This window comes from Oncorhynchus mykiss, chromosome 25 (genome assembly GCF_057628025.1).
Source record: "Oncorhynchus mykiss isolate SJ-2025 chromosome 25, ASM5762802v1, whole genome shotgun sequence".
Classification (NCBI taxonomy): Eukaryota; Metazoa; Chordata; class Actinopteri; order Salmoniformes; family Salmonidae; genus Oncorhynchus; species Oncorhynchus mykiss.
The window spans coordinates 63,736,108-64,024,465 of record NC_143046.1 but is presented as its reverse complement, the minus strand read 5'-3'; the positions used below and the strand labels follow the sequence as shown (position 1 = coordinate 64,024,465).

At 42.7% G+C, this 288,358-nt stretch overlaps 10 protein-coding genes across 15 annotated transcripts; 8 read left to right on the top strand and 2 right to left on the bottom strand.

Annotated features, from left to right (window-relative positions):
- The first annotated feature begins 9,914 nt into the window (after positions 1–9,914).
- LOC110505496 (adhesion G protein-coupled receptor G3) lies at positions 9,915–19,018 on the top strand. Its single transcript, XM_021584750.3, has 17 exons — positions 9,915–10,007; positions 10,794–10,891; positions 11,496–11,582; positions 12,160–12,240; positions 12,360–12,530; positions 14,213–14,287; positions 14,441–14,597; positions 15,936–16,092; positions 16,224–16,355; positions 16,504–16,614; positions 16,714–16,753; positions 16,883–16,983; positions 17,099–17,220; positions 17,360–17,625; positions 18,045–18,135; positions 18,248–18,531; positions 18,774–19,018. Exons 1-17 carry the CDS (start codon positions 9,988–9,990, stop codon positions 18,902–18,904), a joined length of 2,124 nt encoding a protein of 707 aa, XP_021440425.3. The 5' UTR covers positions 9,915–9,987; the 3' UTR covers positions 18,905–19,018.
- A 46,501-nt stretch (positions 19,019–65,519) lies between these two features.
- cyp1c3 (cytochrome P450 family 1 subfamily C polypeptide 3) lies at positions 65,520–72,350 on the top strand (the record flags this gene model as incomplete). The annotated part of the gene is given in 2 exon segments (NM_001185033.1): positions 65,520–67,169; positions 72,098–72,350. A coding segment is annotated over 1 exon segment (1,581 nt). The 5' UTR covers positions 65,520–65,567.
- A 36,235-nt stretch (positions 72,351–108,585) lies between these two features.
- Positions 108,586–113,644, top strand: LOC110505495 (GTP cyclohydrolase 1 feedback regulatory protein). Its single transcript, XM_021584749.3, has 3 exons — positions 108,586–108,920; positions 112,279–112,373; positions 112,811–113,644. Exons 1-3 carry the CDS (start codon positions 108,885–108,887, stop codon positions 112,947–112,949), a joined length of 270 nt encoding a protein of 89 aa, XP_021440424.1. The 5' UTR covers positions 108,586–108,884; the 3' UTR covers positions 112,950–113,644.
- A 2,308-nt stretch (positions 113,645–115,952) lies between these two features.
- LOC110505492 (dnaJ homolog subfamily C member 17) lies at positions 115,953–161,603 on the bottom strand. The gene is made up of 11 exons (XM_021584747.3): positions 161,352–161,603; positions 152,511–152,580; positions 150,829–150,887; positions 150,626–150,713; positions 150,433–150,509; positions 149,060–149,186; positions 146,345–146,394; positions 143,102–143,179; positions 140,850–140,930; positions 140,145–140,282; positions 115,953–116,386 (listed from the first exon to the last, which is right to left on the bottom strand). Exons 1-11 carry the CDS (start codon positions 161,553–161,555, stop codon positions 116,267–116,269), a joined length of 1,092 nt encoding a protein of 363 aa, XP_021440422.1. The 5' UTR covers positions 161,556–161,603; the 3' UTR covers positions 115,953–116,266.
- LOC110505493 (cdc42 effector protein 2) lies at positions 130,230–136,001 on the top strand. Its single transcript, XM_021584748.3, has 2 exons — positions 130,230–130,864; positions 132,916–136,001. The coding sequence occupies exon 2, from the start codon at positions 132,964–132,966 to the stop codon at positions 133,579–133,581; it is 618 nt and encodes a 205-aa protein (XP_021440423.1). The 5' UTR covers positions 130,230–130,864; positions 132,916–132,963; the 3' UTR covers positions 133,582–136,001.
- A 1,698-nt stretch (positions 161,604–163,301) lies between the features above and the next one.
- LOC110505489 (inverted formin-2) lies at positions 163,302–185,077 on the top strand. Of its 5 annotated transcripts, none has more exons than XM_036962437.2 (23): positions 163,302–163,588; positions 168,351–168,762; positions 169,928–170,043; positions 170,465–170,624; positions 174,914–174,947; positions 175,195–175,336; positions 175,469–175,601; positions 175,769–176,260; positions 176,435–176,577; positions 176,699–176,760; positions 176,852–176,954; positions 177,092–177,177; positions 177,378–177,478; positions 177,755–177,825; positions 177,927–178,034; positions 178,187–178,257; positions 178,368–178,488; positions 178,644–178,808; positions 178,939–179,041; positions 180,665–180,817; positions 181,146–181,886; positions 182,170–182,223; positions 183,064–185,077. In XM_036962437.2, exons 2-22 carry the CDS (start codon positions 168,366–168,368, stop codon positions 182,220–182,222), a joined length of 3,555 nt encoding a protein of 1,184 aa, XP_036818332.2. In that variant the 5' UTR covers positions 163,302–163,588; positions 168,351–168,365; the 3' UTR covers position 182,223; positions 183,064–185,077. The 5 variants fall into 5 exon arrangements, 4 of the variants coding, with proteins under 4 accessions (XP_036818332.2, XP_036818333.2, XP_036818331.2 ...); XR_016491955.1 differs by having other exon boundaries at positions 163,334–163,588; positions 180,665–180,761; XM_036962438.2 differs by lacking the exon at positions 182,170–182,223 and having other exon boundaries at positions 163,334–163,588.
- A 49-nt stretch (positions 185,078–185,126) lies between these two features.
- LOC110505490 (adenylosuccinate synthetase isozyme 1 C) lies at positions 185,127–193,620 on the top strand. The gene is made up of 13 exons (XM_021584745.3): positions 185,127–185,473; positions 187,252–187,354; positions 187,455–187,517; positions 187,613–187,663; positions 187,807–187,873; positions 188,285–188,392; positions 188,560–188,641; positions 188,729–188,855; positions 188,979–189,133; positions 190,544–190,668; positions 190,828–190,925; positions 191,085–191,234; positions 191,646–193,620. The coding sequence occupies exons 1-13, from the start codon at positions 185,276–185,278 to the stop codon at positions 191,696–191,698; spliced, it is 1,380 nt and encodes a 459-aa protein (XP_021440420.1). The 5' UTR covers positions 185,127–185,275; the 3' UTR covers positions 191,699–193,620.
- Positions 193,621–206,264: 12,644 nt separating this feature from the next.
- On the top strand, positions 206,265–217,433 carry LOC110505488 (apoptosis regulatory protein Siva). Its single transcript, XM_021584743.3, has 4 exons — positions 206,265–206,454; positions 213,881–214,063; positions 216,135–216,288; positions 217,189–217,433. The coding sequence occupies exons 1-4, from the start codon at positions 206,334–206,336 to the stop codon at positions 217,235–217,237; spliced, it is 507 nt and encodes a 168-aa protein (XP_021440418.3). The 5' UTR covers positions 206,265–206,333; the 3' UTR covers positions 217,238–217,433.
- A 7,361-nt stretch (positions 217,434–224,794) lies between these two features.
- Positions 224,795–231,797, bottom strand: LOC110505487 (zinc finger and BTB domain-containing protein 18.2). Of its 2 annotated transcripts, none has more exons than XM_021584742.3 (2): positions 231,624–231,797; positions 224,795–230,282 (listed from the first exon to the last, which is right to left on the bottom strand). In XM_021584742.3, the coding sequence occupies exon 2, from the start codon at positions 230,266–230,268 to the stop codon at positions 228,691–228,693; it is 1,578 nt and encodes a 525-aa protein (XP_021440417.1). In that variant the 5' UTR covers positions 230,269–230,282; positions 231,624–231,797; the 3' UTR covers positions 224,795–228,690. The 2 variants fall into 2 exon arrangements, with proteins under 2 accessions (XP_021440417.1, XP_021440415.1); XM_021584740.3 differs by lacking the exon at positions 231,624–231,797 and adding an exon at positions 230,681–230,855 and having other exon boundaries at positions 224,808–230,282.
- Positions 231,798–235,378: 3,581 nt separating this feature from the next.
- Positions 235,379–282,551, top strand: LOC110505486 (RAC-alpha serine/threonine-protein kinase). Its single transcript, XM_021584738.3, has 14 exons — positions 235,379–235,547; positions 248,155–248,322; positions 270,950–271,078; positions 272,303–272,414; positions 272,529–272,655; positions 273,143–273,274; positions 273,401–273,466; positions 273,899–273,967; positions 274,131–274,256; positions 275,042–275,170; positions 278,858–279,072; positions 279,157–279,244; positions 279,375–279,477; positions 280,604–282,551. Exons 2-14 carry the CDS (start codon positions 248,277–248,279, stop codon positions 280,681–280,683), a joined length of 1,422 nt encoding a protein of 473 aa, XP_021440413.1. The 5' UTR covers positions 235,379–235,547; positions 248,155–248,276; the 3' UTR covers positions 280,684–282,551.
- The last annotated feature ends 5,807 nt before the right edge of the window (positions 282,552–288,358 follow it).

Sequence of the window (288,358 nt, the reverse complement as noted above, 5' to 3'; positions counted from 1 at the left end):
GAGTTCCTCCTTCGACTCCCTGATGGTCTCTGGCTCATTCCTCAGCTTCGCCGACCACCCCGTGTGCCCGACACCTTTTTTTCCGGGCTGTCTTTTGGGCTTTCTACCCGGCGTCGTCGCTGTCCTCCCTTCTCTCCTGTCGTCTGTTTCCATGGCAGGCTTTCGTATCTTGCCAAGACTTCCTCCCAAGTCCAGGATATCCCAAGATCCCACAAAACACAGTGGTGAAATGGCTGTCTAAATATGATCCCTAATCAGAGACAACGATAAACAGCTGCCTCTGATTGGGAACCATACCAGGCCAACATAGAAATCAACACACTAGATCACCCACCCTAATCACACCCCGACCTAACCAAAAGAGAGAATAAAAGGCTCACTATGGTCAGGGCGTGACACCTGTCCTTGGTCTCACAGTACCAAAACATGTCTGTTGTCAGTTGCTCTTTATCACACACAAACACAATGTTCCCACTGTCTCACAATATTATAGTATTATGTCTAAACACATTGTCTAAGCTTCTGTAACTATTAGGGTGAAATACTTTAGTCATTACTCTTAATGTCATTCAGATTCTCTTATCATTACTTTAAACATGTAAATTCCCTTATCAGCTGCACACACCTTTTCTATTCATATGCTGTCCATCCCATCTATACACACCATTATATACATATAAACTCAGCAAAAAAAGGAACGTCCCTGTTTCAGGACCCAGTCTTTCAAAAATAATTCATAAAAATGCAAATAACTTCACAGATATTCATTGTAAAGGGTTTAAATACTATTTCCCATGCTTGTTCAATGAACCATAAACAATTAATGAACATGCACCTGTGGAACGGTTGTTAAGACACTAACAGCTTACATACGGTAGGCATTTAAGGTCACATTATGAAAACTTAGGACTCTAAAGAGGCCTTTCTACTGACTCTGAAAAACACCAAAAGAAAAAAATGCCCAGGGTCCCTGCTCAGCTGCGTAAACGTGCCTTAGGCATTCTGCAAGGAGGCATGAGGACTGCAGATGTGGGTAGGGCAATAAATTGCAATGGCCGTACTGTGAGACACCTAAGACAGAGCTACAGAGAGACAGGACAGACAGCTGATCATCCTCGCAGTGGCAGACCATGTGTAACAACACCTGCACAGGATTGGTACATCCTAACACCACACTTGCAGGACAGGTACAGGATGGCAACAACAACTACCCGAGGTACACCAGGAACACACAATCCCTCCATCAGTGCTCAGACTGTCCGCAATAGGCTGAGAGAGGCTGGACTGAGGGCTTGTAGGCCTGCTGTAAGGCAGGTCCTCACCAGACATCACCGTCAACAATGACGCCTATGGGCACAAACCCACCGTCGCTAGGACTGGCAAAAGGTGCTCTTCACTGACAAATCGTGGTTTTGTCTCACCAGGGGTGATGGTCGGATGTGCGTTTATCGTCGAAGGAATGATCATTACACCGAGGACTGTACTCTGGAGCGGGATCGATTTGGAGGTGGAGGATCCGTCATGGTCTGGGGCGGTGTACTCAATGATATATATATTTTTTACATTGTTTGCAAACTGATATGTGACACATATTAATGCCAAAATAACATGAAAAACAGGCAAATTCAATTGATTGGACATGATTTGGAAATGCACACACCATATGAGGTCCAACAGTTGACAGTGAATGTCAGAGCAAAAACCAATCCATGACGTCGAAGGAATTGTCTGTAGAACTCAAAGACAGGATTGTGTCGAGGCACAGATCTGGGGAAAGGTACCAACACATTTCTGCAGCATTGAAGGTCCACAAGAATACAGTGGCCTCCATCATTCTTAAATGGAAGAATTTTGAAACCTAGAGCTGGCCACCCGGCCAAGCTGAGCAATCAGGGGAGAAGGGCCTTGGTCAGGGAGGTGACCAAGAACTCAATGGTTACTCTGACAGAGCTCCAGAGTTTGTCTGTGAATATGGGAGGACATTCCACGACAAACATTTCTACAGCACTCCACGAATCAGGCCTTTATAGCAGAGTGGCCAGACAGAAGCCACTACTCAGTAAAAGGCACATAACAGTTGGCTTGGAGTTTACTAAAAGGCACCTAAAGGACTCAGACCATCAGAAACAAGATTCTTCGGTCTGATGAAACCAAGATTGATCTCTTTGGCATGAATGCCAAGCATCCCGTCTGGAGGAAACCTGGCACAATCCCTACGGTGAAGCATGGTGGTGGCAGCATCATGCTGTGGGAATGTTTTTCAGTGGCAAGAACTGGGAGACTAGTCAGGATCGAGGGAAAGATGAACGGAGCAAAGTACAGAGAAATCCTTGATGGAAACTTGCTCCAGAGCGCTATGGATCTTAGACTGGGATGAAGGTTCACCTTTCAATAGGACAACGACACTAAGCACACAGCCAAGACAACGCAGGAGAGGCTTCGAGACAAGTCTCTGAATATCCTTGAGTGGCCCAGCCAGAACCCGGACTTGAATCCGATCAAACATCTCTGGAGTGACCTGAAAATAGCTCTGCAGCGACGCTCCCCATCCAACCCGACAGATCTTGAGAGGATCTGCAGAGAGGAATGGGAGAAACTCTCCAAATACAGGTGTGCCAAGGTTGTACCACCACACCTAATAAGACTCGATGCTGTAATCGCTGGCAAAGGTGCTTTAACGAAGTACTGAGTAAAGTGTCTGAATAGTTATGTAACTGTGATATTTATTTTATTTTATCTAAAAACATGTTTATGCTTTGTCATTATGGGGTATTGTGTGTATATTTATGAGGGAATGAAAGATTTAATCCATTTTAGAGTAATGCTGTAACGTAACAAAATGTGGAAAAAGTCAAGGGGTCTGAATACTTCCCGAATGCCCTGTATGTGTACGTGACCAATTAAATGTTATTTCATTTGCTCAATGCCACACAAACAAAAAGCACCTGTTGATGCTTATAAGCTCTATTCATGCACTCTACACATAGCCTAAAGACATTTACACACATAAATGCATACTCTTCAGGCCCGAGTCTGGCTGAGGTAATTTAGAGTTTGATTTAGGGACACAAGGGAGTCGTTGTAGCCATGGACAGCTAGGCAGCAGCACACACACAACTGGCTGAAACCTGAGATGCTGGCCCTCCGAAGAGCCCCCAGCTGCAGAGGATCACACCCCATATCTCCACAACCGGGAGATTAACCTCTCTGACACACACATGTACACACACACACACACACACACACCAGGAAAAATGTAGCCTTATATCTGGTTTTATAGTAATCTAAAACTTTTGAGACTTGCTGTCCAAACTGAATATGTGGTGGGGACAATTGTTTGCAAAATTATTATAAGCAGCAAATACATCCCCTCAACAACAGTTACAGTGCCTTGCGAATGTATTCGGCCCCCTTGAACTTTGCGACCTTTTGCCACATTTCAGGCTTCAAACATAAAGATATAAAACTGTATTTTTTTGTGAAGAATCAACAACAAGTGGGACACAATCATGAAGTGGAACGACATTTATTGGATATTTCAAACTTTTTTAACAAATCAAAAACTGAAAAATTGGGCGTGCAAAATTATTCAGCCCCTTTGCTTTCAGTGCAGCAAACTCTCTCCAGAAGTTCAGTGAGGATCTCTGAATGATCCAATGTTGACCTAAATGACTAATGATGATAAATACAATCCACCTGTGTGTAATCAAGTCTCCGTATAAATGCACCTGCACTGTGATAGTCTCAGAGGTCCGTTAAAAGCGCAGAGAGCATCATGAAGAACAAGGAACACACCAGGCAGGTCCGAGATACTGTTGTGAAGAAGTTTAAAGCCGGATTTGGATACAAAAAGATTTCCCAAGCTTTAAACATCCCAAGGAGCACTGTGCAGGCGATAATATTGAAATGGAAGGAGTATCAGACCACTGCAAATCTACCAAGACCTGGCCGTCCCTCTAAACTTTCAGCTCATACAAGGAGAAGACTGATCAGAGATGCAGCCAAGAGGCCCATGATCACTCTGGATGAACTGCAGAGATCTACAGCTGAGGTGGGAGACTCTGTCCATAGGACAACAATCAGTCGTATATTGCACAAATCTGGCCTTTATGGAAGAGTGGCAAGAAGAAAGCCATTTCTTAAAGATATCCATAAAAAGTGTTGTTTAAAGTTTGCCACAAGCCACCTGGGAGACACACCAAACATGTGGAAGAAGGTGCTCTGGTCAGATGAAACCAAAATTGAACTTTTTGGCAACAATGCAAACGTTATGTTTGGCGTAAAAGCAACACACCATCCCCACTGTCAAACATGGTGGTGGCAGCATCATGGTTTGGGCCTGCTTTTCTTCAGCAGGGACAGGGAAGATGGTTAAAATTGATGGGAAGATGGATGGAGCCAAATACAGGACCATTCTGGAAGAAAACCTGATGGAGTCTGCAAAAGACCTGAGACTGGGACGGAGATTTGTCTTCCAACAAGACAATGATCCAAAACATAAAGCAAAATCTACAATGGAATGGTTCAAAAATAAACATATCCAGGTGTTAGAATGGCCAAGTCAAAGTCCAGACCTGAATCCAATCGAGAATCTGTGGAAAGAACTGAAAACTGCTGTTCACAAATGCTCTCCATTCAACCTCACTGAGCTCGAGCTGTTTTGCAAGGAGGAATGGGAAAAAAATGTCAGTCTCTCGATGTGCAAAACTGATAGAGACATACCCCAAGCGACTTACAGCTGTAATCGCAGCAAAAGGTGGCGCTACAAAGTATTAACCTAAGGGGGCTGAATAATTTTGCACGCCCAATTTTTCAGTTTTTGATTTGTTAAAAAAGTTTGAAATATCCAATAAATCTCGTTCCACTTCATGATTGTGTCCCACTTGTTGTTGATTCTTCACAAAAAAATACAGTTTTATATCTTTATGTTTGAAGCCTGAAATGTGGCAAAAGGTCGCAAAGTTCAAGGGGGCCGAATACTTTTGCAAGGCACTGTATTTTCAGTGCTTTAATGGCATTTCACAGTCTGTTAAACTTGATCATCTGTGGTCTAGACATTTTGCTACAGATCTAGGATCTTCATTTGATCATTCTGCTGCACAATAACTTTAATGGAAAATGTAAAACATATAAAATGTTAGTGTATTTAACAAGGCTTCTGAAGTTTGTAATTTCCACTTTTTTCACTTACGAAAAAGTTATCAAGCCCTACAAAAATGCAGTGGTATAAAGTACTTAAGGAAAAATACGTTAAAAACGACTTAAGTCGTTTTTTGTGGTATCTCTACTTTACTTTACTATATATATTTTTGACAACTTTTACTTCACTACATTCCTAAAGAAAATGATGTACTTTTTACTCCATACATTTTCCCTGACACCCAAAAGTACTCAAATTAAATAAAATCAAATTGTATTTGTCACATGCGCCGAATATAACAGGTATACAGTGAAATGCTTACTTACAAGCCCTTAAACAACAATGCAGTTTTAAGAAAAATAAGTGTTAAGTAAAAAATAGAAAATGAAAGTAACACATAACTAAACAGCAACTAAACAGCCGCAGTAAAATAATAATTGCGAGGCTATATACAGGGGGTACCGGTACAGAGTCAATGTGCGGGAGCACCGGTTAGTCAAGGTAATTGAGGAAATATGTACATGTAGGTAGAGTTCAAGTGATTATGCATAGATAATAAACAGAGAGCAGCAGTGTAAAAGAGGGGTCTGGGTATCCCTTTGATTAGCTGTTCAGGAGTCTTATGGCTTGGGGGTAGAAGCTGTTAAGAAGCTTTTTGGACCTAGACTTGGCACTCCGGTCCTGCTTGCCATGCGGTAGCAGAGAGAACAGTCTATGACTAGGGTGGCTGGAGTCTTTGACAATGTTTAGGGCCTTCATCTGACACCGCCTGGTAAAGAGGTCCTGAATGGCAGGAAGCTTGGCCTCAGTGATGTACTGGGCCGTATGCACTACCCTCTGTAGTGCCTTGCCGTCAGAGGCCGAGCTGTTGCCATACCAGGCAGTGATGCAACCATGCTCTCGATGGTGCAGCTGTATAACTTTTTGAGGATCTGAAGACCATTACCAAATCTTTTCAGTCTCCTGAGGGGGAATAGGCTTTCTTAGACCATGATAGTTTGTGGTGATGTGGACACCAAGGAACTTGAAACTCTCAACCTGCTTCACTACAGCACCGTCTATGAGAATGGGGGGCGTGTTCGGTCATCCTTTTCCTGTGGTCCACAATCATCTCCTCTGTCTTGATCACGTTTAGGGAGAGGCTGTTGTCCTGGCACCGCACAGCCAGGTCTCTGAGCTCTTCCCTATAGGCTGTCTCATCGTTGTCGGTGATCAGGCCTACCATTGTTGTGTCATCGACAAATTTGATGATGGTGTTGGAGTCGTGCCTTCCCCATGCAGTCATGAGTGAACAGGGAGTACAGGAGGGGACTAAGCACGCACCCCTGAGGGGACCCCGTGTTGAGGATCAGCATGCCAAATGTGTTTTTACCTACCCTTACCACCTGGAGGCGGGCTGTCAGGAAGTCCAGGATCCAGTTGCAGAGGGAGGTGTTTAGTCCCAGGGTCCTTAGCTTAGTGATGAGCTTTGAGGGCACCACTGTGTAGCATTCTCACAAAGGTGTTCCTTTTGTCCAGGTGGGAAAGGGCAGTGTGGAGTCGAAGCGAACATAGAAGTCATTTAGCTCGTCTGGTAGGCTCGTGTCACTGGGCAGCTCACAGCTCACAGCTATCTTTCTGACAGAACACAATGTGTATATAATTACAATCACAAGTATAGCTTTCTTGAGATTAATAGAGGTGTGACCCAGGGTTCCAATTTAGCTTCTGGGTTGTTGATTTGATTTGAGAAATGGGATGCAAACAGCAAATTTACATCTATACGCAGATGATACAGCCATATATTAACGTGCTCCTTCTCTGGTTCAGGCTGTTGAACAGCTCAAGACTGCTTTTCAGTCACTGCAGGCCTCACTTTATGGTCTCAAAATGGTCTTGAACATACAAAAAACTAAATTCATGACCTTTACCGGAGCTGGAACTCTGCCAGAGAAGGTTAGCATTGTCACATCTGGTGGCTTATCTATTGAAAAAGTGTCATCCTACAAATACCTAGGTATTTGGTTGGAAGACAAGTTGTCTTTTAAAGTTCATGTGGATAATCTTGTGACTAACCTTAAATTGAAATTGGGTTTTTATTTTCGTAATAGGGCTTGCCTCCCCCTTATGGCTAGAAATAAGCTTGTTCAGGCCACTTTTCTCTCTGTAATTGATTATGGTTACTTGTTGTATATGCATGCAGCCTCCATCTTACAGAGACTGGACTCTGTTAATCATGCGCTTTATTACTAATGCCAAGTCACCTTGTACCAAATGATAGGTTGGACCTCACTTTATATGCGCAGAAAGATACATTTGTATGTGTTCATCTACAAAGCCCTTTTGGGTAAACTCCCTCTTTACCTCTGTAGTCTGGTCTCCATCACCACCAGCAGTTACCATACCCGGTCTGCTAGGTGGTTGCTACTTAAAGTCCCCAGGACATTCACAGTATTAGGCTAAACTGCCTTCTCTTGTTGTGCACCAGAGGCATGGAATAGTCTACAATCCATGCTTCATCTAGATATGTTAGTGCCACTGCATTCATTTAAAATATTGATGGGAGACTCTGTTACAGCTTTTTTTTTAGCCTGGATCACGTTGTGTTGTATGGTATTGCTGTATGTTTTAATTATGTAATGTACTGACTGTTGCTGCCTTCTTGCTGCCTTCTTGGCCAGGTCTCCCTTGAAAAATAGACTCTGGGTCTCAATGGGCTTTTCCTGGTTAAATAAAGGTTAAATAAAAAAGTCTGTAATAATTTGCAAGCCCTGCCACATCCGATGAGCGTCAGAGCCGGTGTAGTACAATTCAATCTTAGTCCTGTATTGACGCTTTGCCTGTTTGATGGTTCGTCGGAGGGCATAGCGGGATTTCTTATAAGCTTCCGGGTTAGAGTCCCGCTCCGTGAAAGCGGAAGCTCCACCCTTTAGATCAGTACGGATGTTGCCTGTAATCCATGGCTTCTGGGTATGTACGTACGGTCACTGTGGTAATGACGTCATCGATGCACTTAATGATGAAGCCAGTGACAGATGTGGTGTACTCCTCAACGCCATAGGAAGAATCCCGGAACATATTCCAGTCTGTGCAAGCAAAACTTGTTACATTTTGAATACTAAGCAGGACAGGAAAATGGTCTAATTCACATACTTATCAAGAGAACATCCCTGATCATCCCTACTGCCTCTGATCTGGCGGACTCACTAAATATATGCTTTGTTTGTAAAGGATGTCTGAGTGTTGGATTGAACCCCTGGCTATCTGTAAATAAGAAAATGTGTCCGTCTGCTTTGCTTAATATAATGAATTTGAAATGATTTATACTTGTACTTAAATATATTTTAGTAATTACATGTACTTTTGATACTTAAGTATCAAAAAAAATGTTAATTCATTATAATCCACATATTAATTTACATTTCCTGTTGCCTCAGGATTATTTTGCTGTTGTAGCAAACTGGCTCAAATCTGACATTTGTGTCTCCAATACGGGGATCATTTGCATGGTCTATTTGCATCTGTGAAAGTCTATACCAGCATCTACTGTGCCCCGGCAAAACTATTTGCATTTCTATATCACATAGAGTCCTGTCAAGCCTTTATACCAACTTGCTGGATGCCCAAGTCTATCTCTTCCATCGACCAAAGGCTTTCTATGTACTGAAACAAAACAACATTTCCAAACAACCAAAGAAAATCCTGCTATTGTGAATATTGGAAAGGATGAAAAATGTGTCTAGATCCGTTGGATTGGATTACAGAGAAACAAGTGTGAAAAGCACATTAGTCATTGCTCTATAGTCTGTCCTGACAGACTGTTGACAGAAACTGAAACTGACCAGTGCACAATGCATTTGGTTCTGGGTTTTGAGATCATTTGAATTATTAATGGATGTGTTGTTAGTATGTTTGTAAAATATCAATAACCTTATTTCATTTAGAAACAATTGCATACCATTCATTTTTGTGTTTAATTAATGAAATTATTTAGTTTGATAAGACTATATTTTATTAAAGTGTTTAAAGTTATGCCTGTGAGCCATAAGGTACAGGAGGCCCAGTGGTGAAAAGGTACCCAACTGTCATACTTGACTAAAAGTAAAGATACCTTAATAGAAAAGGACTTAAGTAAAAGTGAGTCACCCAGTAAAATAGTACTTGAGTAAAAGTCTAAAAGTATTTGGTTTTAAAGATACTTAAGTATCAAAAGTAAATGTAATTTAAAAATCTAAAAGTATAAAACATTTCAAATAATTTTAAGTATATTTAAAACCAAATACTTCTAGACTTTTGCTCAAGTACTATTTTACTGGGTGACTCACTTTTACTTGAGTCCTTTTCTATTAAGGTACTGTATCTTTACTTTTACTACAGTATTACAATTGGATACTTTTTCCACCAATGTCCTGTCCTGCTAACCATTTATATTTGAATGTATAAGGGATCCCCATTAGCTGCTGTGAAGGCAGCATCTACTCTTCCTGGGGTCCAAACACAGTAACGCACTTGCAACACATTCAAAATGTAATGCATATTTTTTATTTTATTTTTATGAATGTCGTGAAGTAAAAGTAAAAGTTGTCCAAAATATGCATTGTAAAGTAAAGATACCACCAAAAGTGACTTAAGTAGTACTTTAAAGTACTTTGCACCATTGAGTAGGCCTGTCAAACAACATTTTGAATTGATGTACGGTCTGTGTAAGTGCCCACTGCACATGTCACAGGAACACAATGGATTCTCAGAGGACATGAATGTGTCTCATTTGCAAGGTAAATCTACAGAGACGTAATGTCAACAGTATATCGCCTAGTGCTCATAGTTAACTGTAACAGGAGTTAAGAGCGCTAACAAAACATTCAGCCATGACTCTCTCATCAGACGGGTAAGAATCCTTGATTGGTCTTATAATTTCTGTTTCACCATTTTGCTGATAATGACAATTATACTTTTTCTTCTAGAAAACAATATAAAAGATGAGATCTTGATAGTTGAAGAGTTTATTGCAAAACGCTATATCCACTATATCCAGAAATGTTGGCTTATGGGTACCTTCATGTGTGTAAAATATTACTGTTATCAGATTTTTTATTCATCGATCTTAGATGTGAATGAAAATATGTTAATTTTGCAAAACTCTACAAAACATTAAGAACGCCTTCCTAATATTGAGTTGCATGCACCCCCCCCCCCCCCCCCCCCCCCTTAAAATTAATGCACTTACAGTAAGTCTCTATGGTTAAGAAAAGCATCTGCTAAATGACTAAAATGTCCAATATTACTGCCTTTTTTTCAATATTGATGTCACCAATGTAGCATTTGTACATTTCTTTAAATGCAGTTGTAGTAAAATGTAGTTATTTGTTATATTTTACTGTGTAAAACCTAGCAATACTGTGTATTTCTCCGAGAGTGAAGTGGATAGCATTTAGCATTTAGCAAAAAAAAACATGATTATTTGTCTCTGAAATGAAACCATCAAGTGATATATGTCAAAAATATGTCTGTCATTGAACAACCCCATGCCACGATTAGATTTCTTCAATCAATAAAATATCATTTACCAACATTTCTGAAAATTAAAATACGGCGTTTTGGAATGAGGCTATTCAGATGTATATTAGACTGTTGTAATGAGCCTGTAATGATACATGTTTTCTTGGCTTGACAGATTAAGGCTATCAATGGAAGGGAAACTTTGGAGATTTTGTTTGACCACAGCCATTCTGCTCTGTGGCATTGGCTGCCAAAATAATTCAAGTAAACATCGTAAGTTACGTTTCCCCTTGTAATGTAGAAAAAACACTCAAATCATTTGATTGGATGCTATATTTTTCATGCTCGTCAGCCAGAAAAGCATTGCAAATTATATTTTTTCTTAAAAAGTGAACATTCAATTTAAGGGGGCTTAACTCTAATGTATTGCTGGTGCATTTAAAAAAGGGATTCATGTGTACATGTTACGGGTCAAAAGTTTTAGAACACCATTCTCATTCAAGGGTTCTTCTTTATTTGGATTATTTTCTACATTGTAGAATAATAGTGAAGCCATCAACACTATTAAATAACACATATGGAATCACGTAGTAACCAACAATTGTTAAAAAATCAGAAAAAATCAGAGATTTGAGATTCTTCAAATACCCACCTTTTGCCTTGATGACAGCTTTGCACACTCTTGGCATTCTCTCAACCAACTTTATAGTTTTGATGTCTTCACTATTATTCTACAATGTAGAAAGTAGTCAAATAAAGAAAAACCCTTTGATGAGTAGGTGTTCTAAAACTTTTGAACAGTAGTGTATATATTGTACAACAAATTTCAATAGATCTTGTCCTGAAATGTATGCATTAACCGGCATTGTATTTTTAGGTTGTAAAGTACTGATAGTGAACGATGACACATATTCAGGAGTCATTAGGAATGGGAATGATTGTCCATCTCAGAATAACTTTTCAGGTACAGTATGATAACTAACTAGTTAACGGAGAGGTGAAACATTGTAAAAAATATAAGCTCATGTCTGTGCCACAGCATAGGATATACACTGAGTATACCAAACATTAGGAACACCTTCCTAATGTTGAGTTGCACCCCCTTTTGCCCTCAGAACAGCCTCAGTTTGTTTGAGCATGAACTCTACAAGGTGTCGAAAGCATTCCACAGGGATGCTGGCCCATATTGGCTCTAATGCTTCCCACAGTTGTGTCAAGTTGACTGGATGTCCTTTGGGCGGTGGGCCTTTCTTAATACACACTATTGAGCATGAAAAACCCAGCAGTGTTGCAGTTCTTGATACAAACCGGTGCGCCTGCCACTTACTACCATAACCCATTCAAAGGCACTTAAATATTGTCTTGCCCATTCATCCTCTGAATGGCACACATACACAATCATGTCTCAATTGTCTCAAGGCTTAAAAATGTAACTAGTGACATCAATAAGGGGTCATAGCTTTCACCTGGTCAGTCTACGTCATGGAAAGAGCAGGTGTCCTTAATGTTTGTATACTCAGTGTACATTGCCTTGTTTCCAGATTGGATAGGGAATTGTACCTCACAGAAGGAAATCCAGAGGCTCTGCATCATATCTACTGGAGAGAACACAACAACATCAGGTAGCCTCACTTTATGTAAAACCTTATGTAGATCTATATTACAGAGTTCAGTTATGGTTATTCAAAACATTCAAATTCATTTTATGAATACTTTGTTGTAATGCTGTATGTATCTTTAGAAAAATGTCATCCAGGTTTCTCCAGCTGTACATTTGAAGTGAGGAAAGATAACAATTCATACTTCATAACTCTGAGTGAAGATGCTGTCAACACTCAAGAGTTCCACGTATGGTTTCCACTGAGAAAGAACATGACATGTATTCCATCACAGTTCTATCAAAATACTACAGGTAAAGTAGACATAATAGTTTTTCGTCATAACATATACTTTTATCAGACATGTTTGGATAACATAGCCAAGCTAGTGCCGCCGTTGAGGTGTAGGCTACAGCATACTTTACTTTTGGAAGGCAGTTTCATGTTTTGCATTCAATAACTGTTACATGGTGCCCTCTGCTGGTACATGCTAGATCAAACATACAAGTTCTGTATTGCAATCCTCTAGGCAGCCGACAACTACTGTTAAACTATTAGTCCTGACCTGTCAACAGGTTGTACATTTCCATTTCATTCCCATCAAAATAATACATCTACAAACACTTACATGGAACATTAGCAATTAGGCAAAAAATGACAGCGTATACAGTATTTATTGTTTGTTCCAGGGTCTATTCATCTGAATGTTTTTTATTTTATTTAACTAGGCAAGTCAGTGAAGAACAAATTCTTGTTTACAATGACAGCCTAGGAACAGTGGGTTAACTGCCTTGTTCAGAATGACAGATTTGTACTTTTACCTTGTCAGCTCATGGATTTTGCTCTTGCAACCTTTCGTTCACTAGTCCAACGCTCTAACCACTAGGCTAACGCTCTAACCACTAGGCTACCTGCCACACCCAACTGTAAATTTTGCCTGTATAAACAGATGTAAAATAATTATGCTAGTACATTTTCAGACGCATGCATGTACTGCCAGTCTTAGGAGCCCATATCATATCATACATATCGTACTACACTGGCTTGGATGCTCGTCAGGATATGTTGCAGGGCTTGCAAACTATTACAGACTACAAAGGGAAGCACAGCCGCGAGCTGCCCAGTGACACAAGCCTACCAGATGAGCTAAATAACCTCTATGCTGGCTTCGAGGCAAGTAACACAGAAACATACATGAGAGCATCAGCTGTTTCGGACGACTGTATGACCACTCTCTACATAGCTGATGTGAGTAAGACCTTGAAACAGGTCAACATTCACAAGGCCGCAGGGCCAGACGGATTACCAGGACGTGTACTCCAAGCCTGTGCTAACCAACTTGCAAGTGTCTTCACTGACATTTTCAACCTGTCCCTCACAAGTCTGTAATACCAACATGTTTCAAGCAGACCACCATAGTCCCTGTGCCCAAGAACACTAAGGTAACCTGTCTAAATGACTACCGACCCATAGCACTCATATCTGAAGCCACAAAGTGCTTTGAAAGGCTGGTCATGGCTCACATCAACACCATTATCCCAGAAACCCTAGACCCACTCCAATTTGCATACCGCCCCAACAGGTCCAGCTTCAACCCTCAGCTTCTACCCCCAAGCCACAAGACTCCTGAACAGCTAATCAACCTCAATTACCTCGACTAACCAGTGCCCCTGCACATTGACTCTATACCGGTACCCCCTGTATATAGCCTCGCTATTGTTATTTTACTGCTGCTCTAACTATTTGTTACTTTTATTTTATTTTTAATTCCTTATCTATTTTTTTTACTTAACACTTATTTGTGGTTAAGGGCTTGTAAGTAAGCATTTCACTGTAAGGTCGACACCTGTTGTATTCGACGCATGTGACAAATAACATTTGATTTGATATCATAAACACCAGGAGAGATCTAACTGCATAGTTTTTTTTAATTTGTAAGAGTTACTGTTTTGATTTCAGTATGATTTAACCATGTGCTTTTATAATTATCTGAAAGGTTATCTGACTACTCCGGTGAAGCCAGAAACCATTTGTGGAAAGAATTCAACCTATGATGCAGCTGCTTGCAGAAGTACAGTACATGCCAAACATTTACAGTATATACTGTCATAATGTTAAAATGAATAATTCTTTACTGTACTGGGGTTCTAATGAAGAAGTTCATACTAGACATTCAAATGTGGTCTGAACAAAATGCATTGTTTTTGTTTTGATTGATTTGCAGATAAGACCTCAGATAAATTCATTCTTGAGATCACTGCAGAGGGACCAATTAGTTGTCTAACATGTAACAACCCTGTTAAGAAGCCGGACATAAACATATGTGTACCCAGCGGCCAAATGGAAAGCTCAAATGGGATCATAAGTGCTGATTTGGCATCGTAAGTTTTTAGATTTAAGAAGAACATACAGTATACAAAATATATACAAAAGTATGTGGACAACCTTTCAAATTAGTGGATTCGGCTATTTCAGCCACACTTGCTGCTGACAGGTGTATAAAATCAAGCACACAATCATGCAATCTTTATAGACAAACATTGGCAGTAGAATGGCCTTACTGAAGAGCTCAGTTACTTTCAACGTGGCACTGTCATAGAATACCAGCTTTCAAAAAAGTCAGTTTGTCAAATTTCTGCCCTTCTAGAGCTGCCTATAAGTGCTATTATTGTGAAGCCAAAAAGAGCTATGCCACACAAGCTCACAGAACTGGACTGCCGAGTGCTGAAGAGCGTAGCGCACAACAATCGTCTGTCCTCAGTTGCGACTCTTACTACTGAGTTCCAAACTGCCTCTGGAAGCACAAGAACTGTTCGCCGGAAATTTCATGAAATGGGATTCCACACAAGCCTAAGATCACCATGCTCAATGCCAAGCCTTGGCTGGAGTGGTGTAAAAGTTGCCGCCAATGGACTCGGGAGCAGTGGAAACACGTTTTCTGGAGAGATGAATCACTCGTCACCATCTGGCAGTCTGACAGACGAATCTGGGTTTGATGCCAGGAGAACAGTAAACTTCGGTGGAGGAGGAATAATGGTCTGGGGCTGTATTTCATGGTTCGGTCTAGGCCCCTTAGTTCCAGTGAAGGGAAATCTTAACGCCACAACACAATGACATTCTAGACGATTCTGTGCTTCCAACTTTGTGGCAACAGTTTGGGGAAGGCCCTTTCCTGTTTCAACATGACAATGCCCCGTGCACAAGGCAAGGTCCACACAGAAATGGTGTAGAAAAACTTGACGGGCCTGCACAGGGCCGTGATCTCAACACCATCAAACACCTTTGGGATGAATTGGAATGCCAACTGCGAGCCAGGCATAATTGCCCAACATCAGTGCCCGACCTAACTAATGCTTTTGTGACGGAATGGAAGCAAGTCTACGCAGCAATGTTCCAACAACTATTGGGAAGCTTTCCCAGATGAGTGGATGCTGTTATAGCAGCAAAGGGGGATCAACTCCATATTAATGCCCATGATTTTGGAATGAGATGTTCGACGAGCAGGTGTCCGCATACATTTGGTCATGTAGGGTATTAATACAGTAACACGAATAGTTTATGTGGCAACAAACATCTTCTAGTGGAGCTGGTGTAATGGTGGTGATAATAATCATGTTTGTTTTAGGGGATTTTATGTTTAGGGTTTTATGTTCATCACAGCTAAGTCTAGAGCATGGCAAACTCTCATCTATATTTCCCATGTTCTCTCACTATGACAGTGAGGCTATGAAAAATCTCTCCTCGTTGACTGAGCTGATGGGAAACGCCAGCACTGCAGCCATTTCAATGGGCAAGGTTAAAGGATTCCTTAGTAAACTTCATAAAGACGACCCCAAGGATATCAACTTTGGTTTTTCCCCTGACAAGGATATGAGTGTAAGTACAGTAACTTGATCACTAGAGGTCCGTTAACTTATTATGAAAGTAACGGTTTTATTCTTAAACTAAATACAGAGAACTGTACACATATTGATGAAGATTGAAATTATTATTATTTTCCTTTGTAGATTGTTGAAGACAAGTATGCTCTGAAGAAATATTTCAATCGATCTGTGCGTGTGTCCAAAGAAGCCTATGACATGGCACTCAATAAGAGTGGAACTTTTGTCGGGGTTCTTGTCTTTCCCAGCATGTCCCAGGTAAACCTACAAATTACTTTGACTAAAAGTTACTTTTTAAAAGCAGTATTTTGATATACTGTATTGTTAAGCATACGAGGTAACATGATTAGTGACAGGTTACGTTACACTTTATCCTTCCAACATGTCATCTCCTCGCTCTCTCTAGGATGAAAAGAAGAGCCTCGTTCTAAACGGTGAGGTAGTTGGAATCGAAATTGGAGCCCACATAGCTAATCTCACAGACACCATTGATATTGAGTACAGAAATGTTGATAAGGTAAGAGAGAAATTGTATCATGTTACAGGAACATATTTTGATTAGTAAGGCTATGCATGAAATAATTATGGAGATGCATAAATTATATGTTTTACACAGGTGGGATTCAATGTCTTTTGTAATTCTTGGAATGGCAAAGGTACTTCTCTTTCTTTCTGTACATTTTCAAACCCTTTGGTTCTTTTAATTTATAGAACTTGAATAATTTAAATGCCAAATATTCAACAACTTCCAACAGAGAGGATTGTGGGATTTTTTTCTCTTTTAGGAAAACTACCCAATTGGACCACAGATGGTTGTCAAACCTTGGAGAGCAACAACAGCATAACGTGCCAATGCACTCATTTATCATTTTTTGCTGTACTAATGGTGAGACATCCTCTCCATCATCTCCTGTTTGAAGTTATGTTTCTGTGTCACTTTTAATCACATCCATAAGCTTATCCACTTGCTCACTTGCTCTTCTTATTGTGATCATACACAGTCACCTCCACCAAAGAACATCAGTGCCTCAGATGTGGCATCTCTAACCTACATTAGCTACATCGGCTGTGGACTGTCTATGTTCTTCTTAGGAACGTCTCTCTTCATGCAGTTTGTGATAAGGTATTTTTCATTATTCAACACAACACCGTACAGTGTGAGTATGATGACCAGTAGAGCTCTATAGCAGGCTGGCCATGACGAGTTAACTGAGAATATTGACGTTGAAACAACAAACTTTTTTTCACTTCTGGTTTCACAGCAAAACCAAATCTAGCCAAGCAACCAAGATCCTTGTCAACCTCTTCTTGGCTATGTTGTTCCTGAACCTGACCTTTCTGACCAACGAGACCATTGCAGCCATGGGGAGCTATGTTGCATGTGTCATCATAGCAGCAGTCATGCACTACTCCATGTTGTCCACCTTCACCTGGTTCCTCATTGAGGCGGTCCACTTGTTCCTGCAGCTAAAGAAACGCACCGCTAACATCAAACATTATATGCTGAAAGTTTACGTTGTGGGATGGGGTGAGAACAGAGTCATATTAGGGTGTATTAGAATGCTGCTCAATGTACATTACTGATTGACACAACAATCTTAATTTAATCACTGTTGTCACAGAGAACTGTCCTGCAAAGCAGGAAATGCAAACTTGCAGTGTATTCAAGGTTTAAAAAGGCTTTTAAAATGTGTAATTTCCACTTAAAAATGACAGACTTGATTTTCCCCAACGAAAAATGTATCAACCCCTACAGTACTGTCCATTTATTATAATACACATATTTCACATTTCCTGTTGCTGCAGGGTTATTTTCCTACCGTGAGAAACTATTCAAATTCAAATCAAATTTGCCTACAGTATTATCTCCTCTGATTGCACAAAATCATACCAGTTGCAACAGGCATCTGGCATCAACCCAGTGTGAATGTTTCTCATTTTCTCCAGTCCTTCCAGCTCTAGTGGTCATCGTCCTTCTGGGACTGCAAAAATATACATTAATGTCCATAAAAACAGATGATGGGAAATCAGTGAAAATGTAAGTGGAAATGTGACTTTTGGAATTGTCTGTTCTTTGCCCTAATGAGATGACAATCACAAACCATTTACCTGACTTGACTAGTTAAATACATTTCCCTTGTACATTTCAGGTGCTGGATCACTGACATCTACATCCATTATGGAGTCAACATAGGCTATTACGCCTTGGTGTTTGTCTGGACTTTGACCAACTTCATCATTGTCGTGAGACAGATCTTGATCCTGAGGAAGACCAATGTAGGCAAGGGCCAGAACGACCCAGCGTCCAAGAACACCCTGACCATCCTGGGGCTCCTATTCCTGCTGGGCCTCACCTGGGGCTTTGCCTTCTTCAGCTACGGACCCATGGTTATCCCATCTTACTACATCTTCAGCATCCTCAACTCCTTCCAGGGTAGGCATCACTCAAAAATGACTGCTGTTTCGTGTGTGGTTGTCCATGTACATTATCATGGGGCCAGGACCTTTTGCCTAACCATGTGACTTGACTAGGTTAAACTTTCAGATCTAGAGATTTTCCTGGTCAGGTCATGAGGCCATGGGGAACTCCTGACCATAGATGTGTATCATAGTTTATGTCTCATAGTGTATGTCTATTCCAGGACTGATAGTGACTGAGCTTCCATCTTCCTCTAGGCTTCTTCCTGTTCCTCTACTACTACAACACCAACAAGATTGTTGGTGATGACAGGGACTCTGTATTCACCAACCAGAGCACCTCTACTTTTTCAAACATCTATGACGACTCTCCCGTTCACAAGAAGTAGCTAAGATTGGGGCCGATGGTGTATCTTACTACACTAGGTTTATAATTGCAATACACTAAGCACAAAATGTTTTGAAGATGTTTAATACTCTATTTAATAAATAGAAAAGTATGCTTATCTTTGTTAAATGTCTGTAATTTATATATTTATATAGTCAAAAGTTTTAGAACGCCCACTCAATCAAGGGTTTTTCTTTACTTGTACTATCTTCTACATTGTAGAATAATAGTGAAGACATCAAAACTATGAAATAACACATATGGAATCATGTAGTAACCAAAAAAGTGTTAAACAAATCAAAATATATTTGAGATTTGAGATTCTTCAAAGTAGCCACTCTTTGTCTTGAGGACAGCTTTGCACACTCTTGACATTCTCACAGCCAGATTCACCTGGAATGCTTTTCCAATAGTCTTGAAGGAGTTCCCACATATGCTGAGCACTTGTTGGCTGCTTTTCAGTCACTATGCGGTCCGGCTCATCCCAAACCATCTCAATTTGGTTGAGGTCGGGGAATTGTGGAGGCCAGGTCATATGATGCAGCACTCCATCGCTCTCCTTCTTGGTAAAATAACCATTATACAGCCTGGAGGTGTGTTGGGTCATTGTCCTGTTGAAAAACAAATGATAGTCGCACTAAGCGCAAACCAGATGGGAAGGCCTATCGCTGCAGAATGCTGTGGTAGCCATGTTGGTTAAGTGTGCCTTGAATTCTAAATAAATCACAGACAGTGTCACCAGCAAAGAACCCCCACACCATAATACCTCCTCCTCCATGCTTTACATGGGAAATACACATGCGGAGATCATCCGTTCACCCACATCGCGTTTCACAAAGATACGACGGTTGGAACCAAAAATCTCAAATGTGGTCTCCAAACCAAATGAAACATTTCCAGCTGTCTAATGTCAATTTCTTGACCCGAGCAAGTCTCTTTTTCTTATTGGTGTCCTTTAGTAGTGGTTTCTATGCAGCAATTCGACCATAAAGGCGCGATTCACACTGTCTCATCTGAACAGTTGATGTTGAGATGTGTCTGTTACTTGAACTCTGTGAAGCATTTATTTGTGCTGCAATTTCTGAGGCTGGTAACTCTAATGAACTTATCCTCTGCAGCAGAGGTAACTCTGGGTCTTCCGTTCCTGTGACGTTCCTCATGAGAGCCAGTTTCATCGTAGTGCTTGATGGTTTTTGAGACTGCACTTGAAGAAACGTTCAGTTCTTGAAATTTCCATATTGACTGATCTTCATGTCTTAAAGTAATTTCTCTTTGCTTATTTGAGCTTTTCTTGCCATAATATGGACTTGGTCTTTTACCAAATAGGGCTATCTTATACCATACCATGTCACAACACAACTGATTGGCTCAAACGCATTAAGAAGGAAAGAAATTCCACAAATTAACTTTTAAGAAGGCACAACTGTTAATTGAAATGCATTCCAGGTGACTACCTCATGAAGCTGGTTGAGAGAATGCCAAGAGTGTGCAAAGCTCTCATCAGGGCAAAGTGTGGCTACTTTGAAGGATCGCAAATGTAAAATATATTTTGATTTGTTTAACAATTTTTTGGTTACTACATGATTCCATATGTGTTATTTCATAGTTTTGATGTTTTCGCTATTATTCTACAATGTAGAAAATAGTCATAACTAAGAAAAACCCTTGAATGAGTAGGTGTTCTAAAACTTTTGGTAGTGTATATACATATTTAACATTATATCAATATCAATGTTGTTGCTACAGTATAGAAGGTTAACAAAATAATTTAGATTAAAGGTAAATTAAATACATTTTTCAACTTTAAATGTATCCTCTCCAGCACCACCCCAACATCAACATACGTGAAAATAGCACATTTCTATGTTTTCTACTAAAAGGATAAGTGTTTCCGATAAACATCATCAACCAATTAGTAGACAATTAGTAGACAATGCCTACTCATAATTGGTTAAAATGACATGATGCACACCGATGATGTCATTAAAAACACTTATCTTCTTCTATCTTATTTACTACAACACATAGAATTGCGCCATTTTCACATACAGTATGTTGATGTTGGGGTGGTGCTGGAGATGATAAATATGAACTTCAAGGTAATGAAATCCTAATACTGTATAGTAAATCAGTTTGACACAAGGGGTCAGTCTTGTCCAACTTTATATCTTACTATAATGTGAGAGCTCATCAGTTACGTCTCTCTCTGTCTCTCTCTCGCTCTCTCTCTGTATCGATCTAGACTGTTTTATACAAGTAGTATAAAACAGTATAGCAGCCTAAATAAATAGTAATAATAAATAATAACAGCAGTGGTGAATGTGTGTGTGTGTGTCCTCTGACTGTGTAAAACATTGAGGAAAAGGCAGTGATTCACTCTGACTAAGCTAAAGGAGAGACATTCAAAACCAAGGCATGGTTCAATCACTTTTTTAAATAAACAACAGTAAGGACATCAAGAAAAAAATGACCCTTCTATAAGTGATGTGGTTGACAAGTGGTCACCACACACCAAAAGGAGGAACATGCAGTTTCACAGAGGAGGAAAAGGCCTTTCTGTAACTGCGGGGATAATGTACTTCTGGGGGCTGCGCTATCGCTTTTGCGTGCCTGGAGAAAATTACCCAGTGCCTAGAGAGAGCAGTATCCACTGAGTGGGGGTCTTAGCAGTCTAACCAGGAATGATCTCGTGGCTACCTATAGTGATTAGCAGCCTGAAGGCAAGTCACATTTCTCCTCAGTTTGTCTGCATTCCTGTAAGATCAGAGTGTGCAGTAACTTTGATTTTGTGTTAAGTATGGACAGACAAACTTGGTTTAGTGGTACAAAGCTAAAAGGAAGAATTGCCGTAGTGTGTAGGTCGACTACTCTATTGCAATCCAGCTTCTCTTTTCCAATGTTTCTTACTTTCAGAACAGTTTTGGCCTGGGATATACAGTATTTGCCTCCCCCAACCTTGAAAGCATCTGTTACATTTTTCTAACCTTGAAACCACAAGATCCGGCCTCATAAGCGGTGGCTTGTCAATGCTGAAACCATACAGGATTGTTTCAACGGCGTCTGCCCACTGATACAATTAGTTGGCACAGTGTTCTGTGTGTGGCCAGGTTCTGCTAAACTGACATTTGCATTGCATTGTTGCTGGAATGTGTGGGTCTGGACAAAGAATGTGTTCTATCGTACAGATGTGAAACTGTTCTTGTGAATCAAACTGACATTTGATGTGGCATCACTGGCATGCACTGTATCAGCTCAGGAAGTTGTTGGGAGAGAGCAGTCTGTGGATATTCTTGTTCTGCAAGTCCACTCGTAGTGATGATTTTTAAGTCCCAGTGGAAGCGGTTCATAGTCCCACTTAACTAACGCAGAGTGGAAGAGAACAAGCAGGGGTTTGTAGAACGACATCCAGAGAGGCAACCTTGTTTACTAATCTATAACTGATTCATCTTCCAAATGAGTTGGTGTGCCAGCCAAAAACTATAGGGTAATTACTGCCATAAACATTTGATTAGGTATTGCTCAGAAAGGCCTCTTATATACAGCTACAGCATAGCCTGACTATGAGGTGAGCTGGTCCCTGCATGTGTCTGCCTCTCTGGCCTTGCAACATATAGTACTCTGTGGAGAGGCATCCTGCTGCACTCTGAAGCAGCTCCCTTCATTGTGCTGCATATTAGTCATGGTGGCTTCAAATACAAAATCAAATTTTCCACCACAATGTCGAGGAACTCAACAAAACTCAAAAACTCAACATAATGATTTATTTGTATTTATTTTCTCTCTATCTCTGTTCATCGGAATGTCTGTCTTAAAAATGGGCAAGTAATAATTAACTCTCAAGTATATTGACTTGGACCAATAATGTCTGATTTCCATTTTTTTCTATTGTGTGTAAATCACTGCTGAGGCTACATTTCAGAACAATCAAAAAGACATTCTGGTGCCTGAACATATGGCTTGTGAAGTGCAGAAACGATAAATGAATCATGCTAAAACTTTGGGAGACAATCTCCATTACTTACATGGCAGACTGAATGTTTTCAAAAATATGAAGAAGCAACGAAGAATGTGCATTTTAGCCAAAATTCCACTTTATTATAAAATTCATACATGTGTTTCCTTTAGCGGAGGAAAATTGAGGAAACACTTTTAATTGCTCTCAATCTATTAAGTCTTGGAAGCCCAAATGTACAGCTGAGGTTTGGATAAGGCCCAAAATGTGCATTTCAGCACTGGCATCCATCTCCAGAACTCTAAGACAGCTAATTAAGAGAGAGGCCTTTCCTTCCCATCTCTTTACTGATATTAGCGCAAGAGAAACAGACAGACAGAGAAATAGACCGAGAGGGAGTCAGACAGAGAGGGAGTCAGGCAGAGAAGGAGACAGACCGAGAGGGAGACAGACAGAGAGGGAGTCAGACAGAGAGGGAGACAGACAGAGAGGGAGTCAGACAGAGAGGGAGACAGACAGAGAGGGAGACAGACAAAGAGGGAGTCAGACAGAGAGGGAGTCAGGCAGAGAAGGAGACAGACCGAGAGGGAGACAGACAGAGAGGGAGACAGACAGAGAGGGAGTCAGACAGAGAGGGAGTCAGACAGAGAGGGAGTCAGGCAGAGAAGGAGACAGACCGAGAGGGAGACAGACAGAGAGGGAGACAGACAGAGAGGGAGACAGACAGAGAGGGAGTCAGACAGAGAGGGAGACAGACAGAGAGGGAGACAGGCAGAGAGGGAGTCAGACAGAGAGGGAGTCAGGCAGAGAAGGAGACAGACCGAGAGGGAGACAGACCGAGAGGGAGACAGACAGAAGTCCCGTTTATACCTGGTTCTGACATGAGTCCTTTGTCCTGATCTTGTCCACATTCTGATTGTACCGACATTTTTAGGCATGTATAGATAATTAAAAGATGCATTGTTTTCTGATTGGGATCAGATCTTATAAGTAAGTGTAAACAGAGACACACAAAGAGCGAGGGAGCAAGGAGATAGACAGTGAATCCCAAACCACCCCCTCTCCCCTAACAACTAGCTTTGAGGTCCCTTCGTTGTCACATGTTGTTGACGAAACTAAAGAGTGGCGATGGGATCAACAAACCCATCAACTTCAGGACACACTCCTTACTTGAATGATGCAATTCATGTTCCACTTTTAAATATTAAAACAAGCATGAACTTCAAATGAACAAATTCCCCCGTCCTTTTATCTGTTTCGAAATCAGACATAAACAAATGCACATGATTTTATTTGTCACATGCGCTGAATACAAGCTTACCATGAAAAGCTTACTTAGAGAGGCACGCCTCTCACTTTTTTTAATGGAATTGTGCAAACTCCAAACATATTGCATATTGCGGGATAGCACTCTGAAGCATGCTGCCTTGCTGGCTCGGTCGAAGTTGGTATATGAAGGTCTAAAAAGCCACTACAGCCTCGATCATTTTCACTCCCTCAGCTTTGGGAAACTTGCACAAATGGCGGAAGCGCACATGAACGAGCAAGTGGAGGGTGAAGTGGGTGATTTAGGATTCACACGCAGCGATTTGTGGATATGAGTCTATTTGTTGATACCTCAACAATTGCTAATAACCCATCCGCAACTGCCTGACTATATGTGATAAAGTTCAAATCTGAGTCCCGCACCCAACACTAACTCACAAATATAGAAAATGCACTGCACAGTCAGAGATGTCGGAAAAAATGAGTGGTGCAGATCTCCTAATTTGGATATACAGTTGAAGTTGGAAGTTTACATATACTTAGGTTGGAGTCATTAAAACTCGTCCACAAATTTCTTGTTAACAAACTGTAGTTTTGGCAAGTCGGTTAGGACATCTACTTTATGCATGACACAAGTAATTTTTCCAACAATTGATTATACTAAATTGACTGTGCCTTTAAACAGCTTGGAAAAATCAGGAAAATTATGTCATGGCTTTAGAAGCTTCTGATAGGCTAATTGACATTGTTTGAGTCAATTGGAGGTGTACCTGTGGATGTATTTCAAGGTCTACCTTCAAACTCAGTGCCTCTTTGCTTGACATCATGGGAAAATCTAAATAAATCAGCCAAGACCTCAGAAAAAAATTGTAGACCTACACAAGTCTGGTTCATCCTTGGGAGCAATTTCCAAACGGCTGAAGGTACCACGCTCCTCAATCCTAGAACAACAGCAAAGGACCTTGTGAAGATGCTGGAGGAAACAGGTACAAAAGTGTCTATATCCACAATAAAATGAGTCCTATATCATCATAACCTGAATGGCTGCTCAGCAAGGAAGAAGCCACTGCTCCAAAACCACCATAAAAAAGCTTGACTACGGTTTGCAAATGCACATGGGGACAAAGATCGTACCATTTGGATAAATGTTCTCTGGTCTGATGAAACAAAAATAGAACTGTTTGGCCATAATGACAAACGTTATGTTTGGGGGGAAAAGGAGGAGGCTTGCAAGCCGAAGAACACCATCCCAACTGTGAATCACGGGGGTGGCAGCATCATGTTGTGGGGGTGCTTCGCTGCAGGAAGGACTGGTGCACTTCACAAAATAGATGGCATCCTGAGGCAGGAAAATGATGTGGATATATTGAAGCAACATGGACAATGACTGCAAGCATAATTCCAAAGTTGTGGCAAAATGGCTTAAGGACAACAAAGTCAAGGTATTGGAGTGGCCATCACAAAGACCTGAACTGAATCCTTTAGAAAATGTGTGGGCAGAACTGAAAAAGTGTGTGCGAGCAAGGAGGCCTACAAACCTGACTCTGTTACACCAGCTCTGTCAGGAGGAATGGGACAAAATTCACCCAACTTATTGTGGGAAGCTTATGGATGTAAGGTACTGGGTGTTGTGAGTGTGAAGTCAGGCGCAGGAAAACAGAGAGTTCAATATAGTGCTCTTTTAATGCACACACGGTGAACCACGACCACCCCACTAAACACTGGGTTCTCAAAACAAAATGCCCCAGACACGGGGAACGAAAACAGTCCAGCATTATACACGAACATAAACCAACACGTTCGTCTGTATCAAACACCAGGGTTACAATAATCAATACCGCACAAAGAAACAGGCGGGGCCGACTGACTAATAAAGCCCAACTAATTACAACAAACTCAAAACAGGTATAATCAATGAACACATAAGGAGGGGGAGAAAATAATCAGTGGCAGCTTGTAGGCCGGCGACGACGACCGCCGAGCGCCACCCGAACGGGAAGGGGAACCACCTTCGGTCGGCGTCGTGACAATGGAAGGCTACCCAAAACGTTTGACCCAAGTTAAACAATTTATAGGCAATGGTCCCAAGTACTAATTGAGTGTATGTAAACTTCTGACCCACTGGGAATGTGATGAAAGAAATAAAAGCTGAAATAAATAATTATCTCTGCTATTATTCTGACATTTCACATTCTTAAAATAAAGTGGTGATCCTAACTGACCTAAGACAGGTAATTTTTACTAGGATTGAATGTCAGGAAGTGTGAAAAACAGAGTTTAAATGTATTTGGCTAAGGTGCATGTAAACGTCCGACTTCAACTGTACCTATGTTTCTGCTTATAATTGCCAACATTTTGGTAGGCTATTTGTTAGTCAACTTGTCTATATTTAGATACTTGCAGCTTTAATTCCATCATTACTTCTGGCCCAAGGCGTAGACATGTAAACGCAACATGTAAAGTGTTGGTCCCATGTTTCATGAACTGAAATAAAGATATCAGAAATGTTCCATATGCACAAATAGCTTATTTCTCTCAAATGCTGTGAACAAATTTGTTTACATTCATGTTAGTAAGCATTTCTCTTTTGCCAAGATAATCCATCCACCTGACAGGTGTGGCATATCAAGAAGTTGATTAAACAGCATGATCATTACACAGGAGCACCTTGTGCTGGTGACAATAAAAAGCCACTCTAAAATGTGCAGTTTTGTCACCCAACACAAAGCCACAGATCTCTCAAGGTTTGAGGGAGCGTGCAATTGGCATGCTGACTGCAGGAATGGCCACCAGAGCTGTTGCCTGAAAATGTAATGTTAATTTCTCTACCATGAACCACCTCTAACGGTATGGGCAGGCATAAGCTACGACCAACGAACACAATTGCATTTTATCGATGGAAATTTGAATGCACAGAGATACCATGATGATATCCTGAGGCCCATTGTCGTGCCATTCATCCACCGCCATCACCTCATGTTTCAGCATGATAAGGCACGACCCCATATCACAAGGATCTGTACACAATTCCTGGACACTAAAAATTTCCCAGTTCTTCCATGGCCTGCATTACTCACCAGACATGTCACCCATTGAGCACTTTTGGGATGTTCTGGATCTAAATGTTCGACAGCGTGTTCCAGTTTGCGCAAATATCCAGTAACTTCGAACAGCCATTGAAGAGGAGTGGGAGACAACATTCCACAGGCCACAACCAACATCCTGATCAACTCTATGTGAAGGAGATATTTTGCGGTGCATGAGACAAATGGTGGTCACACCAGATACTGACTGGTTTTCTTATCCATCAGATGCATATCTGTATTCCCAGTCATGTGAAATCTACAGATTAGGGCACCAATACATTTATATGAACTGTAACTCAGTAAAATCTTTGAAAATGTTACATTTGCATTTATATTTTTGTTCAATATAAATTCTAGAACGAATGCTTCAATCTAGTTGACATGGTAAAGTTTTCCCCTTTATCTCTGCTTCTCTCATGCAGCAAAAACATTTAGGGACAGGGGAGAACATTTGTGCAAAATTTCCAAATGACATCAGTTTGACCGGTTTTAAGGGAATTAAAGAATTAAAAGTTGTGAAAACGACCCAACAAGATTTTAGTTTGGCTTGGATGCATATTTTATGTGGTTGAAATACTATCAGATTTTATGATGTTAATAAATGCAGCAGCTTTCATTCTCTCAAGATTCTGAAATAAATAAATCATATTTCTCCACTCCTGTTCCTGAGTCAAAATGCACATTTGGTGTCATTTTACTGCAAGAACTGCTTAATTCTGCAGGAGTTCATATTGACCCTAAGCACACAGCCATAACAATGCAGGAGTGGCTTTGGGACAAGTCTCTGAATATCCTTGTGTGGCCCAGCCAGAGCCTGGACTTGAACCCAATCTAACATCTCTGGAGAGACCTGAAAATAGCTGTGCAGCAACGCTCCCCTTCCAACCTGACAGAGCTTGAGAGGATCTTGTTTATTTATTTCACCTTTATTTAACCAGGTAGGCAAGTTGAGAACAAGTTCTCATTTACAATTGCGACCTGGCCAAGATAAAGCAAAGCAGTTCGACACATACAACAACACAGAGTTACACATGGAGTAAAACAAAACATACAGTCAATAATACAGTAGAAACAAGTCTATATACGATGTGAGCAAATTAGGTGAGATAAGGGAGGTAAAGGCAAAAAAAAAGGCCATGGTGGCGAAGTAAATACAATATAGCAAGTAAAACACTGGAATGGGAGAATGGTGGAATTTGCAGTGGAAGAATGTGATCTGCAGAGAAGAATGGGAGAAACTCCGCAAATACACATGTGCCAAGCTTGTAGCATCATACCCAAGAAGACTCTAATCGCTGCCAAAGGTGCTTCAACAATGTACAGAGTTAAGGGTCTGAATACTTATTAACTTTTTATATTTCAATTTTTTTTTATACATTTGCAAAATAAAATTGCTTTGTTATTATGGGTTATTGTGTGTAGATTGATGAGGGGGAAAAAAACAAGGTTGTAACCTCACAAAATGTGAAAAAATATAGGGGTCTGAATACTTTCCGAATGCCTGTAAATCCACACACTGCGGAGACGGAAAGTATGGAGCAGTGTTGCAATGTCACTTTTATACACTCAAACATTCAACACAGTTTTTTTGCTACCTGGAAATTGAGACGCGCCGCATGAGATGCAGATGTATTCGGACAAGAACACAGAAGCTAACAGCTGGAGGGAGATGTCATGAAATTTGAACACCGATACCAAAGAAAAATTTAGAACAATTCGGGACCAGAATGTTCGCAATCGGAAAAAGGTGAAGACGACAAGGTGTGTGGCTGCTGCTAATTGTCCGATAACTGGGTTGGCTTCATCTTCAGGCAGACACCAATATGCCAGATTCGGTATGTACCCTTGTCGTGCAGCTGATTCCTTTTGTACAGTGTATGTTTGTGATATTATGTTTAGCAGACCTAGTTAGAACATGTGAAATCAGCTTGTTTCTGGATGGGAGAAATTGTGAGTGGGAAATGGCCTGTGCCTGTGTTGTTATCATAATGAAAACAGTGTGTGTGTTTGTGCTAGTTAGATTGAGATGTTTATTAAATCAGTTATTTGAGTAAGCATTTTAAGTCAAAGGAGCCCATGGAGAGATTGCTTGCAATGTATTCTAACGTATTCACCATCTGCTTGTAGGTGTTGGGGAGGTAGGATGGCATTGTGGACAGGCAAGAGACAGAACTGAGCCCCGAAGTCCCATCTACAGATGGTTCATCGCCCCTTGGTTCATCATCTCCCCAGCCTTGTTCATCACGTCCCCGGCCCCTCTCACTAACGCACAAACCTCACCCTCTGCCCTGCCACTCCATCAATCCCCCCCAACTTCCCAACCCAGCTCCAGTGGCCGGAAGAGTGAGACAGCTGAGGAACCCTTTGGACACTAACATTATACAGTTTATGGTGTAATTAAAGATCGTTAGTGTCCAGCAAGTGCCATCTACAACTTCCTCTTGTGACACTTTCTCCTGTGACACTTTCTCCTGTGATACTTCCTCCTGCGACACTTCCTCTTGCGACTCATCCTCTTGGCGACTCTTCCTCTTGGCGACTCTTCCTCTTGTGACACTTTCTCCTGTGATACTTCCTCTTGCGACACTTCCTCTTGCGACTCATCCTCTTGGCGACTCTTCCTCTTGTGACACTTCCTCTTGGCGACTCTTCCTCTTGTGACACTTCCTCTTGCGACTCTTCCTCTTGGCGACCCTTCCTCTTGTGACACTTCAACTTGGTGACTCTTCCGCTTGTGACACTTCCTCTTGTGACTCTTACTCTTGCGATACTTACTCTTGCGACACTTCCTCTTGTGACAATTCCTTGTGTGACACTTCCTATTGTGATACCTCCTCTTGTGATACTTCCTCTTGTGATACTTCCTCTTGTGATCGTTACCTGGAAAAAAAGCTATATGTTTGTCTGGTTATTTGTACTTGTGGCAGAAAATATATTTCTGTTCTTAATCAGTCACTCAGTACTGCTTTGTACATGAGCTATGTAGACAAGGTTAATATCTTGGGGGTCTGTCATCATTGTCTACAAAAGTCCTCAATTGTTGAAATGCCACGACACATTAGGTTGTACATAGCCATGTAGATTAGCTAAATGTCTTGTGGGTCTAATCTTTTAAAAAATAGGACAAACTTAAACAGCACAAGGATGAAGTGATTGTCATCATGGTACTCTTTATTGTGATTTGTAAAGTTTGAATTAGAAAAACATTTGAAAAATTCAAACAGCAAAACCAAGTGTGTAGCTTACAACATGACATACTGTATAAACAGTCATCACCCAGAGGAGGAGAACATACTGTATGTGCGCATGTTTTTCAAACAACACCAACATTTTGGATACAGACTGTCACTGAAGGTAACACTTGACTAACATGGAAGATGGGACATAAGCTAAACGTGCACACAAACAGAGATAAGGTTAGACCTATGCTTATCAAGACCTCTGGATATGCACATTCACATCACACAGCTTCCCTCTTGCAGACTACCTGATTTTATGAAGACTCAAAGGCAACTCCTCTCTCTGAAAATGAAATTGTTTTGCCATATTTTAGGCTAATAATGGCATTCATGTCTGAACACACAGGCCTCTGTTTGAGCAGTTATCAACAGCAGCTAAAGTGTGAGAATGATTTTTGAGTTTTATGATGCACATATTTCAGGTGAGGAAAAACAGGCCTCAGCTTCACAGGTATTTTCTGTTATAGAGTCTGGGCCGAATCCTGCCTTGTAAAAGCCAAATTGTCTATCTCAAATTACCTGTAAATCTAGAACCCCTTTTCCTGGACACTTGGTACGTCTAGGGGAAATATGATTAGTCTAATAGAATTAGGTGAGCAGTTAAGCAGTATCTCAATTTATTATTTTCAGAGGGTGGACACTTTGATCTACACAGAATACTTAATTGTGTAATTATCGTGTAATTTACATATCTCTACTTGAAGCTACAAAGGATGCTTGTTATCATAGACGATATTATCTCACTCTATCTCGTTGACAGAAATATGATCAAGCCAAACAAGTCAAGGTGATTTTGTTTCACGCACGGCATTTCTCAGTTCCAGGAAGCACCCCCAACTTCACTAGCATCCCTTCCATTCCCTCCTCCGCTTCTTTCTCATAAGTCCTTGAAATTATTTATTTCCCAGTAACTGTGCTCGTGAAATGTATGTGGACCCGGGACCTTTGTAGCGTCTGGTTTCCCTGCTGGCTGCAGTAAAAGCAGGCTGAGGTCCAGGCACGGGGCAAGGCTTGCGTGACTGCAGAGTGGGGGAGCGCCGGTCATAAGTCTCAGCACCTGGGCAACTGTGAGGGCCCCGCTTCCTTGCATGTCACCACGAGGACCCAGACGCAGGATTCAAGCTGATAGATTAGAGGGTCCTGCGTTAAATGTGTGGATTTATGATGGGCGGTTACGGCGGGTCAGAGAAGCAGAGTTACTGTTGCAATGAGCACAAATTGAGGCCTCTTCCTACAGGAAATAAGACAAATCTGAAAGGTGCTTTCAGGTTACAGACTACAGCAGAGGAAAAAAGCTTTGCTGGATGGTGGTTCTGAAAGCTAGGGGTGAATGGAGGCAAGAGGGTATACTTGGCCGAGACAAACTACCATGCGTGCCTAGATCCCTATGGGTATGGCTTCCATCAGCGTGTGTCTCACTGCTCACCTTTACTGTTCATCAGTTACTGTCATCAGGTTAGGATATATGGGCCTGGTAGGGGGCCTGGCTGAGGAGCGTAGAGTGGCTGGACGGGGGAGAATGGGAGGGGGTTGAACCTGTAAAAGCATTTAGATTGGGAGAGCTTGACCTCTGATTTCATGCTTCTCCTCCCCACTGGAGCCTGTCTCCCCTTCTCACGTCATGTGGCGGTGCGGGGTGGATGGTTCCTCTTCGTGTCACATACTGGGGGTGTCTATGTCCTTCTGAGACCTAGGTAAAGCATTAACCCCTTACCCTCTAACCCCGCCGCACTGTCGCCCCATCACTCACACTCTCACACGTACTGCTAGAACTGACAGGACAAAAGGACCACAGACCATATGGTTTTCTGTCCTTACAGTCTACTAAGCCCTGTGTACCCTGAATCGCTGTTGAGCTGGTACTGTATTCATTTCTTATCAAAGCACTGTTACAATCACATGCTGTAAGCGTGCCTTGTTGTTACAGTAAAAATCAGCACCTTCGGAAAGTATGGCTTTTTCCATATTTTGTTACGTTACAGCCTTATTCAAAAATGTATTAAATTAAAAAAAACATCCTTAACAAATCTACACACAATACCTCATAATGACTAGGCAAAAGCAGGTTTTTAGATTTAATTTAAAATCATTTAAAAATGATTTTTCATAATAAAAAAAACTGAAATACCTTATTTACAGAAGTATTCAGACCCTTTGCAATGAGACTCAAAATTGAGTTCAGATGCATCCTGTTTCCATTGATCATCCTTGAGATGTTTCTACAACTTGATTGGAGTCCACCTGTGGTAAATTGAATTGATTGGACATGATTTGGAAGGGCACGCACCTGTATATATAAGGTCCCACTGTTGACAGTGAATGTCAGAGCAAAAACCAATCCATGACGTCGAAGGAATTGTCTGTAGAACTCCGAGACAGAATTGTGTCGAGGCACCGATCTGGGGAAAGGTACCAACACATTTCTGCAGCATTGAAGGTCCACAAGAACACAGTGACCTCCATCATTTTTAAATGGAAGAAGTTTGGAACCACCAAGACTCTTCCTAGAGCTGGCCGCCCAGCCAAACTGAGCAATCGGGGATAAGGGCCTTGGTCAGGGAGGTGACCAAGAACCCAATGGTCACTCTGATAGAGCTCTAGAGTTCCTCTGTGGAGATGGGATAACCATCTCTGCAGCAGTCCACGAATCAGGCTTTTATTGTAGAGTGGCCAGACGGAAGCCACTCCTCAGTAAAAGGCACATGATAGCCTGCTTGGAGTTTGCCTAAAGACACCTCTCAGCCCATGAGAAACAAGATTCTCTGGTTTGATGAAACCAAGATTCAACTCTTTGGCCTGAATGCCAAGCGTCACGTCTGGAGGAAACCCGGCACCATCCCTACAGTGAAGCATGGTGCTGGAAGCAACATGCTGTGGGGGTGTTTTTCAGCAGCAGGGACTGGGAGACCAGTCAGGATCGAGGCCAAAATGAACGGAGCAAAGTACAGAGATGCTTGATGGATACCTGCTCCGGAGCGCAGGACCTCAGACTGGGGCGAAGGTTCACCTTCCAACAGGACATCAACCCTAAGCACACAGCCAAGACAACACAGGTGTGGCTTTGGGATGTCTCTGAATGTCCTTGAGTGGCCCAGTCAGAGCCTGGTCTTGAACCCGATCGAACATCTCTGGAGAGACCTGAAAATAGCTGTGCAGCAAAGCTCCCCATCCAGCCTGACAGAACTTGAGAGGATCTGCAGAGAAGAATGGGAGAAACTCGCCAAATACGGGTGTACCAAGCTTGTAGCGTCATACCCAAGAAGAATCGAGGCTGTAATTGCTGCCGAAGATGCTTCAACAAAGTACTGAGTAAAGGGTTTGAATACTTATGTAAATTTGATATTTCTGTATTTCATTTTTTATAAATAAGCAAAAAATACAAAAATACTGTTTTTGCTTTGTCATTATGGGGTATTGTGTGTAGATTGATGAGGAAATAAAACTACTTAAACACTTTTAGAATAAGGCTTTAACCTAACAAAATGTGGAATAAGTCAATGGGTCTGAATACTTTCCAAAGGCACTGTATACACTGAGTGGACAAAACATTAAGAATACCTTCCTAAAATATATTTTCTTGTTGCCCTCAGAACAGCCTCAATTCTTCGGGGCATGGACTCTACAAGGTGTCGAAAGCGTTTCGCATGGATGCCGGTCCATGTTCACTCCAATGCTTCCCACAGTTATGTCAAGTTGGCTGGATGTCCTTTGTGTGGTGGACCATTCTTTATACACATGGGAAACTGTTGAGCTTAAAAAACCCAGCAGCATTGCAGTTGTTGACACAAACCGAAGCGCTTGGTACCTACTACCATACCCCGTTCAAAGGCACTTCTATCTTTTGTCTTGCTCTTTCACCCTTTGAATGGCACACATACACAATCCATGTCAAAATTGTCTCAAAGCTTAAAAATGATTCTTTAACCTGTCTACTCAACTTCATCTACACTAATTGAGGAGTATTTAACAAGGACATCAATAAGGGATGCTAACTTTCACCTGGTCAGTCTGGTCAGTCTATGTCATGGAAAGAGCAGGTGTTCAGTGTACATCCCAACCAAGAAATCAAAGTTATATAATACATTTTTCAGCTTAAAAAAACGTCCAGAAAACAATGTAGAGTAGTCCACAGTATATAACTACATGTTACATAAATCAGGTCTCTCATCCTCTTAGATAATGCTGTTGATATCATCCTGACAACATATCTCTCTCAACTAACTCATTTCAGTTGGATTTGAGTAGGTCTTATAACTCTGGTCTCACACTTGGTTCAGGAGCTCCGGTTAAGGAGCTCCGGTTAAGGAGCGAAGGAGCTCTGGTTAAGGAGCTCTGGTTAAGGAGCTAAGGAGGTCTGGATTTCCTCAAACCATTGCCTTGTGTTGTGTGATTGACTTGGTCGTCATTTCCTTTTAATATTCACACGTGGTTAAGTTGTGGTATTTTGCTTCACACAAGTGGTGAGGCTTTACCACAGGGAAGTAAAGTATATTAGAAGGGGTGATTCACGCCATGGTTAAACTGTAGGGTTTTTTTTACAGGTAGAAATCTTTCACAGTATTCCACAGTATGGAAAGCATTTACTTTGTGTGTATTTCCACTGGCATTACTGCAAAACAACACATCTAGTGTGTGTAAGTACTAGGTGTCTGTGTGTGATTGTCTGCATGCACTCTCGGCCCAGAGGGATCTGTTTTCAGTTTAGCCAAACTGTTGCTCAAGTGTAGCATTAATTCCCTGTGGATGTTTCTTTTGCCTCATTGTGGAGAGGCCTTGTTCCCTTTTTAGAGGTATATTCTTACACATCGAAGTGTGAGAATCTTCTTCTGCATAAACAAGCATGCTACGTCTCCAGGGGGGGGGGGGGTATCCATTCTCATGCCAATCCTAATCAGATCTTGTTTGCATCTGTGTGTTTGCGTTTGAGTTAGTTGCAATTTAATTTCAGGGACCACCAGAAATGTTTGTTTCCAGGAATGAGAGGAAGCTTTTTTTCAATGGTCTTTTTTTAATGTCTCTCGTTTGCCATTTAAAGAAGTCTCAGATTCGGAAAATACGGATGTGGCTGAACAAGTCCTCAGGGCATCATCACAAAAATATGGGCTCTAACTCTTTGAAAGTGTCATCGGACAAACCACGCCATTTGTCGTTGGTGAGTGTTAATTTGGAGCTAATAAATCTTCTCAACATGGCTCTTTAAACGTTTCCATTAACGGCTGTGATAATAGATGTGGTAAAACAGGAGCTCTGCCGGTGTGAATTTCACAACTCAATGCAAACACATCTAGCCAGACTGACTCATCCAGGGCCCACTGTGCATTGAGAGAGTGCTACAGCTCTATGGTGTTCAGTGTGGCAGCCAGGCCAGGCAGTGAGAGTGTGTTTACACCCAGAGTGAGAGCTGAACTTCCAGGGTCCAGAGCCAGCAGGCCCCAACTACTTCCATCCCTGCAGAGCCTCTGAGTGAGGTGGTGGCAGAGGTTAATATGGAACAAACTGGTGACTATGTCAGCCTGTGTTATTCTGGTGCCGCCACTTCTGTCTGATTTATTACATTCATCATATTGCTGCTGTCTGCCATGTCTCCTCTCTGACTTAGAGGATTACTGGACCTGACGTCACCTGTGCTTTCCTGTGTGTGTGTGTGTGTGTGTGTGTGTGTGTGTGTGTGTGTGTGTGTGTGTGTGTGTGTGTGTGTGTGTGTGTGTGTGTGTGTGTGTGTGTGTGTGTGTGTGTGTGTGTGTGTGTGTGTGTGTGTGTGTGTGTGTGTGTGTGTTTTGTAACCTAGCCCAGGTGGAATTAGTGTGCATTGCCACAGCTCCATATAAACACAATACACACAGCTCCATATAAACACTATACACACAGCTCCACCATGCTGTGTTTTTAGCATGGGTCCAATCTCATTCTGATGTACTGATCTGATGATAGTCCACTAAACCCTGCCAGACTGAGAAATTCAGAGTAGGACCACCTGTACTTATTTGCTGCTCCCCCTGCCTCAACCTCAGTTCTTTCTTTGTTTAACATTCACAAAGGTTGCCTAAGTCACATACTTGATGGCAGCACCGTGCCTTTTTGACTTCCAGTGACCTCAGAAGTTTGACTTGGACTGCTCAGAAACACACCTGCTGTCATGTCAGTCTTATTGTGGTCTCTGTACTTTGTCAGGTGAAAGCACGGTCATATGATATAACAGATATGTTGTGTAACACGTTCCTGTATGACAGCTGAGACAAGCTGATGTCTCTTTGGGTTTGTGTGATGTACGCCTCAAGTGACCCATCAACTCACCTGAGGCATAGCCCAGTGTCTTACCATACCGTACATGAGAATTACCATGGGACTACTTTGTGGATGACATAATCACCCTCTCTTGTCATGCATTTCTGTTGTAGCTTCATGTGAGTCTAGTTCCAATGCACATATCTTGATTGATATTCCCACCCACAGTACAGTTGGTGAAATCTGCCAGTAGTGAGTCTGTATAGGGCCATAATGTAGATGCTAGCGTGAGCAATTGGAGTATCTGGTCAGTGGGAATCAGTGAAATGTCCAAAGATGGCCACAATCCACATAGTGTATTCCCTTTCCCCCAGGAGCTTTCCGTGGATTTGGACTGCATCTCTAAACTCTGGATGACCTGCATGTGCATGTCGTTCCTCAAAAGCAGCTACACTGAGGCACATTTCCCTTTGACCGGGCAGGGAGGTCACACACTCAAATAAACAGTCACACACATGCAGGAGCACACACAGTTACACACTAACACGCACAAGCTGCTCATATACAGCATGGAGTACAAACCGCTCGTCCCTCCCTCCCATCCCACTGTCCCCCCCTCTCTGAGTAAACATGAACGCCACCGCAGCCCTGACCCCCCTCATTACTACCCCCCTACCCCCTGACCCCTCCCTAAGCCTGGTCAGAATGTGCCTTTCACACGGGCGGCTGGCCAAAACAAATAAACCAGCAGCGCGCCAGCTAACGAGGCTGTGAAAGGGGTCAGAGTGGGCATGCTGGGAGTGACAGAGGGAGGGACATGGTCACGCAAAGAAAACAAGCCCAGCCAGAGCCCGCCAGCCTTCTCACGCAGGGGCCCAGACGTGTGTCTTATCATGCAACAGCCACCCCATCAACCCAAATTAGGGCTGACGGAGGTAATAAAGCGAGGGAGGAGAGGAAGGAAGGGAGGGACGAGTGATCGGCGTACCTCGCTCGTTCATAAGCTTCAAAGACTAAAACGGAGAATCTATCTGTTTCAAGGGTTAGGAGATCTCACCCAACTGGTCCTGTGACCTCATTGTCATGCCAGGCAGGATTTCTGCATGGCTAGGCCTCAGCAGACCTCAGCACACTGCAGTGGACCAGGGCTATTGTCCAGTATCTGACAGAGAAAAACATGTCCTCTATGCATTCAAATGGTCTTAGTTAGAATGCTGCAAACTAGTCCTTGAAAAACTAGTCCTTTCTCTCCAGATGCTTCCAAACAAATGCTTTCTCTGTTACATAAATTGACGTCCCATTTGTTTTGGACAACAAAGCTGAAAGCACATGAGAAAGCTGAGCGTGCCTCAAAGAGAGGAACCAAATCCTACATGAAAAATAACTCAGTAGCAGCCAATCCCCAGTGAGGCGGTCAGAGCAGAGCTCAACATAGAGGATGTAGTATAGGTGGTCTGAGCCAAATGTGCAGTGTAGGGTGCCTCTCCGCCTCCACATGACCATATGGAATACATTGTGTGTGTGGGACTCCTCTGAGACTGAGCACTCACAAACTATTGGTTGGTGAGGCAACCCCCTTCTCTCTGGGAGCCCAGGGATTGATAAATGTATCACCTTCGGTGGAGGAGGGAGGGGTCCGTTTAAAGGCTAGCTTCCTGTCTGGTTCTGCCTCCATAGGGAGGCTGGGGCTTATGACCCGCAGGGCCCTGTCCCATCACTGACCTGGCCCACGGTCTGGAGGGATGAGCTCTTTTTACACAAAAAAAGATAAACGCAACATTTAAAGTGTTGGTCCCATGTTTTATGAGCTGAAATAAAAGATCCCACAAAAAGATTATTTCTCTCAGATTTTGTGCGCACATTTTGTTTACATCCCTGTTAATGATTATTTCTCATTTGACAAGATCATCTGATAGGTGTGGCATATCATTACACTCTAAAATGTGCAGTTTTGTTACACAACACAACGCCACAAACGTCTCAAGTTTTGAGGGAGCATGCAATTGACATGCTGACTGCAGGAATGTCCACCAGAGCTGTTGCCAGATAATTTAATGTTCATTTCTCTACCATAAGTAGCCTCCAACATCATTTTAGAGAGCTTAGCAGCATGTCACAACTGCAGGCCACGTGTCTGGCATTGTGTGGGCGAGCGGTTTACTGATGTCAACATTGTGAACATATTGTCTCATGGTGGCGGCGTGGTTATGGTACCACAAACACAATTGCAGTTCTTCCATGGCCTGCAGACATGTCACCCAATGGGCATGTTTTGGATGCTCTGGATTGACGTGTACGACAGCGTGTTCGAGTGCCCGCCAATATCCAGCAACTTTGCACAGCCATTTAAGAGGAGTGGGACAACATTCCACAGGCCACAATCAACAGCCTGATCAACTCTATGCGAAGGAGATGAATGGTGGTCACACCAGATACGTACTGGTTTTATGGTCCACACCACTACCATTTTATTAAGGTACTGTATCTGTGACCAACAGATGTATATCTGTATTCTCAGTCATATGAAATCCATATATTAGGACCTAATGTATTTATTTAAATTGACTGATTTCTTTATATGAACTGCAACTGACTAAGTCTTTGAAATTGTTGCATATTGCGTTTATATTTTTGTCAGTGTATTTACCTTCAATTTCACCCAGTGAGATTTCTAATGCTTTCTGTATATCCATGGAGATAATAGTTCTAATTAATGGCAGTGTGCACATAGAGAAGAGCACTCCACATCTATACACAGGGCTCCTGTCATGTATTGTCATGTTGTGTCTTGTTTCTGTCCTTTCTCTTCACCCTGTCTCCCCCTGCTGGTCGTTTTAGGTTACCTTTTCTCCCCCTCTTTCCCCCAGCTGTTCCTTGTCTCCTCCTAACTACCTCGTCACCCCTTTTCCCACCTGTTCCCTTTTTCCCTCTGATTAGTCCTCTATATCTCTCTCTGTTTTTGTTCCTGTCCTTGTCGGATTCTTGTTTGTGTTGTTCATGCCTGAACCAGACTATCGTCATGTTTGCTGCAACCTTGTCCTGTCCTGTCGGAACCTGCCGGTCCATCTGAGCCTACGTTTGTTTTCTTATTAAAGAAGCTCTGTTTACGTTAATTCGCTTTTGGGTCCTCATTCACGCACCGTAACAGAAGAATCCGACCAAGAATGGACCCAGCAACTTCGGATCCTCTCCACTCAGCCGTCGAGATCCAGGGAGCGATGCTAGGCAGACACGAGCAGGAATTGTCTGCTGCTCGACATGCCGTTGAGACCCTGGCCACCCAAGTCTCCAACCTCACAGAACAGGTTCACCATCTCCGCCTCGATCCACCGGCCACTTCCAGGGCTTTCGAATCTCCGGAGCCCAGAATCAATAACCCGCCGTGTTACTCTGGGGAGCCCACTGAATGCCGCTCGTTCCTCACCCAGTGTGATATTGTGTTTTCTCTCCAGCCCAACACTTACTCCAGGAGCACTGCTCGTGTCGCCTACGTCATATCTCTCCTTATTGGACGGGCTCGTGAGTGGGGCACGGCAATCTGGGAGGCAAGGGCTGAGTGTACTAACCAGTATCAGGACTTTAAGGAGGAGATGATACGGGTTTTTGATCGATCTGTTTTTGGGGAGGAGGCTTCCAGGGTCCTGTCTTCCCTATGTCAAGGTAATCGATCCATAACAGACTACTCTATTGAGTTTCGCACTCTTGCTGCCTCCAGTAGCTGGAACGAGCCGGCTTTGCTCGCTCGTTTTCTGGAGGGTCTCCGCGCAGAGGTAAAGGATGAGATTCTCTCCCGGGAGGTTCCTTCCAGCGTGGATTCCTTGATTGAACTCGCTATTCGCATTGAGCGACGGGTTGATCTTCGTCACCGAGCTCGTGGAAAGGAGCTCGCGTTCTCCGTTGCCCCCCTCTCCGCATCACTACCATCTTCCTCTGCCGGCTCGGGTGTTGAGCCTATGCAGCTGGGAGGTATCCGCATCTCGACTAAGGAGAGGGAACGGAGAATCACCAACCGCCTCTGTCTCTATTGCGGTTCTGCTGGTCATTTTGTCACTTCATGTCCAGTAAAAGCCAGAGCTCATCAGTAAGCGGAGGGCTACTGGTGAGCGCTACTACTCCTGTCTCTCCTTCAAGATCCTGCACTACCTTGTCGGTCCATCTACGCTGGACCGGTTCGTCAGCTTCCTGCAGTGCCTTAATAGACTCTGGGGCGGAGGGCTGTTTTATGGACGAGACCTGGGCTCGGGAACATGACATTCCTCTCAGACAGTTAAGGGAGTCCAAGGCCTTGTTCGCCCTGGATGGTAGTCCTCTCCCCAGGATTCAGCGTGAGACGCTACCTTTAACCCTCACTGTTTCTGGTAATCATAGCGAAACCATTTCTTTTTTAATTTTTCGTTCACCTTTTACACCTGTTGTTTTGGGCCATCCCTGGCTAGTTTGTCATAATCCTTCCATTAATTGGTCTAGTAATTCTATCCTCTCCTGGAACGTCTCTTGTCATGTGAAATGTTTAATGTCTGCTATCCCTCCTGTTTCCTCTGTCTCTTCTTCACAGGAGGAGCCTGGTGATTTGACAGGGGTGCCGGAGGAATATCACGATCTGCGCACGGTGTTCAGTCGGTCCAGGGCCACCTCTCTTCCTCCACACCGGTCGTATGATTGTAGTATTGATCTCCTTCCGGGAACCACTCCCCCCCGGGGTAGACTATACTCTCTGTCGGCTCCCGAACGTAAGGCTCTCGAAGATTATTTGTCTGTAGCTCTTGCCGCCGGTACCATAGTCCCCTCCTCCTCTCCCGCCGGAGCGGGTTTTTTTTTTGTTAAGAAGAAGGACGGGTCCCTGCGCCCCTGCATAGATTATCGAGGGCTGAATGACATAACAGTGAAGAATCGTTATCCGCTTCCTCTTATGTCTTCAGCCTTCGAGATCCTGCAGGGAGCCAGGTTTTTCACTAAGTTGGACCTTCGTAACGCTTACCATCTCGTGCGCATCAGGGAGGGGGACGAGTGGAAGACGGCATTTAACACTCCGTTAGGGCACTTTGAATACCGGGTTCTTCCTTTCGGCCTCGCTAACGCTCCAGCTGTCTTTCAGGCATTAGTCAATGATGTCCTGAGAGACATGCTGAACATCTTTGTTTTCGTTTACCTTGACGATATCCTGATTTTTTTCACCGTCACTCCAGATTCATGTTCAGCACGTTCGACGTGTCCTCCAGCGCCTTTTAGAGAATTGTCTTTTTGTGAAGGCTCTTTTCATGCCTCCTCCGTCACATTTCTCGGTTCTGTTATTTCCGCTGAAGGCATTAAGATGGATCCCGCTAAGGTCCAAGCTGTCATTGATTGGCCCGTCCCTAGGTCACGCGTCGAGCTGCAGCGCTTTCTCGGCTTCGCGAACTTCTATCGTCGTTTCATCCGTAATTTCGGTCAGGTGGCAGCCCCTCTCACAGCCCTTACTTCTGTCAAGACGTGCTTCAAGTGGTCCGTTTCCGCCCAGGGAGCTTTTGATCTCCTCAAGAATCGTTTTACATCCGCACCTATCCTTGTTACACCTGACGTCACTAGACAGTTCGTTGTCGAGGTTGACGCGTCAGAGGTGGGCGTGGGAGCCATTCTTTCTCAGCGCTCCCTCTCTGACGACAAGGTCCACCCTTGCGCGTATTTTTCTCATCGCCTGTCGCCGTCGGAACGTAACTATGATGTGGGAAACCGCGAACTGCTCGCCATCCGCTTAGCCCTAGGCGAATGGCGACAGTGGTTGGAGGGGGCGACCGTTCCTTTTGTCGTTTGGACTGACCATAGGAACCTTGAGTACATCCGTTCTGCCAAACGACTTAATGCACGTCAGGCGCGCTGGGCGCTGTTTTTCGCTCGTTTCGAGTTCGTGATTTCTTATCGTCCGGGCTCTAAGAACACCAAGCCTGATGCTTTATCTCGTCTCTTCAGTTCTTCAGTAGCCTCCACTGACCCCGAGGGGATTCTCCCTGAGGGGCGTGTTGTCGGGTTGACTGTCTGGGGAATTGAGAGGCAGGTAAAGCAAGCACTCACTCAAACTCCGTCGCCGCGCGCTTGTCCTAGGAACCTTCTTTTCGTTCCCGTTCCTACTCGTCTGGCCGTTCTTCAGTGGGCTCACTCTGCCAAGTTAGCCGGCCACCCTGGCGTTCGGGGTACGCTTGCTTCCATTCGCCAGCGTTTTTGGTGGCCCACCCGGGAGCATGACACGCGTCGCTTCGTGGCTGCTTGTTCGGTCTGTGCGCAGACTAAGTCCGGTAACTCCCCTCCTGCCGGCCGTCTCAGGCCGCTTCCCATTCCCTCTCGACCGTGGTCTCACATCGCCTTAGATTTTGTCACCGGACTGCCTTCGTCAGCGGGGAAGACTGTTATTCTTACGGTTGTCGACAGGTTCTCTAAGGCGGCTCATTTTATTCCCCTTGCTAAGCTTCCTTCTGCTAAAGAGACGGCACAAATCATCATCGAGAATGTTTTCAGAATTCATGGCCTTCCGTCAGACGTCGTTTCGGACAGAGGTCCGCAATTCACGTCTCAATTTTGGAGGGAGTTTTGCCGTTTGATTGGGGCTTCCGTCAGTCTCTCTTCCGGCTTTCACCCCCAGTCTAACGGTCAAGCAGAACGGGCCAATCAGACTATTGGTCGCATCTTACGCAGTCTTTCTTTTCGCAACCCTGCGTCTTGGTCAGAACAGCTCCCCTGGGCAGAATACGCCCACAACTCGCTTCCTTCGTCTGCGACCGGGCTATCTCCTTTTCAGAGTAGCCTCGGGTACCAGCCTCCGCTGTTCTCATCTCAGTTCGCCGAGTCCAGCGTCCCCTCCGCTCAGGCTTTTGTCCAACGTTGCGAGCGCACCTGGAAGAGGGTCAGGTCTGCACTTTGCCGTTATAGGGCGCAGACTGTGAGGGCTGCTAATAAGCGTAGAACTAAGAGTCCTAGATATTGTCGCGGTCAGAGAGTTTGGCTCTCCACTCAGAACCTTCCCCTTAAGACGGCTTCTCGCAAGTTGACCCCGCGGTTCATTGGTCCGTTCCGTATTTCTCAGGTCATTAATCCTGTCGCAGTTCGACTTCTTCTTCCGCGATACCTTCGTCGCGTCCACCCGGTCTTCCATGTCTCCTGTATCAAGCCCGTTCTTCGCGCCCCCGCTCGTCTTCCCCCCCCCCCCCCATCCTTGTCGAGGGCGCACCCATCTACAGGGTCCGTAGGATTTTGGACATGCGTCCTCGGGGCCGTGGTCATCAGTACCTAGTAGATTGGGAGGGGTACGGTCCTGAGGAGAGGAGTTGGGTTCCCTCTCGGGACGTGCTGGACCGTGCGCTGATCGAGGATTTCCTCCGTTGCCGCCAGGTTTCCTCCTCGAGTGCGCCAGGAGGCGCTCGGTGAGTGGGGGGGTACTGTCATGTATTGTCATGTTGTGTCTTGTTTCTGTCCTTTCTCTTCACCCTGTCTCCCCCTGCTGGTCGTTTTAGGTTACCTTTTCTCCCCCTCTTTCCCCCAGCTGTTCCTTGTCTCCTCCTAACTACCTCGTCACCCCTTTTCCCACCTGTTCCCTTTTTCCCTCTGATTAGTCCTCTATATCTCTCTCTGTTTTTGTTCCTGTCCTTGTCGGATTCTTGTTTGTGTTGTTCATGCCTGAACCAGACTATCGTCATGTTTGCTGCAACCTTGTCCTGTCCTGTCGGAACCTGCCGGTCCATCTGAGCCTACGTTTGTTTTCTTATTAAAGAAGCTCTGTTTACGTTAATTCGCTTTTGGGTCCTCATTCACGCACCGTAACAGCTCCAAATGCTGATCCCCTGAGGTTGGTACAATTATTTAAATGAATTAGAGTGCCTTCAGAAAGTGTTCATACCCCTTGACTTATTCTACATTTTGTTGTGTTACAACTTGAATTCAAAATTGATTACAAAAATAAAAAGTCTCACCCATTTACACACAATACCCCATAGCGACAAAGTGAAAACATGTTTTTAGAATTTTTTCCAAATATATTGAAAATGAAATACAGAAATATTTCATTTACATAAGTATTCACACCGCTGAGTCGATACATGTTAGAATCACTTTTAACAGCGATTACAGATCTTAGTCTTTCGGCGTACGTCTCTAAGAGCTTTGCACACCTCTGGATTGTACAATATTTGCCAATTATTATTTTCAAAATTCTTCAAGCTCTGTCCAATTGGTTGTTGATCATTGCTAGAAAACCATTTTCATTTCTTGTCATAGATTTTCAAGATTTAAGTCAAAACTGAAACTCAGCCACTCAGGAACATTCACTGTCTTCTTGTTAATCAACTCCAGTGTAGATTAGGCCTTTAATTTTTGGTTACTGTCCTATTGAAAGATTAATTCAATTACTTATTTATTTTATCCTGAAAAACTCCTCAGTCCTTAGCGATTACAAGCATACCCATAACTTGATGTAGCCACCACTATGCTTGAAAATATGGAGACTGGTACTCAGTAATGTGTTGTTTTGGATTTGCCCCAAACATAACACTTTGTATTCGGGACAAAAACTTAACTGCGTTCCCACATTTTTTGCAGTATTAATTTAGAGCCAGGATGCATGTTTTGTAATATTTGCATTCTGTACAGGCTTCCTTCTTTTCACTCTGTCAATTAGGTTAGCATTGTGGAGTAACTACAATGTTGTTGATTCATCCTCAGTTTCCTCCTATCAAAGCCATTAAACTCTGTAACTATTTTAAATTCACAATTGACCTCATGGTGAAATCCCTCAGCAGTTTCCTTCCTCTCTGGCAGCTGAGTTAGGAAGGAAGTCTGTATTTTTGTAGTGACTGGGCGTATTGATCCACCATCCAAATAGTAATTAATAACTTCACTATGCTCAAAGGGATATTCAATGTCTGCTTTCTTTTACCCATATACCAATGGGTGCCCTTCTTTGCTAGGCATTGGAAAACCTCCCTGGTCTTTGTGGTTGAAACTGTGTTGCCAATTCACTGCTCAACTGAGCAGATAATTGTATGTGTGGGGTAGAGAGATGAGTTAGTCATTCTAAAATCATGTTAAACACTATTATTGCACACAGAGAGAGACCAACTTATTAGAAGAGTTGTTAATAAATGTTTTACCCCTGAACTTGTTTAGGCTTGCCATATAAAGGGGTTAAATACTTATTGACTCAGCTTTATGTTTTTTTATTAATTAATAAAACTTTCAGAAAAATACATTTACTTTGACATTATGGGGTATTGTGTGTAGGCTAGTGACAATTGTTTTTATTTTTTAAATTTGGGCTGTAACTCAACAAAATGTGGAATAAGTCAAAGGGTGTGAATACTTTATGGTACTGTACCTAACAGCAGCGGCCACTGATTGGTTGGAGTTGTCAACAAAGCAGCCTAACAGAAATATGATCAAACTACCAGTAGTTTCTTTGAGAACATATATAAAGAGATCTGTGCATTTGAACAACAGCATAAACACAGATATTTCCCTTTTGCATGTCAAAAACTGAATTACCACTGCTGCACGTGCAGCCACTGATTTGAACAGATGAGTTATACTATTTGGAACGAGCAGCCAGCTCACGAATGAACGAGTGTACCAGGGAGAACGCAACAAGCATGCAGATGCAATAAGTGAAAAGACATTATTTAACTGGGGATAGCAAGCTAACAAAACGTCACAAAGCATGATGCTCTAGCCATTTAACTTTCATTTTGAAATAACTTTATATTTTCGAGTTAAGATATTAGTTTAGAAAGACTTAAAATTGGCATGTGAGCTAACTAGCTTGCAAGCTAGTAATATCTATCTAGCTAGCTGCTTATCAAAGGTAGATGCAGTTGAAGTCGGAAGTTTACATACACATACATTTCATTAAAACTCGTTTTTCAACAACTCCACAAAATTCGAGTTAACAAACTAGTTTTGGCAAGTCGGTTAGGACATCTACTTTGTGCATGACACAAGTAATTTTTCCAACAATCGTTTACAGACAGATTATTTCACTTATAATTCACTGTATCACAATTCCAGTGGGTCTGAAATGTACATACACTAAGTTGACTGTGCCTTTAAACAGCTTGGAAAATTCCAGAAAATGATGGCTTTAGAAGCTTCTGATTGACACAATTGACATAATTTGAGTCAATTGGAGGTGTACCTGTGTATGTATTTCAAGGCCTACCTTCAAACTCAGTGCCTCTTTTCTTGAAATCATGGGGAAATCAAAAGAAATCATCCAAGACCTCAGAAAAAAATTGTACACCTCCACAAGTCTGTTTCATCATTGGGAGCAATTTCCAAACACCTGAAGGTACCACGTTCATCTGTACAAACAATAGTACGCAAGTATAAACACTATGGGACCACGCAGCCATCATACCGCTCAGGAAGGAGACGCGTTCTGTCTCCTAGAGATGAACATACTTTGGTGCAAAAAGTGCAAATCAATCCAACAACAACAGCAAACATACAGTGCCTTGCGAAAGTATTCGGCCCCCTTGAACTTTGCAACCTTTTGCCACATTTCAGGCTTCAAACATAAAGATATAAAACTGTATTTTTTTGTGAAGAATCAACAACAAGTGGGACACAATCATGAAGTGGAACGACATTTATTGGATATTTCAAACTTTTTTAACAAATCAAAAACTGAAAAATTGGGCGTGCAAAATTATTCAGCCCCCTTAAGTTAATACTTTGTAGCGCCACCTTTTGCTGCGATTACAGCTGTAAGTCGCTTGGGGTATGTCTCTATCAGTTTTGCACATCGAGAGACTGACATTTTTTCCCATTCCTCCTTGCAAAACAGCTCGAGCTCAGTGAGGTTGGAACTTAAGGGGGCTGAATAATTTTGCACGCCTTCGTTTCCTCAGTCCGTGAGACCTGTTCCGGCTCCATGTACGAAGCCTCCAGTGATGATCCATGGCCCGAAGCCTCCAGTGATGATCCATAGCACGAAGCCTCCAGTACTGTCACGCCCTGACCTTAGAGATCCTTTTTATTTCTCTATTTGGTTAGGTCAGGGGGGATCATACTTAGGCAGCCCTTTTTCCCACATTTAGGTTGTGGGATCTTGTCTTTGTTTGTTGCATGTGTTGCACTCGGAAGCTTTACGTTCGTTGTGTTGTTTATTGTTTTTTTGGTGGAACATTTAATAAAGAAAATATACGCCTACCACGCTGCACCTTGGTCCGGTCATTCTACCACTAACGACGGACGTAACACTGACAAAGAAGATTTAGTCTCACATGCTGAAATAAGCTGTCTGACGCGAGATACTCATTGGGAGGGAGAGCAGACCCAGAAGTTCTGACTGATCGGATGCACATTTGAGTGCCACAGGATGGTCCATTTACTTTGTGCTGTTATAATTAATGCTATGAAAATCCAGGGCAGTTCCCACAAATAACAAATAGCTGGCTAAACAATAAAAGCAATACGGCCTACAGCGCATTCGGAAAGTATTCAGACCTCTTGACATTTCCATATTTTGTTACGTTGCAGCCTTATTCTAAAATGGATTAAATATATTTTGTTCCTCATCAATCTACACACAATGCTCCATAAAGAACAAGTGAAAAAAAAAATTTAATTGGTTGCTAATTTATAAAATAAAATAAAATACCTTATTTACAGAAGTATTCAGACCCTTTGCTATGGGATTCGAAATTAAGCTCAGGTGCATCCTGTTTCCATTGATCATCCTTGAGATGTTTCTTCAACTTGATTGGAGTCCACTTGTGGTAAATTCAATTGATTGGACATGATTTGGAAGGGCACGCACCTGTCTATATAAGGTATATAATTGACAGTGCCTGTCAGAGCAAAAACCAAGCCATGAGGTCAAAGGAATTGTTTATAGAACTCCGAGACAGAATTGTGTCGAGGAACAGATCTGGGGAAGGTTACCAAAGCATTTCTGCAGAATTGAAGGTCCCCAAGAACTCAGTGGCCTCCATCATTCTTCAATGGAAGAAGTTTGGAATCACCAAAAGTCTTCCTAGAGCTGGACGCCCGGCCAAACCAAGCAATGTCCCTGGTCAAGGGAGGTGACCAATTACCCAATGTTCACTCTAACAGAGCTCCAGAGTTCCTCTGTGGAGATGGGAGAACCTTCCAGAAAGACAACCATCTCTGCAGCACTCCACCAATCAGACCTTTAAGATAGAGTGGCCAGACGGAAGCCACTCCTCAGTAAAAGGCACATGCCAGCCTGCTTGGAGTTTGCCAAAACCTGGCACCATCCCCACAGAAAAGCATGGTGGTTGCAGCATCATGCTGTGGGGATGTTTTTCAGCGGCAGGAACTGGGAGACTAGTCAGGATCGAGGGAAAGATAAACGGAGCAATGTACAGAGAGATCCTTGATGAAAACCTGCCCCAGAGCACTCAGGACCTCAGACTGGGGCGAAGGTTTACCTTCCAACAGGACAACAACCCTAAGCACACAGCTATGACAAAGCAGGAATGGCGTCAGCACAAGTCTCTGAATGTCCTTGAACCTGATCAAACATCTCTGGAGACACCTGAAAATAGCTGTGCGGTGACGCTCCCCATCCAGCCTGACAGAGCTTTAGAGGATCTGCAGAGAAGAATGGGAGAAACTCCCCAAATACAGGCGTGCCATGCTTGTAGCGTCATACCCAAGAAGACTCAAGTCTAATTGCTGCCAATGTAGTACTTCTACAAAGTACTGAGTAAAGGGTTTGAATACTTATGTAAATGTGATATTTCTTTTTTTTTATTATACATTTGTTTTTGCTTTGTCATTCTGGGGTATTGTGTGTAGATTGATGAGGAAAAAGCAACAATTTAATATCTAACTTAACAAAATGTGGAAAAAGTCAAGAGATCTGAATACTTTCCAAATGCACTGTACATACCATTTATGTAGCATGCACTTTCATCAAATGCACTGTACATACCATTTCGCATTTCGAGTGTAGCATTTCGCTACACTCGCATTAACATCTGCTAACCATGTGTATGTGACAAATAAAATTTGATTTGATTTAATTATGTAGCATGCACTTTCCTCCAAAGGGACATTTCATATGTGACCCCGGTGGGGAACAAACCCACGACTCTGGTGTTGCCAGTGCTAAGCTCTTACTAACTGAGCGACACCGGACCGCTACATGCAGGACATATGCACAATACAGTACTATAGTGTAATTACTAACACCCTGTAAAGGCCTGTAAGACAAAACATTTCACTGCATCTACTCAGTGTATGTGACAATAAAACGTAGTTTTGTATTATTATATCTGAACAGTACATTTATATTTTGCATCAATGATTGTGAAAGACGTCTTCAATGAACACACCTTGACTTTGACTATGGGATAGAAATGATGGGCATTTTATGTTCAGTCAATTTTGATGGGTAAGTGCAAGTGTGTAGCCTTATGTGAAAAAAAGTGTAATGTACTGTAATTTACATAGCATATTACTTTCAGCACTTCAAATGGCAATTTTGAAACATGTATCTTGCATTTTTGGGGGAGAAGGGGGGTATTAGCTGGTTGTTAAAACAGCTAAATTGAGAAGTAATCATTATGTTGTGTATGGGTGATTAAACAACATACTCATATTTCACAGTAAACTTATATTTTGGATCAGTGATTGTGTGGTGAAAGATGTCTACAAACAGAATGAATACACAATTAAAGGTTTTGAATGTAAGACTGTCTGCGTTACAAGTGTTACCAGTTTAGAGTTTTGTACTAAGAGTTTTGAAAATTCACCACACAAAATAGTACCAAAGCAATATATTTAAAAAAAAAAATCTGAAATAGGGTAATGTAAAGCAGTTGGCTAGTGTACAAAGATAGCATGGTGTCTTATGCCATTTCTGCCCCATGCAACATTGTACAACATCACCTATTCTACGTGACTTGTCAACGGATACAGTATCACCTGTCTCTCTGCTTAACATTCATCAGCTTACAGTGTATCAATGACATTCAGATAAATTCAGGTAATGAGTGGAATATGTATACAACCCAAATATTTCAGCAATGCATTGTACACTACACTATAATTCCAAATGGCAGCACGTAGAGTGTCTTTCGCTACACTCGCATTAACATCTGCTAACCATGTGTATGTGACAAATAACACTTTGATTTGATTTGATTTGATTTACACTTTGTCCTATTGAAGCACACTGGCTGATGGAGAATGATGATTTAGTATTTACAAGATTTGGCTTCATCTTCCAACATAAAAATTACAAATGATAATATAGAAACTTGATATGCCAACTAGGCGCTACCTCATGTTTGTTCAGTAGTCATCTTTTTTAAGCAGTTTGATTAAGTGTTAGCTCATTGTATTGTTAAGAAATGACAAAATCTAATCAGAAGTAAAGTGAAGATTGCGTTTTGAAAAGCAGATATTGTGCTTAGCTTGAATATACATCCAAATTGAAAAAGTGATTTGGTGCAGTGAACAAATGTGTTCATTGTACTCATTTGATTGAAAATGTGCTTAGAGTTTTGGGACATCAGCCATTTTGATGATCTATTTAGAGTTGGGATGTACCACATACATGTGAAATTTGCACCTAAGTGATTTTTCTTCATTGTCGAGGAGCTGGCAACTCAAGGTATTTCACTGCACTCGCCATAACATCTATTTAACTATGTGTGCGACCAATAAACTTTGATTTGATTTGGAGCTTCAACATAAAAATATCTCCCTTACTCAAGTGGTAATCCACATTGTCACTGCACTGCTCAGTTCATCATGCAGAGAGAGAGAAAGAGAGAGAAAGAGGGGGGAGAGAGAAAAGAGAGCGAGTCGAGAGAGAGTGAGAGGGAAAGGGAGAGAGTGGGAGGGAGAGAGAAGGATGTATGGGAGATAGAGAGAGATGTAGGCCTAGGAAAGTCGTTTACTCGAACACAGCCAAATCCTCCATCTTCAAACAGAGCTGATCTGGGAGCTGGATGTTGTCTGTAGGTCAAGAGCAACATGTTTGACATTCCCAGTCATCAAATAAAAGCGTTACCTAGAAAACACAACAAAACAGAACATAGCGAGGTCAACTCTGAACATCTTCACACAATCATCCCGTCAACAGAGCCTGTCTCTGGCACATCCACGGCCCAGCACTGACCCCTGGAACGATGAGGGGTCACGGTCATTCCTCACTAAGGGCTAATTTGACAATGTAAGCATTTGAGGAGGAACTTGGAAAGAAAATGGGCCTCATGGATCATTGTGTTTTTTCACGTCAGTTCTTTGAACACTCTAATCCATGTACATTGTTTTTTACTGTAGGACAGACGTTAATACTCTCAACAGCTTGCTGTTGCCATTTCCCTTCTTGACAGAAGGAGGAGGACTACTTGGGTACGTAATTAAGACAGCTACCTCATGTTAAATCAATAGTTAACGAGTGTTAGAACCTTAAAAACAGAGACATAAAGGGAGAGACTAGCTAACGATGGGGTCAATGCTGGGATACTGGGAGATACTTAGGCAAGGCAGGAAACAGAGACATCGCCCACAGATGCTGGTCGTTAAAGAAAGGGTTGTTGGGAGCTGATTAGAACATAATGAAGAAAGACATTTTAAACGATCTGTAAGATTCCTCATCCAGCTGTGGTCTCCTCCAGTATCCTCCAGTATCCTGGGGACGTTATGTACAGACAGGAACAAAACACTGCATGGATGAGGACCGAGTTGTTTCAAGTTTGAATGTCACATGCACAATTACAGTGAAATGCCTTTCTCGCAAACTCAAAACCCAACAATGCAATAATCACTAACAATGTGTTACTAGAAAGAAGGAAAAAAACACACAAGAAATAAGAATAAGAAATATGTAATACACAATAAAGTAAGTAAGTAAGCACACTATATACAGGGACAATTTTTTAAAGTCAGTTCCAATACCATACTTACATGTGCAGGGATACTGGAGTGATGGAGGTAGATATGTATAGGGGTAAAGGGACCTAGGAAACAGGATATAAGATAAACAGAGTAGCAGCAGCTTGTATGTGAGTGGGTGTGCGGGTGTGTAGAGTCAGTATAAATGTATGTGCATATTATGTGTGAGTGAGCAAGTGATGGAGTGAGTGTTTGTGCGTGTGTTGGAGTGACAGTGTGTGTGTTTTGGAGTGACAGTGTGTGCGTTGGAGTGACAGTGTGTGTGAGTGTGTAGGGCGTGTGAGTGTGCATAGAGACAGTGCAAAATACTGAAATAAAAGGCCAATAAAGATACAAGGGAAACTCAGTCAGTGTAGCTATTTTGTTAGCTATTTATCAGCTATTTATCAGTCGTATTGCTTGTCTGACACCTGTTGGTGTCAGACTTGAGTTGGGCAACTTTTACAAAAGTGTGTCGAAACTAGATTGAGAGCAAGACGATCAAGAATTTGCTATGGATGCACTCCTTACAACAGACCAAGGGAGGTGTAGACACTGTCAGGCTCAATTTATGTAAATTGTCATTAGTCAATTCATGACTGTTAAAACCACACCAGAACCTATTATCTACACTTTCTGCTTTCCTTATAAAATCTCCCCCATAGTGTGCATAGAATATATCATCCACTAGAATCTATGACTCAACAAGTTCATCAAATCAACCGCAATTCATAGAATTCCAGAAATTCAGGACAGTTGTATGTCTTCAAGGATTTGACACTCTCCAATATAAATGATCCTCCTATATTTCCATGTCTGGAGTCTAACACATAAGAAAATAAATAATTCGACAGAGACCTGAGCTGGAGGTCCCCTGCTGCTCTGAAGTTTTATGACATCACTCAAAACCTGTGCCTCTCGGGAGTGTCATTCACAAAACAAGTCCAAGTAAACACATTCAACACACATTAGTCTGTCAGAACCTCACTGTTAGGTTGCTCCTCTCCACCTGCTTTACTGCATAGACTGCTTTACAAAACACAAACCATAGGATGGACAAATTGCTTTGGATCGTTTAAGTTGTTGCTTTGGACCTTTTAAGTTGTGCCGTTTAATAAGACAGCTCTACACAGCACAGCACACCACACATACATTGTGGTAAGGCCTGACAGGCATGACTGTACAGGATCTAAAGCAATTCCAGTTCTCCAGTCTAGAAACAATTCAGTGCTCTCAGTAGAGATTCTGTCTTTCCTTTATACAGTAATTACTTCTCCAAATTTACAGCCCCACATGCACATGGCTGCGGTGTTCAACAGTGGTATGCTGCAGAAAACTTGCCCAGGCCTATCGTAGGGCCACCCAGACTTCCATTGTCCTACTCACACAGAACTGTATGTTCCCAATGACTTTACCAGCTTTCCAGGTTCTTGGCCGGTACACAGAAATATGTATGTAATTTTGTGATTTATGAAGAAAATATTTATTTCACTCTTTGTGTCTGCCAAAGCATGTGTTTCTTTCTTTCCGACAGTATTGATTCTACAGTCCAGGCTATAAAGTTGATGAACATAATAATAATACAAAATAATGAACTTAAATAATAATACAAAATAATGAACTTAAATAATAATACAAAATAATGAACTTAATTAATAATACAAAATAAAAAATTGTTCCAGTGTAAACAACAACAGGGCGACCAGGGAGCCTGAGACTAAGCCAGGGCTCAGGGCCCATAACGTTGTGAGTGAACTCTGCCCTGGTTGCTCTAGTGAGGGGGACCGGCTCATCTTATGAATCGGAGCACCAAAGGGGGGTGACCCGACCGTTCGCTGACCCAGCTTTGTTTTCAGGATACTTAAAGGCACTGAGCTGCTCAAGTGGAATATATGGAGGTGCAAAAGAGAGGGAATCTCGGAACATTATCCACCCAATTACACAACGAGAAGAGTGACCCGCTGGCAGCATCCACACTACACATAATGTTCAGTTTGTCTGTGTCGGAGACCACCTGCAGGGAGTCCTGCCTGGGACAGAATGCCACAGAAAGGGGGACTGGAGCAGAGACAAAACAGCTCATATATTTGTGCATTTTCCCTCAAAAAAAAGAGAAGAGAACTAGAGAAAAAAAGACGTGACCTGATTCATGTCCTACTACAGAGAATAGCACAGATGCTGTGCATGTGATCTGATTTTGGCCACCAGGAGACAGGAGATGGGTTTTTAAAATCAAAGGGTAACCTAATTTCACAAGGTTTTTTGGAGGAGAGGTTGTACACAATCTGTTCAGTCATGTCTTGTTAAGAAAGGTATTGGCAAATGGTCAATGGAAGAGACAGTGGCACACCCACCTTATACTGTAGCCTGTGTCCACTTGATACAGTATCTTGTCATCTCATGGTCAAAAATAATGTTGTCCTTTACTGAATATTTGGCCCTGTACAAATGTGTATGGCCCCGAAAGCAGAAAACAAACATAACAAAACACCACTTACTAACATTCACAAAGGTATCAGAAACATTACAACTTTTCCATAAAGCTCTGGGTAAAATGGACAAAGCTAACTATAGAGTGATACAGTTTCTAGAATGCTGAAGACTCCCTGAATGTCAAGATAGACATAATAATACAGGATGATGGAGAGTTGTGGCTCACCCCAGACTTTGTAAAAACAACATCTGTGCCTTGGCTCCAGCTAATTTCCTCCAAATGAACCCTTAATTACACAATAGACAATGTGCTGCAAAGCCACATTAGATCTCCAGGTTTTAGTAAAATGTTCTAATTAGACCAATTTGGACAAGTATAAACTGTGGCGATGCTGAATGAGATTTTTTTGTTTTATTAGCATAACATAAATTGTTGGCTGCTTGTGCCAAATAATTGATGAGAGTGGCCCAGTAAGCTATGAACTCTGATTATTTAGGAAGTAATTTGGGAAGAAGGTTAGACTATGTTCTATTGCTTCAGGCTCCTGTTCCTGAGAAGAGAATGACTAGTCACTAAGGTACAGGAAGCAATTTGAATAACTAAATTATGAAATGCAAATTTTGTCACAGATAAAGTGTCTGTATAAACTCCACACATTGTCTCATTCAAGTCCCTGAAAAACGGGACATGATCAGTGAGTTGCACAGTCGAGGAAATTCAACAACAAAAAACTGATAATGAGCATTCGTTATCTGGAGCATCACTAGAGTCATCCTAACGCACGATGGGCACCCACGGTGAGGAATGCGTACCACGGTGAGGCACTCATGGTGAGTAATGCATAATTAAACTGTGCCCTAATACGGGTCTGTTAGCCAGTCACAGATGACCTAACTAAAACGAAATTGGGGTCATCTGGAAGCCATTTCTACTTGTACTTTTTACCTTCTCCGTCTAATTTTTATCTCTTAGCGAATATCCACCCCCTGCTCCCTTTGGAGGTTGGGGCTTGGTGACCAAGCTCCGCGCACTGTATAGGCAGGCATGGCATGCAAGCTCATCCTGCTCTGTTCGCTAGCACTCAAAAACTCAATGAGAAAATTAACAAATAACTGTACATAATACATGGCTAAACTCAGCATATGTCACACAGACCTATGAGGACATGCTTACATGCAAAACCTTTCCCATTTAAAGTTGTATGTAAGCTTTGAATGATAACCAGTGGCAACCAGTCATTCAGGGCAGGTGAAGACCCATCTGTGTTGAACCCCACCTGTTTAGTTTAAAAAATGCAATATACACACATATACACACACACGCACACACACACACACACACACACACACACACACACACACACACACACACACACACACACACACGCACACACACACACACACACACACATATATATATATATACAGAAAGTACCAGTCAAAAGTTTGGACACACCCACTCATTCAAGGGTTTTTCTTTATTTTTTACTATTTTCTACATTGTAAAATAATAGTGAAGACATCAAAACTATGAAACAACACATATTTCATGTAGTAACCAAAAAAAGTGTTAAACAAATCAAAATATATTTCATATTTTAGTATTTTCAAAGTAGCCACCCTTTGCCTTGATGACAGCTTTGCACAAGAGCCATAACCCTCACCCTCCAATCCAACAGGTCCCAGACATGCTCAATAGGATTGAGATCCGGGCTCTTCGCTGGCCATGGCAGAACACTGACATTCCTGTCTTGTAGGAAATCACGCAGAGAACAAGCAATATGGTGGGTGGCATTGTCATGTTGGAGGGTCATGTCAGGATGAGCCTGCAGGATGGGTACCACATGAGGGAGGAGGATGTCTTCCCTGCAACGCACAGCGGATGAGATTGCCGGCAATGAAAACAAGCTCAGTCCGATGAATCTGTGACACATCGCCCCAGACCATGATGGACTCTCCACCTCGAAATCGATCCTGCTCCTGAGTACAGGCCTCGGTGTAATGATCATTCCTTCAATGATAAATGCGAATCCGACCATCACCTCTGGTGAAACAAAGCCGTGACTCGTCAGTGAAAAGCACTTTTTGCTAGTCCTGTCTGGTCCAGCGACGGTGGGTTTGTGCCCATAGCCGACGTTGTTGCCGGTGATGTCTGGTGTGGACCTGCCTTACAACAGGCCTACAAGCCCTCAGCCCAGCCTCTCCCAGCCTATTGCGGACAGTCTGAGCACTGATGGAGGGATTGTGTGTTCCTGGTGTAACTCGGGCAGTGGTTGTTGCCATCCTGTACCTGTCCTGCAGGTGTGATGTTTGGATGTACCGATCCTGTGCAGGTGTTGTTACACGTGGTCTGCCACTGTGTGGACGATCAGCTGCCCTTACTGACTCCCTGTAGCGCTGTCTTAGGCGTCTCACAGTACGGACATTGCAATTTATTGCCCTGCCCACATCTGCAGTCCTTATGCCTCCTTGCAGCATGCCTAAGGCACGTTTAAGCAGATGAGCAGGGACCCTGGACATCTTTCTTTTGGTGTTTTTCAGAGTCAGTAGAAAGGCCTCTTTAGTGCCCTAAATTATCATAACTGTGACCTTAATTAATGGCTACCGTCTGTATGCTGTTAGTGTCTTAATGACCATTCCACAGGTGCATGTTTATTAATTGTTTATGGTTCATTGAACAAGGATGGGAAACATGTATGAACCGATTACAATGAAGTTCTGTGAAGTTATTTGGATTTTTACGAGTTATCTTTGAAAGACAAAAAAAGGGACATTTCTTTTTTTTCTGGGTTTATTTAGACTTGTCTCTTGTTCAAAAGGTTATGCTTACAGAGGCTGAGAGAAGCAAGTAGGCATACAGAGCACACTAAAATGGGATCTGCTGTAATTCAGTGGGCAAAGTAACTACAGATAATTTGGCCCTTGCAGTAACCACACGCACAGGAGGGGAATGCTAATCAGGACCTAGACATGACAAGAGTTCCAAGAGAAAAACAACAATATGCTTGCCTACTCTGATGATGATAAATACACTTTTTAGTCCTTTGCATAATTGAGGTTCATGAAACATAAATAACAACCTCCTTGTGTTTAGTTTAAAGTAAATCATCCTACACGATGCAGTTTCATAAATGTAGCCTTTACCCACTTACCCACTTTTTTGTCCATTCCAAACCAAGACAAGCAGTTAGCTTGTGAACAGTCTCTTTTTATTCTGAATTTCAAAGACCTCTGTGTATCATGAAAAAAAACTGTTCTTCAAATACGTTTGAAATATGTTTATCGATGGCTATCTTTGAACAAGGGGTCCAGAAGAACACATCCTGATAGTGTCCAGTACTTAAAGCTTCCTTGTTTTAATATCCCCTTAGAAAGCATAAATTAGACGTCGCAGAACAGTATGTTCCCACCACACCTCAGGTCACCTCAGTTGACATGTTATATTACTGACCCAATACAGAAACTGTTCATACCCCTTGACTTATTCCACATTTTATTGTGATACAGACTGAATTCAAAATTGATTAAATGTTTATTTCTCTCTTCCATCTACACACACACACAATACCCCACAATGACAAAGTGAAAACATGTTTTAGAAATGTTTGCAAATGTATAGAAAATTAAATACAGACATATTCAATTTACATAATTATTCACACCCGTGAGTCAATACTTTGTAGAAGCACCTTTGGCAGTGATTATAGCTGTGTGAGTCTATCTGGGTAAGTCTCCAAGAGCTTTCCACACCTGTATTGTGGAAAATTTCCCCATTATTCTTTTAAATATTCTTCAATATCTCTCAAATTGGTTAATGATAATTACTAAATAACAATTTTCAGATCTTGCCATAGTTTTTAAAGTAAATTTCATTAAAAACTGTAACTCGCCACTCCGGAACAATCACTGTCTTCTTGGTAAGCAACTCCAGCGTAGATTTGATCTTTTATTTTAGGTTATTATTCTGCTGAAAGCTGAAATCATCAATCAATCAATTCCTCTAGAATTTTGCCTGTGCTTTGCTCCATTCCATTAATTTTTTTACCTGAAAAACTCCCAGGTCCTTAACGGTTACAAGCATACACATAACATGATGCAGCCACCACTATGCTTGAAAATATGGAGACTGGTAATCAGTCATGTGTTGTATTGGATTTTCCCCAAACATAACACTTTGTATTCAGGACAAAAAGTGAATTGCTTTGCCACATTTTTTGCAGTATTACTTTAGTGTCAATTGCTATTTTGTACAGGCTTCCTTCTTTAAATTCTGTCAATGAGGTTAGTATTGTGGAGTAACTATAATGTTGTTGTTCCATCCTCAGTTTTCTCCTATCACAGCCATTAAACTCTGTAACTGTTTTAAAGTTTTAAGGGTTTTCCTCCTCGTCTGAGGAGGAGAAGCGAGAAGGATCGGAGGACCAATGCGCAGTGTGGTAAGTGTCCATATCGTTTAATAAAACATAAACTGAACACTCAATGAATACAAAACAATAAATGTGAACAAAACCGAAACAGTACAGTGTGGCGAACAGACACGGAAACACTCACCCACAAAACAACAGTGAAACCCAGGCTACCTAAGTATGATTCTCAATCAGAGACAACTAACCACACCTGCCTCTGATTGAGAACCATACTAGGCCGAACACAGAAAACCAACCTAGAAACACAAAACATAGAATGCCCACCCAACTCACATCCTGACCAACTAAAACAAATAACACAAGAACTAGGGTCAGAACGTGACAATTGGCCTCATGATGAAATCTCTGAACGGTTTCATTCCTCTCCGGCAATTGAGTTAGGAAGAACGTCTGTATCTTTGTAGTGACTAGGTGTATTGATACACCATCCAAAGTGTAATTATGAACTTCACCATGCTCAAAGGGATATTCAAAGGGATCTCTACTTTAAAATTGTTTTAACTAAATCTACCGATAGGTGCCCTTCTTTGCGAGGCATTGGAAAACCTCCCTGGTCTTTGTGGTTGAATCTGTGTTTGAAATTCGCTGCTCAACTGAGGGATGGGGGGGGGGGGGGGGGGGGGCAGTGCAGAAATGAGGTAGTCATTCAAAAATCATGTTCAACACTATTATTGCACACAGAGTGAGTCCCTGCAACTTATTATGTGATTGTTAAGCACTGAACTTATTTAGGCTTGCCATAACAAAAGGCTTATTATGTTATTAATTTGACATTATGGGGTAATGTAGGCAATGTAGGCCATTATGGGGTAATGTAGGCCAGTGACACAATAAATCGCTATTTAATCCATCTTCAATTCAGGCTGTAACACAACAAAATGTGGAAAAAAGTGGTGTGAATACTTTCTGAAGGGGGGTCAGATTTTTGAAATGTAACCTTTACTTAACTAGGCAAGCCAGTTAAGAACAAATTCTTATTTACATTGACAGCCTACTGGGGAACAGTGGGTTAACTGCCTTGTTCAGGGGCATAACGACAGATTTTTACCTTGTCAGCTCAGGAATTCAATCCAGCAACCTTTCGGTTACTGGCCCATCGCTCTAGCCACTAGGCTACCTGCCGCCCCAGAATTTGTTCTTCTCCAGCCTTTGCTGTTTCATTGATTGATTTGAGTTGGCTTGTTGCGGGGATCATGTTAGTCACTCAGCCCATGAAATGTGTGGTGTCAGACGAAGTTCAGAATGAGTGAAGCCATGGAGCCTTGGCACAGGGCTTTTTGGCGAGTACACAAACAAGAAATGGAAGTGAGTCAATAATTTAAGCCTCCTCTCCAGTTGGGCCGCTGACTGGACCTCTATCAGGAGGGACCTGTCTGTGGCGGAGCTGACTGGATGTTTGTAGCACATCCTAGCTGTTATGGTCATGGTGGTGAGATGTTGCAACACAGCGCACAGGGTGAACATTCTGCATGACAAGCGATTTCATGGTGTACTTATACCATATTCATGGTTACAGACATTTTTATGTATATAATTCTCTGTGTTAATCATTACTATTTTATGTCACACGTTGTCTTGAATTATGAATAGATTGCAACACTCTTTTATGCCGTGCGTGCTATGAGGATATATACAGTGGACTTGAATGCAGGGAAAATGTCCTCAACATGTTAAAAGGTTCCAGTAATTCCATGACACTTTACTTTATCAGCATTTTCATACTTAGAAAAAGGTTTAACAGATTATGGGCCCACATTGGCCATCAGGCCAGGGCTCTCGTGTGAAAAGGGGCGTCATTGCAGAGGCCAAGAGCTAGGTTACTTATTCACTTCAAGATTTACAACAAGTGTTGTTTATCTTTGTGCACATTATGTGACACCTCTGCTTTTTCCCAACCACCAAGGTGTTATCATTCCACTGAAGTGAATGTTGCCCAATCCTTCCTCATTTATTTTTAAGTCCTCCTTTTATACTGCAATCGAGACAGTGACCATGTTTGAGCAGTGTCTGTGTGTCCTCATACCGTGCATGGTCAGCCCCGAAAAAATGCACTAATCTCAAACATCAGATTCTCAAACTAGCAATGTTCGGTGGTTACCTCCTTGGCCGGCTGAGATGGCCAAGGCCCAGGGATGTTTTGGTTGGTCTGTTTAGTGGTTTGTCTGGGTTGTTTTTAGCAGTCTCATTTTCAATATATACCCCTTCTTTCTAAAGCCTAATATACACTGAAATTCCTGCATTCCCCTCTGCTCTTTCCCAAGTCCCACCAGCTCCCCAACTGCCTGTTGGACCCTTGGCTTTCCTCTTCTCTCCTTCCCCTCCTTCCCCCTTCCTTCCTCCCTGTCGATGCTGTGCGTGACAGTAGCTCACTGAGAAGTGGAAATGAGACTAGTAAACAATGATTAGCTCCAGAGCTGGGGCAGCCTGGTCCACCATGGGTCCTCTCTCCATGGGCCCGCCACCAGCGCATTACATGCAACATGAAGCTTTCCAAGCCCCTCCCCCTCCCGCCAGCAGAGTCAGCTCAGGGTCAGGGCCAACCTTTCACAGCCAGGTTACAGGAGATAATCACAGACAAACACGACAGCCACACGCAAAAAGCACACACGAGCCCTCACCCACCGCAAACCTGGTTTTAATTAGAGGTGATGGGGATGTGTGGCCATATGTGAAGAGGAGTGCAGGAGGAGGAGGGGGTCAGTTAGGGTGTAGTGTTGCACACACAAAATGATTCCTCTATAGCGAGAGAACGAGACAACGAGAAATAGTCATCCCAGTGAAGAAGCTTCTTCTGTTCTGAGACATTGCTGTCTCTGGTTAACCTAGGAATCATGCTGGATGTTTTTGTGTTTTTAGGAACACCACATTTCTCCAGACAAAACAGGGAGAGGGAAGTGAACAGCTTTTAGACAGAGTAGGAAGTTGTGTAACTCTTTTAACAGAAAATACCAATTTCATTTTTAAGTATAAAGGGTCAGACAAAACTTGACTCATTGAAGGTACAATCTGCAGAATTAAAGATTGTGGCTTTAATTGTGGCCAAACTGTGGAATAGAGATACCATTTCACATTTGCTCTAAGAGCTGTGGGTATACTTCCTAGATGTATTTCACTTAACCAATTAGAAGAAACAACCAATTAAACCTAGTAGTAAAACATACAAAGCATGTTTAATGTACTATTTGACATTTAAGCTATGCTCCACATTGTGTGATTTTACCTGAATTCCATTTCAAGTCTCAGAGGAACAAGAAACTACAAAAATAAACATGATGTTTTTTTTCTCACCATTACAGAGTTTAAAATATTCCTGTAGACCTTTTCCCATCCTTTCTTCACATCTTCAACATTACTGTACCTCAGCATTGCTAATTATCCCTCAGTATGTGACGGGCTCCCGAGTGGCGCAGCTGTCTAAGGCACTGCATCTCAGTGCAAGAGGCGTCACCACAGTCCCTGGTTTGAATCCAGGCTGTCCAATAGGGCGGCACACAATTGGCCCAGTGTCGTCAGGGTTTGGCCGGGGTAGGCCATCAATGTAAATTAGAATTTGTTCTTAACTGACTTGCCTAGTTAAATAAATGATAAATAAAATAAATAAATACATAAATATAATGTGGACTCTACAGGGACCACAGGACTTGCTACTACCTTCTCTTTGCAAGTCTCATGTTTAATAAAATCTCAGCTGAAATCATACTTTAATCAACTTAAGAAAGGCTTAGTCACATCAGATTGATCCCTTAAATACACATATAACCTCAGCTGTGAAAATATGGTATGCAATGATATAGGTTTTAAATAAGCTAGACCAAAACATAGAAAAAGTGTCTCACTTTAACACTCTTTCTTCAACACCCATAGTGAGAATTCCCACTCCCCCCTTTCCCATTTCCTCATGCACCAATAATGAGTGACTGTGCTGGAGCATTACTGAAGTCTCTGTCCCTCTAACTTACGGCCTCACTTCTGAAATGTTTTAGTGCCTTCAATTAGCGTCATTACCTCCCTGCAAAAATAAACTTCGCAGTTGGTGGGGAAACTAGAAACGCAAATGTATTCTTTGGCACTGAGTCGAAAAAAGTTTTGCCTCAGGAACTAAAATTAGTCTTTGAGCTGAAAGGTTAATAGAATCAATGGACCAGTGATTTCCATAAGGAATAAACTGCACTTTGTAATGAATGCCAAGGACAGGACTCCGGGTGACCATGATGTGTGTGTGCTACCAGGCATGAAAGCACGATACATTTCAGGTACCAAAACCTACATCTTGAGAGTGTCATCATTCCTCCTGCACCTTTTGAGGGGCCAGAACATCATTATAGCCTTCTGATCTCCTGAAAAGTTTCCTCCTAACTCTTTTGAGCTCAACAGTCTTGTTTTGGGGAAAGAAAACCATGTCAAAATGCACCTGAGGTGTATGGCGATAAAAGTAAGCTGCCATTGGATAGCACACAATTGAAACATGGCTCTCGTGTGCAAACCTACTGGCACTTTTATGCTTTGTACTGCAAATGCTTGAAGATATGCTGTAGTATGAGACCTGCTGAAGATGTGAATAAGAATTTTTCATGGATTTTTCTATGCTAAGATAATGTAAGTGTGTTGTATAAGCATATTTATGAAAGGCAAGTCAGTCTATACCTGCATTGCAAAATGCAACATTGGATTTAAACAAACATGTAAATCTTGAGGCCTTTACATGAGTGGTAAAATGGTAGTTCTTCATATTGGAAAAATAAACCTTCTATAAATAGTCTATAAACTATATTTCAATCCACACAGATAATTATTTGAGTTGTAGCCATGTACAGTCATTCACAGTGAGTCATTTTCAAACTACAGCGATATTCATACAGTGACAAAGATCTAACAATATTATTATTACAAATATTATTTGTTTCATCTTTTGCTCAATATTATGGAAAGCAGTCAGACTCGGCTCCTGCACAACTTTTGCTGAACTTCAGAGTACCACATGGGGATTCGATTAGAAGCGCGACATAGTTGAGTGATTTAGTCAATTATATGTGTACTGTTGACTGCCTTGAACGGATTACATGTAACATTATGTTTAAAATTATAAATTAAGAATAATACTATCACAATGGTATTACAACAGTCAATATGTAGCGTGCGCACAAAACTAATGGAAGACTAATGCAGGTACTGGCTTTGCACAGTACCTGAAAAGTTGCAAAACTCACTGTAAACCCATCATTTTTAAACACACATTTATTAGGCTACATGTCATCATGATTACATTCACTTTGTTATTTTATTGAGACACTAAACAGAGTTTACATTAGGCTATTTATGCAAAGTATAGAATTTCCATGCAGACGTGCACAAGAGCAACCCATACCTTATCGACTATTGCAACTAAATAGGATATTCCATGACTTATTAATACACGTAAAATTAAAAGTTATTGTAAACAGTTCTTACATTTTACGCAATTAGAAGGTAAAAAAATAAAAGAGAAACCAACCATATGCTTGCTATAAGATTTTCTTGAATCTTCAAATTATAACAACCAACGTAAGAAAGTATAACCATTTAACATGGGATACCGCTGTTACTATTCGAGTTAGTAAAATAATTGTTACTTTCCTCCTAAACGTATTTGCTGGAGTTCACCTCTGCAGAGAGAGGTCTTTGCGCGCTTTTGTTTCCAGTGCGTAGCGCGCGTCGAGGTCCAACATCAGAATGATAATATATATAGGGCTACCACAATGGGAGGAGTATGAAAATAATGCTCAGCCCTACCCACCGACTGCAAACATATAAGACACCTTGCTGAAGCAAAACTAGTCACTAAAGTCTTAAATCTTGCTGAAAAGAGTGACAAGAGGAAAAAAACTTCACCTTAACTCACCAAGCTTCATCTGAGATATTTTCCCAAGGAGTACTGAGACTGTCCCCATGGTCTCAGAAGGATACTTGGGACTCTAAGCTAATGGAACTTGTTTAATTGATTAACTAATTTCATTGTACATCACAAAATCACGTTTGAACATTATTTAATTTAATTATTATACTTTTTTTTAACAAAATCAGTGAGTGCTGGACTAAAGTTGTCAAGAAAACTAAACTTTTTTGTAGCTTTTTTTTTTTCATTCACAATATCTGTCTCCAGGAATAGGTGTTCTGATAATCCATAGCCATGGCACTGCTGGACACAGAGTTTGGGGTGAAGGGCAGCAGCATCATCAGAGAGTGGAGTGGACAGGTCCAGCCAGCTCTGGTCGCCTCCTTTGTTTTCCTCTTCTGTCTAGAAGCCTGTCTATGGGTCAGGAATCTCAGACTCAAGAGAAGGCTGCCAGGACCCTTTGCCTGGCCGGTGGTGGGCAATGCCATGCAGCTGGGGCAGATGCCTCATATCACCTTCTCCAAGCTGGCAAAGAAGTACGGCAACGTGTATCAGATACGACTGGGCTGCAACAACATAGTGGTGCTCAATGGAGACACAGCAATACGAGAAGCCTTGGTTCAACACAGTACAGAGTTTGCAGGTAGACCCAACTTTGTGTCCTTTCAGATGATTTCAGGAGGCAGGAGCTTGACTTTCACTAACTACAGCAACCAGTGGAAAATGCACAGGAAAATTGCACAATCTACCATTAGAGCGTTCTCCTCTGCCAACAGCCAGACCAAGAAAGCATTTGAGCACCACGTTTTGGGAGAAAGTATGGATCTTGTGCAGGTATTTCTGAGAATGAGTGCAGATGGACGATATTTTAATCCCTCTCATGAATTTACAGTAGCTGCTGCAAATGTAATCTGTGCACTGTGCTTTGGAAAACGATATGGCCATGATGACATTGAGTTTAGAACTCTCCTAGGCAGAATGGACAGGTTTGGAGAGACGGTGGGGGCTGGCAGCTTGGTGGATGTCATGCCCTGGCTTCAGAATTTCCCAAATCCTGTCCGCAGCATCTACCAGAATTTCAAACATATAAACGAGGAGTTTTTTGCCTTTGTGAAAGATAAAGTGATGCAGCACAGAGAAACCTTCACGCCTGACGTGACGCGTGACATGAGTGATGCCATCATTAACGCGATTGAGCACAGAAAGGACAGTGGACTGGCCAAAGACTTTGTTGAAGGAACAGTCACAGACCTCATTGGAGCCGGCCAAGAAACAATGTCAACCATTTTCCAATGGATTCTCCTGCTTTTGGTTAAATACCCCAACATCCAAACCAGGCTGCAGGAGCAGATTGACAAAGTGGTAGGCCGTGACAGGCTGCCCTGTATTGAGGACAAAGCCAGCCTGGCTTACCTAGATGCTGTTATCTATGAGACCATGCGCTATACCAGTTTTGTACCCCTCACCATCCCACACTCCACCACCTCAGATGTCACCATCGAAGGCTTCCACATCCCCAAAGACACAGTGGTCTTCGTCAACCAGTGGTCCGTCAACCATAACCCTTTAAAGTGGAAGGACCCACATCTCTTCGACCCCTCACGGTTCCTCGATGAAAATGGTGCCCTTGACAAGGACCTGACCAACAGCGTCATGATCTTCTCCACTGGTAAGAGACGATGTATTGGCGACCAGATTGCCAAGGTGGAAACATTTTTATTTACAGCCGTCTTGCTTCACCAGTGTACCTTTGAGAGCAACCCATCAGAGGCCCTGACCCTTGACTGTTCCTATGGGCTCACACTGAAGCCTCTCCACTACACCATCACAACCAAGCTCAGGGGGAAGCTGCTCGGTCTGGTGTCCCCTGCATAAAAATCTCATCCCATTATTGTGGGCAACATTGCCAATCAATTACATTTTACAGTGAGTATAAGCAAACCTGAACTGAATGCTGTTGTTGAAGAGTGTAGTATTTCATATTTAATATTTAATTAATATCTGAACACAATTGAATATGTTTGCAATGTTGTTGATACAGAATTGAAAGTATGATTACAGTAATGGAAAGTTTGCTAGGTAGAGATGAATCTCCTTTGTTGGGGGCCAGGGGTCTGGTCGTGGGGTCAATGAAGTTGAACAGGCTCTCAAACTACGTACCTGATCATATTCTTTAAGGAAGTATACTTTTGTTTTATATACATTTTGAGTTTTGCGCTTCCTTCATAAACAGTATTCAGCATGTTAACGTATGAAAATATGTGCATGAAACTAGAATATCACTCAAAAGTCAATGGAAGGTTATATCACAGTGTAATATGCTTGTGAGTGTTTGTGAATGTTGTCGTCACACCCAAGGGACCACAATTTGTTGCGTTGAGGACTTTTCGGATTCCTCGCATCAAGATGGTGATGTATCAATGTAGTTAACCTTTTCACATTAAGCAGTCACAAAATATTTGTATAGATATATTTCAGGTATGAAAATGATTTGTATTATAATCCAATCCACTATCTACTGTACACCATGAATATGAGCACATTGAAATGCTGTCGGAAGATAACAAATGCTGACAAACTGCTAAAGGGAAATCAAGTTATCTATCTGCTATAGCCTACAGTGTGAAGACAATTCAGAGATAACAGCATTGTGTAACTTCAAGCTCAGTGTCCCCAACAAAGTTAGGAGGTGTTTCAATGTAGAGGTGGGTTTGGAATTGTGGGATTGATCATGCTGATGAATACATGGGAGATGACCAACTCCAGACACTGACTGCATTGATCTCCTTAGAAATCTACTGAACAGGCACTCCAGCTACACAACCCATCCCTTCATATCCAAACTAACTGTCACTAAATACAGTACTACTACACAAATCAATGGAATTTTCAGGTCTTTATGTATTTAAACAAATGCATGTCTGTTTACACCTCAAGGGTCTGAAATCTATATGGATGTCATTTCACCTTTGTCAAAGAGCACGTATTCAGGAATTTATGAAGTAATGTTCAGAATCTCTGCCTCTCTCAAACCAAGAAACTCAACTACAGCATGCGTTGAATGTCCAGGCAAAGATTCATCATAGAAAATACTGTGTTGAATTTTTTTTTTAAATAAACTAATTATATGCTTGAAAAATCTGATATCTGGAATGAATAAAGCAACGTTTTAAACAGTCAGGGGTTGATAGTGACGGATTCTGCTTCTCTCTTGTTTGTCATTGATTAACCCATTAAGCATCGCATCATTGGAAGGAGTGCAATCTCCTGTCCATTGCAATGTGTTGTTTTTTTGTGGTGACACACTCCACGTACAGTGCAATGAATATGAGCTGGTGCATAACATATTTCAAAATAAAGATTATTATGGAAATACACACTCTAAGGTACATTTTAAAATGCAATAAACATGTGATAACGTATAATGAAACTGCAATCTAGTCTTTACCACTGTTAACGCTCATTATGTTCTATAGCTAATCTCCATCAGTCTTGCATGTTCTCTCATCAAAACTGTCAGAAACACATCAGGTGTCAGGTAGCCTAGCGTTTAGAGCGCTGTGAAAAATCTGTCTCTCCGCCCTTGAGCAAGGCACTTAACCCTAATTGCTCCAGGGTCGCCATTGATAACGGCGAGTTGGGATATGCATAAAAAGACATGTACAATTCACACATGCGTGTAATACAAAAATTGTGCATGTGAGAAGTCGGACAAATATAAGCACCCACCTAACTATTTATTTATTATTATCAAATGTATTTGAATTGTGATCCTGTTCAGCAACAATACATGATACAAGTGAAGAATCGCTCCTTGCAGCATTACTATCACTGGTCCATTAGAGTACAGAATTCCATAGTAGTTCAATTCCTGCTGAATAGCTTTAAAACCCCAATAGGACAACTTTTATTTGTTTCTCTGAAAGCCTTACGACTAGTGTTATTGCCAGAGGTCCCTGTTTTGAACTCACTTTTATACTATTTTGATATAGCCACCAGCCTAAGACCTACATTATCTCATTTACTATGAATAAAAGGGCCATTATGCAACAACAACAAAAAAGCTCTGGTAAATACTGTATATACTTATATAGAACATATAAAAGTGTATTGTACAATGTGTATCTATTCTGTGACAAGATCCAAAACCCAGAGCTTTCATGGTCATATCTTGGATTCTATTCCTAGTAGTGTTTAGAGTTAGGCTGGAAATAACAGATCTTTTTTTTTTCATCATGTCATAAAAAACGCATACATTAGTTTTCAACAGACGTAAGAAAGCTCCTTCCAAAGTTACAAGTAGTCCTGCCTGAGCCTGGGTACTTCACTGAGACGTTTGCTTTACATACACTACATTTCAGTCTGGAATCGTTCCTATAGAGAGGCAATCAAGCAATTTTCAGAATATAACCGGACCAATTAGTGTCCCCTGAGTTTAACTATGGTGAGTTTAGCTATGGTGAGTTTAGCTATGGTGAGTTTAGCTATGGTGAGTTTAGCTATGGTGAGTTTAGCTATGGTGAGTTTAACTATGGTGAGTTTAGCTATGGTGAGTTTAACTATGGTGGTCTGTGTGACTGAAAGTTTGAACCCTAACTACTACACCATGTTTTAAATTCTCCCCTGTGGTACCTGTATTGTGTTTAAAGGTAGTGCAGCCCAGTCTTTTAGAGCCTCTGGCCCGCTAAATCTAAACTCCTTCTGTTTTAGTCCTAGGTTCAGGCGGGCCTGACTGGTTGCTGCTTTCCTTTTTGTCTCACCGTGGCATTGAGTGTTAGGGAAAAGAAAGACTCCGCAGGAACAAGCACTTCGGCGCAAAAAAAAAAACACGAATAGGAGTTTTAAGTCCCTGAACCCTCCCACAGAGGAGATATAAGGGAGAGTGTCAAGACTGAAATCTGCATTCCTCTAATGTGGTCATCTGAAGACGGACAGCGACTGCACTACTACTAACCACTCAACCTGATCAAGCCTGTTCACAAGCCAGCACGGAGTAGGAGGAGACAGACACCGTAGTGTAAGAGGTGCTGAAAACCTTCTCATTGTCTCAAGTCATTTTCTACGTTTTTGGGATGATCATGTAGGACTGACCATACTTAAAAACAGACAGCATTATTATTTAGTTTATTAGGAATTTAGGTGGAGAGGAGGACCTATTTTAAAAATCCGGTTACCAGGAATAGCATTCAACAAAATAAAAGTGGGATCACTCTCAGAATTTGAAGGATTGAGCACCAGAATTAGAACATCTCAGCACCATGGCACTGCTGGACACAGAGTTTGGGGTGAAGAGCAGCAGCATCATCAGAGAGTGGAGTGGACAGGTCCAGCCAGCTCTGGTCGCCTCCTTTGTTTTCCTCTTCTGTCTAGAAGCCTGTCTATGGGTCAGGAATCTCAGACTCAAGAGAAGGCTGCCAGGACCCTTTGCCTGGCCGGTGGTGGGCAATGCCATGCAGCTGGGGCAGATGCCTCATATCACCTTCTCCAAGCTGGCAAAGAAGTACGGCAACGTGTATCAGATACGACTGGGCTGCAACAACATAGTGGTGCTCAATGGAGACACAGCAATACGAGAAGCCTTGGTTCAACACAGTACAGAGTTTGCAGGCAGACCCAACTTTGTGTCTTTTCAGTCAGTGTCTGGTGGTAACAGCATGACATTCTCGAACTACAGCAAACAGTGGAGGACCCACCGGAAGATCGCTCAGTCCACCATTAGAGCTTTCTACTCTGCCAACAGCCAGACCAAAAAAGCATTTGAACAGCACGTTGTTGCAGAGGCTACTGAGCTCATTGAAGCTTTCCTCAAACTCAGTGCTGATGGACAGTTTCTCAACCCTGCTCACGAACTGACAGTAGCTGCTGCTAATGTAATCTGTGCACTGTGCTTTGGAAAGCGTTATGGCCATGATGACATTGAGTTTAGAACCCTTCTGGGCAGTGTGGACAGGTTTGGAGAGACGGTGGGGGCTGGCAGCTTGGTCGATGTCATGCCCTGGCTTCAATATTTCCCAAATCCTGTCCGCAGTGTCTACCAGAGCTTCAAAGACCTCAATAAAGAGTTTTTCACTTTTGTGAGAGACAAGGTGGTGGAGCACAGGGAGACGTTTGACCCTGAAGTGACCCGGGACATGAGTGACGCCATTATTCAGGTAATTGACAAGGCAGGCCATGATACCGGGTTGACGGAGGCCCACACAGAAGGGACTGTGTCCGATCTGATTGGTGCGGGACTGGATACTGTGTCAACTTGCCTTCATTGGATGCTCCTTTTATTGGCAAAATACCCCAACATCCAAACCAGACTGCAGGAGCAGATTGACAAAGTGGTAGGCCGTGACAGGCTGCCCTGTATTGAGGACAAAGCCAGCCTGGCTTACCTAGATGCTGTTATCTATGAGACCATGCGCTATACCAGTTTTGTACCCCTCACCATCCCACACTCCACCACCTCAAATGTCACCATCGAAGGCTTCCACATCCCCAAAGACACAGTGGTCTTCATTAACCAGTGGTCTGTCAACCACAACCCTTTAAAGTGGAAGGACCCACATCTTTTTGACCCCTCACGGTTCCTCGATGAAAATGGTGCCCTTGACAAGGACCTGACCAACAGTGTGTTGATATTCTCAGCAGGGAAGAGGCGATGTATCGGTGACCAGATCGCCAAAGTGGAGGTTTTTTTATTTTCTGCTATTTTGATTCACCAATGCAGCTTTGAGAATAACCCAAGTCAGGACCTCTCCTTAGACTGCTCCTATGGGTTAACACTGAAGCCCCTAAACTACAAGATCTCTGCCAAGCTCAGAGGAGAATTACTTAATGGGGCATAAAATCTTGTGATTTGTGCTTTCAAACAGAGCACCCACTAATGGACTGCAGTAATCCAATGCACTATAAAAGGTATGTACACAACAGTGAATAGTTTTGCTTGGTAGGTACCAACCATAAGACTTATATTGATACTTATGTCGATACTTTACTATTATCATCATTAGCTAAACTGATTGTTGATTGTATAAATCACTTTTTGTGACAGATAACTGAATCGTGTTTGTTAATTGTATCATTTTATTGCACTGGCTATACAGTTGAAGTCGGAAGTTTACATACACCTTAGCCAAATACATTTAAACTCAGTTTTTCACAATTCCTGACATTTAATCATTGTAAAAATACCTTGTCTTAGGCCAGTTAGGATCACCACTTTATTTTAAGAATGTGAAATGTCAGAATAATAGTAGAGAGAATAAATTATTTCAGCTTTAATTTCTTTCATCACATTTTTTTATACATTTTTTTATTTCACCTTAATTTAACCAGGTAGGCTAGTTGAGAACAAGTTCCCAGTGGGTCAGAAGTTTACATGCACTCAATTAGTATTTGGGACATTTCCTTTAAATTGTTTAACTTGGGTCAAACGTTGTGGGTAGCCTTCCACAAGCTTCCCACAATAAGTCGGGTGAATTTTGTCCTATTCCTCCTGACAGAGCTGGTGTAACTGAGTCAGGTTTGTAGGCCTCCTTCCTCGCACACACGTTTCAGTTCTGCCCACACATTTTCTGTAGGATTCAGGTCCGGGCTTTGTGACCACTCCAATACCTTGACTTTGTTGTCCTTAAGCCATTTTGCCACAACTTTGGAAGTATGCTCAGGGTCATTGTCCATTTGGAAGACCCATTTGCGACCAAGCTTTAACTTCCTGACTGATGTCTTGAGATGTTGCTTCAATATATCCACATAATTTTCCAACCTCATGATGCCATCTATTTTGTGAAGTGCACCAGTCCCTCCTGCAGCAAAGCAACCCAACAGCATTATGCTGCCACCCCCGTGCTTCATGGTTGGAATGGTGTTCTTTGGCTTGCAAGCCTCCCCCTTTTTCCTCCAAACATAACGATGGTCATTATGGCCAAACAGTTCTATTTTTATTTTGTCAGACCAGAGGACACTTGTACAAAAAGTACGATATTTTATGGAGCAGTGGCTTCTTCCTTGCTGAGTGGCCTTTCAGGTTATGCCGATATAGGACTTGTTTTACTGTGGATACACATACTTTGGTACCTGTTTCCTCCAGCATCTTCACATGGTCCTTTGCTGTTGTTCTGGTATTGATATGCTCTTTTCACACCAAAGTACGTTCATCTCTAGGAGACAGACTACTCCTTCCTGAGCGGTATGACGGCTGCGTGGTCCCATGCTGTTTATACTTGCGTACTATTGTTTGTACAGATGAACGAGGTACCTTCAGGCATTTGGAAATTGCTCCCAAGGATGAACCAGACTTGTGTAGGTCTACAATTATTTTTCTGAGGTCTTGGCTGATTTCTTTTGATTTTCCCATGATGTCAAGCAAATAGGCACTGAATTTAAAGGTAGGCCTTGACATACATCCATGGGTACACCTCCCATTGACTCAAATGATGTCAATTAGCCTATCAGAAGCTTCTAAAGCCATGACATCATTTTCTGGAATTTTCCAAGCTGTTTAAAGGCACAGTCAACTTAGTGTATGTTAACTTCTGACCCACTGGAATTGTGATACAGTGAATTATAAGTGAAATAATCTGTCTGTAAACAATTGTTGGAAAAATTACTGGTGTCATGCAAAAAGTAGATGTCCTAACCGACTTGCCAAAACTATAGTTTGTAAATAAGACATTTGTGGAGTGGTTGAAAAACAAGTTTTAATGACTCCAACCTAAGTGTTTGTAAACTTCCGAGTTCAACTGTAGCACATTTCTTACATTTGAAAAAGAGACCTCATCCCTCCAGATTTATAAATATATAATGTAGCAATTCATGTTACATATATCCCTCCTAAGTCTTTATAGAAGTTGGGTGTAAACTCCATCAAAGTATTATGCCACAGTAGAATTCAATATATTAGATAAATTAATAAGAACATAACCTAGATATATGTGTGCAGATTTCTACATAAGTGTTACATAAGAATAAAATATATATATTGCATGCAGACTAAGAATAGAATACATATATATATATATATATATTGCATGCAGACTATGTGGCCAAATTTTAAGTATCTATTGTTATACATACAAGGGTATTTAGGTTTGCCACCCTAAATTTGCTCATATAAACTGGTGGAATGAATTCATTTTACTGTAAGTGCTTTGTTGCTGCAGTGATGTGGACAAATCATGTGTTAGGCGGGTATCATGTTGCCCCTGTAGATATATTTTAAGAATTATACCTCCTCTGACCCATTCTGATATGTTTTCATGGTGTTTTTGTCTGCATAAGTACATACTGTAATAACAATTATAAATGTTCTGAAATGTCAGTACACTTACATAATTCCATTGTATTATGATGACTTATACATGTACTGTATGCGATCTATAGTGTCTGAGCTCCATGCAATAAATCCTATACGCCTTCTCAGCCGTGTCTGTGGCTTACGTCAGTCTGAGGAGAACACAAGTGCCAGGAACAAGACAATACAGGGAGGTCAAAGAGATGATAATAGATCATGATGTCGCGTCTGTGTGTTGCCATGAAAGATTGATGTGGGGCTGGGGTGTAGGCAGCACACATGCCCTTCCTCCAGACCCCCAACACCCTGGGTTTGGACAGGGCACATGCAGTCACAGCCCCAGCCACAGGCCCCACTCATCAATATTTCACCCAAGGCAGTCTGCACTCTTAGAATAAAGGCTTCCAAAAGGGTTCTTCGGCTGTCCCCATAGGATACCCATTTTTGGTTCCAGGTACAACCCTTTTGGGTTCCAGGTAGAAAGAGTTTATCTGGAAACAAAAAGGATTCTACCTGGAACCAAGAAGGGTTGTACCTGGAACCAAAAAGGGTTCTAACATGAACCCCAAAAGGGTTCTACCTTGAACCAAAAAGGGTTATAATATTGAACTTGAATACCAGGATAGGAAAGCTGTACATTTGCTCTCATATAAGAGACAGATACTATCTCAGGTTCACAGAAAATTCTTAGACTATGTATGAGAATTAGACAACCCTTGGACGTCTTCTATTTCTTCTTCGTACTTCCGCAACTCTGTAGACCAGGGGTTCCCAAACTTTTTTGGCCCACGAACCCACGAATCTGAATAATCTTGCGACCCCAACCATGTGAAAATTGTGACCCCAACCAACCAAAATTATGTAATTAACACTCAATGTTAGATTTTTTGATTTGGGGCTATGGCAGTCATTTGAAAAACATTCTAACATTATTTCTGATTGTCTTCACGACTCATGATCACATCATTTTAGTGTGGGGCTACTAATGAGATGGGTTTGCTGGATGCACGTCACGTCTGACTTTCTCAAAGTCAGGGGGCGTGGTCAACAGAGCGCACCTCATCTCTGCTGTCACATCCAACCTGGATCAATATTTGGCTTTAATGCACACGAGAGCACTGAATCCAGCTACACACAGTTATGAGCTGGGGAAATGTAGGCCACCATAAGTCAACCAAGTTCCTCTCTCAGTTTGAAAAATCTTTCTAGCACTCCTCCTCGATAACCACCAAACTTTGGTATGAAATAGAACATTGTCATACTCTGATCCCATATCTACACATAGTTTTGCTAACAGGTGTGTGCACAGTGGATGTGGTTTGATGTAGTTTACATTCGAAGTTACCTGCTGCAGAATACACTGAGTGTACAAAACATTAAGGACACCTTCCTGAGTTGCACCCCTCCTCCCCATTCAAAGGCACTTAAATATCGTCTTGCCCATTCACCCTCTGAATGGCATACATACACAATGCATGTCTCAATTGTAACGAGGCTTAAAAATCATTCTTTAAAACTTCTTCGGGATTGGTGTCTCTTCCACAGGACGGTTGCGCTAACGTAGGCTAATGCGATTAGCATGAGATTGTAAGTAACAAGAACATTACCCAGGACATAGACACATCTGATATTGGCAGAAAGCTTAAATTCTTGTTAATCTAACTGCACCGTCTAATCTACAGTAGCTATTACAGTGAAAGAATGTCATGCTATTGTTTGAGGAGAGTGCACAATTTTGAACATGAAAAGTTATTAATAAACAAATTAGGCACATTTGGGCAGTCTTGATACAACATTTTGAACAGAAATGCAATGGTTCATTAGATCAGTCTAACACTTTTCATATACACTGATGCCATCTAGTGGCCGAAATATAAATTGTACCTGGGCTGGAATAATACATTATGGCCTTCTCTTGCATTTCAAAGATGATGGTACAAAAACCAAAAAAATACAAAATAATGTTTTTTTTTCTTTGTATTATCTTTTACCAGATCTATTGTGTTATATTCTACTATTCCTGTCACATTTCCACAAACTTCAACGTGTTTCCTTTCAAATGTTACCAAGAGTATGCATATCCTTGCTTCGGGGCCTGAGCTACAGGCAGTTAGATTTGGTTCTGTCATTTTAGGCGAAAATTGGAAAAAAAAGGGGGTAATCCTTAACCTGTCTCCTCCCCTTCATCTACACTGATTGAAGTGGATTTAACAAGTGATATCAATAAGGGATCATAGCTTTCACCTGGATTCCCCTGGTCAGTCTATGTCATCGAAAGAGCAGATATCCTTAATGTTTTGTACACTCAGTGTATCTCTGAGTTCTGTACTCAGCTCTTTTGCCCCCAGTTGCTCTCGGTGTCTCATAAATCAAATCAAATTTGATTGGTCACATACACGTGTTTAGCAGATGCTAAGTGAAATGCTTGTGCTTCTAGTTCCGACAGTGCAGCAACATCTAGCAAGTAATATCTAAGCTGAGCTACAGGCAGTTAGATTTGGTTCTGTCATTTTAGGCGAAAATTGGAAAAAAAAGGGGGTAATCCTTAACCTGTCTCCTCCCCTTCATCTACACTGATTGAAGTGGATTTAACAAGTGATATCAATAAGGGATCATAGCTTTCACCTGGATTCCCCTGGTCAGTCTATGTCATCGAAAGAGCAGATATCCTTAATGTTTTGTACACTCAGTGTATCTCTGAGTTCTGTACTCAGCTCTTTTGCCCCCAGTTGCTCTCGGTGTCTCATAAATCAAATCAAATTTGATTGGTCACATACACGTGTTTAGCAGATGCTAAGTGAAATGCTTGTGCTTCTAGTTCCGACAGTGCAGCAACATCTAGCAAGTAATATCTAACAATTTCACAACAAATACCTAATACACACAAATCTAAATACACACAAATATAATGCATTCATATGGCAGAGGGAGACACACTCATAACTATACTGAACAAAAACATAAACGCAACATGTAAAGTAATGTTCCATACGCACAAAAAGCTTATTTCTCTCAAATGTTGAGTTTATATTTTTGTTCAGTATAGATTGCAGAGGTCTGCCCACCGTCCCACCATAGATGTGCAAAGGTCCACCATTCGATCCAATATGGAATCGGTTTTTCGTCAATATAGCCACACAGCGCACTGAACATCCCCTGTGCTGTTTCAGAACAATAAGTCCTCCTGAATAGCATTCCCCGACATGTATAGCAAACAAAAGTCAATGAATGCATTGGCATCCTGGCCCTTACAGCTAATGTCCATTTGGAGAGCATGAACTGGGGAGTTTTTGAGTCCTTCAGTCAGAGCAAATATTCTTTGTTTAACAGTGTAATCTGACAAAGGTCAGATAACACTGCCTCCCCACACATTGTTTTCACCATATCAATTGCGTCAAAGACTCTGCTATAGTGTGTGGATTCATAGTGTAGCAGACCTAGTCATTCACTGTGGGAATGATTCAAGTGCTTTTCCCATGATCTAAGGGCGTTCTCTGGTTGAATTATGTGTTTTAGATTTGAATCATTTTCATTTAGATTTTTAAAGTTAACCACATTACAGTGGTTTTGAGATACAAAGACGATATTATAATAAATAAAACAATTCTTCAGGATTATGGAGTCTCCCACGACCCTATTTTCATACCAGGCAACCCCCCTATTTCTCACCTCCGTCTACAAAATACTGATATATACTATACATCTACATTTCACATACATGTTTTTATAGAGAGTTGCGCCTCTCCACTGCTTCCCCTATCCCATTATCCCCATCCCCACAGCCAGTGGTGCATGTAGCCTCCACACGCTGAGCTCTGCTGTGCTGGGCTTCGGTCTGGAGCCTGCAAGAATGAGCACTGTGGGTGAACTCTGAGGGAGGCTTGTTTTGAAATGTGTTAATTCAGAGCAGGCTGGAGACGTTCTGTACCGCTTTAGTCCCTCTCTGCTCTGACAACATTGGGAGCTTGGAGGGGGTGGGGTGTGGGTGGGGGCCGCATGCGAGGAGACAGAGAGTAGCCGCAGTATGTGCCTCCAGTTCAGCAAAGCTAGTCGCCTGCCCCCCCAACTCCCCATACTCACCCCAGAAATCTCCCATTGAAAGAGTCCCTTTCACCCCATTCACTCGCTCCTCCCCCTAGCCCAAGGCCCCAGGACTGCTGAATTTGATTTCTGACAGGAAAACAAAACTTGTATGAGCAACCTTTTTTCAGCTCGAGTTCTTTGTATTTTGCACGAACACACATCCACAGAATGACCTCCCACACCGGCCTTCCCTCCCCTTGCTACCAGCTACCGCTCTGTGCTGTAAATAATCTCTCTCCCTCTGCCAGAGTCCTGACAGGCATGTTAAAAAGACTGTTTAGTAGATGAAGTAGTAACCATAGTGAGGTGACTGTACACAGAAGCCGTCAGAGAGATTGAGCAGAAAGATGTAACGCATAAAGAATATGTTCTACTGTCCAGTGCCATCCCTAAAAATACAGTGGAACATTGAGTCTGGGATGTTTTCATTCGGTATTTTCAATGGAGACACTCCTGAATATCAGAAACTACCAAAGTTTCACTTTGACAAACATTAAAATGGAAGGAAATGTCAGAAAAATTTAATGAAAGGTGACATTTGAAAAAGTCATATGACTGTAACAAATGTAGTTATGAGGTTTAAAATACAAAACATACACTGTCAGTTTCCACAACAGTGTTCAATGGTCTTAGAATATCGCTGGAACTATTGGTTCAAATTCAAATAAACAGGGACTGTTTTTCCCCAAGATTATCTGGATGTCGCTTTCGGATCCAAAGCAGAAATCATCAGCTTCTGCCTGTCAGTTTAATAAGCATGATCCTTCCTTTAACAGATCCTCCATGTATTAAAGAATGTCAGTCTGTCATCAGAACACTTCACAGCACACAAAGAACTTAATTGTTTTCACTCGAAAGTGGAAAGAGTCCTTCTTTGCATTCAAATTCAATCTAATGTATTCCAGAGTTGGTCTGTGATATTCCATTGGTTCCACTGGTTAACCCAAAAATATGTTTCCCCTCTTTTGAAACCCCCATTGGAATTATATCATAGCCATAAACATGTGGCAGAACTTACAATATTTTTCTATTTGACATTACAATGATACTTTTAATGCCTTGCTATGGACAGAATATAATAAAAACTAATTAATGCTTGAAGTAAATCCCACCAATCAGTGTAAGTTAACTTAGTGGTCCTGGAAACCGTCTCACATTAAGTCCATAGTGACGTGTGACCTGACCTTGGTCAGTAAACAAGCTAAACAAATGTTTTGCCCGCTGCGGGCCCCTGCTGCTCAGGATGATTGTGGGCTCTCAACCTCTGTAGCCGACCTAAGACTTTCAAGCGTGTTAACTTTTGCAAGGCTTTGCCCGGACCGGCATCCCTAGCCATGTCCTCAGAGCACGAGCAGACCAGCTGGCTGGAATGTTTTTGGACATTCAATCTCTCCCAATCTGTTGTCCCCACATGCTTCAAGACGTCCACCGTTGTTCCTGTACCCAAGCAAGCGAAGGTAACTGATGTAAATGACAAGCGCTCTGTACCACTTACTACTGTCATCATGAATTGCTTTGAGAGTCTAGTCAAGGACCATATCACCTTACCCGACACCCTAGACCCCCTACAATTTGCATATAGAGCCAGAATTCTTACTGGTTGGAAGGTGATCAAATACTTATGTCATGCAATAAAATGCAAATGAATTACTTAAAAATCATACAATGTGATTTTTTGGATTTTTGTTTTCGATTCCGTCTCTCACAGTTGAAGTGTACAGACCTCTACATGCTTTGTAAGTAGGAAAACCTGCAAAATCGGCAGTGTATCAAATACTTGTTCTCCCCACTGTATATATAACCATTGATTCTTGAAGAATATAACTTATAAATGTCTCATGAGCTTAGTTCAACTGTATATATAATTTACAAGTCCAAAAGTGGATGTAGCAATGTCGGAGTGGCATAGACTAAAATACAGTAGAATAGAATACAGTATATACACATATGAGATGAGTAAAGCAAAAATATGTCAACATTTAAAGATATGTAAAGATATAATTTAATTGTATTATTATATGTAGTAGAAAACGTATGAGTTAGAAGAAGCCTACATAACCAACCCATAAAGTACAATTGAACATCCATATATGACCAGCTATGTATACTTTAACTGATTTATCCTGCAACAGATGTGGTTCAATTGGTAATATACATTTGTGTCTTCTAATGCTTCTTTAGGGGAAAGTAATCTAAAAGTTACTGAATTTAATCAGATGACGTTTCTGAGTTTGGGTAATTCAAAAGTTACGTTGCTGATTACAATTTTGGACAGGCAATAGTAACTGTAATGGATTACATTTAGAAAGTAACCTACCCTGCCGACAACAACAAGACAGTCTACAGGGAGGTGGTTAGAGCCCTGGTGGTGTGGTGCCAGGACAATAACCTCTCCCTCAGCATCAACAAAACCAAGGAGCTGATCGGGGACTAGAGGAGAGAACGCCCCCACCCACATCAACGGGGCCACAGTAGGAAGGGTGAAAAGCTTTAAGTTCCTCAGCATGCACATCACTGAAGACCTGAAATGGTTCCATCACATCGACACCGGGGTGAAGAAGCCACAAGAGTGCCTTCAACAGAGCCTTCTTCTTGAAGAACTTCGGCATGGTCCATAAGACCCTCACGAACCAATGCACCATTGAGAGCATTCTGTCGGGCTGCATCACTGCCTGGTACAGCAACTGCACTGCCAGTCAGCCCAACGCATCATAGGGGGCACCTTGCCTGCTCTCCAGGACATTTACAGCACTCCGTGTCGAAGGAAGAAGATCATTAAGGACCTCAGCCACCCGGACCATGGACTGTTCACTCAGCTACCGTCTGGCAGACGGTACATGTTTGGAAACACCTTCTATCACTAGGCCATCAGACTGTTGAACAGCCATCACTAGCATTTTACCTGCCCTGTACTCTGTCCTATACCTTGAGACTTTTTTGCACGCATATTTACTCACACAAAACACACACACACACACACCTCATACAAACGCAGACTCCTGTACTCATATACTGTATACATGCACACTCACACACACACACACACATGCGCCCATACTAGTTAACAAATACACATACTGTACACACACATTCACACACACACAGCCAATGCTGCTGTCCCATTTATAATATATAGAGACATCAAATACTGGACACTTCTAGTTTCTTGTATACTGTTTTTCACACTGTGCATTTATATACTGTATTCTCAACATACAGTGCTTTCGGAAAGTATTCAGACCCCTTGACTTTTTCCAAAGTTTGTTAGGTTACAGCCTTATTCTAAAAATGATTCAATTGTCTGGAATTTTACAAGCTGTTTAAAGGCACACTTCTGACCCACTGGAATTGTGATAGTGTATTATAAGTGAAATAATCTGTATGTAAACCATTGTCTGTAAACTATAGTTTGTTAACAAAAAATGTGTGGAGTGGTTGAAAACCTAGTTTTAATGACTCCAACCTAAGTGTATAAAAACTTCCGACTTCAACTGTACAATATACTTGCAGTGAAGCCGCTCAACAACTACACCACACCAGTCATCCAACAGACTCCCATTCAGAGCGACACACAGAGTGACACAAGATCCCCCCGAAGAGCTGTCCTTCAACCATCTGAGACCCTTCCCACAGACCCCCCCAAGAATAAATGTATTATAATAATAATTCCATTCCCCACCCCTAAGAACCACCCCCCCCCCCCCCCCCAATGCACCAACAAGAAAATTAACTAAAGAGAAAAAAGAAAAAGACAAAGGAAAACAAAAAACAACTCTGCAAAAAACAAAGGACATCAATGACAACTAAAATCATAACAGCAAGGCCAACTGTATATGTTTGAGTGCATGTCTGGCACTATTCACATGTGTGTGTGTCCGTGTATACGAGTCTTCTTGGATATGACGCTACAAGCTTGGCACACCTGTATTTGGGGAGTTTCTCCCATTCTTCTCTGCAGATCCTCTCAAGCTCTGTCAGTTTGGATTTGGAACATCACTGCATAGCTGTTTTCAGGTCTCTCCAAAGATGTTTGATCGGGTTCAAGTCCGGGCTCTGGCTGGGCCACTCAAGGACATTCAGAAACTTGTCCCGAAGCCACTCAAACGTTGTCTTGACTGTGTGCTTAGGGTTGTTGTCCTCTTGGAAGCTGAACCTTCGCCCCAGTCTGAGGTCCTAAGCACTCTGGAGCAGGTTTTCATCAAGGATCTCTATGTACATTGCTTTGTTCATCTTTCCCTCGACCCTGACTAGTCTCCCAGTCCCTGATACTGAAAAACATGGTATTGGCCAGGTGATGAGCGGTGCCAGGTTTTCTCCAGACATGATGCTTGGCATTCAGGCCAAAGTGTTCAATCTGGGTTTCATCAGACCAGAGAACCTTGTTTCTCATGGTCTGAGTCCTTTAGGTGACTTTTGGCAAACTCCAAGCAGGATGTCATGTGCCTTTTACTGAGGAGTGGCTTCTGTCTGGCCAATTCTACTATAAAGTCCTAATTGGTGTAGTGCTGCAGAGATGGTTGTCCTTCTGGAATGTTCCTCTATCACAGACAAACTCTGGAGCTCTGTTAGAGTATACATTGGGTTCTTGGGCACCTCCCTGACCAAGGCCCTTCTCCCCTGATTGCTCAGGTTTGGCCGGCGGCCGGTTCTAGGAAGAGTCTTGATGGTTCCAAACTCCTTCCATTTAAGAATGATGGGGCCACTGTGTTCTTGGGGACCTTCAATGCTGCAGAAAAGTTTTGGTAACCTTCCCCAAATCAGTGCCTCGACACAATCTTGTCTCTGAGTTCAACTTCATGGCTTGGTTCTTTTTTGTATACATTTGCTAACATTTCTAAAAACCTGTTTTCACTTTGTCATCATGGGGTATTGTGTGTAGATTGATATTAGTATTTTTTTTATTTAATCAATTTTCGAATAAAGCTATAACATAGCAAAATGTAGAACAAGTCAAGGGGTGTGAATACTTTCTGATTGTTAATATTTTCCAATTGTTAATCTTATCATATATCTCCAATGTCAAATTAGTGTGTCTTGGTTGCAGTGAAACTGTCCCTGTTAGCAAATAATTCAATCTGAGACGTCATTAGGAATCTGAGCATGGAACTTTAAAAAGTTAGGCCTACCTTACCGCTGGACGTGCTTCCTTGTCCCGGACCTGCTGTCTCTAACTCTGCATGATCAGCTATGAAAAGCCAACTGACATTTACTCCTGAGGTGCTGACCAGTTGCACCCGCTACAACCACCATTATTATTATTTGACCCTGCTGGTCATCTATGAACGCTTGAACATCTTGGCCATGTTCTGTTATAATCTCCACCTGGCACAGCCAGAAGAGGACTGGCCATCCCTCATAGCCTGGTTCCTCTCTAGGTTTCTTCCTGGGTTCTGGCCTTTCTAGGGAGTTTTTCCTAGTCACCGTGCTTCTACACCTGCATTGCTTGCTGTTTGTGGTTTTAGGCTGGGTTTCTGTACAGCACTTTGTGACATCTGAGCAGCTAACCGATCGCTGCAGCTGTACATAGTCTATTGGTAAATAGCCCACCCATTTTCACCTACCTCATCCCCATACTGTTTTTATTTATTTACTTTTCTGCTCTTTTGCACACCAATATCTCTACCTGTACATAACCATCTGATCATTTATCACTCCAGTGTTAATCTGCATAATTGTAATTATTCGCCTACCTTCTCATGCCTTTTGCACACAATGTATATAGACTCCCCTTTTTTCTACTGTGTTATTGACTTGTTAATTGTTTACTCCATGTGTAACTCTGTGTTGTCTGTTCACACTGCTATGCTTTATCTTGGCCAGGTCGCAGTTGCAAATGAGAACTTGTTCTCAACTAGCCTACCTGGTTAAATAAAGGTGAAATAAAAAAAATAAAAAATAAAAACATCGGCTGGTGTAAAAAAGGGCTTTATAAATACATGTGATTGATTGATTTGATGTTCCCTTTAACTGCTGGCTACTCTTCTTCCGTGGCTTAACCCAACGAGAGAAGGTCACAAGTGTTTCCCTAAAAGCTGTCTGGGTTTAAACATCTTGCATTGTACAGAAAGTGAATAGCTTTATCAATTTGTAGTGACAGAATTAGATTAGTTCCCAAGCAAAATAAATGTTTTGTCTCCTCGGCTATTGAGGGTGGCAGCTCAGCCTCTGAATGTCAAAGAAACTAAACAATAATATCAGCACATGCATCAGAGTCATGAATTTCAAGGTTTTGCTGTTTTTAGCATAAAGCATCGTGGACCAAAGCGTTGTTATAGATCACTTTATATTATCGGATCTATTTAATTGTCTTCCGAATCTTAAGCTAACAATGGGTTGGCCTGTGCTTTTTGACATTTTCTTTCATAAAAGGCAGTCAGTCCTATGGCATACCCCTCTCATAACCCCTCAATTCGATTCCTGGTTTTAACTTAACAGCCCTTCACTGACACAAAGGAAAGCTATTTAAAGAGTGCATCGTGAGTGGAGGAATTGGCCATCCTTTCAGAAAGTATTCATACCCCTTGACCTTTTTCACATTCTGTTATGTTACAGCCTGAGTTTAAAATGGATTGAGATTTGCTGTCACTGGCTTATACACAATACCCCATAATGTGAAAGTGGAAATATGTTTTTCTTAATGTTTACAAATTAACTGAAGTGTCTTAAGTCAATAAGTGTTCAAACCCTTTTGTTGTAGCGAGTAAAAATGTGCTTAACAAGTCACATTATAAATTGCATGGACTCAAACTGTGTGTAATAATAGTGTTTAACATGATTTTTGAATGACTACCACATCTATGTACTCCACACATACAAATAATTGTATGGTTCCTCAGTCAAGCAATGAGTTTCAAACACAGATTCAATCACAATGACCAGGGAGGTTTTCCAATGCCTCGCAAAGAAGGGCACCTATTGGTAGACGTGTAAAAATTTTAACATTGAATATCCCTTTGAGCATGGTGAAGTTATCATTTACAATTTGGATGGTGCATCAATAAACCCAGTCACCACAGATACAGGCGTCCCTCCTAACTCAGTTGCCAGAGAGGAAGGAAACCTCAAACCATGAGGCCAATGGTAACTTTAAAATAGTTAAAACGGTTTAATGGCTGTGATAGAAAACTGAGGATGGATCAACAACATTGCAGTTACTCCACAATATAACCTAATTGACAGTGTGAAAGGAGGAAGACTGTACAAAATAAGAATACACCAAAACATGCATCCTGTTTGCAACAAGACACTAAAGTAATACTGCAAAAAGAATGTGGCAAAACAATTCACTTTTTGGCCTGAATACAAAGAGTTATGTTTGGGGCAAATCCAATACAACACATTACTGAGTACTTTTCAAGCATAGTGGTGGCTGCATCATGTTATGGGTATGCTTGTAATCGTTGAGGATTGGGGAGTTTTACATGATAAAAATAAAATGATTTAGTTAAGCACAGGCAGAATCCTAGAGGAAAACCTGTATCAGTCTGCTTTCCACCAGACACTGGGAGATGAATTCACTTTTCAGCCAGGCAATGACCTAAAACACAAGGCCAAATCTACACTAGAGTTGCTTACCAATAAGACAGTGAATGTTTCTGAGTGGCCGAGTTACAGTTTTGACTTAAATCTGCTTGAAAATCTATGGCAAGACCTGAAAATGGTTGTCTAGCAATGATTGTGTCACGGTCGTCACACGAAGGAGACCAAGGCGCAGCGTGGGAAGCGTACATACTTATTTAATAAAGAAAGAACACTGAACAAACTATACATAACGAACCGTGAAGCTAATATGGCTAGTGCAGACAGACAACTAAACATAGAATAAGAACCCACAAACTACCCAAGGAATATGGCTACCTAAATATGGTCCCCAATCAGAGACAATGATAAACAGCTGCCTCTGATTGAGAACCAATCTAGGCAACCATAGACATATGAACACCTAGACTCACAAAAAAAACTAGACAATACAAAACTAAACAAACAACCCTCGTCACACCCTGACCTAACCAAAATAATAAAGAAAACAAAGATAACAAAGGTCAGGGTGTGACAGTACCCCCCCCCCCCCCCCCCCCCAAAGGTGTGGACTCCCGGCCGCAAACCTAACCCTATATGGGAGGGTCTGGGTGGGCATCTAACTTCGGTGGCGGCTCTGGTTCTGGATGCCGCCCCCCTTCTTTACACTGAGCCCTCCGCCCTTGTAGCACTGACCCGTGGATCATCGCCAGAGGCTCTGGACTGCGGATCCTCGCCGTAGGCCCTCATGCTGTAATCACTGCCAAATATGATTCTAACATGTATTGACTCAGGGGTCTGAATACTTATGTAAATTAGATATTTCTGTATTTCATTTGATACATTTGCTAACATTTCCAAAAACATATTTTCACTTTGTCATTATGTGGTTTTGTGTGTAGATGGGTGAGAGAAAAATATATATTTTATCACTTTGAATAAGTCAAGGGGTATGAATTACTTTCTGAAGACATAACCGTACATTTTGAAATGGGGTAAGTAAATTGTATTATTGCTGTGTATTTGTTTTAAAGGGGAAAACAATGGCTTCTCCAGTATCAAATGCATAGATCTTTACATTTAATTAAAGGGCTGTCAGAAAAATGTATTTTACTGCAAAAACACAACGAAAGGGAATACAGCCTAATGGAAGCCTATTGCTTACATTTTAGTAGCTATAGCTCAATCCGTCCATAGCTGATAGTGTCTTGTCAAAGGCGATGCAGTGACAGTCACATCTTCAGTGTATTACAGCAATCCTCAATAATAACACATGAAGGAAGATATTAATCTTCAGCACAGCTGCATGGGAATAATATGATGTAAAATGTAACATACTGTACACCAGGGGTAGGCAACTAGATCTTTGTCGGGGGGGGGGGGGGGGGGGGGGGGGGGAATTATTATTTGTAGACTGCAAATTGACCACAACTTTTTTTAAACTAAAACATGAGGGGGGGGTGAATCATTGCGGGGTGGTTTTGGCCCACAGACAGCTTGTTGCTGACTCCTGCTGTACCCTAATGTACCCATTATGTGTAGATTGAAAATAACTATCCTCAGCCTACTCCATAACATTGAACCCTCACTAAACTTCGAGCCAAACCGCTGGTGCTATGGGTAGGGAGAAAAACAGAAAAGGAGATAGCACATGCAGTGGTCCACCTTGCCCAGCCATTCGATCTTGGCAAGAGCCACACTCTGTTTAGCATGGATACATGCATGGCAGCTAATCATAGCATTAGGGACCACTGAGCAAAGTTGTCTGTTACTATGGTAATGTAAAGCCTCTGCGTCTATGAGAAGCCTGGGTATAACTCCTTTGGATTGCATGGAAAAATCATAACAATATAAACACAGGTAGATTAAGGAGGCTCCTGGAATTAAAGGGAACATCTTAGCATTAGTTTCCCCAACTGAGTCTTAATAAACCAGGCTGAACAGCACTGGTCCACAGCTCTGCAGATTGACTGAGACTATCATGACACAAGGCGAGACCCATATGCAGACCCAGGAGGCAGATGGTTGGAGTCTTACAATATTTATTAATCCAATAGGAGTCTTACAATATTTATTAATCCAATAGGAGAAGGCAATAGAATGGTCGTGGACAGGCAAAAGGGTCAAAACTAGTTCAGACTGCAAAAGGTACTGAAGGGCAGGTAGAATCAAGGTCCGGGCAGGCAGGATGATCAGGCAGGATGATCAGGCAGAATCAAGGTCCGGGCAGGCAGGATGATCAGGCAGAATCAAGGTCCGGGCAGGCAGGATGAGCAGGCAGGATGAGCAGGCAGGATGATCAGGCAGAATCAAGGTCAGGGCAGGCAGGATGAGCAGGCAGGATGAGCAGGCAGGATGAGCAGGCAGGATGATCAGGCAGAATCAAGGTCCGGGCAGGCAGGATGAGCAGGCAGGTGGGAAAGTAATCCAGAGTCAGTCAGGGGTCAAAACCGGGAGAACTATCAAAAAGAGAAAGGAGTACGGGAAAAGGAGTACGGGAAAACCACACTGGTTGACTTGACCAACATACAAGTCAAACTGGCACAGAGAGACAGGAAACACAGGGATAAATACACTGGGGGGAAAACAAGCGACACCTGGAGGGGGTGGAGACAGTAACAAGGACAGGTGAAACAGATCAGGGTGTGACAGAGACCTATAACGGAGTTTTAGGATTAGGAGATTCATCAGAAAGACTGCTGATGACCACAGTCTTCTGAAAGTGGGAATGAGGTGGTTTGATGTTTCTCTACACAGTAAAACACATTAAATAGTAGTAAATGACAATCACAGAAATGTTGTTCCGGTGAATAACCATAAACATAGAATAGAATGCATATTTGCCTTCCAGACATTCATCCATAGACTTTCTGTACTTGTGTGTGTGGTCAGTCCTCTGCTGAGGATAGCAGGACATTGTCTCAGTAACAATGACCTGTCACAAGTGGCTGATTCTGACAAGAGGCCAAAGGTTGCGTCTCTCCCCTGCACTGCACCATACACTCCCCATCCTCCCCTCACTCATCCCACCCTCCATCCAACTTCAAGCCATTTATATTCTTGGTAACGCTCATAGCCAGACTTAAATCATTTAGCAATAAGCTGTTTGTGTTCGAAGGGATTCATTTTCAGTTGTTTTTTATATTTACAATTTGGAGGGGGGACTGATTGTTTCTGTCAAGGACCGACTCCCAATTTAAACAGTCTTGGTCTCTGAAACAATCACTGAACACTAAAATACTCTCTATGGCAGTCCCTTTGGGATTCTGCACATTTAAGTGTGTTGAGTGAGTGATATACATTGTGTTGTATATGTCATTTTTTTTTACAGACAATTACTTCATAGTCACTCCCTCCCTGTGTTGTTGTGCACATCGTCAAGCAGTGTGTTTCACAGAAGAACCCCTGCTGTAAACCTAATTTCTTCTTTAAGGTTCAGACTTAGGTTTGTTTTGCAAACACAAACTCCCTGGTGAACATTGGCTACAGATAAAAATTTCAGCAAGTCAACACTGTTAATTTGAGTGGGCAGGCGGCAGCAGATAAATATTTATGACACGTCAGCGGGAATCAGTGCAGCGTACAGTACCTGGTGATGAGCTCCTTTTCAGGCAGCTAGGTCCCCATTCAGGGACACAGTGTGTCCCATATTTAATTCAACACTCATTAGCTTCATGACAGCACATTGTGTGCCAGCAGGGCCCCCCGCTTAGCCTGACAACCAGGTGACACGGAACAGGTGGGGTCAATACCAACACGCAACGACGCAAGCTGTCTGTCTGTATAATTATGAGTGTGTAGTTTGTTTGCCTGTATGATTGTACTAGTATAGTGTCTCTCAATGAGGCTGAGCTACATCAGCAGGCTAGTTAGTGTAGAATAGTGTAGTATTGTGTAGTACAGTGCAGTATAGTACAGCATAGTGTAGTGCAGTGTAGTATAGTACAGCGTAGTTTAGTATAGTGTAGCATAGTGTAGTATAATGTAGTGAAGTATAGTGTGGTATGGCATAGTGTGGTACACTGTAGTGGAATGTAGGCAGTATAGTGTGGTGTAGTTTAGTACAGTGTAGTATAGGGTAGTACAGTGTAGAGTAGTATAGTTTAGTATGGTATTGTGTGGTACAGTGTAGTATATTGCAGTATAGTGTAATGTAGTATAGTGCTGTATAGTGTGGTGTAATGTAGATGGTGTCGTATAGTAGTGTAGTGTAGTATAGTGCAACATAGTGCAGTATAGTGTAGTTCCGCATAGTATAGTACAGTGTAGCATAGTATAGTATAATGTGGTCTAGTGTAGTGTGGTACAGTGTAGTATAGTGTAGTGTAGTATAGTGCCGTGTAGTATGGTGCAGTGCAATGCAGTATGGTACAGTGTAGTAGAGTGTAGCATGGTGTAGTACAGCATAGTGCAGTGTTGTGCAGTGCAGTATAGTATAGTGTAGTATAGTGTGGTATAGTGTAGTATAGTGTAGTAGGGTTTGGTATAGTGTAGTGTAGTGTAATATTGTATAGTGTAGTGTAATATAGTATAGTGTAGTATAGTGCAATGTAGTGTGGTGTAGTGTAGTGCAATACTGTGTAGTGTGCAGTAAGTAAAGTAAACCTATGTCTGACAGACCTCGTGTGGCGCTGCTGTAATAAAGGGTCTGAGGGAATCCAGGGGCCGCCTGGGGACAAAGAGGGGGCTCTGGAAGGTAGGCTGAGCCGTTGCGGAGGTGCAGATTGTAAAGAATAACAGCACGGGGATGAAGGGTGCTTACGGGAATGGCCCCGGCTAACAAAACAGGGTTCCGGAGACACCATTTACTCAGATTGTTAACATTAGGGGACTTGGACTGAAGTTCTGAAGTGGGAAGTGAACGCTGATCTGACTCAGTAACTTGTGATACATTGACAAAATGCCTTTTTCACGGGGAATAATTGAATCTGTTGTATAACATATTGTGTACGATAGACTCACAGAAAGCCATGCACTCAGGTTTGCAGATGGGGAAATGTCAGGATATTTTGGTAGGGCCCTCATGTGAGCCTTGTTATTTTAAGCACACTCAATGCAAAAACAATTCTGCAAAGCTATGCAATGCATCTGATGACAACAAACAGCTATTATAGCATTGTCTGTACCTGAGGGATCTCATAGCATTACATAAGACAGTTATACCCATACCAGACCTCAGGAAGAGTGCATGTGACACAGCCAGGTGCATGCAACTGATCACGCAGCTCTCCCTGATATAGTGTGTGTGTGTGTGTGTGTGTGTGTGTGTGTGTGTGTGTGTGTGTGTGTGTGTGTGTGTGTGTGTGTGTGTGTGTGCGTGCGTGCGTGCGTGCGTGCGTGTGTGTGTGTGACGCAAAATCAAATCAACATTTTGTTGGCTGAAGAGCAGCAGCATTTCAAATCACGACATGAAAATCTAATGGAAAGAACGTTGATCATCTTCAGCACTTTTAGTATATTACGTAATCACTCAGGACAGACAGGCAGAAAACAGGTTAACAACATCTCTGCAGTTCAGTCTACTACTTCTGTCTAAACCTGACTGACCTTGGCCCCTTTCATATGGTGCTGCATCACAACGTTCATATACAATTACTAGTGTGAACAAATGACACCCAGTTCCCCCACGAAACCCCAGGCAAATCGTAAAGAGTGGAAACCCTATTTAACATATTTAAGGGGAATTTATGATAAAACTATTTGACCATGTTTCCGCTTCCAGAAATAGCATGAACAGTGTGGTTCTGTGCCGCTGTTCTTTCTCTAACCCGCCAAAGCACAACGGCACAAAGACCACAGTACTTTCCTCTGACTAAGTCCTGTTTCAGGATGTTTCTGGAACAGGTGCGTATCCAGCCTAAAGTGACTCACAGGCTAGTTTTCTCACTGAGAAGATGCTGCTCCAGTTATCAAGAAGCACTTCCTCCCTCCATGTACTGTGAGCATGTTACACTAAGTGTGCAACTCCAATCACACTGTAGAACCACAAGTGGCTGTGGTTTAGTCACCATCACCTTTCCTCATGTCAGAGGCATCAGAAGCCAAGGATGACTTCCACCCCCTCTCTCACACAGTCCAGCCCATTGCTACAGAGAGAGAGCAAGGAAGACAGGACTCAGGGTGTCTGCTCCAATTCTCCGAGTTGGGATCACATAGCAGTGGAGAACCCATTAAGGGAGGCCTGCACTTTGGCTGACTCCCCAGCAGAGTAGGCCCCTCTTCCCTCGTCGTACACCCCAGCCACCCCACCACAGCCCCCTCTACGGTCTCCCCCTACTCAGTGCTGCACCTCCCTCCCCCCCCTGCCAAATTGGCTGCCAGGAGGTAAGATGTATAGGCCTCCACAGCCCACCACCTCCAAGGTAACGCTTCTCCTCTACGCCAGTATAAATAAACCCAGCCAGCCCCCCTCCCTCTCGCTCTCTCCTCCACTACTGAAGCCAGCCTGAATCACAGTGGTCTGAGAACTACCAGGGGCTGCTGCCAACAGCTACACAGTTTTGTCCTTTTTTTTCTCTCAGGCAGAGATTTACTTTACCCAATAAAATGTATGTGGATAGTGGGCTGCCAGTTTTAGAGGAAATGTGTACACATCGAGATAGGTTACTATGTACACACTTGTTGCAGTTATTGTTCATTTGTTGGAAATTGGGAAATTGGAAATTACATAGGCTCTGGAGTATCCTTGCTCGGCCACAGGTTGAAAATAGTGAGGACCAGTTCGAGAGCTCTTGAAATCTACCAGCATAACACACACGCACACGCACACACATTTCACTGTACTTGTGCACGTGACAATAAAAACTTGAAACACACAGACCAACACACACTTGTGGCATGCTTTCATAATAAAGTATGGTGGTTTCGGAGGGATGACTGCCACTGTTTGGTATCTGGCATCCTGCTACCAGACCAGTTTATCAGCATTACCAAAACTCTAGTCTCATGTAGCCATACCTCCAAATCACGTTGTTATCACGCCTCCTTTACGATTAGAGAGGCCTGATTCTCAACCAGGCTACCAATACTCTAACCATGAGCTCTACCACTAATCCTGCTCTATCATAACTTGTTTGGCTTTTTAAAGGCTGTAAACTTTATAGGCTTTTATATCGACTGAGTAACTTTCCAATTAAAACGGGCAAAATCCACTTACAAATCTGGCAATTTAAGTTGTATCCTTGGAAAAGCTTAGAGCAGTTTACAGCTTCTGGGCATGACGTTTGGTTGTATACAGACAGTTCACCTCCGAGACTCTCAAAACCATGCTTCACCACTTCACTGTCTCTATGTGCCTGATTTCTGCAGGTCACTGCAAATAAGGATCGATCTGGTTTAGAGGATTCACTTGCATGTAAACTAGTGCGTGTGTGGATGTTCAAGGATGAGTGTAAGTGCATGCCAGCAGCACTGTCAGTTTAGATAGGCTTGGTGTCGTTCATGCAAAACCTGACCCATTAAAGAAGAATGTGCAGATCTCAGAGGGCAGAGAGCTCTAGCTGCGTCCCCCTCCTGACTGAAACAGCTGAGAAAACACTCTCGGCTCTCTGCTCCGCATCCCGATGCTCTCCGACAGAAGAGCAGCATTCCCAAACATGGATGGAGCCCAATAACTCATATCCCACAGCACTTGTTCGGTTTGCATGGCCTTAAGTTGACATCACACCTTCTTCCTGCAACCCTCTAAGGGTGTGTTAAGTATGTAATGTAACATTGGATGATACAGTGTATTCGTAAGTATTCATACTCCTTGACTTAATCCATATTTTGTTTTAGAGCCTGAATTCAAAATGGATTTATTTTTCTGACCCATCTACACACAATAGGCCATAATCTAGAAAGAAACACACCTGTCTATAAGGTTGGCATTGTATTTCAGAGCAGAAACTAAACCATGAAGTCCAAGTAACTGTCCGTAGATCTCCAAGATAGAATTGTGATGAGGCTTACAGTGCCTTGCGAAAGTATTCGGCCCCCTTGAACTTTGCGACCTTTTGCCACATTTCAGGCTTCAAACATAAAGATATAAAACGGTATGTTTTTGTGAAGAATCAACAACAAGTGGGACACAATCATGAAGTGGAACGACATTTATTGGATATTTCAAACTTTTTTAACAAATCAAAAACTGAAAAATTGGGCGTGCAAAATTATTCAGCCCCCTTAAGTTAATACTTTGTAGCGCCACCTTTTGCTGCGATTACAGCTGTAAGTCGCTTGGGGTATGTCTCTATCAGTTTTGCACATCGAGAGACTGACATTTTTTCCCATTCCTACTTGCAAAACAGCTCGAGCTCAGTGAGGTTGGATGGAGAGCATTTGTGAACAGCAGTTTTCAGTTCTTTCCACAGATTCTCGATTGGATTCAGGTCTGGACATTGACTTGGCCATTCTAACACCTGGATATGTTTATTTTTGAACCATTCCATTGTAGATTTTGCTTTATGTTTTAGATCATTGTCTTGTTGGAAGACAAATCTCCGTCCCAGTCTCAGGTCTTTTGCAGACACCATCAGGTTTTCTTCCAGAATGGTCCTGTATTTGGCTCCATCCATCTTCCCATCAATTTTAACAATCTTCCCTGTCCCTGCTGAAGAAAAGCAGGCCCAAACCATGATGCTGCCACCACCATGTTTGACAGTGGGGATGGTGTGTTCAGCTGTGTTGCTTTTACGCCAAACATAACGTTTTGCATTGTTGCCAAAAAGTTCAATTTTGGTTTCATCTGACCAGAGCACCTTCTTCCACATGTTTGGTGTGTCTCCCAGGTGGCTTGTGGCAAACTTTAAACAACACTTTTTATGGATATCTTTAAGAAATGGCTTTCTTCTTGCCACTCTTCCATAAAGGCCAGATTTGTGCAATATACAACTGATTGTTGTCCTATGGACAGAGTCTCCCACCTCAGCTGTAGATCTCTGCAGTTCATCCAGAGTGATCATGGGCCTCTTGGCTGCATCTCTGATCAGTCTTCTCCTTGTATGAGCTGAAAGTTTAGAGGGACGGCCAGGTCTTGGTAGATTTGCAGTGGTCTGATACTCCTTCCATTTCAATATTATCGCTTGCACAGTGCTCCTTGGGATGTTTAAAGCTTGGGAAATCTTTTTGTATCCAAATCCGGCTTTAAACTTCTTCACAACAGTATCTCGGACCTGCCTGGTGTGTTCCTTGTTTTTCATGATGCTCTCTGCGCTTTTAACGGACCTCTGAGACTATCACAGTGCAGGTGCATTTATACGGAGTCTTGATTACACACAGGTGGATTGTATTTATCATCATTAGTCATTTAGGTCAACATTGGATCATTCAGAGATCCTCACTGAACTTATGGAGAGAGTTTGCTGCACTGAAAGTAAAGGGGCTGAATAATTTTGCACGCCCAATTTTTCAGTTTTTGATTTGTTAAAAAAGTTTGAAATATCCAATAAATGTCGTTCCACTTCATGATTGTGTCCCACTTGTTGTTGATTCTTCACAAAAAAATACAGTTTTATATCTTTATATTTGAAGCCTGAAATGTGGCAAAAGGTCGCAAAGTTCAAGGGGGCCGAATACTTTCGCAAGGCACTGTATATCTGGGAAAGGATATAAAACAATTTCTAGCGTGTTGAAAGTTTCCAAGAGCACAGTGGTCTCCATCATTGGGAAATGTAAAAAATATTGAGCTACCCAGACTCTGCCTAGAGCTGGCCGTCCAACCAAACTGAGCAATCAGGCAAGAAGGACCTTGGTCAGGGAGGTGACCAAGAACCCAATGACCACTTTGACAGAACAGAGTTCCTTGGTTGAGATGGGAGAACCCAAGACGACTTAAAGCTGTAATCGCTGCCAAAGGTGCTTCTACAATGTATTGGCTTAGGGGTGTGAATACTTACTGTATGTAAATGAGACATTTTATATTTCATTTTCAATAAACGTGCCAAAATGTCTAAAAACATGTTTTCACTTTCTCATTATGGGGTATTGTGTGTTATGTGCAAAAATAAAAAAGTACATTCAAGTCAACTCAGATAGTCCGTGTAGCCATTCTGTTAGCTATTTAGCAGTCTTGGGGACAGAAGCTGTTCAAGAGCCTGTTGGTGTCAGACTTGATGCACCAGTATCACTTGCCGTGCGGAAGCAGAGAGAACAGTCTATGGCTTGGGTGGCTGGAGTCTTTAACGATGATGTAGCCAGTCAAGATGCTCTCAATGGTGCAGCTGTATAACTTTTTGAGAATTTGATGGCCCATGCCAAACCTTTTCAACTTCCTGAGGGGGGAGAGGCGCTGTAGCGCCTTCTTCGTGACTGTGCGCATGTGAGTGGACCATTTGAAGTCCTTAGTGATTTAGACAGCTCTCAACCCGCTCCACTTCAGCCCTGTTGATGTGGATGGAGGCGTGCCCCCTTCCCCATTTCCTGTAGTACACGATCAGCTCCTTGGCCTTACTGTCATTGAGGGAGAGGTTGTTGTCCCTGCACCACACTGCCAGATCGCTGACTTTCTCCCTGTAGGCTGTCTCATCGTTGCTGGTGATCAGGCCTACCACCGTCGTGAGGTCAGCAAACTTGGTGGAGTCGTGCGTGGCCATGCAGTCGTGGGTGAATAGGGAGTACATGAGGGGAGCATTCCTATCCCAATCTTTGTCAATTAGAAGTGAAGTTTCTAAATGTAAACAAACTGAGGGGAAAACATGCCAATGGAAAACATCCTAATGGCTCTGAGTCAAAGTTAATAAAGATTAGACTCATTTAGAGAGTAAAAGTTGCATTGGAGCAGTGCACCAACCTATTCACACACATTAACGAAGCGTACACGGACTTCAGTTTGCATACACACACGCACACACACACGCACACACATAGAAAAAGTCACCCAACACCTTCTGATTGTTGCTCCATGTCCAGAATTGCGGTAGAACTCCAAGGTATGGGCTGCAGGGAACATGGTGAGGGGGATTAGATAATAACTGAGGATAATGGAAAATAAGAGGTAGATAAAAGAGCCAAAAGGCCTCTGAGTGACCCTGATTGCATCATGATCCCATGTCCATGGTAATGAGGGCATTAAGCCCGTAATGTTTTGCCTGTAGATCTTGTTCAAAGATATCTCCACCCAGTGATGTCACCCGTCCACACTCACCGTCGCTTAACAAAGTGCAGCCAGCTGCTGTCCCTGGCCACAGAGAGAGGAGAGAGATAGAGAGGGAGATAGAGGGAGAGAGAATAGCGAGAAACAAGAGAAAGAGAGGTTGGAACAAGGGAAGAAGAGGAGAGATATGGTTATAACGACAGGTGGTTCGTTCCACGAAAATAGTGCCTTTTGCCTTTGATATTTGAAGTATAATTGGGCGCCAATATTGAATTTTAAAAGCCTGTTATATTAAATGAAGTGACGAATTAAAAATATCCGATTTTTTTCAGCATTTTGACATTTTGACATGTCCCTCCCTGCACCCTCTGACCTCTGGGAAGATTTTAACCCACTCAACCCCTAGTTATTTTGTTGCTTTGACAAAGTCATTTCTGAAGATTATTATTTATTTACTGTGATTAGTGATTCATTTACATCTTTCCTTCATTTTAAGGTCAACCCTGTTACGTGAACTAAACTCTTTTCTATATGGTGAAAGTATTCCTTCTTAAATATTTTTTTTCAAGAGAAACATTTAACGTCTTATAGTCAAATCATAGTGTGAAAGCAGGTGAGCTGGTTCTACTCTTTTTGGCCTTTTTTTGGTGTTTTGAGGTGAAAAACTGAACGGGTCGAGCATAACACCTCAAACCTATTACCCAAAAGATAGACAGACTCCTCACAAGGGGATTTATGTTTGATTTATGATGAAATCATCAACCCTGTTACCGTCAACCCTGTTACTTTATTTGTAACTTAATCGTTTTTTAAAATATTTAACCTCTTGAGACATTTTTTATGAAGCTGAAACTATGCTCTTAATGACACGTTTTTTTTATTAGGTGAAATCAAATGTTTTTTGGACCCAAGTTACACTTGTAGGGGCCCAAAATACAGTTTTGGGCCCCTACAAGAGAGAGAAGAGGAGGAGATAAAGAGGAGAAGAGACATGAGTAGATGGCAGTTTAGGGCTCAGTTTAGGGAACATGGGAGACAGTTCTATAATCCATAACAGTGACCAATCCAAATATCCTTGCAACAAAGGCTCCTTCAAAGTGGAAGGTGCTCAGTCATCTCATTATCTAGACTGATGGCCTCCTCTCTGTTATTTCTGGAGACGTTTCCAACTGAATGACATGAGAAACGCTCTCTTCACGAGGACTGATTCCCGGATAAAGAGAGATCTTAGAGTGAAAAGTGGTGGAATATGGGCAAGAGGACAGTCAATCAAAGAAAAACACAGAGATTTAGGATAGCTGCATGTGTCTTGGCCAGAGAATGAGCTGGGTTCAACATGTCAGAGAGAACGAGAGAGAGAGAGAGAGAGAGAGGGTGAGAGAGAGAGAAAGAGAGAGAAAGTCAGCACAATCCTCAGCTGTGTCTGCATCCAGAAATGATACGCCCTAGGTACTAGGCAGGCCTGGGATTGGGCAACATGCAGACCCTCGTTTATAACAAAGTTGGAGTAAGGAAAGCTATCTGTCAGCTGTGCCAGCCCCCATGGTAACTGGTACACACAGATTGAGGAAATGGCCCTGTTATTGACGGGATTCCATGTGTGCTGAGGACATGTATTATTGGAGGTGGCCAGACTGAATACAAGGAAGGTTCGCTGCCAAAACCACTAATTGACTAGGCAAGTTATTGAGGCATAGTGCATTGGAAGAAAACTCGCATGCAGGGGGGAAATAAAAGAAACTTAAAGCACACTGAACGTTGGCAGATCTTCATATTGGTAATGTAAGAATGCTCAAAAAGCTGAAGAATTGTGCAGTGCTCTTGAGTAGCTGGCAGTTAAGCGAACAATTGCACGGCAAATTCCAGGAGAGATTGCGCTGGTCTGCTCTTGTGTTTGGATTTAAATCCAAAAAGCTTTGAATACAACCCTATACTTGCTTTCAAGCTTTTAGTCAAAAACACTATTATTTTGATAGAGTCAAACAAATGTAGAGGAAAATATTGTATTTTTTTCTACTGAAACAGATACATGAATCTGTGTTTGTGACTTGAGAGGGTTAAGTTATCTGGTTGTTTTTTTTCGTTCATGTTGGGAGAAGAGCGATAACTGCAGGCCCATTACAGGCCCATTTTCCTGGTGGACCATGACACTGACTCTCCGATTGGAGCAGTGGGGTCCAGGTCCAGGTCCAGGCTGTGGAAAGCAACAGGACATCAGGGTTAAGCAAAGCTCTTGTTGTGGGATTCAGTTTCACTATTGCCTCATCCTTGGGCCCAGCTGCCTGCCATGGACCACAATGACACTGAGTTAGAAGAGTGGGCTGGGGATTGTAAATGAGGGGTTCCAAGGCATCAACATACAACATGCATGAAAATAGTCCTAAAACTGTACCGTGACGACTGGGACATGAGTCTGGACAGATGAGGGCAGGCTGCCAAACCACACAGCCCAGATGGGCAGAGGACAAGGCCCCTATGAGGGACTGTGTGTGGGGAAGCCATACATAGCTGTGGAAGGGAGTTAACATGGACAGCAGGGGAACAGGGACCATTACAGCATCAATGAGAATCTGAGGAGGGAATCAGTGTTCAGGAATATTTCCCCAGTGTGGGGAGTTTGAGTCTAGTTACACAGTAATATACAGTATACCTGTATCATGGAGCTGTGCTATAGCGTGTAACCCCACCATATCTCTCTCTTTTTCTTTCTTTCTCTCTCTCTCTCTCTCTCTCTCTCTCTCTCTCTCACACACACATGCACACGCACATGCACACGCACACACACACACACACACACACACACACACACACACACACACACACACACACACACACACACACACACACGGTGACCTCCCGGGTGCTGTGTACTGTGCTGTGGAGAGAGAGCTGCCAAGTCACACAGCTTGAGAAGCAGGGAGGTCCAGGAACCCAGGGGGAGATGGTACGTGACAGAGAGCAGGCTGCCGCCGTATGTGTGTGTGAGGGGGGGGCATGTGTGTTTGTAGGGGGGGTAAGGAGGGTGACCTGGGCCGCGTGATCCTCTGTAGCCCCCAGGGGTGTAGAGGGGGGGGGGGGGGGCACACCATTAGAGAGGACCAAGCGTAAACATTTTAATTCACATCTGATTTCCACACTCACATGCTTATTTTGTTCTTGAGTATTGTATTTAACAAGTTTGCGGCATCAAAGAAACAACACAGCACAAGAAAATACATTATACAACCTTCTCTGCTTTACTGGCTCTGTACTGCAATTCACCACATGATTGGCTGATTGGCTCATTCCCACAGAAGGAGAGGAGAGGAGAGGAGAGGAGAGGAGAGGAGAGGAGAGGAGAGGAGAGGAGAGGAGAGGAGAGGAGAGGAGAGGAGAGGAGAAGAAGAGAGAACGCTCCACACTGAATTAGTCCCCTACCCCAAAACTCTGAAAGTGATTTTCTCACAGTATGTGGGAGGAAGTGATTCATTAGGCTGTGGCCCAGTTTGGATGGCCATTACCCAGAATCAGAAGCAGCCGCTCACCCCAGGCTGGTGCATGTGTTCTGTGATGAGTGGATGGAGGAAGCGAGGGATGAGGACAGAAGGAATGGAGAAGAGGAGCGGGGGCCCGCTATGGTGCTGAGTCAACTACATAACAGCTCTCTCCAAACTCAGGGACACACTCCTCTTTCCTGGAAAGCCACAGAAATACTCTGCATGCTTCAGGGACAGGAGTCTTACTTCACCAGAACAACAGAACTTCAGGTCCTAAAGTCTTAAAACGTGGGCCCGCTGTTATTGCTGGTCAGGATAGCAGATAGACCAGACCACATGGGCAGAAAAATAATCTCTGGCTCTATGCTTGGTGGAGGCATGGCAGAGTTATTTTATCACCCTTTGGTTCCTGTTATAAAGGTTGTGGGGGGGGTGTGAATACTTTAAATGGAGCAAGGACAAGATGCAGCATTTGAATGATGAAACAATGGAATGCATTGCTGTCTGACGTAACAAGGGGAGTTTTATGCATGTGGTACCTCTCCCATGAGTGAGAGATGGAGAAAAGAGGAGGGAAGGTCGAGAAAATAAATGGAGCCTATGTACTGTGGCCCTCGTTACTCAACCTCCCCAGTCCCTCTACACGCTTATTACAATACGTGTGTGTGTGCGTATGTGTGTTTTCCATGACCTTGCACCTCAGAGCTTGTAAAATGGGAGCAAATTATGAACTAGATAAGTGTCAGTGAGGTATTGGTCTTGGACCAGTTGGGACAGTGCAGCCCTCCCAACACAGTGAAGAATGTGACTCTTACCTCAACAGCATGAATCATGTTGTGAAACCACATAGAAAATACACATTTTCCTGGAAGTTAAATGAGTTACAGTACTAACTCATGAGTTACGTACTTCCCAAGTATTCCAATGTGTTAATGGTGAGTTCGCGGAAGTATTTTTGCAACAATACAATTGCAACAATAAATCATATCTACCTACCACAAAAACGTAATGAAACTGAATTGTTGACAGATTGTCAGTAATCCCAGCCTATACTGTATACATGTAGTGCATAGCAGAATGGAACCTCTATTCTACACACTGTAGCTGTGCAATCTAAACATCTCATGTCTCTGAAACTCTACAATAAATCCCATTCAGGAGTTATAACTATTACAGTACCTCCTGCACATTCTATCCTAATCTCATAAAGACATGTATAATGCTGAGAGGTCAGAGGTCTTGGTAATGGTCAGTTCTCTCCAGCGTTGCTGTGGTCACGTTCTCTGGGTTTTCTTTCTAGGGGGGGTACAACGTATGGTTCCTCATTTGAAAGGCACCAGAGAGAACTTGTTCCATTTGAACCCCCCAGACATATGGACTTCATCAAAGCCAGTAGTCCAATGACATCATTGTCACATAATTTACTCATTTTATCCTCTACGCCTCTAAATCGAGAGCTGAAGCTACAGTAAGGCTGCAACCCTTCAAGCCGTTTTTCACCTCATAATACAGTATGCTGTTGTGAGCCTCTCTCTCTCTCTAGCCCTGTTTACACCCGGTGCTAACATGGGTCCTTTGTCCTGATCTTGTCCACATTCTGATTGTGCCCACATTTTCAGCAATGTGTCTACACATGGTATTAAAACGTGTCTCTTATCCACCCACTGTGTCCGCATTATGACCAGATTTTCATGTCCCTCCCTTTAAGTAAATTATTTCACTGCTATTTTTCCAAATAATATTTACTTATTTATTTTAAGACACATATTGATGGCATAAGTGAATGGTGACATTTGTCAACGGGCGGGATAATGAGGATTTAAATGGTTTCACTGCCAAGATCTGTCTACACTTGTAAGTCATCCAGACACAATGCGTGTCTGACTACCTCCAGAGGTGGTCAGGAAGATCGGATCACAATCAGATCACAATGCATCTTTTCATTGTCAGTAAAAATGTGGGCACAATCAGAAAGTGGACAGGAACAGGACAAAGGATGCATGTTAGAACCAGGTATAAACAGGTCTTCTCTCTCTGTGGTCTGATATGTCACACAGTGCAGGGCCACAGCTATCTGGGTTCACCAACCACCACTGTTTTCCCACTTGGTCACTCTTAGACTGAGTGGTGTCTTGTTAAGTGGAGCTGAACCAGAGGCCATTTGTTATAATGGGCGCCAGAACACAATGATTTATTAAAGGAAAATAAAGGCAGGCTATGTTGAGAAGAACCATTTTATGTCAGCCTCTGTAGCTGGCAAATCAGTTATTGGTTTATCAGTCTTAATAAATCACAAACACTTACATGGCTTTCACAAGGGGAAGCAAGACTTTATCACAGACATTAGTATCTGGAGTATGACAATATTTGGTCAGGTGACGTCACCAGACCAGACCTGAAGAGGTTTCCCACAAAGATAGAATGCGTTTTCATCTCAATTTGCCTGTATCCCCTCTTTATTCTGTCCTCTGTTCAAACTACTGTTCCTCTTCTCACGCTCTGTTTGGAGCGAAGCTGCTCCAGCTGTTGTCCAAAATGGCGTCATGCAAAAACACCACCTAAGTGTGGAACATGGTGGCCAGCCAGACATATTTTCACTGTAAACCAGGGGACCTCTCCCTGCTTCCTGTAATGTGGAAGGCCAGGTGTCTGGACAACTATTTTGCCGTCCTGTTGTTATACGTTTAACAAAATCAATCTGTCCCTTTGGGTTTTTCTGCAGATTGTTGTTGCTGTTTTTTTAAGAGCGTCCATGTTGTATCCAGAGACGATCCACGGAACAGATGAACTCTGCAGGCTGGTTAATAAACAACAACCACATGCTGCACCATAATAAAAACCATGATGTCAACGCCAGCGCTTTAAGGGAATCAGCACTCATGGCATTATGCATGGGTCCAGGTTGTCCTGCTTCATCCTCTGTCCCTCGGTCTCATCTGCTCCTTGATGGAGGAGAAGCTAAACTAGATCGCTACGGGGTCAAAACTTCACAAAGGGGCTGAGAGACCTGGATGTTTCCCACTATCAACACACACTTGTCAAACGGTCATGTGCTCCCTGGTATTTCCTTGAATCAAAGGCTTCCTCTGAGATGCTCTTTTTCCTCTTCAACAAACTGAAGTCTAATGCCAATATCCTGTGGTGGTTAAATAACTTGGAATAAAGGCTTCAACCACTTGTGGCACTTGTTTTTTATCTAGTTTTGGGCATGCTGAGGTGTTGAAGATACAATATAGTCTAATCAGCTTGTTAAATGTATCATAGGGCAATTCCACAGTGAGGGAATTACTCAAATGTTTCATTTTTAAAGGTATGCCAAACAAAAACATTAATTTCAAAGTTTAACAAACTATACAACTCCGTGCATAATGAGCACTTTGAACAATTTACATAATACATTTTAAAAATTCCTGGAAAAATCTCCTGGTAAAATCTCCCTCAGTTAAATTCTGTTACCAAACTTTGTATCTGCATAGTTCTTCCTGTAAATGTGTTTTTGTAAAATGTTCAGCGGAAATTGTTAAAAGTAGTCATTGTGCATAGAGTTTGTTAAACTTTGAAATGAATGTTTTTTGTTTGGTATACATTTTAAGAGTCTCAACGTAATTCCTTGATCATGGAATTGCCCTATACTAAAACCCACTCACAATCATCAGTTGGCAGATGTGGAGGACATGCTGTATAGTCCACTTCCTAGCCTTCAATGAAACCAACTGCTCCCAATAAAGCCTTTAACTGGACTTTTCCTGCATTTTTAAGGCATTAAAGCAAAAGGAAATGTTTACTTGTACATAATTACTTGACCTAGTTTTTGTTTCATTTCCCCCTTTTTCATACTATCATGTCAAAATATGTATTTTTTTTAAATATGTTCTTTCTGTTTTATGATTGCCTTCAGCGAAACAACTCCCTCATTCTGTATTTTTGAGGGGAGATTTTTTTTAAATGAATTACTAGCAAGTGGCTGCCAGGACTGTTGTGTTGAAATAGCACAGAGGATCAGAAGAGTGTTCTGTGCTCTCAGAAGCATCCAGAACCACCTCAGGCCAGCAGACTGTTGATAATTAATCCTGCTGAATGCAGACCAGACGCGAGGTCAGACAGGCCCAGAATACTGAGGGAACAGATACTGAAGGAGGAGAATGATACTATAAATTGCCCGTTCTCCAAAAAGCTATATGCCAGCCATTATTCCCAATACCATAACAGTATAGCAATGGAGGAGGATAGATCTTGTAAAAAAAAAAAAAACATTATTTTGTCGTCCAGTGCAAAAAAAATCACAGTCTATGGATAGTACACAAAAAAACAGGTATGATACATTGAACAGCCACAGGAGAGAGAGCACAGTGGTCTGTAGGAGACAGGAGTCCCCAAGAGTGTTACTAGACTGCTGGGTAATATTTATGGCAGAGGGCTACTTTATGTAAGCTGTTGAGCATAATTAGGAAAGTTACTGAGCGGAAATTAGGTCAAGGATAAATCTCCTCTCAGAGCCGCTCCACATGTCAGGTAGGAGGAAACACCGGGCAGCACAGGGATGGTGGCGCAGGCCTTAGGGGAACCACACACACTTATACACACACGCATTGGTTATTGGTCTGCTTTTATTAAAGACCCAACGCAACAATGTCACTGTAAAGTATAAAGTTCACCACACCTTTCTCTTTCTTATATCTCCACTTCAGTCTGGTTCGATTTTAAAGCTGTTGGACACTCACTGGCGGAGGCTTTGCGAAGCAAGCAGGCGCATGTCTCAATAAAGAGATTTTCCCATGCCATTTAGTAACTGTTCATTTCTATTCCAGCTACAATAAAAGTGCTTTTAGATATGAATTATGACAAACACTGAATCGAGCTGACGCTAATGTCATGTGGGGTTTAAGGAGAGACTGTAGCTTTGTCTACACCATGATCTCTCACTGTACAAGTGGAGGTTCGCCTGCTTATGTTGTCTCATAATTGAATCTCTTATCTTGCAGCTGGATGCTTATTGCTGACTATTTGATTTCTCTTTCAGTAAGCACTTAGTGTACATCTTTCATGTTCTTAGCTGTCTCGTATAATTCATCCCAGCCCACAAAAAAACGGCCATGATTTAAACAGATCACTTTAGCATCTAGGTCTAGTATGATAGCTTCGTCTCTGGTCCCCACCCACTGATCCTCACAGCAAATAAATCCCTCAGCCATTGGCTTCCTGCATTGCTCCATGGGAAGCTGGGGCCTCATAAGTATCATGTGAAATGTTCTCCCTCTGTCCAAAGGTACATCTTGTGAGATGTCAGGGTGAAGCCAATCTATTAAAGAGAATTGTTAAACTCATCCAAAAGAGGACTACTCCTCCATGTCTCATTGACTTGTGAACAATGAACAGTGAAAGCTACTGAAAGAAACAACAAATCAAATCAAATATATTTAAAAATCCATTTTGACATGAGCAGATGTCACAAAGTGTTATATAGAAACCCAGCCTATGCAGATGTAGAATCATTCATTTGGGTTTGGTCCATTATAAGGGTAGGTTATTAACAAAACTATATAGAAAGTGCTTCCTATATCCAACCTTTGTGACTTTTCATTTGGAGACGTCATATGGTTCAAGGCAAAGCATTCTAATACTCATGTATTGCAATCGATTTACATATCAATAACAATGTCATGATAAATACAATGCCATTATCAAAAACAAGTAACAACCGCACACTAGAAACGGCAGGCGACCGACTATCGACCGATTATCAGTGCAATGCCTTGTGTACAAATCATACTTCTGCAAAAGACAAGCACATGTATTTTAGATTTTTTTGTGGCAGGAAACATAAATGTGTCTTTTGCAACCATAGAGGAAGCAAACATCTAGACATTGGCATTGTAGGTGGCAGGACGTAGCAAGCCAAAAAGTTGTGAAATATGGGCTTCCTCTGCATTCAGCAAAGAAACATGATTGAGTGTGTGAGAGTGAGAATGTGTGTGTGAGTTTGTGGTATTCGTAAAGACGGACTGAGCTACTGCAGTTTTGGGGCCAAGGGGAGCCTCACATTTCCTCATCATGTGGCAGTATTCTCTTCTTACTGCCATCTGTGGGGAAATACTCCTCAGGCAGTAATTCATATCTCTCCCCTCATCACTGCTTCTCAGTGGTGAGAAGGTGAAGAAGAGATCCTTGTCAAATAAGTAGACTGCTCCCTACGGCTGGGTAGGTTGTTCGTAGGATGAGCCCTGCTGTCCCTCCAGGTCACAGTAAAGGTGACCCTGGGCTCTAACAACGCACAACAGAAGAGCTAGATCAGGAAGTCCCTCAGAGAACCACAGGATGTTCAGAGGGCCCCAGGAACACATTCTAAGATAGTTTTTTTTGGCAGGAGTCGTCGTTCATTTGTTTTTGGACTACAGCAGCGACATCCCCACTGGTTTCCTGTTTTCCTTCGTGAATCAAGTCTCCTCTGCTCTTCAGGGGGCAATAAAAAGACAAAAAAGACATTCTGGGAAACCACCTTTCTCTTTTAACACTACTACTAATACTATAATAAGCCTATTGATGGCATTGGTCTACAAAGCCAGCAGGTGGCAATCTTCTCAACAAACCTCCCACCTGTGTGAATGGGAATGCATAGCCTGTATTCATCAGCCTGGGTTAGGGTTAGTATGCACTGTGTAATGCAGTGTAGAAAACACTCTTTGATAAAGACATCAACTACATTTGAGACAGCATGGTTCTAATTTGTCAGTGATATATCATATCATTCAAATTGAGTTCCAGGAAATGTATAAAATCGCAAATCAACATGTTACGGCTTTTTAATAACGTGTTTTTCACAATAACAATAAAAGCCAAAATCACATTTAAGCCTGGTTCACTGCCATTCATCTCTTCCCATCAGAGCAATACCAAGCTGTGATCACACTATAAATTACCAGCCCTACTGAGCATGACATGCAAAGCCAAACTGATTGTCAAGTTCTCTTGTCATCAAAAGGACAATACATTCATATTGCTGATTTTATCAATGTCCCCATCCATTGTTCTTTGGCTATTAGGTTGTCTTTCATTTCCCCCACAGCCTTAGAAGACTAATCCAAATTAGTTTTTGCTGCTCTTAAAGAGAAATGAATACATCTCAGAACAGGAAATTAGAGTTCTAGACAGTAAAAATATGGTTGAATACTGCACGCAGACAAAATCACAGTGCGGCTGTGTACTAACTAACACGTTGATTAGGACTGTGTAGCAGCAGCACCTTGATGTATATTGGATCAAAATGTATTTCGTAACAAAACTAAAAAGACAATATAATAGCCTAATATTTAGGACCTGTAAATACTGTCACCATTCATCATTACAGTGAGGATATTGAAAGGAGCTAAATATATATTTGGAGTAGGCTATAGATAAAAATAATTAGTGTTTGACCATGGAAAGTCGAAAGTTCATATTTCACAATTTTAAAAAACCAGGAGACACGTCACAAAAACAGAATAACTCGGTCAACGTCTTAGAACTTTGACAGACAGGGTTTATATTTTAGTTATGAGAGCCAATGTATTTGTTGCCTAAAGAAGCTCTTCACATACGAAACCACTACGATTGCTACACATGCATGTCTTGGCTGAAGCAACAGTGGGTAATGATGCACCGTTTCAAAGCCACATAATTAAAATAAACCACTTTAGTCGAACTGATAAAAAAAAACATGAACATGGCATTATGTTCAGAGTCAGACGGAGAGCCTTGCTACTCTGATTGCAACATGACCAGAGTTCACTTCCCAGATAACATCTCCATGAAATGTAAACAAACCTATATCTGTAAACAAATAGTCGTGCTACAATTTATGATTGTCTAACAAAAATCGTTAAATATGACATCAGAAATTATTTTAATGTATAGCATGTTCACATTAAGTCCAGTTTGTCATGTAAATAGGTTTCATTGCGTGTCAAATTTAATAGCTTTTACACTTTATTTTGCTCTTATATTGGACACGCGAGCACACTGTGCATACACCAGCGTTGTTGACAGCTGTTGAGAGTGAGAGTTGTGATTTGTCGATTGCGATGGGTGTTTCCGCATTCGCTGTCAGTGCGAGCGCAACTTGGAAAGGGGACTGTCGTGTCTCTGAAGTAACCGTCTAAAAATCATCCTTTCCCGGGGGACTACCCGTTAAACGGTTGAGATCCACGATGCCCTATGTACTCGTTAGTACTCAGATCCGTCTGGTTAGTATTCCTCTTCTCGTCATGTCATACAGTATGCATGCTTGTAGTTGACGCACGCAATATTAGACTCAAAATATTTTGTAAAGGCAGGCAATGGCTCTGCAACAATGTAGCCGATTTGACATTTTTCGCTTAGTATATTGCAACCTATGATCTGTTATGCAACATTGTAACATTTGCAAACGTGGAAGCAAAACAAATAAGTCTAACTACAGGACAATGTTGTGCCCCAAATTAAAAACACATGTTCGCTGTTCAGTCAAATATTTTGGCCAATTTGTGTGCATATTGGGTCAATTGATTTTGAGATTGTGGATGGCCTGCCATGCAATCCGCGATGCGGACATAATCTCAATCACAGAATCCAGACATTAAAACTGAATTCAACAATATTCAAAAATGTATTGAAATGTAATTAATCTGCACAAGTTTATTATAAGAAAGAGGTCAACAGAACGCATCAGTGATTCGTATTTCTTGCAACTTTTTGAAGAGACAATGGCATGAAAATGCCCTGTCTGTGGGCGCGTTCGAGTGGATCACTCTTATTATTTAGTCACGCCTTTCAACGTGTATTGCAGGTTTTCAAAATTGTCCGAATTGTGACTGATGGTCATCGACTGCATGAACACGTGATAAAAATCATGTGATCAAAGGTCATGTAGTTTTTGATGAAGTCACTGCACTTTCTTTATTTGACATCATTTATCGGATGCTCTTATCCAGAGTGACACAGTAGTGAGTGCATACATTTTCATACTTGTCGCCCTTGCGAGCCAGACCTGTATAGCCGTAACAGAAATGTTGATGCGCACAACCCTGGCGTTGCAAGCGCCATGCTCTACCAACTGAGCTACACGGGACTCCTTCTCACCAACTGCACCTTGCAGCCATCACCTGCATTGTGGGAGGCACTATATGTCAACACACTTTGCACATTCTAAAGCTACAGGGGGATACAAATGAAAGTGATAACCAACTAACCAATTAATTGTGTTCAGTTTGTGAGTGTGTGGTATAGAAAAGTCTAGTTCTTGCTTTTTGATTGCATGTTACTGTTGGCCTATAGGGAAGATAGGCCATGGAGATGTTAAAACATATTTTATTAAAGTTCTCTTTCATAAGATTAGCACAGATTTTCTCAGGGGACCCCACATGGGGCCCTGACACCAAGTTTGGGAGCCACATACTAACCTCTCTGTCTCCTCTGCCTTCTCCTGAATGCATTGCAGCCTGCCTCAGCACTGAACGCCACATCATTGTTAGAATATAATAGCACACTGTATCCCATTTAGCATACACTTTTATCCAAATGCCTACTCTCTGTAAAGCAAAGTTGAGAACTTAGTAGCGTATTTCTTGCTCCTGCTGAGGTAGACCCCGTTTAACGTTAGCTTCTTACTTTATCCTTCTAGCTGGCCAGAGTCTTTCAACTTTACAATTAAAGTCTCTGCCGACAGATAGCCACCTGACTGACTCATTCTCCGAGGATCGTTTTTTGTTTTGTTTGGGGGATGTCTGTAGGCACGGCAATCGGCAGGAGTCGCAGGACGGTTTTAAAATGGCCTTTTGTCCAGCACCTCGCAAACACTGCCAGTGATCCGCCTCCGAGTTGGGGTAGTTCGTTTCATGTCTCCGGCCCTCGGCCTGTACCGCGAGTCCGGAGGACGAGCTACCCACTGTTAATGATTCCAGTCGTTCGAAGAGGCTGGCACAATTAGAAGTCAGTCAGATCAAGAATATAAGCGTTCTGAGCTTGGGAGCAATATTTAAAATGTTGACCCGTAATTTATTTTCTTTATTGTGTACAAAATCTATTTGTATTCTTTTTTGGGGGACGAGGTTTCAAAAAATTACCCAGGTCCGAACCTCGGTGTCCTCATATGTAGTTACGGCCATGGTCATAAATATCTAATTAATTTACGAAATTGCATGAAAATGTATCGAGGCTATTGCAGATGAGCTGGGGTACAAAGGAATCCTCAGGCCAACAAGGACATCTCTCTTTAGTATGTCTGCCACACTGAATGCTGTAAAAAAAAAAAGAGACAGTGGCAATAATGTACAGTTGAAGTCAGAAGTTTACATACACCGTAGCCAAATACATTTAAACTCCGTTTTTCACAATTCCTGACATATAATCAAAGTAAAAATTCACTGTTTTATGTCAGTTAGGATCACCACTTTATTTTAAGAATGTGAAATGTCAGAATAATAGTAAAGACAATTATTTATTTCAGCTTTTATTTCTTTCATCACATTCCCAGTGGGTCAGAAGTTTACATACACTCAATTAGTATTTGGTAGCACTGCTTTTATATTGTTTAACTTGGGGCAAACGTTTCAGGTAACCTTCCACAAGCTTCCCACAATAAGTTGGGTGAGTGGCCCATTCCTCCTGACAGAGCTGGTGTAATAGAGTCAGGTTTGTAGGCCTCCTTGCTCACACACACTTTTTCAGTTCTGCCCACAATTTTCTATAGGATTGAGATCAGGGCTTTGTGATGGCCACTCCAATACCTTGACTTTGTTGTCCTTAAGCCATTTTGCCACAACTTTGGAAGTATGCTTGGGGTCATTGTCCATTTGGAAGACCCAGTTGCGACCAAGCTTTAACTTCCTGAATGATGTGTTGAGATGTTGCTTCAATATATCCACATAATTTTCCTGCCTCATGATTCTATTTATTTTGTGAAGTGCACCAGTCCTTCCTGCAGCAAAGTAAAGCACCCCGACAACATGATGCTGTCCCCATGTGCAGTTGCAAATCGTAGTCTGGCTTTATGGCTGTTTTGGAGCAGTGGTTTCTTCCTTGCTGAACAGCCTTTCAGGTTATGTCGATATAGGACTCGTTTTACTCTGGATATAGATACTTTTGTACCTGTTTCCTCCAGCATCGTCACAAGGTCCTTTGCTGTTGTTCTGGGATTGATTTGCACTTTTCACACCAAAGTACGTTCATCTCTAGGAGCCAGAACGCTTCTCCTTCCTGAGCGGTATGACGGCTGCATGGTCCCATGTGTATATACTTGCGCACTATTGTTTGTACAGATGAACGTGGTACCTCCAGGCGTTTGGAAATTGCTCCCAAGGATGAACCAGACTTTTGGAGGTCTACAATACAAAAAATACAAAAACAGACCCATTGGAATTGTGATATAATTCATTGTAAGTGAAAACAATTCTGTAAACAATTGTTGGAAAAATTACTTGTCATGCACAAAGTAGATGTCCTAACCGACTTGCCAAAACTATAGTTTGTTAACAAGAAATGTGGAATAGTTGAAAAATGAGTTTTAATGACTCCAACCTAAGTGTATGTAAACTTCCAACTTCAACTGTAGGTGTTGTTTTTCAGGAGACTGGGCCAACCATGGTAGGAGATGAATACTCTGACCCAGCCATAATGAACTACCTGGGAGCCAGGAAAACCACCATGCTGGGGAACAATTTGTGAGTGTTCAGCATGTCACAAGTGACATCAAATCAAATCTTATTGGTCACATACACTTATTTAGCAGATGTTATTGCGGGTGTAGCGAAATCCATCCCTACTGTGTCAGGAAGTGGTTCTTACTTTCATAGTCACAGAGCCATGGAACAATGGTGTAGCAGTGAAAGATAAGTTGTACCAGTGCAGAAAGGAGACTGCTGTTCTTTAGTTTGGGAACAGACCAGCAGAGCTGATGGAACGCAGAACAGGGAAGTGTTGTCGTTGCGGATCTGCCATGGGTTGCTTTTGTGAAATTAACCAAAAGGTGTTGAGGGACTAATCACAAAAGCAAAATCCTGGCTCATTGAGTCCTCCTGCGTGTGTTAGCACTCCAGACGACAGAGTTTACAATGGGTTTTACAGGTCGCGAAAAAACAACGCTTTGTGCCTCTTGCAGCTCGGAGTACCACGTGGACGACTCTCCGCGGTTGGTGTTGGACAAGCTGGAGAAGATTGGCTTCCGTGTGGTGACCATGACTGGCGTGGGACAGACGCTGGTGTGGTGCATGTACAAGGAGACAGACTACATAACCTGACCGGGGGTCGAGATTGTGATTGTAGTGTCCTCCGTCCAATGAGGGGCCACAGAGAAAACCTATACTATACATTTAACATTACAAATCAAGGCAGATAATTCTATACATTCATCCTGCTACTGTTCTCTCAGTGATGTAATGGTTCTTTCTACCTTCTAGTCATTTTTGAGCAAGGGGAGCAAAGTACAGAATTTGACATAAAGGACCTTACATGAGTGAATTTGTATAATGACGCTACTTGTCAAACATTTGTACTCCCGTTCAGACGCACTCCAATGTTTTGGAGCAGCTACCAAATAGATATGCGAGTAGTGGCTTGTTCATAATCTATCATACCAATTGGTAAACAGACTTCAGGGAAATAGATGACAATGTACATTCCAGAAAGAATTACAGCTCAAATGACCAAGATTAATTTTACCAGAGTAGAGAGTATAGTTCATGTCATTCCAACTATCTGTAACTGAACGTCAAGTGTGAGATTAATCAGTTTCAAAGTTTATTTTACTTTGTCTTTAGGCCAAACAAATATTTACCTTTTAATTTTACCAGTCGACAAACATTCCTTTATCCTGACTCCATCAAGGCACAACAATCTATTCCATTAGATTAGAGCTATTGATGTAGTTCTTGTAATTGGTGATATAAATTAATGAGAAGCACGTGAGGCAATTATAATAAAAAGGTGACTATTATTTGATGTCATTTGTATCCGATTTGTTCCAAGGCACGTCTCAACTCTCAAGGAGGTAGAGTATAGTAAAAGAACAGGTTGGAAGTCTGATCTCCCCATCTGCCATCTGTCAGTAGAATATGGTTAGCATTACATTTGTTGGATAAATCAGATACTGTTTTCTCAGGAAAGAGAGTAAGAACAGTGCCTTCTCGCCTCAGGCCCAGGAGAAATATGGTGTCTGCAGCATTTGGGTGGTTTCTGAGACTCAAAGTGGGCCGGTCACAGCTCAGTACACAGGGCGAGGTCAGAGTCAGGTTGTGTCCTGTGAGTGTGACGAGTGCTGCAGGAGGCCGGCGGAGAGAGACCGTGTGAGGCAGCCCTTTTGCTGCTGGGTGGTTTCATTAGAGGCTCATTTGCAGCTCCTGGGCTGCCAGCGCGTGTCTGAGGCTAACCCCAGATCACTGAGCCTTCACCAGGCCTGCCCCCTCTTCCGTGACTTCGCCACCATTTAGCTATCAAAAGGGTCCCTAATTTCTCCATGCGGGTGTAACTGTGACAGTTCCAGGTTCCGCTGGTGTCTGAGGAGCTGCCAGTTTCCACACGGACAGAAAATCCTAGGAAGAGGAGGAGAGAATGCTGTGAAGATGCCGCCGGGGGCTTCTCCTGTTGATTGGATGGACTTTGTTGGGACGCTGTGTCTTCCCGTTTAATTTGCATGCAGCACAGTCTGCTGGCACAGGGCACTGTCAGGATGTGTTTCTGGAAGGGGAATTGTAATTGTATTTCCTCTGCTGTAATTTGGACAATGAATGTTTGGGCTTTTTTTCTCTCTGGGATATGAAAAGGCGGGATATGAAAGGCAGACCGTCAAATGCATAAACAGAACCATCTGATGAGCGTATATTGCAGTAGGAGAGGAGGGGGAAAAAGAGCAGCGTAGGGACCAGATGGCTCACACCACACCGTGCCACACCACAGCTGGTTGTTGTGTAAGAGTTGCGGCAGGCCGGGAGTGCCGGGAAGATAGATCACTGGGATGGACCGCCTGGCTCCTAAATAACACGATGACAGGAGGAAACGCCACAACCCCACAAATTGAGACACCATTACACCATAGTTCCCCGAAGGACAAAAAAAATATATATATTTTGTATTTGGGATGTTCCACGGCGAGAGGAGACTGTTACAAAAGCCTGTTTCCCCATCAGAGTGACCACAGTCTGGCTCAGTGTGACAGGTCCTGACCAGAGCTCCCAGCAGTAGCCTGTCAAATCAGGAGACCTCTTCCTCCATGAGCAACTCCTTTAGTAGCCTCTATTGGGAAACTCATCTGAAATTGGAACCGCAACAAACCGGAAGAGAGCAACTGGTCATGACACTGTATGAGCATATGGTTCATGAATGCCATTGATGTATAGAAATTACATATTATTGATTTTAGGGACTGAAGTTGGTTTCACTGCCTTCGGTGGGCCAACCAGTCATCCAATGACCTCTTCAGTGTTCAGGTACTTTCGAGGGAACTTATGTATTTACTATAACACAACCTCTAAACATGTGACAAAGGAGACATAAGGGTGAATCAAACTTAAGAGTAAGCATTTTTTAAATCCTAAATACAACAGTACAGTTTACAGCCTTGAAGTTGTACAGCACTGCCTCTGTAAATTGGTGCAAAGCCTTAGATATAGAAAATCCCAGGAACAATCATCATAACCAGCGCTGCGATTAGGGCCTCCATACTATATTCCCTTTATCACGTGAGCTCACAAGCATTCCCTTAAAACCTGCCTACAGTACTACCACTCCAGACTAATTGCCGATTAAACATGGAATAGCCATGACTTTCCCATCTTCTGATCACATGGTCGTGGTTTGGACTGTTGGAAGACTCGACTAGTTTCTCTCACACACACACACCAAAAATTGCATTCAAGGGAAACAACTCAGTCTCTTGGCTGCAAAGATATGGTAATGAAAGAATGTTTCACAGTTAGAGCGAGGGTGACAGACGCAAATCACATGGTTTCAGAATTTAGATCTGGTGTAGATGGTTGTGTTGGATGGCCCAACGCTTTGGGTTCTTTTGAAATACGTTACGATAACAGTATAAATCTTGTTCCCCTGTTTGTCTTAGAAGAGGTTTGGATGAAAAAGTACATTGGTTGAGATTACATTACAGTAGTAGCTGGAAACATATAAACTATGCCATTTAGCAGATGCTTTTAATCGAACCCCCCCCCCAACAATGGCAGTGCAAGCACCACGCTCTACCAACGGAGCCGTCCCGGTAGTAATTCAATGAATGGCAAACAAGAAGAAACACATTCTGTAAAGGAGATGTTTATTCAACAGATAATTCATAATAAAACTACGAGATGTGCTTTATGAAACTAAAGCATCGGGTGTGTAGTAGAGTTGGGTTGTGGCTGGGCAGAGCTGGACTGGGGCCAGGATTCATTGAACGGCTTGTTAAAGCGCTGTGCCCTGCACTACCGACAACGTGTCTTTTAAAAGGCAATTTCCCAGACGTTCGTGGAGGTCGCAGATGTCGGCTCAAATGGAAATGACCTTTAAAATGTCAAGCACTGTGCGCTTATAGACAACACAACTTGGATTGAATCCCGGCCTGGGCCTGGTACTAAGCTGCATTCTCCTCGTCCTCTCTCTGCATCTCCTCTATAAGTCTCTGTCTCTCTGCTGCCTGTCTCATCTTCATCAGCACCACACTCTCGTAGTCCCGCTCGCTGCTCAGGGCGCCCTGCAGGGGAAGACAGACACAGGCAGGTAGATGAAGGACAGGTACAGGGATATAACAACCAGTGATCCTTACCGTGGTCTTTTAAAAAGGCTTTACTTCAGTTACCAGTGTAAAACATTCAGAAGGAAGAACAAACCATCTGCTAAGCCGTTGCATTAATAATGGGATAACACGGCTAAAGAGTGCAAATGCAAAAATACAATGTTACATAGGTGGAACAAATGATAACACTGTCTGTCACTGCTGCTGTCTGTGTATCTGTCTGACCAGAGAGAGGAGAGAACCGCTTCAGATGCACACAGAGTGCAAAACATTAAGAACGCCTTCCTAATATTAATGTCCCCTTTTGCCCTCAGAACAGCCTCAATTTGTCGGGGCATGGACTCTACAAGGTGTCGAAAGTGTTCAACAGGGATGCTGGCCCATGTTGACTCCAATGCCTCCTACATTTGTGTCAAGTTGGCTGGATGTCCTTTGGGTGGTGGACCATTCTTGATACACATGGGAAACTGTTGAGCGTGAGAAACCCAGCAGGGTTTCAGTTCTTGACACAAACTGGTGCACCTGGCACCTACTACCATACCCCTTTCAAAAGGCACTTAAATATTTTGTCTTGCCCATACGCCTTGTGAACAGCGCACAGATACACAATCCATGTCTCAATAATCTCAAGGCTTAAAAACCTTCTTTAACCTGTCTCCTCCCCTTCATCTACACTGATTGAAGTGGATTTAACAAGTGACATCAATAAGGGATCATAGTTTACACCTGGTCAGTCAATGTCATGGAAAGAGCAGGCGTTCCTAATCTTTTGTACACTCAGTTTACATCCGAGTCTCAGTTACAAATAGGATGACAGCGGGTTAGCATGCATTAGACGGGCCGGAGGAACTATGACAAAATAATTCCCTGCCTGAGGTCAGTAAGCCCAAAAATGAGGGCTGGGATGCTGCCTGCCTGCGTGGTCATCCTTGTGTGATTGCTTTGAAAGGCAGAGCTGTACAGGGATTCCCTTACTGAGGGAAATTAGAGAGGCCAGAGTGAGCCAGCCACCGGCTAATGGCTAATCAGCCGGGCTGGAACAGACGCAGGCTAGCCTCTGCTCAGCCTGTACTCCAGCCCTCTACAGTCACACACACAGAGAGAAAGAGAGACACACACAGGGTACTGGTATTCCTTGTATACAGTCTCATTGTTGTTTTATTGTGTTACTATTTACTTTTTTGTTGTTAATTTTGTCAATTTTTAAAGGGCTTGTAAGTAAGCATTTCATGGTCAAGTCTACCTACACCTGTTGTATTCGGCACGTGACAAATACCATTTGATTTGATTTTTGGATTTGACACACACAGAGATAAGCTTAGGCTGCACAGTCAGCACTAGGTGCCGATACACTTTAAAAACACAAAAGCATGCAAAGACACATTCTTATGCATGTATACACACACAGTCAGTCACACACACTGCCCGTAATCCTGACATGGAGGGGGAAGGAGGCTCAGTGTCCACAGAATAAACCTTTTGTTTATAGGATTAGATCGAGGAAGTCTGCTGTGCCAAGGAAGTATCTCCTTAAGACCGTGAGGGGAGAGAAGAGAGGGAGTGTGTGTGGATGTGTGAGAGAGTGAGACAGAAGAGAAAGTGGGAGACAGAAGAGAAAGGGGGAGAGAGACAAAGTGAAATGAGAAGAAGAGAATGAGGGAGGTTCAGAGAGTGGCTCGGTGAGGTAAACCATCTGGAAGAGATCACTGGGACTCCAGCATCCACCCATGTGTGCGAGAGAGAGGAAAGAAGATAGGAGAGAAGGAGGGATGGTGTGCGGATGCAGGCTCCCTCGCCCTGCTGTTGGATAGAGGGCTGTGATTATCATTCCAGTAATGTGAGCTCAAGTCCTTGACTAACATGTAACTATGAAATACCACGCAAGCTCAATTAAGTGTTGCATCTTCAATTAAACAAAACAAATGGTGTAACTGTGGGCCGGAGGAAATGCAGTCCCCCTTTTCCACCTCTACTCCACACTGACCTCTACTGGCCACTCTCTGAAATGCCCATATAAAAAAAACAGCCTATATGACAGAGTGGTCTCCATTGATTTCCCATGTATGGTCAATAGAGAATCTAGTGGTTCACTTCCCATGTAGAGGTGGGCTCAGAACACAAACAGGTGTCTATGAGTGGTGTGGTGCACTTCTCTGGCTGAGAGCTGTTTCCTTTCTTGGGGACTTGGGCACTCAACGTACATGTTTAGCCTGTGCATCACACTAACCAAATACTTGGGGAGATGTGTTTGTATGTACAAGTGTGTGTGTGTGTGGGCCGGAGGGAGTCTAGGGAAACCGCAGAAGACAAACAATAGGACCCACAACAAAGCCAGGAGAAGACAGGGCCAGCACAGAGACAGGATGAAAAACACACACACACTGCCCCGGTCCTCGCTCGCTTGCTTAGGCCGGACTTACAGCACTGATATCACTCACGGGCCAGGCCTCCCAACAGCACCCAACAACCTGACCCCAGGCCAGCCGGTACATCACAATACACCAGGAAAAGCTGTGAGTTAGGGTGCTCCCCTGGAAGAGGCAGGCCATGTTGCAGGTGGCCAGGCAGTGTGTTCCCCACACAGACAGATGGGATCAAGAGATCGGCTCTACATTAGACCCACCGGTCTCTCTCTGTGTGTGTGTGTGTGTGTTCACATCTTGAGTTACACATATTACACACTTTTGTTGATGAGAAAGGAGAACAAAAAGTGGTATCTGATCTAGCAGACGATCACAGAAGGACTGATCTGAAAACATAGCAGTATCGTCTAAGGGTATTCATTCCTTCAACCTACTGCAGGGTAGAAATTAGGGTTATCAAGAGAGACTCATTTTCTCCCCCTCCTAAATCTCTCTCTCTCCAGCTCATGACAGATGTGTGCCTCGGGCTGTGATGGCCTGATGATGTCATTAAAAGGCCCAATGCAGCCTTTTCTATACCAAATCATTTCTAGGTATCAATTAAATACCTTATTGTAATAGATTTCCATTAAAATGGGGAAGAAAATTGCTTTTTAGCAAACAATTCTCAAGCAAGAACTTTCCTAGGACTGTCTTGGGAGTAGTCTGAGTGGGGTGGGTAAAACTGAAAACTACTATAGCTGGAGCTAAATGCATATCAGCCAATGAAAAGTGTCAAATTTACTTGCATGTGACATAATGCTAAATTATAGCTGGCCCCATCAGATAACATGGCACACATTATGCTAACTTCATCAGGTGGTACTGATTATATGCTTGCACGAGAGGGATATTTTGAACCTACAAATTCAAGGTTTAGTTGTTCCATTGATCTGTAATAAAATGGTGTGTGCCAATATTGCGCCGATGCATCCTTGACTAGGCTACTTACTACGTTAGACAACATTTTCTCATATATGACAAAATCCCATGTTTTTGTTTATGAGTTTCACACACATCCATGTGCTTTTATTGAAAAATATAAATGAGGTCCTTACAACATGCAAGTTTATCATACATAAAATATATATATATATATATATATATATTTTTTTTTAAAGAGCCTCATGGATTTGTCAAATAGCAGTCATATAGGCTATCATTGTCATCATCGCTTCTTGGTGGCACCAATGCTAAAGCGGTTAACTCACAATTGATAGTGCACTTTAACCCCTCGTGGCTTTCTTGTTGAGGAACAAACCTTCACTGCCGCTCCTTGACACTCAATTAAAAACATGTGCGACGTGGATGATTATAATAATGCATAGCCTATAAACCGTTGTAGCCCTACATTTCGGTGTACACGTCCATGTATTATAGCCTGTGCATTATGATTATTAGGAAATAGCAGTGCGTTTGTGTGAATATCAAAAGGTGGGGAAAAAAACTAAAAACTAACATCTGTGGCAATTACGTGGACTAGGCACTTTACACAGAGAGCAATTTGACCAGTCACTCAAATATACTTTGATGATAGTTGCTTTGATGATCAGAACATGCTGTTGGACATCATGAAAAAGTGTTGGAACACATCCAACTATTTGAATTGGTTGATGCACTTGTGCCAGGATATAATTTGTGCCACCTGTTGAAGTTAGCATAGGGCTAACTTGTACCATGTTATCTGATGGGAACAGCTACAATTTAGCGTTCAGTCACATGCAAGTAAATCAACGCTTTTCATTGGATGATATGCATTTTGTGCGGGAGAACCCATTTGACTTTAAATGTTTGCTTATGTTCACAAGTACAGCCCCGCTGTCACTGGCAGAGGTTTGGAACTCATTGTTATTGGTCTATTCATCAATTTACCACATATTGGATGTCCCCATGGAAAGCTGAAACTCCCAGGTATGCAAACCTTCTGATTAGGTCATTTGTAGATTGTATTTTCAAAATTAGCAACTAACTGATACAATTATTATTTGAAAAAAATTAATCACACTTTTACAGTGTTAGTTTCATCAGCTGTTGTACGATATGATATAAAACACAGGGAAATTGAATTTTGACAGCACTGCGTCATGGACATGAGACGGAGCTTGTCTGCCTCCTTAACTGGCAGTCCAGAAACAGACTGGAAGCCATCAGCCCTCATTAGCCTAAAGAGAGAGATCACGAGGAGAGATGTGTGTTTGTGTACAGCGTTGATAAACATAGAAGTCTTTGAATGATTTGGACAAGACTGAAAAGACTTGAAGCCATCACCTCCTTTCAGAACATTCTGATCAACATCGCCTCAGTTTGCTTTGATTTCCTGCTCTCCAAGATCGACTGTAAACAATGACACACATCCCGCTCCAAGGTGTCTGAGACAAATAGGTCAAACAGACAGCTCCTCCTAAAGACTACGGTACTTCTACCACAGAACTACCACACCATAGTGGTTGTACAGGTAAATTACTGCTAGGTCTAGATGTGGATTTCATCCTTAAAAATAAAAACAGTACAGTACATATGGTATTTCAAAAAATGTCATTAAATGAACACAAGGGGTTAAGATTTGTTGAATATCTGCCAAGTTGGTCTCTTTCTGGCCATGCTGTGGTTCAAGATAAAATGTTCTACTTGCACTGCAGTCTGGTGAAACTAATCAAGGGGCCATTTCTCTGCAGGTCATGTGTGTGCGTGAGTAAATGCATGTGTGTCAGTGGGCTATGGACCCGGTGATTTATGAGAGCCAAATACTTATGTAGAGATCATTAGGGGTGTGTGTGATATGTGCGAGTGTGCCCAGGCGCTCCCGCATAGTCAAACAAACACACACTGGGCAGGAGGATCGCATATGCCACAGTCAAACTGTGATTCCTCATAAGCGTAAATTCACACTTTATAAATGGGAGAAGATCAATCATCATCATCATTATTTTTTGAGAACAGACATAACACAAAAGGAATCCAGGTCTATAGACAGACTTTGTAATGAAGGAGCAAATACTAGATCATATTACTGCAGTAAGCGCTACAGAAATGGGCCCCAAGTCTACTTCCTGTGTTATTCAGTTAAGGCCACAATCAGAATTGAACACCTAGTTTCTTAATGCCATTCAGAGTTTGGGGAAAGGCACGTTTCCCTCTAAAGAAAAGCTAAGCTATAGAAATAAAAACATACTGTATTTATGTACGCTGAAGCAAAATATTAAACACAACATGTAACAATTTCAAAGATTTTACTGAGTTACAGTTCATATAAGAAAATCTGAAATGAAATACATTTCATTAGGCCCTAATCTATGGAAAACTGGAAACCGCATATCCTGAGACCATATTTATTGTAGCTGGGGACTTTAACAAAGCAAATCTGAGGAAAACCCTATTGAGGTTTTACCAACACACGCTACTCACACATAGAAAATTCTCGACCATTGCTACTCTCCCTTCCGGGCTGGCTACAAGGGCTTCACCCGCCCTCCCTTCGACAAATCAGATCACGCCTCCATTCTGCTCCTCCCTTCCTATAGGCTGAAACTCAAACATGAAATACCCGTGATAAGGACTGTTCAACCCTGGTCTGACCAATCGGAATCAATGCTTCAAGATTGCATGATCAAAACAGACTGGGATATGTTCCGGGTTGCCTCTAGAAATAGCCGCTTCCGAGGACTGTGAGCTCGCGTTCTCAGTGGCCAACATGAGTAAGACATTTAAGTGTGTTAAACCTCACAAGGCTGCCAGCCCAGACGGCATCCCTAGCCATGTCTTCAGAGCATGCGCAGACCAGCTGGCTGGAGTGTTAACAGACATTCAATCTCTCCCAATCCCAGTTTGCTGTCTCCACTTGCTTCAAGATGTCCACCATCGTTCCTGCACACAAGAAAGCGGCGGTAACTGAACTAAATGACTATTGTCCGTTCGTAGCACTCAAATATGTCATCATTAAGTGATTTGAGAGGCTAGCTAAGGATCGTATCACCTCCACATTACCCAATACCCTAGACTCACTGCAATTTGCATACCGCCCCATCGCACTGCCCCATCGCATTTGATCAAGAGAAATACCTACACTACATGACCAGAAGTATGTGGACACCTGCTTGTCAAACATCTCATTCCAAAATCATCATCAATAATATGGAGATGGAGTTGGTCCCCCCCTTTGCTGCTATAACAGCCACCACTCTTTTGGGAAGGCTTTCCACAAGATGTTGGAACATTGCTGCCACAAAAGCATTAGTGAGGTCGGGCACGGATGTTGGGCGAATAGACCTGACTCGCAGTCAGCATTCCAATTCATCCCAAAGGTGTTCGATGGGGTTGAGGTCAGGGCTCTGTGCAGGCCAGTGAAGTTCTTCCACACCGATCTCGACAAGCCATTTCTGTATGGACCTTGCTTTGTGCATGGGGGCATTGTCATGCTTAAACAGGAAAGGGCCTTCCCCAAACTGTTGCCACAAAGTTGGAAGCACAGAATATTCTAGAATGTCATTGTATGCTGTAGCATTAATATTTCCCTTCACTGGAACTATGTGGCCTAGCTCGAACAATGAAAAACAGCACCAGACTATTATTCCTACTCAACCAAACCTTACAGTTGACACTATGCATTCGGGCAGGTAGCGTTCTCCTGGCATCCGCCAAACCCAGATTTGTCCGTCAGACTGCCAGATGGTGAAGTGTGATTCATCACTCCAGAGAACCCGTTTCCACTGCTCCAGAGTCCAATGGCGGCAAGCTTTACACCACTCCAGCAGTCGCTTGGCATTGGCATGGTGATCTTAGGCTTCTGTGCGACTGCTTGTCCATGGAAATTAAGTTCCCGCCAAACAGTTATTGTGCTGATGTTGCGTCGGTAGTGAGTGTTGCAACCGAGAACAGACATTTTTTTTTAGCGCTTCAGCACTCGGCGGCCCCATTCTGCGAGCTTGTGTGGCCTGCCACTTCGCGGCTGAGCCGTTCCCACTTCACAACAACAGCACTTACAGTTGCCTGGGGCAGCTCTAGCAGGGCAGAAATTTGAGGAACTGACTAGTTGGAAAAGGTGGCATCCTATGACGGTGCCACGTTGAAACTCACTGAGCGCTTCAATAAGGCCATTCTATTGCCAATGTTAGTCTTTGGAGATTGCATGGCTGTGTGCTCAATTTCATACACTTGTCAGCAACGTGTGTGGCTGAAATAGCCAAATCCACTCATTTAAAAAGGGCCCACATACTTTTGAATATATAGTGTAAGAATGCTGTTCATTGACTACAGCTCAGCCTTCAACACAATAGTACCCTCCAAATTCTTCATTAAGCTTGGGGCCCTGGGCCGGAACCCCGCCCTGTGCAACTAGGTCTGGACTTCCTGATGGGCCGACCAAAGGTGGTGAAGGTAGACAACAAAAACTCCACTACGCTGATCCTCAACACAAAGGTCCCACAAGAGTTAGTGCTCAGCCCCCTCCTGTACTCCCTGTTCAACAATGACTGCATGGCCACACACACGTCTCCAACTCAATCATCAAGTTTGCAGATGACACAACAGCGGTAGGCCTGATTACCAACAATGACGAGACAGCCTACAGGGAGGAGGTGAGGACCCTGGCAGAGTGGTGCCAGGAAAATAACCTCTTCCTCAACAAAATGAAAGAGCCAATCATGGACTTCAGGAGACAGAGGGAGCACACCCCATCCACATCAAAAAGCTTCAAATTCCTCGGCGTACACATCACTGAATCTGAAATGGTCCACCCAACAGACAAACTTTTACAGATGGACAATTGAGAGCATACTGTTGGGCTATATCACCGCCTGGTACAGTAACTGCACCATACGCAACCGCAGGGCACTCCAGAGGGTGGTGTGGTCTGCTCAGCTCATCACCTGCAGCACATTGTCTGCCCTCCAGGACATCTACAGCACCCGGTGTCACAGGAAAGCCAAAAAAGATCATCAAGGACCTCAGCCACCAAGCCACGGCCTGTTAACCCTGTTACCATCCACAAGGCGAGATCAGAACAGGTGCATCAAAGCTGGAACCGAGCCACTGAAAAACAGCTTCTATCTCGGCCATCGGACTGTTAAATAGTCACCACAAGCCAGCCTCCGCCCAGTACCCTGCCCTGAACTTTAGTCACTGCCGCTAGCTGGCTACCACCTGATTACTCAACCCTGCACCTTAGAGGCTGCTGACTATGTACATAGAACACTGGTCACTTTAATAAGGTTTACATACTTTTTTACCCACTTCATATGTATATGCTGTATTCTAGTCACAAAAAAAAGTGTACCTATACTATTGTATCCTACATATTTTTGAGATGAACTACATATTCTATCCATCTACTGTCAATATACAGTACCAGTCAACAGTTGACACCCACTCATTCAAGGGTTTTCTTTATTGTAACGATTTTCTACATTGTAGCATAATAGTGAAGCCATCAACACTATGAAATAACACATATGGAATCATGTAGTAACCAAAAAAAGTGTTAAACAAAATTTTATGAGATTCTTCAAATAGCCACCCTTTGCCTTGATGACAGCTTTGCACACTAAATAGGGATATAGACACACACACACAAAGCATTCATAAAATATACAGACCCCTTTACTTCTCTCACATTATAGCCTTATTCTAAAATGTCATCAATCTAAACACAATACCCCATAATGGCAAAGTTTAGACATTTTTGCACATTTAAAAACAAAACTACCTTATTTACAGAAGTATTCAGACCCTTTGCTATGAGACTTGAAATTGAGCTCAGATGCATCCTGTTTCCATTGATCATCCTTGAGATGTTTCTACAACTTCATTGGAGTCCACCTGTGGTAAATTCAATTGATTGGATAGGATTTGGAAAGGCACACACCTGTCTATATAACATCCCACAGTTGACAGTGCATGTAAGAGCAAAAATCAAGATGTGAGGTCCAAGTAACTGTCCGTAGAGCGTCGAGACAGGATTGTATCAAGGCACAGATCTGGGGAACTTGACCAAAAGAAATGTCTGCATCAATTTAGGTCCCCAAGAACACAGTGGCCTCCATTATTCTTAAATGGAAGAAGTTTGGAACCACCAAGACTCTTCCTAGAGCTGGCCGCCCGGCTAAACTGAGCAATCGAGGGAGACGGGCCTTGGTAAGAGAAGTGGTCACTGACAGAGCTCCAGAGTTCCTCAGTGGAGATGGGAGAACCTTCCAGAAGGACAACCATCTCTGCAGCACTCCACCAAATCAGGCCTTTTATTGTAGAGTGGCCAGACAGAAACCACTCCTCCATAAGAAGCACATGACAGCCCGCTTGGAGTTTGCCAAAAGGTATCTAAAGGACTCTCAGACCATGAGAAACAAGATTATCTGGTCTCTTTAGCTTTAATGCCAAGCGTCATATCTGGAAGAAACCTGGCACCATCCCTACAGTGAAGCATGGTGGTGGCAGCATCATGCTGTGGGGATGTTTTTCAGCGGCAGTGAATGGGAGACTAGTCAGGATCGAGGGAAAGATGAACGGAGCAAAGTACAAAAGAGATCCTTGATGAAAACCTGCAGCACTCAGGACCTCAGACCCAGGTGGCGGTTCACCTTCCAACAGGACAACGACCCTAAGCACGCACACAGCCAAGACAACGCCCTTGTGTAGACATCTAGAGCCAGAGACCTGAAAATAGCTGTGCAGCGACACTCCCCATTCAACGTGACAGGGCTTGAGAGGATCTGCAGAGAAGAATGGGAGAAACTCCCAAAATACAGGTGTGCCAAGCTTTAAGCGTCATACCCAAGACGACTTGAGGATGTATTACTGTGTGTGTACGCACACACACACACACACACACGGCTTGTCCTAATATTTCTATACTGAACAAAAATAAAAACGCAACTATTTCAACAATTTAACTGAGTTAGAGTTCATATAAAGGAAAAAAGTCAACTGAAATAAATTCATTAGGCCATAATCTTTAGATTTCACATGACTGGGCAGGGGCGCAGCCATGGGTGGGCCTGGTAGTGCATAGGCCCACCGACTGGGGAGCCAAGCCAAGCAAATCAGAAGGAGCTTTTCCCCCACAAAAGGGCTTTATCAGCTGTCCAGGTGGCTGGTCTCACACGATCCCGCAGGTGAAGAAGCTGGATGTGGTCACACGTGGTCTATGGTTGTGAAGCCGGTTTGACGTACTGCCAAATTCTCTAAAATGACATTGGAGGCGGCATATGGTAGAGAAATAACATAAAATTCTCTGGCAACAGTTCTGGTGGACATTCCTGCAGTCAGCATGGCAATTGCAAGCTCCCTCGACTTGAGACATCTGTGGCATCGTGTTGTGTGACAAAACTACACATTTTAGAGTGGCCTTTTATTGTCCCAAGCACAAGGTACAGCTGTGTAATGATCATGCCGTTTAATCAGCTTCTTGATATGCCACACCTGTCAAGTGAATGGATAATCTTGGCAAAGGAGAAATGCTCACTATCAGGGATGCAAACAAATTTGTGCACAAAATTTGAGAGAAATAAGCTATTTGTGCATATGTAACATTTTTGGGATCTTTTATTTCAGCTCATGAAACATGGAACCAAAACTTTACATGTTGCGTTAATATTTTTGTTCAGTGTAATAACGGCTGGAATGTAGCGAGCAGAATTAAAAAAAAAACATTTTTACAGTTTTGACAGGGCCAAACCACACAATCACAAACATGATTGACGATGAATGTAAAAATAGCAACTAAAACTTACAGGAGCAGCAGGTGACAACTGACTGAGTAAGCTGTGTGCAGGTGTTTGTAGGCTACATGTAGAGGTCTTGGTGTCTGGTTGAAAGCTCTGGTCAGTGAGTTAGATTAGTGTAAAGGAAAAGCCAGTCAGCACTGGGTTCAGGGGGCGAGGGGAGGGGCTGTAAAAGGCTGGATTTGAGCCTGCTGGATCGAGAGAGTGCCTTTGGAAACCCTTAAAGGAAATAAACAAAATGAAAGAGAAATGGAAGTTGAGACGTGAACTCCCTGTGTTCTGGCATTTCTCTGTATGATGGATGAGTTGGGGGTTCATATAATAGATAGATGGGGAAGACGGCTGTTCAACTATATAATAATATTCAACAATACATCTTTGTAATACTAGAATTATGTATTTCACATCAGGGCCTTCTGGGAAAAGCCCTCTGATTGCAACACATTTTCTATTAAAACACTGGGGCCACAGAACCAGGAATAATGTAGTTTAAATCCTCAATATTCCCAAAAAAGAAAGTGAACCGAAGGTTAAAGTTCAAATACACAAATGAAACAATGTGCTAATTTCTACTGTGCGTGCATACGTCTGAACAAGCTGGTGTTTTGTGTGTGTGTCTGGTGTAGGGCCTGAGGAGAAGTCTGTACTGCTGCTTCTAACATGTGTAACAGTTCTTTATCTACCTAATGTGCTGCACAAACAGCAACTGGAATGCAGCCCTCCACACACTGTTTATTTCAGAGCCCAAACGTTCAAAGAAACCAAAATATCAAACCCTTAATTTAATAATTACAAATAATTCAGTGCCAGGAGACACAAGGAAGTAAACATTCTCAGACTTCCCTGACCTCCCACGTCCAGCGAGAACACCACACACAAATACCCACACCTCTGGTCTGCTAGTCTACAAACACAGCAATTAAACATTACTTCTACAAATCACACAGTGGGGAAGAAGTTTGTGTGTTCCTTCCAATCAAAACAATATACAAGGACTTGAAATGAAACAAACGGTGTGTTTCAGAGGGCCTGACACCAGTTACCTCTCTTATCTGTTAAGATCCACCAGGCAAAAGGTCTGGGGGGAGGGGAAGGGGGTAGAAGGCCACACTATAACATCAAGACAACAAGAGCACTTTGTCATGTCACGCAATGAAATGTCTCCAGAGACAGAGGTATTACGATTCAGACAGGTGATTCAGACAAGGCTCATCACTGTCTGTCTGACTGACTCATCATTGTAGAGAGACAGTGACGACACGGGCTCTCTCACCATCGAATGACGGATTTCACTTGTTGATGGACATCCACAACACTGGTTTGCATCCAATGTTTCAGTCCTGTACAGATCATCATACACCATCAGGGTCACGACCGAACCTCTGTGTTTCCTTCCATGTGAGTGGAAATATCTTACAACAGCTAAAATCTACTCTGTCTGTTGTCCACAAGACAAGAGAACACAACAAAAGGCCAAATTAATATTCTACAAAAACCTCCATTTGGGTTTCTAGAGCCAGTCAAGGAAATCAGTATCTGGAAGCACTTTTTCATGCAAAAAAAAAAACAAGCAGCATCCTAGGATTGAAGGAGAACGTAGTTGACCCAGACAGACCACAGTACCAGCACTGCCCTGAGACGGGAGAGGGAGGAGGAGAGAGGGGAAGGCAATCAGACACCTACTCTTCCCCTACGGTCAGGGTCCAGGGCCAACGTAATAACCTCAGATTCTGGACAACATACTGTACAAACACAAACATGGGAGTAAGCCACCTCGAACCCCTGGTCAAATAGGCCATATGTGACCACATCACCACAAATAACACACGCTATCCCCTCCCCTGACTGTCTGCCAGCATGAACAGATTTCTTCCCAACAAAACAAAATAGTGTGGATGGGGTGAGGTGGATAGTCTGACTTACACCAGCTCTCGAAAGCTTTTCCTTGGTGTGTAGTCATGTGGGTCGAGGTGGAGGCTATGAAGTGGAGCGGTGGGGGGAGAAAACAATTATCGAATTGGAGTTGTTCAAAAGCTCAGTTCCAGTCTTGGATACATGTTATGACAAGGCAATTATTACATTTGTAATTGCATCTGTTAAAAGCAGAAAGGCCTGTTCTGGTGTTGGGGAGTGAATGAGGAATGAATGGCGGCAGGCCTTTGGTTTTTGGAGCCATTTGAAAGGATCTGATCAGTAATCCTAGAGAATGAATCCAGCCAATCCCGTAGATGTTTCAGTTCAGAGACCCCGGAGCAGAGTGATATGTTGTCTGGAGCCAGACAGACGACCACTAACGTTCTCTCAAGGTCAAAGCCATTGCTAGGAGGCACCAAAATGTTTCAGAGGATGCTGGTGTGCAGAGCGGACTGTGACTCTGCTGCGGAGACCAGATAATGTTAGGAGATGTGTACGCTAGGCGTTGAGCAGAGTGGGGTGGCCACTGCTAAAGCTTTAGCTCTCAAGGGAAAAGTAGGTCTGTGGGCATCATCACACAGCATATACAAACACTGATTATCGATTAGCCTAATGGTTACTACAGTAGGCCAATAAGCGTCATCCTAAAATCCATGACTGTCACAGCCCTAACGCCGAAGGCGTGAGAATTGGAACTGAAACAGGTTATCTTGTGCAACTTAGCCTGCCTGTACATACATGTCTGTGTGTGAGTCAGTGGCTTTATCCGATACCACAGTCTATTGGCCTCTACTCTGCCAGAACGGCCTGCGTTGGGCCCAGTGCTTTACACAAGTTAACAAAGCACAGGAAATCAGCAGAGTAGAGACAATGAAACTAAGATGACTAGCACACAGACAAGTCACTGTGGCCCTGTTTGTGTGTTGTGTGTGTGTGTGTGTGTGTGTGTGTGTGTGTGAGGAATATGCTGTGCTCTTTCACCAGCTCAGCTTTATCTTGTTCCGTGTTTCAAGCAGTAAATCAGTGGGGACTATAACAGCTCCTGCTCTGTCCTTTCACTCAGGTAGTGGGTGCAGCAAGCAGGATTCACGCCCATGATTCAGACTCCCACGACAGGGAGAGTGACATCATCCGAGGGTAAACACACTCTCTGCCGTTAGGTAGGGAGAGGTGGAGGAAACAAAGAAGGAAACAAAACTCCACCTGGTCGTCTCTATACGCTGACCTCACCTGGGTTACTTCGTCAGAGGAGACTTTCTCAAACAACACACCTGCTGGGTCCTAGAAGGAATATACTTGTACTATTGAACTGAACTTTGAGAAGATAGAGGGAAGCACGGGATCAAATTGGCAAGGTCTACAGGACATGATAGAATCCTTCTCAGTAAAGGATACCTAAGACTCGGGTAAGAGACAGTTATTTTTAGTGCTATATTTGATATTACTGCATTGTTGGGTTTGGAGCTTGCAAGAAAGGCATTTCACTGTACTTGTGCACATGACATTAACACTTGAAACTGAGTGTTTGGGCTGTTAAATCTACGATTTAGAGAACTTGGGGGGTGAAGTAGCTCCAGTTCTCTCTCAGGGATGTTCACTGTGCTTCTCCCGCTGCAGTTGAACAAGCCCAATCATGTCGGGAGAAACAGTGTCAGTCTCCAGGTACCAGCCCCAGCCTGGCTTCCTGATAGAGACAGACACGTGGGTGTGGGATACAGACACCCTGTGTACACAGCAGTACAGAAAAGAACTAACAGATATCACACTACATTCTGTTATTACAAACCGTATCCATCAACTTACTCAAAATATTGGTTATAAAACACGCATATGCCAACTCTTAAATCATAACCAACACCTGCTCTTGAGAATATATTTTAGGCATCTCCCTCAAAAAGGTGCTCAGCTAGAGGAGGTTTGGAGGAGGAAGATTATTTAGTAACTGTAAATTGTCTTGGCAAAGCGGTTTTTACTAGGCTTATTTCATTTGGACTTGGAAGAGAAGTGTTTCCTTAATGTGATCCTCACCGCTGCAATTCTAACACTCCTCCTTCGTCCAACTGACATGTTTGGAAAGGAATGCTGGTGTGTCCACACTCTCCCCATCTCCCGCTGCTACTAAAGTACCGATAAAACCTTTACGGGCCAACAAAACCCGTTTGCCGTAGTGCCTTACAAATTTACAAAGTGAGTGTTTCAAGTCACGAACGCAAATCTAATATGGGCAAAGCTGTTAGGAGCCTGTAAAATCACAGAGACCACTGAGATCGTCCATTTGACCTCCCAGAGATGAACTGCATTCTGTGTTACTCAATAAAATGATTACAACTCACAAAACACTAAATTACTGGAACCATGCTCAACTAGATTAGAATAAGGTGCATTTTATTTTGCGCTTTGGGCCTAGCTCTTATACAAACTATAATGGATTTAAACTATCTTTTCAGAGCCACACGTTCTCAGTTTGTACAGTTGTTTTACGTAATATATTGTATGCCTTTGCTTTTTAAAATGGTGGTAGCTGTTCAAGGCCCATTGATAATGTACAGATGAACTTCTAAAATTACCATTGTACAAAGTGCGCTGTCTGAGAAGAAAAAAAAGACAGTTTGACGCCATTTATAGCAGGTGAAAGGCATATTCCAGTTCAATTCTACATAAATGACAATCATAACAATGGCAGGTATTGCCACACATCTCTCTAATCAAGAGTTGTAGAATCTGATCTGGATCCAGCATAACAGGAAAGGCTGACTGTCTGTGACCAGTAAACCAGATCAACAGATCTAAAAGGTGAGGAGAAATAAATAAAGACGAATACACATACTGCGTCTCTGAGCTTTGTCTCTCAACACGTAACAAATTACACCCCATTCATAAAAGAACTACTGTTTAAGAAGTGAAAGCAAAGCCTGGAGTTGCCTGACAAAATGACAGGAAAGGGGGCCAGAGGATATGGTGACATGGCTTATATAGATATAGAGGATGCTGTGTCTGCTTAGAATGTGCATATTTGGAGCATGGTTGCTGGAAGTCAGAATCAGGCTTAGCCATTCCTTTGGTGCATTCAGCAGACCAGACCTGCATTTATGGGAATAAACTGGATTTGAAAAGTAAACATTTAAAATCAAAACCGTTCTAAGTATGTATTGGACCCTCTCCCAGGAGACAAATGACGCCGAATCATATTAACATAAAACCAAGCAGAGCTGCTGCCTTGTCACATTAAACTTGACATAATCCAAGGGTTACATCTGGTGTTGGAAAGCAGAGGGAAACAAATAATGCCCATCCAGTAGGCTGCAGCATGATGAAAGTAAGCCTGGATAATCATATCAGAGATGTATGATGTGTTGTTGATGGGAAACCACATGATCTGACATTAACCTAACCTCGAAGTGAAACGATTTTAATATTTCTTCTATATTTTTCTTTTTTATTGTAAACTGCCTTTAAGCTTCGTCTCAGAAGTGAACCAAAGGACATCTCAACAGGACCTGGTAAGATGCCACTGACGACGTCTCTGTACCGTAAGCCAGCCTCGGCCCGCTGGTCCAGAAGGACACAGAAGCGCAGGGAGGTGCTCTCTGTCAACATGATCAGCCTCCCATTGGCCGACTTCCGCCATGTTTCCCACATCGGGAACAACGACCACAGCGACAGCTTCGGGGACCTGTCCTTTCTGAAGGGGGGCAACAGCCTGGTGCTGCAAAGCTCTCAGAGTGAGCAGAACCTCTTGCTGGCCTGCTACCCTCCACCCAAACCCTTACGCCTTAACCTGGACGAGGCCACGGAGAGCCCCGAGTGGACCAGGGCCCACATGAGCCACAGTGCCTCAGAGAGGAGGAAGAAGTGCAGCTCCTTGCCCCTGCTGGACAGCGAGGAGGGTGAGGGGAATGGGGAGATGGAGGGCAGGGTTAGCCCCAGCCACAGGGTCATGGTCAGCAGCCCCAGTCCTGCCCGTGGCAGCCTGAGTTCTGGCCGGGATGGAGACTCCACTCAGACCTGCTCTGAGGACACGCAGCAGCTGGATGAGGTGGACAATAGCTTCTCCTTCAGCCTGGACCTGGGCCCCTCCATCCTGGACGACGTGCTGCAGGTCATGGACAGGCTCCACTATTAGAGGAACAGCCAGACAGAGACCTTACTAACGTCATCATTGTGACTGGCATTAGAACACTCCAAACTGCCATAAGACGATGAACGGCTGACATAAAAGAGTACGGTTACATGCACACAATAATATGATTATTGTGAATAGTCAGATTAATATAATAGTTCAAATAAACAGTTACATGCTTTGCAAGAAGAAAAATTTCCCTAATAATCCTGTTGACATAGACCCATCTGAAATCAGGCTATTTGATGGGCCTTTAATAAACGCAGAAAATCATCAATCAAAATACACGTTCTACCACAGCGACCATGTAATATTTGTGAAGCATATTAGATTCTGAGTTTACACGTGAAAACTATTTCTAATATGAATGCTTTCAGTTTTTCCGAAGTCACTTCACTCAAAAGAAGGAAGCTTGCACTGCTCGTGCTGGCACAGATCAAATACACCGCTAGGACTCAGATTAAGGCATTGCATGTCCTAATATTTTGAAAGATTGCTCAGAAAACAAGGTGTTTTAATCGTCGTACGTTTACTTCAATTATGACCTTGCACCAATTAAGATAGTCATGTAAAACACCTTACTCTGCTTAATCTGCCTACTGCCAATTAGTTTAATATTGAGTTATTAGTGCATGTAAACATACTCCAGTGTCAGAGCATTTGAAACACCATGGGGATATAACCTACAAAGGGATCTCTTCCATTTCATACGAGGTCGTCGACAAGAGTAAGAGTACACATGGACTTCCACTTTAACTTACTCCTTCTCTCATTTTACTTAGAAAAATGTTTGCTATCTATAGTAGATTATTATGACAGAACGCTTCTCATGGAGTTGTATGCTAATTTGAACATTTCTTGACTGTATCTGTTGTTTCTATGATACCAGTAATAGAATCAGAATGAGTGTCTATTGATGTTTAAGGGTTAACGTTGGAATTCTCCTCTCTCCTTTCAACCACTCTATGGGGCAAAGTTCATGTTCTTCTAGCATTACCTGTTGCAGCGTTAAATAAAATGTTACATAGTCTAGTTAATCATTTAGCACCTTATTTATCTTAAAGGCCCAGTGCATTCAAAAAACAAATTTCCTTGTGTTTTATATATATTTTCACACTATGGAGGTTGGAATAATACCTGTGAAATGCCCTTTGGGTGTAAGAGCCGTTTAAAAAGAGTGCCTGAAATGTCAGCCTGTTTTGGTTGGATGGAGTTTGGGCCTGCCTGGGGACAACACCAAGTGGTAAATTAGTTAATAGACCAATAAGAAAGAGTTCCAAACCTTTCTGCCAATAACAGCTAGTTTTCCCCTTCCCACTCAGACCACTCCCAGACAGTCCAAGCAAAATTCTTGCTTGAGAAATTGCTCTTTGCTAAGAAGCTATTTTTGTTTCTTTTTGACCATTTTAATTTAAAACAAATAACAGTAAGGTACTTAAGTGTTACCAAGAAATTATTTGATATTGAGATAAAAACAGCTGCATTGGACCTTTAATCTGTTAAAAAGGAAAGTAGGCATCTTCAGATGGCTGCTTTTTGTCCTTTCTCAGTTTAAAACCCAGTTCCTTTCTACAGATCTCTTGATGAGACTAATGTTAGACTTTAGAGTGTAATGTTAAAGAAATAAGAATGAAGGCTTAATTTTCAAGGTCCTGAAGCTGTGACGTATTGGCATCCTTGCCATTATGTTGTGTGAGGAGGGCAATCTCTCCTCCGCACGCATCTTAGAGGCCCCACTCGAAGGTGCACGAAGGTACCCCCGTCTCTATTTCCCAACAACACAGTGAAAACAAACACTTAGCTCTGCTTCTAATAAAGCCGGTGGTTGGCGGGCTGCAACCTCAGCCAGGCCGCAGGTCCGAGCCCCAAAACCCCAGCACTGTTTTCTTAGCTGTAAATCGGAGTCCCTCTCTCTGATGAGTGGCACGAGAGGGGAAAGTGGCGAGGGGTAATGTGATACTTCCACATGTGCTGCTAGGACCAAGGAGGCTGGGGACCAGAGCCATCCATTACCAGCAAGGCTCCTGATGAGAGTTTAAACTATACCTGCTGAACCAACAGGGCTTGACGCACCCCTCACCACCCCCAGTCCTGGGCCCACTCACCCACCTGCCAGGGGAGCTGGGAGAGAGCCACATCCAGCACCACAGCAGGGGGTTGTCAGGAAAGGAAAGCAGTGGGGCAAAGCCAAAAGCAGTCACATTCCAGGGGTCCCTGAGGCGCTACAGAGAACTTCACTAGCCATGAGTGTCCTGCTGCTGGCAGGCAGTTAAACAGTGTTTGCACGTTAACAATCCACTGATTTTTGTGGGTACATCTGTACTTTATATCCGTTCCATGCATCTTTCAGGAAAACCAATTGTTATGGCTTTCAGTGTATTGTATGTTTTATGAGAATAATAACACATTGGGTAAGACTGGTAGACCAGTGTGTACTGTAACTTTTTTTAACTGTGTGGAAGACCAGTGGTTTGGAATTGCTCGCATCAACATTTTAGATGGCTTGTATAATACTGTTTAGACACTTTGATGGACTGACAGAGATGTTTAGTTTTTTAACAGTGATGAGCTGCCATAGAGGCCATATTGAAGCCTTGTCTGTCACACTTTACACTTACTGTTTGAAGAGGAATTACACCTTACATTACACGAGACAACTAGAGGTAGCTAGTTCATTTCAAACACAAATTAGACAGACATTCCAAGCCAAATGAACCATCCATTCATTCAGACGGGTTTACTTTGAAAGTTACAGCTATTATATAAAACTGGAACTTGAGGGAAGCACTGAATTGCTATGATGAACAGCGCGGATCACACCTACATCACAGAGAGGTTACTGAATAGCTTAAGGTGTGGCTTGACGAAGTCAACCTTTATTCTGCTTATCCTGCATCGACAGAAAACATTCATTATGAATGGATTGCTTTAACTTGACTGTTTACCTGGGCCTTATTAGGCTAAATGTCACATCTTGGCTTTCTAGGTTAAGGACTTTGATATAATTTGCTCAGGAGAAGAATGAGCAAACCTGGTGCCCAGATCTACATGGCCGCTTACCCAGACTCTCCGCCATGGCATAACACGCCTCTGGGACAGTGGGCCTACTGTCTTCTTCCTCCTCCTCCATCATACCATAGTAATCAGACACAAACAGAACTCCCACACAGACACACAGACTGTCTAAAGACTGTACGACAACCCCATCGTCCGCAATGGGCTTCTCCGCACGAGGAGTCACAAAGGTATTCTCAACAAAACGCCCAAACTCACACGGCTGATGTGAGAAGAGTCTGTAATTGGAAGACACATTACGTTGGCGCTGTGCATCACTGACCAAACAGTTTAAACTGAGGTACCCCATCCCATCTGGAACCACTTTTCCCCCCAAATTCCAAACTTGCCATCATACAGAATACAACGAAAGCCTGCCATCTTCCAAAAGACGGTGGATTTTATTTATTTTTATGCTGCACATTTTTTGAGGGGGAAATATTGTTTTTGCCAACTGATACATTCCTACTCCTGTTGAAATTGCATCTGGCAGTGCAACCTAATGCTACTGAAAATATGCAACATGCTTCACTGGGGTACGCAGCGTGGAGGACCGTTTCTGAAACTGCTTAGTGTCAGGACACACAACAGAGCTACCGAGTCACACATTTTTCCCCCATTTAAAAGATCAATTAGGTCCAAGGCAGCACAATACCACTGCGTCACATGATATCCATTATACACTTGGGCATCGTAAGACCTTGAGAAGAAGACAAAACTATCAAAGATCTCAAAAGTTCAACATCCAGTGATTAAAACAAGCAAGCGATTTAATCAAGTTCACATGCAATGTGCTACAGTACGTAATGTGCAACTTTAGTCCAGAGGAAAAGCACTGAGTCAGCAACGTAGAAACATGCCCTCTCCCATGCCTCTTTGCTCTTTTTAACTGTCCCATGAAGAACAATGCAGGCAGGGGTTTACAGTGCTCCCAGATCTCATTGAGATCGTTCTCTCGCCACCTCCTTCTCTATTCCCTGTCCAAGCTAAAGCTCAGTTAAATGAATTCATGCTGATAACAGCTGGCAACAGATGTAAATTAACCAATCTGTTACACTAGTCCTTTTGATCTCTAAACGGCCTCTTCCAGGAAGTCAGAACACTAGAAGTTGTTATCTCCGTCCGGAAAGAGCCCAGCACTACAGCCAGCTGCAGCAAGACTACACTCAGCATACCAGGGCCCAGACAGATGCAGGGCTATTTTAGGTGAGCCTGCACTTTATTCAGCAGAAGGAAGCTAGCCGTTCTGATATGATGGAAAAACCATTCCAGAAAAGATGACACGCTAGATCTGGTTCATGTCGTGACAGGCTCCAAGTCGAAGATTCCTCGAAAATTAAATAAACAGAGTTGTATCAAGCACTGAAGATGATGCTTTATCAGAATAAACACAACAAATACAATGCTAAACTATTGTTCTAAATTGGGGACACAATGACTTCAAAAACACATGACGATGCTACATGTCCTTCTGATAGGGAATAGGATACAGATGGTTGAATGTGGACAGCAAACTCCAGAGATTCTTGGAGGTAAGGGCTGAACTATGAATCATATTGACACTGTGTGAATCCCTGTAGTCTGACAGCAGATGTGAGGAGTTCTGGAGGACAGCTCTAACACTTAATGTACCGTAATTTAACTCTGTGTACTTTCCATTGTCATGTAAACCACCATTAACACACATCCCACAGTTGTCCCTGCCATTACATCCATGTAGCTACAGTATAGTAATCCACGTAGCTGTGTACATCACACTGCCATTCAGTAAAAACTTCACATCAAAACGTCAGAGACCGAGAGAAGACATCTGACAGTTTAAAAAAACAGCACTATACCACAGAATGATTTACTGTACATATATTTCATAAACCTACTCATTTCATAACCTCTCACTATGAGAATGTATTATCCTGAGTGGCGCAGCGGTCTAAGTACTAGAGGCGTCACTACGCTTCCCGGGTTTGATCCCGGGCTGTATCACAACCGGAAGTGATCGGGAGTCCCATAGGGCGGCGCACAATTGGCCCAGCATCATCCGTGCTAGGGTAGGGTTTGGCCGGGGGGACTTTACAAGTAGGCCGTCATTGTAAATAAGAAATTGTTCTTAACAGACTTGCCTAGTTAAATAACAGGTTAAATAAATAAATAAATACAAATGTAATTATGGCACAGGGCAGTGATACAAAACATAGCACACCCAGCAGGTGAAACTAAATCCTATCCCAATACAAGGGATTTGAACTAGTCAGGAGCATGGGGAGCAATCTCTGCACCATGGCCTGGCAGGGACAGGGCCTCTGTTCCTTACCGTGCTTGATCATTTATGTTAAGAAGAACATACTGAATGGACCACCGGCCCTACAGTATTGTCTCTGCATGATGTCCCCTCCTGGTGAAACGCCTGACCCAACACACCCATGTCTTACAGAGAGCCTGTATCCTTCACAGGCTTAGAGAATCACTCAGCACAGCAGTACAACAGGGTACATCACTTCAGGCTCTGTCTGTAAAACTTTGCTACGGTCCAGTGTGTGATACTAGGGGCCCCCAGGGGCCTCTGGGGACCTGGGGGGCCCAGGTGCAGCAGCAGGTCCCAAACCAGTGTAAGCAGATTCTCTTATTAAACAGAGTGGAGCAGAGTGTGAAATCATGCGTGATTGTCCCTGGGCTCCCTGCTCTGCTGGGGCTGGACTGCTAAGGTTAAAAAGCAGGTATCAGCACAGCTGCTCCTCTGTGATCGCAACTATCACCGTGAAGGAGAGGGAACGAGGAAGGGAGAAAGAGGGAAAAGAAGAGGGCAAGTGAGGGGGGATTGATAGGAAGAGAGGGGAGAAAAGGGAGACAGAGAAAGAGAGGATGAGAAATAAAGAGAGGAGGCAGAGGAAGAGCGAGAGATGTAGTGTTCTGGAACCCAGACAGACTCCTCAGGACCTCCATGGTTCTCCCCAGTCTCCAGTGACCAGGGCCAGATGGGACAACATTACTAATATTCACTGGATCCCATTATGTCATGTTGGCCTCTTTAGTGAGGAGCGTTCTCACTGAGGGCTAATGGGGAAATTACACTACCATAATCATGTTTTCCTTCTCTGCCCTGAAAAGCTCTGCGAGAGATGAAGCTATCTGCGTCGGATATGCGTAAGGCGAAACCGGTTACCATAATAACATACTACTCTGACAAATCCAAGTGCGCGGGTCAGGCTGTGAACCCTGCGCGCCGTGCTAACCCTGACGAGGGGCCTGACGAGGGGCCTGAGTCGCTGAGCTGTGGTGGGTTGAGAGGTGAAACACAGTTTATCAGCAGCTCTGGGGAGGTATAGTCTACTGGTCCCAAACCATGCAGACCCAAACACAAATACAGCACAACTTAAAGGAAATGTATGGAAAATGTGGGGTTTTTGGTAACATACGACTTACATTATCGTTGATGTGAGAGAAGGAGAATTAGGACTAAGCACATTGGAGAGAGGTTTCCCTGCTCGTGGTGAAGGTTGCCCCTGGTTACATACCTGTATAGGTGGGAAGTACTGTCCAGTTGTTTGCTGAACCTGCGACACCACTGGGGTGATGACTTCAGGTCGTCCCTCAAGCCACGAGATCTTCAGTGGGTTTGCTGTAAGGCCACTCTCGTTCTTATATGCCAGTTCCTGGAGAGCAACAACGGAGTAACGTTAGACCCAGTGTGACATGACCTGCCCCAGCACCACTTATCAACCTCTCTACTCCTTTCAGTTCCATCAAGTTTGTGTGGGGGTTTGTATTTGAAACACACATGTGAACTTTGGATACCCCAACCAGCGCAGGGACCGTGAGATCTCCAGACAGAGAGACGGAGACCACAGGCCCCGAGTCTGGCTCCCCAGGGGACAGCAGATATGTTCTGTTGAGGGGAACCACACGGCACACCAGAGCCCACAACAAAACAGCACACAACAACAAAGGGGCAGAGGACTCAGACGGTCTGAACAATAAGGCGGCTCAGCCATCCTGTTCTCCTGGTTCCCATCAGAACACTCCTCTGTTCCGGCAACTCACAAAGAGACTCTTCAAAATGTCATCATCTGGGGCCTTGGGCTGGGAAGTTGGTGAGACGCATAGTGCTCAGTACAAACCAAATAGTAAAAAAATAAGCTGGTGGGTATTGATTGATTTCAGTGACCTTTCAATATAAGATTAAATTAAATGTGTGTATCATTTCTGAACCAAATACTTACAGCTGCTTTGACGGTTTCAAATTCTACCACAGCACTTCCTCGCTTCTTACTTGATATGAGAACATTTAAAACGTCGCCATACTGAAAGAAACAGAGACAGAGAGAGTTGGTACACAATATTTTCTGAAAGTAGATCACATAAAATTTGAATAATTCAAAAAAAATCAGCAATAAAAACAATAGATGACTGGACGGGACTGTAAAACCTTTAATTCTAGTGTATCGTATCAGAATGCCACCTCCAATGGCAATATTAGATTATGCATTTTTAATTGCTGAGTTTAAGTTACAAATTAACTATCAAATCAAAAGTTATTTGTCACATGCGCTGAATACAACAGGTGTAGGTAGACCTTACCGTGAAATGCTTACTGACAAGCCCTTAACCAAGTGCAGTTAAGAAAATAGAGATAAGAAAATATTTACTAAATAAACTAAAGCAACAATAAAATAACAATAATGAGGCTATATACAGGGGGTAACGGTACCGGGTCAATGTGCGGGGGTACAGGTTAGTCGAGGTAATTTGTACATGTAGGTAGGGGTAAAGTGACTGACTATGCATAGATAAAACAGCAAGAAGCAGCAGTGGAAAAACAAAGGTGGGACATACTGTGATTTGGCTCTTGAGAGAGAGTGGATGGGACACATTTTGTTCGAGAGAATGAAAAACATCACATTATCCCGGAATGTGGCTCTAAAATTACATGAACCCTACCCTAATGTATCGGTTTTATTATTAATTTACAGAAAAACATTCACCTCAATAACATTTTGAATACAATCAACTGGGACACTTCATCATCAACTGCTACTTTTACTTCTTCAGTTAGCCTGCTCTATATGTGGTGAGAGAACTCAATAAAACATCATGTTCTGGTATGAGCTGAAATTAGCTGTGGCCTTTGTCCAGCTGCCTGCCAGAACAAGTCAGACAGGAGAGTACAGGGTAGGAGGAGTCCAGCCTGGGTCAACCACTGACACACACACACAGAGAGAGAGGAGCTGGAGAGTGGAGACAGGACTTGGACTGGGTCTCTGACTGCAGTAAAAGCTGATCCTTCTCAGCTGCACTGATAATTACAGAGAGGCTCTTGGCTGATGGAGGCTGGGCTCCTCTGGGTAAAGGCATGCAGCAGAGAGAAGGCCCGATGGCTGATACAGTATGTCACCTGAAATACAGGGCTTCTCTCACTAAGCCCACTCCTAAAGAGCAGAGTCCCAGCAAGGAAGCCTCTAAGAATCCCATTCCCAGGAATCTCTGGGAAAAGGACAGGCCTGGAATGCTAATGGACACTGAGGACACTCCACAGCATGCCAAGTGACAAACAGTCTCTGTAGACCCCTATTTCATAACTCGAAATGTGTTTCCCTCCAGAGCAGACGTACGGTTGCGTGAGTCCAAAACACACACACAGACCCCATTCCCACACATGGGTGGCTACTCCTACTCAAGCATTACCTGCCACTCATGAGAGCAGCTCGCCATTTCAAATAGCATCAAGTTGTTTTTTAAATTTCACTCCCTTTATTTAAGAAAAAAGCAACATTTGTCTTCCCACAATCCTTTGACCCAGCCTCCCACGCCTGACTGATTGCGTGCGGAGGACAAATTGAAAGTTCAACCTTTTTTCGATCTTTTGACGTCAGTGACACTTTCCCTATCCTCATTCCTGCCCAACCTAAGCCCCACCAAAATGCTCCTTAGCTGGGTGCAGTTCGAGGTGGTACACGGTTGCATGAGAAAAGCACATTTCTTAGCAACTCCCCTGGCACTGCTAAACCTGCCCGGTAACAGGGGCACGAACAATGGCGTGCACCACTTTAAGAGGGCACTGCATTGCCCCCAGCACTTTCACTGCTACTAAACTTAAATGGGGCTTGTATAAAGTGGAAAATAAACCATCTATAACACTGATGTCATGCAGAGCTCAAACGTGAGCTGGGCACCAGGCAGGTCTCATTACAGGAGAGTTGGGGTGAGACACAGGTCTGTGATACAGCAGGGGACAAGCCTTCAGATAAAATATTCTACAAGTATGATTATATAACCAGTGTCTCTTCTGCTACATTACACATTCAAATAGGAACATCTGACATGAGACATACGGTATGAGTCATCGCTCCTTCCAAACGATGCAGGTGTGAGAAACTGTTGCTCTTTGTAATAACTGTGTGCCAACTTAAAGCCGGTGGCCTTTGGAATCTCAGCCATGCGGTGGTATCTGGTGATTCACGTTCAGGGCACCCACCTTTGATAGAAGGCTAAAAATGAAGTCTTGAGAGTAGCCCCCGTTGGTGTCATCCTCTTTACTACACTTCCACTTTAACTGAAGAGAAAAATAAAAAGAGTTAGGAGAGAAAAACAGAGAGACAAATAACCCATCTTTGGTTATAGAAGTAACTTACTTAATCCTCTTGGGTCCTGGAGGAACATAGGGCCTGAACTAAAGTTTTTCAACCCTGCCAGTCTTGGGTTATGGATCACCGGATAGAATTCATGAATGTCATAAAACTTGTTGAACCCATGTGAACACATCAGCACTGAAGTTTAATTTCTTCACTATCAAAAACTGTCTAACCAGCGGATATTGGAGTAATGGGATAATGAAGTTCCAGCCTAGCTGAGAGATGAGTGTGGCAAGAACACACTGGCACTGTCACGTTCTAATGACATGCGTAGATTTAAGCAGGAAATAGCCTCTGCACCAGGCCAAGGAGCAGAGTGGTGCTCCAGGGGGACATTGTTCAGGTCTTGGAGCATACCCACCACCACCTGGGAGACCTGCAGTCAATTTCCATTCAGCTTTACGTGCATTCGAGAGGGCTGAAATTAACACAGGGCTGACTGGGCCCTGGACCGGAGACAGCACATTGACTCACCTGCTGCTAGCCACAACGCAACACACATCACCAGGCCTTTTAATGAGCACCTAATGCAAAACAGATGGATCCAGAGAAGTATATATGTGTGGCATGTATCTAACGTGAGGGTCACTCATTCACTCAGAAATATGTGAGATTTATTCTGAGAACCCCTTGTTAGCTCTGGACATTATTAGCAAATACAATGTAATGAAGCCATGATCTCTATAATGTTTGATTTTATTAGGATCTCTTTTAGTCCCCATTTGGACTAATCTTCCAAGAGTCCTTAAACATTCAAATACAATTTATAATACGAACACATTTTCACATATAACACACTATTACAAACATACATAATATAGTAACATAATGACCCAATAAATACTCCAATCTAAAAAATACTGAATGTATGTTTACATTGTTGCTCAGTAATTTCATTTTTCTTTGTAAAACAAAACCTGCAATATCAACTGATTTTGTTATTATTCTCCCGTCCAACTCCACACTAGATGGGCATGATGAGATAGATGTACCAAGTAAGCCCTTAACTGTGTTCCAGACCTTTTTACAATCATTTTTACAATCAATAAACGCATTGTTGTAAAATAACTTTTTTTCTCTCTTTTGATTCAATTTAACTGCATAATTACGTAATGTTCTATAATTCTGTTCATCAATTTCTAATTTTGACTTGGCTGCTAAGACTTTTGCCATATTTCTTTGAGAAAAAGCCTCACCAGTTCATCAATCCATGGAGATGGACAAGCACCAACTGTACTCTTTCTTATAGGGGCATGATGGTCCATTGCCTCAGTGAGCAAATCAATAAAACATTCTGTAGTGTGATTTAAATCATCCTCTAGATAAATCAGCTCCCAGGGTACAGCAGCCAAATCATTTAGAAATAGCTCATGATTAAGTGTTTTAAAATGTATTTTGACCACAATCCTTGGGGGTTTCTTTGGAACCTTGGTGTTCATGGTTATGGTCACAATATTATGGTCTGTCCAGCCCACTGGCATTGATCTGGCTTTTAAGCATTGCAATGGTATATTACAGAAAATCAGATCAATGCATGTGTCTGTTGGCTGACATGTTGGCTGACAGCTAAAAGTTGACTCAGGTTTACGTACAGTAAATTAGCTGAACTGTACATAATTTCAGTTGCAAATGCTTCTTCTTCCCAGTGCTTAGCTCTCTGAGTAAGATGTTATGTAACAAGCTAATTCCATTCATAACCCTGCAGGGTCAAGACTTTATCTCGCTAACTATCTGGAGCAGAATTATCAAAGGCAAGCAGCCAGACTAGGTCCAGACCAACACTCTGTTCACTGTCAGAGGGAGCCTTTCTGGGAATTCACCATTCTACACACCATTCTTTTTCCAAAAATTATTTTGAAAATGTGCTTTCTCCTTCCAAGGCAGTTCTCCCCTACCCAACGATAACCTTGTATCCCATTAATCTTCTAACAAGGCAGAGCCGATCTTGGATGATACCCAAATTTCAGACTGCTCCAGCACATTGCTGCTGTATATGTTGCTGGTAGTCTAAACAACTCTAAAGAGATTGGAGTTCCCTGGCAGTTCCCAACTGCTCTGGTACATTTGATACGCACGCTTGGAAGCCGCAAATAACAAAAACAAATACCCTCACACGAAAAATAACAGTCTTGTCAAGGAATCTGCCACAGTGGGGAGGACAACAATGGTTTATGATGAACTTCCAAATAGCACTGTTGAAATCAATGAGGAGTATTAGAAATGTAAGGGTCAATGTCCCCCAGTAGTTTTGGAATATATTCTACACCAAAATAACATCAACAAAATGATTCCATTTCTGTCAGATTGAAAGATGAAAAGACTGATAAGACTGATTGAGCCTGTTGTATTAGAATACTGAAGGAAAGAACAACGCTATAGGGCCAGGAACAATACGGCTTGAACGTTGTAATATAAAAATGATACAGATGTAATTTACATCTATCAATACTGCAAAATCTGACTGACTTTGACTTCTTGCGTGTGCCCAACTATCAGATACAACTGCCCCTTAGAGCAATGTATGGAACAATATTCACATGTACAGTACGTGAATATGATATGTTTAATACCGTAGCAAGACTCAGCCCTCAACCCTGATGTTTGTTTTCCTAACACAAGCGGATTCTTTAGGGGATACACCGCTCTTGATGGGTATCAGACATTTTAACAAGATGAAATATATAAAGACATTAGCTAACATCCCCCGTGTCCTTTACTAGATGTGGATTGAGTGGTTTCCAAAGGAAATATAATAACCCTCTATTTACGTAGTTACAGCTCTCCTGACGATGGACTACAGTACACTGGAGGAGAGGAACAGACAGGAACAGGGCACATACGCACTTGGAGAGGAGTGTATGTGCTCTCTACTATATCCCAAATGTCTTGGTTTCCATCATAAACCCCTTACTAATGAAATACTTTGGAGGTTCTGGCCATGGTTTAACTCCCGTCAAAGATTCCTCAGGAGGACACCAGTACGGAGACTCTTCTCCCTCTCTTCCCATGTTCCTTCTCCAAGAATCTCAACCCTAAAAACACTGACCCCTCTTCCAATCCCGACTAAAAGCAATATTATAACTTACTTTTAATTTGGGGGTCACGTTGCTCTTGGAATGCCTTCCAACAGCTGAGTCTGCAAGAGAGCGAGGGAAAGGGAGAGACAGAGAAAGACAAAGAAACTATTATTTATTCAGGCAGACAAAAAACATTTTCAAAAAGACAAATGAGAAGTGCGGTTGGTCGGGGAGGGCTCCGTCACAGTAGTCAAGAAATTGTTGTCCCGTCGTTGGGAGACGGACAGGACCGCTTGCCTGGCGTGTATGACCACAGGTCATACATGATCAGCCTTTGGTTGTTCATCCCCCCCCCCCCACCGTACTGGTCCCAAGCCGGCTGACCCGCCGGGCGCCTCTGGAGCCATAACAGGGCATTGTTCCAGGAAGGCCTCACCGCAGAGGCCCAATAGCATGCGAGCAGAGAGGGTCTCGGTGAAGACGTGCTGACCCTGCATGACTTAGTGAATAGCCGCAAAGGGGGGCCAGGCCAAGACCTCATCTCCCACAACCTTGACTTCCGTCACATCCCTTTATTAGACATTTATTCAACGGTTTATCATGGCTACAGCCCAGAACCAGCGTATTTTCCCCCCAAATGCAAATATGATAATAAGAGGTAGAATACTAGTCAACCAGATGATGAAGCTGTATATGTTTCTGTTAGGTCTGTATTATGTAGTTAGGTCATTTCTTTGCCAAAGAACAAAAATAGGCATTTCATACTAATATTCCAAACAGTTTTGTGTTCCTAAGCAACATACTGTAACAAATTCTAAGTCAAAGACAAGCCATGTTGTTCTGTCCAGGCGGGGTGTGTACTGTATAATATATGTCCGACTGGCTGCTCATTGCCCTGTTGACTGGCCTGGTTCAGTAGACAGGATTGGCAGTGGGTCTGACAGACAGCACCAGAGGCAAAAAAAAGCATAGAATTAGAGAAGGTAGAATGAACTGTCAGAGGCGCTCTCGTATCGTTGCATCACCAACATTTCAAGAATAAAGTTCTATATGGGCACTGGAGTACCACATTGGCCTGAGCCGCTCAGACTGTATATATATACATATATATACATATATATGTGTGTTATGGACAGATTAATCTAAGTTTGAGGTGTTCGGATCACAAGGAAGAACATTCGTGAGACGCAGAAAAAAATAAAAATATGCTCGAGGAGTGCTTGACATCATCTGTCAAGCATGGTGGAGGCAATGTGATGGTTTGGGGGTGCTTTGGTGGTAAAGTGGGAGATTTGTACAGGGTAAAACGGACCTTGAAGAAGGAACGCTGTCACTCCATTTTGCAATGCCATACCATGTGGACGGCGCTTAATTGGAGCCAATTTCCTCATACAAGAGGACAATGACCCAAAGCACAGCTCCAAACTATGCAAGAACTATTTAGGGAAGAAGCCGTCAGTTGGTATTCTGTCTATAATGGAGTGGCCAGCACAGACACCAGATCTCAACCCTATTGAGCTGTTGTGGGAACAGCTAGACCATATGGTATGTAAGAAGTGCCCATTAAGATAATCCAACTTGTGAGATATATATAGATAGATAGATAGATAGATAGATGAAGTTGGAAGTTTACATACACCTTAGCAAATACATTTAAACTCAGTTTCACAATTCCTGACATTTAATCCTAGTAAAACTTCCCTGTCTTCAGTCAGTTAGGATCACCACTTTATTTTAAGAATGTGAAATGTCAGAATAATAGTAGCAAGATTTATTTCAGCTTTTATTTCTTTCATCACATTCCCAGTGGGTCAGAAGTTTACATGCAGTCAATTAGTATTTGGTAGCATTGCCTTTAAATTGTTTAACTTGGGTCAAACATTTTGGGTAGCCTTCCACAAGCTTCCCACAATAAGTTGGGTGAATTTTGGCCCATTCCTCCTGACAGAGCTGGTGTAACTGAGTCAGGTTTGTAGGCCTTGCTCACACACACTTTTTCAGTTCTGCCCACAAACTGTCTATAGGATTGATATCAGGGCTTTGTGATGGCCACTCCAATACCTTGACTTTGTTGTCCTTAAGCCATTTTGCCATAACTTTGGAAGTATGCTTGGGGTCATTGTCCATTTGGAAGACCCATTTGCGACCAAGCTTTAACTTCCTGACTGATGTCTTGAGATGTTGCCATCTTTGTCCCCATGTGCAGTCTCAAACCGTAGTCTGGCTTTTTTATGGTGGTTTTGGAGCAGTGGCTTCTTCCTTGCTGAGCAGCCTTTCAGGTTATGATGATATAGGACTTGTTTTACTATGGATATATATACTTTTGTACCGGCTTCCTCCAGCATCTTCACAAGGTCCTTTGCTGTTGTTCTGGGATTGATTTTCACTTCTCGCACCAAAGTACGTTCATCTCTAGGAGACAAAATGCGTCTCCTTCCTGAGCGGTATGGCGGCTGCGTGGTCCCATGGTGTTTATACTTGTGTACTATTGTTTGTACAGATGAACGTGGTACCTTCAGGCGTTTGGAAATTGCTCCCAAGGATGAACCAGACTTGTGGAGGTCTAAAAAAAAAATCTGAGGTCTTGGCTGATTTCTTTTGACTTGATGTCAAGCAAAGAGGCACTGAGTTTGAAGGTAGGCCTTGAAATACATCCACAGGTACACCTCCATTTGACTCAAATTATGTCAATTAGCCTATCAGAAGCTTCTAAAGCCATGACATCATTTTCAGGAATTTTCCAAGCTGTTTAACTTAGTGTAATAATCTGTCTGAGTGCAGTACCTGTAGATGTGTAGTCTGATGTGCCTGTGTGGTGGAGCTGTGTCTCTCTCTCCCTCTGGATCTGTTCCTTGATCAGCCTCTGTTCCTCCTGCAGCTGCCTGGAGCCCTCCTCCCTCAGACGGGCAATCTGACAGAACAATAACCCCAGGGTTAACAAGGAACATCATTCTCCCAAGGATGGTTTCTGGGCCGATATTCACAAAACGTCTTAAGAGTACCAGTGATAAACTAGGATAAGTTTTTTTTTTTTGAAAGACCAGCTACGGTGCAGTACCACCAGCTCAATAGAATACTACCACCTACTGGTGATCACTCCCAGTCAGTCAGTCACAACACACACAGCCCATAACTACATGCATTTAACAGGCTGAGTGCAAGTCATCATGACTCACATGAAAAGCATCCCAAACCTTTTATTTACCATTGACTTTATGAGCAAAGTGTATCAAGTCATGCAATGTTGCCTAATGGAAATAATAATGATATGGCAAGGAATGAAAACGCTTCTATGGCCTCCTGAGTGGTGCAGCGGTCTAAGGCCTTGCATAGCAGTGCTAGAGGCGTCTCTACAGACCCGGGTTCGATCCCGGGCGGTATCACAACCGGCCGTGATTGGGTGTCCCATAGGGCAGCGCACAATTGGCCCAGCATCGTCCGGGCTGGAGGAGGGTTTGGCCGGTGGGGCTTTACTTGGCTCATCGCGCTATAGCGACTACTTGTGGCGGGCCGGGACCCTGCAGGCTGACCTCGGTCATCAGGTGAACAATGTTTCCCTCCAACATATTGGTACAGCTGGCTTCCGGGTTAAGCAGGGGGTTGTTAAGAAGCTCGGTTTGGCGGGTCATGTTTCAGAGGACGCGTGACTCGACCTTCGCCTTCTGAGGCCGAGTTGCAGCGGTGAGACAAGATCGAAATTGGGGAGAGGGAAAAAATATATAATAAATAATAATAGTAAACAGGTTTCGTGAGATATGGCTGCAGCTTTGTTGTTTGCCCACATCTTTAGTGAATTTCAAGGTCAATCAAGGGAAACGTGAAAGTGTGCGTTATAATAACAGTGGTAGGCTCAACTGTTTGAGAGGGTGTGGGGGCCGAGAATAGAGAGATGGCTGTGTGTGTTACCTTCACTAAGCCAGTGATTGGAACAGCTGTACTCTGGGGCTGACTGTGTGCGGTGCAGCATTCAGGAGGTTGAGCAGGTGAGCTGAGCATGTGTTGTATATTCTGATTCATCCACCCTCCAGGATGCCGATTGTTTTAGCCACCTGATTGTGCGTAGATGAGGGATTGGCATTCAAGTGAAACGTGCCTGTATGATCTGTTCTACGGTCAGAGTAGGAAACTAGGATGCTGTGGAGTTGTAGCTCTCTTACCTCCTCCTCTAGAGTTCTGGTGTTTTGGAACTGTTCTGCACTATGGGCCTCAGCCTGGCGTTCTCTGGCCTCCAAGTCTGTGAAAATCACACACACACACACACACACACACACACACACAATCATCCTAAATCGCCAGTTTTGTGAAACTGAGGGAAGTGCTTGTTGAGATGGCACAGGTTTGAGGGCTCACCTAGCTTGATCTTCCTCCTCTTAGCATCTAGCTTGTTATTCCTCTCCTCCGCATGTTTCTTGGCAGCGCAGATCTTATCGTAAGCAGCCTGACACAGAAGAGAGGAGGACAGTCTGATGTGATGAACAGTTGGAGAGAAGAGAGAAAAAGGGCCTGGGGGGGTATGGATGATGGGTGAGTATCAGACAGACAGAGAGTCTTACCCTGGCAGCAGCATCAGTCAGCACCTCTAGGGCCTGGGACAGCTGGTGGAAGAGATCAGCTGGGGAGGAAACACCAAGGACACTCATGTTCTAGAGATAATAAATACTGTACAGTACATCGAAACATACACTCTTTCATAGTCCTGCTCAGTGGGGACTTAAGACGTGGTTAAGGGGACCATAGTGCATGTGTAGAATGTTAGCTTTAAAAAACAGCAACCAAATGGGACAAAGGTTAACAACGCAAGGTAATGATACCTTAGTGAGCTGCTAACACGCGAGGGGAGGTGAGAGGGGAGGAGGAGAGAGGGAGAGACCAGGGGGGCTGTGCGTTGCGTGTGGAGGAGAGGACCGAAATGAGGCAAGGTTCAAAAAACGAGCAGGCGTGTGCTCTGTGATGTCTCCTTGCCAACGCAGGACCCGGGGCTGACATAAACGGAGACATTTCCTGCGTTAAAATGTGCCTGGAGTCTCACGAAACCTGGTTCCCCAATGATCCACTCGCACTTTTCCCACATAAATCCACCCAGACCTCTCAATCCATCTCCCATTTGCGAGCCCTACGGGGCCACAGGGGCAATCACAAGTACCACACAAATCCCTGGCGCTCGCCTCTATCCACCCCCCCAGCACCGCAAACCCCCAGCTCATAACAGCCCCACTACTGCACGCTTAAATCACTCACTTATGGGAGTTTTTTTCTTCTATCTAACGGACCTCTACTGTTACTCCCTGTGAGAAAAGCAGCACACAAACAGAAGGCTAGAGACTGTGGTGGAAGCGGACGGGTCAAGTTACCTACGCACATGGAGCAGAGCTGGCTGAATGAAAGCCTGCTGGAGTGCAACATTGGCCTGAGCAGCTCAGACTATTACAGCACAGGGGGTGCAATATGGGGGGGTGGAACTTGACCCCCCCCCCCCCCCCCCATCCCTTGGGGCTACAGTCTCGGGGCTCTTAACCTCTCGTGCGAGTGGGTAAATCAGTGCATGTGATGTGAAAGAGAACATTCTTCAACCTCTCCTTTTCATTTCTGGTAAATTTCATCATTTTATTCCACTCAGCCCCCCCATTACCCCCTTGTTTCCCATTTTTGACTTAATCAGGGATAGTAAGAGGAGTCCAGCAACCGCACAAACCTCACTTTTAAACATGCCTTACGACGGGCCTTTGCCACAGTGATTTTTTTCCCCTGGCGCAGAATTATACTGAAACTTCCGAAACTGGTTGTTGACGTTTGTTGGCGACAAGCCGCGTAGTGCCAAAGGAGCTGACTGGAGAAATGCTAGTCATGCTGTCTGGCTGGGGCTGGCCCGCATGGCTGGAAGGCTGGAGGGCTTGTGGGAAGCCTTTGCTCTGGTTAGCCATGGAGGTCCATCTGGCAGCAAGGTCGGACTCTAGAGGGTTTCGTGGAGGAGATGTCAGCATGTAATGTTGTAGGTTAGGAGAGGAGATGCAAGCATGGTGCCTGTTGACAGGGCCACACTGCACATGAATACCCATGTTAACCTCCCAGTCATACAAGACACCAAACACACTATATTCTCTCAGCGTGTGTCAGGTCACAATGATGGACGTAGCTAGTGTCGATGGAGTTCAGGTTTTACAATCTGCTACAGATGCAGAAGGCCGATATACGAGGTGAGGAGAAACGGACATCGTGCAATGTCATTTTCATTCACCTGCTTTTGGGTTGTCTGGGTTCTTGTCTGGATGGCATGTCAAGGCCTTCTGTCGGTAGGCTTTCTTGATCTACAGAAAAAAAGGGGAGAATGAAATCAGAGTCAGAGTGTTTCCTCTTTTAGTATGCATGGACTTAGGTCAGCACATTGTTATTCACATTATGCCCCAGTTCACTATGTTCAGTTGTCTATTGAAACCAATAACCTAGAAGGGCCAGAGCCTTCATCACTGTGTTGTTATTAACTGCCCCCAGAGTGGATTCATATTTTTGTAGATGCATGCAGCTAGTCCTTCATTTTGTGTACCTTGGTTGGACTTTGTGGTAGAGAATGTACTATGTTGTTGTTTCGAAAGAATGCCTTCAGGGTTGTTTTTCCTGAATATGCCAAACCGCTGTATGCATCTTGCCAATCTAGAATCTCTGAAATATATTTCCAACACGATTATTGTTTTTCATGCCATCACTGGCCCGAAAAGTGAAATGTGTATAAAAAATGATGGTCTCCTAGAAACATAACGAAAATATGAGTAGAAGTTTGATATGACGGTACAGGGGGTGAAAATGGGTTTAGTAGTTGATAGGGAGTTTAGGCTCTGTTTCACTGGGGCCACATCTTGACTGCTGTCACCTTAATGCTGACAAAATTTTTCAAGAAAGATAAATATGGATTGGCAGCAGAGGAAAGAAATTACAATAACACACAAACAGTGTACCATTGTCAGTCACTAAATTGGGATGGCAGCCATTAATATCTTGTGTCTCAAGCCAAAACATTTTAAAATATCAGTGACAAACTTTGGAGCATTGTAATCTTAAAAATCAGGTTTTAGTCTGTTTCTTTTTTTTTTACTCAGTTGTTCTCTGGAATGTTAACCGCATTTCTTGGGTCCTTCTGGGCGAGTTAATGACAACGTGTTTTTCATTAGGCGATGTCTACTCCTCCAGAGAGGAAGCAGGACCCATTGAGAGAGAAAGCAGCTTTTCAAACCGCTCCTCTATGCCCAATGAAGACCTCACGTCCTAATCAGCCCTGCCAGCATTCTGCATGCTTTCACCTCCCCCTTTCTAGTGATGCGGGAAAAATCAATAGTTACATTTCGCAAATTATATTGATACTTTGACTGCAAATATTTTTTTGGTTGCTAGGTAGCGTTAGTTAGTGCTAGTCAGCAGTATCTGTGCCAAAACTCTGGTATTTTTCATCTTATAGCTTGTTCTACATCTTCTTCACGTGAGCCAACATGTTTTCAGCACTTATTTCCTTGACTGATCAAAACAAATTTTCTCATGCTCTCTCATCTCTCTGCAGCAGACATATGGGGGGCAATATGTTTGGAACATCAAATCGCAATATAATTGCAGTATCGAATCGCAATAAATCGTGAGAATCTCAATATACATTGTATCAGCAGCTAAGTATCAGGCGGCAGGTAGCCTAGTGGTTAGAGCGTTGGGCTAGATCGAATCCCCGAGCTGACAAGGTAGAAATCTGTCATTCTGCCCCTGAACAAGGCAGTTAACCCACTGTTCCTAGGCCGTCATTGTAAATAAGAATTTGTTCATAGCCGACTTGCCTAGTTAAATAAAAGTTAGATTTAAAAAAAAAAAAAAATCATGATAAGGTCGTATTGTGAGGTCCCTGGATATTCCCAGCCCCCCCCCCCCCCTCTTTCACCACAACCTCATATCTTCCGTGCTGCCAATCAATCAGAACCGGTCCATTACAACTGGATAGATCTGTTCTGTTTTGCATTGGACACCATCAACTCCGGGCAACGTTTGCATTTTTTTTTGCACTATTGGATCTGAGGAATGTGCCAAAACAGACAGCGCAGACTGACTGACTGACTGGCTGTTAGTGAACTGAAGAGGATGTGGTAATGCATCAGCAGTCAGAGAAGACATTTTAACTATCTGGGGATGAGCCTATCCTGGTCTAAAGTAGTCTGGTCTGGACCTGGTGTGCTGTACAGAGAGGGATAGACAGGGTGGGATCGCTCTGTGAGGCTACACATTATTACAGCCCTTCACTCAGAGAGCTTCCTACATAGAGTAACATTCAGGTCAGTAGAACTATTTCAAGCAGCAACGCTTCCCCCTCAGCCTCCTACCACCTCTCATCTCTACTATCCAGTCACTTTCTGCTCTGCTGCATTTCTTGTCTCACCTCTCCTGGACCACCTAATCCTACTCAGTCTCTTCTCATAGTCCCCCCCCTCCCCCCGATCAGGTGGACCACTTCTTGACCAGCGACCCCTCTCATCTCTCACGTCATGAGAAGCTCCTGAGTTACGCAGCACTGCCACTGCCCAAGAGAAACACATCAGCCGGTTGAGAGGTCAGGTCGTGACCTCAACTCACATAGTGGCTTACCAGACCAATTTGATAAGTTTACATGTCTCTGTCATTTTGTAAGGTCAAAGTAGGTTTCTCCAGCTGCCCGGACACCTACCGAGCTCTTGAACAAGAGCAACCTGTCATCAAGCAAGCTGTGCTGAAAAACATCCACGCTAGTAATTGTAACACCATCAGTAAATCAAATCTCTCAGAGTGGTTACCTCACCTCCCTTTAACAAGCTCCACAGAGGCCCTTATTCTCATCGCCTTGAGAAGAACTGGGCTCAGGGGCTGGAGGATGGGGTGGGGGAGCGATCCCCTCTGTGTTAATAACAGCCTATTTGGTAAATGCGTGCAAGCACTCCAACAGCAGAAGGACACCCCCTTGGGGATTACTGACTGTGGGTTTCATAGTGCTGTGCTCGGCACTGGGGCTCCATAAGACAAGCCAGTCCAGTGCCAGGTGCCCCCCCCCCCACTCTGCCCCATCTCCCTCATCTACTGCTGGCAAGTGAATACTGCTCCCGTAGCCCTGAATTTAGTTAAATACATCATTGGTCCCATCACTGATGTAACACGCAAGCCCCAATTGAGGTAGACCCAGGGTCATCTGTACATGCCAATGTGGCAACTTTAGAGTGAGCTAATTCAGTGATAAGGGAAAGTAGAAATCTCAGGTCGGGACAGGTCCTCTTGAGGGAGGAGAATCAATAACAGTGGCAACTACAGGTCTACTACTCATTACTGTTTTTCCAGTGCTGGATATCTTAAATAAATTATGAGAATGAGACTTCTTAAAGGAGCAATTAACCATAAGACTAACAGGGCACGGTGAGGACAGCCCAGTACGTCACTGGGGCCAAGCTCCCTGCCATCCAGGACCTCTATATAAGATGGTATCAGAGCAAGGCCTGAGAAAATTGCCAAAGACTCCAACCACCTAAGCCATAGACCGTTCACTGCTACCGTCCAGCTCAGAGACGGCTTCTACCCCCAAGCCAAACGACTGCTAAATAGCCATAAGAAGGCTAAATTGTTAAGGGTAATTGCACCATGACGGATTTTTCACTTAAAATGTAGGCCAAACAAAAAACATTGATTTCATTTTACAAAAACACATTTAGTGGAAGAACTGCGCAGATGCAAATTTTGATAACAGAATTTCAGTAAAATCTCCCTCCGTTTTTATAGAAAATATATATATATATATTATTTTTTTTCACCTTTATTTAACTAGGCAAGTCAGTTAAGAACACATTCTTATTTTCAATGACGGCCTAGGAACGGTGGGTTAACTGCCTCGTTCAGGGGCAGAACGACAGATGTTTACCTTGTCAGCTTGGGGATTCAATCTTGCAACCGTACAGTTAACTAGTCCAATGCTCTAACCACCTGATTACATTGAATGAATCCCCGAGCTGACAAGGTAAAAATCTGTCGTTCTGCCCCTGAACGAGGCAGTTAACCCACCGTTCCTAGGCCGTCATTGAAAATAAGAATGTGTTCTTAACTGACTTGCCAAGGTAAATAAAGATTAAATAAAGGTGTAAAAAATGGGAAATAGTCCTATAATTCCTATAATAACTACAACCTAAAACTTCTTACCTGGGAATATTGAAGACTCACGTGAAAAGGAACCACCAGCTTTCATATGTTCTCATGCAAGGAACTTAAACGTTAGCTTTCTTACATGGCATATATTGCACTTTTACTTTCTTCTTTCTTTGCATTATTTAAACCAAATTGAACATTTTCATTATTTATTTGAGGCTAAATTGATTTTATTGATGTAATATATTAAGTTAAAATAAGTGTTCATTCAGTATTGTTGTAATTGTCATTATTACAAATATATATATTTTTTTTTATTATTATAAATCGGACGATTAATCGGTATCGGCTTTTTTGGTCCTCCAATAATCGGTATCAGTGTTGAAAAATCATAATCGGTTGACTTCTAATCTAAACCACTGAAATATATACCAAAATATTGTATTTTGAACTTAAAAACAGGAAGCAAAGAAATAGCACACATAGAACAGATCTACCGCTTCTTAGACTTGCTTTCAATAACTTACATTTCTATATGAATTTGATCAGGTCGCCCAAAAAAGAACATATTGCAGCTTTAAGATACTTGAATAATGCAACACGGCATGTAGAAATGTTGAAACTTAATTACTGTTTTGCCAAAATGTCCATTACAGGCTAGAACACTTTACAAAGCAAGAGGATAAAGCTAGCTTCCAACTTTGCACGCTAACTTTCCAAGCTAACTTACAGCTGAAGCTAAGATCAATTTACTACACTAGTACCTTGTTTGTGATAATATGCTAACTATAACGCAAAATATTGATGATTACAAAGCTGATTGTGACCAAAAACGTCTCCCGCCTCACGTCACTCCCAGTCAAGATCATCTTTGCTCGAGCCTCAAACTGTGAGTGAGATAGCGCGCACATTTATAAAATAAGAGATTGCTTCTTCTATGCAAATGTTGTTGATCAGTACAATAAAATAAGTCCCAAATGGAGGGGACACAGATTGTTTTTCATCTGTAGCCCCGTGAAATCAGCCAAAACAATCTCAATAACTCAGTGCACGCACACACTCCTATTGATTATTAATTCACCTGTATTGTGAATAGGCCTAGGCGACATCTTGATTTGTCCAGTTTATCAATAGAGACCGACCATTCAAATCAATTATTACCATTATGTTATGTCGATAGAAACATTAATGCATACATACAAAAATCCAACATTTAAAATGTGATGATATGGAACTCAAAAGATCTATCTGGATAAAGTGCCATTCTGGGAGTTAGGCTGTATGGCCTTTTTTTGCCGTGGTACCGTTTTGGTATCGAGTATCATGATGGTATCATGATACTAAACCTACTGTAGTATCGGTATCAAAGTCAAAATTCAGGTATTGTGACTATACTACTGACTAAACTTGTGAACCCAATTGTGGTTTACTGATTTAGAAATTAAGAATTTAGAGTTTTAATCATTTAATATATATATATATATTAGTAAAAACAATAACTATGATAAGTCTACTTTTACTTTGTTACTTCTGTGAACTTTAATTAACCTCCCTCATGAGGGAGAGAAATTAGAAAATATCTTTAAAATGTGGGTTTTTGGTAACTGAATTGTTGTTTTCTAAGACCCCTTTTCCATCTGTTTGACCAGAAATCAAATCCTTTGTCTATTCCTTATTTTTAGGATGGATAATGGTTCTCTTATCTTTCATTTGACACCCAATTTAACAGGCTCCTATGAACTTCATGTTGGTGCTCATGGGTCATTTTACGTGGAAATTTGTTTAATTAAATGGTTACCCGGACTATCTGCACTGACCCTATCTTGCACTGAGTCCATGCACACTCACAAGACTATACATGACTATAAAAACACTCACTACACTGACACTCTCACATTCACAAACACTGCATACGCACGCACAAACACACACACTTTTAAACTCATATACTGCTGCCTAGTTACTTTACCTTGCCTTCATGCACATATCTACCTCAAATACCTCGTACCTCTGTACATTGATCTGGTACTGGTATTCCCTGTATATAACGCCATTTTTGTGTGACTATTTTTCGACTCTGCATCGTTAGGAAGGGCTCGTAACCATCACTTCACAGTAACATCTACACCTGTCGTATTCGGGCATGTGACATAAAATGTAATTTGATAATCAAGCCAATCCCTCCCTCCTTAGCAGTGGGCTACTTACTTACTTACAATATCAGCAGGCAAACAGTAGCCTAATGGTTGGTGCCTGGTGAAATCAGGCTCTCTCTGCCACCCGCTGCCTGCCACAGTCTTTACTGCATGCCCACATCTTGTACTCATTACCCGTCTGTAGTACCTATTACAGCTGACAACTGGCCCCAACACAGCCACAGCAGGACCCCAACAGGACCCACATGGGTGGCTGATTAACTACCTGCTCTGCAACTGGGCCATCCTCCTAAATTACACTCATCTGGCATTATTAGAAAATTATCCACTGGAGAAAACACATGCAAGGAAGAAAGAGAGAGAGAAAAGGAGAGAGGGAATGAAAGAAGGAGAAGGGAGTGGTGCAGGGGGAGAAAGAAAAGGAAATTATAAAATATGTACAGAGGTCGGGGGTATAAAGCGGAACGTGTGTGTGTGTGTGTCTACTAAGATGTAATTGCGGTTCAGCTTCCAAAATGTGCCCTGAGCTGAGCATAACTCGCCTGACAGGAACATTTGTTTGGGACAGTGATACAATTATCATGAGTGGGGCCTGCCAAGGGCCAGCTGAGTTACTCACCTGCCCGAGGAAAGTGTCTTCTGAATGGATGCAGGCAGGCAGCAGAGTGCAACGGTAGGATGCACAGTGAAACGCAGCCAGCCTGGCAGGGGGTCACTCTATTCAGTCCCACAGCTAGCTAAGCTACAGTACCATGAGCTGTTTTAGCCACTGAGGCCTAACATTACTACAGTCAGGGAGCCAGAAACGAAGAGCAATGAGAAGGAGAGGAAGGAGCTCCACATGTAAACGCTGCGCTGTCATGATAAAGTCCATAAAGACATCTGCGGGTGAATAATGTCTGCACATAACTCAGATATATGTAGACACAATCTATCCGTCTTAAACAGTCACACTATAGGTAGGCTATATAGTGCTTTATTAGCCAAAAGAAATAGCACCAGGCAGCCACATTGCTGAATCTTATTGAATTTTTTGGTGCCTAAACTGTGTTCGGTCTATTCCCTTCCTCTGTAAAACAGCCACTTCTTTATCCCTGCTGATATGCAGGAGAATGTGGCTGAAAAGTGATAACTGGCCTGTTTAACTGTCAGCTACAGGAGAACTCCGTGGCAAAAATAACTCCAGATAATGATTCACTCAGTGATGTGCATAAACCACAGGTTCCAAGCCACCAGCTCCCTAACTAAAATATCTGCAATCCAAAATGAGAAGAATTTCAAAACCAGAGATAACGACAGAGGTAATTCAAACCAGGAGGAGTAACAGGAAGCCGAGATTCATCAGGGAATGGTTTACAAGCTGTTGCTAAGTCCACATTAACATGATCTTGAAAGAGTATTTCCTCTCTCAATGATAAACAGCAGTCCTCCTGGTGTAACAGTGGGAGAAAACAACTGTGACATCTGACTTGGTTTCACAAATTCTACCAGTCCCCACACACACTGGTGTATGCACTACTGCTCACTATCTTTCCTGACCATCAGCAAACCTCACAAAACTCAGCTCCCCATTTCAGGGACTCTTTCTTGCCAAGCCACAATCACTAACTTCCCTAAAATGCTCATCTGAGGTGGATGAGACTTTGAAATCCAATTAAGAAATTGAATTCTTCCCACAATTTGACAGCAATGTTAATTTTCTCCTGGCCTGCAGATTTTAGGAGCTGGAAATTTAGCACGGAGGTGGTCGTGAAAATGACTGGATTTGGGGACACACATGTAGCAGGCCTATCACCCATGGAGCATGGGCAGGGAAAATAGGACAAGGGAAGGGGAATCTTCCCAGAGCAAACCAAATACCCATGTCTGCACATAATGTCATTCAGACTAACCCATCACATTTTGTTTCAATTAGGTGGAGCAGCCTTTTGTTTGAGCGAGCAACCAATCAAACATGATACTTGTTTAACGTGCAGACTGCAGTACACTTTCTGATTGGCAAACAATAAGAGATATTGAGGAAGAGAATTAGTTTCTTGAACTTATCCAAATGCTGGCTCAACCGGTACTTGTTGGTATCCCTTGGGAGAATCAAACAGGACCTTCTTATAGTGCTAGACAAGGAAGCCAGTCTAATTTTGGCAACATGATGCATTGGCTTATGAGTCCTATTTATAATTTCAGAAGACATCTGCTCCAGGAGGTGTTGCACTTCATCTGCATGCTTCCTTCAGATACAACCCACATCTACAGAAATGGCTAAATGGATGGCTCTGTATTATCTTAATAAAAACTGTCATTGGACCACGAGACACATTGAATTTTGAACAGTACTATGCCGCCACTTAGTGGCCATTTGAAGATACTTTACTTAGAACACACAAGACCTACAGGCTTGGTAAAAAAATATTGCTAATGACATTATCCATGATGTACAAATTCTGACGTTAGCTTGCTTTGTTCATAACCAACCTAGCTAGTAGCTCTGGTCCAGGGCTAAGTGCTCGTCCCTCTACTAACACAGCAGAGGCAACTCGTTGTCGTCGGGTGACTGGATCAGAGCTAGCTGGCTTAAGTATAACAACCCACTTCCGTCTGTGCTAGCACCTTTTGGAAGAGCAGAGATAGGAGGTCTTTAGCTATGTTATTATGTACCAACTTCAAAGCAACTAGCTAACTAACCTACTGCTAAGTTACACAAGGCGTCAAAGTTTGTAAGCTAGCTAGTTAACGTTAGTTATCTAAAGTAGCTAGTTAGCAAGCTAGCTCCTTATTGCTAACTAGCCATCACTCACCTCTTTCGCTGTCGCTGTGTCTTTAATACCCAGTAGACCATATAGGTCCATCTGTAAAAGGTCTTTCGCTGTCTTTCCTGTCATGTTATCTTTCTTTCGTACAATATAATAGCTACCAAAACCAACGTTAAATCTACGTCCTAAATATGTTTGTTGTTGTAGCACGTATGGGTTGAACGTTTCGAACTTCCAATTCGGACTCATTCACTTCCTGAAAACATATCATTCTGGGAGGTGTAGTTTAAGTGCACTACACGTAATTTATTATCGAACTTGCACGATATTTTGGATTTAAAATGATACGTATTGAATTACAGTGATATGCAAGCATGTTGATCTATTTGGTCAAGTGTGGTATATTCAAATACTTTTTGCTGACTTTAAAGTGATCCATTTGGGATATGAAAATGTTGTAAATAATTAACAAATATAAATTTTTTGGTGTCAAAGTGTAATATTTATTTACCTATGCAAATTGTACCAGACTGGCCATTATAATATGGTAATTGTTATGTATGGAACGACGTGCTGTAAGTCGTACTGTATGTTGTTATGGTTTATGACTGTGTGCTGCTTTACGGATTAATGGGTTGTGAGAATGAGCGCGCATGTCATTAAACGAGACTAAAATGTGAAACCGTGCAGATGTGTGTTCGTCTACAGCTACGCTAGCAGTAATATACAGTAATAAACAGTAATATTAGGACATAATTTAAAAAAATGTAAATAACAAATGTTTGAAACAAAGGTAAGAGAGGGTACATTCATGAACATTTCATATGGGTTATTATGGCATAATACACTCTGGTTTCACTTCTGGATGTCTGGATGTGGCTTACAGAGGAAGGTAATGCAGCCAGTTTCATGGAAAGCCCGTTATTGCAGCATTTCCTGAGAGGCTGGTAGGACCCCTGGAGGTAGGTGCCCTGGGGCCCCAAATGAGTTAGTCCGGCCCTGTAAACAATGCCAGTCTGTTCAGTTCCTAGAATGATTTAGAGCTTTCTGAGAAGAGAACAACAATCACACACCCACACAAAGACAGGGGCAGACTGGCCATCTAACATTTCGGTCAAATGCAAAATGGACTGGTCCGTTTTTGGCTTATTTGTACTGTCTACATTTATTTGCATATGTTTTATTATTTTATGATCATTATCTGGCTAATAATGGGGGCCCTCAAGGAAAGAAATGGGTTAGAAATGCCAAAGCCGATTTCTGGTCCCAGTCCGCAAAGCATACACATGTGTGTGTAATTAACTCTACGATTGATCATTTACCAGTTCTAAATGATGAAGTAGTCAATCAAAGAGTTACTCTATAAACGAGAAATGCATTTACTCAAACCAATTAATAGATGTATTAGTTATGAATGAATTAACACTCAAAAAAGTAACAGCATACATGGAAGACATGATACTGTCACGTCCTGACCATAGAAAGCCTATATTTTCTATGGTAGAGTAGGTCAGGGTGTGACTAGGGGTTTTAGTCTAGGTTATTATTTCTATGTGGGGTTCTAGGTTTTATTTTCTATGTTAGGGTTTGTGTATGAACTAGTTATCCTTGTGTTTTGGAGCAATGATGGATAGACTAATTAAGCCTGATTTGGCCCTTGGTTTAAGATAATTATTATCTTTAATCTTCAAACTAAGTTAGGCCTGGCCGCTTGGGTTTACCACGTGGTCAGGGTAATCAGGCTAAAAGACTGTAATCCTGAGGCAGATAACGTTTTTGTAAGCATAGCTAAGTGACATTCCAATAAGAAACCGTAGGCCTGCCTGGTATCACCTTTTCCCATGGAGACTTTTGAAAGACAAGATTCCTATGCAAATAGAATACAACAGAATAGAATACAACAGAATAGTAGGCTACAAAATAGAATATGATATATTGGCTACTTTATTGCAACCTGTTGGGACATTTGTCTTCTACCTATCTCAACCCCATGCCACAATAAAGCATGCTGTCCAGCTGGGCCAGCTGAGTTCAGGGCGTGGGAGGGGCCATCCAGCTGTGCCTGCAACATCGTCACACTCATGTGTAAACTGCCGGGAGTCCAGGTCCAAACTGAAATCTTCCTAACCATCCCCATCCATGTTCCACTACATACATTGCAGAGAGGTATCCTGGTAAAGTACGAAAGAAAAAGGCGCTTGGAGGCTGGAAAGGGACGTTCGTTATCTGGCCACAATCGGAGGACGCGATTCTTCAAGTGGTTATTTCTGGCATAATCTCAGGTAAAGCAGCGCAACTGGAAACGGTTTAAATTGAAATGTATTTTAGCGCATCGGTAGGCTATTTATGAGAACTTCAGACAACGACCTGTTTAGATGTCTTAAATGGGAAATTAGTGTTCTGAAGGAAATCATTCCATTAGGCAATCTAAACGAGTTATCGGAATTCGCCATTATAAAACGCGGACAGGAGCGCAAAATAAAGACGGTCCTAAAACATTGGAATCCTCCGGACTAGGGCAGGCTACTTCACATGATTATCAACCAGAAACATATTTTCACATCTGTTCCAAAGAATAATCTAAGGCTACTGACAAAACATTAACTACCTGTAGGCCTATTGAACATTTATCCAACAGATGGCAGTTCATCCTTATTGGCATCACATCCCCCATTATCTCCTATTTATCATAACATATTGTTACAACAGGAGTGAATATCCTGACATAATGCATATTCATCTTTTTGGAAATGGTCAAACATTCTCTTAGTATTTCCCATAGAATGGAGGACTGCTTGTGTGTGATGCAGGACAGGTTACGTCAGTGGAGTCAGCTGATCCCTGTTAACAGAAACACAGACAGATGTGGTCCAATAGAATATAAATGAAAGTTATTACAAATGTAATACATTTGTTACATATTCACATCCAGCTAATAACATCTCTGTTGGGGCGGCAGGGTAGCGTTAGAGCGTTGGACTAGTACCCGGAAGGTTTCAAGTTCAAATCCCCGAGCTGACAAGGTTCAAATCTGTCGTTCTGCCCATGAACAGGCAGTGTTTGTCATTGAAAATAAGAATTTGTTCTTAACTGACTTGCCAAGTTAAAAAATGTGTGTTGCATTGAACTGTTTAACAGTAACAAGGTTGGGATACACTGCCCAAATTCTGTTGGAGACCTCAGCCCCGCTCTGCTTATTATATATATATTTTTAAACATTTTAGTAAATTAGTAGTGAGTGCAGACATTTACATACTTTCTTCATACTTTACATCAGTCTCTGTGGGCCCGTTCATGCAAGCAGGAGTGCAGGAGCATCGCATGGTACCTATATGGATTTATTGTTCAAGGCAAGGCACGCTCAAAGTCATCATTAGAACCAGGATGAGAGGGCTCTGAAATATCACTCTGTATAATTGCCACTAAGAAAAAGCAACCCACTCAGGGCTTTGTGACTCACAGCATACCCTCATAGCTGTGAACTTATAAGTCTTAAAACATTGTCAGTCAATAACATCAACAGGATTTAAATTCAACCACTTCAAAGAAGAAACATCAATGAAGATAGCAAGTGAAGCGAGGAATTCATAACAGGCAGTTCTAGAAAATGAATACCAGATGTGAAGAGAGGGACATGGCCAACACATTGGCTGTTTTGGGCAAATATGTTACAGATACAATTATGCTGAATTGAATGTTTAGAAATGAAAGTGAGATGTTATCCATGACAATTCAATTTTGAGTTCCAGGGAGCTCTGTTTTTAAATAAGCTTTTCTTATGGCTTAAGTCTGCATTATAAAAACACGACAGTCAGCTAAACTGCAGGCAACAATGTTTGTTCAGAGACAGTTCTGAGGCATCATGGGTCTCTCTCTCTCTCTCAAGTCTGGCATTCCAGTTAAAGGACAACAAATAAGATAGATTCCATAAACACTGGTTTTCATCTGGTTCAATTCTTATCCCAGCCCCGGTACATGTTGCTGTTTATTTACTCTCTTCTGTTTGGCTTACACAAAATCCCCCTGCTCTCAAGGTGGTAAGAATAAACTAATAGATTGTGAGACTCTTTCCATGGCAAATGCAGACATATCTACACTGTATATGTTGGCTGAGTTCTTACAAGGAAATAAATGCGGATCATCTTTCTTATATAATAGCACTCTATTTTTACAGTAGAACAGTGGGTTGGTGGGTTGGTTTGTTTGAATGTAGGCAGCTTCCCTTGAGTACAGGAGGAGTGTATTCCTGACATGCAGTAAGTAAGCCAATGTGAGTTGTGGTATGTGGGAGCTGTCACTGAGCTCATGGTAATATTGGTTAAAGTAGAAAAATGTGCAGAAGCAACAAGCTAATAAAGAATGTAATTGTCATCCTTTTTATTCAGATGATCCACGGTTGGTCCTGCATTGAGAGCCAGCTGTTTGTTTCTTAACAGATGCTCTTTCTCTCTCTATAACCGAGGTCAGGTCAGAATTGTGTGAGAAATTGCATTTTAAAAATGAATATTGTTGTGGCACCATGTTTGTCTTGTGTTTCCTGTCTCAGGAAAGTCGTTCCCTTGTTAGTTCCTACTGAAAAGCGCCTGACCCATGTTGGAAAGTCCTGCTGACTGTCCTGCTAACTAATGTTAATGTCAATGCATTTCAAATGTACTTCCCCTGTGTCCATGACTGTGTCCATGACTAATGTGGTGGAATTCACCTGGACTAAAATGTTATATTCCCCAGTGACCCTACAGTACATCACTCTGTGCAGATGAAGAGATTGTAAATCCTTGTTAGAATGTGTTCAGATGCTTGTTGAGTATAAAACCCATTAGTCGTCAGAAAGCAACCAGTGAAGCAGGAGATATTCCTCCCATTCTGTAGCTATTGAACAGAGCTCTTTTATGGGGGATGAGAAAGCCTATTGTGAAAGGAAATTGTCTTCCTGGCTTGCTCGGTAACACTGTCGCACTGGCAGTCCAAGTACGAGAGAATCAGCCCCGCCAAAGTTGAAGCCGACAAATGATTTGCCAAATGTGTCTGGAACAGAGAAGCTCCTTTTTCGGCCTGTTGAATTATCGGGAACTTGAGAACTGAATGGAAAGTTGTAGGAGTTTACAGTTTGTTACATTTTAGAGTTGACTTTAGTTCCATGTAAATTCCCACTGTGGTGGAGTCTTGTCATCAGTACCCAGTTTTGACTCACTTGACATTCTGCTCAGTGAGTTTCATGAGAGACTTTTACATAAAACACCACACAGAAACATCACTGAAATAGCCCGGATTCCTGAGCTAAGCCATGTGTTGTGTAGATATAGAGAGGCAGACGGGGGCTTAGAACCATCCATAGGACTGCAGTGCGTGCAGAGCTGCAGTTTTGCTGTTTATATGTATTTGCCTTTCCAATGCCATCTGTATAGGTTAGTCTTGCCAAGTGTGAAATAACTAATGTTATTGAAATAAGTAACTCATTTTGGGAGGAGAATTATACCCCTTCAGTTATTCATTAGATCAGATGTCTGCGATTATAGATGAATTATTTATAGATTTTTTCCCCCTTTCTTAGGCTCATTCCCTACCCTGTTATTTCTGAGTGAGTGTGGGAGCTTGCAAGGGATGTTGTGCGTAGGTGAGGGTGGGACAGGTTGATAGAAAGAGCAGTATTCTGAGCTAAGGTTATGCCAGAAAAGGTCACTTGTGTGATCAATGTGTGCATTTGCGCCAATTCAGACAGTTATGCTAAAAGACCAGATGAGCTAAGGGATATCCTGGGTGATATTTTTCGCTTCACAATTATACTTTTGTTTTGCAGCATATTACTCAAAACTAGGTTTGCAAAGCTACTGGTAATTTGCTAAAGCTAAATCTATCGTAACTTTGGTCATTTATACTTGAAACCCTTTTAATATGCTATTCATTTTTTATATCTGTGTCCATATTGTCCACGAGTGTCTAGTAGATAGACCATATGGTTCAAGAGAAAATAGCCTAATTAACGATCAAAGCTTCTAATCAACAATGGTATAATTTTCAATGAACTCGGCAACTCTTCCAACTATTGACTTTTTTTCTCAGCTCCCACCAGTTTGATGCCAAAACATTTGCAACAAATACATATTGACATAGTAAAATTCTGAAACCTTCATATTAAACACCAATGGTATTCACTAAGGTGATGGTTTATATTTGGGATAATGTTTTACAGCTTTGTCATTCAATTATTTATTTTAATTTCATATATTTTACACGTGATGAGTCCCAACAAAGGGCCAGAGATAATTACAGACACCTGTAAAATCCCAATAGGGCCGCCAGATGTCTTGTGATAGATTACATACAAAGATACCAAAAATGCTGGTGGTTTAATGGTACATTTCTCAAGTCTCCAGCAATATACCCTCCCTTTGCAACTCTACTCGAAATCTTGTTCACCGTTGGATGTAATTGAAAATAAAGTATATACACAGAATATAATATATTTCCCATAAAGACACACTGAGCGTCATGTGCCTGTCTTTGTGTTTGCTGTTGATTAGCTGACAGCGAGTCCCTTCCCTTTTACTACAGGATTATGTTTGAATGTTTGGCAGGACTAGTAATGACAGGACTGCTGATATATCTTTTACTACAGGATTATGTTTGAATGTTTGGCAGGACTAGTAATGACAGGACTGCTGATATATCTTTCACTTGTCCCCCAATGTGCAGAGCTGTCATTTCCTATGAATGTGCTATGTTGTGATAAAGGCATGAATCCTTTAGCCAGGATATATTTATGCAAAGGCCCATCTGCAGGTCAAATAGTAAATGGTTTGTTTGCAAAAAAAAACATCCCAATAACATTTTGACCATCAAAATATAATGAACTCTTCACCACTTTCAGCACTTTATAGAAAACAGATGTATGTTTACATTAGACTCTATCAAACAAAACTGCAGTCCAGCAAACCAAAAGTCTCACCCCGACACTGAATTGAACCTCGTTCCCTTCCCTCCACAAACCCTCTGCCCATCACCATGTCAATTCATTAATTAAACTACCTTAACTTCCCTCCACAGACCCTTTCCATCGCCATGTCAGTGAAGTCGGACGGGAAGAGGAAGTGGGCGACAGTGAGGGGCCATCTGGGCTCCTCCCAGGACTCAGACACCCAGCTGGAGGCCAACCTGGAGAGTGCAGACCCAGAGCTGTGCATCCTCATGCTACAGGTGCCCAGTGTGGTCAACTACTCTGGGCTGAAGCGTCGTCTGGAGGGCAGCGAGGAGTCCTGGATGGTCCAGTTCCTGGAGCTGAGTGGGCTGGACCTGCTGCTGGAGGCCCTGGACAGTCTGTCTGGGAGGGGCTGCTCCCGCATCGCAGACGCCCTCCTGCAGCTCACCTGTGTCAGCTGTGTCCGGGCCATCATGAACTCCTCGTCTGGGATCAACTTTATCGTGGAGAATGAGGGCTACATCCGCAAACTCTCCCAAGGTTCGACAGCACCTAGGACTGAGGAGATATACAGTGTTTTAAAGCTATGGCATCACACACACACACCTTCCACGAGAGGTTCCACGAATGAGCCTTTTATATATATACACAGTATATATAGACACTCAGTGGCCAGTTTATTAGGTACTTTGAGGCATGGAAACGTTGCTTAATTGGTATCAAGGGACCTAACATGTGCAAGGAAAACATTCCCCACGCCACTTCTTCTTGTTTTTAGCTAATAGGAGTGGAACCTGGTGTGGTCGTCTGCTGCAATAGCCCATCTATAACAAGGACAAAAGAATACTGTTTTCCGAGATGCCGTTCTGCACACCACTGTTGTACTGCGTCGTTATTTGCCTGTTTGTGGCCCACCTGTTAGCTTGCACGATTCTTGCCATTCTCCTTCGACCTATCATCAACGAGTTGTTTTTGCCTACAGGACTGATGCTGACTGGATGTTTTTTGGTGGTCGCACCATTCTCTGTAAACCCTAGACACTGTCGTGCGTGAAAAGCCCAGGATCTGGCCATTTCTAAGATACTGGAAATGGGGAGCCTGGCATTGGCAATCATACCACGCTAAAGGTTGCTTAAGGCACTTGTTTCGCCAATTCTAACGTTCAATCTGTAAGTAAATGTTGCAATGCCTGTCTGCCTGCTTTATATAGCAAGCCACGGCCACGTCACTCATTGTCTGGAGCGAAACATTTTCGTGAACAGGTGGTGTACCTAATAAAATGGCCACTGTGTGTGGTGTGTGTGTGTGTGAGAGAGAATAATACTTAAGAATTAGTATTCAGTTGTACATAATTGTAATCCAATATAAAATCAACCCCACAAAATACCTAAGTAGATTTAGGAATTTCAAAGAAGTACCGTGGCAACAGAATTCAGGTCAGATATAGGCCATTGTGTCAGACAAAGTGTATGGAGGGGGACACTGTGTGGAGGTTACAGTGCATTGCAACATCTTCCCACACACTGACAAACTTATCACAAACAAAACACTTTTTTGCAAAGGTAAGTTCACGTTACGTTGTCTTAAGATGAGCCATAACATCCTAGAGGACACCAGACAAGGGAGAAGGAGAAAGGTAGGAGGGAATATGAGGACAATGACCATGTGTACACTGACTGATGTCTGTGACTTTGTCTTATCACAGCCTTGGACACGTCCAATACCATGGTGAAGAAGCAGGTGTTTGAGCTGCTTGCTGCCCTGAGCATGTTCTCCTCTGATGGGTACCGTCTGGCCATGGATGCCTTGGACCACTACAAGGCAAGTGTCATACAGCCAGACAAGCTGTCACTGATTGACAGAGGCTATATACCATACACCTACAGAATAAGTGGCCAAGTTCTGATTTAGGAAGGATCATGAGAGAAAATTAACAAATCTCGAGGAAAATCATAAATAACAATCTGTGTGCTTTTGATGAAAATGTACTGAAATCAGATATGACGAGTTTTTTTTAACATTGCTATTTCAGCACAAAGGAATCTCATTAAATAGGTAAATTAAAATCATTTTTAATCAACCCAGACATTACTGAACTGGTTTTCTAGCAATGTCCGTAGTTGTCAATACTTTGATAAATGTTACTCACTGATCAATATTAGAGCATTATGGGGATAGAAGCTGTCCTCACACAGCAGGAGTGAATGACATACAGAATGACTCGTGTTACTTTGGCTCCCAGGGTGTGAAGACCCAGCAGTATCGCTTCAGTGTGATCATGAACGAGCTGCAGGCCACAGACAACGTGCCCTACATGGTCACCCTCCTCAGTGTCATCAACGCCATCATCTTTGGGACAGATGACCTGCAACAGAGAGATAAGATGCGCAAGGAGTTTATTGGTACAGCGCATTGTTTATCTTCACTACTCAGCCACTCAGTTCATCTGCAAGGTCACACAGTGGCATATTGTTAATAACAAAAGGTAGTTTCCCTATTGAGAAACACCAGACAAATGGGAATGAAAATAGGCCATTTGGCAACACTTCCATTACTAATGTATGTCACTGTGTCATTTTAGCTAAATGCCTGCTTGCAATCTGTCCCCTCCCAGTGAGCGTTGGGTGAAATGACGGTGAAAATTAGGTTAATTTACGGTTCTGATTGAAAGTTGAAAATATGTAATTTCCGGACGTTGAAAATACATATTTTACAGACTTTGAAAAGACGTCCTTAACATATGTTAAAAATACTTATTTTACGGACGTTGAAAATACATATTTTACAGACTTTGAAAAGACGTCCTTAAAATATGTTAAAAATACTTATTTTACGGACGTTGAGAATACTTATTTTTCTGGTCATTGTTTCTATGGCCAAATTTCAACCGTACATAAATTCACATACAGTACCAGTCAAAAGTTTGGACACACCTTCTCATTCAAGGGTTTTTCTTTATTTTTTGTATTTTCTACATTGTAGAATAATAGTGAAGACATCAAAACTATGAAAGAACACATATGGAATCATGTAGTAACCATAAAAGTGTTAAACAAATATTGTTTATATTATATTTGAGATTATTCAAAGTAGCTACCTTGATGACAGCTTTGCACACTTTTGACATTCTCTCAACCAGCTTCATGAGGTAGTGAAAGACCATATTATGGCAAGAACAGTTCAAATAAGCAAAGAGAAACAACAGTCCATCATTACTTTAACCTCTACGGGATCGGTGTCCCCCCCTCAGGACGGTTGAGCAAATGTAGGCTAATGTGATTAGCATGAGGTTGTAAGTAACAAGAACATTTCCCAGGACATTGACACATCTGATATGGGCAGAAAGCTTAAATTCTTGTTAATCTAACAGCACTGTCCAATTTACAGTAGCTATTAAGGTGAAATAATGTCATGCTATTGTTTGAGGAGAGTGCACAGTTATGAACTTGAAAATGTATTAATAAACCAATTAGGCACATTTGGGCAGTCTTGATACAACATTTTGAACAGAAATGCAATGGTTCATTGAATCAGTCTAAAACTCTGCCATCAAGTGGCCAAAATCGAAATTGTGCCTAACCTGGAAAAGTTCATTATGGCCTTTCTCTTGCTTTTAAAATAACACATTTTTTTTGTCTTTGTATAATATTTTACCAGATCTAATGTCTTAAATTCTCCTACATTAATTTCCCATTTCCACAAACGTCAAAGTTTTTCCTTTCAAATGGTATCAAGAATATGCATATCCTTGCTTCAGGTCCTGAGCTACAGGCAGTTAGATTTGGGTATGTCATTTTCGGCGAAAATTGAAAAAAAGGGTACGATCCTTAAGAGGACATGAAGGTCAGTCAAGCCTGAAAATGCCAAGAACTTTGAAAGTGTATTCAAGTGCATTCGCAAAAACCATCAAGCTCTATGATGAAACTGGCTCTCATGAGGACCGCTTAAGGAAAGTAAGACCCAGAGTTACCTCTGCTGCAGAGGATAAGTTCATTAGAGTTACCAGCCTCAGAAATTGCAGCCTAAATAAAAGCTTCACGGAGTTCAAGTAACAGACACATCTTAACATCAACTGTTTAGAGGATACTGCGTGAATCAGGCCTTTGTGGTCAAATTGCTGCAAAGAAACCACTAGTAAAGGACACCGATAAGAAGAAGAGACTTGGTTGGGCCAGGAGACACGAGCAATGGACATTAGACAGCTGGAAATCTGTCCTTGGGTCTGATGAGTCCAAATTTTAGATTTTTGGTTTGAAGCGCCATGTCTTTCTGAGACGCAGAGTTGGCAAATGGATGATCTCCGCATGTATGGTTCCCACGGTGAAGCATGGAGGAGGAGGTGTGATGGTGTGGGGGTGCTTTGCTGGTGACCCTGTCAGTGATTTATTTAGAATTCAAGGCACACTTAACAAGCATGTCTACCACAGCATTCTGCAGCGATACGCCATCCGATCTGGTTTGCGCTTAGTGGGACTATCATTTGTTTATCAACAGGACAATGACCCAACACACCTCCAGGCTGTGTATGGGCTATTTGACTAAGAAGGAGAGTGATGGAGTGCTGCATCAGATGACCTGGCCTCCACAATCACCCGACCTCAATCCAATTGAGATGGTTTGGGATAAGTTAGACCACAGCGTGAAGGAAAAGCAGCCAACAAGTGCTCAGCATATGTGGGAACTTCTTCAAAACTGTTGGAAAAGAATTCCAGGTGAATCTGGTTGAGAGAATACCAAAAGTGTGCAAAGCTGTCATCAAGGCAAAGGGTGGCTACTTTGAAGAACCTCAAATATAAAATATATTTTGATCTGTTTAACACGTTTTTGGTTACTACATGATTCCATATGTGTTATTTCATAGTTTTGATGTCTTCACTATTATTCTACAATGTAAAAAAAATAATATTTAACCTTGAATGAGTAGGTGTGTCCAAACTTGTGACTGGTACTGTGTATCTACATGTCAATGAAGAAAGCATTCTATCACATTCAACATTTTGAACTACAATTAAAATAGGAAACTGAAGCAAACCAAAGAGTGCAGAATGGAATGTTTATTTTTCCTCCCATCTATCACGTTAGCTTTTTCTATTTTAGCTGTTTCAAAAGCTTTAGAACTGGCAGTGATCACGTTCAGAGATTTCAGACACAATAAGTAAAAAAACAACAACAACAACAGAACACTTCAACTACAATAATATTCTCAATAACGGTTACAGACACGTTTTCCTTGCTATGACTGTGAATAGGGGTTGTTTATTTACCTTAGTTTAATTCACTGACTGTAAGTTGCTCTGGATAAGAGTGTCTGCTAATGGCCCAATATGTAAATTTGAAAAGGAACACTTTCAAAGCATGCTGGGTATTATTCTAATGAACCCCGCCCCGAAGAAGACCACATTTGGTCAGTCTGGACCAAACCTCTATGTCTTACAGGTTGAGACAGCACAGTACAGTGCAGCACAATACAGTAGAGCACAGCAGAGTTTAGTTCAGTATAGTAGAGCATATTGCAGTACATTAGAGTTCAGTACAGTAGAACACAGAATGCTGTACTTTACTCTAATATGCTCTAGTATTCTGTACTCTACTGTATTGTACTGGACCATACTCTACTGTACATTACTGTATTCTACTGTACTGAATAAATACTCTACTTTACTGTACTGTACTTGTGAATCATAGACGTCTATGATTGGTTCAGATTTGGTCTGGACGGGACCAGACCATATCTGACCCAATCATAGACGTCTATGTTCGAGCCAAATCGAGGTCGGTTCGGGCCGGGCATCTATGGAGGTTGAAATCAATTCCGGTCCAAACCGGGCCAAATCTGAATAAGTTATTGACATCTATGTCCGTCCCCGCCCTGGCCCTGATTTTTAACATCCACAGACCAAAAAAACGACATCTGTCTGGCCAGGACGGACGACATCAGTCTGGCCAGGACGGACGACATCTGTCTGGCCAGGACGGACAACATCTGTCTGGCCAGGATGGACAGACCAAATTTCAAGATCTTTTCAACTGCACAGACTTCGGTGTCGGAATGGTGCTCACTGGGCTATCTCGTCCCTAAACACTTGAATATTGAGCAAACCTCAAATATTTAGGTTTGAAAGTAGGCCTATTCATTTTGTATTTGACATAGATGGTGGTACTGGAATCATTTTTTGTTTTGGGAAAATCTGTGTTTTATCTGGGAAATCAAGATTAGGTCTATAGAGATGTGTGCTGAATTTGTTGAAGAAATATGGGCATAGTAGTCCTATCAACATTGTATGTACAATATTATGGTTCTTGACAGGTTACAGTATTGTCCAGGAACTGGCTTCGATGTAGGCCTACCTTTTTATGATGGCAAATTAGCTGCAATCAGAAGCCAACAACAGAAGTTCATCTGAAGTCTGCCAAGTTGCCATTCACATCCTTTTGTGAATTTGGCATTCACGGAAAATGTGTAATTTGTTAGAAGTCGTTCCACATCCCCGCTCCACTGCGGATTGATGAATTATATCCTAAATCGCTCACCTGTGATCAAAATCACACGCTGATTCCCATCACACAAATTCATGTTTACATTCCGTGGTGTTCCAACTTTTTAATAGTACAAAGTACGAAACTGATCAATTTGAAAGTGGATCGTTGTTTTTATCACTGCCTTATTAAGTGCACTGTTTCTTTTTTCCAGGATTACAGTTACTTGATATACTGCCCAAATTGAGGTGAGTGCCTTGACTGACTTCCTCAATTTCATTGTGACTTTTTTGTTGTGTGCAGATAAATTAAATGCCCATGCATTGGTCAATCACAATAACATGAGTGAAATGTTCAACAAAACTTGTATTTTTTTTAACATTTGTTAATTTACTTGATTTGATGTGCAAGTGGGAAGTACACATGTAAACGTAGCCTACTTGCTCATTAGGCCCTTTTTGAATAAATTACTTGGTGTGTGTGTGTGACCTCCAGAGATGAGGAGGATGAGGACTTGATCATTCAGTGTGAAGCGTTTGAAGAGGCTATGGTTGAGGATGAGGAGGAGCTGTTGAGGGTCTATGGAGGCATCGACATGAGCAGTCACCAGGAGGTGTTCACCACCCTCTTCAACAAAGTGAGCACAGCCGTCAGCTACACGACCATAACACTGCAGGCCACCTTCTCTTAACATCAAGGCAAGTCTAGTAAACAATTGAATTACAAATGCACTTTAATAAGGTTTGGTTGTGTGTTGGTCCCCCTCCAGGTGAGCAGGTCTCCGTCATCCCTCCAGCTGCTGTCCATCCTACAGGCCCTGCTGCTGCTGGGGCCCGACAGGGCTGACATCTGGCAGACCCTGGAGGCCCTCACTAACAGGGCCATACTGCTGGATCAAGACTGTGAGTCCTCTGAGGCAATTATTTGTCTCCTAAGAGAGTTTTGGGCAAAGGACTGGAGTCTGGGTGAATGTAGACGAAGAGCAAAAGTGCATAGAATATTTTGTGGGGGGTTACATGTAGGCAAAATTCTGTAGATTTCAGTGTTTGTGTATGATTCTGTGCTCCAGCTCCAATGGACTCCTGTGAGACGATTACGCAACGCCTGGTGTTCTCCAAGCGCAAGACTGCTGGTGTCCATGCTGTGGATGGTCTGCCACCCAAGAAGATTGATAAGGCTGTTCAGACTGATAAGGTGGAAAGTGACCAAGAAAGACTGACCAAATGCCCCACAACCTCCCAAGTGTCTTCTGTTCCACCACCCTCACACCCTTCCCTTCCTCCACCCTCCGCTCCGACACTACCACACATAGGAGGTGGAGTACCCCCACCACCTCCACCTTTACCAGGGATGGGGGTGCCCCCAGGGTGCCCACCCCCACCCTTGCCCGCTATGTCAGGCATGCCTCCACCACCACCACCTCCTCCTGGCATGGGTGAGATGGGGGTGGCCCAAAGAAGCCAATCCCTGGGGTGTGCCTGTTCTGCCTCCTCCAAGGCAGGCCGCTGCCCCACCCTGAGGATGAAGAAGCTCAACTGGCAGAAGCTCAGAGCTGTCACTGGTGAGTGAATAACCTTGGCATCTCTCTTTAATGAACCTCCCCTTTGTTTACAGAGGCAGTCTTCTCTATTTCAGAGGGGAAAATATTGTCTGATAGCACAGCATAGAGAATACTTGTATTAGATCATTCCAGATGTGTTGTGGTTATTCTCTCCCTCCTTTCACAAACACACAGATGGTCATTCCATGTGGACCTCTGCTCAGAAAGACGCTCCTCGGGAGCCCAACTACTCCAGCATTGAGCAGCTGTTCTGTCTCCCGGTGACCGAACACAAAGACAAGGGGGCAGCTGCTCCTGTCAAGAAGGAGCCTAAAGAGGTGCACTGGTCAACACTCACTGCAGCTCTCATATCTGGAGCACACCAAAAACATGGCTCATTATGAATCCTAAAACAACAACCTCCCTAACAAAATATTTGTTCCCCTCTTCTCTCTACAGATTTCCTTTATTGACGTAAAGAAGAACTTGAACTTGAACATATTTCTCAAGCAATTCAAATGGTAATGTAATTGATCATTTAAGTTGGTATTGATTTCAATGTTGTTTTTACCCCATTGAGCTGATGTTTTTTCTCCATGCTCCTCTATCTAGCTCACATGATGAGTTTGTGTCCTTGATTCAGAATGGGGATCGGACTAAGTTTGATGTGGAGGTGTTGAAGCAACTTGTTAAACTCTTACCTGAGAAACATGAGGTTGGTATAAGGAGTACTTTCCTAATTTATCTTCATATGTAAAACAGGGTAATGTTTTATTTTTTGTATAAGTTAAGCATTGAACAATATGAGGGTAATGACTGAGCTGAAGTACTCTATTTCCTTTCTCTATCTAGATAGAAAACCTGAAATCCTTCCAGGGTGAAAAAGACAAGTTGGCCAATGTTGACCGATTCTACATCTCTATCCTGGCTGTACCATGGTAACTGCAATTCCTCTCCTCGCTTTAAATATTTCTGGCACCTCACAGGATACTTTATGTGGAGATGATTCTGGTATATGTTTTCGTTTGGCACTTCCTTGAATTGTCTTGCTTAATTCCCTATGGCATCTCTCTCCCCTCCCTGTACCATCCCTACTTCGTATCTCCTCTCCCTCCCTTTCTCTCGTGTCTCCCCACAGTTACCAGCTGAGGATAGACTGCATGTTGCTGTGTGAGGAGACGGCCTCAGTACTGGACATGCTCAAGCCCAAAGCAGAGGTGGTTGAATCAGCATGCCAGTGTAAGACAACACCATCTTCCATGTATAAACACTCATGTTACATTGACTGCCCTATACATCAATTAAATATTTGTGAAAACTATCAGAGAACACTGTAAGGCTCATTATGAAAATATCAACAGAGCGAGACTAACTATGCAGTTTTGTGTAGACCAAATTGTTGCTTGTGCTGGAAAGGTTGTAGCTATTCCAGTTGGAGATGCAGGTCCATTGAATCATTGTTTTGTCAAACATTTTGCGTCAAACATTTCAACATTAAAAAAATATCCCCCCCAGGTCTCAGAGTGAGCACTCTCATGCCCAGTTTCTGCAGGCTCATCCTTGATGTGGGAAACTTCCTCAACTACGTAAGTAAGGACTCTCCAAAGGATGACATTCTACTCACCCAAAAACATGCAGCACTTACGCAGTCTGAAGAGCTCTAACTCCTGATTCTGTTTGTTCACAGGGATGTCACACAGGAAACGCTGAGGGCTTTAAGATCAGCTCCCTGCTGATGCTAACTGAGACTAAGGCCAACAAGAGCCGCATTACCCTGCTCCATCACATTCTGGAGGTAACACTAATCTAAATAAGGATGTGCTTTTCTGAGAAGAAAAACAACTGTGTGGTCAGTGCTCCTCACAGAAACCAAACAGACTTCACATGGACAATCAAATCAAAGTTGGAAATCATAAATAAAGTCATGACTGACCATTCTGTTTACAGGAAGTAGAGCTGAACCACCCAGAGCTGTTGTACCTCCCTGACGACATTGAGATTTGTGAAAAAGCGGCTGGGTATAACACCCTTTTTATTAAAAAAAGACATGTATTATAAGCCTTGAAATTGATACATAAATGATACAATTACATACCAAAACATTTGTATATTTATGTTTATCCTTCAGAATCAACCTGGACTCCATTCAGGCAGAGGCCAGTGCCTTACTCAATCGACTGAAAGAAGCATCAAAGAAAGTCTCTAACTCTGTGGACGATGTAAAGCAGCAGTTCACAGAGGTGTTTGAGGTATGAAACCAGTGAATTAGATTCTATTGTGGTTCAATGCATCACAATATTGACAAGTTTGTGGTTGTTTTAAAACTCTTTGGAGGAGGTCAATCAACTATACAAATGTGTTCTTTAATAAGGCAATGATTCAACTGTTTGTTTCCCTCCCCAAGAAAAACCTGGAGGCCTGCCGAGATTTGGAGGACAGTTTTTTGGAGATTGTGAGGAAGAAGGGTGACCTGGCCCTCTACCTGTGTGAGGATGTCAACAATCTTTCCCTGGAGGAGCTTTTTGGCACCATCAAGACCTTTAGGGGACTTTTCATCAAAGCCTTAAAAGTCAGAGGAGCAAGTTTAGATGACTGCAAATAATGAATACTGATTTCCATCACTAGAAAACTGAAGATAAACGTTTTCTAAGGAGTAGCTTGGTGTAATCTCTTTCTCAATTTTCTATTTATACCCACAGGAAAACAAAACCAGAAAAGAGCAGGCTGTGAAGGTGGAGAAAAGGAAGAAGCAGCTTGAGGAGGAGGAATCCAAAAGACAGAAGGGGGAGAATGGAAAAATAAGTGAGTTCTTCTGATATACAGTGGCTTGCGAAAGTGTTCACCCCCCTTGGCATTTTTTTTATTTTGTTGCCTTACAACCTGGAATTAAAATATACATTTCAAATTTGGTTGGGGTTGTATCATTTGATTTACACAACATGCCTACCACTTTGAAGATGATTTTTTAAAATGTGAAACAAACAAGAAATACGATTTTAAAAACCAGAAAACTGCTCCAGCTCCTTCACGTTGGATGGGTTCCGCTGGTGTACAGCAATCTTTAAGTCATACCACAGATTCTTAATTGGATTGAGGTCTGGGCTTTGACTAGGCCATTCCAATATATTTAAATGTTAAATAAAACCACTTAAACCACTTGAGTGTTTATTTAGCAGTATTCTTAGGGTCACTGTCCTGCTGGAAGGTGAACCTCCATCCCAGTCTCAAATCTCTGGAAGACTGAAACAAGTTTCCCTCAAGAATTTCCCCATATTTAGTGCCATCAACCATCCCTTAAATTCTGACCAGTTTTCCAGTCCCTGACGATGAAAAACATCCCCACAGCATGATGCTGCCACCAGCATCATGCTGGTGTTCTCGGGGTCATGGGTGGTGTTGGGTTTGCGCCAGACATAGCGTTTTCCCTGATGGCCAAAAAGTTCCATTTCAGTCTCATCTGACCAGAGTACCTTCTTCCATATATTTGGGGAGTCTCCCACATGCCTTTTGGTGAACACCAGATGTGTTCGCTTATTTTTTTCTTTAAGCAATGGCTTTTTTCTGGACACTCTTCCATAAAGCCCAGCTCTGTGGAGTGTACGGCTTAAAGTGGTCCTATGGACAGATACTCCTATCTCCGCTGTGGAGCTTTGCACCTCCTTCAGGGTTATCTTTGGTCTCTTTGTTGCCTCTCTGATTAATGCCCTCCTTGCCTGGTCTGTGAGTTTTGGTGGGCAGCCCTCTCTTGGCAGGTTTGTTGTGGTGCCATATTCTTTAAAAATCATGTATTTAATGGTGCTCCGTAGGATGTTCAAAGTTTTGGATATTTTTTTATAACCCAACCGTGATCTGTTCTCCACAACTTTGTCCTTGACCTGTTTGGAGAGCTCCTTGTTCTTCTTAGTGCCACTTGCTTGGTGGTGCCCCTTGCTTAGTGGTGTTGCAGACTTTGGGGCCTTTCAGAACAGGTGTGTATATTCTGAGATCATGTGACAGATCATGTGACACTTAGATTGCACACAGGTGGACTTTATTTAACTAATTATGTGACTTCTGAAGGTAATTGGTTGCACCAGATATTATTTAGGGGCTTCATAGCAAAGGGGCTGAATACACACCCACCACTTTTCAGTTTTTTTTATAGATTTTTTTTTTTTTAAACAAGTTATTTTTTAAATTTCACTTCACCAATTTGGACTATTTTGTGTATGTCCATTAAATGAAATCCAAATAAAAATCAATTTAAATTACAGGTTGTAATGCAAAAAAAATAGGAAAAACGCCAAGAGGGTGAATACTTTTGCAAGGCACTGTATCTCCTCTGTCATATGAGTCCAACTATGTTTTGTATTCACACTAAGATGATATAGCATAACGAGCCATGTGGTATCTTGATATGTCTCTTTCTCTATCCTCAATCACCAGTCCGGAAAGGACCCTCGCCACAGGACGATGGCTGTATTATCGACCACCTTCTTGCTGACATCCGGAAAGGCTTCCATCTCAGGAAGATGCGGCCCAGGTGCGAAATGGAAAGCCCCCCCTCTAGTGAAATGAATAGGAAAATGGGCCAGCCTGGTAAGGACAAGATGCCTCTGACCCCGTCCCGTCTCCAACTCTACTCCTACTCTCCTGCACTGAACCATAAACAGGCTTTGCCGCTCCATCTTTGTGCTTCCGTTTGTGATTTTGTGCAGCCACTACAACTACCAATTACACTTGCTTAATTTCATCAAGAATGTGTGCTTGGTCATGCTTCTTTGTGTCTTTTCTTAAGAAACACCACTTGCTAGATTCAAACATTGCCTGCTTTTAAGAATTATGACATGTTTGGAATGCCTGGTACAGTAGACGTGCTCTTCCTATCTGTCTTCATGCATTAACAGAACCGCCTTCTCCACTGCAGGATCAAGTGTCATGCCTGTAATAGAAGAAGCCAAAGCCTCTGTCTCAGAAGCCTCCAGCACTCCCAGTCAAACTCAACCCCAGGCAGAGGAGAGGGCCCCAAGAGAAGGAATGAACGAATGCCCCAGCAAACCCCAAGAAAAAACAGCGTTTTCCAGCCTTCCCACAACCAATTCACCAACACAGGAGATCCCGGGAATGGGTGTCCTAAATAACACTCCAAGCATCTCTACCTTCACAGATGCAGACCTGCCTGAAATCAACCTGATGGTAACAGAGGACTTGATGCCTGAAAATCCACAGAGCAATGGAGAGAGTCACCTTAATGGAGCCTGCACACTTCCTGTCACTGATATGGACATGATGATAGAGAGTAATGGTGAAAGCAACCTGATAGGAAAAACCATTGGCCAAGATGAAGTTGGAGGTAAGAGCAGCATTATGATGGTAAAGACTTTAGGACAAGATGAGGCTGGGGATGACATGATGGTGAAGATGGTGGCACAGGATGAGGGTATAACTAACGGACACCCAGACACCAATGGCAGCACAGACACCAATGGCAACACAGACACCAACGGCAACGTACCTATGGTCAGTGCTGCAGAAAGTGGACCGGCGTACGATGTGCCCGATGGGGTGGACTCTGAAGATCTGCCTGCCTCTGCATCTGAAACCCTAAAACCAGAGGATAAAAAACAGCAGAAGCTCTTTAGAAGAAACAAAAAGAAGAGTAATGAAGGTAATGTATTCATTCGTTCTAATAAAGATCATGTTTGGAACTGTGGTCTCCTGAAGTGTCTGAGAGTCCAGTTTTTTTGGTATATGGTTTTATTGCATTTTACATTACATGTTCATTTTGTACTGTTGTTTTAGCTGTGAACTTTAACATTTTAGCATGAATGTACAATTTTTGGAAAACCGATCTTAAAAGCCTCCCATTTACAACACCTTGAGTCCTGTCATGATCATCAAGTAGTTTGTTTTTGGTGTTGTCTTTTTTCTTTGACTCTCTAAAACACCAGGTAACACTGGAAATGGACACCCTAAATGTAAAAAGGGGTGTGTGTTGCAGTGAGGTAGGTCAAACAACTGGTTTGAAAACTAACTGGTGCAAGCTTGAACATTTTAATCAACCCATCAGCACCAAGCCATGATTTTAATTAACAGACGTGTGTTGGCCTAAACAGGGTCTGGTTTGACCTGATTTGTGTCTTGTCCTGCTTTTAACACTCTCTTATTCAGTAAAAATCTATCAAATCCCTGCTAATCAAATTGTAAGCCTGTCATCATGACTCAAGATGAATCACTTTGTGTGAGACCTCTCTTGGCCACTACTTTATGCACTCTTTATCAGCCTGAATCATAGAGTTTTATCTTATAAAGACATACAGTACTTAGCCTCAAATTGACACCTCTTAAGTGCCACAATTGAAAAATCATTATCATATCCAAGTTAACTTCACTGTCATACTGAGCTTTTCAACTTGTGACGGCCTCACCAGGAAGACCTTGCTCAGCACAATATATTTTTTTTTGTGGAGTTTTGCTGTCATGTTTTCTGTGCCTCCATACCCCTATGTTACTAAACTGTCCACCCTCACAACAACCGAGTTAAACTACTAATGCAATGCCTTTTTTGTGCTTCCTGTAAACTGTGTCCTTTGTAAGTTTGACTTTGCTGAACGCTTTAATGATCTTGAAATTGATGGAACCAACAGCACTGAATTTAATTTAATTTCCAAAATAATTGTATTCATCAGAAACATTATAAAACTGTCCATTCTCTTCAATGCCAAGATCCACCAAATGCAGTCTTTGGTCTCCCACTTTGTTCATATTATCTGCATACTATTTTAGGTAATTGGTATGTCATTTGATTTGTTCAATCAATTAATTTTACTATTTAATCTCCCTAGGCAATTCCCGGAAAAGGAAGTCAAGAGGGAAAAGAAAATGTTGTTGATTTTTTTCAATACATGGTTTCTGCACATTGTAATGGACTACATCAGGGGTAGGCAACCCTGTTCCTGGAGTGCCGCAGGTACTGCAGGATTTTGTTCCAACTAGGCACCATACCAGGGGTGCATTCAGTTCGCTCAAACGTTTGCTACATTGTGAACGGTTTGTATTGAACTACACGTTTTCCCAAAATGTTAAATGTTCTTGTACTTTCTTGAACAGACTTTGAGATACGTTTGCTCCGTTCGGTGAGTGTGCTGGGGTGTGGCTTGAAGCAACGAGTGATGTCTTTAAAGGGACGCTGTGTGTTTGAACCCACAACCCAACTCCTCCCCGTTTGTCAACTGGTTGTTCAGTACAGCATCGTTTCCATTCAATTTAATTTTCTGTTACATTTTTATGTACTGAACACAGCCCTGACCAACTGAGCTAATTGATCAATTTAGTGATTGCCCCCAATTTATCACACCTGGTCTTCCAGGTCAGTTAGATTTGTGGCACTCCAGGACCAGGATTTCCTACCCCTGGATTCTATTATATTGAACTAAATTGATTCATCCAAGAAGATATCAGCGTGGTCTTCCTTCCTTTGATAATTTTGAGTTCTTGAAACATTTATGAAATAAACAGGAAAAACTGCTATGGTTCCCTGGCCAGGTTGATTTGTATTCTACCAAGAGGCTGTTGTGTTCCACAAGGCTGCTGTTTTTAGTCTCTGCACAGCCTCAATCCCAGCAAATTTACTCTGTTGCTGCAACCTGGTCTCAGAGCATTTCGTATTTTTCTGTACGTAAATCCGAGGCACCATTTATTATTGTATGTTTCGTATGGTATGTATTCATTTGTGGATGTCCATTACCCATTTTGTATGATATTTTACAAATTACAATTTGTATTATATGTTACAAATTAACAAAATGTACAATATGTTACGAATCTGCGAAAGGTATGATGTGTTACAAATTCTGTCTAGGTGGCTAATGTTAGCTAGCTGGCTTACATTAGCTAGGCTAGGTGTTAAGGTTAGGGTAAAGTTGAGGTTTAGGAGTTAGGTTAAAGGGATAAGGTAAGGGTTAGAGGAAGGGTTAGCTAAAATGGTTAGGGGGAGGGCTAGCTAACATGTAAAGTAGCTAAAATGTAGTTGAAAAGTTGCTAAAATGCTAAAGTTGTCCGTGATGGGATTAGAACTCAAAACCTCTTGGGTTTCTAGACATTTGCGTTATACCACCCTGTTTTTGACCAAAGTAATCTTATGTAACCATACCTAACATATCATACTAATTTGACTGTCCTGGATTTAAATGTACGTTGTACATTAAATGTATGTTACGTCTAGTCTATGAGACCAGGCTGGGTCAACATTCTGTCACTTTAGGTGTTCTATGTTGAAGAATAAAAAGTGTATGTACTTTTTGTTATTGTTTTGTATTTGTTTGAATATAAAAACACAGGCTTCATTTCCAAAGCTATAAATAACCTCCAGCACAGTTGGAACCAAATTCGTGTCTATTTCACAATAAACTTTGATAGTGTGTTGGTTGGAACAGTTGTGCTGAAAATAGTATTCCAGTCTTTTGTGAATGTCGTGAACATTTTTTAAACGTTTTGATTCCACACTTGGCATATAGGAAAAAAATATCAGCTTTCTTCCTGCTGTTATCAATAACTAACTTATTTCTACAATTATCATTTACAATACAATACAATACACGTTTATTAAACCCCGAGGGGCAATTCGTTCAGGACTGACAGGGTTCTTCAGTAGGACAAACACACAGACAGCATAAAATATGAACACTTAAGGCACCAATTAAAAATGTATGGTGCAATTTTAAGTAAGTTAATTGAGCCCTGGAAGTTTACTATCTCTAGAAATGTGATAGCTTAGACGGTGCCATGTTAGCAAATAGACTAACAGAATTTGTATCGAATGTTGATTCTGGAGTATAATAAAAAAATGAATTCACATTATGAGATTGCCTTTCTCTTTATTGACATCAAACAAGTATTAATGGAAACGTGGACTTGGGCGACAGTGCTGCCAGGCGCGGTTCAAGATCTGCCTACTGCGTTCGTGCGTCCTGCTCTGACATCATGGAGACACTGATATGGCAATGCTACTGTTAGAAACATTCTAGTCTGTTTCAGACAGACAGCCTAAGCAACATCATGTCGTTGAGCTGGTCAGCAAAAGACCACAAGAGTTCTACAAATTCCCCCTCCAACCCTACCCAAGGGCTGAAGCGGCCACGGAATGACACAGGGAACAAAGTGACTGTGGTGCTCGGTGCGCAATGGGGAGATGAAGGCAAAGGAAAAGTCGTCGATTTACTGGCGACTCAGTCTGACCTTGTTTGCAGATGTCAGGTAATATCGTGTGCATATAATGCGATATTAATGTAACCTTGACATGCTTGAACTGAGAAAAGTTATAACGCATTTTGATTGTGTGAAATTCATGACGTGTCTTTAGAAAAGTAATGTCTCAACATACCTGAATCGGTGACTGTCAGTGTACTTTACAACCGTATGACAGGTGTGTGGCAGGCATTGGAAAAACCTTGAAATAGCTTACTGTTGTTATTATTTTGTTCAGTAGAGTGATGTTTCAGAATTTTTTTTGGCACGTAAATGTTTAATGTGATGTCCTCAGTAGGCTATAATGGAATTTAGGATAAATCTTGTTTTCTATTTTATCAATACAGGATATTAGTTTAAATAATTAAAATAATTAAAACATGTATTTAGAAAACAGGGTGATATTACCAGTTCTTCAACACCACTTTGAATTGTTGACTTGACTGGAGTTGAAATGAAACGTTTTACCTTGGAATACTATTAAATGGTTAACTGTCCCTTTTTGAGACTTGTAACATGATCATTAAGAACTTGGAAGCATATTCTCTCAATGAGGAATCCATTCCTCACACATCACCTACTGTAGCTGGACATTTTCTCTATCTGACCTATAGTAAACTGCTCAAATAGACCAAAGTACCAACAATATGGAAAAACTATAACTATTTCTTACAAATTAAAGTCTAAAATCACACAGTAATGACAGGGAAAGGTAGCATAAGATCACAATTGGATCAATACTCATATTATTACAAAGGTGTATTAACATAAAGAGGGTGTTATAACTAGGTCACTCTACACTCTTAGTAAAAGGGTTACAAAAGGGTTCTGCGGCTGTCCCCATAGAATAACCTTTTTTTGGTTCCAGGTAGAACCCTTTTTGGTTTCAGGTAGAACTATTTTGGGTTCCATGTAGAACCTTCTGTGGAAAGGGTTCTACCCGGAACCAAAATTGGTTCTTCAAAGGGTTCTCCTATATTGGGACAGCCGAAGAACCCTTTTTGGTTCTAGATAGCACCTTTTCTTCTATGAGACTAACCTGAATGAAAATGATGTCAATAATCAATCAAATGTATTTTATAAAGCAGTTTTTACCTCAGCAGTTGTCACAAAGTGCTTATACATATAGCCAGCCTAAAACCCCAAAGAGTATGCAATGCAGATGTAGAAGCAGAGTGGCTAGGAAAAACTCCATAGAAAGGCAGGAACCTAAGAAGAAACCTTGAGGAGCCAGGTTTCGAGGGGTGGTGTGAGAGAGAGAGAGAGACTCATAGACAAAATTTCTCATTGGCCAGCAAGGAAAAACTAAACTTGCTCAGAAGTAATATTTTGGGCCACTTGCAGTGTAAAGGCCATTACACAGTTGTGTTGTACTCTCCATTGACAGCAAGTCCCATCACTGAGCACTCTGTGTACTCTTTCAGCCAGCCCCACCCACTGCTGGTGAAGGGTCACATTCCCAGGGTGACTTGACATGTGAGAAGGCCAGGTCTTAGCCAGGGGGCAAGGAGTGGAGGGTCTGGCAGCCAAGTATGTTAAAATAGTTGGTAGGGGGGTAGCTTGGTGACAGGGGAGGGGGCTTAGACTCTATTATCCACTGATTCAGATAGGATTATGAATTTGCTCTGGATGTATGGCCAGTGGATGTCCTGGCTGTTTTATGTCCAAATGTTGCTATCCCATTACAACATTAATCAACTCAATAACTGTCCTTTTGTGATATCATGCCACTAGACTTTGTTGAAAGTGCCTGGATTGCCAAACACAATGTTGTTTTGATCTTCCAGGGTGGTAACAATGCAGGCCACACAGTGGTAGTGGAAGGCACAGAGTATGACTTCCACCTTCTCCCCAGTGGCATTATCAACCCCAAAAGCATATGTGTCATTGGTGAGTGTTTCTATCTTTATTACCATTTCCACTGGGAATGGTGACCCCAATGGGAAACTGTCTATATGTGCTCATTTATCCAGCATATGGTCCATTGTAGGTAATGGCGTAGTCATACACCTACCAGGCTTGTTTGAGGAGGCGGAGAAGAATGAGAAGAAAGGTAAATCAAGTATTTTTAGAAAAATAGTCAATACTGTAATTGTCAAGTTCGAGGAAACCATTACAGTCATTTTTTATTCTCCATTCTCTGACCAGGTCTCAAAGGTTGGGAGAAGAGACTAATTGTCTCTGACAGAGCTCACCTCGGTATGTTTGTATTTTTCTGGTTTCACAAATGAAGCAAAGATTATATGTGCTATTTTAGTAGTGTGTGTTTATCTGCATAATGTATATCTTTGTATTGTGCTTAGAGAAAGGATGACATTTATTATGCTTTGATTTTTCGACAGTGTTTGATTTCCACCAGGTTGTGGATGGAATTCAGGAGACCCAGCGACAAGCGACAGAGGGAAAGATGTAAGGGTAGGGAAGGCAATGGTTGCTTACATAGGGGACGGGAATACAATGGGTCACTGTCAATAGAGACTTCAGTCAAGTGGAAGGTAATCTAGCGGTTAGAGTGTTGGGCCAGTAACCGAAAGATCGCTAGTTGAATCTCGAGCCGCCAAGGTGAACAATCTGTCGATGTGCCCTTGAGCATTGATAATGGCTGACTCTGGCCTTGACCCCGATTTCAGGGGAATATGGGATATGCAAAAATACATTTCCAATTCACTCGTGCATATTAATACACACTTGTACATGTGTGAAATAGGACAAATAAGCACCCACCAAATTATTATTACAATCACTTCCACAGCTGATGAAAAATTGCAGATTCTATTTTGTAATCCCCTCAGCTAAAACAGGTGTTTTTCCTCATGACAGTATTGGAACGACCAAGAAAGGCATTGGACCCACCTATACCAGCAAAGCATCTCGCATTGGACTGCGTGTCTGTGACCTTCTGGGAGACTTTAAAGAGTTCTCTACCAAGTATGCTTACTGACAGACAGGACACAAAATAAACATCTAAACCTCACATACAACAAACATTTTGAGAGTCCAACATTGTGTCTCTCTTGAGACTTTGCTCTTGAACTAAATTGACCCACTGAAGTGAGCAGTAATAGACATTGAGATGATTTGGGGATTTCTTTCAGATTCAAGAACCTTGTCGCACAGTACCAGTCCATGTACTCGTCCCTGACAGTTGATACTGATACTCAGCTGAAAAAACTGAAGGTATGTGGTAAATCCCCTCTGAATGAATAGTCATGGGCTACAGATATATTAGATCTATGAGACTGTTGTTTGTCTTGTACTGTGCAGGAGTATGGAGAGAGGTTGCGGCCGATGGTGCGGGATGGAGTCTACTACATGTATGAGGCTCTTCATGGACCCCCAAAGAAAATTCTGGTGGAAGGGGCCAATGCTGCCCTCCTCGACATTGACTTTGGTAAGATATGTCATAGTCCCATTGAGGATCGTGCCAATGATGAGATGGACAGGGAAGTTTGATGGTTAAATGGACAACTCATCTCTATGTAAGTTTAAGTCCCACTTTCTCTCTTCCCTTTAGGCACATATCCTTTTGTGACCTCATCAAACTGCACTGTTGGTGGGGCATGCACTGGTCTTGGCATCCCTCCCCTGAATATTGGTGAAGTGTATGGTGTATCAAAGGCCTACACCACCAGGGTAGGAATTGGTGCCTTCCCCACAGAACAGCTCAATGTAAGATCTCTTTCATCTACCTGGACATTTCTGACTCTTGCCTTACAGTAGCATCTCCTTACTGAGAATAACGATTAAAGGGGAACAGCCAGAGCAAGACTTGAACCAGTGACCTTGAGTGAGAGTGTCCACTGTCACCTGTGCCATAAAGGTGAAGGCCTTTTAGCAGAGGTTATACTGCATTTTGCAGTTTGATATTTACCGTGACTAAGTCACTCTCTTGCAGTTTCTTTAGACATGATGTTTTCTTTTGAGGTACAAGTAGAGTTGGATATGTATAGTAAGCCTAGTGTTTAAGGTCACATGACCCTCACAAGCCTGGTCTCAAAATGCGCTGCCTATGTGGCCAGCTCTCAGATTGTGTGAGAGGTCTGTTAAAACACTATTTAGCTCTAATGCTGATCACATGTTCAAGGCCTAAATTTAGGCCAGAGTCAGGGTTCAAGATAGATTTACTGTCTGGTCTGGGGTTATGTTACCTAACATGAGAACTGCCCATGGAGCTGCTGTTCAACATGTTGCAGCTTGATCCCTCACTCCAACTGTAAATCTATTGGTTTACTAAGCATTTTATAACATTTTATTAGTAAAACCATTAGGATTAGTACCCAAAAATGACTATTGATTAACCAAGTGATCTCGACACAGTGGAGCGGGTCGAGAGTTTCAAGTTCCTTAGTGTCCACATCACCAACGAATTATCATGGTCCAAACACACCAAGACAGTCGTGAAGAGGGCATGACAAAACCTTTTCCCCCTCGGGAGACTGAAAAGATTTGTCATGGGTCCCCGGATCCTCAAAAGGTTCTTCAGCTGCACCATCGAGAGTGTCCTGACCGATTGCATCACCGCATGGTATGACAACTGCTTGGCATCTGACCGCAAGACACTACAGAGGGTAGTGCGTACAGCCCAGTACATTACTGGGGCCAAGCTTCCTGCCATCCAGGACCTATATGTTAGGCAGTGTCAGAGGAAAGCCCATAAAATTGTCAGAGACTCCAGTCACCCAAGTCATAGACTGTTTTCTCTGCTACCACACGGCAAGCAATACCGGAGCGCTAAGTCTATGACCAAAAGGCTCCTTAACAGCTTCTACCCCCAAGCCATAAGACTGCTTAACAATTAATCAAATGGCCACCAGACTATTACACTTCACCCCTACCTACATGTACAAATTACCTCAACTAACCTGTACCCCCGCACAATGACTCGGTACCGGTACCCCCTGTATATGGCCTCATTATTTATTTATTTGGTAAATATTTTCTTAACTCTTCTTGGAACTGCACTGTTGGTTAAGGGCTTGTAAGTAAGCATTTCACGGTACGCTCTACACTTGTTGTATTGGGCACATGTGACAAATAAAGTTTGATTTGATTCTAGATAACTGAGTCTGTTTTGTGCAGGCAACAGGTGAGCTGCTGCAGACGAGAGGTCATGAGGTGGGCGTGACAACGGGCAGGAAACGTCGCTGTGGCTGGCTGGACCTGGTCATCCTGAGATACGCCCACATGATCAATGGCTTCACTGCGTGAGTGGATAGGACTAAAATATCACCCTCTATGAAGTCTTTATCTGACTGGTTCAATGTACTGTCGCTGCCTGTGAATGCTAGTCTGAATGTAATTCATGTAGTAGTTTTCCTCTCTTTTCTCAAATGTGTTAAACAAATAACATTGTTTCCTAACAGCATTGCTTTGACAAAACTTGACATCCTTGATGTGCTGGATGAGATCAAAGTAGGAGTGGCCTACAAAATCAATGGCAAAAGAATTCCCCATTTCCCAGGTATGCTCTCTACATTAAACTGTAGTGATTGATTAAGAAGTAGGCCTACTTGTACCAGACTAGGCCAACACTGTAAAAGAGACATTCATTATGTATTATCTCGACAAACATTTGATTTCTCTTCGGATTATTAATTATCGTCTACCTTCATTCACATAGCTAACATGGAGCTGTTGCACAAAGTGGAGGTAGAGTATGAGACCTTCCCAGGCTGGAAAAGTGACACGTCTGCAGCCAGGAAGTGGAATGATCTCCCCCAGAAGGCTCAGAACTACATCCGCTTTGTGGAGAACCACATTGGAGTACCTAGTAAGTTACATGCAGGATACAGGGAGTTCCTGCTGACAGCAGGCTAGTTAGTCTTCAGTAGGGCACAAACTGAAAACAAAAATAAACCTTCTTATTGAACAAATAGGCATATAGGCCATAGTAGTATCTCCTCCATTTCACCACATTTCAAAATATTTTCTTCAGTGGAATGCCTACTGAAGGTGACCCAGTTTTACCAGCTACAACCATACCACAGTCCAGCATACTGACCACTGAATTGGAAACTGAAGAGCCTTGGTACAGGGACATGGCTTCAATGTGCCAGTGGGGGGCAGTAGTGGCTATATTATAACATGTACCCAATTCTGAAAGAATGATACTAGTCTAGTGTAAAGGTTTTTGGGATTTGTGAGTGTTTTTTGACATGTCCTTTGTAATTTCTCTCTACAGTTAAGTGGGTCGGCGTCGGGAAGTCCAGAGAGTGCATGATCCAGATGTTCTAGAGACTTTTCCTTTTCTCTCCCCAAGATGGATGCACATGGATGGACGAGATGTGGCTTGATGTGACATATGCTTACAACCCTCAAACTATCTAATATTCTGTAGAACCTGTTGCCAACAGATACGTGTAGCCTTGAAACAATGTTGAGTGGAAACGTTGGTAACTTTACATCTATCTGTGTTGCATCAGTAAATTGCCTTGTCATGATGTCTGCCAGAAAGTCCTACAGTATGACTGAGCCATGTGTAAATCTTACCTTGTGCCACACAACAACCCTGAAAGAAAAAAACACACCCAATAACTTTTCCTCCTGAGTAATGTTAACTGCCTTATGTTTTTGGTCTTCTTTAGGGATGGATCAAAATCTACATAATGTGTACCTGGAGAAAATGGGGGAGAGTAATGCTTTTTCAATTTCAGTCAAGGGGAGGGTTTTGTATTTTTTTTTTTTATCTAGTCCAGGGGAGGGTCATGTAATTTGTAATTGATGAAATGTCTATATTTCTCAGTGTTTTAGAATGAGTTGCTTGTTAGGTTATATATATATATATATCGATGTGTGCCCGATGCCGCCCCTCAACCCTGATTCTCCGCTGGGGGCGCAATATCAAGTGCGTCTATAGGCTATTTAGTGTGGTCTCAATCAAAAGATCCATAGCTTATTGGCTATAGGCTATGAATTTTATGCTCGGAGAAGCACAGAGCAAAATTATATTTTTAAGAAAGCTGCTGGGATGGTGTAAATGAAACTAGGCTGCATTACACACTGCAATGGGTTATTCCACCCTGAGCCCCGGCCTGCTCTGCTCTTGCTGATCAAAAACGTGTTTGTGTGCTGCCTAACCAATGGCTGTGCAGTGTAGGACTATGGTGGCAGTTTAAAAGGAGAGTCAAAGGTCTCTTGCAAACATAATATATACATATTTTTTATATTAGGCCTAGTCCAAACAATGCACTATCTTGCGTGCAGACTAGCCTATAACCTATGTTCTGTTCAGCTTGAGAAGGAGAGCTTGACGATGAGGAGGAGGACCGGAGGTCAACTTTGATAGCTTGCTACTACTATATATGGGGATATCATTGGTAGTCGTTTAGTTTCTTTGACTTTCAGACCCTGAGCTGCAACCTTCTATAGTCAAGGAGACAAAAACATGACTTTGCTTGGGAAGAAATGTAATTCTGTCACTATCAATTAAGCTTCACTTTCTGTACAATAGAAGATATTTAATACCAGACCGTTTTTGGGGAAGAGTAGGCAGCAGTAAATATGACATTTTTCTGTGTCTGTAGGCTTACTCTCTCTTGGGTGGAAAGTTAGGCCTAACGTTTGAAAGTACAATGCTCTGATTTCTGCTGACCTGGTCTCGGAGCATTTCCTATTATTCTGTACGTAAATCTGAGACACTCCATTTCGTATGATATGTTATGTATTAATTTGCTAGGCTTGGGGTTAGGCTTACGGTCTGGGTTAACTTTAGGAGTTAGGTCAAATGGTTAGGGTTAGGGGAAAGGTTAGCTAAAGGGTCAAGGGACAGGTTGGTTAACATGCTGAGTAGTTGCAAAGTTGCTAATTAGGTAAAATTGTTCGTGTTGAGATTCAAACTTACAACCTTTGGATTGCTAGACGTTCGGGTTATAAGCCTACCCAACCACCCTAATTTCATTTTTGCCGTAACTAACCATCTGTTTTATGTAACCATACCGAACATAAAATATCATACTAATTTGTGTGTCTCGGGTTTACGTTTACTATGTTATGTTTAGTCTACAAGACCAGGCTAACTGGTTTTATTATTTGCCAACAGGGACAGTTTTGTTGTAAACATTATAAAATGATCACATAGGCTTAGCTCTCGGTCCATTCTTAGCCTGTAATTTTGGTCATTTGTGTGTATTAAAAAAAGATTCTGCTAATGTGTAAAATGATGTAAAATTGCATGACATTTTTTATAAAAGGCCATTTTTATTCTCGGACTTGCAAGTAAGATGACAGATTCATGCAATGTGTTCACTATGAAGGGGATCTTTCCACCCCTACTCTTGTCCACGGTGGTCTGCGAACCCACAACCTTCTGGCCCTCAGCCCTGTACGCTATCAAATTTCCTGCGTTGCCATGTAAGACTTGCAGGAGGAAGAACGTTTTCTAATAATGGATATCTAAGGTGCTGGTCTGTCCAAGCGTGAGGGTAAATGGTAGACAAGTTTTCAGCCATCCACTTTATGTTTGAATTATTATTTGGGGTTTAGGGGAGGGTCACTTTTTTTTCAAGTGTTCAGGTAGAGTAAGGGAGGGCCATCGATTGTCATGTCAGAGCGGTTCGATTTTTTCCCATGTAACCCTTATTAAAAATAAAGTTCACTCCCTTACACATTTATTACACCCGCAAGCAAACACCATATATTTTGTATCACCAAGTTGTCTGTTTGCATAATAAACAAGTTCAGGAGTGAAAGAGTGCGATAAATAGTTGGAATCCTTATTAAAGTTGCAGTCCGGGATCTTAAGCACTGACAAATTTGGAACATACTGTATTGTATGATCTTAAGAATTGCACACAAAAAAAGGACGCAACATATCATGAGAAATGGACGACATATGCTGTGTTCTTAACCAAGTGGGAAGTGGGAATTTACCGCTATACAGTAGAGTAAAGACTAAATCAAATCTAATTTTATTGGTTGGGTACACATACACTACATGACCAAAGGTATGTGGACACCTGCTCTTCGAACATCTCATTCCAAAATCATGGGCGTTAATTCTGGGAAGGCTTTCCACTAGATTTTGGAACATTGCTGCGGGGACTTGCTTCCATTCAGCCACAAAAGTATTAGTGAGGTCGGCACTGATGTTGGGCGATTAGGCCTAGCTCGCAGTTGGAGTTACAATTCATCCCAAAGGTGTTTGATGGGGTTGAGGTCAAGGATCTGTGCAGGCCAGTCAAATTCTTCCACAACAATATCGGCAAACCATTTCTGTATGGACCTTGCTTTGAGCACGGAGCATTATCATTCTGAAACAGGAAAGGGCCTTCTCAAAACTGTTGCCACAAAGTTGGAAGCACAGAATCATCTAGCATGTCATTGTATGCTGTAGCGTTAAGTTTTCCCTTCACTGGAACTAAGGGGCCTAGACCGAACCATGAAATACAGCCTCAGACCATTATTTCTCCTCCACCAAACTTTACAGTTGGCACTATGCATTCAGGCAAATTAGCGTTCTCCTGGAATCCGTCAAACCCAGATTCTGCAAGATGGTGAAGCATGATTCATCACTCCAGAGAAGCGTTTCCACTGCTCCAGAGTCCAATGGCGGCAAACTTTACACAAAATGCCATTGCGCATGGTGACCTTAGGCTTGTGTCCAGCTGCCCGTGCATGGAGCTCCCGACGAAGTTGCTTCCAGAGGCAGTTTGGAACTTGGTAGGGAGTGTTGCAACCGAGGACAGATGATTTTTATGCACTATGTGTTTCTGCACTCAATCCCATTCTGAGAGCTTATGCGGCCTACCACTTCGCGGCTGAGCCGTTGTTGCTCCTAGATGTTTCCACTTCACAATGACAGCACTTAAAGTTGAACAGGGAAGCTCTAGCAGGGCAGAAATTGGACGAACTGACTTGTTGGAAAGGTGGCATCAAATGATGGTGCCACATTGAAAGTCACTGAGCTCTTCAGTAAGGCAATTCTACTGCCAATCTTTGTCTATGGAGATTACACGGCTGTGTGCTCAATTTATGCACCTGTCAGCAATGGGTGTGTCTGACATAGCCGAATCAACTAATTTGAAGGAGTACCCAATAAACACAAATCTAAGTAAAGAATATATAAATATATGGACGAGCAATGTCAAAGCGGCATAGACTAAGATGCAGTAGATAGTTAAGAATACAGCATATACATATGAGATGAGTAATGCAAGATATGTAAACATTATTAAAGTGACATTATTAAGGTGACACAATCATGAGTGAACAGGGAGTACAGGCGGGGCTTAACACGCACCCTTGTGGGGCCCCAGTGTTGAGGATCAGGGAAGTGGAGGTGTTGTTTTCTACCTTTACCACCTGGGAGCGGCCCATCAGGAAGTCCAGGACCCAATTGCACAGGGTGGGATCCAGATCCTTGAAATATGTCCTATTATTGCGTCTGTGAGCATACTGAGACCATGTACATTTTCAGGTAGTCCATTTTCTTATTTTACTACTTCTATGAGTTTGTAAACAAACTGAAAGGGTGCATACTGCCAGGGTGTGTTGTTTGAAGAGGTGTGTAGCCAAGCATGGTCGATTTACTGCCACCTACAGTTATGGAATGTTTGCTCATGAGTATAATTCATTGGCTGAACCCTTCTTGATAACCCGGATTGAATGATTTGATCCTTCCTTCAACAATAGGATGTCCCACCCAGTTGACTTCTTTAAAATGGTGAAACCCTTAATGGCAACATCCATACCAAAACAGGTTTTATCCAACTACAGTCCTCTAACTCTATGGTGGTAAATTCCCACGTCTCTTGATTATGAACACGGCATTAGTACACCATTGTGCACAATTTCCGGGGATTCACTTTGGCTTGTGAGCAGTACTTTCAAAACTATTGGTTGAAATTATCCAAAACCTCTGGGGCATCTTTTAACTAGACAACCAGTTCTTATATTCTTTAGCCATACCCTTATCCTACTTCTCCTCTGTTTCTCTGGTGATGTAGAGGTTAACCCAGGCCCTGTAGCCCCCAGTTCCACTCCTATTCCAAAGGCGCTATCATTTGTTGACTTCTGTAACTGTAAAAGCCTTGGTTTCATGCATGTTAACATCAGAAGCCACCTCCCTAAGTTTGTTTTTTTCACTCCTTTAGCACACACCGCCAACCCTGATGTCCTAGCCGTGTTTGTATCCTGGCATAAGTAGACCACCAAAAATTCTGACATTTCCATCCCCAACTACAACCTTTTCTGCCAAGATAGAACTGCCAAAGGGGGTGGAGTTGCAATCTACTGCAGCTATAGCCTACAAAGTTTTGTCATGCTATCCAGGTCTGTGCCCAAACAGTTGTAGCTTCTATTTTTAAAAATCCACGTTTCCAGAAATAAGTCTCACACTGTTGCCGCTTGTTATAGACCCCCCTCAGCCCCCAGCGGTATCCTGGACACCATATGTGAATTAATCACCCCCCATTTATCTTCAGAGTTTGTACTGTTAGGTGACCTAAACTGGGATATGCTTAACACCCTGGCTGTCCTACAATCAAAGCTAGATGCCCTCAATCTCACACAAATTATCATGGAACCTACCAGGTACAACCCTAAATCCATAAACACGAGCACCCTCATAGATACAGTATCATCCTGACCAACCTGCCCTCTAAGTACACCTCTGCTGTCTTCAACCAGGATCTCAGCAATCACTGCCTCATTGCCTGCGTCCGTAATGGGTCCGCGGTCAAACAACCACCCCCATCACTGTCAAACGCTTCCTAAAACACTTCAGCAAGCAGGCCTTTCTAATCGACCTGGTCCGGGTATCCTGGAAGGATATTGACCTCTTTTCGTCAGTAGAGGATGCCTGGTTATTCTTTAAAAGTGCTTTCCTCACCATCTAAAATAAGCATGCCCCATTCAAAAAATGTTGAACTAACAACAGATATAGCCCTTGGTACACTCCAGACCTGACTGCCCTTGACCAGCAAAAAAATATCCGTTGACGTAATGCATTAGCATCGTATAGCTCCACAATATGCAACTTTTCACAACTTTTCAGGGAAGTTAGGAACCAATATATACAGGCAGTTAGGAAAGCGAAGGCTAGTTTTTTTCAAACAGAAATTTGCATCCTATAGCACAAACTTCAAAAAGGTCTGGGACACTGTAAAGTCCATGGAGAATAAGAGCACCTCCTCCCAACTGCCCACTGCACTGAGGCTAGGATAAATCTTTCGAATCTCACCGTACCTTCGCTATGCAATCTGGTTTCCGAGCTGGTCATGGGTGCACCTCAGCCACGCTCAAGGTCCTAAACGATATCATAACCGGCATCGATAAAAGACAATACCGTGCAGCCGTATTCATCGACCTGGCCAAGGCTTTCGACTCTGTCAATCACCGCATTCTTATCAGCAGACTCATCAGCCTTGGTTTCTCAAATGACTGCCTCGCCTGATTCACCAACTTCTTCTCAGATAGAGATCAGTGTGTCAAATTGGAGGGCCTGTTGTCTGGACCTTTGGCAGTCTCTATGGGGGTGCCATAGGGTTCAATTCTCGGGCAGACTCTTTTCTCTGTATACATCAATGATGTCAGACAAATCAAATCAAATTTTATTTGTCACATACACATGGTTAGCAGATGTTAATGCGAGTGTAGCGAAATGCTTGTGCTTCTAGTTCCGACAATGCAGTAATAACAAGTAATCTAACTAACAATTCCAAAACTACTGTCTTGTACACAGTGTAAGGGGATAAAGAATATGTACATAAGGATATATGAATGAGTGATGGTACCGAGCAGCATAGGCAAGATACAGTAGATGGTATCGGGTACAGTATGTACAAATGAGATGAGTATGTAAACAAAGTGGCATAGTATAGTATAAAGTGGCTAGTGATACATGTATTACATAAGGATACCGTCGATGATATAGAGTACAGTATATACGTATGCATATGAGATGAATAATGTAGGGTAAGTAACATTTATATAAGGTAGCATTGTTTAAAGTGGCTAGTGATATATTTACATAATTTCCCATCAATTCCCATTATTAAAGTGGCTGGAGTTGAGTCAGTGTCAGTGTGTTGGCAGCAGCCACTCAGTGTTAGTGGTGGCTGTTTAACAGTCTGATGGCCTTGAGATAGAAGCTGTTTTTCAGTCTCTCGGTCCCAGCTTTGATGCACCTGTACTGACCTCGCCTTCTGGATGATAGCGGGGTGAACAGGCAGTGGCTCGGGTGGTTGATGTCCTTGATGATCTTTATGGCCTTCCTGTGACATCGGGTGGTGTAGGTGTCCTGGAGGGCAGGTAGTTTGCCCCCGGTGATGCGTTGTGCAGACCTCACTACCCTCTGGAGAGCCTTACGGTTGAGGGCGGTGCAGTTGCCATACCAGGCGGTGATACAGCCCGCCAGGATGCTCTCGATTGTGCATCTGTAGAAGTTTGTGAGTGCTTTTGGTGACAAGCCGAATTTCTTCAGCCTCCTGAGGTTGAAGAGGCGCTGCTGCGCCTTCTTCACGATGCTGTCTGTGTGAGTGGACCAATTCAGTTTGTCTGTGATGTGTATGCCGAGGAACTTAAAACTTGCTACCCTCTCCACTACTGTTCCATCGATGTGGATAGGGGGGTGTTCCCTCTGCTGTTTCCTGAAGTCCACAATCATCTCCTTAGTTTTGTTGACGTTGAGTGTGAGGTTGTTTTCCTGACACCACACTCCGAGGGCCCTCACCTCCTCCCTGTAGGCCGTCTCATCGTTGTTGGTAATCAAGCCTACCACTGTTGTGTCGTCCGCAAACTTGATGATTGAGTTGGAGGCGTGCGTGGCCACGCAGTCGTGGGTGAACAGGGAGTACAGGAGAGGGCTCAGAACGCAACCTTGTGGGGCCCCAGTGTTGAGGATCAGCGGGGAGGAGATGTTGTTGCCTACCCTCACCACCTGGGGGCGGCCCGTCAGGAAGTCCAGTACCCAGTTGCACAGGGCGGGGTCGAGACCCAGGGTCTCGAGCTTGATGACGAGCTTGGAGGGTACTATGGTGTTGAATGCCGAGCTGTAGTCGATGAACAGCATTCTCACATAGGTATTCCTCTTGTCCAGATGGGTTAGGGCAGTGTGCAGTGTGGTTGAGATTGCATCGTCTGTGGACCTATTTGGGCGGTAAGCAAATTGGAGTGGGTCTAGGGTGTCAGGTAGGGTGGAGGTGATATGGTCCTTGACTAGTCTCTCAAAGCACTTCATGATGACGGATGTGAGTGCTACGGGGCGGTAGTCATTTAGCTCAGTTACCTTAGCTTTCTTGGGAACAGGAACAATGGTGGCCCTCTTGAAGCATGTGGGAACAGCAGACTGGTATAGGGATTGATTGAATATGTCCGTAAACACACCGGCCAGCTGGTCTGCGCATGCTCTGAGGGCGCGGCTGGGGATGCCATCTGGGCCTGCAGCCTTGCGAGGGTTAACACGTTTAAATGTCTTACTCACCTCGGCTGCAGTGAAGGAGAGACCGCATGTTTTCGTTGCAGGCCGTGTCAGTGGCACTGTATTGTCCTCAAAGCGGGCAAAAAAGTTATTTAGTCTGCCTGGGAGCAAGACATCCTGGTCCGTGACTGGGCTGGGTTTCTTCCTGTAGTCCGTGATTGACTGTAGACCCTGCCACATGCCTCTTGTGTCTGAGCTGTTGAATTGAGATTCTACTTTGTCTCTGTACTGGCGCTTAGCTTGTTTGATAGCCTTGCGGAGGGAATAGTTGCACTGTTTGTATTCGGTCATGTTATCAGACACCTTGCCCTGATTAAAAGCAGTGGTTCGCGCTTTCAGTTTCACACGAATGCTGCCATCAATCCACGGTTTCTGGTTAGGGAATGTTTTAATCGTTGCTATGGGAACGACATCTTCAACGCACGTTCTAATGAACTCGCACACCGAATCAGCGTATTCGTCAATGTTGTTATCTGACGCAATACGAAACATCCCCCAGTCCACGTGATGGAAGCAGTCTTGGAGTGTGGAGTCAGCTTGGTCGGACCAGCGTTGGACAGACCTCAGCGTGGGAGCCTCTTGTTTTAGTTTCTGTCTGTAGGCAGGGATCAACAAAATGGAGTCGTGGTCAGCTTTTCCGAAAGGGGGGCGGGGCAGGGCCTTATATGCGTCGCGGAAGTTAGAGTAACAATGGTCCAAGGTCTTTCCTCCCCTGGTTGCGCAATCGATATGCTGATAAAATTTGGGGAGTCTTGTTTTCAGATTAGCCTTGTTAAAATCCCCAGCTACAATGAATGCAGCCTCCGGATAAATTGTTTCCAGTTTGCAGAGAGTTAAATAAAGTTCGTTCAGAGCCATCGATGTGTCTGCTTGGGGGGGGATATATACGGCTGTGATTATAATCGAAGAGAATTCTCTTGGTAGATAATGCGGTCTACATTTGATTGTGAGGAATTCTAAATCAGGTGAACAGAAGGATTTGAGTTCCTGTATGTTTCTTTCATCGCACCATGTCACGTTAGTCATAAGGCATACGCCCCCGCCCCTCTTTTTACCAGAAATATGTTTTTTCCTGTCTGCGCGATGCGTGGAGAAACCTGTTGGCTGCACCGCTTCGGATAGCGTCTCTCCAGTAAGCCACGTTTCCGTGAAGCAAAGAACGTTACAGTCTCTGATGTCCCTCTGGAATGCTACCCTTGCTCGGATTTCATCAACCTTGTTGTCAAGAGACTGGACATTGGCAAGAAGAATGCTAGGGAGTGGTGCGCGCTGTGCCCGTCTCCGGAGTCTGACCAGAAGACCGCCTCGTTTCCCTCTCTTTCGGAGTCGTTTTTTTGGGTCGCTGCATAGGATCCACTCCGTTGTCCTGTTTGTAAGGCAGAACACAGGATCCGCGTCGCGAAAAACATATTCTTGGTCGTACTGATGGTGTTGATGCTGATCTTATATTCAGTAGTTCTTCTCGACTGTATGTAATGAAACCTAAGATGACCTGGGGTACTAATGTAAGAAATAACACGTAAAAAAACAAAAAACTGCATAGTTTCCTAGGAACGCGAAGCGAGGCGGCCATCTCTGTCGGCGCCGGAAGTAGAAAAAGACAAGACAACACCATTCTGTATGCTTCTGGCCCTTCTTTGGACACTGTGTTAACAAACCTCCAGACGAGTTTCAATGCTATATAACACTTCCATGGCCTCCAACTGCTCTTAAATGCAAGTAAAACTAAATGCATGATCTTCAACTGATCGCTGCCCGCACCCGCCCACCCGTCTAGCATCACTACTCTGGACGGTTCTGACTTAGAATATGTGAATGTATGTTACTGTAATTTAATTATGCCAATGTGTTTTCATTCATTGAAAACCCTTAATCTATTTTATGAGAATTTGTAAGATTCTTGTTTGCATAAAATAGACGGAGACCAGTCTTTTCAATAATAGGTAACAGAATTTATTCTCGGAGCGCGCTGCCACGTTCCCACGAGCAACAGTTTATATACAAAACATTACGTAATTTCATTGCTTAACAGAAACCCCTCCTCTCAACAGGGACAAAGTGAGGTGAAAAGTTCATTCTAACTTACTAACACACTCCCAGGTAACTTTTGACCCCTCAACATTATCGATCACCACTTAGCTGACAGTTCTAATTAACAGAAAACCTAGGAATGCACTCACTGTCTTATCTAAAAACCACAGAGCTCAGTATCGTCGGTTCAACCATAGGTTAACGACCTTATCTGTTTACACAGTCCACTTCTTTCTTCCTAGTTGGAATGGTGTTCATCAACTTTAATTACTCCTCGGCTGTGTCACACAATCGCATCTTATGAACCCAGATATTTAATCAGATATAATAAAACAGAGTATAAGTTTTACTTAGTTACAGTTCCATTTAAAATTATTTGTTGAGTCATTTATTCATAATTTTCCCAACAGTGAACAACTACAAATACCTAGGTGTCTGGTTAGACTGTAAACTCTTCTTCCAGGCTCACATTAAGCATCTCCAATCAAAAATTAAATCTAGAATCGGCTACCTATTTCGCAACAAAGCATCCTTCACTCATGCTGCCAAACATACCCTCGTAAAGCTGACTATCCTACCGATCCTTGACTTTGGCGATGTCATTTACAAAATAGCCTCCAACACTCTACTCAACAAATTGGATGCAGTCTATCACAGTGCCATCTGTTTTGTCACAAAAGCCCCATATACTACCCACCACTACGACCTGTATGCTCTCGTTGGCTGGCCCTCGCTTCATATTCATCGCCAAACCCACTGGCTCCTGGTCATCTATAAGTCTTTGCTAGGTAAAGCCGCCCCTTATCTCAGCTCACTGGTCACCATAGCAGCACCCACCCGTAGCAAGCGCTCCAGCGGGTATATTTCACTAGTCACCCCCAATGCCAACTCCTCCTTTGGCTGCCTTTCCTTCCAGTTCTCAGCTGCCAAAGACTGGAACTACTTGCAAAAATCACTGAGGCTGGAGACTCATATCTCCCTCACTAACTTTAAGCATCAGTTGTCAGAGCAGCTTACTGATCATTGCACCTGTACATAGCCCATCTGTAAATAGCCCACCCAACCTCCTCAACCCGATACTGTTATTTCTTATTTTTTGCTCCTTTGCACCCCAGTATCTCTACTTGCACATTCATCTCCTGCACATCTATCACGCCAGTGTTTAATTTCTAAATTGTAATAATTTCGCCACTATGGCCTATTCATTGCCTTACCTCCCTAATCTTACTACATTTGCACACACTGTATATAGACTTTTCTATTGTGTTATTGACTGTACATTTGTTTATCCCATGTGTAACTCTGTGTTGTTTGTGTCGCATTGCTTTGCTCTTGGCCAGGTCGCAGTTGTAAATTAGAACTTGTTCTCAACTGGCCTACCTGGTTAAATAAAGGTGAAATTAAAACAAATGTAAAAAATGCAAGTAATTGTATTGTAGGCTAATGTGGGATATGATTTGTTTTTACAACAATTTCATAAACAACACCTGACAAAGCATAAATTGATGAGAAGCTACCTGTCAGAATCTCCCTAGGAGAGGTGGGTGTGAAGTCAGGCGCAGGAGAGCAAGAATTCCAAGAAGGGCGTTTTATTACTGGTCCACCAACACAACAAGTACAGGACCACAAAAGCAGCTACAAGAAAAAAGGAACGCAGTCTAGTAAAAACTAAAGAACACGCTCCTCTACTAAACTAACGTGCGGGAAAAACAGTCCCGTGAAAATAGACCTGCTTAACAGTAACATACCGCAAGCCAACAACATTAACACAAACAATCCCGCACAAAATCTAGCGGATAGGGCGAGATTAAATACCCCACTGATTCATTTAAACAGGTGAACACAAGACAGACAAAACCAAACGAAAAAGAAAAGGGATCGGTGGCAGCTAGTAGGCCGGCGACGACGCCAGCCGAGCACCGCCCGAACAGGGAGAGGAGTCACCTTCGGTGGAAGTCGTGACACTACCTCACTGGAACCTATAAAATAAAACTTCTATGATAGCTACATACCCCGGTTTTCAATACAAATGTAGTGCATTGATGAATGATATTTTGGATATTATGTAGCTACAAATATATGTATATTTGAAACAATGAGTAGTCTACATTTACATGCACACAAATAATTAGATATTAAACTGATGATGGCAGTAGGCAGAGTATGGAAATACTAATGTAAACCGTTCCGTGGACTTCAGGAAACAGCAGAGGGAGCAGCCCCCTACCCACATCGACGGGACAGTAGTGGAGAAGGTGGAAAGTTTTAAGTTCCTCGGCGTACACATCACGGACAAACTGAAATGGTCCACCCACATAGTGGGTGTGGTGAAGAAAGTGCAGCAGCGCCTCTTCAACCTCAGGAGGCTGAAGAAATTTGGCTTGTCACCAAAAACATTCACAAACTTTTACAGATGCACAATCGAGAGCATCCTGTCGGGCTGTATCACCGCCTGGTACGGCAACTGCTCCACCCACAACCGTAAGGCTCTCCAGAGGGTAGTGAGGTTGCACAACGCATCACCGGGGGCAAACTACCTGCCCTCCAGGACACCTACACCACCCGATGTCACAGGAAGGCCAAAAAAGATCATCAAGGACAACAACCACCCGAGCCACTGCCTGTTCAACCCTCTATCATCCAGAAGGTGAGGTCAGTACAGGTGCATCAAAGTGGGGACCGACAGACTGAAAAACAGCTTCTATCTCAAGGCCATCAGACTGTTAAACAGCCATCACTAACATTGAGTGGCTGACTCATCTCTAGCCACTATAATAATGAAAAATGTATGCAATAAATGTATTCCTAGCCACTTTAAACAATACCAGTTTATATAATGTTTACATACCCTACATTACTCATCTCATATGTATATACTGTACTCTTTACCATCTACTGCATCTTGCCTATGCTTTTCGGGCCATCGCTCATTCATATATTTTTATGTACATATTCTTATTCATTCCTTTACACTTGTGTGTATAAGGTAGTTGTGAAATTGTTAGGTTAGATTACTTGTTAGATATTACTGCATGGTCGGAACTAGAAGCACAAGCATTTCGCTACACTCGCATTAACATCTGCTAACCATGTGTGTGACAAATACATTTGATTTGATTTGATTTAAACACCTTACTCTGCTAATCTTAACTGGTGAAAGGTCAAAATCTTAGTAAGCATATGCCGATTAAAACACCTGGTTTTCTGAGCAATGTTTTGAATTATTAGGACATGTAAACAGCTTAAATCGGTGTTCCAGCAGTGTATTATTATTATTATAATATATTTTTATTTTAAACATACAATCTACCTGTGAAGCCAGTCAACATTTACATTATGTTCATCTAGCAGACACTCCCATCCAGAGTGACCCACAGAAACAATCATGCTCAAGCGCCCTACCCAAATATCCCAGACATCGACAGATCCCGCACCCAGTCGATTCGGGGACCTAAACCAGCGACCTCTCGTCCACCGGCCCAACCGCCAGACCACCAACCATCCAAGATCCGCAACCACAGTTCCTCCATGAGCTACCCCCCAACCAACCAAGAGCCCCCGAAAAACATGCCCCTCAATTCCCCATCCCCAAACCCTCCCCATCTCCACCCCTCCAACCAAAACAAACACACCCGATGTGCCAACAACCAACAAAAAGAACAAAATAGAAAAAAAGACTTGAATAAAGGAAAACAACAACAGAAAAGAACAATGCAAAAACAAAAGACATCAAGGACAGCTGTGTATTTGATCTGCGCGTGTGCTAGCCGAGCGAGCCTCCCTCTTATTATCAGTGGAGTGAATTCGTGAAAAACGGAAAGTATTTGTAACGACCCTGGGTTTATAAGCGCGGAAATCAACTTTGCCGCACGACCATGCTTTTGCGGCACAGTCGATAGCGCGCCGGACCTCGGGCTAGAAGGTCGAGGGTTCGAGACATGCTCCCTGCTGTTTAATTACAGTATGCATCTTAGAAATAGTTTTTACATACATTTTCACAAAAAGGTTGCGCAAAAATAACATGGTCACTGCGGTAGAACGTTTATTTTGCGATTTTCTGCATTTATCAAAAGACGCATCAGTAGCCTGATTTCAGATGTGTCCATGTGAACAGGACTATAAGAGAAAACGTTCTTCTTGCAAAGCATGTAAACGTTTTAAACATACTTTTATATGAATCTGACTATCCACAATAATCGTGCTGCAACATAAATATTCAAACACTGGCACATGACTTGCCTAGTTAAATAAAATAAAGGTTAAATAAAATAATAAAAACACTTGGTATGAGTAATCAAAATGAAACAGTCACGTGATAAGAGATCAATGGTCGGATTGGTTAGTTCGCAGGCAAGTGAGTATTTTCCCGTCGTTGCTCCGCAAGCAATTTTATGTTTGGATGCACGTTCTTCGCCAAAAAAAATGCCTAAAAGATCTTATCCTTTCGCTGAATCTTTCTCATCGCAGTATAAAATTCACATTGGACAACAGGAGTTTAATAATCACGGCGTAAATGGGGACAAGTACAGACAAGACATCTACGGTAAGGTTTGCTGTCTGAAATAACTGGCTGGCTGTTAGCTAACTAACATTAGCTGGCCCTACTCCATGTGCTGTTGTTTAGCTAGCGGTAAAAACGAGCTAGCTAACATTGGCTAGGTAGTTTACAACAGCTAACTAACTACCTACACCAAATGTTGATGTCCATTTATTACTTGATAATTTAGCTAGGTGGCTATATCCACTCACGACAGGCATTACATGTAGCTTGTTTTAGCCTTTGACTATTTCCAGGTAACGTTAGCCACAAACGTTACAGAAATATACTGTACAGTTAAACTATAAACGCAACAATTTCTAATCTATTTTTTTCTTCTCAGTTACAGTTCATATAAGGAATCTATGGATTTTACATAACTTGGTAGGGGTGCAGCCTTGGGTGGTCCTGAGAGGGCATAGGCCCACCCACTTGGGAGCCATGCCCAACCAATCAGTCTGTGGTTGTAAGGCCGATTGTACATGCTGCCAAATTCTCTAAAACGGTGTTGGAGGGGCGTATGGTAGAGAACTGAACATTAAATTCTCTGGCAACAGCTCTGTTGGACATCCCTGCAGTCAGGATGCCAATTGTATCACATTGAGAGAACATACATCTGTGGTATTGTGATGTGTGACACAACTGCACATTTTTAGTGGCCTTTTATTGTCCCCAGCACAAGGTGCACCTGTGTAATGATCACGCTGTTTAATCAGCTTTTTGATATGCCACACCTGTCAGGTGTTCAGCTTTCTGGCTAGTTACTATGTTAGGTCGTTGGGAATCAACATTTCTTTCATTTCTTATTTTTAAGCAATCGGAGGAGGTCCAAAGGGTCACGGACAGGTCACTGTCAGGATTCAACATGTTTTGTCCAATATCTTAAAAGAGAGGGTGGTCATATTGATATGACATTTTCAGGGCTGATGTAGAACACAGATTCAAATGAAAGTACAATTTATTAAATTAATATGCAAATAAGGCAGTACGGGATACATCATTAGTCATTTAAGACTAATTTATAGTTGGGTGGTAAATGATCAGGTCTTCATGCTATATGCTAAACTGAGTTTGTAACAATTTATGAAAAATAGAAAACATTTATACTACTGTATGCAAATTATATTTTAGCATATTACCAGTCTTAAGAACAAAAAAATAAAAATACTCATTAATTTAAAATTAGGTTGTCATTGTTAATGTATATTGATGTTTTATGCGGAAATGGGAGTCTACACTGAGCAGTAAGGTGCCACGCATGCACAAAAAGATGGGTTCCTATTTACCAGTTATGTTGTATTCAATAGCCCAACTGATTAGGACTAGAGTGCCAAATAAGTCTAACATAGCTTACTTCTAAGGTAGGTCTACGCCCGAGTTGGGTTAGGTTGTAATGTTATTTTTAGGGATGCACAACATATCGGTGAACTTATGGGAATCGGACGATATTAGCTAAAAATGCCAACATCGGTATCGGCCCGATGTCTAGTTTAATGCCGATGTGCAAAACCAATGTCAAAGCTGATGTGCATACCTATATAACATACATGATGGTACATGATGTAAAGACAATGTGTAAAATGTTGTGCTACTACACGTGCAACGCAGCATTCCTACCCTAGCCCACAATGTCTGCTGTGTGAATCGAGGTAATGGAATTCATTGCCGTTGACAATCAACCGTTATCTATCGTGGGTGATTTTGGCTTTCACAACTGGTCAAGCACCGGTACACAGTACTAAGTGAGCTATTTTTCAGATGTTGCCCTACTGGAATTACACGGTAATAGCGTCACTGCTATTAGCTTCACAACATACTATGGAACGCCGTTTGGGTCTTTGTCAAAAAAGATATACGTCAATTAACACTATTTGACACGTTAAATAAGCTTTTAATTTGCCACATCAAATAACACGGTTCTATTATAGAATGTTGTGTGTTTTGAATTTGCACGTGCAAGCCAAGCGCGTCAGTAGCACTGTCAAAGCTGTTCAAAAAAGTTTGCGAACACCGGCCACAAATGATGTTTTTGCAATACTGCGCTGGTAATTAACTATTTATTTGTTTGCCTGCAACTTCTGGGGTAGCTAGCTAGCTTTAGCTTGGTAGCTAGCTAGCACCAATACAACCAGCCTGAAAACAATGACCAGTAGTTATTTTCATTATTTTTAGCAATGATTTCAAATCATATTTTATTTGTAACATGGTCAAATACTACAAGTGTAGACTTCACCGTGAAATGCCTACTTACAAGCCCCTAACCCAACAATGCCGGTCAAGAAGAGTTAAGAATCTTCACCAAGTAAAATAAAAGTAATAATAAAAATAGCCCAAAAAGGATAACGAGCCTATATATAGGGGGCACAGGTACCAAGTCAGTGTGCAGGGGTGCAGGTTAGTTGAGGTAACTTGTATATGTAGGTGGGGGTGAAGTGACTGTGCATGGATAATAAACATCGGGTAGCAGCTGGAATCATTGTGAGTAAGTATTAGCTAGGTAGCCACTTGTTGTTCGCCTATTAAAATTGAACATCAGTTCATGAAAATAAATAGCTAGCCAGCTACTTAAACCTGTTGCCAAAAGCTAACGTCATAAGCAGCCAGCTAGCTTCATCTGGCTAGTGAGGCTCGACCGGGTTATGTGTTGTGAAGCTAGCCACAATAAGGATTAGGCACAATCTTGGAATTTGCGGTTTGCCTTCAAAATTAAAGTTATTTTGAAAGTGTTGCAGAAGGTTACAATTGGTGGAATCATGCCATATTTAGACTATATAATATTAAACAAGGTTGTAATGTGAAGCAATGAAATTGGGTATGAATCTACTCGGTGACACCCACAGAACCCCACTGAAGAGCTTACACAAATATTTGCGTTGTAGCTCTTGTTGCGTGACTGTGAAATCACCTCCCCAGTCGGCCTATTGTGTGTGTTGACATATTGCACTATACAGCGTTACCTAAGGATTGGTGATCAATGAAATGGGGTATCAGTCTACTCAATACCCAATATATTTTTTCCCCCTACATCCTCCTCAGGTTTCAGATTCTTAAACGTCCACGCAATACTATTTTTCCTCAGGATTAGTGTTTAATACACACAGGTTGACGACAAATGTGGCTCAATTCAGTTGTTTCAGAGTCTCTCAATAAGAGCTACGACGCTAATGTTCTCTGGGTGTCACTGAGGAGTCTGATACCTCATGTCATTGATCCATAATCCATAGTTAAGGCTGTACAGTGAAATAAGTATGCCCCCAATGCAATTCTAAAGTATAATACATTTTTGTCAAATTAACAAATTGACATTTGTTGATTTTTATTTCTATATATATCCTCGTTTAGGATGATCTATTCAAATATGGCATGATTCTACTATTTGTAATAATTTGCATTACTGTCGATGACATACTTTTATTTTGAAGACTAACCTCACAGTCCACTATTGTGGCTAATCCTTATTGTGGCCAGCTTCACAGATGGGTCTGACCACCATTTAATCAAATAAGAACTGTCTTGTAATTTTGTATATTTTTTAGATGATGACACCTAGCTAACTATATAGCTACTGAAACAGATTGTTTTGCTATGTTTTTGGGGAAGAACATTTGTTTGCATCCATGAGCTAGCTAGCTTTCTTTTTCTAACCAGCACCGTAGGTGCGCGAGGAAACTTTACCAGCATCATAGCATACAGTTGAGGTCGGAAGTTTACATACACCTTACCCAAAGTTTACATGCACTCAATTAGTATTTGGTAGCATTGTTTAACTTGGGTGACATGTTTTGGGTAGCCTTCTACAAGCTTCCCACAATAAGTTGGGTGAATTTTGTCCAATTCCTCCGGACAGAGCTGGTGTAACTGAGTCAGGTTTATCGGCCTTGCTTCTCTCTGTATTGATTTTAGGAAAGGCATTGATGATTATGGTTAGGTACAGTCGTGCAATGATTGTGCATTTTTTCCGCAAATGCGCTTTTGTTAAATCATCCCCTGTTTGGCGAAGTTGGCTGTCTTTGTTAGGAAGAAATATTCTTCACACAGATTGCAAAGAGCCAGGCGGCCAAAACTGCTGCATATACCCTGACTCTGTTGCAAGAAAAGTGACACAATTTCGCTAATTAAAATAAATGCATGTTAGCAGGCAATATTAACTAACCGTACAGGTTTAAAAAATATATACTTGTGTATTGATTTTAAGAAAGGCATTGATGTTTATGGTTAGATACATGTTGGAGCAACGACTTCTATTTCGCGAATGCGCACCGCATCGATTATATGCAATGCAGGACACGCTAGATAAACTAGTAATATCATCAACCATGTATAACTGGTGATTATGATAAGTTTTTATGCTAGCTAGCAACTTACCTTGGCTTCTTACTGCATTTGCGTAACAGGCAGGCTCCTCGTGGAGTGCAATGAGAGGCAGATGGTTAGAGCGTTGCAAGATTGAATCCCTGAGCTGACAAGGTAAAAATCTGTCATTCTGCCCCTGAACAAGGCAGTTAACTTCTTATGGCCAGGGGGCAGTATTGAGTAGCTTGGATGAATAAGGTGCCCAGAGTGAACTGCCTGCTACTCAGGGCCAGAAGCTAAGATATGCATATTATTATTATTAGATGTGGATAGACAACACTCTGAAGTTTCTAAAACTGTTTGAATGATGTCTGAGTATAACAGAACTCATATGGCAGGTGAAAACCTGAGAGAAATCCAACCAGGAAGTAGGAAATCTGAGGTTTGTAGTTTTTCAACTCAGCCCCTATTGAAGATACAGGGTGTTATTGGTTATGTTTCACTTCCCAAGGCTTCCACTAGATGTCAACAGTATTTGGAACCTGTTTTGAGGATTCTACTCTGAGGGGCTAATAAGGGCTCTTTGAGTGAGTGGTCTGGCAGTGCCACAGCCTCGGTCTGGCGCGCTCACGTGAAAGGTAGCTACGTTCCACTTCATTTGTGCAGACAAAGGAATTGTCTGGTTGGAACATTTAATGAAGTTTTATGTTAAAAACATCCTAAAGATTGATTCCATACTTAGGTTGGCATGTTTCTACGGGCTGTAACGGAACTTTTTGAACTTTTCGTTCGGCGCGACCTGAACGCGCTTTTGTATTTGTTTACCAAACGCCCTAACAAAAGAAGATATTTGGACATAACTGATGGACATTATCGAACAAATCAAAACATTTATGGTGGAACTGGGATTCCTGGGAGTGCATTCTGAGGAAGATCATCAAAGGTAAGTGAATATTTAAAATGCTATTTCTGAGTAATGTTGACTACCCAATATGGCGGGTATCTTTTTGGCTGCTTTGTTGTCTAAAGGCTGTACTCAGATTATTGCATGGTTTGCTTTCTCCGTAAAGTAAAAAAAAAAATCTGACACAGCGGTTTCATTAAGGAGAAGTTTATCTAAAGTTCCATGTATAATAGTCTTATCTTCATCAATGTTTATGAGTATTTCTATAAATTGATGTGGCTCTGCAATATCACAGCATGATTTAGAACTACTTAACGTAACGCGCCAATGTAAACTCAGATTTGTTTATATAAATGTGAACTTTATCAAACGTAACATACATGAAGTCCTATGAGTGTCATCTGATGAAGATCATCAAAGGTTAGTGATTCATTTTTATCGTTGTGCTTTTTTTGGCTCCTATCTTTGGCTGGGAAAATGGCTGTGTTTATTCTGTGGCTTAGTGGTGACCTAACATAATCGTTTGTGGTGCTTTCGCTGTAAAGCATAATTGAAATCGGACACTGTGGTGGGATTAACAACAAGATTACCTTTAAAACGGTGTAAGATACATGTATGTTTGAGAAATTTTATAAGATTTCTGTTTTGAATTTGGCGCCCTGTACTTTCACTGGCTGTCATATCGATCCCGTTAACGGGATTGCAGCCGTAAGAAGTTAACTGACTTGCCTCGTTTAAATAAAGGTGTAAAAAAAAAAAAATCTGAACCGGTGTCCAAAAATACCGACTTCTGATTGTTATGAGAACTTCAAGTCGGCCCTAATTATTCGGCCATTCCGATTAATCGGTCGACCTCTACCTGTGATGGGAGGATGAACTTCACTTTTCCCAGCAAATAATTAGCCTAGTCTCAGGAGCGGGTGAGCTGCCTGTTAGCCAGATGGGACCCATTTTCAGTTCACTGGTATTTAATCTATGCTTTTATCGTTTGTAGAACTGTAGCCACTGAATTCTATTACTTTTCACTTGAAAGAATAAAACCATCAATCACACAGTTCGCCTCTGGCACAATAAAGCCAATGCTGCACAGCGCTCCCTATTTCCACAGTTGCCCACACAGCTAGCAAACTGGCATTCATGGAAATGGGGTTTGCGGAAAGTGAATTTGGACCAATCCCTGACAACCCATACATCAAAATGTAGCTTTGAAACTACTTTGTAACCTGTTTTTTTTTCCCGTGTCTGATAGAAAAAATGCAATGACGGAGCCGAAAAATGTTTTACCTTATATTTCAGTCAATGGACATCCGATGACCGTGAAACACCCTCAGGACTTTCCAATACTTCTTAGCAATACAATGTCAAATCGATCTTACTCTGGCAGGTTGAGGAATACCTTCCGCGAAGAGCATATATGAACACACTGATTTTGCAGGTTTCACAAAAAGGGCTGTCCCGCAATTGAAATTTCTTAGCACGGCACTTGGTTTCCATTTGGACTCTTATATTGTGTAAATTTGTAGACATGGGTAACAACTACCATTTTCATATTTTCCATTGATTTATGTATTTTGACAACCCTGTTGACACTTAGTGAAAATGGATTTTGTCTACTGCTGTTTTTTTGTAGAATTATCTCAAAGCGTCCATTGTTTGTCGCATAACCTAACACCCCTAATTATGGTGTTTTAATTGTCACCTAGTCAGAAGACCGCTTCTGGGCATATTAAGATGTCAGCATGCTTCAGTTCTGCTGGTGCAGTGCTAGGCGACCCGAACGAGTGTGCTCGCATATCCCTGAAGACCTTCACTTGAAAAATGAGAAAGTGGCAATAGTTCTGTTTATCCATTTTGAAATGCCATAGCCAGTATACACTTCCTCAAAATAGTCAGAATTAATCTAAGATAAATTTGTCAATTTTGATGTTTTTGCAGACAAGATCTTAGTCATGCAATTTTTCATCTGACGCGAATGTTTGGTGCAGTAAGTGGGGAATAAATGTGCTTGAGGACGAGTTGTCCCTCATTGAATGACAACAGGCAGTTTATTGAAGAATCCCTACTGTTGACCAATGGCCAACAAGGGTGCGTAGACTTCGGCTACGGATTTGGGCTTGCCTAGATTAAAACGTGTACCCGACCACCTGAAAAAACCCTTGCCGAAGTCCAAAACATCAGAATATATGCACAAACTGTTTCAGCTGCTGTTTGCTTATCTCTGCCTCTCTCTTCCAGAAAAGACAAAGACCCTGCTCTTCAATGGTACTAAAGCTGTCATGGGGAAAATCTGGAATATAGATACGGAGAAGTGCTCAACGATACAGTCTTCGGGGCCAGGTGTGACACCTGACGTGAGCCGGACACTACTGAGGGGACAGACACTGATTGGACAGGATGGCAGACTTACACGTGTCCAAGGTAATAATCTCCTCAGGTGAATTGCAACCTTCACCCGAATCTGAGAATGGGCTGAAGGGAAACCATTCCAGTCAGAATTGAAATCACTGTTCCGTCTTCAATTCAGAAAATGATTACTCTTTTTAGTACAGGGGTGTCAAACTCATTAAATGAAGGGCAGAGTGTCTGCTGGTTTCAGTAGTGGCCCACCCATTAGTGAGTTAGGTGCGGTGCCTCACTTGTGATTGGTCAAAAAATGTGTTATTTTTTATACACACACACACACACACAGTTGAAGTTGGAAGTTTACACCTTAGCCAAATACATTTAAATTCCTGACATTTAATTATAGTAAAACCTCCCTGTTTTAGGTCAGTTAGGATCACCACTTTATTTTAAGAATGTGAAATGACAGAATAATAGTAGAGAATTATTTCAGCATTTATTTATTTCTATTTCTTTCATCACATTCCCAGTGGGTTAGAAGTTTACATACACTCAATTAGTATTTGGTAGCATTGCCTTTAAATTGTTTAACTTGGGTCAAAAGTTTGGGGTAGCCCTCCACAAGCTTCACACAATAAGTTGGGGGAATTTTGTCCTGTTCCTCCTGACAGAGCTGGTGTAACTGAGTCAGGTTTGTAGGCCTCCTTGCTCGCACACGCTTTTTTTAGTTCTGCCAAGAAATGTTCTATGGGATTGAGGTCAGGGCTTTGTGATGGCCACTCCAATACCTTGACTTTGTTGTCCTTAAGCCATTTGCCGCAACTTTGGAAGTGTGCTTGGGGTCATTGTCCATTTGGAAGACCCATTTGCAACCCAGCTTTAACTTCCTGACTGATGTCTTGAGATGTTGCTTCAATATATCCACATAATTTTCCTCCTTCATGATGCCATCTATTTTGTGAAGTGCACCAGTCTCTCTTGCAGAAAAGCACCCCCACAACATGATGCTGCTACCTCCGTGCTTCACAGTTGGGAAGCGTTGCAAGCCTCCCCTTTCTCCTCCAAACATAACGATAGTCATTATGGCCAAACAGTTCTATTTTTGTTTCATCAGACCAGAGGACAGTTCTCCAAAAAGTACGATCTTTGTCATGTGCAGTTGCAAACCGTAGTCTGGCTTTTTATGGCGGTTTTGGAGCAGTGGCTTCTTCCTTGCTGAGCGGCCTTTCAGGTTATGTCGATATAGGACTCGGTTTGCTCTGGATATAGATACTTTAGTACCCGTTTCCTCCAGCATCTTCACAAGGTCCTTTGCTGTTGTTCTGGGATTGATTTGCACTTCTCGCACCAAAGTACGTTCATCTCTAGGAGACAGAACGCTTCTCCTTCCTGAGCGTTATGACGGCTGCGTGGTCCCATGGTGTTTATACTTGCGTACTAGTTTGAAGGTAGGCCTTGAAATACATCCACAGGTACACCTCCAATAACTAGGCAAGCCTGTTAAGAACAAATTCTTATTTACAAAGACTGCCTACCCCGGCCAAACCCTAACCCGGATGACACTGGGCCAATTATGCTTTAGCACTGAGATGCCGTGCCTTAGACTGCTGTGAGCCACGGGCGCATCGGCAGGCTTGTTACTTTCTCCCTGGTGTGTTTGTGACGTGAGCTGGCTGCTCGTTTTCATAGTGTACTCTGCTCAAAACAGTGGCAGCATGTGCAGAAGTGGTCATTGGGATTTTGACATGCAAAAGTGAAATGGGTGTATTTATGCTGTTCAAATGCACATTTCATTTTTATATATCTTCTCATAGAAACTAGCAGTTTGAAAACTTTTCATATTTCTGTCATGCTGCTTTGTTGCAAACCCACAACCACCTCGTGCGCCGAGTATTCAGCAAATCAGCGGCCGCCACTGGCTAGTTAGTTATTTATTTTCAATTTGTGTCCAATTGAGCTAAACATCCAGGTGAGGAGTTTCTAACTAATCGGTGACCTTAATTTATCGATCAAGTACAAGGGAGGAGTGTGAACCCAGCAGACACCTGGTCCTCTGTGTAATGAGTTTGACACCTTTGCTTTATGCCACGTTCAAGACGACTGGGAACTTGGAAGTTTCTGACATCCGACTGTGTGGTTGTCTCAGGTGCTGTGTTGGTTTCAAAGGGCAGCTGTGTATGTCAGAAGGCCCAGAGGACCAGGAGGCAGTGCTCCCAGTGTGACCGCCCAGCCTGCCCCTCCTGCATCCAGCAGTGCTCCAACTGCTCCAGCCCCTGTTGCTCTGTCTGCACCGTCATCGAGTAAGTGACACTCCTCGCCCTTCTCCTTTCATCCGATTTTACTCTGGTCAGAGTGAGCATCTCTTCTGAGTTGGGTAAAATCAGCAAGCAGAGCATCTACTGCTATTCCACTACCATAGTGTAAGGACCTCAAAGTCATACATTAAATCATGTACAGAATAGAAGATTGAGTTCTCGACTGAAATAAAACAGTTTTTCCTCAACACTCACAGGATACTGTATGGCTGTAGCCTACGCCAAATAAACCTGTAATAAAATCAACAGGTAGCTAGCTCCCTTTGTCAGGACATACAATAGACAGCATAGTCATATAACGGAACCTGCCATGCCCAACCACAAGGACTCCTGGCACAAACATTTCAGGCATTCCTGTGGTTGGCAGACAGCAGGTTGACTGGCAGACTGGACCTTGCTAAACCCTGTGTAACTGGGTAAATGTGCACTGACAACCTATATAACAGGCATCTATCTAACTGTCTGAGAGTCTTTACAATACTGCCCAAACAAGAAAAAATGCACTAACTGCTCATGGAACTGAGAAAATGGCTTTTATTTACCTTGGTTTCACGGTATCTTTATACAGTTAATTTTAACATGACCCCCATTTTATCCGAAACACAATACGAGGTAGGATACTTGTCCACATGACTAAGCATGTAGTCATTTTTGCTACAATAAATAACTCATTTTCGGCCAAATGAGCAGCTACTGCCTTTTTGCTTGGTACGGCAGAATAGTATGCAGCATATTTTATTAAGCAAGCAGTGCAGAGCGCACACACGTACATTGACAGGTCGCCTGTTTAAAAAAAAAAAAAAAAAAAAAAAAAAATAATTTTTTTTTTTTATTCCACTTTACTTTGCTTGTTACTCATTGTTTTCTCTGTATCCTCTTCTTCAGTTACAGTGGCCAGTATGAGCAAGTACTGTGCTGCGGCTGCTCATCGTAATCAACAACTGGCCATGGAGAAAATTAAGCATTATGCTTGAATGTTTTAATTTTACATTAAATATTCTTAACTCTAAATTGTTATACATGTTTATGCTTATTTTTTAAAATGTTAACCATGATCCAACTGTGTTTTTGTATATATGTATTTTGCTATGTTTGTGGAATAAATACTTGGACGCTTTCCTTGTTTGCTACTTTGCTTGTCATATCTTCTCATATCTATGTGTTTAATTTCAATCATGAATGACTCATGCTGCCCATAAGGGAAGTGGAGGTAGTGCAAAGTTATTGTAGCAGGCTACATAATTTAATGTTTGAAACAAGGTTGTTCTACCAAGTAGTAATCTATTACAGCAGCAGGTGGCAGCATATATCATGGTTTGACTCAGACATAAGCTGGTAAAAGATTCCTGTGACTTGGCTAAATACACTGCTGTTGTAGTCATCACTTTTTCTTGGCTCATCACTTATAGATTTCGGGGTCATGTATTATGCTCCGTGGATAATTGTTCTCGGTTGTGGACATACCCGGAAGTGCAGATTACCAGTCAAACAGGATTGTCATGTCACCCAGGCCCTGTCCAGAAACAACCCAGAGACCATGTGTCCAACTCAATCCACGGAGGGCCAAGTGTCTGCGGGAATGAAACGTGTACATTTGAATGGATTGGATAGGTAGGCAATATGGTGAAAATTCCATCTGGCCAATCAGAGGACACAGTGATGCTACTTCCGAATGGGTTTTTACCCATCGAATCCTTTTAAGTTTACCTCAAGCGTTTCTGGAGTAGGGGACTCATTGGAGACTTGTTTTTTTTCTGAATAGGTGAACACTAGGTCCTAGCCTATGACTCATATCCCTATGTATTAGCTACAGTTATTTGTTATGAGATTATACTGGAGTCCTTTCGAAACAGGCATTTGAACATGAGTCACACCAATGCTCCACAGGTCAGTTGTGGCTCTGGTCTATGGGGATCTCTGCAGTTTGTGTCCAAGAGCAGTTCTGGTTGGGTGAGCAGGCAGACAGCTGCTGGGTGGCCAGGCGTCCATCAGTCAAAGCACATTTGTTGGAAATTAAATCTTAAACTAGCTACACATCACTGGAAATAGGCTGCTGAGGTTGTAGGGCATGTACACTCCACAGGACTTCAGAACAAGTTTCAAGTTTTTGTCATGTGCACAAGTACAGTGAAATGCCTTGCTTACGCTTTCCCAATAATATCAGTAGCAATAAAAAAATGAATTCATGTTGAACAAAAAGACATGATAGATATAAGACGAACACGAGAAAGTAAGCAGTTCCAGGGTCAGTGACGATACCACATTTACAATGTGCAGGGATACTGGACTGGTAGGATAAGATATGTATCAGGTTACTAGGCATCAGGATATATAAACAGAGTAGTAGCAGCGTAGATTTTTATTTAACCATTTAACTAGGCAAGTCAGTTTAGAACAAATTCTTATTTACAATGACGGCCTACCCTGACCAAACCCTAACAACGCTGGGCCAATTGTGTGCAGCCCTATGGGACTCCCAATCATGGCCGGTTGTGATACAGCCTGGAATCAAACCAGGCTCCGTAGTGACACCTCTAGCACAGATGCAGTGCCTTAGACTGCTGCACCACTCGGAGCCCTGATTTTGTGTGTATAGAGTCCAGTCCGTAGGAATGTGGGTGTCGGTGTGTGTGTAGAGTTCACAGGATGCTTCTCAGTGGAGGACCATCCTCAGTGAATTCCATGAAATAAAATTTGTAAAAGATATAATAAGTTAACCTTTTTAGATAAAACTGTACTAAATATAATCACGTCACCAAATAATTGATTAAAACACTATTTTGCGAAGGTCTACAGTAGCTTCAACAGCACTCTGTAGGGTGCCAGAGGGAAACCTAGTCAGTTGTACAACTGAATGCATTTAACCCAGCCCCTCTGAATCAGAGCGGTGCAGAGGGCTGCAATAATCAACATCCACGGCGCCCAGGGAATAGTGGGTTGACTGCCTTGCCCAGGACGACAGATTTTTTGACCTTGTCAGCTCTGGGATTCGATCCGGAAACTTTTTAGTTACTGGCCCAACACTCTAACCACTAGGAACAAAACCTAGCCACTAACCACACTACCCAATCTAACCACTCTTCCTCTGGGTACACTGACTTCAATACAAAACCTAGGACGCTCATGGTTCTCACCCCCTTCAATAGACTTACACAGTAATTATGACAACCTCCGGAGGACGACCTCCAACCTATCAGAGCTATTGCAGCATGAACTGACATGTTGTCCAACCAATCAAAGGATCAGATAACTAATCTAGTATTTAAAACATAAGCTACAGCTAGCTAGTACTGCAGTTCATAAAATGTGGTGAGTAGTTGACTCAAAGAGAAAGACCGTAGTTAAACAGTTAACAAATTAATTTTATCCAAAATTAAAGAAGTAACTTTCAGTTACACAACGTTACTTAGCTAGCAAATTCGGCTAGCTAGTTTAGCCTATTGGAACACCCTGCTCAAACAGAGAGGTGCTATGTTAGGGATGCTAGCTAATAGAAATAAGACCATGCTCATGAAGAAAAAAAAAATCCAATCATAAACGGCACTGACCGCCACTGGAAGAGCATGCATATAGTGAGTGTGCATAGTAGAGTCGGTGCAAAAAACAAAGGTTGATGCGGGTCGTCCGAGTAACCTTTTTATTAGCTAATTCGAAATCTAAAGGCTTGGGGATAGAAGCTGTTCAGGAGCCTTATGGTGTCAGACTAGCACAGGTACCGCTTGCCATTTGGAAGTAGCAAGAACAGTCAATGGCTTGGGTGGCTGAAGTCTAACAATTTTCCAGGCCTTCCTTTCACACCGCCTGATATAAAGGTCCTGGATAGCAAGGAACTCGGCCCCAGTCATGTACTGGGCTGTCCACACCTCTTGTACTGGGCTGTCCTCTGTAGCGCTATGAGATCGAGGGTGGTGCAGTTGCTGTACCAAGCAGTGATGCAGCCAGTCAAGATGCTCTCAATGGTGTAGCTGTAGAACTTTTTGAGTATTTGAGGGCTTATGACAAATCTTTTCATCCTCCTATCGCACCTTCCATTTCCTGTAATCTACGATCAGCTCCTTGGTCTTACTGACTTCGAGGAAGAGGTTGTCCTGCAGCCTGGTCTCAGAGCATTTCGTATTATTCTATACGTAAATCTGAAACACTCAATTTAGTATGATACTGTATGTTACATTTTGTATGGTATGTATTCATTTGTGGATGTCCATCGCCCATTTTGAATGATATGTTACAAATTACAATTTGTACGTTACAATTTGCAAAACATACCATAAGCTTTGCAAATTCGTAACATATTGTATTTTACGAATTCTAGCTAGGTGGCTAATGTTAGCTAGGCTAGGGGTTAGGGTTATGTTTTGGAGTTAGGTTCAAGGGTTAAGGTTAGAGGAAGAGTTAGCTAAAAGGGTTGAGCTTAGGGGAAGGGTTAGCTAACATGCTAAGTAGCTAAAAAGTAGTAAGTACTTGAAAAGTTGCTAATCAGCTCCAATTGTCTGTGATGAGATTTGAGCTTGTAACCCTCGGGTTCCTAGACATTCATGTTAAATGCCTACCGATCCACCCAGACCAACCACCCCACTTTAATTGTTGCCTTAAGTAACCATCTGTCTTATTTAAACACACCAAACGTTACATACACTATACCCAAAAGTATGTGGTACACCTCTTCAAATTAGTGGATTCGGCAATGTCAGCCACACCTAACATGTGTATAAAATTGAGCACACAGCCATGCAATCACCATAGACAAACATTGTCAGTAGAATGGCCTTACTGAAGAGCTCAGTGACTTTCAACTTGGCACTGTCATGGGATGCCAACTTTCTAACAAGTCAAATTTCTGTCCTGCTAGAGCTGCCCCGGTCAACTATAAGTGCTGTTATTGTGAAGTGATAACATCTAGGAGCAACAACAGCTCAGCGCGTGATAGTCCACACAAGCTCACAGAACGGGACTGAGTGCTGAAGTGCATAAAGATAATCTGTCCTCGATTGCAACATTCACTACTGAGTTCCAAACTGACTCTCGGCAGCAACGTAAGCACAAGAACTCTTATTTGGAAGCTTCATGAAATGGGTTTCCATGGCCAAGCAGCCTATGCGTCGGCTGCAGTGAAGTAAAGCTCGCTGCCATTGGACTCTACATGGTTTGGGCTAGGCCCCATAGATCCAGTGAAGATAAATCTTAACGCTACAGCATACATTGACATTCTAGATGATTCTGTGCTTCCAATTTTGTGGCAAAAGTTTTGGGAAGGCCCTTTCCAGTTTCAGCATGATAATGCTGTACAAAGCGAGGCCCATACAGAAATGGTTTGTCGAGATCAGTGTGGAAGAGCCCTGACCTCAAACCCATCGAACACCTCTGGAATGAATTGGAACGCCGACTGCAAGCCAGGCCTAATCGGCCAACATCAGTGCCCGACCCCACGCATGCTCTTGTGGCTAAATGGAAGCAAGTCCCCGCAGCAAAGTTCGAACATCTAGTAGAAAGCCTTCCCAGAAGAGTGGAAGCTGTTATAGCAGCAAAGGGGGGACCAACTCCATATTAATGCCCATGATAATGGAATGAGATGTTCGACGAGCATGTGTCCACATACTTTTGGTCATGTAGTGTGTCATACTCATTTGAGTATCTCGAATTTATGTTTACAAAGTTACATCCAGCCTATGAGACTAGGCTGTGTCCTGGCACCACACTTTCAGGTCACTGACTTCCTCCCTTTAGGCTGTCTCATCATAACTGGTGATCAGGCCTACCACCGTAATGTCATCAGGAAACTTGATGATGGTGTTGGAGTCATGCGTGGCCATGCAGTCGTGGGTGAACAGGGAGTACAGGAGTGGACTAAGCACACACCCCTGTGGGGCCCCTGTGTTGAGGGTTGCTTACCTTCACCACCTGTGGTCAGCCTGTCAGGAAGTCCAGGACCCAGTTGTAGAAGGAGGCATTTCGTCCTAGGGTCCCCAGCTTGCTGACAAGCTTGGAGGGGACTATACTGTTAAACGCTGAGCTGTAGTCATTGAATACATTCTCATACAGTATTCCTCCAATCTACGTAGGAGAGGGCAGTGTGAAGTGAAATTTAGATTGCGTCGTCTATGGATCTGTTGGGTGCGGTATGCAAATTGTAATAGGTCTAGAGTGTCTGGGATGATGGAGTTGGTGTGCCATAAACAGCCTTTCAAAGTAGTAGACTTGGGTCAAATCCTAGCCGTCCTAGTAAACACATTGCAGAGTGTACATGTCTGTATGTCATCTAAAATAATTATTTGAAATATTCCGTTAATTAAAAGGTGGATGCCAGTGCTGGGGGTCTTCTCCCTTTGCTCTCTCTGAATTCTGTTATGACATTGTGTTAAAGCACTCCTTAAAATGAGAACCTGCAGCTGTCAGGGTCTTGCGATGGGTGTAGAGAGATGACCAGGTTTTCATCACACCCCTACCTCTGGTATTCTAAAGAAACAGGTCACTGTTTTCCTTCTAAGACTGGACAGACTTGGACATCAACTGCAGTGGAAGCGTGTGGCTTTGTCTTTCACCCATTCTTTTGGGGACCAGCTGTGCTCGGAGTGCGAGCGCCGAGCCCAGTGATACTGCTGCTATAAATATGCGTCATTGAGTGTGAGTAAGTGGCAGCTGTGCAGTGGACCAAGGACACACTGTCTTGGCACTCCCTGGACGAGTCACTCCAAACAAGGGAACCCCAGCATGAACTGAACACCAGTGATATGTTTTATGTTTACTGTCTAACTAATTCACTCCTTCATATATTCAACTTCTTAATGTAACTTATGTATTGTCAGGGAACTTGAATGTAACCAAGTCAATTATGTGAACAAATAAACTGAGGGAAAAAATCATTTTATCACAATGTTAAAACAGAGAGCCTTTCCACAATGTGTTTGTGAGTTCATTGTTACTGTCTCTCCATGAGAGCAATGTGATGGTGATTTGTCTGCGAGTGAAAATAATCTCTATGCCGCAGATGAGTGTCTTGATAAGAGAATCGAGACTGGATGTTTGTACCAAGCTGTTTGTTGCTGGGAGTGTGTGTGTGCCCTTTTCAAGTTTGACCACCTGTCTTTTGTTAAGAAATAAATAAATAAACATGGGCCACACCAGCTGTCCCTGGCAGTCCGTTCAGAGGTCAAGGGCTCCCACCGCTGGCCTTGTGAGGTGGTGGACACTTACAACTTTCATCGCAACTTCCCCCAAGTCTGCCTGTAAACTGGGGAATAAATAAAAACAGAGTATTGTAGAGGTCAAAAACCATCTAAATTTACCAGGAAAGTTTTCACTATTCTATCATTAAACTCAAGGGTACACATCACAGCCCTGACATCCACAGTTATTCCTTATCACATGGCCCATACTTTCCATTCTCAGGTTTGGTTCATGTAGATAGAAATCTATATGTGATGGCCTAGTGCAGAAGTGACATACAGATCGTGACGTGAAATCCCTGAGAACTGAAGTGATGTTTACAGTGTGAGGGCCCTTATTTACTGGGAGGTACTGTACAGGAGGCCGTTCAGGGTGTTTATGAATGATCTTCAGAGGACCTTATTTTCTTTGTGCTGTGGATGGCTGGCCAGCACCGCAGTGTCGTCTGTCTGTGCATAAAGTAGGTGCTTGGGAGTTGGAGCAGACAATGGGAGCAGCTGAGCTACTACCCACGCACACAATAGTGGTGGGATGAGGCCAAGGTTGGGGCAGTAGTTCGGGGGTGGGATGGGGGCTGAGTGGATGCTGCCTTGTCAGTGCACCACAGAATGGGTGTGCTGGGTGGGGGAGGATGGTGGGAACTCCCAATTCATCCCTATTGGTAATGCATAGCAGAGCAGCTGGATTTCTTTAGATGTGCAGTGGGGGAATAATTAAGACCCCTCTGCAAAGAAAATGACCAGTGAATTGGAATGGAGATCCCCAATTACTCATGGATCTTTTTGTTTGTTTGCTCATGTATGTAAATTAATCCAGCATTTTAAGTTTAAGTTTACTTTCATTAAAAGGAAATGGAAGGTGATTAATATAAGGATAAATAACAATTGAAAGTATTCATAGGTATTTTCTCTGCAAAATATTGTCAGTAACTCTGGAATAATGACATGCCACCGCTAAAGATCCTGTCCTTGGATGCAGCTTATGGGTTCAATGGGATAGAGACTAAGACCCACAGTATTATCACATTGTGTTGTCAGTATACAGTCCTCTCACTACCCCCACACTGATCGGGTGTTGCTTGTGAGCAGGCAACAATGAAGACTCTCCTTGACAATATCTAAAAGGTCGGTACTGGAAAAATCAAGTAGGTATTACTACTTCAATTTCCCATGACAATAATTATACAGATTTATGGAGGAAAATCCTGTCTCTGTTTAGTTTGACTGTCAGTAAAGAACAAAACACAGGATTGAAGAACTAAATAGAAGTGGCCAGAGCTGTGCACATGGACAATGTTGAGGAAACACAAGAAAGAAATCCACAAGAGTCACAGAAAAGGGTTCTGTTTAATCTATGCATAATTTTAATAAAAGACCTAACTCAAGATTGTCACATCTCCACAGCACACACACACACAAGAACACTCGGAAAGCGCAAACAAAACGCACACAAAAACAAAAACATACAAATAAATTGCCTCGAGTTCTACAATGTCAATTCTGCATAAGATTGTCCCCTAATCTATAAACCACTAACACAGAAGCAATTGATTACTATAAAATATACCTTTCTTATTAAAAAATTATATTACATTCTAATGGCACTTCTAAAAATTCTATTAAAAAGATTTCCATTGACATTTAGTAGCATCGTTCATTTTACAAATCAAAATTGAGACAGTCAAATGTTGCACAAGAAACAATTCAATAAATATTTCTCATGAATATACACAATTTCACAGTCTTAACCTGCCAAAGGCAAAATTCCAGTATTAAATTCCAGTATTAGACCGTAAAATCCTATAGCATGAATTAGGAAAACGTAACCCCACGATCAGGAGCACCGGCATGAGTTTTCAAACATAAATTAAATCTATATCTCAGTGTTTCACATTAAACATGACATCATATGGAACACAATTAGGTTCATACCTAAACATGGACTTGGCTTAGAGCCAAACAAAACAAATAACTGCGTTCAGTATGCTTAACATTACATTGAATTCCAGATTAAAAACTTTTACAAAGATTTCAATGAATTTAACAGTAGTGAACTCCAATTCTGAAACTCATCTCTAAAAGGAGGAAGAAACAATGGGCTTTGTTGACATTTTGATACCATGAATTATTTTTAGATAATAATTAACAGAAGTTTGTATGGTCATCACAGCAGTCTGTGGCAAACTTAGTGTACAAAAAAGGGCAACTCCAGGTGCAACACTTGTGTCTGCAAGGCACATTCTGTGATGATCCTGGAGATATAAATAATGACTGAGAAACCAGCAAGAAGATTTTACATAGTTTTCTAACCCTGCACAGCTGCATGTGTACATGAGAAAAACAATAAATCATTGTTTCAACGGCATCATGTAAAAAAAAATCATTTCAAAACAGTGAGAAAAAAAATACACGAATGAATCTACATTCCTGTGTTTGGATTGAAATACCACTCATTGTTAACACTACATGACATTTCTGAAAACACACAGCTTCATGAAATATTGGGAAACTCATTCCAGTGGGTGGATGATGAAATAGGTAAAACAGGATGTTAATAAATACTACCTACCTACTTTTCCTATTATAAAAATCAGATTAATCAGTGTTGCAATACCTCAAATCAAACAGGTTCTTGAAACACCAACAATTAAAGAGAGATTGTGTTGATAAAGATGCTATGGAGTCGCTGTGGTATCCTCTCCACATAAAAGAACAATTAAGCACTTATCTAATGCATGCTGGGAATTGAGGGCTGTTCTTTGATGCCTCCAGACAATGCACCTGTTTACTGTCTCCCAGATCTCCCATTGCTAAATGCATTTCTCACATTCCAATGGCTCCATTCAATACGAAAAGTGCCAAGAGAGACTCATGCAGCCTTTTTCCCCACAGCGAAAGCAGAGATGAAAAATTATCCCTTGAGAACTACCTGGGACAGGAGAACAATGCTCGTATTGTAGGAATTCTATAGATATTCTATACCATAATCAGTGTGTTTGGGCTTGTGAATAACTGCTTCTTCTGCTGGAACAGCAGTCATAGCAATATTATTCCCTTTTCTGATATGTAGTGAAGAGATGGCCTATGAGACCTTAAATATGAAAAGGAAACCAAATTCACTGGAGTGAGACAGGAAAAAGGAAGCCCAAATCAATGGGGGGAGGGAAGACATGAACTCTTCCCTAAAAGATTGAAGCCTTCGTAAGACACCTTGCTTTCTCAACTCTACATGTGTTCTTGTAATAAAGAGAAACGACACTGATAAATAGAATATATATTTACATTAAATATACAAATAGTAAGAAATAGCAGCCTAGACAATATCAGTGTTGAAACTATATGCATGCTCAAAACAAGTGCTTCGCTACGGTTGGTGAGACAAATCTTGAATACTTAAAAGAATTCTGTGTAAGATACATTAACAGACCAATTCATTACAGTAACAGGATTTGCAGAAAGTAATAAAAACAGCCCCAATACCAAGGAAAGACATAAAAAGTCTTTCAAGCTTAGAGAAATTAGCTCATCTTAACAGATCACACCTAAAGTAAACCCTGAACCAAGTTAAACTAATAAATAATTCTGATCAAGTCTTCTCAGGACAGATTAAACAAATTTCTTGGACTTTTAGTGCTACTCACCTTGTAGGAATCCATATGTATATCATCAAAATGAACCCAACTATAATGAAATCCTTCCAACACATAACAGGCTCATAAAGTACATATTCTGTCCAAGGACTCTGTCAAGCTAAGTTTCACCAAAGGTTTCACTCAAACATTATCAGTAGTGCTTCAACATTAACAGAAAAATAGACAGGACAGTATAAGAGTAAATGCAAGGGGCGAAATAAACTGATGAAGTTCTGATGAACGAACAGCGTGGCGACAAGATATCCACAGTACACCATCTCCTCAGAGAAGCACGGAGGCACACAGAGTATATATTTACCACCTCACCCACTCTCTGCCCTGTCTATCGGGGCATGTCTCCAGCATTATTACATGGATAGCAATAGAATATTCACATGTGGTTACCCTTTCTTTTACAGTGCCGAAATACAGAAAATTAACCCAGAAATTGAACTTACTAAATAGAAGTCAACTGTTAATCAATAAAAGCTTGATTTATGGCACATTTATTACATTTTTCTAAGTACACTGGTTAGTCAACTGGCATACTATCACAGAGTGACCAAGTTATTTCCTGGTATTAATGCACTGTAAACGGAAAGTGCTAACCACGTTTTTGAAGGCCAACAGATTAGTTGTATTGATGGCAAGAGGTCCCATGCTTGCCTGAGAACAACAGGAGTGTCAAGAATTTCAGTAGGCACCAGTGATACAGGCATTCTTTCACTTCATAGTGAAACTGTATGCATCATGCTAGAGTGTAAAGGTGATAATACAATTCACTTCTAATGTTCATTCAGCAGCCTGATTCTAAGCAAGCTGTGATGAACATTGAAAGGCCAGTGCAGCAAAATTAATTCCTTCAGGACAAGCTCCATTTTACTATGATATTAAAAACCCTTGCCACTCATCTTTCTTTTAGTCCTCTATTCTAGGTAACATTATTTATGTGGTCTGCTTCATTCCTACCATAAAGAAAATGTAAATACTAGCTACCCCCCAAAAAAGTCCAGTATTCCAACTTCAAATATTTTTTTCAGTGCCTTTTGATATTTGTTCCTGTTAAGCAGGTTGACTAATAAATAAGGTTGGATTTAAAAAAGAAAATATACTGCTACTCTTGGACGGTTTTTGTTTCTCCTTCCCCATGTGCACTACTCAGACGTTGTTCATCCATTCAGGATATTGTGCTATAATTTCCTTGCACATAAGGTATGTACATAGAAATGTTTCTTTTAGCAGAATACTCTTCATCCAGCTCAGCAGTTTTGCAGTACCAATACAGAAATAGACAAGTGCAACTGATTTGTCCACCTTTAACATACAGTATATGCAGCTTGAGTTGAAAAGCATGTTAGTTTTGTGCAACTAAATCATATAGTCCAATGACAAAGCCCAACATCTTTCCAGTGAAATCCAGTTTTGTGCATTCTAAAGTTGCTACAATTTAACTTAAGAAATGCCACAGAGTAGAATTCCAAAAGGTTATGTCGTTATTCATTTGTAAATATGTATAACTAGAAAAGTATACGCAGTAGTACTCAGGGAGTGATAAAACGTTTGTCTTATTTCATGGCACTGGTGAGAGGGGTTTATCCAATGGCGAGGGTCTTGACAAGGCCACAGTGGAACTTCCGGATGTGGCGGTACAGGTCCCCAGATTGGGTGAAGCGCCGCTCACACCACTTGCAGGCATGAGGCTTCTCACGTGTGTGAACCACGGCATGCCGGCTCAAGTTATGAGAGTACTGGAAGCTCTTGCCGCACTGGCCACAGGTGTACGGCTTCTCGCCAGAGTGTGTGCGCTCATGCCGCTTCAGGGTGTACATGCAGGAGAAGGTCTTGCCACACTGTGAGCAGGTGGGAACAGAGCCGTCAGGGGAGAGCTTGGAGCGCGCCCCGTCCTTCTCGCGGAAGTGCGAGCTGAGGTGCAGTTGGAGCACATGGGAACTGGGGAACACTTTGCTGCAGAGTGGGCACACACACACCTGTTGCCCCGGGGGCAGGAGCATCCCACTGGAAGTGGAGATGTCCGAGGAGGCCAGGTCATCCTCCTCTTCACTGTCCCCCAGCAGCCTCCCCCTCCTCTCCTCACCCTCTCTGCCTCTCGTGCCATCCCTTCCCCCACAGCTCTCCCCCTCCTCCATCAGGTCTTCCTCCTGGGAGAGCAGGGCCGCCGTGGAGCCGTTGTTGCCTGGGAAGAGGGCAGTGAACCCTGTCACCACTGAGCTCCTGGCACTATTCCCAAAGCGCTGGCTCTCCGGGCTCATCGGCTCACTGTCCTCCTGCTCTGACAGCAAGTCGTGTTCGTCTTTAACAAGTGGCTCAGTGCCCTGCTGCTGGCTGTCGAGGGCCAGCTGTCCTGAGACGTAGGAGGGGTGTAAGGGATCTCTGCTAGACAGTGGCTTGAAAGACAAATCCAGAGCGCAGTCCATGTCAACTGAAGCCCGGGACCTCTGGGACAACAATATTGTGGAACTACTGACATCAGCTTTTGTTTTTCCAGCTGTTTGGACGCAGGGCTCGGCCTCTGCTGACACATAATTGACACCTACAAGGTCCGGGGACCTGCCAGGGTGACCATTTGCCTTCTGCCTGCTCTGTGCAGACCTATCACAATCTGTGACAGCCAGCCTGACTTTGCTGTTGTCCATGTGAAACTCCTCTCCCGGGGGGGTTCTCTGGTGCTGCTGCTGCTGTGTCTGTGTCTCTCGCCGGCCTGGCCCTGGCTGCTTGCTGTGCAGCTCGCTGTCTGAAGAGTTCTCCAGTGTTATCCCCTCGCTAACTTTCTCATCCAGGGTGGATAGTTCCTTATCTTTCAACTTACTTTTGCACACTTTCACTATATCATACATGTGAAGATAACTGGCCGCAGCCAGGACATCCTCCACTGGCAGAGTGTTGAATTCCAGCTTCCCCTCATACATAAATTCAAGGAGCAGACTGAAAGCCGGGGCTGTCACAATGTCACTGTTCAGATGCACAACGTCCCTTTTGTCTGGCTGGTCCCTGTAGAAGAGATGGAAGTACATGCTGCATGAGGCCAGCACGGCTCTGTGTGCTTTGAATCGTGCCTCCCCAACGAGAACAGTGCAGTCACAGAGGAAACCTTGGTGACGCTGCTGACTCAGGCACTGCAGCAACTGACGGCTATGGTCTGGGAACTCCATTCTTCCTTCATAACCTGATGAAAAACAGGAAAAACTGGACATTGAATAAACGAAATGCAGCCATTTAGAGGGTGCCACAGAGAGTTAACAACTCATCTGGTATTTGAGACAACTACAAACAAAAGTATCCCAACCCCAAAGGAAATGTACAGGAAAAATAATGCAACTTGCAGAAAACGACTAAGTAGTCAATCACTGGCAATCAAAACGGAAGACTTCCACATACAATTGTCAACAAAAAAAAGTAAAAATCGGACTTAATTTCGCCATTACAATATGGTAAATATCCTTTTCATATCGACTTCTTTACGCATCAACATGCCTACTAAATCAATGTAACATTTGTATATTATTCAGATTTCTTGATTACAACTTGCGGTGTCAGTTTATCCTGTAACTAAACGTCTCCTACCTTTCTCTCCAGTGACCAACAGCAGTCCGATTAGTTGATCATTAGTTTTTGCGCTTCCCATGAAAATGCGGACAGGACGGACCGGGCGGGCACAGTCGCATACACAGACCTAAACTATGTCTATTCGGCTGTTCGTAATCACTGAACAATCATGTGGAACCGTTCAATTGACCTAGAACGCAAAATAGACGGACAAACACTCAGGCTTGTGAATACCAGCACTCGCCCATCGGGCAAGGTTAAGAAAAAAGCTCGGGGGAGTGAGTAAACTGGTGCTCTGTTCGCTAAATACACTGCAAGCTGTGGAGTCAGCTACTCTGACATCACCGCAATGGAAACGCTACCTCCAGCTGTGCTCCCCTTACCATATGTTAGCCTACTCCGAATCGAGCTACGTACAAAAGAGAAACTTGTTTCAGAGGTTGCATCAGTCCCAGCACTAAAATATTTAACTTTTTCCGACAATTCGTCTATTATTCAAGTAACAAAAAAAACACTTGACAACAGTCAATGTGGTTAACTTTATAACAGCCGTTGTTCAATTTACGCACTGGTCAACCATACTTTATATAAAAAAAATAAAAAAAACTTTATATTGGTGTAACAACATTTAAAGTAAATAAAATAGCAATAGACCAGACGAAAAGCACAAACATCAATGTCCATAGCATACTTTTAATTAGGCCTAACCTATAATAAACCCGGCCATACAATAATTTGCTTTACGCGCACTAGTTTGGACTGTTTTAAACGTAAGGAAAACTACAAGCAGGCAAGAACGCAGGAAGATAAGCCTACATGGTCGTAATGCATGGCATGAAGCCTTTAACAGCAAAGGAACTCAGCAACTGTCGCTGACCAAGCCAACTGAGCTGCACGGAGGTAGCGCAGTGTATTATAACTTTCGGTTTCAACATTTTCATTGTCAAAACGCAATACTTACAGATATTTGCCAAGTCACCGTGTTTTTCTAAATGTTCCGAGGTCCTTTCATGATGTTAGGCCAGATGTTCGCAGCTTCTCCTGTCGTTTCTTTAGCTCAGTTCGACCCAGGCAGGCAAGCTGCACTCAGTGCTGTGTGTCAAGCAGGTTGTTAATGTGCCAGTCTCGCGATAACGCCGACCACAATACGTTCTGTACTACTGCATGAACTCGCACAGAGGCAGCAAGTAGCAATGTTCCTTGATAACACAATTTGACCTAAATCCATCTCCCTTTTCTGGAATATGTCCACCTGGGAATTGACTGACGCTTTGAAAGACTTATGTGCTTAATATGTTCCAACGTTTATGAGAAATGTCTTTCTTGTCTTTAATGTAGGTCTTTATGGAAGAGACAGTAATGCTCCGGTTCTTTATGTTTGAATCTGAGAAGGAGTCAGAACAATATATTTGATAGGCTATTCCAACAGATATGTATTTTACCTTGTTGGTACAATTTATATTGGATGGGGTGGAATTCCCTGGCCCCAGAATACATCTAACCATGAAGCTATTGCAACTTGCCATAACCCCAACTCTCTGTCACATCTATAAGAACATATACACTTTGATATTTTCTTTTGGACTGATGGAACCTGTTCAATGAACATGTTTATTTCTCAATGAGGAGTTGATCACAAGCAGTGCTGTAGTGGTAGAAGTGGGTAAACTCTACTTTGGCAAAACATTTCCCAACGACCCACCCAGTGAAGGAAAAGACCCCCCCGGTCATAGAAAAATTATATGACAAACAGTGACACACACTCTGAATGACCTAAAATGATCAATTTCATATTGGTCTCTCTCAGTCAACCCAAGCTGTATTGTGTAAGTAGGCCTACTATTGAAATAGATTAATGAGACTGTCAACTGCATCAGAAATCCACAGGTTTCAGATTTTTCCAAACATTGTCTGCTATTTAATAGAAAAACAACAAACTTGGGTTTCCTAAATCCATGACAATGCTTGCCCCACTTGCTTGCCCACTTGCTTGCCCCACCACTTTTGAGGTCTGAGAAAAATCGAAGAAATGTCAAACAATTTGTGTAGTTACCCTTTAATTCAACTGTGCAGGCACCTAGCACTGTTGTTTGGTTAGTGATGTTTCTATAGCACACATGAAATGGTGTTTGCAAACAAATGGCCTCTGGATTGATGCAAATAATCATATCATTCTGCCAGGTAGGCATAGGCTGCTTTGTAGCTAGTTAACATTTAATTGAGAAGTTGTTTGGGGGGAAAGCCTTTCCATCTACCAGTTAGGTCTATGATTAGATTTGCTTTTTTTTTATATATAAAGTTTTACTTTATATTATGAGCCATGTCTTACCTTACTTCAAAGTAGCCTATAGGCCAAATCCCACCACAGTTACGTGGAGGCAAATATTTTATAAAGACACTCTCCTATGCACTCTCCTGTTCTCTGTAGATCTCCCCTCTTTCAACATTTCAAATGGATATTTTTATCTCTGTCCATGAAACCACTCGCATGTGCAGTGAGCATTTTAGAATAGTGTTTTCTGACTAATTGCATTTTGGAACATTTGAGCGTAGGTCTATGGCTGTGTGCACGTTTCTGTGCTTAAAAGGTGAATAAATAATAGTTGATCAATAATAGTTGATAATTTAAGCTAAATATTCTGATCTGAGACAAAAAAAATGGTATCCCATAGTATCCCTTTAATGGATTTCTAATTCCATATTTTATAAATACATATGTTGAGGTAAAGAAGTTTCTCATTCGTTGAACATTTAAATTGCTGGAGTTTATAAAGCACAGTACAGATAGGGGCTTCAAGGTGCAGCTGCTCATCTTGTGCCCCCCTCCCTACCCACCCTGCAACTGCTTCAGTCATCTTTGCCCTATGTTCCAGCTGTTGTGTGTTTTGAAGGGCCATTTGCGGCTACTCTTTGCCCCTTGACACAGAGGGGAATGAGTAATGTGACGAGAAATGTCAGGCACTGGTAAGAAGAGGCCATGGTTAAAGATTCTTATCCAGTTCTGCTTTATTCCATTTTAGTCTACCATTGACACTACATCTATAATCAGAGAGAGAGAGAGAGAGAGAGAGAGAGAGAGAGCACTTTCTGGAGGTTAATTCCTCCTCTATGCAATCATCAATGGCATTCTACCCCAGAACCACTCCTCACTCAGACAAAGACCCTGCATTCCTCTGCAGTCTGCAGCCAGCTCAGCCAGGCACAGTTGAACCATATCACTCATTTGGACCAATGAGCTCATCAGGGGGCTGGATGTAAATGACCACTGTTTACTTGAGGGATTTATACATTTTAAGCATTCTGCCTAATTGTTACTATTTACTATTTGTGTCAAACTATTTTTTATACTAATAAAAAAGCAACTGTGGTTTTGTTTTGTTTTATCATGAATGGTATTGTATTGGTTGACACTGCAGAGTTAACTGTATGAAAATCATACTCTCTCTTGATCTGGGCCTTTGCTTTGACATAGAAGCTATACACTTCGATGCTCCTATATATCCTATATATCCTTTTACATTATCTCAAATATTGAATGCAGTATTCAAGTTTTTCCAAACCATATCATTTGGCACCAAACAGATTTAATGCTAAGCAAAGTATGTGAGTCAATAGCTATACAGAAACATAAATAGCTTATGTCAGATAGCAGGTACACTGTCTGCTTAGCTTTTCCTCTTTGTTTTTGAACAGATAGAAAGAGGAAAAGAGAGACAGGCAGTGAGGAAGCAGGATTTATGCTTGTCTGGTAGAGCAAACTAAACATTGTCCTTTGACCTTATGAAAGAGAGATCAGTAACATCTCATGGTAGGATACACCACCACTCTCCACTAGGGCAAAGTTTCAATCGAGGGAGGACGAAGTCATCACTGAAAAACAACAACAGGAGGTTGTTTGGTTACAGTCGGTCAGCCCTGCTTCTATGAGGTTATTGCCTACAGATGGTCAGCCCTGTTTCAAATTGTGAAGATTTAATTTACAGTACAAGTGACAATGAGGGGAAATGGCACAGAACTGGAGGGGGAGGCAGGGGTCAATAAATGCTTCATCAAAGGGAGAGGGTTGCCAGTAGCCCCATCCTCTTCCACCCGCCTGCCGTTGTGATATTACTCAATTATTACGCAACCTTTCAACAAGTCTCTGTCAAAACAAGTATGTTATTGAAGGCAGCACATTAATATGTCTAATGCTAAACATAGGACTGGTAGTATCATATGCGGCAATACATTAATATGAACCTTTGTTCATATAATAAGAAACACATGGTGCAAATACAATATACATTTTCATTGGATCAGAACGTTATGATATTTGACCAGATAGGCTAACTGTTGGTTATAATTTTCGAATTAGTTATGATTAGTTAAATAAAGGTTAAATAAAAATAAATAAATGTTGTGGACAAGTATTCTGTACAAGCATTCTGTGGACTAGGCTATACAATACCAGCTGATCAAATTGATGACAACACTGTCAAAGTGACAACAGGTGAGATTATGTTAAAATGAAGCAAAACAATATACGTTTTAGAATGGGATGCCTCTGATGTCTCAACCTATATACAAATATTTATTATCTCCAAATATAGAGGGAAAAAAGCATATATTCAGAATATTTTAGAGTACCCTATGTTAATGTTGGCCTATGCGAGGCTCTGTGTAGCCATTTATGTGGATCGCTGACGGGAAACTCGGAGCTAGGACCTGGGGGATGCCACAGAAGCATTGCAGGCAGAACGTTTGGGAGGTGTAGTGGAAGAAAGGCGAGGAAAACGGAGTAAACGAGAGCACGTTTTGTCCAGATTATTGAAGGATTTATCAACTAAGTAAATCGACGAAACAGCTCATTATAATGCAACGGACACACTATTGAAATCCTGTCCAGGTAAATGCCTACATTTTGTTTCTCGTGTTGACTGTGAGGTCGACTGCTACTAGAGGGTATGTCCCATTGTATTACATAGGATGCGGTTACTCTCACTCACGCTGCCCTGCTAGGCCCCATATCCAGTCTAAAATCGTTAAATGTGCGCTTAAATTGAAGTCCATTCGTGAAAACAGTTTATTCCCGGGTGTAGTTATTGTTTTACTGGTGAAGTTAAGTGTTCAAACTTTAACCTTAGTAGAGGTTGTGCCTCAAACAATACTAAAATGGGTTATTTTAACATTGTAATTTATTGGGAGCTTTTTGAACTGGACGCTTATGTCAGCCTTTGAGACAGCCTACAAGGCAGGCCGGACATGTTTGTGACGTTTTTACTGCACTTTAATTTCATACAAGTCACCTACTACAGGAACTCTCAGTTTTCTAAATGAACTTTATGGACATTTTAAATGACTATCCAACGGGTCTTAAAAACAAACTTTGATGTTGTGTTTGTGCGGGTGGCCAGTGCAACACTGCAACTCAGTCATTCATTTCTCTGAACGTTCGTCAAGACAATTTATTTTGTTTTCTAATCTGCTCTTCTGTATGTCACACGAGATGACAGATTTTGATAGCTTCATTCCAAGTTCCACAATATTTTAAATTTGGATTATCTGAAGGTAGTCAGCCACGTTGTTGCATTGTTACAATGTTGCGATGCCTGAAACAGTACACTACTTGATACAAAGCACAGCAGCAGCTTGTGACATTGGTCTGAGGCTGGTGAAGTGATGACCCTGTCCTTCCTTGGAGATGCTGACACCCGCCCCCCGTTGACGCAAACGTGCCACCAGTTGAATGCCGAATCTGTGGAATGCTGTTTAAAATCAGCCCTTACATAGTCAGGCTTATTGTGCCCAGTCTGAGGTCTGTATGCCACAGGAGTTAAGAGAACAGCAGTGTGAAGGATCTGCACATTGCCTGGCCCTCAATGCACATCATATGACTGTCCTTTTCTCCCCAGTCTCTCTTTGTCACAGTCACAACACTGCTTCTATCCATGTGGCTGCAAGCAAGTTGTTTACATTCTGAACTTCAAGCCCTCAAGTCAGCACCAACAGCATATAATGTGATTGGAATTCCATGTGCAGATACAAGATGCTGATGAAGTGTAACCGATTGTTAGATTTTTGCAGAGGAGACAGGTGAATGTTAGAGTTGCTGCCTTTCCGATTCAGAACATTTTGTTTATTGAACTACACTAAGTGAATTGGATTTACACCTGGTAATGGAATTACAGTAACGGAATTACATCATTGGTCCCTGACATGTACTACAAAGAAATGCATAATTATGGATATGAATGTCATTCTCCTAATGTTAAACAATTTTTGACATTACAGTGAAACAGAGCACAGTAGAGTATAGTGTAGTAGAGTTCAGTAAAGTATGGTATATTGTACTCTACACTACTGTACTATTTTTCTCTACTTTATTGTACTCTATTCTATTGTGCTCTTCTCACGGTACTGTATTGTCCTGTATACTTTACTGTGCTCTACTCACTACAGTACTGTGCTGTGCTACCCAAACTTGTGAAACATACGTCTGATAGGATCAAATTTAGTCCAGACCTGTCTCTTTCTGGACGTTCACATCAAGGCCTGGGTGGACTGACCAAATTTCTACTAATTTTCAATGCCCATTCACTATAAGATGCAAATAAACAAAGCCAAAGATGGCTGCGCACATTGCCAGAAAAATCTGAACTTACAGTGGGGCAAAAAAGTATTTAGTCAGCCACCAATTGTGCAAGTTCTCCCACTTAAAAAGATGAGCGAGGCCTGTAATTTTCATCACAGGTACACTTCAACTATGACAGACAAAATGAGAGAAAGAAAATCACATTGTAGGATTTTCAATTAATTTATTTGCAAATTATGGTGGAAAATAAGTATTTGAGGTCAGAGGTCAAACGTTTTCTGTAAGTCTTCATGAGGTTTTCACACACTGTTGCTGGTATTTTGGCCCATTCCTCCATGCAGATCTACTCTAGAGCAGTGATGTTTTGGGGCTGTTGCTGGGCAACACGGACTTTCAACTCCCTCCAAAGATTTTCTATAGGGTGGAGATCTGGAGACTGGCTAGGCCACTCCAGGACCTTGAAATGCTTCTTACGAAGCCACTCCTTCGTTGCCCAGGCTGTGTGTTTGGGATCATTGTCATGCTGAACGACCCAGCCACGTTTCATCTTCAATGCCCTTGCTGATGGAAGGAGGTTTTCACTCAAAATCTCACGATACATGGCCCCATTCATTCTTTCCTTTACACGGATCAGTCGTCCTGGTCCCTTTGCAGAAAAACAGCCCCAAAGCATGATGTTTCCACCCCCATGCTTCACAGTAGGTATGGTATTCTTTGGATGCAACTCAGCATTCTTTGTCCTCCAAACACGATGAGTTGAGTTTTTACCAAAAAGTTATATTTTGGTTTCATCTGACCATACGACATTCTCCCAATCTTCTTCTGGATCATCCAAATGCTCTCCAGCAAACTTCAGACGGGCCTGGGCATGTACTGGCTTAAGCAGGGGGACACGTCTGGCACTGCAGGATTTGAGTCCCTGGCGGCGTAGTGTGTTACTGATGGTAGGCTTTGTGGTTCTGTGATTTTTGCTCACCGTTCTTGTGATCATTTTGACCCCACGGGCTGAGATCTTGCATGGAGTCCCAGATCTAGGGAGATTATCAGTGGTCTTGTATGTCTTCCATTTCCTAATAATTGCTCCCACAGTTGATTTCTTCAAACCAAGCTGCTTACCTATTGCAGATTTGGTCTTCCCAGCCTGGTGCAGGTCTACAATTTTGTTTCTGGTGTCCTTTGACAGCTCTTTGGTCTTGGCCATAGTGGAGTTTGGAGTGTGACTGTTTGAGGTTGTGGACAGGTGTCTTTCATACTGATAAGTTCAAACATGTGCCATTAATACAGGTAACGAGTGGAAGACAGAGGAGCCTCTTAAAGAAGAAGTTACAGGTCTGTGAGAGCCAGAAATCTCGCTTGTTTGTAGGTGACCAAATACTTATTTTCCACCATAATTTGCAAATAAATTCATTAAAAATCCTACAATGTGATTTTCTGGATTTTTTTTCTAATTTTGTCTGTCATAGTTGAAGTGTACCTATGATGAAAATTACAGGCCTCATCTTTTTAAGTGGGAGAACTTGCACAATTGGTGGCTGACTAAATACTTTTTTGCCCCACTGTAGTTTGGCCACTTTTCAGCATATTACATATATTTGATTAACTTGTTACAGTGTATACAAGACCTAGAGCACCTGATTTGACAAGTAATTTACTGTTTTTTACAAATCGCAAATAAAATGTTATCACCTCACAGATCATCATACAAATACAAGCCTACTGCCTAGCCTAACTGTAGCGCGAAAGCTGAACACTGATGAAACCATTTTAGGGGTGAAGGGGGTTCATTTCATTTGTGGGGGGATTTCAAGTCCAAGTCCAACAGGACAATAACCCAACACACCTCCAGGCTGTGTAAGGGCAATTTTACCAAGAAGGAGAGTGATGGAGTACTGCATCAGATGACCTGGCCTCCACAATCACCTGACCTCAACCCAATTGAGATGGTATGGGATGAGTTGGACTGCAGTGTGAAGGAAAAGCTGCCAACAAGTGCTCAGCATATGTGGGAACTCATTCAAGACTTTTGGAAAAGCATTCCTCAGGAAGATGGTTGAGAGAATGCCAAGAGTGTGCAAAGCTGTCATCAATGCAAAGGGTGGCTACTTTGAAGAATATAAAATCTATTTTGATTTGTTTAACACTTTTTTTTAGTTACTACGTGATTACGTATGTGTTATTTCATAGCTTTGATGTCTTCGCTAGTATTCTCAAATGTAGAAAATAGTTTTAAAAAATAAAGAAAAACCCTGAAATGAGTAGGTGTGTCAACTTTTGACTGGTGTTTTATACATTTTATTATGGGGAGTTTGTATTGTTTGAAAGTTGAAGCATATCGAAATGTAAATCTGGGTTCTCTGGCTGCTGATGTTTTAGGTTTGACAAATGTCTTAGTTATTTTCTGATGTTTTAATGTTTGTTGTCAAACAATTGTATTTATTTTAGTTGTGCTTTTTCTTACTGCCCTTTTGGAAGATGATGTTAACAGCCATCTTAACATAATTTGTGTTACTTGCAAATTGATCAATACATTTGAATGATTTGTCATTTAATTCTGCCGATTTGTGCGCTTGAATGAAATTTCCCCGCTCTCTGGAGCCCATCTGTATTTTTGATTCAGTTTATACTAGAGGTCGACCGATTATGATTTTTCAACGCCGATACCGATACCGATTATTGGAGGACCAAAAAGGCCGATACAGATTAATCTGACTATTTTTTTTATTTGTAATAATGACAATTACAACAATACTGAATTAACACTTATTTATCTTAATATAAAACAGCAATAAAATCAATTTAGCCTCAAACAAATAATGAAACATGTTCAATTTGGTTTAAATAATGCAAAAACAAAGTGTTGGAGAAGAAAGTAAAATGTGCCATGTAAAATATGTGTCATGTAAAAAAGCTAACATTTAAGTTCCTTGCTCAGAACATATGAAAGTTGGTGGTTCCTTTTAACATGAGACTTCAATATTCCATGGTAAGAGGTTTTAGGTTGTAGTTAATATAGTATTTATAGGACTATTTCTCTCTATACCATTTGTATTTCATATACCTTTGACTATTGGATGTTCTTATAGGCACTATAGAATTGCCAGTGTAACAGTATAGCTTCCGTCCCCCTCCTCGCCCCTACCTGGGCTCGAACCAGGAACACATCGACAACAGCCACACTCGAAGCATCGTTACCCATCGCTCCACAAAAGCCGCGGCCCTTGCAGCGCAAGGGGAATAACTACTCCAAATCTAAAAGCGAGTGACGTTTGAAACAGTATTAGCGCACACCCAGCTAACTAGCTAGCCATTTCACATTGGTTACACCAGCCATTAGGCTGATAGGCTTGAAGTCATAAACAGCGCTGTGCTTGCGAAGAACTGCTGGCAAAACGCACAAAAGTGCTGTTTGAATGAATGATTACAGGCCTGCTGCTGCTCAGTCAGACTGCTCTATCAAATCAGACTTAATTATAACATACTAACACACAGAACTACGAGCCTTTGGTCATAAATATGATTGAATCCGGAAACTATCATTTAGAAAACAAAACGTTTATTTCAGTGAAATACGGAACCGTTCGGTATTTTATCTAACGGGTCGCATCCCTAAGTCTAAATATTCTTGTTACATTGCACAACCTTCAATGTATGTCATAATTATGTAAAATTCTGGCAAATTAGTGCGCAATGAGCCAGGCAGCCCAAACTGTTGCATATACCCTGACTCTGTGCAATGAACGCAAGAGAAATGACACAATTTCACCTGGTATATAACTACTAATCCAGTTTAGTAGGCAATATAACTAGTGATTATCATTGATTGTTTTTTATAAGATAAGTTTAATGCTAGCTAGCAATTTACCTTGGCTTACTGCATTCGCGTAACAGGCAGTCTCCCTGTGGAGTGCAACGAGAGCGAGGCAGGTCGTTATTGCGTTGGACTAGTTAACTGTAAGGTTGCCCCTGAACAAGGCAGTTAACCCACCTTTCCTAGGCTGTAATTGAAAATAAGAATGTGTTCTTAACGGACTTGCCTAGTTAAATAAAGGTATCAAAATAAATCGGCACCAAAAATTACGATTTCCGATTGTTATGAAAACTTGAAATCGGCCCTAATTAATCGGCCATTCTGATTAATCGGTCGACCTCTAGTCTATACAGTCGGGCTCGGACCCGGGCCTCGTGTTCCAGCCTCCACACAGCAGCACATTTCCCTGCACCTGGAAATGGCTGTTTTCTGCTTGAAGGACATTAAAGAATTCCTGCTGGAGTAGTGTAAATAGCAAAGCGATACAGTTGCGGACAAATATATTGGCACCCTTGAACTTTTCTTTAATAATAAAAAAAAAAATCTGAAATAAGTTTTGTTCTCATCTTGTTGTTGGAGTGTCAAAATTGCAGAAGCAATTTTATTTTTGTAAACTTAAGTTTACAATTTTATTTGTGAAAATAAGGGCAAACGGCAAGGACAAAACTAGTGGCTCCCTGGAGCTAGTACTGGTTGCACAGGCTTTTTTTGGTAATTCTGTTATCAATTTGGTAACAGAATTATGAGATTTGCTCACTAACCAGTAAAATCAAAATAACTAACTGGTAGGTCTACCATTACTTGTTACTTCAGCAAACTTTCATTATTCTCCCTCCTCATGAGGGAAATAAATTAGTAACGGAATAACAAGCCACAATTTCTCCAACAGTAAATATAAGTGTTGACGTTACGACCCCTGGCAACTATCAACATTGTGTTTTGATGTCTTAAGACTTTTCCTGGTAGATATTTTCTAAGACACCTTTTCCATCGGTTAACCCCCCTTGGGTATTGTGGGATGATAGTGTCCCACCAGGCCAACATCCAATGAGATTACAGCGCGCCAAATACAGAAATACTCATTATATAAATACAGAAATACTCATGATATAAATTCAGAAAAGATACAACTATTTTACATAGGTTTAAAGATGAACTTCTTGTGAATCCAACCACATGTAAGATTTTAAAAATGCTTTACGGCGAAAGCATACCATACGATTATTTGAGAACATAGCCCAGCAGACAAATCATTACAAACAGTAACCAGCCAAGTAGAAGAGTTACACAAGTCAAAAATAGAGCTAAAATGAATCACTTACCTTTGATGATCTTCATATGTTTACAGAAGACATTCATTTATTCAATAAATGTTCATTTTGTTCGCTAAAGTCTCTCTTTATATCCGAAAGCGCGAACAAAACTGAGGTTTTCTTCAGTAATCCACAGGCTCAAACGCAGTCACAACAGGCAGACAAAATATTTGGATTTTATCTGTAAAGTTCATAGAAACATGTCAAACTATGTTTAAATTCAATCCTCAGGTTGTTTTTAGCCTAAATAATCGATCATATTTCAACCGGACAATAATGTCGTCAACATAAAAGGTTAACAAGAAAGGCACTCTCTCGGTCGCGCGCATGAAAAAGCTCTGTGACACGGCAGGGTCCACTCATTGACTGCTCTTACTCCCTAATTTTTCAGAATACAAGCCTGAAACCATTTCGAAAGACTGACATCTAGTGGAATGCATAGGAACTGCAATTTGAGTCTTAAGTCAATGGATACTGTAATGGCATTGAATAGAAAACTACAACAACAAAAATCCTACTTCCTGAATGAATTCTTCCCAGGTTTTTGCCTGCCAAATCAGTTCTATTATACTCAGACATTATTTTAACAGTTTTGGAAACTAGAGTGTTTTCTATCCAAATCTATTAATTATATGCATATCCTATCTTCTGGGCCTGAGTAGAAGGCAGTTTAATTTGGGCACGCTTTTTATCCAAAAATCCAAATGCTGCCCCCTACCCTAGAGAAGTTAATACAGAAATCAAAGCCTTTACCTTTGCCTAATATTTAAGATGGGTAAATGTTAGAAATGTATATCTACATTCGGAAAGTGTTCAGGCCCTTCCCCTTTTTATACATTTTGTTAGGTTACAGCCTTATTCTAAAATGGAAAAAATTATTCTCATCAATCTACATACAATACCTCATAATGACAAAGCGAAAACAGGTTTTTAGAAATGTTTCCACATTTTATTAAAAACTTAAAACAGATTTTTTTATTTAGACCCTTTGCTATGAGACTTGAAATTGAGCTCAAGTGCATTCTGTTTCCATTATCATCCTTGATGTTTCTACAACTCAGTTGGAGTCCACTTGTGGTAAATTCAATTGATTGGACATGATTCAGAAAGGCACACACCTGTCTATATATGGTCCCACAGTTGACATTGGATGTGAGAGCAAACACCAAGCCATGAGGTCGAAGGAATTGTCCGTAGAGCTCCGAGACAGGATTGTGTTGAGGCAAAGATCTGGGGAATGGTAGAAAAAACATTCTGCAGCATTGAAGGTCCCCAAGAACACAGTTGCTTCCATCATTCTTAAATGGAAGAAGTTTGGAACCACCAAGACTCTTCCTGGAGCTGCCCGCCAGGGCAAACTGAGCAATCGGGGGAGAAGGGCTTTGGTCAGGGAGGTGACCAAGAACCTGATGGTCACTCTGACAGAGCTCCAGAGTTTTTCTGTGGGACAACCATCTCTGTAGCACTCCACCAATCAAGCCATTATGGTAGTGGCCAGATGGAAGCCCCCCCCCCCCCCCCCCCCTCTGTAAAAGGAACTTGACAGCCTGCTTGGAGTTTGCCAAAATGCACCTAAAGTACTCTCGGACCATGAGAGACAAGATTCTCTGGTCTGATAAAACCAAGATTGAACTCTTTGGCCTGAATGCAAAGCCTCACGTCTGGAGGAATCATAGCACCTTCATGACGGTGAAGCATGGTGATGGCAGCGTCATGCATTAGGGATGTTTTTCAGCGGCAGGGACTGGGAGACTCGTCAGGATCGAGAGAAAGATAAACGGAGTAAAGTACAGAGAGATCATTGATAAAAAAAACTGCCCCAGAGCGCTCAGGACTTTGGCGAAGGTTCACCTTCCAACAGGACAACAACCCTAAGCACACAGCCAAAACAACGCAGTAGTGGCTTCGGGACAAGTCTCTGAATGTACTTGAGTGGCCCAGCCACAGCATGGACTTGAACCCGACCGAACATCTCTGGAGAGACCTGAAATAGCTATGCAGCGATGCTCCCCATCCAACCTGACAGAGCTTGAGAGAATCTGCAGAGAAGAATGGGAGAATCTCCCCAAATACAGGTGTGCCAAGCTTGTAGCATCATACCCAAGAATGACTCGATGCTGTAATCACTGCCAAACGTGCTTCAACAAAGAGTAAAGGGTCTGCATACTTATGTAAATGTAATTTCTGATTATTATTATTATTTTTTTTTTTTTTACACATTTGCACACGTTCCTAAAAACCTGTTTTTGCTTTGTAATTATGGGGTATTGTGTGTAGATTTAGGGTGGAAAAAATAATAGAATTATTTTTAGAATAAGGCTGTAATGTAACAAAATGTGGAAGAAGTCAAGGGGTCTGAATACTTTCCAAATGCACTGTATACCTTAATTTCCCAAAACTCTTAGCTTTCATTTTACACCCAATTTGATATGCTTCTGTGAATCTCAGATGTTGTTGCTCATTGGGTCCTTTTCAATGGAAAGGCCCTACTGTTCTAGTGTTTCCCCATATTAAAGGCGTATGTTATGGTTTTCTGGGTAGCTGTGTTTTTGGTTGGATAGGTTTCTCAATTTCTTTCCTAGGTTTTTGCACGCTACAGCAAACCCTTTCTCATTGTAAATGTTCTTAGGTTTTCTCCTTGAATATTTTTCAATTTGATATGTTAAGCTGTTATGTCAAATATACTGTTCAGGCTTTCTTACTGTTAAGTGTATACCTTCACTATTGCAGGGAAACATTTTGTCCAGGACATTTTTGGGGACATTTTCTTGGATTGGATATCATCCTTCCATCTATAGCATCCAGTTGATTGGGCTTTGATGCCTCATGGTTGAGTATTGCTCTGTTCAAGTAGGCTGTGATTTTGCTGTGATCTGATAGGGGTGTCAGTGGACTGACTGTGAACCCCCTGAGAGATTCTTGGTTGAGGTCTGATAAAGTAGACTGTAGTACTGCTGCCAAGGGATGACCTGTACGTGTACCTAGTACTACCATAGGAGTCCCCTCAAAGAATAGCTTTCACTATGTACATAGCCAGTGTGCGACAGAGCTGCAGGAGTTGTGACCAATTGTGGGGGGTTAGGTTGTTGTAGTTGTGTCTAGGGGATGGGGAATGGAATGCTGTCCCTTTCAGGTAGGTGTTTGTCCCCCCTGTGTGCTGAGGGTGTCAGTTTTTCTTATCCAGTTCTGGCTTTTAGTTCACCACAGACTAGTACAAGGTCCCTGGGCCCGGAAATTGTTGCGCTCCCCCTCTAGAATGGAGAAATGGATTCATTGAAGTATGGGGATTCTTTAGGGGGAATATAGGTAGCAAACAGGAGGACATTTTTCTCTGTTGAGATCATTTCCTTATTTATTTCTAGCCAGATGTAAAATGCTTCTGTTTTTGATTTAATTTAAGTGTGTTAGGTCTCTCTCTCTTTTTGGCTCTCTCTGGCTCTGTGTGTGGCTTCCCTGCTGCATGACACTGATTTGCATTGAATGGGGTGGCCCCTGGAGCGATAGCCAGAATGATGAATGATTGAAAGGCAAGCAGGCAGGGAGGGAGAGTGAGCGAGCAAGGCACGCAGGCGGGGCCCACTGGACCATGTGACCTGCTGTCGGGGTACTGGGTTCATTCAGTGGCTGCAGTGGTGGCTGAGTCCTGGCGGTGTCCCAGCTTTTCCACAGCCCACAGTAGCGACGTCTGAGAGTGCAGAGGCTTGGTCTAGGTTTGTGATCACAGTTTGAAATGATCTCAATGTGGTCTACTCTGCTCCAGTGGACAGTTTCCCTCAGAGCTTTGTCTCTACCAAATATGACAGTCCCAGCCACCACCAGAGAGGACTGGAGAACAATGTGCTACTGCAATAATTGAATACATTTGATTCCAACTAGAGGTCGACCGATTATGATTTTTCAACGCCGATACCGATTATTAGAGGACCAAAAAAAGCCGATACCGATTAATCGGCCGATTAAAAAAATAAATAATAATAATTTGTAATAATGACAATTACAACAATACTGAATGAACACTTATTTTTAACTTAATATAATACATCAATAAAATCTATTTAGCCTCAAGTAAAAAATGAAACATGTTCAATTTGGTTTAAATAATGCAAAAACAAAGTGTTGGAGAAGAAAGTAAAATTGCAAATGTGCTATGTAAGAAAGCTAACGTTTCAGTTCCTTGCTCAGAACATGAGAACATATGAAAGCTGGTGGTTCCTTTTAACATGAGTCTTCAATATTCCCAGGTAAGAAGTTTTAGGTTGTAGTTATTATAGGAATTATAGGACTATTTCCCTCTATACGAGTTGTATTTCATTAACCTTTGACTACTGGATGTTCTTATAGGCACTTTAGTATTGCCAGTGTAACAGTATAGCTTCTGTCCCTCTCCTCGCTCCTCCCTGGGCTCGAACCAGCAACACAACGACAACAGCCACTATCGAAGCAGTGTTACCCATGCAGAGCAAGGGGAACATCTAGAAGGCTCAGAGCGAGTGACATTTGAAACACTATTAGCGCGCGCTAAGTAGCTAGCCATTTCACTTCGGTTACACCAGCCTCATCTCAGTAGTTGATAGGCTTGAAGTCATAAACAGTGCAATGCTTGATGCACAACATGAATGTTATAGTGAAAGAATGAATGTTTACGCGCCTGCTTCTGCCTACCACCGCTCAGTCAGATACTTATATGCAACGCAGGACACGCTAGATAATATCTAGTAATAACCATGTGTAGTCAACTAGTGATTATGATTGATCGTTTTTTATAAGATAAGTTGCTAGCTAGCATTAAACTTACCTTGGCTTACTGCATTCGCGTAACAGGCAGTCTCCTATTGGGCTGGACTAGTTAACTGTGAGGTTGCAAGATTGGAAACCCCGAGCTGACAATGTGAAACTCTGTCGTTCTGCCCCTGAACAAGGCAGTTAACCCACCGTTCCTAGGCCGTCATTGAAAATAAGAATGTGTTCTTAACTGACTTGCCTAGATAAATAAAGGTAGAAAAAAAAATTGGTGCCCAAAAATACAGATTTCCGATTGTTATGAAAACTTGAAATCGGCCCTAATTAATCGGCCATTCCGATTAATCTGTCGACCTCTAATTCCAACAGTGTTTCCAATGAATATTGCTTCACTCATAACGATTTGTAAACAATTCAATGGATGTGAAAGGGACCTATCAGGCTGGCTTATTGTGGGATGTGCAGTATTAGGCCCAGGGCTCCTTCAGATGGGACTAACTCCCAGCCTGTCAATATCCACTCTGCTTCCTGTTGTTGTCACCAAGTGATGAGGTCACATTAACTGGCCTCTTTTTTGATGATGGGCTGATGGCGCTCTGGAGGATAAGTAGATTTCAGTGGATGGTATGAGAGTCATCTGTGGCTCAACGGGGCTGGCTATCTTGTAAAAGGCATGGGAATTGATTGTGCTCTGAATCCACACAAAGCTCAAGGATGTCTTTCTATTCCATTTCACGGGATGGAAAGGTCTTGACGGTGGAACAGGTTTCCCTCCCTGAAATGGCAGCGAAACTGATGGCCCATGGAAGGGGATTTCTGCAGGCCCTTCCACTGGTCACAGGACTTTGTCATTCGTTTAGAAGTGGTTTCCCCTGTGGTGGAGTCGGAGGTTCTGACTAGATCCTCGTGTGGGAGTGATGCTGGAGTAGTACCCACCACAACTATTTTCCACTGTCTGAACAGACCAACTTGTTTTCACTGAGTTGCACGGATGTTCACTGGGGGGTTAACGTTATTGTCCAGATGAGGCTAAGCTTTACTCTTCCTTTGACACTAATAGGTAACTGGTGAAAAGACGGCCCTAGACTCCAGGCTCCTGCCCTGGCCTGAGCGAAGAACATTTGGGGACAGAGCTGTGTCTCTCCCTGTCACAACCCTGGACACACCAACCTGTACACCAAAATGACCGATGTGGCGATAGTGAAGGAGGGATGGCTGCACAAAAGAGGTGAGTGGGTTTGGACCATTTCCCTGCATCAACAGATGCTTTACTCTTTATTTAGATACTGTGAGCGGGTGTGTGTGTGTGTGTGTGCGTGTGTGTGTGTGTGTGTGTGTGTGTGTGTGTACACACACACTCCTCAAAGTTGGAGCTATAGCTCCCCCAACACAGGGTAAAAGGGAATCTTCCAGCACAGAGTGGGATCAGGGGTGTGGTCCCAGGGACACAGGCTCAGGAGACAGACAGGGGAACATGTCACTAGGGGCCAGATTCAGACTCAGCAAATGTATGCCTTTCCTACGCACGCCTTTCCTATGCACTTCTCTGGAGTCGGTATTCAGACTTACCGTATGCAGGTGTGGTTCCCTTGCGCTTGCTGAATACATTTAATTTAACTGCTGAAAACCCTCCCACTTGCTGGCCAACAGATTTTTTTTGTGGAGTTTTCATTCAATAGGGTTCTCAGTACATGTATCTAATGTCATCCCATTACATTTAGTACTCCTATTTTAATGAGAATTTTCTCGACAGACTATATGGAGAGAACTGTTCAGAATATTAGGGGTCAATTAAATAAAGCCATGTAAATACACATGTTCTTCTTTTTAGCACTGCTTGTTAGATCTAAAAATACTCTAATCTTGTATATTATTTAGGGTTAGGAAAGTATTTATTTATTTGGAGAGCCTTTATGCACAAAATATATTAGAATCAAAAATACAGTTTGATTCATCCTGAAAGTTGCCATATTCAATTGTTCAATCCATGTAATATTGGAAGGTGAGAAAAGTGTACAATAGGGGTTATAAGGTCTTTTAATCTACCCTCATAATTCTCATTTATCATGGAACTGGGACAACGGTCCAGTTGTCGTGAACTGTGCTCCAGGTTTAAACTTTGCCATGTATGGTCTGGCTTTCATAGTGCATGGAGAATAGTGTTATTTCTAGTGGGGAAAATAAAGTAGATGTGGTTCCACTTGGAACCAACAGGTTGTTCCACCTTATTCATGATGTCATTGCACGTGAAGGTGGTAGAGTTACGAGGGCGTTAAGTCAAGGTCAGAATACGCCGTATCTGTAGACACACCTCTGCCACATCTTCATTTCTTTGATCTCCACCCCCAAACGAATAGGGGATGAATAGCGTGCTATTCGCACGCTTAAATTCAAAGTCAGAATATGCATAGAGATAAAAGTACATCAAAAGGGAATTCATGGCCATTTACATACGCTTAACTCGGGTCGGAATTCCCCCCTAGGAGAGGAGAGTCCCAGAGGCTGTAAGCCAGGGAACAGCATGCTACGCAGTATGCTCTCCTTAAGACCTCAGCAGGAACACAACAGGGCCCTGTGTCATAACATAGTCACCCGAGGCAAGCTTCGCAGGCTGACCCAGGCCCATGCACACTGATGCAACCAGTGACGATGCTTCCCTGGGGTGGAGTGAGCAACACTAGGTACTACTGACTTGTCGTTTCAGTACTACTGCCTTCTCGTTTACATAAAACACCAAGGTAATCAATATCTGACACCCTTGGATTCTTGGGACATGGCCAGAGGTTGAGGAACACAGATCAGTCTGATGCCTTCAGATGTAAGAGATGTTGTCTGGATAACCAGAGGCAATATATGAAAAACCAAACGAGACAAATAACAAGGAAAGATTAAACACCATTTGCCTTGTTGGAAGTATATGGACCAAAGTTCATCATTTAGAAGAGTTCTGATTTAATAACAAATGTTAGCTAAAGAGGATCTTTCTAAGGGTGTCTAGTTCTTCTGACGGGGTCAATTTCTTTTTACATCGTGCATGTGACTTTAACATCTTTACCTCACTGACACACTTGGTAAGTTGGCAAACAGTATGTCTATTTCCGCTATTCCTTGCCAGAGTGATAAGGAAGCGGGGAGGTTTCTGAAAGATTGCCAGCGTAAAATGTCAAATAGTGACAGGTGAGGTGAAAAACAAACTCCTTGAGCTAAAGTCACATCTTAACCTTGAATTATTGAAGAACAAAGAAAATATACAAATAAACAAACCTTCAGGAATAGGGAGTTGGCATGCTGTCATACCCTAGCAGCTGTGCCCGGTGAAATGTCACCCAGAGCAACTCTGTTTTGATTGGAGGGCGTCTGCCTGCTTGCTGCCCGTTTACTTGACAGAACGGATTTTAATGTCACGTCACTGTCACCCCGTCTCTGCCCTAGTGCCACAGCACAGAAGTTGAGTATGCAGTAACGAGCTTCTGCTGGCCATCACCATTAGCCAGCCGCCCTTATTCTGTGAACCTTTTAGTTTGATCTGACTCTCTAACCCTACCACTACCATGTCTTATGATAGCACTGTTTAATATTGTGGACTGCAGTCACAGGACAATGCAGGACTGATGTCTACAACTCATTACAGTATATGTTTGATGGCACGTGATTGAGGCGGGCTTCTGCAGCATTCTGAAGGGACTTCCAGGTAGGTGGCAGTGCTGTTGACTGTGGCTTGCCCAGTGCCCCAGAAATGCCCCTTTAATGACGTGCTATCACGACTGCATTCTATGCTCCAGACACGCCACGGAGTGGAGCAGCTCAGGTCTAGTCTGGCTGGGAACTGAGAACATCCATACCATCCTTAACCCTCCTAACCCTGATTCCTGTTTGATTCATCATTTGGGCACGTGACTGTAAGCCAGTTTTGTAGTTCCCTTTTGCTGCCAGACAATGGCACAGTAAAGAAAGTAAACTTCAGCCAGTCTAAGCCACAGAACGGCCACTGTTCTGTATCTTTGTTCCAGATAGGCCCAGCTCAGTCGGGTGATGCCCAACATCAGACCACACATTCCCACTCCATCAGCCTTCCCACTACATCATTGACATATGTCATTATTTTGCATGTTTAGTCGGACAATCATTTCTGTTGTCATTCATCTGACAATTGATGACTCCCATTGAAAAACCACTGGCTCCATCCAGGATTTTGGGACACAATCTCAATGTGGTCATAACCTAATCTGTAAATCAGGGGTCCCCAACTAGCGGCCCTTGAGTCAAATTTGGCCCGCGAGTGGTTTTATTTAGCAAAAAATATATATATTTTTATTGGTTAATTTTTCATTGTTTGACATAAGACTGTAAAAATACCAGGAAACCAGCTCCAAGTGATTTTTAATTTTGGAAATCTATTCCCAAATATTTCCACACATAATATGTGATCGTGTACAAATGGTTAATTTGATTTTTATAGTGCTGTTCTACCAACTGAGGTACTCAACACACTTTACAAAGTGGTGGGAAACTCCCCTCATCCACCAGCAATGTGTAGCACCCACCTCAGTGATGCACGGTGACCATTTTTGTGCCAGAACGCTCACCACACATCAGGTGGAGAGGTGAGGAGTGATATATGCCAATTAGGAATGACGGGGGATGATTATCTGGCCATGTTGGGGGCATTTAGCTACTCCTAAAATAATTGCAATGAGATTTTGAATGACCACAGAGGGTCAGGACAACAGTTTTAACGTCCCATCCGGAAGACTGCACCCTACTCAGGGCAATGTCCCCGAATGTAATTAAGGTTTGAAATTATTTTGTAAAAATATTTGTTTTATGTTCCAGACCCCCGACCATCTGCTCAAGAAAAAAAATGGCCCACGGCTGAATCTAGTTGATGATCCCTGCTGTAAATGTTTTGGATCTCCTTGACACCAACCACACAGTTTATATTATACCTCTAGTGGTGGCTACATTCAAGGGCTCTTCTAAAGCCTATTTGTCTAAAGTTTCCATCAAAGGTGGAGTGCACCATCCAACATCAGAGGCAGATTGTAGGTTCTCTAGATTCCATGTGAGCGCCGTGGCCAATAACTCAGTGAAGTATAACAGAACTGTGCTCGTTATCCCTCTCTCTTCCAGGCAGCCCTTGTTCATTGGACTCATTTGCTCTCTGACAAGTATAAAGAGCTGACCCCCTCGTTAGGCTAACGAAGGCCACAACAACTGTTGAATTTGGGTAGCACGCTCAGCTGGCTTAGAGGCGAGAGCAGAGGGAGGGAGCGAGGAAGCAGAGAGGAGAAGAAAGAGAGCTCCAGCACACAGGTTTTTATGATGTTCCCAGAACATCATCACTGTGTGCAGTCCGTTACTCACTTACCCAGCCTGCCTCAGAAGTGGGGTGTTCGGTTTATTCTCTGTGTCACACTGACTGGGTTGATGCTTATTGGATGTGATCCCATGGAGTAAATCATGACTGGACACCTGCGAGTCACAACACCATTATCCCAGAAACCCTAGACCCACTCCAATTTGCATACCGCATCAACAGATCCACAGATGATGCAATTTTCTATTGCACTCCACACTGCCCTTTTGCACCTGGACAAAAGGAACACCTATGTGAGAATGCTATTCTTTGACGACAGCTCAGCTTTCAACACCATAGTGCCCTCAAAGGTCATCACTAAACAATGGACCCTGGGACTTAACACCTCCTTCTGCATCTGGAGCCTGGACTTCCTGACGGACCGCTCCAAGGTGGTACGGGATAGGTAACAGCACATCTGCCATGCTGATCCTCAACATGGGGGCCCCTCAGGGCTGCATGCTCAGTCCCTTCCTGTACTCACTGTTCACACTTGACTGCACGGCCAAGCACAACTCCAACACCATCCTTAAGTTTGCTGATGACACGAGTGGTAGGCCTGATCACTGACAACGATGAGACAGCCTATGAGGAGGTCAGAGACCTGACTGTGTGGTACAAGGACAACAACCTCTCCCTCAATGTGATCAAGACAAAGGAGATGATTGTGGACTACAGAAAAAGGAGATGCGCGCATCCCCCATTCTAATAGATGGGGCTGTATTGGAGCAGGTTGAGAGCTTCAAGTTCCTTGGTGTCCACATCGCCAACAAACTATCATGGTCCAAACACACCAAGACAGTCGTGAAGAGGGCACGACAAAACATATTCCCCCATAGGATACTGAAAAGATTTGGCATGGGTCCTCAGCTCCTCATAAGGTTCAACAGCTGCAATATTGAGAACATGGTTGCATCACTGCCTGGTATGGCAACTGCTCTGCCTCCGACCGCAAGGCATTACAGAGGGCAGTTTGTACGGCCCAGTACATTACCGGGGCCAAGCTTCCTGCCATCCAGGACCTCTATACCAGGCGGTGGCAGAGGAAGGCCCTAAAAATGGTCAAAGACTCCAGCCACCCTAGTAATAGACTGTTCCCTCTGCTACCGCACGGCAAGCGGTACTGTAGTACCAAGTCTAGGTCCAAGAAGCTTCTAAACAGCTTCTACCCCCAAACCATAAGACTCCCGAATAGCTAATCAAAGGGCTACCCAGACTATTTGCATTGCCCCCCCCCCCCCTCCCCTACTACGCTGCTGCTACTCTCTGTTTATCATCTATGCATAGTCACTTTAATAGCTCTACATTCATGTACATATTACCTCAACACCGGTGCCCCTGCACATTGACTCTGTACCGGTACCCACTGTATATAGCCTCCACATTGACTCTGTACCGGTACCCCCTGTATAAAGCCCCGTTACTGTTATTTACTGCTGCTCTTCAATTAGTTGTTATTCAGATCTCTTTCTTTAAAAAAATGTTTTTAGATATTTTCTTAACTGCATTGTTGGGTAAGGGCTTGTAAGTAAGCAGTTCACTGTAAGGTCTACACCCCAGCTAGCACAGTGGATCTAGGCCGATTCCAGCTGAGGGTAGGGGCACTCGGCTGTAGGTGAGACTCGGCCGACGTCATGTAGCCAGAGTCTGGGCCGCCTTCGGCAGTATTACTTATGGCTAGGATTCTGGGACTGAGATCTGGCCCAAATTTATTATTTTGGTCTCGGGCCGATTGGGGCTACTCTCTGGCAGATGATTACACTGGCTGCTTTATGTAATTAACTTTTCATAATTTCATTAAAAAAAAATCCTCATTTGTTTCTGTGATCAGAAAATACAATTAACATTTTAAAGAAATTCTTTAATAGTCCTGTGTAGTATTTTGATACTTTGCAAGGCAATTGATATGAATGAAAAACTTTATGGATGGAGCCTGCCGAGTGGCGCAGCGGTCTAAGACAATGCATCGCAGTGCAAACTGCGTTTCTACAGATGCTGGTTTGAGACCCGTGATGTCTGCGCCCGGGAGACCAATGAGGCAACGCGCAATTGGCCCAGCGTCATCCGAGTTAGTGGAGGGTTTGGCCGGCTGGGATGTCCTTGTCCAATTGCGCTGTAGCGATTCCTGTAGTGGGCTAGGCGCATGCACACTGACACGGTCACCATGGTGTTTTCTCTGACACAAAATGTTTTTTTGTGGATGGGTATAATTTGTATGTGTAATATTTAAAATGACATTTATTTAAATTTTCATCGGGCCACTTCTGGGGGGATTCTGGTAAGATGCCGAAAATTCTGCAGAATTTCGGTAGACGGAAACGGCCGCTTCTGGGCTGATTCCTCATCGCTAGCTGGGACAAGTTGTATTCGAAGCATGTGACAAATAAAATTTGATTTGATCTAGCCAGCTTTCTAGCATAGTAGCTAATAGCTAGCTAACACCACAGATGGTGTTAGTTAACGTAATCTTTGCTAACAGGTATCTGCTTATCTAGCTTGCTTATTGCATGCATGTCCGGGCATGTTGACACAAGCCTTATTATTAATGACTTAACTAATCTAATATTTGACACACAAGTTTGATTTTGGTCACTGTCAGTTCATCCATTTCTCAATACTGTACATTCATGTTGAAGTGAGCTAGCTTGCTGCCTGCTGCTACTGCTGATTTTTTTTCTTCTCCCCAGCTAGACATTCCTCTGCATTGAGCAGTGTTTGTGGCTCGGGCGGTGAGAGGTAGCTGGCATAGCAGCACCTTTGCTATGTAAAGGGACTATCGGCTAAGCCGATAGAGAAGGGCTGATAGCCGATAGACTAGAAGAGGCCGATATCGGCCCGATACATCGGTTCAGACATATTATCGATCGTTTTGTTATGTGGGTATGTATGTACAGTCGTGGTCAAATGTTTTGAATGACACAAACATTAATTTCCACAGTCTGCTGCCTCAGTTTGTATGAAGGCAATTTGCATATACTCCAGAATGTTATGAAGAGTAATCAGATGAATTGCAATTAATTGCAAAGTCCCTCTTTGCCATGCAAATAAATATAATTCCCCAAAAACATTTCCACTGCATTTCAGCCTTGCCACAAAAGGACCAGCTGACATGTCAGGGATTCTCTCGTTAACACAGGTGTGAGTGTTGACGAGGACAAGGCTGGATATCACTCTGTCATGCTGATAGAGTTCGAATTACAGACTGGAAGCTTCAAAAGGAGGGTGGTGCTTGGAATCATTGTTCTTCCTCTGTCAGCCATGGCTACCTGCAAGGAAACACGTGCCGTCTTCATTGCTTTGGACAAAAAGGTCTTCACAGGCAAGGATATTGCTGCCAGTAAGATTGCACCTAAATCAACCATTTATCGGATCATCAAGAACTTCAAGGAGAGCGGTTCAATAGTTGTGAAGGGCTTCAGGGCGCCCAAGAAAGGGCGCCAGGACCGTCCTCCTAAAGTTGATTCACCTGCGGGATCGGGGCATCATCAGTACAGAGCTTGCTTAGGAATGGCAGCAGGCAGGTGTGAGTGCATCTGCACGCACAGTGAGGCGAAGACTTTTGGAAGATAGCCTGGTGTCAAGAAGGGCAGCAAAGAAGCCACTTCTCTCCAGGAAAAACATCAGGGACAGACTGATATTCTGTAAAGGTACAGGGATTAGACTGCTGAGGACTGGGGTAAAGTCATTTTCTCTGAATCCTCTTTCCGATTGTTTTGGGCATCCAGAAAAAAGCTTGTTCTGAGAAGACAAGGTGAGCACTACCATCAGTCCTGTGTCATGCCAACAGTAAAGCATCCTGTGACCATTCATGTGGGGTTGCTTCTCAGCCAAGGGAGTGGGCTCACTCACAATTTTGCCTAAGAACACAGCCATGAATAAAGAATGGTACCAACACATCCTCCGAGAGCAACTTCTCCCAACCATCCAGGAACAGTTTGGTGACGAACAATGCCTTTTCCAACATGATGGAGCACCTTGCCATAAGGAAAAGGTGATAACTAAGTGGCTCGGGGAACAAAACGTTAATATTTTGGGTCCATGGCCAGGAAACTCCCCAGACCTTAATCCCATTGAGAACTTGTGGTCAATCCTCAAGAGGTGGGTGGACAAACAAAACCCCACAAATTCTAACAAACTCCAAGCATTGATTATGCAAGAATGGGCTGCCATCAGTCAAGATGTGGCCCAGAAGTTAATTGACAACATGCCAGGGTAGATTGCAGAGGTCTTGAAAAAGAAGGGTCAACACTGCAAGTATTGGCTCTTTGCATCAACATCATGTAATTAATAAAAGCCTTTGACACTTATGAAATGCTTGTAATTCTACTTCAGTATTCCATATTAATATCTGACCAATATCTAAAGACAATGAAGCAGCAAACTTTGTGAAAAGTAATATTTGTGTCATTCTCAACTTTTGGCCACGACTTTATGTAAGCATGCATGCACGTTTTTGAGTACCTAATATGGTTGCTTCTCATACAACCACACACCATTTAGAAACTTGTTTTTACACATCTTTCAAGATGTCTTTTCTTAGTATCAAAGCAGTAAAAGGGAACTGGGTGTGTTCTGTTTTTGCTTTTCAAAGGAACCGACCCAACTGATTAACTCTGTCTCATGACACTGCAATGCTGATCACCCCAGGACTTTGTCTGGCTGCCAGCTTTACCGACAGGCTCGCCTCGCCTCCTTCACACACACCCTTCATTAGGTTACAGCCTGCCATAGGCCACACACTGGTCCTGCTCATACACACACACCACCTCACTATAGCAGCAGGGGCTGCCCCAGGGCCATTATGCCCTGTCCACACTCACGCCACCCAGCTAGCTAAAACTGTACCAGTAACCAAACTTTAAACGCCAGAAGCAGATTCAGGGGCAGCAGCAGAGGGTTGCTCCCCAGGAGGGGAGTGCTCTGCCTGGTGTCTGGGTGTCAGCAGGGCCCCCTGCTCTGGTAATGGGAAGCAGCCTCCTGCTAAATGTGGTGGAGATAAGTACATTGTCTGGGTACAGCTGTCGACAGGCAGGCTGGATGGTAGGGGAACAGGAGGCCAGGGAGAGCCACCTCCGTCACTTGTCTCCGCTCGCAGTGAGCCCGCTGTGTGCTTACTTTTCTGTGCAACATCCTCCTGCTCCACAACTGTGGCTCCTGGCTGTGCTCCCCCTACCCCTCTCTCTCTCTCTGTATTTGTCACTTACTTTCTTTATTCAATTCTCTCTGTCCCCCTTTTCTCTCTTTACCCCATATCCTGCTTCCTACTCCCACTCTCTTCCTCCTCTCCCTCTTTCTTAATCCTCTCATTTCTTCTCTGCCTCTGCCAGTCGCCCCCCCACCACAACCTCCTCGCCCTCTCTCCCTTCTCCAGCTCCTCCCTCCCCTTTGCCAGGATAATGACCCTGCTGACAACACAGAGCCGAGGCGGAAGCTGCTTCTGACTGGTGTGGCGCTCCCAGTCTGACATCAATCACATCACTGGCTCTCCCCGGCAGCTGGGACAGCGAGAGAGGTGGAGTGTGGACAGGCAGGGCTGCTCAGCTGTCCATAGAGCCTGACTGTGACTGTATGTTCAGGCTGCTGTCACGTTCATCAGACCATCATCATGATACACACCCAGATTACACGTAGTGCCTCATCTGGCTCAGGGACAACTTGTCATTATGGATCACAGACAGATATACCCTAACAAATGTATTTGAATTGGCCTTACCTCTCCTAAAGGTAGAAATGTAATGTCCCCCTTTTATTATACATGATTGTATCATTTAAGAGTGATAGACTGTTCCCTGGTCATTTAAAGTTAATTGGCACTCATTTGAACTGAATAATGTGTGTTTATTTGTTTGTCATGCAGTAACCCAGTTAACTAATCCATGGTCGGCTTGTTTACCAAAAGGAGGGGCCAAATTTCACACACAGAAAAGCAGGGTGTACTTCCCACAGTGTGTCTATGGTAATAAGCAGGTGTCATTTGCTGTGGAGAAGAAGTGAGGGCTTTCTTACGAGCGTGAGAAAGAGGGGCAGACTCCGCACCCCCTCCCCGTGTCCCCCCTTTTTTCCTGTAGCAGCAGCAGCCGCAGCAGCAAAGCGGGAGGGGGAGATGAAGAGAGGGCTGCAGTGGAGGCTGAGGCGGCCCTTCCCTGCGACCTGTTGAGGCTGCTGCCAAAGCCCCGGCAGTGCAGTCCCATCCAGCTGCATGGGAGAAAGAGATGGGCCAACAAAAGAAGAGGGGGACAGCAGGAAGAAAAGAAAGAATGAAGGAGCCCAAACTCCTGGGCGGTTTAGCCTGGCATGTGAGCGGGCCTGTTGTGAGCCTTGTCTGCCTTATATGGTCATGGGGAGAGGGGCTGCCCAGAGGCCCTGAGTCCCGGGGCTGGCTGGGATGAGGATGGGAGCAGTATTGGGGTGGTGGTACAGAGTGGTGACCCTTCCATCAGGGAGCCCCTTCTCCTCTGGAGCGGCACAGAGGCTCATTGAGATGCAGGGCGCAGGGCTGTAGGCTGCAGCTGCAGTCTACAGGCAGGGCCCAGCAGAAAAGGGCTGAAGGGATGGAGGGGGTGACTGAGGAATAACCAACAAAAGAGACACACACACCCCTCTCCCCCTGCTTTGGCGTTTGAATTCCTTAATCCGCAACCCTTCTCTTCCCGATGTGCTTTACAACTGCGGTTCCCAACCTTTTCCATTCCGGGGACAACCAAATCACTGTCAAAAGCTTTTCAGGACCACCATTCGCGGAGATGCAGATTTTTGTTTTTTACCTTTATCTTGGCTGTCAAATTGTCCATTTTAGCAGTGACTAACAATTTAAAGGTTTATCATTATTAACAATTGGCATTGTGGCATTGTGGAAAGTAATGTAAAATGTATTAAATACCATTAATACTCCCAACTGTTACTAATTTTGGAAGATTTTTATTTGATATATATTTTTTTATATAAATGATTGAAAACCACAGGTTGAAAACCTCAGCTCTACACATACACTCACACAGTTACCACTGACTCCCTTCTTCTCTCTCATCCCCAAACTATGAATGGACGGCCAGGCAGGGACAAAACCACCACAGCAGCCCCCTCAGGAAGTCCAACCACTGGGTGTGGGCACTGTGCTGAGAGGGGCTTGTTTTGTCTGACCTCTTCTCCCCTTTCTTAAAATTTATTTTCCACTCATTCCTCCCTCTCTCTTTCTGTCTCTCTCTGTGTCTGTGTCTCTCTGTCTGTGTCTGTACTCTTATGTGCCTGTGATGCCAGACAGATCACAGGGGTTGGCCTCTCCTTTGCAGTGTGATGAATGTTGCATGATGTGTTTATTAAAGAGCTAGCTGTGGCAGCCGGGACCTCACATTCCTGCCGTTGTCACGTAGAGACAGAGCGAACATGACGCTTCTCAGACTCGCAAGCTAACCTCTGACACTCTATACAGCATGCTCTCCCTTTTACATTTTTCCCTTAATCTTCTTTTCAATGACACACTGACTGCCTGGGCCTCTTAAGCTAAGCTGACTTGTGAATGTCCTCTGTGTCAAATGGTAGTATTAATGTACACTGAGCAAAAATATAAACGCAATATGCAACAAGTTCAAAGATTTGACTGAGTTACAGTTCATATAAAGAAATCAGTTAATTGAAATAAAAATCATTAGACCCTATTCTATTTATTTCACATGACTGGGAATACAGATATACATCCATTGGTCCCTACACCTATACCTTGAAAAAAAAAAGGTAGGGGCGTGGATCAGAAAACCAGTTAGTATCTAGTGTGATCACCATTTGCCTCATGCTGTGCGATGCATCTCCTTCGCATAGAGTTGATCAGGCTGTTGAATGTAGCCTGTGGAATGTTGTCCCACTCCTGTGCGAAGTTTCTGAATATTGTCAGGAACTGGAACACGTTGTCTTACACGTCGATCCAGAGCATCCCAAACATGCTCAATGGATGACATGTCTGGTGATTATGCAGGCCATGGAAGAACTGGGACATTTTCAGCTTCCAGGAATTGTGTACAGATCCTTGCGACATGGGGCCATGCATTATCATGTTGAAATATGAGGTAATGGCAGTGGATGAATGGCACGACAATGGGCCTCAGGATCTTGTCACGGTATCTCTGCATTCAACTTGCCATCGATAAAATGCAATGGAACATGATACCAACACTTTACATGTTGCATTTATATTTTTGTTCATTGTAGATCCAAATCGGTCACCCGCTCTTTCTTTTACAATGTACTGACATTGAAAACCGTATCTAGGTACAATCTGGATTTCTTTTCATTAGTTTGAGTGAATTATTTTTGTCAGAATAGACTGTTCACCTTGGTAAGTTAAGTAGAAGTTTTTTGATGAATGTGTCTGTTTTTTAAAGGTCATTTAAAGTACGGCGTCAGCTCACAAACCATTCAGACACATTCAGTAATGGCACCAGTTCTGAAGAAAACTACACAACACGGTAACATATGGGCAGTTCCATGGTAACAGAATTATGCTGAAATTTTCAATTTAAAAAGTATGCCAAACGGGCCTCCCGGGTGGCGCAGTGGTTAAGGGCGCTGTACTGCAGCGCCAGCTGTGCCATCAGAGTCCCTGGGTTCGCGCCCAGGCTCTGTCGTAACCGGCCGCGACCGGGAGGTCCGTGGGGCGACACACATTTGGCCTAGCGTTGTCCGGGTTAGGGAGGGCTTGGTCGGTAGGGATGTGCTTGTCTCATCGCGCACCAGCGACTCCTGTGGCGGGCCGGGCGCAGTGCGCGCTAACCAAGGTTGCCAGGTGCACGGTGTTTCCTCCGACACATTGGTGCGGCTGGCTTCCGGGTTGGATGCGCGCTGTGTTAAGAAGCAGTGCGGCTTGGTTGGGTTGTGTATCGGTGGACGCGTGACTTTCAACCTTCGTCTCTCCCGAGCCCGTACGTACAGGAGTTGTAGCGATGAGACAAGATACTAAACAATTGGATACCACGAAATTGGGGAGAAAAAGGGCTAAAAAATTCAAAAGAAAAAGTATGCCAAACAAAACCATTGAACAACTATACAACTATATGTGCAAGGACTACTTTTTAACAAATTTTAACAATTTCCACAGAAAAAAATGCAAAAACACATTTACTCAGTTCAGATATAAAGTTTGGTAACAGAATGATGGTTAAATCTCCCTCGTTTAAAAAAAAAAATGTTTTATGTGACCGAATTAAGATTCACACCTTGACTTTGAAAAATGTATTTTGGTTATTGAACCATACAACTTTATGTAAAGTAAATACAGTGCCTTGCGAAAGTATTCGGGTCCCTTGAACTTTGCGACCTTTTGCCACATTTCAGGCTTCAAACATAAAGATATAAAACTGTATTTTTTTGTGAAGAATCAACAACAAGTGGGACACAATCATGAAGTGGAACGACATTTATTGGATATTTCAAACTTTTTTAACAAATCAAAAACTGAAAAATTGGGCGTGCAAAATTATTCAGCCCCCTTAAGTTAATACTTTGTAGCGCCACCTTTTGCTGCGATTACAGCTGTAAGTCGCTTGGGGTATGTCTATCAGTTTTGCACATCGAGAGACTGAAATTTTTTCCCATTCCTCCTTGCAAAACAGCTCGAGCTCAGTGAGGTTGGATGGAGAGCATTTGTGAACAGCAGTTTTCAGTTCTTTCCACAGATTCTCGATTGGATTCAGGTCTGGACTTTGACTTGGCCATTCTAACACCTGGATATGTTTATTTTTGAACCATTCCATTGTAGATTTTGCCTTATGTTTTGGACCATTGTCTTGTTGGAAGACAAATCTCCGTCACAGTCTCAGGTCTTTTGCAGACTCCATCAGGTTTTCTACCAGAATGGTCCTGTATTTGGCTCCATCCATCTTCCCATCAATTTTAACCATCTTCCCTGTCCCTGCTGAAGAAAAGCAGGCCCAAACCATGATGCTGCCACCACCACGTTTGACAGTGGGGATGGTGTGTTCAGCTGTGTTGCTTTTACGCCAAACATAACGTTTTGCATTGTTGCCAAAAAGTTCAATTTTGGTTTCATCTGACCAGAGCACCTTCTTCCACATGTTTGGTGTGTCTCCCATGTGTCTTGTGGCAAACTTTAAACAACACTTTTTATGGATATCTTTAAGAAATGGCTTTCTTCTTGCCACTCTTCCATAAAGGCCAGATTTGTGCAATATACGACTGATTGTTGTCCTATGGACAGAGTCTCCCACCTCAGCTGTAGATCTCTGCAGTTCATCCAGAGTGATCATGGGCCTCTTGGCTGCATCTCTGGTCAGTCTTCTCCTTGTATGAGCTGAAAGTTTAGAGGGACGGCCAGGTCTTGGTAGATTTGCAGTGGTCTGACACTCCTTCCATTTCAATATCATCGTTTGCACAGTGCTCCTTGGGATGTTTAAAGCTTGGGACATCTTTTTGTATCCAAAACTTCTTCACAACAGTATCTCGGACCTGCCTGGTGTGTTCCTTGTTCTTCATGATGCTCTCTGCGCTTTTAATGGACCTCTGAGACTATCACAGTGCAGGTGCATTTATACGGAGACTTGATTACACACAGGTGGATTGTATTTATCATCATTAGTCATTTAGGTCAACATTGGATCATTCAGAGATCGTCGCTGAACTTCTGGAGAGAGTTTGCTGCACTGAAAGTAAAGGGGCTGAATAATTTTGCACGCCCAATTTTTCAGTTTTTGATTTGTTAAAAAAGTTTGAAATATCCAATAAATGTCGTTCCACTTCATGATTGTGTCCCACTTGTTGTTGATTCTTCACAAAAAAATACAGTTTTATATCTTTGTTTGAAGCCTGAAATGTGGCAAAAGGTCGCAATGTTCAAGGGGGCCGAATACTTTCGCAAGGCACTGTAAGTAAAGCGTATTTACACCCAGTAACAGAATGATGGTAACAGAATGACATCTTTGGTGTCTGATCTGTACTATAGAGAAATGCATAATTATGAATGTCATGTGTCCTGAATAGGTACACAAAGGTAGAAATATGCAATATCCTCCTTTGCATTTTATGAGTTCTATCTACAAACAAGACCAATTTTGATTGGTCTGGAACAGACCACATCTGTACCAGTCATAGATATCTGTTTCACAGGTTTGGGTGTCATAGTAAAGTACAATACAGTAGTATTCAGTAGAGTTCAGTAGAGTATAATTCAGTACAAAAAAAGTACTGCATGGTGCATTCGGAAAGTATTCAGACTTTACACATTTTGTAGTAGGAGTTGGGAGATGTGACATTAATGAGAGAGAGGAGTTGTCCAGACTGTTTTCACACTCTTGCTTTGACCACCAAGTAACCGAAAGAGAACCGGTATAGGCTGAACATAACAGTATGCCAATGGAAGAGAGGACAGTAGCAGGTAAACTTTAGTTTGTGACTACTATTTCTCATTGTAGCCAATTCAGTTGCAGTCATTATGTTACTGATTCTTTGGTCATTCTGTTACCGATTTTAATCACATAATAAATTATGAACCAAATTGTTATCAGTAAAAAAAAAAATTGGTAGGTCTACCTTGTTTGTTCTTTGATTATCCTCCCTCATGAGGGAAGAAATTCGAAAATATCTTAGAGGCAGTGCAACACCTCACGGTACATCGCCGCTCCTCTATTTGAACTAGATATTTTGTGTGTATTTGAGGTCGACCGATTATGATTTTTCAACGCCGATACCGATTATTGGAGGACCAAAAAAGCCAATACAGATTAATCAGACTATTTGTAATTAAAATTTGTAATGACAATTACAACAATACTGAATTAACACTTATTTTAACTTAATATAAAACATCAATAAAATCAATTTAGCCTCAAACAAATAATGAAACATGTTCAATTTGGTTTAAATAATGCAAAAACAAAGTGTTGGAGAAGAAAGTAAAATGTGCCATGTAAAATATGTGTCATGTAAAAAAGCTAACATTTAAGTTCCTTGCTCAGAACATATGAAAGTTGGTGGTTCCTTTTAACATGAGACTTCAATATTCCATGGTAAGAGGTTTTAGGTTCTAGGTAATATAGTATTTATAGGACTATTTCTCTCTATACCATTTGTATTTCATATACCTTTGACTATTGGATGCTCTTATAGGCACTATAGAATTGCCAGTGTAACAGTATAGCTTCCGTCCCCCTCCTCGCCCCTACCTGGGCTCGAACCAGGAACACATCGACAACAGCCACACTCGAAGCATCGTTACCCATCGCTCCACAAAAGCCGCGGCCCTTGCAGCGCAAGGGGAATAACTACTCCAAATCTAAAAGCGAGTGACGTTTGAAACAGTATTAGCGCACACCCAGCTAACTAGCTAGCCATTTCACATTGGTTACACCAGCCATTAGGCTTGAAGTCATAAACAGCGCTGTGCTTGCGAAGAGCTGCTGGCAAAACGCACAAAAGTGCTGTTTTGAATGATTACGGGCCTGCTGCTGCTCAGTCAGACTGCTCTATCAAATCAGACTTAATTATAACATAATAACACACAGAACTACGAGCCTTTGGTCATAAATATGATTGAATCCGGAAACTATCATTTCGAAAACAAAACGTTTATTATTTCAGTGAAATACGGAACCGTTCGGTATTTTATCTAATGGGTGGCATCCCTAAGTCAAAATATTCTTGTTACATTGCACAACCTTCAATGTATGTCATAATTGCGGGGCGACAGGGTAGCCTAGTGGTTAGAGCGTTGGACTAGTAACCGGAAGGTTGCAAGTTCAAACCCCCGAGCTGAACAGGCAGTTTGTTCTTAACTGACTTGAATCTGACTTGTTCTTAACTGACTTGCCTAGTTAAATAAAGATAAAATAAAAAAAATAAGTACAATTCTGGCAAATTAATTCACAATGAGCCAGGCAGCCCAAACTGTTGCATATACCCTGACTCTGTGTGCAATGAACGCAAGAGAAATGACACAATTTCACCTGGTTAATATTGCCTGCTAAACTGGATTAGTAGTGATTATTTTTATAAGATAAGTTTAATGCTAGCTAGCAATTTACCTTTACTGCATTCGCGTAACAGGCAGGCTACTCGTGGAGTGCAATGGTTAGAGCGTTGGACTAGTTAACTGTGCGGTTGCAAGGTGAAAATCTGTGGTTCTGCCCCTGAACAAGGCAGTTAACCCACAGTTCCTAGGCCGTCATTGAAAATAAGAATGTGTTCTTAACTGACTTGCCTAGTTAAATAAAAGGTATAAATACATTTTTAAATTTTTTAAAAATAATCGGAAATCGGCGCACCAAAAACTTGAAATCGGCCCTAATATTAATCGGTCGACCTCTAGTGTGTATGTATTGATATGTTGATGTAGTTCTGTCCTTGAGCTGTTCTTGTTTATTAATGTTCTGTATTATATCATGTTTTGTGTGGACCCCAGGAAGAGTAGCTGCTGCTTTCACAACAGCTAATGGGGATCCTAATAAAATACCAAAAGTGCAGTTAAATGTTTTGGATTTTATACATTTTTGAATGATATTTCCATGCTATGTGGTTGAAATGCGACTGACATTTTGAAAATTATGATATTGCCCTTTTCGTGTTCAGGTGGGATGGAACTTTTGGCCCACATCATGACCTCACAATGATCTGATTTATAATATACCAATGAAAGCTCATCTGGATAAGTGTGTGGGCTCTAGAGAGCATCCAGGCTGTGTATGTAAATATCTTCAAATGTGTTTCCTAATGCCCAAATGATTAGACTGAGCATTTAAAGGGCTTAAGGAGACTCAGGGAAATACCTCCCAAATATATTTAGCATTTATGTTCATTAAATGAACACACACACACACACACACACAGAGTTATTTATTAGACATACAGTGATAATTTGCAAAGACTGGCTTTACAAATGTGCTTTTTTTTTGGTAACAGAATGACAACACTAGGCAATATTTATTTTAACTTACAGAAGGCGAAACACTTCTGCAAGTTAAATGTTGATATTAGTTGTCAGGGGTCTTCACCTCAACGTTATTGTATTTCTAATACCTTATTTAGACTTTTTCTGCTAGATGTTTTCTAAGACCCCTTTTTCCATCTGTTTAACCAGAAATCAAAAGCTTTTGCTTATTACAACTTTTTGGTGGTGGAAAAATTTATAAACGCCTTCATTTCTCATACTCTTAGCTTTCATATGACACCAAATGTGATGTGCTCCTATGCGCTTCACATGTTGGTGCTCATGGGGCTTAACATGGAACTGACCATATACAGTATTTGGACAATTGGCCGTCTATGCAGCTGTAAGTCATTGTGTGTGTGTGTGGAGGGCGTGGCACTGGAACATTGTGGCTGTCCACACACAAGCCATGTAGCAGTTGGCAAATAAAGATGAATTCTCTTGTGTTTGGCAGATTCTCACTGTTCATTATTTTCCACTTTGCCAAGCGTGCATCCCAGACCTCAGCAGCTGTTTGTCATGTAAAGACACTCTATCAGCCCCCGACAGCTCCTCGCATGCCACCCCCCCGAAAACACACACACACACACACACAAACATGCGCGTATAGACTTCACTCACGCTCTCAGACACGTGTGTAGTGAACATATGTAGTAATCTCTCTCGCTACCTTCAGGTTCTCTCCTCCCTCATCTCATTCATTTACAGTTTGTACTCTCGTCTACATCCTTTGCTCCTATAACTTTATCTGACGTCTCTGGAACAAATGTAGAGCAGGCTCCAACAGTGGAAATGGATCCTGTTTGTGGTTGTTGTTGTGCATATGTTTCCGGGATGAGTCTGTAGTCAAAGTTACCCATCTCAAAGATTGTTCAGTTCTTGATCTTATCTGCTATGTTGTCAGGCTGTCTGTCCAGTTGTTTCCTGTTTTCTACAATCAAAACGTTCTAGTGAGATGAAATAGGCCAGTTTACTGCAGCTGAAAGACTTTGAAGATAGAGTTGATAGCAGAGGACTCCTTTTATCCCAGAGTCCCTTTTCTTAGTCAGCATGTTGTCTCCTCTCTTACTCTCAATCCTGCAACATGTCCAATCTATCAAAATATAGTGTGTCAAACACACATACTTAGTGAGTAATTTCATTTGTCTATGAATGAGTCTTGGCATCCCCTCTCACTGTGCAAAGACATCAAATCAACATCTAGTCCACATTGGTTCAATGTAATTTCATTGCCAACCAGTGGGCTGCTGCTGTTGTCTGCATATCCATAGCCTTATATCCCATAAGCCTGCAGTCCCAAGTTGTGGGGATAGCACTGTAGGATGTCATCAACATAACATTAGCACAGTACAGTGTAGTAGTGGGCTGGGTTTTTAGTCTTAGAAAAAGGTCATTGTAAAAAGTAGAAGTGACAATGGAAAGGGGAAGTGCATGTAAATAGAAAACACAGCAGAGTCATGGCTGTTTTCTACGGGGGGGGGGGGTGGCACAGACGGCAGGTAACAGAAATGGGCACACAGACCGACGGATGTGGGCATTTCTACCGTCACATGACTCCACAGGCCCCAGTCAGGATGTGGACACTTATGGTTGGTCAGGATGTCCTCGCTCCAGCCAGACCAGAGACCATCTTCTCATTTTATAACCTGTCTCATAGGAGACACTGGCAGTATGCATGTTATCGAAGGGCTTTTAAACATTCACAGCCATTGTTTTCACCACTGTTTTATTTGGAAGAGCATAAGAAGCACACAAACAATTTTGTTCTGCCAATTGCACCAATGTCAGTCCTGCTGTGGACCGAGCCTGCTGTGGACCGAGCCTGCTGTGGTCCGAGCCTGCTGTGTTTCGAGCCTGCTGTGGAGTCTCAGGGTGGGGTTAGGTGGAGAGGTGTCACATTCCACCATGATGACCTCGTTCACTGAACTCACTACTCTCTGGTCTTTTCATGCTAGTGTCTCCTGAGATGCCATTTGTATTACAGTGAAGGATGACCATGAAGTGCCTGTCACCTTGGCTTTGTTGTTTATGTAGTGCCACTGTGACAGGGTACAGTGTGTATTCATCATCACCTTGTCTTTGTTGTTATGTAGTGACACTATGACAGGGTACAGTGTGTATTCATCGTCACCTCGTTGAGAGCCATGTGACAGAGCCAAGCTTTGCGTGGAGGAATGTCTCTGTGGTGTTTTCCAGACACAAGGCATGGTGGACACCAACTCGTGCCAGCCTGGGTGGGCATCGTGTGTCAGAGGGGCTGGCAGGCCAAATCCAGACCCCATGCAGGCCCTCTGTGCTTGGGGAGGGCAAAAATAGCGGTTGTCAGATATACTGTACATTCAAACATAGACATATACATTGTAGAGTGTACTTTCGTGCACATAAACAAACATCTGTCTCTTCTTCTCTGTGTTGGGACCATGGTCTAGATGCCAGTTTGTGGCCTCGACACAATTAAGGTAATCACTCAGCCAGTTAGCGTCATTGTTGAAAACCCCAAACAGTAGACTTAGCCTACTTCCTGAATCTCTCTCTGTATTCTTCCTGAAAGAGTTGAGCGGAGCCCTGCCAGTCTGTCAGGCTAACCCTTCCTCTGTCAATGTGCTGGGGTGATGCAGGCATGGAGGTAGGGGCTCATTATGCTGCCTCTGCATTGTGCACATACTGTCCCCAGCCTGTCCTGCCAGGGGCTCTGAGCCTGGCCTGGGGTGTGCTTGGGGATATGGGTCAACCAAGACCTCACCACAGACTGACAAACCAGCTGGGGCAGAAGTTAGGCCTTAGTTTAAGGCTGGGCTGAGACCAGGTCTGAGAGGGTGTTTTTCTGGACACAATGTCCCTCAGGTTTGTCATGAGTCTGGAAAGGGGTCTTGGATATGGAGGCTGTGTGGGTCCAGGTGTTGTAAACTGTTGGCTTCTCACCCATGATCCTGCTCCTTATAAGAGTATCTCTGTTTCTCCTCACCAATGCCCACCACTGTGCTGATGTAACCAGGAATTCAGTCAGTCGTGTGAAGCTGCCATTGACCCATAGTTGTAAATCACATTGACGATGTGGATTCTCTGGGGACCGGTGTGTGTGGATTAGTGTTGTGAATGTTGATTCATGAGCCATGTAGTGTAAAATAGACAAATGACTCATCACTGTAATTGCAGCATATTGGACAGGCATGGGGAAATCCACAGAGCTTTTACTCTATCACACTGTGTGTTTTTCAACGAGGATGTAGTGAGCTCAGCTCTGTATGCAAGCAGTAAGCATTGCAATCTGAAGGCAGACAAAGTCTAACTAATTTCTAAATGAGCTGCGTTTGGTGTAAAAACACTTAGCCAGCAGGTTGGAGATGGAAAAATCTCCTCCCCTTGCCATGATGAAAAATGGCAACAGACGTAATAACATATTGGACATCTGCTGCAGATTGAAATTTAAAGTATACAGTGCTCTGAGGCAGATGTTTTCTCTAGTGCTGTGAATTGTGCCGCCACCTCACAGGTTGCAGTAAAGCAGGTGTTTTACACTCTGTGTGTGTGTGTGTGTTACTGCTGTAATGGTTGGTGTTTGAGTGAATCAGAGCCATCCCCTCAGGTGGCATTCTGCTAGTCGGACAGTTTAACCATCACTTTGAGGTGAGACTTTTAGAATATGGCGTACTATCCACTTAGTGATGTGGATAGACATGGCCTCTTCTCACTAAGAGGAGTTTATATGAGTTGTGATGAGTGGACTAGAGGTCATTTAGGTACTGTGTTAGACGGATTCCCGGTCTGTCTGCCTCGTCACAGACAGGTCTGGGATCAGTTTCCTCAGACTGGAGCCTGTGGCCTAACTGTGCCAGGCAAGGCTCGGGGAGAAGAGGAGCACGACGCCGGCATTGACTGATCTCCACTTCCCCCAGACTTCTGTATCAGAGGAAATGGGGCAATTAAGGACAGCTTGCTCAGGCACTGCATGGGGTTAATACCCGGCTCCCATAATTAAAAATAAATTACACTTTTCCTATATAAATATTCAAGCCCCTCTCCGATGTGAGCCACTGCCTTTTTTATGGTGCGTAAGCTTTTTTTTCCCTCCGATTTTGGGAACATCTGGCACAACGTTTCCTGAACCATCCACAGAATAAATGGAGTTTTGTTGCCTTTGAGAGAATAGTCTGTGGGTGTGTTGTATTGAAGTGGATGGGGAAGGGATGGATCCCTTTGGGAGCTCTGTATGGGACACAAGAGGCAGATGCAAGGGTCCTGACTCTGGCTAAAACAGCCATTTGTCCTGGCTTTGTCCTACTATAGCGGAAAATGGGTGAAAAGATGGTAATTTTAGTGAACGGCATGGTAATTAGATCACAGGAAATGGGTCACACCGCTGAAATAAGGGTGGCGCCTTGAAAAGAATAACTTTGTGCATCATAAATCAAACCGCCCAGCTAAATTGTCATAGACCAATCAACATGAAGAATATAGCTGTCGTCATGGCGTCAGCTAATGGGATCCTAAAAAAATGGAATCTTGTGAAACCAGCACATTGTATTATAGACACCAATTAAGCGTATCCATTTTGTCCATCTCTCTTTGCAGGAGAGTACATTAAGACCTGGAGGCCCAGGTATTTTCTACTCAAGACTGATGGTACATTCATAGGCTACAAGGAACGACCACAACATGTTGAGGCACTTGAAACCCCTTTAAATAACTTCTCAGTAGCACGTGAGTATCTACGCTTTCAAGACTACTATCTACATTACCTCACCCATTTTCAGTTCATATAGCGCTTTACACTGAGTATACAAAACATTAAGAACACCTGTTCTTTCCATGACGTACTGTAGACTACTGACCAGGTGAAAGCTATGATTTCTTATTGATGTCACTTGTTAAATCCACTTCAATCATTGTAGATGAGGAGACAGGTTAAAGAAGGATTTTTAAGCCTTGAGACAATTGAGACATGGATTGTGTATGTGTGCCATTCAGAGGGTGAATGGGCAAGACAAAATATGTTCCTAATGTTTGGTGTACTCAGTGTATATTGCATAATCACCCATAGAAAAAATTTTATATTCTGTTCAGTAGCTCCTATGCCAATGTCTTACCTTAATTGGTACAGTTGAAAGAAACAGCCTGGTGTATTCTCCCTGCTCTCCCTGTCACTGCTCTGCTGTGACTCTGTAGAGCAGAGCAACCCTAGATGGCAGAAAGTTAGTGGGACAGGCTCTGCAGATGATTGAACAGAGTAATTAGACATCATACTGTTTGTTAAACAAAACGTTTCCTCCTGACACTCTTGAGTTATAGTAGTTATTAACCGGCTGATTTCAATTATTTATCTGTGCGCTGCTCTGTAGCACTGTCTCAATCAGCAGTACGGGGAGGGAGAGTCACTGAGCAGACCTGCAGTAGACCCACAGAGGGGCCGTGTGGTGCTGCTGATGGGGGGTGGTGGGTCTGGGCTACACAGCCACACTGACAGGGCCCTGCTGGAGCTCAGTGGTGGCCCAGCCCCATATCCTCCATCTAACAGACATCCTGACAAACTCCTCCATGTCTCCTTTTGGCACACGCAGTATGTTGACTATGTGAAAGAGCTGCACTGGGAAACTGGCTGCTCTCTTAGAATTCTAACTTTGATTCAAGCAAATTATTTTGAAGTGAATGTTGTCTGTGGCCCATATTATATCTTTGACATTTTCTGGAATTGATTAAAACGTCTGCTTATTTCACATTATCCATGTCACAGTCCCATGTAATGACCAAATCTTGAGGTTCAAATATTCAGTATGAAGAGATCTGTGATCAGGGCTTCCCCCTTCACCCATAGTGCACCTGTTCAGTTCCCTGTGTATGGTGGCAGTCCCTGCAGTGTCTGTTAGGGTGGTGATAAAGATAAATGGCTGTAACTGCGGGTCTCTCTCTCCTCCTGGATGTGGCCAGAGTGCCAGCTGATGAAGACGGAGAGGCCCAAGCCCAACACATTCATCATCCGCTGCCTGCAGTGGACCACTGTTATCGAGCGCACCTTCCACGTGGAGACCCCCGAGGAGAGGCAAGCTTACATGATTGGGCTGCATTACCTCATGTTAAATGAGGTGTTGTAATTTCCCTTCCACTCTCTCTCCCTCTTTTCCTCTCTAACTCGTCGCCTTTCTCATTCTCTCAGGGAAGAATGGACGAAGGCCATTGAGGCCGTAGCAGACAGTCTACAGAAAGAGGAGGAGGAGATGATGGACTCCTCCCCAGACCCAATGGACATGGAAATGTACCTGACCAAACCCAGACTCAAAGTGGTGCGTCCCTGCCCTCCTCACGGCCCTTCCTGCCTCACCCCGTTCCTCACGGCCCTTCCTGCCTCACCCCGCTCCTCACGGCCCTTCCTGCCTCACCCCGCTCCTCACGGCCCTTCCTGCCTCACCCCAGCTCACCCGGCTCCCTGACACTTTTCTGACATCAGCCCTGGGAGGCTTAGCTCCACATAGCATGTCCACTCTGTTTCATCACCACACATGTGCTGTTAACTCATGAAACCAATGTCTAAGGGCACCGGATTGGATGTCCCACACACAACCGTTTTCAACATTCTCACCAGCCCTGGGGGTCAGAGGTTAAATTAGCCACTGCAGCATATAGTCCCACCTTTAGAAGAGTGGAAATTGCGGAGTGGATGATCTAGCACCTGTAATGCTTCCGTGTTGTCAGTGGGATTATATGTTTTGACTAGTTTGTTATAGCTGCTGTTTTGTAACCCGGTGGCTCTTTTTCTCCCCTCGCTCATAGACTATGCACGACTTTGAATACCTCAAACTCCTAGGAAAAGGCACTTTTGGCAAAGTGATCCTAGTGAAGGAGAAGGCCACAGGACGCTACTATGCCATGAAAATCCTGAAGAAGGAAGTAATCGTAGCGAAAGTGAGTACAGGCCACTGACCGTTACAGGAAGCATGTGTGCGAGAGAGAGAGCATGGGGGCGATCATGGATACCTAAACGGCATCCATTGTGGGAGTTGCACAAACACTCTTTGTGATCTCTTTCAGGATGAAGTGGCACACACACTCACAGAAAACCGAGTGCTCCAGAATTCCAAGCATCCGTTCTTGACGGTGAGAGACCCCTCCATCCATTCCATACACTTAACCCAAACTCTCCTCTGGCCACAAAGACTCTGAGGAGCCACTCCACTTCAGCCTGGGAGCTTCCATGCAGGGGGAGATGCTGAATCTGTGCTGGGAGAGGTTGAGCAATGTTTACAAACACAGCAATAGACTTGGCCTCTATTGAGGACACCAGACCTTTCATTGTCAGTTAACCACCTTTCTCAAAGTCTGTGATGGCTCACAATGCCAAACGCTTCCACGTTAAGTGGTAACACATGCAGCTTGTGTTCATCCCACTGTGGTGAATGGGCAGTTGGCACACAACAGTAATATCCCAAAGGCAGATATCACATCAACAAAGACTTGGGTTTCTTTTGGAGAACTTGCAAGCTTATTTTTTCATTGATTGCAGTTAAAGTTATTAGTGTATATCTCCAGGGCCTGAAATACTCCTTCCAGACCCATGACCGGTTGTGTTTCGTCATGGAGTATGCGAACGGTGGAGAGGTGAGCTTTTTAAACTGTCAATAACACCTGACACACAAGATCCAATTTAGCTAGTAGTAGCCAATAACGCCTCCCACCCCTCCTTCTGTGTACGCTCACCCTGTTCCCTCTGTCTCCTCTCCCTCCCTCCCTCCTTCCTTCCCTCGCTTCCTCCCTCATCTAGCTGTTCTTCCACCTGTCCCGGGACCGGGTGTTTTCTGAGGAGCGGGCTCGGTTCTATGGGGCGGAGATAGTGTCAGCACTGGACTACCTGCATGCTGAGAGGAACGTGGTCTACAGAGACCTGAAGGTAAGGTGTTGGAACACAGTCCCCGACCGGGATATAAATAGCATCCGCCAGGGGCGCATCGATCTGCCTCCCCCTGATTCAGGCCTCACTGCAGCTGGAAACTTAGGCCCAGACCTCCTCTTATGGCAGGAGGAATATAATAACCCACATATCCAACTGGACAGCTGTTCCACTCGTTTATTTTAATTTTATTTTCACCATTAATGTAAATGGGAAACAATTAGACATTTTGTATTTTGGAAAGTGTGTAAGAGTATTGAGACATCTTTTACCCCCAGCATCAAACTTATTCCGTAAAGCTGCAATTTGTTCCTACCAGAAGCAAGAGGCCGGTACAAAAACTCAGTGAACTGTATTCATAGCGTAAGAGCAGAGGTAGTATATGACTGTTTTTTAGGAGGGAGGGGAGGGAGGCATCTGTAGCCCTGTTTCTTCCAGCTGATGAAACTATACCAGCCAGGTCAGCATAGCCCCCCTCCCTCCTCGTTCCCCCCTCCATGTGATCTTCCCATGGGTTTATGAGGCAGGCTTCCAACCTGCTAAGGTTCTCCTGAAAATGCCAGGGTAGCAGTATTGGAGGATGTGCTGACTCTGGCCTGGTGCTGCTGGTCACGTGTGAGCTACAGATGCCAGGTGACGTTTAATGAGAGGACACTGATATTAAAAGGCAATGCATCGCTAACTCATTCCTCTGAGCTGAAGCCAAATCAGCTGGGCCTCAATCACACAGGCACTCTCCCTGCTGATGCGGATACTTCCTGTCTCATTCTGTCTCCTCCCCTCAGCTGGAAAATCTCATGCTGGACAAAGACGGACACATACAAATCACTGACTTTGGACTGTGTAAGGAGGGGATCACAGACGGGGCCACCATGAAGACCTTCTGTGGGACGCCAGAGTACCTGGCCCCAGAGGTAGTGTATTCTCACTGTAATCACCAATATGGGGGTCATTAAATCTTATCATTTTGAGTCAATAAAGATGTAGCCTTTGGAGCACAACCCATGTGGCCTTCTTCCTCTTCAGATGTTTAGAATTTGACGTTGTGAAAAGACCTGACGGTTCACACACTTTCGACATGTTCTTGTTAGTACACTGTATCAAATTTGAGTTTAAATCAACTGAACAGAATAAAGTCACATAATTGGTAAGTACCTGAAAGGATTAACATACTAAATACTGTTTGAATAGAGGAACTGTGGCGCAGAGAATATATCCCACTACACACAACATCATAAATGTATGTTGTCGGGCATATTGTTAAGGCATACAAGCTATGTGGAAGAGTGGCTTTGGGACAGCTGTTCCTAAATGCCTGTCTAATCTTCAGTATAAGACATGGAGCTAATGAGTCTGCAGTGTGACAAGGGCAGGGCAGGGTGTGCCCATATTTGTTGGTTAAGAGGATATGTGTACTGGGGTGTGGCTGCTCCCCATTGCGTGCAGGTGTGACGTGTGTTTGAGTGGTGTGTATGTAACACGATAGGGCATTGTGTGTGTGATAGCCCTCTTGCCGTAGGATTTTTTTCTCCGGGAGAAGGGTGACCATGTTGACACAGTTGCCGGCTTGTTGTTTTTAGCCGCCATTTGGAATTTGCTGTGGGGGGGGGGTGGTTGGCAGTGCCTCAGAAACGTGAGCTTCCACCCCTGGAGAAAAGTCCCCATTGGCTGCTGCTGCTTCTAGCCGGCTGCTGCTGCTTCTAGCCCACTGCTGCTGCTTCTAGCCCACTGCTGCTGCTTCTAGCCCACTGCTGCTGCTTCTAGCCCACTGCTGCTGCTTCTAGCCCACTGCTGCTGCTTCTAGCCCACTGCTGCCCGGGATGATGATAATAATAATAATAACAATTAATGTTTTTCATTAAATTTATATATATATAAAACCATATCATAAAAGCAACAATCAAAATATAGGATGAAGGGTAGGCCAGCCAATAAAGATAAGTCTTAAGGCTTGCTTTAAAAAGCCCCAACAGTCTGAACACCCCTGTTCAGGATGCCTATCCTGACCTGGGAAAAGCCAGGGCCACGCACGTTGTCCTTACTTCACTTCTCCCCAGTAACATTCTCCCATGGCGCTTTCATCTGACATCTTCATCTCTCTTCGAGGACCATCCTGATCTAGGGCAAAGTCTACAGTAGCTATCATCACAAAAACCAACCAGCGCATGAATTACTATGTCATCATAATGTCCCCCACTCACACTAGGGCCAGAAAAGGCACATGATAAGTAAAAGGGATGAACATAATATGTTTATATAATTTCATGTTTTATGTTTTTGTATGTTAGAAATGAAAGACAACCTCCATTAACTGAACCCCCCCTATATTCACCCCCAGCTCTTCCTCTGCCATTATATACACAGTGACATTCTACCCTATAACAGCCCCAGCTCTTCATCTGCCATTCTGTACACAGTAACATTCTACCCTATAACAGCCCCAGCTCTTCATCTGCCATTCTGTACACAGTAACATTCTACCCTATAACAGCCCCAGCTCTTCATCTGCCATTCTGTACACAGTAACATTCTACCCTATAACAGCCCCAGCTCTTCATCTGCCATTCTGTACACAGTAACATTCTACCCTATAACAGCCCCAGCTCTTCATCTGCCATTCTGTACACAGTAACATTCTACCCTATAACAGCCCCAGCTCTTCATCTGCCATTCTGTACACAGTAACATTCTACCCTATAACAGCCCCAGCTCTTCATCTGCCATTCTGTACACAGTAACATTCTACCCTATAACAGCCCCAGCTCTTCATCTGCCATTCTGTACACAGTAACATTCTACCCTATAACAGCCCCAGCTCTTCATCTGCCATTCTGTACACAGTAACATTCTACCCTATAACAGCCCCAGCTCTTCATCTGCCATTCTGTACACAGTAACATTCTACCCTATAACAGCCCCAGCTCTTCATCTGCCATTCTGTACACAGTAACATTCTACCCTATAACAGCCCCAGCTCTGCTAGACTCCAGCAGCGGAGACATCAGGGGGCGTTTCCGTGGAGACAGGGTCGCCGCAGAGCGTCTCTATGGAGCCAGGGCCAGGCAGTGTTACAGGTTGTTCTGCAGTAAACAATGACCTTGTTGTGTGTGCTGCATAGGAATCCTGTAACGTCTGGGAATATTCCACAGGCCAGGAGCCCAGCACTGTAAACCTTCCTCTAGAGAAGACCCATGGAACCAGTTTCACTTAAGCCACTGTGAAATAGGGTCGTTTTATAGAAACATTGGAACAGTAATGACTGAAGTTGAATTGGGGAAGTTATGAACAAGGAAGTTAAGGAGAGTGAAGGGAATCACATATAATGTGAGCCAGTGATGTGTTTGAGAGAGGGACGGTAGCTGTGTTTGTGTTTAGAGGGAGAAAAAGGGCCAGAGTAAGATGGAGAGTAGTATCAAGTGGAGGATATTTCTCTTCCCCTCCTCCCTCCACTCTGCACTGTGCTGTCCTTGGGGCCAGTGTAACAGAGTCGGTCCAGGCAGCCCTGGTTACTTGTGAGGGATGAGCTTGGCTCCTGTGGTCCTGGCAGCTCCACAGCTGTGGCGCTCTCCTACATACTGTATATGGGGCAGCTGCAGACCCAGCTGTCTCACGGTGTGAATCGCACGACAGCAGCGCTGGAAATAGAGATGGTCCAGTAATCCTAGCACCGTGCCGGCTTCAGGTTACCCCTGCCCGCCGAGGCCTCCTCGCCCCTAACCGCAGCGCCAAGCAGCGTGCCCCTCACACACACGCCGCCCACCCACACGCACAAAACACACTTCGGTTTTGTTCTATTTACGGCCACGTCCGTCCATCTGTTCTGCCTGCCTCCTCTTTCTGGGTCTGTGTACCTTCATGTCCAGATTTAATTATATTAGACCCCTTACCTATGAATCTATTCCTGGACCGGTCTATCTCACCTCATATAACCTTTTGATGTTTTAAAGAACAGCTGTTCTCAGTGACTTGATTTCACTTACAACATCCTTCCGGTACTGTTGACCCAACGACACATCCCAGAAGGCCTTGTATAGTAACAAATGGAAGAGTGTACTGACGTTCAACAGGTTGCCCCAGTTGGTCAGCACAGAGCTGAAGCTTGATTAGAACGTGTGAACATGTCATCTTCCATGGTGTGTGAGCCTCCATCTAAATAACTAAGGGCTGTGGTGTAGTGTGGTTGGATATACAGTGCATTCGGGATGTTGGTGTGTACTGCAGACCTCTGGTGATTAAATATGCAGGGCTCCTGGGGAAATTCTATCCCTGCTCCTATTGTGAGATGTGAGTCAGTGCTTGCTGGGGGGGGGGGGGGCACTTGCCTTAGGGTTCTTTATACAGCCTGGAGAGCTGCTGACCTCACTACTCACCTAATGTCCATCCACTTAGCTAATAGATAGGTTTCAGAGATCTAAACCAAGAATGTATAGTATGTGTCTCTTTTGATGCCGTCATAGGGCTGACCGTACATTTGAACTCCTGCTAGCCCTAGTATTGTCCTTGTACTGTCCTGTATGCTTCCAGGTATGATTGTGTAATTGTCCATAGTGGTATTAGTAAAGCTGTATTCTATTGAGTTGTGGTTGTCCTGTGTTGTCTAGGTTCTGGAGGACAATGACTATGGCCGGGCGGTGGACTGGTGGGGTCTGGGCGTGGTCATGTACGAGATGATGTGTGGTAGGCTGCCCTTCTACAACCAGGACCACGAGAAGCTGTTTGAGCTCATCCTCATGGAGGACATCCGTTTCCCACGCACCCTGGGCCCTGAGGGCAGGTCCCTGCTCTCCGGCCTGCTCAAAAAGGACCCCAAGCAGCGGTAAGTAGGCCTCTCCTCCCTTCTCATTCCAACCAAAAAGGCCTCTGTAGTTACTCCTGTCCATTTGGCCCCTGTGTCTTCCAGGTTAGGTGGTGGACAGCATGATGCTAAAGAGATCATGCAGCACAAATTCTTTGCTGGGATTGAATGGCAAGATGTTTATGAGAAGAAGGTAAATCGGTGAAACACTTTCCATTACTGCAGGGAACAACCAATAGATTTGACCAGGCCTGCAAATGTCTACACTCTCTGACAGGACAGATGTGCCAATGTGCTCCATGATGTCCTCTCTTCTCTCACAGCTGGTCCCGCCTTTTAAGCCGCAGGTTACCTCAGAAACAGACACGCGGTATTTTGACGAGGAGTTCACAGCACAGACCATCACTATTACACCGCCCGGACAAGGTACTACTTCACCCACTGCCACTGTATCGTTACAGGAGACACACACCAGACTCGCATCACAGAGAACAGAATTACGAGCCCAAATAGACAATCATCATACTAATGTTTTTCACTGACTCACTGGACCGGAATGCTTTTGTTTAATTGTGATGATCATAGTCTGACTCAGTAAGAATAAACTGGGGACACACGTGGTTCTGAATGTCATTACCGTTGAGAATACGACAACCACTTACTGAGTTTCTATCCCCCTCTTCAGAGATTTTCTGAAAATGTTGATTTTAAACTGAACTTTAAATGTTTTTATCATGGCTCCAAAGGTAATTGTTTATTTTGAGGGGGGTTTACAGAATTGCAGTGTCCCAAACGAAAACTCCAAGCTGATCTACATGGTTTAGTTTTAGATAGAATGTTGATTGAGGACTGTAATATTCTTTCTCTTGTTGTCAGGCTTATGAGAGAATGCCCCTTGTTTCTACTTTAAATGCAGTCCTATCTTTGCTTACTATCAGACTGCTTAGGACATGTAAGTTTTGGGTACTCCCAGTAGATTTACAACCTATTAATTGAACAACCATTTTAAAAGGTGCACTACTCCGTAAGAGTTCCACGTGCAAATAGCCCTTGATGTAGATGATACTGTATATCTATCTGTACTGTAGTAGTCAAGGAATTAAATCCCACGAGAGAAAGAAATAAAAGTTTGAACATCATTTAGAGGTATAGATTGCACTCTCAAAGGTGAGTATTGAACTGAGAATGGGGAAGGTTCATGTTCCCTATCCCAGTGCAATTAATGCTAGGTCAAATTACATAGAGCTTATTCAATTCCTCTGGGGGATTTGTGCCCTCTTCTGGAAAGCGCGTGTAACATCTGTTATTCCATAGTTCACTGTGTCCCTCAAAATGGTGGTGCTAGAGCACTAGCAATGTGTGCCAAACTGCACCCTGTGCTAGTTCTAGGTACATTATGTATTAGGACTAAATCATAATGCCTTTTGTCGTCACGGAGATGAAAAATAACAAATTGAATTCAACAAATGTGATGATCAGATTAAAGTTATACACTAATTGAATTCTCTCTGTGCCATCCCGCTCTTTCCTTCCCATTTTTTATGTATTCCAGAAGACAGCATGGAGTCGTTTGACAGCGAACGGAGGCCCCACTTCCCACAGTTCTCCTACTCTGCGAGTGGGACAGCCTAAACACCCCCTCTCATTCCTCTGGTCCCAACATTTCCCCTCACCCTACCAGACTGCACATCCAACTACATTCGCCCCATCCTTTTTTTTTTACTTCCAGTGTCGCATATAGTATTGTTGAACAGACATTTGCTATCTGCAAGTTCGGTAATTATAGGGGAAAATACTTCATACTACACAAATGAAAAAATGGTTGTTTCTGTGGCTTCTTAAGACTTTTCTAATGGTGAGAGATAACACTACAGTGTTGCTTGTCTTGATGAGTTGAGTCAGACAAGCTTGATGTTCATAAAACCACACTTTATAGGAAAAGGGTGGCAATTCAGCAATGTGGTATATCAATTTAGAATGGTCAGACTACACTTTCCTAAACTTCTATTTGCCTTGCTTCTGTCAGCACCTGTTATATTTGTCACACATTATTCACAAAGTGAACATTTTACGGGACCATAAGGATTGTATCGGAATTAGCCATGTAAAATGTAAATGTCTTTTTGATGTTCTTTGTTTAAGGCAAAGACATATTGTGGACCAACAGCAACAACAAAAATATGACCAATGACTTAATTTTCCATGTAGTGGGAGGTTTAATCATATTTAGATATTGTTATCAGGACTTTCACATTACACTAATCACTATTTGACCAACACTTTGAAACCTGTTCTGCCATTTGAATGTACCTAATCAATAAAATGTATAATTCTGCATACCTAACTGTTGTAGAACATGGTTGATTCTCATAGGACTTCCATTCCTCTAAAGAACATTCTTATCCGTGTGTTAGAGCCCCAAAAACATTCTAGAACAAAGGGAGAATGACATGGTCTATTGACCTCTGTCAGAGCGCTCCGCTCCATTATCAGGCTAATGACAAATTGTGCAATACAATGGCAGACACTTAAAGAACTGATAGTGGGAGCAGGCATACAATGTAAATGTGTTCAAGCTTGCCGTCACTGAATCTCAGAACTGTGTCTACACGGTCAATTGGATATCCTTTTGCTGTTGTCCCATTTGAAAAGACAGTTACTCTAATCTCTCTGGACTATGTGCTTGGATCATGATGCCTTCCTGTCTGAATGCTGTGTTTCAAACACTCTTGGCTGTTTCTTTCTGAACTGGCCAGTCAGGTACCGATCCTTTCTGCCCAATCAGGGAATCTTCTGTCTCTGGGTTTTTTCCTCTTCCACAGTATATTGGGTGTTTTCCTCCCAGTGTATTCACTACAGCCTCAATGAGGTCACTGTAACAACATAGAGTCCTTTAGGACTTACTCCATAAACAAGCTGGGCTGTGGTTCAGGGGAAAACAAGTTGAGTCCGCTTTGATCTCTATAGGTAGGGATCAGGGTACATGGTTCTGAGTTATTTATAGAAAACGAGTGACTGTGCCAATGATATGCAATTTCCTGCCCCAAAACATGTATTTGTACACTTATTTGTACTTGTTACACTTTATAGTCAATTCTGAAAGGTGTGAACTATTAAAGGCTTGTTTGCGTAATTAACCCCCCTATACAGATTGCTGTAGATAAACTGAGAATCTTGGAAATGCTTTTTGGGGAAACTGCACAGTGTTTCCAGAAGACTGATAACTATGAAGTTAATGTTATTGAATGTAAAGGCATTTTTATTTTCACCTCAATTCCTTGATTGGATTGTTACTTATTCTTGTGCGCTGTGCCCCCTCCTGTGCACCCTTTGCTGTCACCCCCTGAAAATGGGGAAATGCCTTTAATACCTTTATTTTTTTGTACCTGCCCTTTCCCATTCCGGAAACTGAGGACACCAGCTTTAGTAAACAAATAGTATAACCTTTGTACACTTTTTACAGTTTTTCTTTCAAATTTATATAAAATGTCTTAACTAAATTTGTGCCAACTTGTCTTTTTTTCAGTCGTTACAGAACATTTATATTCTCTAATATGCTTTAACCCACAGTCATAGATCCAAAGCATTAGCAAGTCAAGCTTGTGCTGAGTGAAGTACTGAGTGGTTGGACTTGGCCCTGTTTCTGTACCTCCATGTACCTCCACAGGATTGCTTAGGTCCATGTCTGTCTGGCTCGATCTGCAGCTGGTTAGAGCTGGAGGAGAAGCTCCTTTGGGCCAGACCCAGATGGTACAGTCTCTGGAGCAGATGTTGACAGCCAGGGCTCAGTCTGTCTGTCTGGCCAGCAGCACTGCTCCTCACCGCAGGACCATGGTTGTGCCCAGTGTGGGGCTCACCTGACAACCGCTCCTGACCTGGCTCCAGCTGTACAACCCACAATGCACCTCTGTTAGCAATGAGGTTCTGCCCGCTCTTGGGATGTGTTGTAGGGAACTTGTCAAATACTGACTCCACCTCTTTCTCCTTACCTCAGTGTACCGATCTTTCCAATTATCATCTCTGAGGGTTGAAAACGCATCTATGCTTTATCCCTGGGCGGCAGGTAGCCTAGTGGTTAGAGTGTTGGGACAGTAACCCAAAGGTTAGTAGCAAGGTGGAAAAATCTGCCGTTCTGCCCTTGAGCAAGGCAGTTAACCCACCTCACAACAACTGCTCCCCGGGGTTAAATGTGGAAGAGATTGGTTGTATGCATTCAGCTGTGCAACTGACTAGGTCTCCTGCTAAAGTTGAAGTCTTCATGTAAGGTTTACTGAAGGAGAACAAACCCTTGCGGCCATTTACATCCAGGAAGGATGGGAAGAGGGCTCCAAGAAAAGGCCTTTGGAATAAATAGGATGTGCTTTCCCTCCTCACACGGCTGCCCTCAATGGCTAGAATAAAGTAGGGTGTGTTAAATGTTGAGAGGAAGATTAAAATAAACTGGTGGTTGTAAATGACTAGGAGGACAGATTTCTTTGCTTTCGAAGTGAGCAGGGAAACAAAAGGGGGTTGCCCTGAGAGAGAGGTCACAACCTCAGAAAAGCCAGATAAGGAAGGACAGGGATTAAGTCGAACAATGGAGAAGAGTATTTGGGTTTGGTGTCAATGTGAGCTAGTCTGGACCCAGCTGTGATTAAACCAACTTCTAGGACTTATACCATGTACTCAGCCCTTGGTAGTTATGTTGCACCTGCATAAGCTATGGAAAAGTAAATATAGTGATCTGGTTACTATGTTAAAGTAGTTGCAGGTGTTTATTACAGTAGCAACTGCAATTTTGAGACAGACATTTTATACTTAGTGGTAGAGCACCACCTAGTGGAGAGTAGCAGAACATCTTTGATAGGTAACGCAGACAAAGTGATCGTCAGTACTGCCGGGTCACGGAATTTTCTAAATAAAAGTCCCCCACGCTGTAGAAGAAAAGTGTAACCTGTTTATTAATGTATGAAAAATTGTCTAAACATTAACAATGATTCATGTGTTTTCATATTTAAGTGACATTTTCTTTAATTTGGGGTTTTAACATGTTCCAAGGTCAAATAAATGCCCTTCATGCAAATCACTGTACATGCATTATACACTGCTCAAAAAAATAAAGGGAACACTAATATAACACATCCTAGATCTGAATGAATGAAATATTCTTATTAAATACTTTTTTCTTTACATAATTGAATGTGCTGACAACAAAATCACACAGAAATTATCAATGGAAATCAAATGTATCAACCCATGGAGGTCTGGATTTGGAGTCACACTCAAACTTAAAGTGGAAAACCACACTACAGGCTGATCCAACTTTGATGTAATGTCCTTAAAACAAGTCAAAATGAGGCTCAGTAGTGTGTGTGGCCTCCACGTGCCTGTATGACCTCCCTACAACGCCTGGGCATGCTCCTGATGAGGTGGCGGATGGTCTCCTGAGGGATCTCCTCCCAGACCTGGACTAAAGCATCCGCCAACTCCTGGACAGTCTGTGGTGCAACGTGGCGTTGGTGGATGGAGCGAGACATGATGTCCCAGATGTGCTCAATTGGATTCAGGTCTGGGGAACGGGCGGGCCAGTCCATAGCATCAATGCCTTCCTCTTGCAGGAACTGCTGACACACTCCAGCCACATAAGGTCTAGCATTGTCTTGCATTAGGAGGAACCCAGGGCCAACCGCACCAGCATATGGTCTCACAAGGGGTCTGAGGATCTCATCTCGGTACCTAATGGCAGTCAGGCTACCTCTGGCGAGCACACGGAGGGCTGTGCGGCCCCCCAAAGAAATGCCACCCCACACCATGATTGACCCACCGCCAAACCGGTCATGCTGGAGGATGTTGCAGGCAGCAGAATGTTCTCCACGGCTCAGTGTGAACCTGCTTTAATCTGTGAAGAGCACAGGGCGCCAGTGGCGAATTTGCCAATCTTGGTGTTCTCTGGCAAATGCCAAACGTCCTGCACGGTGTTGGGCTGTAAGCACAACCCCCACCTGTGGACGTCGGGCCCTCATACCACCCTCATGGAGTCTGTTTCTGACCGTTTGAGCAGACACATGCACATTTGTGGCCTGCTGGAGGTAATTTTGCAGGGCTCTGGCAGTGCTCCTCCTGCTCCTCCTTTCACAAAGGCGGAGGTAGCGGTCCTGCTGCTGGGTTGTTGCCCTCCTACGGCCTCCTCCACGTCTCCTGATGTACTGGCCTGTCTCCTGGTAGCGCCTCCATGCTCTGGACACTACGCTGACAGACACAGCAAACCTTCTTGCCACAGCTCGCATTGATGTGCCATCCTGGATGAGCTGCACTAGCTGAGCCACTTGTGTGGGTTGTAGACTCCGTCTCATACTACCACTAGAGTGAAAGCACCGCCAGCATTCAAAAGTGACCAAAACATCAGCCAGGAAGCATAGGAACTGAGAAGTGGTCTGTGGTCCCCACCTGCAGAACCACTCCTTTATTGGGGGTGTCTTGCTAATTGCCTATAATTTCCACCTGTTGTCTATTCCATTTGCACAACAGCATTAGAAAATTATTGTCAATCAGTGTTGCTTCCTAAGTGGACAGTTTGATTTCACAGAAGTGTGATTGACTTGGAGTTACATTGTGTTGTTTAAGTGTTCCCTTTATTTTTTTGAGCAGTGTTTATTGGCTTACAGAGAATAAATTATTCTTTGTGCCGATGGGACGTGGGGAGTATCAGTAGGGTCTGTAGAATCTATATGGCATAATTTCATGTGGCTATAAATAATACGGAGTGTTGCTGGCCTTTTACAGTGGTCAAAACAGCTTAAAATGGGGTGCTTGGACACAATACGGTACAAATATAGCACTGCACAGGAAACTTTAATTTGTGCCGATGTAAAAGTGGGGTGGGGAGTACTTAGTAGGCTCTGTAGAATCTATATATGGCGTAATTTCACGTGGCCATGAATAATACAGAGTGTTGCTGGCCCAGTACATTGGCCCCAATGCAAACCCTTACAAAAAAGATTGCAGTCAGATATACCTGCAGGCCACAACTGCAGGTATAGTGCAGTATTCTGAAAATACTGCATAAAAATAGTTTTCTTTACTGGGGCGGCAGGGTAGCGGTTAGAGCGTTGGACTAGTAACCGGAAGGTTGCAAGTTCAAACCCCCAAGCTGACAAGGTACAAATGACAAGGTACAAATGTGTCGTTCTGCCCCTGAACAGGCAGTTAACCCACTGTTCCTAGGCCGTCATTGAAAATAAGAATTTGTTCTTAACTGACTAGTTAAATAAACGTAAAATTCTGCAACTACCGCTTCAAATATTCCACAATCGACTGCAGTTTCAAAACGGCAATCTTTTTGTAAGGAAATCACTGTATACCGTTGCCCATGGCAAGTAAGACCACAATTTAGCCAACGCTTGCCATCGTTGATACACTTTTTGATCTGTTCTGGCGACTGATTCCCGATCTCTGGGAACTAAAATATACAGTACCAGTCAAAAGTTTAGACACACTCATTCAAGGATTTTTCTTTCTTTTTTACTATTTTCTACATTGTGAAGACATCAAAACTATGAAATAACACATATGGGAACATGTAGTAACCAAAAACGTGTTAAACAAATCAAAATAGATTTGAGATTCTTCAAAGTAGCCACCCTTTGCCTTGATGATAGCTTTGCACACTTTTGGTGTTCCCTCAACCAGATTTATCAAGTGCAAACCAGATGGGATGTGTATCGCTGCAGAATGCTGTGGTAGCCATGCTGGTTAAGCGTGCCTTGAATTCTAAATAAGTCACTCACAGGGTCACCAGCAAAGCATCCCCACACGTCCTCCTCCATGCTTCACGGTGGGAAACCACACATGCGGAGATCGTCCGTTCAACTACTCGGTGTCTCACAGCAGTTAGAACCAAAAATCTGAAATATGGACTCATCAGACCAAAGGACAGATTTCCACCAGTCTAAAGTCCATTGCTCATGTTTCCTGGCCCAAGCGAGTCTCTTCTTCTTAACGGTGTCCTTTAGTAGTGTTTCTTTGCAGCAATTTGACCATGAAGGCCTGATTCAGGCAGTCTCCTCTGAACAATGTATGTTGAGATGTGTCTGTTATTTGAACTCTGTGAAGCATTTATTTGGGCTGCAATTTCTTAGGGTGGTAACTCTAATGAACTTATCCTCTGCAGCAGAGGTAACTCTGGGTCTTCCTTTCCTGTGGCGGTTCTCATGAGAGACAGTTTCATCATAGCGCTTGACGGTTTTTCAGATTGCAATTGAAGAAACTTTCAAAGTTCTTGACATTTTCCGATTGACTGACATTCATGTCTTAAAATAATGGACTGTCCTTTTGCTTTGCTTAGTTGAGCTGTTCTTGCCATAATATGGATCTGGTCTTTTACCAAATAGGGCTATCTTCTGTATACCACCCCTACCTTTTCACAACAACTGATTGGCTCAAACGCATTAAGGAAAGAAATTCCACAAATTAACTTTTAACAAGGCACACCTGTTAATTGACATGCATTCCAGGTGACTATCCCATTAAGCTGGTTGAGAGAATGCCAAGAGTGTGCAAAGATGTCATCAAGGCAAAGGGTTGCTACTTTGAAGAATCTCAAATATAAGGTATATTTTTGATTTGTTTAACACGTTTTTGGTTACTACATGATTCCATGTGTTATTTCATAGTTGATGTCTTCACTATTATTCTACAATGTAGAAAATAGTAAAAAAAATAAGACACCCTGAAATGAGTAGTTGCGTCCAAACTTTTGACTGATACTGTATATAATGCTTGACACAATGGCAGAAGAGGCACAGATGTTTGATGTGGTTCCTTAAGACATTGGTTGTCTGGACTCGGAGTGTTGCCTACCTGGACGTCTCTCAACCTGAACTGGACAGAGCAATGGTAAATGGTGGTGACAGGTTGACTTTTTGGCCTTGGAGATGGTCGTTAGCTTGGTGGCGCTGTTTCATCTTGGAGGAGAGCTGCTCTGCTTCGGCCTTGGTCTTGAGCCATTTAGAGAGGTCTGTCAGGTTGTACGGGTTGTCTGCAGCCTGCACCGTGCCTGTAAGTGCTCCACAAAGATGTCCCTGTAGTACCTGTTTGTTGAGCAAACTCCCACATGGCTTGTGTATGACAGCTCTATGCCTTGGGGACCTTCAAGGGATTTCAGCATGCTGACCAGGAGGTCTACTTTGAGTGCGAAGCTCTGGAAGACCTTGGAATCCCCACCTCTGATGTCATGGGCATTGAGGATTGCAGCGATCTCACTCTGTGCCAGCTAGTGTGGTTGCCTGTACTGCATCTGCAAGACCTGCATGGCTGCAGTGTAGGGCTG

Bases quoted from the DNA above. Each gene is read 5' to 3' on its own strand.
- LOC110505489 (XM_036962436.2), top strand. From the start codon at position 168,366: ATGTCAGTGAAGTCGGACGGGAAGAGGAAGTGGGCGACAGTGAGGGGC. The intron at 177,826-177,926 runs GTAAGTAAGGAC...GTTTGTTCACAG, and splicing joins TGGGAAACTTCCTCAACTAC to GGATGTCACACAGGAAACGC. The intron at 178,258-178,367 runs GTATAACACCCT...TTTATCCTTCAG, and splicing joins ATTTGTGAAAAAGCGGCTGG to AATCAACCTGGACTCCATTC.
- LOC110505495 (XM_021584749.3), top strand. From the start codon at position 108,885: ATGCCCTATGTACTCGTTAGTACTCAGATCCGTCTG. The intron at 108,921-112,278 runs GTTAGTATTCCT...GTTGTTTTTCAG, and splicing joins TTAGTACTCAGATCCGTCTG to GAGACTGGGCCAACCATGGT. The intron at 112,374-112,810 runs GTGAGTGTTCAG...TGCCTCTTGCAG, and splicing joins ACCATGCTGGGGAACAATTT to CTCGGAGTACCACGTGGACG.
- LOC110505488 (XM_021584743.3), top strand. From the start codon at position 206,334: ATGCCTAAAAGATCTTATCCTTTCGCTGAATCTTTCTCATCGCAGTAT. The intron at 206,455-213,880 runs GTAAGGTTTGCT...TCTCTCTTCCAG, and splicing joins GTACAGACAAGACATCTACG to AAAAGACAAAGACCCTGCTC. The intron at 214,064-216,134 runs GTAATAATCTCC...TGGTTGTCTCAG, and splicing joins CAGACTTACACGTGTCCAAG to GTGCTGTGTTGGTTTCAAAG.
- LOC110505496 (XM_021584750.3), top strand. From the start codon at position 9,988: ATGACTCTCTCATCAGACGG. The intron at 16,093-16,223 runs GTAAGTACAGTA...TTTCCTTTGTAG, and splicing joins CCCCTGACAAGGATATGAGT to ATTGTTGAAGACAAGTATGC. The intron at 18,532-18,773 runs GTAGGCATCACT...ATCTTCCTCTAG, and splicing joins CATCCTCAACTCCTTCCAGG to GCTTCTTCCTGTTCCTCTAC.
- LOC110505490 (XM_021584745.3), top strand. From the start codon at position 185,276: ATGTCGTTGAGCTGGTCAGCAAAAGACCACAAGAGTTCTACAAATTCC. The intron at 185,474-187,251 runs GTAATATCGTGT...TTGATCTTCCAG, and splicing joins ACCTTGTTTGCAGATGTCAG to GGTGGTAACAATGCAGGCCA. The intron at 190,669-190,827 runs GTGAGTGGATAG...GTTTCCTAACAG, and splicing joins ATGATCAATGGCTTCACTGC to CATTGCTTTGACAAAACTTG.
- LOC110505493 (XM_021584748.3), top strand. From the start codon at position 132,964: ATGCCACTGACGACGTCTCTGTACCGTAAGCCAGCCTCGGCCCGCTGG.
- LOC110505492 (XM_021584747.3), bottom strand. From the start codon at position 161,555: ATGAGTCCGAATTGGAAGTTCGAAACGTTCAACCCATACGTGCTACAA. The intron at 150,510-150,625 runs GTGAGCCCTCAA...TGATTTTCACAG, and splicing joins GAGGAGGAAGATCAAGCTAG to ACTTGGAGGCCAGAGAACGC. The intron at 116,387-140,144 runs GTATGTAACCAG...CTTCCCCTGCAG, and splicing joins AGTACTTCCCACCTATACAG to GGCGCCCTGAGCAGCGAGCG.
- LOC110505487 (XM_021584740.3), bottom strand. From the start codon at position 230,741: ATGGGAAGCGCAAAAACTAATGATCAACTAATCGGACTGCTGTTGGTC. The intron at 230,283-230,680 runs GTAGGAGACGTT...GTTTTTCATCAG, and splicing joins GTTGGTCACTGGAGAGAAAG to GTTATGAAGGAAGAATGGAG.
- LOC110505486 (XM_021584738.3), top strand. From the start codon at position 248,277: ATGACCGATGTGGCGATAGTGAAGGAGGGATGGCTGCACAAAAGAG. The intron at 273,467-273,898 runs GTGAGAGACCCC...GTATATCTCCAG, and splicing joins CCAAGCATCCGTTCTTGACG to GGCCTGAAATACTCCTTCCA. The intron at 279,073-279,156 runs GTAAGTAGGCCT...TGTGTCTTCCAG, and splicing joins AAAAAGGACCCCAAGCAGCG to GTTAGGTGGTGGACAGCATG.